Source organism: Rhea pennata, chromosome 2 (genome assembly GCF_028389875.1).
Source record: "Rhea pennata isolate bPtePen1 chromosome 2, bPtePen1.pri, whole genome shotgun sequence".
Taxonomy (NCBI): domain Eukaryota; kingdom Metazoa; phylum Chordata; class Aves; order Rheiformes; family Rheidae; genus Rhea; species Rhea pennata.
Window position 1 is genome coordinate 124,624,859 of NC_084664.1, and position 288,358 is coordinate 124,913,216.

Below are 288,358 nucleotides of genomic sequence, written 5' to 3' on the forward strand. Positions count from 1 at the left end.
GGAACTTAGACAGACACTATTTAAGACAAGGCACTGTCCTGACTTAATGTCTTCCACTCACACGGATGAATCAAAAATAGGATGCCAGCCTGTTTCCTTAGACCAGGAAAATGGAGAACCATATCCTCTTGCAAATATAGCCACACTGTTCTGCAACACCAGTTGCTTGCTTTGTGCTAGAGGGGTACTATGTATTTTAAATTCATTTAAGTGAAACTTTAAAAACAGACAGTGTTACATAATAAGTCTTACACATTTATATTTTATTGTGAATCTGGATACCATCATTGCACCTTCTGTAATCAACCTGTCAAAATCTCTCCAAGACCAAGAAGAGAATAATATTGATTTACCATTCATCACTTGGCACTGGCATATTCATATCCACTGCAGACTACAAGTATTCCCTTTGTTCAGCAGTATTCAGATTCAAAAGTCAAAGTCAGGCATTTGGCAGCTGTAATCAATTTAAATACCATCCTAAAACAAATACTTTCACCTAGTTCTAGGAATTATTTTATCTCTTAATAGGTTTGCTACTGCAGAAAGAATTGAAATTGTACCTGTTTACAGGTTGCACCTATTTACAACTGTTGTAAATGCTGTGAGAACTTACACTTCTCCATGGGACTGGAGTACGCTTTTGTAATATTTACTGTTGTTCTGTGACTTCTTGAAAATTATTGTTGTTCATATATAACAAAGGCTAGGAATCCTGGTCATATAAAAAGATCTCGAAGGCAGTGTATAAATATGTGGTCCAGAAAGCTTACAGTTGCTAGTTCATTTACGAGTTTGAGTGCAATTGAATTACTGAAGTTTAGTGGGTGGTATTCTGCCTAGCAGCTAAATTATATGAACCATCAGGGATGGTTAATAAGATGACTGAACTGAATTAAGAATGCACTCTTGTTGAAATGGGCTACCCTTCTCTCTTCCTCCTTTCCCATCCTTCCCTCTTTCCCCATAGACCTGCTGCTCTCTTCCTTCTTATTTTATTTTATTTTATTTATACATATTTTTTGTAAGCTCCTCTGCTCTGCTCCCTGGTAAAGTGATCTAACTTGCTAAAAGAGTAGACTATTTTTTTTCTCTTTCCCTTAGTTGATTTTCTGCTGCCCTAGTGAGCTGAATCAGCGTACTGCAGGCTTCAGTGAGTGCTGGAGCTAGTGCCAGAGGAGCTACGGAAGTGTGAGGCTGGGAGTGGAAGAGGAACAAAAACAGAGAGGAACTGCAGTAAGCAGTGAGATGACGACATAGAAGAAACTGTATTAGAGACCCTGCATAGCAAAAATCTGAGAGATGTGAAAACTCCTAGGAAAACTGTTTGTATCAAAGAGAATCCCAAAGCTACAGGCCCAAAAAATCACTGAGCTTGGGATACCTTACCAGTAGAAGAGATTTGGTGAAAGCCTGGAAAGTAGAAGTATTGTTCTGGCTTTGTTGAGCTTGAGCTGACTGAGTGCTGAGCATACACAAAAAGATGTCAAATACAATCTTGAAAGTGAAAATGTTATCTTACGAAACTATCTTATTGATCAAGATTATAAGTAAATTAATATATTATGTGGTGACTGAGTTTTAAACTCAGGGTTTTTTTTGAACAGAGGGGAAACTCCTCCACCCCCCCCAATCTACCTTGCCAGAAAAACCCTGAAGAATAACTATTCAAAAGTAAGATATTATATGTCTTTGGTGATTAGTTTTCGGTAAACCGGTCAATAGAGGAATATCTCATCACCGTATCCTTTGTCCAACCACAAACCTAATAATTTGCAGGTCTGTTGTGCTTGTCTTAAAAAAAAATGAGAAGAAAAGGGGCTATGAAAAAATGAGAAGAAAAAGGACTATGAGAGGATCAGAGGGCTGGAGCACCTGCCCTGTGAGGAACGGCTGCGAGAGCTGGGCCTCTTCAGCCTGGGGAAGAGAAGACTAAGGGGGGATCTTACCAATGTGTACAAGTACCTGAAGGGAGGGTGTCAAGGGGATGGGGACAAACTCTTTTCAGTTGTCCCATTTGACAGGACAAGAGGCAATGGGCAGAAATTGAAGCACAGGCAGTTCCGCCTGACCGTGAGGGGGAATTTCTTCCCTGTGAGAGTGACAGAGCACTGGCACAGGTTGCCCAGAGAGGTTGTGGAGTCTCCTTCTCTGGAGATCTTCAAGGCCTGCCTGGATGCAACCCTGTCTAACATGCTCTAGGTGACCCCACTGAGCAGGGAGGTTGGACTAGATGATCTCCAGAGGTCCCTTCCAACCTTACTGATTCTGTGATTCTATGATTCTATGAAAATAAAATAATTCAACCTGAGAGAAGGGGATTAAGAAGAAACGCTAGGAGAAACATACTCCAAACTAGCTTTTCCAGGCTTTCTGCCTGTTCCTGAACTTTGAGGTGGCTTGTGTTGAGACAAGACCTTGAACAAGACACCAGCTGGCCTGGTCTTCTTTCTTCCTAAAAACAAACGTTGTCCTTTCTTCTCAGTTTTCAGCAGATGCTGTAGTGAAGTTTCATATTCCAAAGAATTCATTGCCTTTTACAAAACGCGACGCGCTGCAGCAACAGCCTAAGGGGGACAGCCTAAATTACAGCCACAACTGCCAGGCGCAGGTCCACTTTGTGGGGCTCTCCGCTTACTTTCTGCATCCCGGCTGCGGCTCCGTGCTGAGCCTGCCCCAGCCGCTGCCGCCGCTGGCAATGCCGCGCCGGGCGGACACTCATTTACACACCAGCCGGGGAATTTTGTGTGCGTGTGTGTGTGTGTGTGTAGCGGGTGAGTTCTGTAAACTCTTGTGCGTACATATAACTTAAAGATTTAACTTTTTTTTTTTTTTTTTTTTCTCCCCACAAAATCGGGGGCTGCAGGAAGCGCAGCCGCTCTGCCCCATGTGTCGCCGGGCCCGGGAAGCGCCGTTGCGGGGCCGCCCTGCTCCGCGGCGGAGCGCGGAGGGGGCCGCGGGGGCGCGCGGCGGCGGCGGCGGCGGGCGGGTGCGGGCCGGGCGCGCCTGCGCTGCGCCACGCTGCCCGCGGAGGCGGCGGCGGCGGCAGCGGCCGGGGGCCCCTCGCGTTGGGTGACAGCGCGGAGCGGGGGCGCAGGGTGGCCCGGCCCCGCCGCGGGCGCGGTGAGTAGCGCGGTGCGTCTGGGCGGCAGGGGGGCCCGTCTCGGCACCCGCCCGCTGCCCCCGCGCCCTGCGCGGAGCCGCGGCCGCAGCAGCACGGCGTGGCCGGGGTCGCGGCCGTTGTCCGCGCCCGCGCTGTTGTCATCCCCGCGGCCCCGCTCGCTCTCCGCCCGCCCGGCTTGCGCGGGGCTGAAGGCAGCAGCGGAGACAAAAGCGGACAAAGGAGACGAGACGCGGGCACGTTTCGCTGCTCGGGTAGGCAGGGCTCGGGCGTGCGGCTCCAGATGCGCTCGGCGGCTGCGTGTGTGTGCGCACGCGGGGGCGGGGGTTGTGGGCGCACGTCTGCACGTGGGGGCACCCCCGGGGGTGCCCGGAGCCCCCCGGCATCGCTCCCGCCCGGCTTTGTCCCCCTCTGCTCCGCCCGCTCCCGCTGCCCTGCCCGGGCCGCTCGGCAGTATGTATTCAGCGCGTTTATTTTTAGGTTTGCAAATAAAGGGCTTGGCACGGCGACCTTTCCCTGCCGCGTCCGCCTCCAGGGAAAGGGGTCGCGCTCTGCCCGAGGCCCGCGGACATCGACGGGCCAGCCCTGCGCTTACGTAAAGCCGGGGCATGAGCCGCGGCAAGGACGCGCTCCCGGGCGCTCCGCGAGGGGCGGGGAGGGAGGCGCGGAGGGAGGGAGGGAGGGAGGCGGCCGGGCGCGCCGGGCTCCGCGCCGCTGACCTCCCGCTCTTGCTCTCCGCCCGCAGGTCGGCACCCGCCAGCGGAGCTCTGCCGGCGCCGAGGCAGCAGGATGCGGGCGGCGGAGCGGCGGCGGCGGGCGCCCCCCGCCCGCGGCGGGGCCGCCCCGCGGGCCCCCGCGGCCGAGCGCGGCTGAGCGCGGGCATGTGCCGGCGGGCAGCGGGCGCGGCCGGGCCCCGGAGCGACGCCGAGCGAGCATGGAGCCGCAGAGGACTTGGGCTGACACGTGCGCCGGGGCGGCCGGCGGCCGGCGCTAGAGCCACCGCCGTCCCCTCCCCTCCCCTCGCCCGCTCCCTCCCCGCTATGCCGCCCTGCCGCCGGGGGCCTCGGCCCCACGCCGCCGTGCACCCGAGCCGGCGGCTGTGAGGCCGCCGCCGCGCGGAGATGGCGACGCCGGGCAGCGCGGCGCAGCAGCGGCCCGGCGCGGAGCGGCCGCCGGCCCCGGCCCCGGCCCCGGCCGCGGCGGCGGGGGGCCGCGCCGAGGCGCCGCGGTGCCGCAGCCTGCCGGTGCTCGACGGGGCGGCGCCGCGGGGCCGCGGGGCGGCGCTCGGCTCCCCCCTGACGGCCGGGGCCGGCGGCGGCCGCTGCCCGCCCAGCGCCGCCGCGGAGCCGGCTCCCGCCGCCGCCCGGGCCGCCCTGGCCCTGCGCGGCCCCGGCTTCCCGGCGGCGGGGAGCTGCCGCCCCTCGAGGACGGGCCGCGGGGGTGCCCCGCCGCTGGGGCTGCCCGGCAGAGCGTGCCTCAGGGCCGCGCTGGCCGACTCGCGCTTCTTCTTGGTGTGCATGTGCTTCCTGACCTTCATCCAGTCCCTCATGGTCTCCGGCTACCTGAGCAGCGTCATCACCACCATCGAGAGGAGATACAGCCTGAAGAGCTCGGAGTCGGGGCTGCTGGTCAGCTGTTTCGACATCGGGAGCCTCGTGGTGGTGGTGTTCATCAGTTACTTCGGGGGGCGCGGACGGAGGCCGCTCTGGCTGGCCGTCGGTGGGTTTTTCATTGCGCTGGGGGCTGCGCTTTTCTCGTTACCTCATTTCATCTCTCCGCCGTACCAGATCCAGGAACTGAACTCCTCCGTCAGTAACGAGGGCTTGTGTATGACTGGCAATAACACCGTCAAAGAGCCGCTGGATTCGCCGGCCTGTGTCAAGGACTCTGGCGGAAACGATCACTCCCTCTATGTAGCTTTATTCATTTGTGCCCAAATCCTCATTGGCATGGGCTCGACACCCATCTATACCTTGGGACCAACCTACTTAGATGACAATGTCAAGAAAGAAAACGCCTCGCTTTACCTAGGTAAGGCATCTAAGTAAAGGGTGCTTTGAAACACTAACCCTACGTCTTTCCGAGGAGCCGCTGGTTAAAGGTACTGCTGCCCTGTGCCTTCTGTACTGCAGCTGTGCTAGGCTTTCCTTCTGAAGTCAGCTTTGAAGTAAACTTGCCATGCTTTCTTCTTAATAATTTCTTCCCTTTAGTATGGAACTGTGGACAGCAGTAACAGGTGAGAATGTGTGCATAGAAGTGACTGTATTCACACCCTCCCGTATTCGGGATAAGGCACCAGAGAATCAGAGCAGGTTGTTTTCTCTAATGCTTTTCACTACTTGGGCATTAGCAATTTACCTCTTCAGAGAGCAGTTTTGAAGTTAACTGTATCCCTTCAATTTGTTTTACTAATAGAGAAGCAATATATTTCTAAATTTTGATCGGTCTGCCTTTAGGTTAAATACAACAATAATGTTTGTTAAGTACTTCAGAAGATTTGCTGTGTGTTACTTTTGCAGCATTTCCTTAACAAGCAGTGAATTGTAGCAGTCATTAGTAAATCATCTGGGAGCTGAGAATGAGTTAAAAACATTGATAAAACAGCAAGTGAAACCTCCAGGGCTCAGAGCTCAGTTACCTGAGCTCAGATGACGCTTAAGGAAGTGACAGTCCTCCCATCTGTTAGCGGCTAGCACGTGGCTTTTGGCAGGTACAGGTGGTCGCATTGGGAGTCATTCTCACAATGCGGAAGGGGTTTCTCACTTAACTGAGTACCAAACTTTCCCAGGAGTTAGAGGTTATAACTAAGACCGTGACTTTTTTATAGTGTGCATAATGCATAAAAAGATTCACTGTCTGCTGAACGTTTATTAAAATCTTAGGTGATTTTTTGAGAAATGAATCTCACTCCGTCAAATTGTTTTCAAACAAGGGGAGGCATTTACTGGTCTGAAAGAACTACTAAATAGTTTTGGATGCTCAGCATTACCATTTTCAGTCAATCTTTGGGATAACCTTGGAGATAATCATTCTGTATAAAATAGACATTAATGAAAGGAATACAGTTGGTGTGTGCTTTATCACCTTATTAAGCAACAGTAGTAGATCCAGATCGGTATTTTGTATTGCTTTTGATCTGTTCTCCAGCAGCTTGACTGTTTCTCGAACCAGTTCTATGTACAGTGTCCTGAGAAAGCCTGAGGCACTGTTGGTTTTCAGAAGGAGAGATAGATATTACCCATATTTCTTGTGTCATTTTCACAACATTGTGTAATGAAATATTGAATAGGCAACAAAGCATTTTCCCTTTCTCTTTCCCCTTTGAGAAAGTTCAACTGGTATGGAAATCTAAATTAACCTGAAATCAACTTTATTAGCACTAAGAAAAAAGTAAAAATGAATCTTCCTGATGAGGTTTGTAACTGTAGTGTGGAACAGCAGAAAGGGGACCAAATCTGATTGCTGATAGATAATTTTACATAGTCCTCAAAAACCTCAAGAGAAGAAAAAGAGGAGATGCAGTGGCTGTAGAAGAGGACTGGAGGGTGACTGGAATGAGCAGGGTGAGAGCAGGAGGAAAGTCCCCACCGAAGGGGGAAGCAAGGTCAGGGTCAGGGTTCTGAAATCCTCACGCACCGGAGAAACTGCGCTTGCTACTGAAGTGCTCCTAGCACGATTTTATTACAATTACATTACTATAAACGATTCAGACAATGGCTAATTGTTTCGAAGATCACCCCTGAAGTTAACTGAGATAAAAGACACTAGCGGCTGCTCAAAAACTGTATGTGACTGGTAGCTAGGGACTGAGTTCAGCTCTGAGCTATACTCGCAGATACCCTCACAGATTAAGTCCATATTCAGAAAAGTAAAGATTAGATATCCAACTAAAGTATAAATGAATTTTTGCTTTCCATTAGAAATCATGACATCATGTTTTTTTTTTCAGCAGTGTGAAATTCTGCCAAAACTTTTAACTTGTCCAGGTTTGAGTAGTTATCTCTCTTCAGACTTAGGCAAGTGAATTTTTGAGGGGCAGAAGTAAAACCTGAGTTGGTGGGGGGGAGTGGGGAGAACATCATCTGGCATGCTGGTGTGAACAAACATGTTTTTTGAATTGGCTCAGAGGTTTGGAACATCCTCAGAGGTTTGCGGGGTGGATGTGTGGGTACAGGGCAGGACCCCCGGGCAGGGCATGCAATAAATGGGGCTAGGACACAACTCTTGTCAGTCAGGTGCCACCACATCTGACGTTATGCAATATTAATTTCTCGAGGCAACATGGTTTTCTTATTGAGGCAAGCTGTATGAATGATATCTGGACATAAGATACATGTACGCGTGTAGACTTGTGTGACTGAAAAGTATAGTATTGGGTCATGGAAGCTTGGAAGTTTAGAAAAGAGAAGAAAGCGTAGTGAAACAGATCCGATTCACATGAGAACGTGTCTCAGTGAAGAAGTTAAGTTTGGGGAAAAAATAGTATCCTCTAACTCAATTGGAAAGTTCTTAGCGTGTGTGTTCGTAAGCATGCTTGCACTGCATTCTGTTTTTCTTTTCCTAAAAAAATTAACATGTGCATATGTATATTCAAATGAGAAGCATTTGTGTACAAGCATACGTTATTATAAAAGTTCCACAGAGCTGAAAATTTTAAGACTTCTTTACAAGTCTTTAAGTTTACTCACTAATTGTAGGTCAGTAAAACCCCCTCAGTATCACTAATCCTAATTCTGCAAAAACTCACCTTATGTGGCTGTGGAAGCTATTTTATTTTCCAAGTTAATCCAGCTCAGGGCTCGAGTGGCACTAGCATATCCTCTTAAGTGTCGGCATGCAAGCTCAGTGTGGACAGCTGTTTTAACATTCCTGGCTGGAAGTCCTGCTCTCAAAAAACATATTTGATGCGTATACATAGTCTCTTGGCTGCCTCCACATAAGTCCATCTGTCAGGGTGGCACAACGCCAGTTTACAAGGTGGTATGTTGTTTTTAGTAGCATAGAGGTGCCAAGCAGTGTATTTGGGCTGCTTGCATAGCAGTGTGCAAGCACACTCTTCTGCAGAAAGCTTTTTCCTTGCAAAGGTAGTGCTACCCTTGTTTCCTCCTGCCCCTTACGGCAGTCGATGCTTTGATACCGGTGATGCTAACTGTGAGAAGATGTGTGATCTCAGAGAAGTTATGATCATAACAGATTCCTAGGAAATACAAGAACTGACTCTTTTAAATCATAGATAATCCAAAATAGTAATTGCATACTTTTTCTCAAAACGGGACATCGTGTTGTTTTTGTAAGCCTCTCCCTTCTATGCTTTGCAGTAAAGTAGCATGTCTGTAGTCAGTTGCCTGATGAATGCAGCTTTTCCTTTTAATTATGTTAGGGTAGAATTCTCCCTATTTCATTTGGAATTGAATTGGATATCGCAAGTCCTTTTTTGTACCCTTGATGGTATTTCTGCTGTCAATTTCTAAAACTTAACTTAAACACAATGTAGTTTTCTGGGGATCCAGCAGTTTATCTTTAATAGCTTTAATGAGTTTACCGTGTGATTGTATTGTGAATTATAAAAGTTATTCCTAAAACACAGGGAAAAGGGAGGTTTATTAGCAGTATTATGGTGCCTGAATGGTTTTCAAAATATCTTGCTTGTTTTGCAAAAAACTATTGCAATATAAAAGGAATTTACTTTGAAAATTTATACATAGAAAGACAATATTAGATTTACAGAAATATTGCATTAATAAATACATGTCACCACTTAGGAATGCCTTTCACTTGTACCTTCCAAAAATTTAGTAGTGGGTGAATTAGTTTTTGTGTTAAAGATATTTTGTTTTCAGACTCCAGAATTCTCAAAGCTGGTTATGAAAGACTGTGAGGAAAGGGTCTAAGCCAGTTTAATTTAATGCAGGCTCTTCCTGGTTTTGAGAAGGTACAATAATTAAAAATGCAGTGATAGAACTTTATGAGAGAATATCTGAAAAATTGGGTAAACCTGTGTAAATGTGGTTGGTAGAGATCATGTATGAGAGCCCGAAAACAAAGCCTTTTCCTAACCTGAAGGAAGAACAAATATTTAGACTGATTTCAAAAGTACTTGGACTCTGGCTTTGTTTTCGCAAGGATCATTTGTGGGCTGCTGTTTCTAGCATTAGATAAGCCATTTTAGTGTGACTGTATTCTGTATGGAAATCATCTTTTTAGCAGTATTTTACAACTGTTTACTCTGTGTACCCGTCAGGTCTTTTTGCAGTCTGCTCAAAAGCCTGTACATATGCTTATAATTCTTTTAGTTACATTTATTGTATTTCTAGTTATATCTACCGCTAGATCTACTTCCCACCGGGAAGGAGAGGGAAGGACAAATAGCTTCATGCACTTCTCCAGAAACACTCTACCTTTGCCCGCTGGGTGCTGGGGAGAGTGCGAACTGGGTGTCTTCATATAAGGCACCGTTTCCTGGATGTAGGCATGGGAAGCACTGGATCATCATGCTGCTTGGATTGATTTGTTCCCCCCGGCCACTTTTGGGGTTATGCCATCCAACAGTGGATACTGCTGGAGGACAAGAGCTGGAGCCTGGTGAGGGCATTTGGTCCTTTATATGTACACTGAAATATCACTGAGACTTTTCAAGAGAGAATCAACTTTCAGGCTGACCAGGAGGGACAGTCTGGAGGGAGTGAGACAGCTGACTGGTATTTCAGTTTATTCTCACCATTCAGCCTGTGACCACTTGTGATACACCCTGAATACGCTTCATGCTATCCGATACAGAGAAAAGCTAGTTCCTACAGGGTTTTCTCAGCATTGATCCGTATGGTTGATAAACATTTGTTTACAAACATTTTTTACAACATCCCTGTGAGCAAGCTGTGTTTTATGAATCTAAAGGACATTAAAGCTGAAACTGGCAAAAATGTTGAATGTTTTTATTGCCTGCTGTATTTCACATATAAAAGAGCGGCATGCTCAGATTTAGTCCTCAAATACAGGATTTTCATTTATCTGAGTGAAATCCACATCTTGGCTTATCCAGAGGCTACTCTAAAAATGGGCCCATCAACCATCTTTTGTAGAAACCTGTTCTTGCTTTGTTGGCACAGTCAGCTGGGCAGACTTAGCTGCTGTCCGAAAGCACTGTGCTCTCAGCTGGCCTTAGCGTCCTGAGAAGCAAATGAAGCGACTGCAGGTCTGTTTAAAAGACTTGTGCATAAGTATTATGCTGTTTTACTGTACAGATAGTTTAGTGCTCAGAGGATCCAATTCAGTATTGTGCTTTTCTGGCATTTCTATAACTTTTTTTTTTTTTCGTGTGTGTTAAAATGCTGATCAGGCATTGGGCATGGTTTCTTTTAATTATTTAAAGTACTGCTACGTGGTACTTTAGGTGGGGTTTTACTACCCTATATTATAGCTGAGGTGAGGGAAGTAGATAATTTTTACTTTTCATCTCCACTTTAGCCTCCTGCCCTGCAGTGGGATTGATAACGTTTTCTTCATAGTGAAATCCTAGATCATCTTTCTTAGTATTTAGAGGAAGGAGGGTTCTGTAGCTATGCAACTGATGTGTTCATAAAATGAGTTGAGCGACAGCAGTGGGCAGGCTTTCCTCTGAAGTTTTCTGGCTGCGGGATTTGACATCATGAGCGACGTGCCCTGCCCTGCGTTGTCAGTGTAGTGTCCTCCTCCCTGGAGGAGATGCTGCCTGGAGCTCTGCTGCTGCCTCTGCTCTTGGCTCCTCCAGCATCATTCACGCGCAGCGCTGTGACCCTTAGGCTAAATGATAAAGAGGCACTTGGAAGTAACTGACAAAATGTGCTTTGCCCTTCAGTAGGGCAAGAAGAGGCCTGTGTTATACTTTTCTGATTGGCTGTTTTCTTTCATGTTAAATGACAAAATTTGGGTGGGATCCAGGAGTTGGAACTCACCAAAGTCCCAGGTCCTGCTGCTTTCCTTACTCGGGATATGTCAGGTGTCCGCCTTCTGAGCCTCAAAGCTCCCGTGCTCCTGCACGGGAATGCTCTTTTCTTGCTCTTTTTTTCTCCCAGAGCTCTGCTGCAATTCTGATTTAGGCTAGTGATGTCTGAACTTGGATGTGGTTCCCCAGTGAAGCTGAAGCTCAAAAAATTAGACAGGAAAGTGGTCTTGAAGTAAGTTTGCTAGTACCTTTTCCCAGGAACTGAAGGCTTACGATTTAGTATGTAAGTATCCTGTGCCTGGAAACGTTATCAATCTGCTTGGTATCCTGACTGTTTTGTAAAGGCTCACCAAAAATACTACTGTTGCAGTTGGACCAGATTCTAAATGGCTTGAGAGGCTTTTTATTTCCTCTAGATTGCCTTAACTGTCGTTTAGTAGCTGCTTTACTACCTAGAGTTAATTGCCATGAAAGTGCTTATACAGTCAAAAGGGAGTAGAAAAAAGTCAGCTGACTTGTTAATTGAAAGTTAAGCAGACCAGAATTCTCTCTACCATCTCATTCAAAGATATACAGTTTTCTTCCTCTGCTGTATGGGTGATGCAGGCAATTACACCAAAAGAGACTTGACCTGCTATTTCTCCATGAAGGCTGGCATCTATAAATTTTGACCAAGGAATGCTTAAAGTAGAGGAATGGATTCCATCTATTCATTTTAAAAGGGCAGAGCGGTAATTCCACCACATCAGAATATTTCTTTAGTCTCACACTTTCTTTTTAAATATATTTTAAGTCTTCTTCATCATGGTACCATTTTAAAATGCCTTTGTTACACTTAGGAAGAATCAATTCAGTTTTGCTTTTTTCATTTTTTAAATGCTTTTTACATTTCTTTTGAAAACGGTTCTACCGTGAGACATGCATGACTCCATAAAAATGGCAGTTCCTGTTGCTCCTGATGACTGGGGTGGTAAAAGTGGGTTTTAGTTATGTGTCTTACAGCTGAGAGAACAGAAGATTCCACTTGGACTCTGAGGACAGAGCAAGCTGGATTATCATCCTTCCCGTGATTCATCAGAATTGCCAAAATTTCAGCTCCAAGTCCAAGGGTGCCTCTGTAAACCCATCAGCTACGGGGGATGTTAAGAGCTGTTAGGGCTGTAACCTGAGTCCTAGAAACTGCATGGATGGAAGAGGGGAATGGCTAGAAGTGATGGCTCCGCACGGAAAGCGAAGAATTGTTTGCCTTTTGAGTCCTGATTGTAGTTTCATTGAGAATTTGTTCTTGCAATGAAGTCAATCTGGGTTATAACTTCATTGAATTAACTCTTAACTGAATTTAGGAGCTAGGTCCATTGTTTTGGTTTGTTTTTTGTCCCCAGCACTGCAGTGCTTTTAGCACAACTTGCTTGGACTGTCTGGTCCCGTTGGCTGGAATTAGGAAAGTTTGCGACAAAGGGCTGCTCTGCGATGTGTTTGCAAGCTCCCTTCACTTCTAAATCCATACCTCAACCCCTTCCCATCACCCCCCCCCCCCCAAAAAAAGAATATTTTCTGCGGTGGGAAAGAATATATTACAGCAGAGAGAACTATGGACCGTGTCCTGCTTTGTAGCTGAATGATTGAGAGTTTGTGCATCTGTTCTGCTGTCACAAGGCCAGAAATTCATATACACTAGGTAGCACTACACTGGGCAGTGCTAACTGGATAGCTAGGGAACCCTGGTCTTCCCTCTTCCCTTTCTTACTTCTTTTTCTTCCGTGTGAATAAGTGAACTTATTCCTACTTGAGAAATGGGGAGGTGTGAACACAGAAACTCAAGTGCTGTTTTTATGCTGCCATTACACCTGATAGTCTAATCTGAAAGCAGTAATTCTCATGTAGGTAAACAGCTTACTTGGCAGCAAGGCACATTACACCAGTGAAAAACACTGTACTCTGGAATAAATTATGTTTTAACTAATATCATGCTGAGCTTGGAAGAGAGGCAGCTGGAAAAAAAAGTATATGCTTACACTGGTGATTTGAACAAGTTTACATAAAAATTACTGAAAGAGAATAGACATGAACTATATCTTATCCTGCAGAATAGTACTGCGTCTAACTAATTCTGTACCCCTGTTCTGTTCCTTTTTGCTTCTGGTCTCCATTTTCAATATAGCTTATTTTTCAATAGTTTTAATTTCTTTAATTGACTTATCAACATATTTTTGGTTGTTACCATTTTTTCCCTGCATATATTGATTTTAACACTTTTTTCCATTGCACTATGTCAGTAGGGCCTTCGATCTGACGGTTTTCATACCCTCCTATTATCCTCAGCTCTTACAGAGTTAGAATGAAAGTTCAAAGAGTATATCAGCATTTATTTTTTTGAAATCCAGTGCTGCTCTGAATGGAGGTACCTGCTTTTCAGTTGATTAAATTTAGAAAGCTTTTGTTATTAGCAACTACTTTCCATTTTTATCTGTCTGCTTTCAATCAATTTCTTGGTAAAATTGGTAAAAAGTAGATCCTGGATAGATTCTCCTGTGGTTATATTCTTTCTGTTCTGCGTTTTATTAAACTATCCTCTAGAGTCATAGTATTTCAGATAATCCATATATTAGCTGAGTGTATCTTCTGATAGAGGCTTTGCTAGCAAGGGTACGGTACTTCCTATTTTGTACACTTGCTGTAGTTTCCTGCAGTATTTATTATAGATTTGTTCAGAATATTTTACTTCAGGTGTCATGTAGGAGGACTCAAAGGTGCCAGTATGCTAAGCCAGGTGCTCTGGTGCCTTACTTACACCTTCTTTTTCAATCCCTGATTAGATCAAAATCTGAAAACCAATGCGCTTTAAGGAGTGCACCTGTGTAGATAAAGTGGAGCAAATTGTAAAACAGTTCTGAGCACACTGCGGCAGCTGACTAACCTGTTACTCCAAACAGAATGTGTGAAATAAGCCTCAGTTGTTTCTAGAAGATACCTAAGGTCTGTAGACGCTTCTTCTCTTGTGTGGTCCAAGGTGCCTGCGGGGCAGAGCCAGCTCTGAACCAGCTGGTGCCTGATGGTGCCGAGTCCATCAGAAGAGCTGAAGGAAGATGCTGCTTTAAGTTTCTCCGGAGTCCTGGAAAACCCCTGGCGAAGCTGAGGAATTTTGAAGATGGAAAGTACAGTGAAGCTTTGCTTCCACCCACGCTCCTCTTACCCCTCAGCCCAGGATTTTCCACTCTTGCCTGATGTGTCCCTCCAGGCCAGTGTGCGGACCATGAACTGCAGAATCCCTGAGATTTCAGTAGCTTTATTTTAGCTATTTAGCAATAGTAGCTTATTTTTGAAACAACAAAATACTCTGCCAGTGTGCGACTTTTTAATCTGAGTTTATATTTTGGTTTGTTACTTAATTCCAGTGTTTGAAATAATAGAAGTTTAATAGTGAGTATAATCTTCTAAAGTACAGATAAGTTCAGTAATAACCCTCCCATTTCAAAAAGTAAAATATTCAGCTATACTCAGCCACTACGTAATGTTGTGTGTTCTAATTTCTATTAACTTGTTGGGCAATTTTTATCAGCTTGATTTAATACAGCTGTCTAGTGATAGAAATAGTGAGGGCATCCCCAGGAAAATTTTTTAGTCATGGGGAAATATAGATAATACACGAGGTTTTGAGTCTGCAATATGTTAGCGCTGATGCACACAAATTCAGATATTTAGCTGGTAAGTTACATAATTGGCCTGAAATAGGAATTTTAGAACATTAAGTTTCTTTTTAATAACATAACTGAGGACAGAAAATGGGCATTAGGGTTGTCTGAGGCAAATTTATGGTATTTTGATACTACAGCTGCATTGCAATTGGAGGGATGTTAGAGAGAGAGAGTAGAAAGGCTCTGAACAGAGAGAGTAGAAGGGCTCTGAACTCAGCTCTGCATCACTGTAATGTAATGCCATACCTTAAATAATTTTTCAAAGGCAGAGTTAAAGAGAGAACTGATGCTTGAAGGAAGAGCCATATTCTAAAATTAGTTCCTAAATAGCAAATGCGCTGTATTGATTTCCAGAAGCTCTGTGACTGTGTATTTCCTCAGGGCAGTGATTATAAAGGGAAGGATATTGCTGGCATGTGAGAGCTCCTTTGCCTACAGAAGCAAAGGAAAGTAGCTGTGAATAGGCAGTAACAGCCACATGTTTACTCCCATGGCTTCTCCAGAAGCACTGGGAGAAGAGAAGGAAGACAAGCACTTCCAAAATGAGAGCCTCTGGATTTAGGGCTACTTTGGCACCTGAGCGTGTGCAGAAGGTAAAAAAAGTCCTGACCTCGTTAGCATTTGCTGTTTGTCTTACTTGATATGTTTTAGCAACAGAGTTTTGCTTAGACTCAGAAGTTTTTTTTTTTTTTTTTTTTTTTTTATACTTACTGGATTTTGTGGATAATTGCTCCAACTTTGGGCAGCTGGAAGCACCACAAACAGCAAGTACGGAGGCATTTCACCTTGAAATGCAAAAAAAAAAAAAAAAAAAAAAAAAAAAAAAAATCCCAAAGACTGGATAAGGCAGCTGCCTGTCCGACTGGTCATTCGTGCATTGTGATAACTAAAAGATCAGCCTTCTGTGAGAAATGAGGTAAAAGTGATTGACCAGTCCTTGCCAAGCCAGCTAATGGGAAAGGAGTTGAAAAGGCTGTTAAAGTTACTGACTCAGAAGTCTTGGGTGCATTTACACCTTTTTAGCGAAAGGAGAGACTCAGTTTATGAGACACAATTTACCAGAGAAAAACAGAAGAATATACGAACTAATATAAGATTTCCTACATTGGTGTAGTTAGAGCAGCTATTAGTCTTTTGGTAAGTAGTAACATTTTAAGTTGTAGGCTGGAGTGTTCAGATAAGGTAAAAATAAACTGCTTATGACCAAATACATCTGTAATTAATTTCCTTCCATCCCAAGTCCCTTCTTCCCCCCCCCCCCCGTCCTCCAAATTATATCCTACAAAAAAGAAGAGCTTACCATGGGTCTGATACAGCCCAGTGCTTTGGAGAAAAACTAGTATTCTACTTCTCAGAGTTGTGCTGTCTGCTTTTATATGTAACTTGAGAATTACAGAGTCTAAAGAAAAGATCTGTCGTATGTCATAATTTCAGGATATGTGAGAAATAATATTTATTGGTTGCCCAAGTCAGGTTAATCATGTGTTCTAAGTATTGCATGGCCTGACCAGAGATATTAGAAGAATTAGTTGCTTAATATTAGAAGAGATGAGATGAGATGAGATGGTAGCGTAACTTGCTGCTGTGTCGGAGTCCCTAGCTGCTTTGGTAGGATTACTTTTGCACTGCCAGTGGCTTGGAAAGGTCATAGAAATTGGGGTACAGAATGTGAGGTGCAGTGTGGTACTCTTGGATGTAGGAGACCGAGAAATAATGCAGTTCTGCTCTTGAATTTAGGCTGTACTGTATTTTTCTTAAACTAAAACGAAAAGATTTGCTATCGCTTTTGCTTTTTCTTCTTATTCTCTTGAGTAGCGAAATGGTGTAAATCTGGGAGAAATGACAGCTGGTTGTTTTCTGATGCGGGGGAACTGACTTGAGGAATATCTGTGTGGGTGTGATGATACAAGACAGTCTCTTAATACAACCCCTTGGTTATGCCCTGTATACTCTTGTAACATGTAGTGCCAAAATAGACAGTAATCCTCTTATCTGGGATTGTGAAGCAAGTAATAATAGAGCACAAGTCAGTGTCATCAGTTCAGAGCTGTTTTTCTGATAAACATATTGTCATTTTGTACCTGCTAGATTCTTTAGCACTTCTTAATCTTTATATTAGCTAAGTCTTTCTTTCCAGCTAGAACTGTTAATGTTTCATAGTAGTAATGTCACCTGCAATCAAGACCTCTTAGTATTCATATTCCTAACTGGTACACTTGCTTTAAAAAGGCCACTGAGATTTTGAGTTGTGTAATTCAGCTTATTTCCTAATACGAGACATTCAGAAGGAAAACTGTAAGATCTCCTAGTCTGGATAAAATGTTTCAACTGTCTCATGAGGTACCCTGAAAAGACATGAGGAGATACTGTCTGCAGACTGTTCATCTTATTTAGAAAACACGAGTTCTCTGCTATACAGCAGTGCACATAGGGTAAGCATGTGCTGGAGGAAAAAAGCTATTACCTATGCAACAAGCAGAGTTAGAGCAGAAATGAAGATCTGGAAGTGTTTATTTAATATTAATGTCTTTGCGCTTATGAAGGCCAGAGTCATGATAGCTAACTGCTCTCTTGGTCTTGTGGTTCTCATGTCTGGCATCTAATGACCGTTAAATTCAGAGAAGCTTTCCAGAAAAGTTAATAAAATCACAGCTATCTATAGGAACATTCATTTTCCCACTGAAGATGATAAGGATGTACCTGATACTGAATGGGAGCAGGATCAGATCTGTAAAGCTTTTCCATTTTTTAAACTGCAAAGAGATCCTCTTGAGTTTTTTATATCAAATTTATTTAAGTAATGGGAAATAAAAATTTGTCAAGTCAGCAAAACAGACAAAAATAAAGCAGGGTTCCTTTTACGTTGCGAAAACAGTTTGGGAAAGTGGTGCCATTTTTCTTCATCTGAGTTTGATGGCAAAAGTAATTTTTATGGAAAAATGGTTATCAGTGTACACTTATCTGCAAAGCTTGACATTTTGAGATACATTTTTGCATCGTAATTCTCGATTCCTATTTTTCATTTCAATTTGCATTCATTCTTGGGTGGAAAATACAAAAGGTCCTATTTGAAGACTACTGTCTGCATGTCTCCTCTTGCTCTGATTTTCACCCATTTTATTATTTATAGCATGTTATAGACTTTACTAGGAGATGAAGAATTTTTGTGCTTGCTCACGTTGAGAATACCATCCCTGAAACTTCAAGCTTACCTGTTTTGACATTTTGTAAATATTTCATCAATGATTTTCAGTAGCGTGTACTAATAAAAGGATGATTCTTGTGCTGACTTACTATTTCTACAGTACCACTAATATAACACAGTTTGAGTTGTACCTGAAATCACAGGCAATTAGGATAACTGTAAGGGACCATCCACAGACTTTTCAGTTTTGTTTAGAGTTACCTGTGTTTAGGCAACTCTGTGCCACTTCTACGGGTAAGTGGTATCTATTCAAACGACTTTATTGTTCAGTTTGGGGAGCCAACTTTTGTATCAAATTGCATTTAATATATTGTTGTGCAGATTGTCTATAACTAAGTATATTTGTGGAGTTAATGTATTCTTATTGCTTATTATTATGTGGTCAAGAAGTTACATATCAAAGTAATTACATACTTTCTCCAAGGAATAACTCAGAGTACTGGAATAGGGTCACCACATTTAATGATTATTTATGTCACAAGAAAAAAGCTGAACAAAAACATTTGGGTTTGAGATTTTTCTATTTTGATGAATTTTTAAGTGTATAACACTTCATTTCCTTAGTCATCTGTGATTCTCTCCAGCTGAATGTTAGTAGAACTATGTAATAACTCACTGGTAAATGAACAAAATAGTTGAATTCTGAATTATAGGCTTCTTAATACCCTTAATAGCCTGGATAATATGTTAATATAATGCCAAAAAGAGTGAATCAATTCCCCAGTCCCTTTTTCCTTATTGCAGTGCCTTATCTTTGTCAGTCAGCATTTTCGTGTCACTCCTGTGTAACTGAAGGCTGCCACCGGAAGGGAGGCTTTTCCCTTCCTTGCCTTTTTCTCTTACTGCAGACACGTGTTGTTGCCCTTTCCCTTGCTTTGGATTTAATGATTTTGTGGCTACAGTGTGAATCAGACCTACTGACTTATCTGGCAGAAGACACTCTCACAGCTATGGACAGGAAGAGTTTTTAGCTGGGACCAGATCATTCACCCAGCTTCCTGTGGTAGGGATAGGCTGGGCGGCTTGGGATGGGTCCCACTTTCAGGACCACCCCGGGTGTAGCAGCCTGCCCTCGCATCCACTTACATGTCATGTGAAACCACATGCAGAGCCCCAAGTCACATCTGTCTCCCGTGCTTTCTTTGGAGAGCTGAAAAGAAGCAGCTGTAGCAAACATCTGACTCCTTGAGTCTTACTTTTTTTGAAATGAGAGCTATTTAGCTGAATAGCTCATGTATTTTTAGTATTTTTTAAGAGAGGACTTTTGTTTTCATTATATTTGGAATCATGACTTCCCCTTTGCACGTCTTCTAGTGGAAGGAACAGATTTCTTCTTCCTTTTGTTTCTTTTCAAAAGTGAGAAAATATCTCTTGAAAAAAAATCTAATAGTTGGTTCTGTTATCCTCCCCAAGATGGCTGTAAAATTGCAATGCAGGTGTAGCATCATCAGTCGGAGGAAGCCTAAGTTTGTTTTTAAAGTGGCATAGCATACTGTAGGACTAAATGGAGGCTTCTGTCTTGTCGGAAACTGTATGAATATTTTAAGGATATTTTCTGTGTAGTTTTTTCATATATTATTGTGAATGCCTGAAGTTTCCACCCTGTAGGTAGCAGTACATGATCCATTAATATGCTTTTATACACTTGTAAGTATAAATTTTAAGGTAATAATGTAATTAATAGTAATACAGTATTCATTAATATGCTTATGTAGAATAGTAGCTAAATATAAAACCTATTTGGTTTTATATGATACTGGATATTGGTCTGTATTTCAGCTGACTATGAGACATTATACAAATTGAAGATGAAGTAGAATTTGATCCTGAAACCCGCACCTCAAATGATTAATGTATTTACATTATTCCATTGCACTTCTCATTGATGAGGGAAAAACAGCTCTTTTGGAGTTAATTTTACTAAACCTGGAAATTCCTATCATAGAATTGATGGTACCTTGAAGATGACCCCTTCCCCCCCGGTTCCTGTTCCCTTTTCTAAACATTAGAACTTGATACAAGAATTAACCTCCTTTCTATTCCCTTATGCTGATGCCATGAGCAGGTGCAGGTGCTAGATGCCATGGAGCTGCCTGGACATGCCTCTGTTTTAGCCAAATATTTGCAGCTCTTAGGCTGGATTTCTGTTACCAGAAAGTTGAAAGTGGCTTGATCACAGGCTCAGGATCTGGACCATATGTTGAGTAACTAAAATAGTATCTCAGAGACATGATGGTTTGTAGCACAGGATAGCTTCATTATTTTGTGTGGGATAACAATACAGAAAGTTGATCTTTCATCTTTCTATTAAAAAGTCATTTATGATTCTCTTTCTAATGGTATTTTTTCATCTGAAAAATTGGCATTGGTCTGTAAGATTAACAGAATTTAGGGGGCTCAATAACAGAATCTGATGACTAATTTTTATTCTGGATTAATACCAGCCTCTAAAATTATTATTAGCACATATAATATGTAGGGTCCTGACTAGATTAAAAGCCTTGTCTTGACCTTGGCTTTGTGTAACCTGATCTGTATTGTAAGGATCTTATGTTTCCATTTTTTCAGTTGTAAAAATTATTGATGGGCAACTTGCATAAAACCTTCCAATCCATTCTGACAGTATTTGAATTCTTGATTAGAGAAAATGCTGGTACATGCATATAACCTTTGTTCAGAACAGCACTCAGATGTGTTTAAGCTCCATCTATTAGCAGAAATATATATACAGTTTTCAGGACATTAATGTATAGTTGCCTTTGAATCGGACAGATTTTATCTTTCTTAATTTTGCCCATGTATTACTAGTTACGGACTCTAAAGTATTCTTAAATATCACATATTCTTTGTTTCACTGAACTGGGTTACAAATTCCTTTTATCTCTGCAGAGTCATAGGATTTTGCAGCTGTGATCAGACTCATTAATTAATGACAACTTCAATTAAAAAAAAAAAAGATAGGGACTTCATCATTCCCCATAATAAGCCCCCTTTTCTTCCTCTGCAGCAGTCTTTCTCTTGGCATCCTGTGTCCTTGCAGACATCCTCATGGTGCTGCCAAACTCACATTGTTCTGCCTTATCTCAAACGTTTCTCTTTCATCTCTGAAGATAAGTGGAATTTAAGTTCATGGTAAAGCGTTCACACCATAATCTACTTTCAGATACTGCGATGATGAATGTGGCATAAAAGATCAAAAAGATAGCGTAGAATAACCTTTTGAGATTAAGTGCTATAATTTCTTTTATTGACTAGCACAGAGGGAGGTGGAAATTATATCCTACTAAGCTGTTTCGTTTGATTCCAAATACATTATTATTACACTGGAAAGTCAAAGAGTTTTCATTTTAAAATTTATAGGAAGAGACAGAAAGTGTAGTAAAGTTGTTATATGCTTTTTAAAATAGCATTAAGAGGAAGTAGGTGGATATGCAAAAATGTTAGCATGTAAATTTATTTGAAGACACAAACCAGGAGAGCATGTGCAGAAAAGAGCATTTGTGGAACCTCATCTACTTAGCAGTGGATATGGTCTATTTTTCAAGCCGGGCCTTTCTGTTTTCTCTGCTAAAGGAAGTTAATGCACCTCTGCAGCGATAGATACTTCCAGCTGTGTGGAACTAAGCCCACTGTGATCATTTATGTGTATATTTTTAAACTGAAATGTGGGAGGGGGAATAGCTTCCATTCTGTAAGATTAGAACTTGATTGCTTGGCCCTCTTTTACATCTTTCCTAATCACAGATATCTGAAGTTGTATTAACTTGGCAATGACCACCTGTGGGGGAAAACTTGGTAGAGAAATTGGATATACCAGTTGGTAGTAATAACTACAATATTGCAGAATTGTTGTGAATGTTCGATTCATTCAGCAAAATCTCTCCAAAAAGGCTTTCAGCCTTCTATTTTTCATTTGTTTTGAGCAGAATCAAGTATCAGAAGAGAAGCCTGCATGCAAAATGTGTGACATAGGTGAGGTTATTGAAAAACTAGTTAGTTAATAATTTGTCCCAAATCACCACTCCTATTTTTCGTCAGAGTATCTGAGGAATATTCCTCAAACTGGGCAATTTGGAAAGAAAGACATATTCTGATTTTATTTAGTCCTGTGAAAATCTGAAGAAATTTCAGTGATTTCTGTGGATTTCTTTTCTCTGTTATATTGGTGTAAAGAAGAACACAGTACAGTCCAAACCTTTTATTTTTTATTTTTTAAGGTTGTGTAAATAGTTTATTTTTGACTTTAGCTGCTGAGCTGGTTTATTTTGTGATCAAACCATTCCTTTTTTTCATTATTATACGAAAATTAGAAACTGAAAACAATATTAAAATATTCCGTTGAACAAAAACTGTTTTGTTGGACACTTAAAAATGTACAACTGGAATATTCACAACAAAGGCTAGGGAAGGTTATGCCCATCAGCCTTGCGTTAAATATCCTGAGGTAAGAGCCTAAAGTGGTGTCTTTGAATCCTTTCTCCTGTGGAAAAGAAGTTGCATGCTGTTAAAAAGAGTTTTCTACCTTTTTTTTTTTTTTTTTTTTTTTTTTTTTTTTTTTAATGAGTGAATCTGAGAGGTAATTTAGTTTGGTTATTCAGCTATATTTGCTAAGAACGAGTGTCTGCTTCTGCTGTCATATGTCTGCTCATTCTCCGCTGCAATGTTTTGATCTTTTAGTTGTTAAGTTTTTCCCGGCAGTTTTAGTGTTTAAAAAGCGTAATATTGTGTTACTACTGGTTTTCTGTTTTGCAACATTTCCCTGAGTGGTTTATTATGTGAGTCAGCGGATGGTGACTTAACTGCACTTGATCCAAGGAGAGTTCTCATTCTGTAAGTGTGTCTCAGGCTCAAAAAATCTCAGAAAAGCACTTACAAAGCAGTGAGCAAAGTACTAGTAGTGTGCCGTTTGGGAGCACAAGTGGAACAACCATGCTTGGTTCAGCCATGGTTTGCACAGCTGGGGGAGCAGAGTCAGATTCGAGACAACGCTGTGTCAATCCCGTATACCGTGGGTCACGCAGTCGCCTCAGTGCGTCAGATTCGCTAAGTGCGTGCTGTGGTTCAGCGGATGAGTTGCTCAGCTTCGGCCGAGGAGAGGAGGAAATTGTTGTAGAAGATACCTCAAAGTTAGCCTGAGCTCTGCAGAATGTACCGTGTGCTACTTGATTTCTGTGTTCTGTGCATGAGTGTTACTACGATTTCCTGCATGACATTAAGGTATCAAATATAAAAGATTATCAGCATAATGCTCTGAAAGCATAGATCTGAGCATGTTATATTAATTTATAAATAATTTACATAGTATTTTTTGTCCAAGGTAATAAGATAGCCAAAGAGATTTTTGTTCTTAAAGTGAATATTTCATTGTAGATGAACATTTTGTAGAGCAAAATTTAAGAGAGTTTTGTTACCAGTGTAATTTGATTATTCAAACTTTTACAGTATACCTTTATTTCACAAGAAGCATGTCTTACTCTACATCTTGAAGCAAATGTCTGTAATAAAAACATGTGAGTACTGTACTGAATTTCTAATCCATACTATCAACAATTAATCTCATTACAATATGGTTTGTTAAAATTGTCAATATAGTGGATTACAATTACAACTAAGTATAATATGCAATATAGAAATATACTGAAAGTTTTATATTTGTTCTTTGAAAGAGAAGAGCGAAGCATGTTTGCATTGCTTTGCTGAGTAACATTTTTACTCTCTTCTCTACCTATGAGATGTGTGCTTTTATTTGTTTTTGTGGCAAATTTATCAATATGAATCTGAAAATTTAGTTAAGGGTCCACCAGTGTGCTGAGGTACAACTCTTCTGCCACATGTTATAAAAATCTTCTATTCAGTGGAAGGATGCCAAGCAGATTTTCATTAGACTTGGATAAGCTCTGTCAACAGCAAGACCACTAGTAACACTTATAATCATGTTTTTTCCAAGTAACTTCAGTATTATTCTTTGAGTTCTTCTGTCTGTCGGTGTCTCGCTCTCCTTCAGAGTAATTTAATAACTGAGGTTAAGATTTCCCAAGGGGCCTAAGGAAGTCCGGGACCCAACTTTCAGTGAATTTCAGTGGGATTTAGGCCTCATATTTAATCTTCCTTGCAAACATAATCCTAAAGTTTCAACAAATAACTTCCTTGTAGTAAACTGATTAAAGACTGCGATAGTATGCAGATTGCATATGTAAGTGCAGTCTTCCAGTTGAATCTTCCTATATGTAAATAACCAAAAGCATCTTTTCTCTGAAGGGTGATACAAACTGGCAAAGATATGAGAAAAAAGTCATTGACTTGCTTAAGTAAGCAAACTCAAAGTAATGCAATATTTTTTATTTTTGCTGAAAATCATTATTTTATTTCCTAAGGCTGGCTGAGCAGTTTTTGTGTATTCGGTTGCCAGTACCAGCACTGGCTTTTCCTACGTGTTCTTGCTCTTTGCTACTATCAGAGGTTTAGTCAGAGTATGTAGAGATGCTGCGAGGAAGGCTAAGGCCCAGCTGGAACTGAGTCTGGCAAGGGATGTCAAGGACAACAGGAAGGGCTTCTTCAAATACATCAGCAGCAAGAGGAGGACTAGGGAAAATGTGGGCCTGCTGCTGAATGGGGCGGGGGCCCTGGTGACAAGGGATACAGAGAAGGCAGAGTTACCAAATGCCTTCTTTGCTTCAGTCTTCACTGCTAAGGGCAGCCTCAGGAATCCTGCAGCCTGGATGTGAGGGAGAAAGTCCGGAGAAGGGAAGACTTTCCTTTGGTTGAGGAGGATAGGATTGGAGACCTTCTGGGCAGGCTAGACACCCACAAATCCATGGGCCCAGATGGGATGCACCCACGGGTACCAAGGGAGCTGGTGGATGTTGTTGCCAAGCTGTTCTCCATCATCTTTGAGAGGTCCTGGAGAACTGGAGAGGTGCCTGAGGACTGGAAGAAAGCCAATATCACTCCAGTCTTCAAGAAGGGCAAGGAGGAGGACCCAGGCAACCATAGGCCAGTCAGCCTCACCTCCACCCCTGGAAAGGTGATGGAACAGCTCATTCTGGATATCATCTCCAGACATATGGAGGAGGAGATGATCAGGAGTAGCCAGCATGGATTCACCCAGGGGAAATCCTGCTTAACCAATCTGAGAGCCTTCTCTGATGGAATGACTGGCTGGGTAGATGAGGGGAGAGCAGTGGACGTTGTGTACTTTGACTTCAGCAAGGCTTTTGACACTGTCTCCCATAACATCCTCCTAGAGAATCTCAGGAAGTGTGGATTAGATGAGTGGACAGTGAGGTGGATTGAGAACTGGCTGAAAGGCAGAGCTCAGAGGGTCGTCATCAGTGGCGTGGAGTCCAGTTGGAGGCCTGTGGCTAGTGGAGTCCCCCAGGGCTCAGTACTGGGTCCCATCCTGTTCAACTTCTTCATCAGTGACCTGGATGAGGGGACAGAGTGCCTCCTCAGCAAGTTTGCTGATGATCCCAAGGTGGGAGGAGTGGCTGAGACACCTGAGGGCTCTGCTGCCATTCAGAGAGACCTGGACAGGCTGGAGAGCTGGGCGGAGAGGAACCTCATGAGGTTCAACAAGGGCAAGTGCAGAGTCCTGCACCTAGGGAGAAACAACCCTAGGCACCAGTACAAGCTGGGGGCTGACCTGCTGGAGAGCAGCTCTGTGGAGAAAGACCTGGGAGTGCTGGTGGATGACAGATTGACCATGAGCCAGCAATGTGCCCTTGTGGCCAGGAAGGCCAATGGTATCCTGGGGTGCATTAGGAAGAGTGTTGGCAGCAGGTTGAGGGAGGTGATCCTGCCTCTCTACTCAGCCCTGGGGAGGCCTCATCTCGAGTACCATGTCCAGTTCTGGGCTCCCCAGGACAATAGAGACATGGAGCTACTGGAGAGAGTCCAGCGTAGGGCTACAAAGATGATCAGAGGGCTGGAGCACCTGCCTGTGAGGAACGGCTGCAAGAGCTGGGCCTGTTCAGCCTGGGGAAGAGAAGCCTGAGGGGGGATCTTATCAATGTGTACAAGTACCTGAAGGGAGGGTGTCAAGGGGATGGGGACAAACTCTTTTCAGTTGTCCCATGTGACAGGACAAGAGGCAATGGGCAGAAATTGAAGCACAGGAAGTTCTGCCTGACCGTGAGGGGGAATTTCTTCCCTGTGAGAGTGACGGAGCACTGGCACAGGTTGCCCAGAGAGGTTGTGGAGTCTGCTTCTCTGGAGATCTTCAAGGGCTGCCTGGATGCAACCCTGTCTACCATGCTCTAGGTGACCCTGCCGAGCAGGGAGGTTGGACTAGATGATCTCCAGAGGTCCCTTCCAACCTTACTGATTCTATGATTCTATGATTCTAGGGTTCCCTGGAAGAGAGCGAGACACCCCGGGTGGATGGGCACAGCCTGGAGGGCGCCTGGCTCCCGAGGGTCCTGCAGGCTGCCGTCACAACAGGGCCTCCTATCCCGGACCTGTCTCTGGCAGTGGTTTAACGCTAGAGAAATGCATCGGGAACGTCGGGTCCGTTCTGGTCCTTCCCATGCGTCATGTGCCCAGGGAGGAGTCCCGGGCAAGTAGAAGGCTTTGGAGGTGTTTCGAGGCTGTGTGGCCAGAAAGGGGAAAGGTTTCTTGTCCCTTGGCATCCTTCCTTTTGAAGGATGTTGCCTCTGTTTGCAGATCTACAGAGTCAAAAAGTGAGTTTGTGGGATAATTTCAGGTATTGTCTGTGTTGAATCAGATTTCTTTGCAGCGTTAGCCCGATGCAAAGTTATATTTGTGTAGAACAACTCAATCACAGTGGAGAGTCTGCCACATCCCTAGGAATATTGTTGCAGCCGTTGATTATCCGGTTAAAAAGTTATTGTCAAAAAAGTGTGCTAAAGTTGACCGAAAACTGTTTGGCTGCAGCCTCTAGCCACTATGTTATTTATGTCTGCCTGCTCAAAGAGAGTAACTTTTACTATTGGAGAATAACACTGTATTTATTAATCTGCTAATTCAAGTAGCTGAGAAACAAAGCTGTCATGCCTGATTTTACTCGTAAAAGGGAGAAAGAAACAGAAGACAGTCTTTATTTAGAAGAATTACAGACTAAATAAAAGGATATTGGCCAGTTTCCCTGGAGATATGCCAGCTGACTAATTAAATTATCTAATTAGTGAAAAATAATTACAGATGATTTATACATCTTTCAACTTTTCTAAATCAACCATGGATGTAGATGGGTTTTTTGAAATATCTTGGAAGAATCTCTCTAATAATGTAAGTCAATTTCTCTTGGGTCAAACATTTTAAGTTAGTAATTCTTCCTTATTTTATTAACATATTAACATATCTTACTGTGACTGGGAATGAGCTGCAAATGGAGCCCTAAATCACATTCACAATTCATGTTTTAAAAAGGAAGACAAGTATAATTAAATATTACTGTTAAAGAGAACCTTTTGGAAGAGTAATTACTTTTTCAGTGCTACACTCAATGTTTAAATTGACATTTATGACATTCAGTAGCAATGATTAAAATATTCTGATGGCTTTGCTCTGGCAAATTCTAAATCAGTTAAATGTGATTATTAGAATATATTGATACAGTAATTTTCCTGTAGAAAAATACCAAATAATTTGCTTTTGATAAGATTGAAATGTTTACTTTACATTTTATTATTTTGCTCTTTTTGTAGGAATATAGGCTAACATTTTTTTAAAAGGTGGTTTTTACTTTATATATAACCAAAGAAAACTAAACAAGAAAATATAATAACAGAATGATACTAAAGCAAAATATGTTCAGAATTTTTATTTCATTAGAAATATGTACGTTTTGGCTTGGAATGCCAATATCTAAGTCTTCCTCTGAGGTGAACATTCATTTCTATCAAAAACCTAACTAAGTCTGGCTAATCAATCATTTATTTAAAGAATCTTTCTGTTGCTTACTGTTGCTACTTCTTGGGACTTGGTCAAGAGTGCTACACTGTTTTATGGAGCGCCCATTGCTTCACTGACTGTGATGAGGAAAGGAGCTGCTAGGGCTTTTGAGGGAGTTTTCTGCTAACATTTCTCCATAGTGTGAAATGTCTACACAAGGGTAAAGATAGCCCTTTCCCTACCTAAGGATTATTTCCTCAGGGTCTGCACCAAGTGGAGGCACGAGATTTTTTTATTTCCCCACTGGCCAATGCTCCTTAGTTGCCTTTTGGTATACATCTTTGCAGTCACTAGTTGACTGGGACAGAACAGCTCCTATTTGTGTCACAACTCCAGTTATAGAGCTTCTTCATTAATTCAAAAGATTAGATCCTGGTCAAGACCAGAAGTCTTTTAATTCTGTTCAGTGAATCAAATTCAGGACCAGGGAAGTTCCCATTGGTCATCGTATCTGGTGCTGCCGTAGGGATGTGCAACGTAAGTTTCTCCTGCTTTGCCAGAATTAAGACCATGGGCCAGCTTGCCATATCTTTGGTTCCGTATGAGGCTTGTTATTTAGACAGTGTTTGTACTATCTAAAATCTGGCTAAGCACTCTTTCCTTCAAGGCAGTTTTCCTTCTCCTGCTTCTAATTTGGGATTAGAATCGTTAAGGACATCTTGGTGTTGCAAAAAAACAGATTTTTTTTTTGTGGATATCAGTGAAGAAGAAAGAGGAAGCCTCCATTTCTTATTGATAAGGAAGTTATATTTGGATGTTGAAGGACTTTATTTTGATCCCTGCTCTGCTTGATCCTGCAGTGAAAAACTCTGCTTTGTCCACGTAGAACACAGTTTAATGAAGTCTCACATGTATCTGATGATCTCTCTGTAGAGAGACAGAGAAGGAGAGACGCGTGTCCAGAACCCAAAGCTCAAGTTTTATTCCAGAAACAAACTTTTGAACATAATTCTAGTTTTGAGAAAATACCCAGGCAATATTTGTTCTTATGAAAACAAAGAGCAAATTTCAAAATTTGGGAAGTTTTCATAAAATGAAATTGTTGTCCTCTAGCCAGTGCTATTTATAACTGTTACGTGTGGATGGAAGCTTTTTTTCAGAGTTGTTGGCCTGTAGCAATATTTTTATTATGATTTCAAATATGGCTACAAGACTTTGCACTTCATTTTGCCAAATGTTATTTAATATTTTTTTATATTCAGTCTGTTGCTGCTTTCAACCTTTTTGAATGAAGAAAAACAACTTGCTTAGCAGCACAAAAAATGCTAATGAAACAAACAGGGTCATCTGCAAATGACTGGAATAACATGCTCTTGCTTACAGGCAGATTTTCAGTCAGATATGACTAATGAACTATAATTCCTGTTGTTTCCATTGAAAGATGAAAATGTAAGTACAATTTACAAAGAAAACAGGAAGAAATGCTATTAGAATTGTCCTTTGCAGTCTATGAATAAAAAATAATCAAGGGAAAAACAATCACTAACAACTAAAGTTTTCAATTATTAACCTGTGCTTCCTAAGTATAAACCAATTTTTGAAAGGAAATTAATTCTGAGAAACTATAATTAAAATAATTTCCTCTTTCTTTGCTCATTTGCTTTGCTTGTAGGACAAATAAAAACCAATAAATATATATAAATTCTCTGTCAACACTATTCCTTCCCTTTTTTTCAGTATCTTTCACACAGTTTCTTTTCTAGGCACAAGGGATCTGTGCCTAGAAAAAAGTATATATGTTACCTAATGTGCCTGTCGAAATCCAATGTTTGTGTGTGCCATTATCCCATTTGTGTACAATAATCAGTAAAGCCCAGATGCATAGAGAAGCAAAGTGATCAGGTCTCTCTTGGGTTTAAAAATATTTCAGTCTCTTTCTTACATTTGCTTATTCGTGTTCTAATCAGTGAGGTCTGCTTGAAGGGCAAGTTTCAGCTTCCACGGTTTTTGAATTTTATCTCAAAATTTCTTATCTTAATAAGATAAGAAGATCTTCAGATAAATTATGTTTATCTGAAGAAACGGAGATGAGATGCAAATGGACAACCTCATTACAGTTTAGTTAGAAGCAAAGTATTAAAGAAAATGAAAGCTAGTTTTAAAAAGTTGGTTTCAGATTAACAAAGTCTTGTTTAAGCACTTGCTTAAATTTATGCCAGGGAATGCCCAATGAAATTTAAATCCTTGTTTGAATACTGTCAACTGCTAAATTGTTAAAAAAAAAAAAAAAAAAAAGAGAGAGAGAGAGAGAAAGAAAAAGAAAAAAGAAAAAAGCCAAGCAATTAAAAAGCAGAGATGAGCTATTCCCCTTTGATGTGAATATTACTTAATGGAAAGAATGACTTTAAATTGAGAGTCTGCTCCAGTATCTCTTAAAAATATCAGACAGCTTCAGTGTACGTCTGTTTGGAACATAACTGTGCCATACAGATAAGTGCCAAATCCTGCTTGACTGACTTAAAGGGTCCTGCTAGTGTGAAGAATGAATCCAGTTGTGTGGATTTAGCTTTTGGCATTCGAATGAATGAAAAATAAGAAAAGTTATCTAACAAGTTCTTTCTCAGATTTTAGATGTTAAGACTTTTAAAATAATTTAGAGTAGTATAATAATAATTTGCTTACGATGTAGGACAACAGTTATATACAGCGGATCATTCCCTGGGTGAAAATGAACATTACATTTGTGAAGTTTCCCTGAAGGTAACATTGGGATGCTGGCAGACTAAGGAAGTACTCAGTAGGTATTTACTTGAATGGTCAAGATCTTTGCCCAGTTCCAGTAGTTAAGGGTGTTTAGGGAAGGACACATCCTTTAAGAAACATGTGCTTATGATAATTCTGAGTCTTGGACCTCAGAGCTAGTGACACCCTAGGGATATTTGAAGCTGTCTTCTGTTTGTAACACTGCATACTGCAAGAGACTTGACAAGCTTGAAGGTGTGGATTTTTTTCAATAGCTGATTTACATAAAATAACAACCAAGGGCAAAATTCTGCTGTTCAGTTCATCTTTTTATTTTCTCACTGAATTCAGCACAAGTTGCATGTGTATTTCTGAGACTTAAATTTTTGCAAAAGTGCCCTTCCAAATCAAAATTCCCTACTGAGGAAAAAACACCTCAGCGGTTTAAGAAAGACTGTTTTGTTTGTTCTCTTATTCACGCATATAAGATGTTGACACTTCAGTTTATTAAAAGCATTTCTTTAGGGAATCAATGCCTTTAGTCTGTGGAAAGAATGTCAGAGCATCTTTGTTTCCAGTTTAGGATCTGATCATGCAAGTATATATAAGCTTATCTTTGCTTGTGAACCATTTACAGCAACGGGGCTTTTCCATATGCTTCAAGGCAAATTTAGTGGTATGTGCTTTTAGAATACTGTCACCAGAAGGTTCTTGCCTTAAAATTGGTTTAAAAGCTGATAAAGCTGGAAAACGCTAGTTTGCTTAATTATCTAGTCTAAGAATGTGCTCATGCATGGTATTTGAATTCAGTTAACCGCGTTGATTTGGAAACTGCATGTAGAAATTGCCACTCTTTAGCTAAACTCTTACAACAGATGTGTCTTTTCCATGCTTGCTTACTATCCACAAGTTATGGCTGGTAATATTAGCAAATGTTTATTTATAAGTGAATACAAAGAGATAAAAGCAAGATTTGGGGAAAAATGGTAATATTTGTGTTGCTAAGTGAAAAGAGTTGTCTCTAAAGAATGAGATGGTTTGCAGTTGGCTCTTTTGTCTCTAGTTGGCCCTAGTTCTCAGATTTTAGACTAAAAGATTGAAGATTCCATTTTAAGCATGGGAATAGTTTATCTTGGGGCTATCTTTTTAAGCAGGGTATCTCTAAGGCTGAAATTAAATGGTACAAATGCAAACCTGTCTCCTCTGATATCTTCAGTGTTTCCAGATTTTGGACTGCATGCACAAACTCTCCTGATAGTGTTATCTAATCACCTCTGTTGAGTTCAATAGATGATATAAGATAAATTCTTTTATTGTAATTGTGTCTTCATAATTCAGTGAGTGACACAGAGCAGCATTGCAGTGACAGCATATATGAAAGATGCTCTTTGAGATAGGCAGCCTATTTTAACATATTTCGGTTGGGTCTATTCTCCTGTTTCTTGTGATATTAGAATCAGTTCATGTGAAGATGATCGTAATGTTATAAAATATGATCCCAACTGGGGAATAAAAAGCATAAAGCCATTCAGAAATGACAGCTTTTTAAGCCAAGGAACCACTTTGTTTTGATAGTTATGGTATCTTAGTGATGAACCTGTGAGAGAAAACTGAAGATACAATTCTTTTCATCTGGCATCTGTAATTCATTGGTATATTTATATTTAATATTACTTTCAGCATTTTTAATAGAGTGGTAAGATGGACATTCACTGTTAGTTTGCACAGCAGACATGCTGTCGTGCTTTAGTTTGGTTCTCTAAGGTCATGCTTTGGTTTGCTTCTCTAAAAGCTCGTCTCAAATCTATTTAATCTGCTTGTGGAAGCTCAGTAGTAAATATATACTATACAAAGATTAAGGAAGCCTGCTGGAGTTGTTTTGCTGCTCTACTTATTACTGTGATTGGAGCATCTCATCTGATAGACTTCTTAAGTCACAGTAATGCTAATACATTTTGAAAGGATAATACATTTTGAAAGGAAATGATATAAAGATTTAAACTGAACATTGTTATCTGAAATGCAACAAGGCGCAAAGCATTGTTTCTACTGAGTAAATAACCACATTTAAAAAATCTTAAAGCATATGTAGATAAGATTGGTGTATGTGTTCAAGGAGAAAAGAACATGAACTTAGTTATTACCTGACTTAAAGGCTTTTAGGAAGGATGCCTAGGTTCTGCTCACAAGTCCTGACAAGGTGAGTTAAATGCAGCTTTGTAAATGTGACCAGTGTTTCTTTGGTAGCTGCTTTACCCTTTTTCCTTGCTTCCTCATTACAGATATGTGAACATGAGAGGAATAGGGGAGAGCTTAGACTGAAATCATGCACCTTCCCCATTGAAACCTGTGTCTTGTTCTACTGTAGATTAAAACCTGCTCTGTATCTTGAAGAATTCTGCCACTGACTATTCTCCAGTGTCAGCATAAGCACATCTTTTCAAGGAAATGTGCTAGCAGAAGGAATAGGGAAGAAGCTTTGGTAACATGGTGGTGTTTCTTTTCCTTGAAGAATCCTAGACTATAATCTCATGTTGCCGTCTTCCTTTCTGGAGCCCCCTAGATCTCCTGACACAGAATTCAGGCAGAATTACACAGTTCACCTTGCCATTTCTGCTGAAGCTCACTCCCTAGTTTAGACAGGTGACCCATAAACATAGACTTTTTCTTACTAATTCATATGGGCAAAAATAGCTACCAATTTTTTTTTAATTTATGCATTGTTGTTTTTATTCTTCCTTGTGCTGTTCTTTCAGGATGAGAGTTGTCCAGCAGGCAGGGCACTGAGTTACTGCTTTGGTGAAGTAAATTGTATTCCTGGCCCTTCCATTGGTCTACTGCATGACCATAGGTGATTCCTTTTATCTCTTTGTGCCTCTATTTTCCAGTTCATAACTTGGCACTAATTATAATTACTTTTTTGGAGTAAACTTTGAAATCTACAGATGAAAAAGGATTATGTTTGTATCTCACTAAAATGTATCCTGCAAAATTTACCAAAATTACAGTATTATCCTAACAGGAAAAAATCATGCATATAAGAAAAAATGCTTCAGAATCAACACTGTAACTTTTGCAGTATTTTGCAAATTCTAAACTTTCATCGAAAATAGCATAAAGGTCAGTTTCTGCTTGCTTTACATGTGTGAAATGAATGGTTTTACTGTGGTGATGTGCTGCCAAGATTTTAACAATAGGGTCTTTCAGAAATGTTCCTCTCTATCCAGTGATAAACCCTGTTTGGTGACATGTGTGTGCACACAGATGAGAGGGATTGAGGAATCTGTTCCTTTGTTTTTCTTTTAAAACCAACCAGCTTTTTTAGACACAGAAGCCCTACAGGCTGGTGTAGCCAAATAATGTTACATACTTGCTGTTCATCTAGATACAATATGATGTTTGCTACTTTAATTTATGATTACTGTTATGGAAAGGCACAGCTGCAGGGGTAACATGGTATGCAATTGAGGATGCTGTAGGGATATCTGGTGTGTATTCCCATATGCACAAACCTTCTGGTAACTGAAGTTATCATTTAGCTTGACTAGAGGAGGAAAGGGACATTCAAAGTATTGTTATGACTTCCATTTCAGTATATTTTTGTAGTACAGATAGGTTTAAGAAATATCCTTGGCAACCAAATTATTTCATGCATACGTTGTGAATATAGGAATTTTCAGACCTATAGAGGATTCAGTTCCTATGACTTAGTCATAGAGACTTTGCTGTAATAGGTTATATGTAAAGCTTTCTTCTGCAGAACGAAATTCTGCTTTCCTGTCCTCCTATGAATAGAAACAGTAGATAATATTTTCACTATCATCTTGTCAAATGCTGTCAAAATGGCAACATTCATTGGAATACGTCTCAAGATATACTTTTCAATGGAGAAGAAGTCAAATGACATTGTTTGATTTTATTTCACTTCAGTAGATAAATTCCATGTGTAATTCAATTATTGTTGCTTGACTCCCTCTTTCTCCCATCCAACAGCTTTGCTGTAATGGAGGTTTGTGGAGAAGCCTGGCTATGCATAGCCAGCTGCAGATTGTAAACAGCACAGCCTTGCTAGTTGTGGTGGTGTGCCTGAGATAATATGCCATGCTGAGAACATACCCAGTGAGACAGAGGAGCTACTCAGGTATAAAACTTCAAAGAAATTAAAATATCCGTGGATAAATCTCACTGGGGCAAGTGAATATTTAACTGTGTCTCAACTAGGAGGCCCCTATCCCTTACCCTTATCAAGTCTATGCCAGAGGTAGAACTACAATCTTGAAGATCTGTAAACCAGATTCGGGAGAGTGGTGAAAGGTTATCCTTGGTCACTGAAAAGAAGCTGCACAGAGAGAGAAAACAAGCCAATTTATATTTAAATGCAAATAGCCAATGTAGGCTGTTCCTCCCAGCTCATGTTCTGGAGAGAAAATGCAAACTTGAAAAAGTATGCATCATCTTTGGTCTTTGAAATTATCTTGCTAAATACAATGTAATTTCAGTAGAGTGACTTGTCTTTTGGTTTGAAGACGTGAGATTCTACATCACAGCAGCAGCAAAGTACAAGTTTCTGGAGAAAAATTTTTGCAAGGTCCAGTCAGAACAGTTTGTGGTGAATGTCATGTGTAGTTATCAAATGGGAGGGTGACCTGCAGAATCTCTCCTAGAGAGGCCCACGTATCTGGAGAAGTGTACTCAATAACATGCTAGCACTGAGTATGGACACAGCTAAGGCAGCTACTTTAAAGGTACAATTTTTCATTTCAGTGAAAACTAATCAGAAGATGATTAAATGAATCAGCTACAAATTAAATTTTGTAGCTCCTATGTCTCTATCAACAATAGCTTCCTAATTTTACCTTCTAAAGATGATTTATTCTTTGGAAAAGAGCTAAAACTTATATTTGTATAATATGCATCACCTATTTTATCACCAAGAAGGAGATATTATTGCCATTTTATAGCATAGGTTTTTATGACTTCAGAAATTTGGAGATGGCTTGCAAACATTAGCACCTGTCAAGGATATAGTTAGGAGGCTAAGAGACATATTCACGTTTCCATCAACTGCAAATTAAAAAATCATCTGGATCCCATGCTACCTGCCTCTGTAGTGTAATACTTCAGCATGTTCCCTGATCAAAACATGTATTACTTCTATTGTTAAAACTTTCCTGCTGTTGAATCAAGGCATTTCCCCAGATCAAGATCCCGGATCATGGCCAAAAGAGGATGGCCCAAAGAAGGCAGGCTGAAAATGCCAGTCAAGGGGATGAAAAGGAAGATGCTACTCTATCATCTACATATGTTTCAGAACCTCTTAGGTTCAGAAGCTAGAAACCTTCTAGTGACCTGAGTGGAATTATAGTTGGAGAAATACGGCAAATATTTTCAGAATATTTCTCAGAATACTGAAATAAGTGGCCTACATCACTCTTATACTCCCTCTGTATTTCCTCTCTGTAAACCTTTTAGAAACTTGAATTTACTGTAGCATTTGTTACACAAAATTTATTATAATGGATAGAATTTGGGTTCTTTTCACAATGAGAATTTCACAAGTAACAGTTACTTTAGTTTGTCTTAACTACTTGCAATTAAGTAGCAATTTTAAAATGTCTCATAGAGCATTATAGGCATAAAACAAATTGTTTACAGTCAATCCAGAAAGGAAAATGACTTGAATAAATGTCATAGTGAACACACTTCTGTTTCACACATAGTGAAATAGTGAACACAGTTCTGGAAACTATGATGAAAATATACAGGTTTAATCAGGCAGATTTAGTGCTTTTTCTTTATTTTGTCTGTAAGATATAATTTGCTTTAATTGCTACCACAGAAAACCACGCTCTAACAGCATAGTTGCACTTTCTCAACTGTAGCCTTCCAGGATGCGGCGTATCTAATTGAGGATGGGACCAAAGAAGATGGACTCTATGTAATTCCACAGAGAGTGACTGGTCAACAAAAAACATGTGGAGAGGGAGATTTTGCAGTGAAAATTGTGTTTTCAGAGACCTGGGTAATCAAGTTATTTTTGATACGCTATGTAGTGGGACTGCAGCAGCTGAGCAAGGGTAATTGTGCCACTGGAGCTTGGGTTTCTGTGGCAGCAGGCAGCAGGCTGGAGAACAGAGATTAACCCTTAAAATCTCTCTTATCTTTCCAGCTGACAGCCAGACAGTATGGGAAGCAGGGCAGAAGCACCTTAAAGTGATGAACACTGAGATAAGTTCTGGAAGAAAATAGATGGGATGGGGGAGAATGAGAATAGTCTTTGGAAGATGGCTGTGGTCATGGTGAAATGATCAAGATCTGTATGTAAAAGGTGTCGGAATTTAAGGTTGCAACAGGTGAACTTGGCTTAGTTCAAAAGTTTTTTTAGTGCTTGATTTGTGATATGCAGAGGTGGAACAGGAAAGGATATAGAAGTAGAAGTGGCAGGATTTAGGAGTGAGACAAATTACAGCCTTTAAAGTATCCACCGTTCAAAATCTGAGAATGAGATCAGGACTCCCGAATCTAAGCATTCAGGTCCCATCAGCAAACAGAACAAATGTTTTAATCTGCTCCTGCTTGTGCCTAGTCCTGTATCTATCTGTAGGAGATGCAGAAAAGTTTCCTGGGTCCCAGGTTCAGCTATGCCTCTCACTTGTGTCTTGGTCTCATGCCAGGATGAAACACATTTGTAGTCTTTCCTTCCCTGCTCCTATGTCCCTTGCTCCTGCAGCATGGGCACACAAGCCATGTCGGGGCTGTGGTGCTTTTTAAGAGATCTTCTGGGGTGGGTGATGGAGGAACCAGGACTGGAGGCTCCACTCTGAAGAATATCTTGTGGAAGACACAGCACGTAGGAGGCTGCTATTGGTATCTGCTACTCCGTTATTTCAAGTGATCAGTTCTTTGTGTCATGTGATATTCAGACTGTGATGTTGTCATAAACTATGCATGGTTACACATGAGAGATACATTTTTTTTTCATTTTACTTGCTTTTTAAATATTTTTAAGCTTGTTTAAAAATAACATTAAAAAATGAAAGTGAAATGTCCTGAACAAGGCAGGAGTCTTGTGGAAATGTGGTGTGTGGTCTGCTGATACCAGAATGTACATCAGGGCCAAGTCTGTAGCTGCACAGATAAAAATGTAATTCTGTCAGTCTCTAAAGTAGGAATATTTGATTTCTTAACTTTGATGTTCTCTTAAATCAAGTTTCAGTCAGATGATCGCTAAGCTGTAATATTTTACTTTGTTCTTTCAGGTCTTACATAATTTGTATCCTTTATTATCTTTCCTACTTGCTCACCATTAACTGTATTATTTTTATTTATTTATAAAATTTATTAAGTTTTGATCCAAAGGAAATGTTACCAAATATGAAAAAATTGTCAAAATCAAATATGATATCCACCCAAAATACCAAAATAGTTTATACTTCCATCCATAATTTTGACTTTTATTTATCCAGAAGTTGCTACCTTGGAAGACTGCAAAAAGTATTCATGAAGATACTGGGGTACAAAACTCCCTGCTTTAAGAGGCATGTTTTGAATCCCTATTCTATGTATAAATAGCTAATGAAACATTGTTTTTATTGATATACGGTTTTGACCTTTTATTTCCTCAGCCATCATGTATGTAATGGGAGCACTCGGTCCAGCAGCTGGGTACTTACTAGGAGGAGTTCTTATTGGTTTCTATGTTGATCCTAGGACAACCATTTATATTGACCAGAGTGATCCTCGATTCATTGGAAACTGGTAAGTCAAGTGTTTTTTGAAACTACTCTCTAAACTGTCAGTAGGGAATTGAGGGAAACCATGTCTCTTGAGTGCTTTTTCAAGACTAGCAGGAAACCAAGCAGGAGGAGATGCCTATAGGTTACTGTACATTATATTCTGACAGAGAGGAAATGCTTGTCACAGAAGTGCACGGGCACATTACATGGAAAATCTCCTGCTTTTGTTTGCTACAATTCTCTCTCTGATTGACACTGTGGGCACTGCCTAACAGCAGGCAGTCCCATGAAAGTGGTGGGAAAGACTGGCAGTGTTGTAGGAGGCCACAGAGGATAAGTGCTCCTCAGGGCTGGACTGGTATGTGGAAGATGTATCAATCCAAAGCAAGCAGCGAGCAATGCTGAACTGTGTACTCTCCAGGTGGGGATTGGCAAGCATCGTTTACCCTGGTCTAGGAAAAGGTGATAGGATGGTATCCGAACCATGGCCTTTCTAGTCTTGTGACTCAGGGTGATGGCTCATGGTTTAGCTAGCTATTGATATAAACCATTAAATGATTCTCTAGCAAATAGTGAGCTTCCAGCTGCAGCTGAGATGTAACAGCCATAATTGTTCCTCAGGGTCTTTGGGCAGCCCTTGACATGTGACCTCCTGGGAAATGTCTTTTGGGAGAAGCAGGCCTTGAGGAGGTTTTGACTGGCTTTTCTGAGGCAATTCATGAGTCCAGCTTGAAAAACATGCAAACCCACAAGAGACTTCAGTTCATTATTCCAGGGGGATAGCACTATTCTGCATCTCAACAGTCAGTTGTATTGGTGACTCATTTCAAGCAGCATTTCGGTATCCTTGAATCATTTTTCTGTCTCCCTAGAGAAAATCCAGAGAGACTTGCCTTTATTTCCACACATCTTTAATGTGGTTCTTCTCTGATTCTCAACCTCGATACGGTGATGACATGAAGCACATACTAAGGCTCAGAACAGAGCTCCAGTCATTAGCTCCAATTCAACTACTTGATAGTACATCTGTAACACTCTCTTGGAGTCCTGTCTGCTTTGGCTCAATACAAGCATTATGGAACTATTCCAGTAGTTTTAGTCACTGAGGATAGGGTCAAGTTTCAGTTCATGTGCACTGGATTAATATTTATCACTCTACCATTTCAGTCAGACTGCATTTGTTTCTGTTTATCTTAGTGATCTCTCCTGGCAATTTGATTTGAAAAATTCTTTCTTCAGAGTGTACTTCAACCCTCTGAACATAATTTCTCTATTTGTTTTGCTTTGTTCAAGAGCATTAGCTTTACAGGACAGTCTAACTGAATTTACAATGTTGTCACTAGAGAAAGGCAACCTGAGTGCTCTGCTTATCTGTGCCATTGGGGTTAACTACTCTGTGCCCTGATTTCTGTACTGATTTATCTCACAGAAAAATATTCATGATAGGAATATAGTACAGTGTTAAAAAGGTGCTTTGATCATTTTTGAATAAGAGCAAAATAATTCACATTCTTAGTAAAATTCTTGTTTCACGTGTTTCTAAGCAAGTGCATATTGGAATTGATAGTTGATCATAACTTTTCAACAGAAATCATGTTCAAGTTCACAAATGTAATTTGTTAATTAAAATTAGCTGGGCCGTATGAATATGGAATAAGCTTTACTTTTGACTTTATCTACAATGAAATCACCAGTGTAACTGCGCTATGGTGTGGACATACCTGTGTGAATTTTAAATTAAGCAGTTCAGAGGATGGTAAAATAACCAAAGCAGCTGGCACACATTAGTTTAGCTGCTTCCCAGGCAGTTTGCACTAAGCTCTGTGCTGCAGCAGGTGGACTGCCAGCACTTCTAGTTTAAAGCTAGCCTGGATATTAGTGCAGTGTTGTCATAGCCAAATGTGTAAGTCCCCTCTTGTTTCAGTACGTCTCAGCATGATCACAGACCATGAAGGGGCATGTAGATACTCCTATGGGAAGTCCAAAGGCATTAGTAAATCTGAATTGTAGCTTATGCTGCAGGGAGCCTGAACTAAATATCACAGGGAGAGAATATGAGCGATCAGGCAAAAAAAATGCAAAGGAATTTAAAATCGTAATACCGAATATTGTATTGCTTATCTTTTCAGGTCCCAGCCACCTTGGAGGATCCACAGCCCCAAGGCTGGCTGTTGTGGGCTGCTTAGGGTTCCTAAAGATGGGGTTGGTGAAACTCAGGAGTCATGTCGTGCTGTCCTATACAATGTGGTGGCTGAGCTGCAGATCAGCAGGGATTCGGTTGTGCTTTGTGGGGTCGCAGGGGGGAAGCAGCAGTGGTGGCAGTCATCACGAGCTGTCCTGTCCTTGCTCGTGAAGTACAGGTCTAAATTCCTTCCCTGAGGAGGCCGAGAAGAGCCAGAGGTGGAGTCTGACAGGAATGCTGTAACCACTGATCTTTGTGGCAAAAGCGGTGAGGAATCACCTCTTATAACCACTTCTGTGCTCAGGCTTTGAGAACATCTGCTATACCAGGCCTGGCAAGCAAAATGGGGAAAAGAGCCGAGGTTCTACATTTGGAAGATTGTTTGTCAAACTGATAAATGGATTTTATCCATCCCTAGGGTTTAATGTCACCAGAACAAGTCTCGTGGTGATTTAAATTTTTTGCAGGGTACTAGCAGTAGTGATGCAGATATGATTCAAGCAAGGGCAGGAAATTGCCAGATATAGGTTCTTAGCAGGTGAGTTGTACTCTAGCCAGCATGTGAAAGTAAAAACTATTCAGAGTTTCCTCTTTTTATCACAGTGATTAAATCTGTAAAGAAACTAGCTGTTATTAATCCCTTGAAGGATGTTCCAGGTATTTTGTCTTACTCTTTCATTTTTGGTTCTCTATTTTTTTTTTCTCTCTTAATTTTCTAAAGAATATCCCCTGATACCTGATCTCTGGTAATTTGTTTCACAGTCTATGGCTACTACTGAAAGTTCGGTGGTGTTCACAGCATTTTGTGCTTCATTCTCTTTTCACTTTCTGAAGCTTTATCTTTTTATCTTTTATCTACCCATTAAAATTAAGATTAGTGATGTGAGAACTGGTCCTTTATACCCAGTAACTGTCCAGTTACAGAGATCTCTGGAAGTGGAGCATTTCATTCCACTGAAATCTATTTTCTGGGACCCTGACATTTTCTCTTTGCAGGGAAGTGCCATGTAGCCAAGTTTATTTTATATTTAAATTTGTTAGATGACAAATAAAGAATAGTCTAGTGCCTACTTCAGAGAGCTGACATGCTTTTCAAAGGTATGGTGCAATTACAGTAAGTAATTACAGTAAGTAATGGGCAGTCATATTTAAGTTTTTTCAGCCTTGCCTCCTTCGAAGTGAATTAGTGTCTCTGATTTTTATCTTTCCCTTATTATAGTTGTAAAGTTTCTAACTTCAGTTATCATAAAGTGATTCAGACAAAACAAGAAGTACAGAAACTGTGATATATGGCAGCGAGCATTTCTGCAAAGCCTATTTTTCACTTAAACTGTTCCTTTCTAAGAAGTATATTCTATATATGTAGGAAACAGACGATATGGTTTATCTTTTATACGATCTGATAAACACAGTAATAGTGATCATTTCTGGTCTCATTGTTTCTGGTATGATTCCTCCTTGAGTTTCACAAAAATTGGTTTTGCACAGATGTGGATTTTTTAATATTTCTTTGTAGGTGCTCTGAGCTAAATTACAGATCAAGTATCTTTATCATCCCATCAAATGTCTAAAACTGCTTTATATTCAAATATGGCAGCTGTAAGGAATGGCCTGGATATCTGCTAGAAATCACCCATCAGGTTGTTGGCTTTAAGAGCTGTTAACATACGATGTTGAGATCAAGATAATTGCAGAGCTGCCCTTGGCAGTCTGTCAAACGCTTTGAATTAAGTTTTCTTTTGCTGACACTATGCTAAGTGTTTGCCTAATTCTGAATCTATTCAGTGCTTGGATCTTCTCATATTATCTTTCATTGCTGTTCCACTCAAGAGCTTTAAAGGAATTCCTTCTGCACTGTCTAGTCCTCCCTTAGCTTTAATTGCTTTCATTTGAGGTCCTCGTGCCTGTGCAGATGCCTTTAAGGTATTCCCCTGCATATTTTCTTTGACTTTAAAAAGCCCTTGGTTTCATGTGTCCTAATTAATATAGATCCCATTCTGACCTTCTACTTCCCATCGTGAAAGTTCTTGTTATTTCTAATATCCTCTTTTGTCTGTTTTCCAGTTCTTTGATATCTCTCCAGTAAGACATGAAGTGCAGACAGTGCACAATATTACATACAGTGCTGCATTTCTGACATCTCCAACACTTGGTATGCTGCCATAATGGTCCCATTGGGTTTGGATTTCATTTCTTGCTACATCAGAGGTCCCGGTCCCCTTTGCTGCTCCCCACTGAGTGGGTGGTTTCGGGTTTCAGTGTATTATTGCCACAGGTTGTTCCTTTGATCAGTGCTCTGCTGCTTCTGCCTCTGAGACCTGCAGGGAATGTTGCTACATTTTTATACAGTGTACCAATTTATTTTTTATACAGTGTACCAATTTATTCTGATAGTGCTGAGTAATCCTCCTAAGAAGTCTGGTTTGTAATCCCTGTATTTTATCAGCTAAAATGAGTGAATAGAGGATTTTCTGTTTACATAATATCAAAACTGGTCAAAACTTTCACTCACTCCAGATTTGCCTCACAAAAGATTCCTGCACAATTTTTCTAAAAAAAAATGGTAGTACTTATGGATGTTTGTTGCTGGTTTACCTTTGCATAAGCGTTACACATGCATATGAATTTGCCTTCATTTAAAAATATATTCTGCAATATCTTTGTATTACAAAAATGAAGCCAAACGTTGTGTCTGTTTCTTGTGCAAATAATCCTGTCTCTACTGAATATTTTTAAATGTTTAAAATTTGTACAAATATTTAATATGTAGCTTCATGATGCAGCTTCCATTTTAAGTGTAAAGGATGTACAAAAACATAATCATAGTCCTACGAACTATAATTTGAAAACAAAGAGGTTCAGTCTTTCAATGTAATGGTTTGATGTTGGAGTACGGGAGTTGAATTCAATGAGATTTCATTTACACTAGTGTCAGTTCAAACTCAAGGCTTCAGAGATTTCTAATGTGAATCACATTTTCAATAGATTAAAAGACCGCTGTGGGTGAATTCTGAGGCCTTTCTTCTGTATGGAAGTATCTGTGCAAGTTTATCCATGTTTCCTCTGTATTCTTTCATTACAAGATGAATTTAGAGGAGAAATTAGATTATCTGATATTCTACTGTCAGCTTTCTGACCACAGAAAATTAACTCTAGCATATTCTCTAAAAAGGCCCTTTTGAACATTTGCATTGCTGTGGTAAAGTTACGGAGTTACAAAGTTATAATAGAATGCAGACATCCTCCCTGAAACCAAGCAACTTAACATTTTGCCTCAAAATAGTAATTTTCTCACATCCTGTACGTTGCTGATATCCTCCTCAAGGGGCAGACCCTGAGTCATTTAGTGTGAGCCAAGGGGTCTTTGCAGAGCTGATTAGATCCTGCTCTTGTAAGAAAGAGGGAGAGAAGAGGTATTGCTTTGTGAAGGGATATTTCAAGTCTTGGTTACAGAACGGTGCTGTGAAGTTCTAGGCATAAGCCCTGGCTCAGGTGTTGTACGCAAGCAGGTGTTGGGAGGTCTGCACTAGGGAGACCATAGACCAGACCATGCAGGGAAACGTGGGCTTTTGAAAATACAACAGGTTTAACCCGGATACCTCCACCTGAACATTATATCTTCTCATGTCATGGAGAACATTTTCATGTTTGCTAGAGGAGCACAGTACTGATTTTTTGAGAATTAGCCAAGCAAGGCAAGGAAAAACTGAGCTTCTACCTGTCAGGACTTGGGACTAAATAATTAAGGGGAAAATCTAGACTAACTCAAAGATGGCACTATGTCATACTAACTGCTGATTTCTGGATAAATACCTTTATCAGTAGAAAAGCCAACAGAAACATCTTCTAATTAAGGATTTTAATACAGTGAGGCCCTGTTCCAAATATTTAGTTTAATTTAAATGTTACATATTTTGCAAATATTACTTTCTAGCTGATAGGGGCTATAGTAACACCCTGATATTTTTATTTCACGTAGTGCATTGGCTGTCATTTCTCTTCCTGTCTTCTGGCATTAGGTGGAGCGGATTTCTCCTTTGTGCCATTGCAATGCTCCTTGTGATATTTCCAATGTTTACCTTCCCGAAAAAGCTCCCTCCTCGGCATAAAAAAAAGAAAAAGAAAAAGAAGATGAACTCTGATGATGTTTCAAGTGAGGATGAAGTCATGAAAGAGAAAACAAATAGCAAAATACAAGCAGACAGTGCTGTTCCTACCTCTATGGGATTTGGAAAGAATGTTAAAGGTGAAGTTTGTTTTTAATTTTTAAATGCTTTAAATTTCAAGGTCATCTTCTAGGATTGTATGAGTCTAATTGAAGGCAGAATTTTGATGTGTGCTATTCCCTATTATGTTTGCTAGTTAAGAGAGATTTCAACAGACTGTCCTTTTTTAAAAATAATTACCAAGTGCAGTTATGAAGGTTAGTTATGAAGTTTTGCTTAAACTATTGGAGTGTTTAGTGTGCACCTGTCACAAATAGGTAGGTGGCCTATTTGCTTTGATAAACCAGCCCCTTTCCCCCCTTTCCTATTCATCTGCTCTCTGTCTGTCACATGGTTATATGACCTCTCTTCACAACATATCTGTGCACCTAACAGTTTGTAATTGTCATACTTTCTTAAGCTGTCCCTCATAGAATACAGTGTTCCTCTCCTAAAATATAAGCAAAGCCTGTAAAAACAGTTCTAATACATATGTTAAACTATCTTATGTATTTGGACAAATGAATACAGAAATATTATTTTATCTCATATATATTTCCTGGCAGTTGTGTATGGCAAGCTATTTATTTTCTGAAGGGTAGGATGAATAAGCTTGTGTTAATTTTGAAACAAGAAGAGAACAAAAAAATGACAAGTAATAGGGATTTTTATTTTCAGAAAGTAAATATGAAATCTAACAATCAGCACTAATTGATAAAATGCTATGGAAAAAAAGGCAGTGTTGCTAAAAATTGAATTAATGTGAAGTATATGAATTTGGAGTTGACAAAATAGACTCTACTTTTACTTCACATTGCAATTATACCTATACTCTTAGGAAAGCTGAAGTTATTGTTAGTTTCTGTGGAAGTTAAAAAAACCAGGATCCCATAATTATATTGTGCTAATTTTATTAGCTCACATAATTGCATTGTAATCAAGGCTTACAACAAGCAAGATAAACTGCAGTATCAGATTCTTTAGGACCTACTCTTCTCTTTGTTTCTCAGTCTGAGATAATAGTTCCCGGTACAGTCATCAATCCAGAGCAGCTCAAAATGTGGTGGATTAAGAGGGAAGAAAAAATTTCCAAATGTAATTTCACCTTCCAGATCATGTTGTTTCACTAATGGTAGAACAGATACAGAAAAAACAAATGTACTTTTAAGAGAATTTTTCTAGTACTTTTTTCACAGGAACCACAGCCTCTGTATATCTCTTTTTTGTATGTGTTTCTTAGGTATAGATCAGCCTCAAAGTATGCCACAGATTTTATTAACAAAATCATCTATGAATATTTTAATAGTGGTCACCAAATTACAGTTTCTTATTTATAACATTTGCATTTTCTCTAGAGTAGAAGGTTCACTGTGTTGAACAGTTAAAAACAGTTAAAAACAGCATGGTAGTCCATATGTCAGAAAGATACCAAGTAAGCCTAGGTAACACAGTGAAAAGTATTTTGCTATAAACTGGTAATAGCTTTCCCATTAGGTGTCATTTACACTAGCAAAAAGGACCTGCAGCAAGGATGCATCTTTTAATATATTTCAAGTTTAAGTGGACTTTATGGAATGAGATCATGCCTCAAGCTTCTCAGTTGAGATAATTTCACTCAAAATGGAAAGGAAAAAGGGGTCACATGTGTCTAGGCCATTTAACCTTGTTTCTTTTGAGCTAAAATGTTCATTTTGTACTCCTCATTGAATTTCAGGGCTTCATATTGTGCAAAATCTTTTTATAGAAAGATGGACAGAAACTCCACCTAGACAGTAGCTAGGAGACTGATGATTTAGTAAGTCTGATTTTCTGTTCTATACTTTTAAATATCACTGATGTCTTAGTCTGTTATGACAGAGATCAGTGTCATTAACTTTGTAAAACCTGTGCATTTTTGGTAGGGACGGTCTTGTGGAAGAAACTGCTTGCTTTGCACTTCTGATATGATCTTGTCTTACTTGAGAAACCTTGCAAAATGATGTTTCATTCTTGTCCTACTGAAACTTGTCCTAATTTCATGTAATTTAGTTCCAGATAGGAATGAAAAGGAATTGAAAAGACGTAAGAGGAGAGGGTAGGAGTCCCTTCTTTTCTGGAATAGGCTGAAGAAATAAAACAAAATTGGCTCCAGGCACCAATGTCCTCAGACTTCAGAGGTTTGAGTTTTGGTTTGGCCAACGAAGGTAGGATAATAATGATTATCAGGGCATCAGCAAAGTTAAGAGATGTAACTCATGGCTTGTGGCTATAGTGTGAAGTCTGATTGCAGTTTCTATAACACACAAATAGTATTTAGTAAGAAGCAGAAGAGCAGGAGGAAGGTATTGGTCTGTGTGTCACAAAGTGCTCAAAGAGGCACTTTTTGAGCCCTGTAAATGCCATAGAGTTTGGTAGATCGTGGACTGGAGATCCTGCTGTGCAGGGTGACTTTGATCAAGTCACTTCCCTCTATGCCCTTTTTTATGCCATCTTGGAGAACTTAAAATAGATAATGTTGGCATCACCCAGTGCAGCAATGGCCAGTCTTGTCTGGAGCCTTGAGAAACCACTGTAAATTAAATATTCCACTGTTTCAGATTCTTCTTAAAATATACTACTTTCCCCTTACAATAAGTCAAGCAGTAGTCCAATACACCAGTGATGATAGAAAACAAATGTTGACTAGAAAAAAAAAATGTTGTCAAAGACCAGGAAGAGAATCAAATTACCTGTAAACTAGCAAAGCAGTCCAGCAAGGCAAGTTCCAGTTTGTGCTTATAAAATTACTATTAAAAAAAAAAAAAAAAAAAAAGAAAGAAAGAAAAATGGGAAAGCTTAGGATCTGAATTACTGCACCACAGTGGAGTAGGCATGCTTCAGATCATGTTAGAAGATCATTTCAGTTTTAGGAATATGATTGATAGACACTTATTTGTTTAAATGACAGAATGATGGAAACTGTAAATTCTCATAGCTTTCTTTCTCATGTGCATTTGTTAAAATGATAGATGATGATTCTGTTAAAAAATCAGAGCCTGAGAAGCTTAATAATGACCTTGAAACCACAGACTAGGCCTATGACTGATTGATATATCTTACAAAAATAACATGACATAGAAATGTTTTAAATGCATGGTGGATTATATGGTACAAAGCACTGGACCCTTAAGTTGCTAGCATTCTTGCTTCTTATTAGACCTAGTGTGCTTGGAAAATATGAGATATTTCCTGTGTCTTTTTATTATATTTTTTTTTAATTCAGAAGTCTAATAAAGATTCTATTACACAAGATTTTACTGTAATCATAGGAGGAAGATATGGAAAACCTAATTATGAATATGTATTTTTATTTCCAGATTTATTAATATATAGCAACGTTTTCATGTATGCCAGACAACTACTCTTTAGAAATCACGGAGAACATCAGCCATCACCTGTTACAAGTTTCATATATTAGTGCAGCATGCAGGAATACTCTATTTCATGGCAGAAATTGTAGTAATCAGAGAAAGACTGATCTCTAAAGAAGAACCCTTCACACAGTTTTAAGAGAACTTGTGTTTATTCCTAGGCAGTCTGAGTGTTATCTATTCATCTGTAGAAATCCAATTTGAAAATATTATTTCTTGTATTAATAATGACCTTTAAACTGAGTGCTCAGTGTCCTGAAAGATGTAAGTAGGAGTCAACAGAAAGTACAGCTCTACATCAGAACATTTGCCAGAGCATAATGTTCTTTAGATCCAGTTCTTTAGTTAGTTAGTTCTTTAGTATCTTTAGATCAAAAGTTCTAAACCTTAAACTTTCCTGCAGTTCAGTTTTACCAGAAAGAGGTAAACTTAACCAAATATTATGACATTTTGACCAATCTCTTTAAAATAATGTGATTTAGTAAAGTTCTTGGGTTCAGTCCTGAGCCAAAGACTTTCAACTCACTTCTATAAGCAGCACCTAGTTCATTGTCCTAATAAAATGACATTTCTCTCTGTGATGTCTAGTCTTTTGAAAATTACTGTCTTATAATTTTTTTCCATGTGTATTCTGTTGTGAACAGCTGCCTCGTGTATAAATGTAGCCTTTTATTATGTTAGATTTATTCAAAGTCACTCTTCTGTCAACACTTACTCTACACCGTTGTTATGTACTTGGGAGCATGAACATAAAAGACATTTGGTTCTGTTCCCTTCTCATGTATTTTGGGTTATTTTTGAAACAATTGTACTTCGGCATAGATTCTAATAGCCATGAACAGTTTGAATGCCAGAGTAGACCCATGCCATGGCTCAAAGCTAATACTTTCCACTGTTACTACCCAGACACGTTCACATACATGAACAGCTTTCAAACACATACTTTCTTTTTACTAAAACTTTGATGAGGACAAAAATCAAACAAAAATGCTAATGAGAATGTCCCATCTACTTGATGCATTTGAAAATAGAGAAAATGGTGTTATTACTGACTCAGCACGGATATCCAAAACACTGATGGGGCCAAACTGGAGTCTCAGAGGACGCCTCCATCCCTGACTTCCTGCCTTCCTACTTCTTCACAGTAGCAGAAACACAATCTTAACTGCCTGCTGCCTATTTCAATGGGAGATGCGCTCAGTTGTGCACCTTGTCCCTGGGGGAATCCTGCTGCAGGTCCCCTGATGTAGCCAGCCCTGTGACAGCTGTTTTCTTAAACCATTGGGCTCCTGTCAGCTAGCCCCTGTGAGAGGCTTGGCAAAAGCTGGGTTAAAGTAGGTCTTGGTCTTCACCTTTTGTTTTCTTTTTGCATCTGAGCCCCCATCAAGTGAACCAAGCCAAACCAAAAACAGCCAACAAAGCAAGAGATGATATACAATGCCATTTGATGGTATTATACAGCTTTGACTATTTTTTTTCTTTTTTATTTCCTCTTGAACAATGAGATAAATTTTGATCAGTTGTGTTTTGAACTTGCAGCATATTTACCAAAAAGTTCTAATATTCTTTTCTGTTTGTGCCTGCTGCGGTAATATTGTTTCCAAAGATATTTATATACATCTGTAATACAATTTCCATATATTCATGTTGATATCATGTTGCCTTACACTTGTGTTATTTTTTTCTTTCTATTTTGCTATTGTACAATAACATAATTAAAAAAAAAACTGTAGCTGCTTAAAAATATTAGGATTTGAATATAAGAGTCCTTCCTAATATGATTTATTCATTTCTTATTTACACTCAATTTTATATTTAGCATTTAATATTTTTCTTTATAGAGGCAGCAGGAGAGCATTTGACTACATTACAATTACAAATCCTGTACTCATAATGAATTCACTATAATTTTAGAGGACTGACAGAAGCTAGAATTGGATGCAGTCAGATGACTTAGGTGCTAATTTGCAGTCTGTCAAGTTTTGATGTTACAAGAGCTTAAATTCTGTTTGCTTTTATACAGATAACCTACTGAAGTCGGTTGAGTAAATGAGACAGATTTTTGCCTTGACAGCTTTTAAGCTTCTCACTCAGGAGTTCTGCTGTTGTGCACTTATTCAGTATCTTAAATTTCTGATGGGAACTCTGGTCATTGAATTCAGTGGGCTTTAGTTGAGACAGTGTTCAATTTCCATATTAAGAGAAAAGCAGATGAAAAAAAATCCAGACTACATTAGGTTGAGTATAAGGCTTGCTGAAAACCTGATTTTGTTGAAGTCCCAGTAAAACAAAAAAACCCATTAAAAATCACCTTGTATAATCCAAAAAAATTAAGCTTGAATGCAGTTATCATAATCTTGTGTTGAACCCCTGACATCACTGCAGGACTGAATTCAAGGTATTTAAGTGCTTTTTAAGTTCTGGATTTTTTATACTTGGTTTGAGAATAATTGTACCATCTATGAATACCTTTTCTATTTAAGTTAATGATGTGTTCTCATTTTTAGTTTATAGTTTTCTCCCTTCTGGAAATATTAAATGAGCTGGAAGGTATATAAGGTATCTTGAGATTCATTGACACTATTGACATCATTATACTTTATCTGCGTATACTGTAAATACTTTTTAATTATTTGCAAAATTGTTTCAAAATCTTTTGAGATCCTTTTCAACATAAGTATTAATCCTGAATTCCAAGTGTGTACTTTTAAACAGGCAATTACAGGGGAGGCATGTGGTCTGTTTTCCTCATTTGGAGTCAAAAATCAGTGTTGTCAAACTCAGCAATGTGATATGTGTATCTCCTGGAAATTTTTGAAATAAGACATCGGTAAAATTCTATATTTGCTACGTTTTCTTCCTGTTTTTCTTTTCTTTTTAATGTTACCATGTAGACCCTGTTTCTCCAGACAGAGCTGATAAAACAGATGTCTGTTCTGTTTGTGAAAAATGGGACTGCAGCCACAGGGTGATGTTTTAAGATAGTATAAGAGCAAACAAAAAAGATAACAATCCAAAACATGCTCTCTCCTCCTTCCACTTAGCAAATGTAGCCAGATGCTAACAAGCCATTAGTTATGGTCCATCTCAAAGAAAATCAATTTGTTTTGTTTCAGTTTGCATTTATTTTTCGCTCATTATTTATAACATTCATGTGTCATTTTTGTCATTTTTTAGAGCTTCCAAGAGCAGCTGTCAGGATCTTAAGCAACATGACATTCCTTTTTGTGAGTTTGTCATACACAGCTGAGAGTGCCATTGTTACAGCTTTTATTACCTTCATTCCCAAGTTCATCGAGTCACAGTTTGGCATCCCAGCTTCCAATGCCAGCATCTACACTGGTAAGGCATCGCCATGTAGTATAAGGTTCAAAGGGTTGTCGTCCTTTGACCAATGCAATAAAGCAATGCAGAAACAAACCAAAAACATGCTTTAAGAGTTAAAACAGGTGATTGGATCCAACTATGTGCATTCAGTTAGTTATACAGACTGTTCTTTGATGCTTGCTATGTTTGTTTGTGAACAACTAAATAAATAACCCATTTATATTGTTAAAGAGTTGGGGGTGTTACATAAGCCTAGGCAGTGACCTTTTCTATTTTGTGAAAGGAGGAGGAGGGAGGAAAGCAACAAAAACAAGCTAGAAAATCTCTAGGCATTGTTGTGATCTGGGTAGCTTAAGAGATATTTTAAAGCTGTTCTTATTTTATATGAATCTTGTATCTCCTTTGATCTTTAAAACGTCTTTCCTTTTCTGTAGTGACCAGTTGTTTATCTATGCTATCCTTTGCTTAATCATCTCTCCCCTTCAGGCTGGTGGTCTTCTCAGTATTTGTTCAGGCTAGGCACCCAACAGCATAGTCTAGCCAGGAGAGCTACCTCAATCCTCTCCTGTCTCTAACTTCAAGTCTCAGGCTCCCTGTTTTGCACATGTGGTGCTTCCCCTGCCATCCGCAGTGATGTGCAGCCAAGTCCAGCTTTTGCCGTAGCTTGAGATGTTCTGTGAGAGCTTTGTGCTTTGTGCTGCTCTGAGGGAAGGGAAGATGGTCCTGACCTGCAGCTTCCCTAGGAAAGGAGCCATTGCTCCAAAGTGTTGTGCAGTATTGGGGCCCATGTCATGGAAGTCTCCTGTTCTCCTAGCTGCCTCAAAGACACTTGTCTCAATCTCCATCTCTTCCTTTTTACTTGTAAACATCTTTTTGCCTTTTCTGTTCTGCTTCCTATAAAGAATAGCTGCTAGGTGGGTTAATTCTTTGCTCCCCCGTACTTCCCGTCACTATGTCTGAGATGGTGAATGGAGACCCTGAGAAATCAGCTGATGCACTTAAACCATTAGTGAAGAGAGAGTTGTGGGAACAGGGGTGAGAAATGGGGTGAAGCCCCTGGCTGCATTAGTCAAAAAAAAGACAAAAATTAGTAAAAGAAAGAAACAAACACACAGAGATGTTACATGAGACACATCTTTTTTTCACCTGTGGTGGCTGGAAGAAAAGCAGAGTGCTGAGTAGAAACTCAGAGAAATACCGTGAGGTGAGAGCTTGCTGGGGAGAGGTTATTTTCAGGGCATGAAATCCATGTGTTCTGTAAAATACAGAGGAAATTTAGGTAGATAGGACTGCAAGTCTATCTGATATTTTTAGCGGCTGCACAGCAAATGAATTTTGCTTTATGGCATTTTGGTTTATGGCATTACTAGGAGTCTTGATGGAATTACTATTCCATAACTCCCTTCATTCTCAGTGTAAACCAGAAACATTCTTGACAGGCAAAATATTCAACAGTCAGTACCTTAATGTTCCAAGCAATAATGTTGCATTAATGTTAACCATTGTAATTAATTTTCTATATTGTTCTTATAGGAGAAAAATTGGAAATACTGTATTAGATTGCTACTAGTAAATGACATTTCCAGTTACAGATTTTTATGCTTTAACAAAAGGAGGACATAAAATTTACTTATATTAATGCATCTATGTTCATACATCTACAGCTGAGTTCATGTGCTTGCTGAATCTCTTCTAATGTGACTGATGTAAGTTTTGTATTGGCCATTTTTCGTCTCAATTCATAAGCATCAGTTCTTTAATTAAGTTTCCATTTGTTTCTTTTTTAAACAAATATAGCATTAAGCACCAGTGAGAATGACATAATGCCAAATTTCAGGTCTTGAACCTGAGCAATTTCTGCTGCAATCTTACCTTATTTGCAATTTTATTTTCCATGAGAAAAACAAGTGGCATTCAGCCTTCAGATTTTCTCAATTATGAAAAAATGAAATTTGACTTTAGGTTGCAGGTAGATCTTTGACAAATCCTAGTCAAAAAATTTCATGTGGTTTGATAGAGAACTTATCTGTGAAAAAGAAGGTTACAATTTAAATTATTTGTAATCAGCAGTGCTGCACACTATGTGTTGTAAAGCACCACTCTGATGCAGTGGTTACAAATGCCTTCCTTCTAGCTTTAGTTATAAAAAAAAAAGGTGCAGTATGTTTCTCAGACAGAATTCGTTTGAAAATCTCCTCCATATTGCCTCTGGAAGTGTAGCCTGGTTAGCAAATATTGCAGTTTTCTGGTACCAGACCCTTAGTAGCTGTTAAGATCATCTTCTGCCTCTGTGAAAAGCCTCAGGTGCTGCAACATCCTGACAACAACAAAAAGGACAAAGCTTGAAAACTGCTGACTGAAAGCTGATACTGCCTGCAGCACTGTATAGAGCAATGTATTTGGTGCACAAACAATTCCTCTCTGCCAAACAGTCATTATAAAATGAAGGAAAGTGCAGTGCAACAGTTTACTATCAGATCTTAAGCTTTGTTCCTCTAAATGACTTTGAAAAATAAGAATGTCTGTCTTTATTAGAGGTATGCATTTTGCTTTGCCCAGGAAGTTCATCTGGAAGTGCATTGTAGTAACAGTGTTTCTTTGACACCATATCACTTCTGATTTCACATGCCCTGCCGAGAAGGAGAAGAGTGCAGGGATGAAGAATTTGTACCTCAGGCAAAAGAATTTCTCAAGCTCTCTGACACATAGAAAAGAATGAGTGTTTCTGTCTGCTGTTTTCACCACAAATAGCTGAATCTGCAGGTTAATGCTCCTGCCCTTCCAGTCTCCCAGGAAGAGAGTTTTGCTACTGCCAGCTTCATTTTGCATGGAGGAATTGGTCTTTGAACTTCACGAATATAGGTTTTCCCTTCACCTTCCAACCTTCTGAATGAGGGAGGGCATTGGAGGGCAGTTTACTCATACTCATCTCCTCATTTTTTATGTTCTAATCTTTATAGTGTGGCAGAAGATGGATGAAAAGAACAGTGCAGTGTAATGCACTAAAGGAAGAACCACTACCCTATTCCTAACTTAAAATGTACTTGCTCATTTTTGACAAGATACTAGATAGAGACCTATCAAAAGTCTCTTCCAATATAAAGGCCCTCAAGAAAAGAAGGAAGAAAAGAAATTCAGGTCAAAAAGAGATGGAGAATGCAAAAGTAGGTTGTAAGGTGGAAATAAAAGAAATAACTGAGGATACTTTACCAGAAGTAAGCTCTTACCCTGGGCTAGATCCTTAGCTGAAGGATCAGCTGTTGTAGCCAAAGAACTGATGTAGCCAAGGTCCATGCAATTTGGAGCATGAGTATTGGATGCTGTTGTTTCAAAAAGCATTGCAAAGCCTCTTCTTCTTCAGCGTCTGTGTGGACTTTTCTGAAATAGATTTCTTAGAACAAACAGGCTATGCGTGGTAGACTCAGATTGCTGAGTTACCATTTGTTATTTCTTATTTTTATCCAAAGAGAACATTTTCTGTGTAAGTAAGTAAAAGGACTGGAATAATTTCTTTCACTTGTTCATCATTCAGTCATTGAAATCCAGGGAGATAACAGTTTTGAACTTCGTCAGATCATTTAATTACCCTAGAAAGACTTTAAATTCTGCTCTATTAAAATTCTACTCTTTTGAGAAAGACTCTTTTTGATTCTAAGAAGGGTTATTATTGAGAATCTCCCCGATGAAATGACATTTTGTTTTATAATAACATTGGTGATGGCAGTATAATTAAGGTAGCAACTGTTTTTGACTCTTTACTCTCACAATATCAACATTTTAATAAATGCAGTGTCTCCTTCACAAATTACTTTGTGTATCCCTTCTTCACATTCTAAAATAAATTCAAAGCAATATTTCTGCTTGCAAATACAATAGTTCTCTTATAGGGCTTTGGCTGCTGGTAATATCAAAAGGAGGCTTTTATTAATTCTTTGACAACACTCCAAAGGTTTGAAAAATCTGACTCAGTTTGGTAGCAAAGAATCAGACAATGGAGTTCTTAGTACAGAGTTTGTGATCATCTAATTAGGGAAGGAAATCAATATTTATGTTTTATTCTATTTCTATCAGTCCTTTCTTAATCTTACTCCAATTTCTTCCTGCTAGGTGTGATTATTGTCCCCAGTGCTGGTGTCGGTATTGTCCTAGGCGGCTACATTATAAAAAAGCTGAAACTTGGTGCGAGAGAGTCTGCGAAGTTGGCTATGATCTGCAGTGGTGTGTCTTTGCTGTGCTTTTCAACTCTCTTCATTGTTGGATGTGAAAGCATTAATCTAGGGGGGATAAATATACCTTACACAACTGGGTAAGTATCTTTGAATCATCTGTAGCAAAATCAGCTTTTTTCATAAGCATGGTAAAGAAAAGTAAAAATTGCTGATGTATGGGAGAATCCATGTGCTCAAGTAAGAAGAATTTGGTGAGCATTTTAATGTAAACACACTGTTACTATATGGCCCTTCATTTTTACATTTAAGTTGTAGTTAAGCCTATGTAACAGCTCACTTCTTTGAGGAATGGTAAGATGCCTTAGAATGGGCTTCAGAAAGAAGTTGTTTTCACAAGAAAATACCAATAGTATCCTGTGTAAAAAAGTCAGAGTTTAGTTATAGTTTCTTGAAATATTTCCTTTTCTGCTCCTGAAAACTGTGAAAATAATGAAGACATTACAAAGATTATTCCTGGATAGGTTAATTTAATATCACCATCATAATGTCTTAGGTCTATAGTACCCATTTGATAGAATTCATTTAGGGATGTGGTGTTAACAGCTGTGCACTTAACACACTCCCTGAATCAGCTTTATAGAGACTTGAGGTTGTATGAATACTAGCTGCATGAATGCACTCCGCTGCTTGCCAGGAACACTGACTAGATCAAAACCCTTAAAGACATGTTGAGGATGAAGAATGCAGTCATAAAAAAAGATGTGGAGGCAGGAAGACAGGAATTGGGAGCGAGGGATATGACATTTAGAAATGCATGCAAAAGTGTTTTTTTTTTTTAATGAGGGAAATTTGAAGGCTGGAGAGTGTGCTAAGAGTGATGGGAAGGTGTTTCACTGCAAAATGTTTCATCAGAACCCTGATAATTAGGACTTTATATTTTCTTTCTGATTTTGCGTTTTTATTTTTCCCCCAAATTAGTCTCTTCATATAGCTTAAGCACAAGAAGAAAGTAGACATCTGAGGAGTACAAACCTGCCTGAAGCGATGTTTTTCACTTTTACATCTGCTAGGATGTCTGCCTTCTGTTTATGTCTAGTTGCTGGGTATCAGATCCATTTGAGTATCTCAAGTTTGAATTCTTAGCTTCGGACTCTATATTTTGAGCCCTGGGAGAGACTGTAAAAGAATTGTAGGGCAAGAAAGTAAATGAAATGGTGAGAAAGGGCTAGAAAGGAACAATGAGGGAGCTAAGTTGAAAACAAAGAGGAAGAATGGGGCGCAAGGTAGAGAGAAAATAGGCACTAAAAAAATAGGCACTCTTTACACAGAGAGCGTTTTGTGTTGCGTGTTGTTGTGTGTTACTATTTTGCTGTTGGACCCTAATTCTAGAGCAGGAAAAATCTTCAATGGAAGGATCTTACGAGTTAAGGGAAAACTGGATGCTCCTTTGCATTCTTAATGCCAGGAGTTAAAACTCAGAGCTGAAGGGTTGTTCATAGAATGGAATAGCATGGGCAATGTATCCTGGTCTGAGCACTTTGGGCTGAAGAACAGGGGACTGGAAAGGGTAGAATACACTGATCGTCCACTTTCTATTGATATTTTATGACAGCCTGAGGTGGTAGATGAAGAAATGAAAATTATTAGGATTAACTGGACTGCATGTAATAAAGGTGAATGTCTTTGTCTGACTAATGAGAAGGTTATGCTTTTTTCTCTCCTTGAAAAATGATTGTTTAATTTGAATCTATTTCTGAATTGAAGGAATTGCAAACTGTTTTTATGTGAACACTGGAAGACTATCTAATTTCATTTTTGCAGTAAATTATTTTTATAACATGAATTTAAAAAGAGTCTCTACCCACAGCTTCAAATCATTTACTTTGTAACGAACACTTTCGCTTGGACATCAAAGAATGTTATTGTTCCTGTAACAAAAAAGCATGCTTTCATTCTGAGGTTTAATTAAACACATACTCCATTCTCTAGTCCCGGTGCAGTGCAGTGTACCGGCATCAAAAACAATTCAACAAGCTAGATCAGATACAAGAGGCAATACAGATACTTGGTTCAGAGTTAATTATCTTGCATGATGCTCTAGCTTAGTATGGTTATGCCAATTCTGATATCTGAGCTACCTGCACTGGCAGCAGCCCAGAGGTGTCTGCATGCCCTACGTGCTTGATGCAGTATAGCTGTACACTGCAATGGATCCCCCTTCTGAACCTTCTGTGGCAAACATATTTAATTTTACCTTTCAGAATCACTTAAGCATTACCAAAAAGTAGGTCTTTTTCCATGATGAGCTGGAGCATAAACAAGTAGAGAGGTGAAGGAAGAGATGGTTTAGAATGGGTTCAGTTAACATAAAAGCATATGCTTATCAGCACTCAGCAAAGTAGACAATGATAAAGTCATAAAGCTGTGACATTTCAGTACTCAGTATTTTAACTGTACTAGTTGACAGAAAGTGGAGGCATAGACAGATTAGAATACATTTGCAAGGATTTTCTGCAGTTTTATGTTGGACACAAGCAGTTTTTCAGTTGCTGTTCTGTTATCAGCAGTTCCGTTTTCAGGAAGGTCAAGGACACCTCTGTGTTATACATCTCAGCAATTCAGAACCTGTTGTTCAGTTCCCCATGCTTTGTCGCTAAGGGCTATTTTACATGTGTAATATTTGAAAACACTCTAAGGATCCTTATGTTGAACTGCAAGCTGGTGTCGCTCGTCTTGCACCATAACTTGCATTAGAATGGGAAGTCCTAAGTCAGTGAATTGTCTCCTTGCAGCCCCTACAGAGATGCAGAATAAAGTTAAAACTTGTGTCTTAATAAAGCAGAATAAAATTGTTTTAAACAGCAAAGCTGAAGAGAAGCAGCAAGCAATGTTTTCAAGAAGCTAAAGCTTCTCTGTGATCTGTGATCCACTGAGATTTTGTGATAGGAACTAAATACCCCCAAATTACCCCAAATAGTAACTTACTGAAAAAGTGCAAGTGGTAGCATAATGTAATAAATGAATTTCAGCCTGAATTTCCATTGTTATGGTGGATTTCTTAATCTTAAAGATTATTTGCTGAGAACAGTAGTTTGATCAGGTAAACAGAACAACAGACACAAAGGGAATAAGTTTCAGATAAACAGATAGATATGTATTCTAATGAGATAGCAATTGCAATTGCTAAGCAGCATCAATGAGAGTATTTGGTGTTTCAGGATGGCATCCTGCAAGGTACTGAGAGCTTTTGATGGAAGGCTTTTGGTGCTGTGTAACTCAGTATGACACAATCTCTCTCCCTCATCTGATGCTTTCAAAACTCTTCATGAGTAAATTAAACATTGCAGCACTACAATGAGGAAAGAAGGAGCAAGAAATATGTGACTGACAACAGTCTGTTACTAAGAGACTGACTTTATTAGAAGACAATTTAGTTTAAAGTTTAGCTAAAATGTATAATTGACTTATTGCAGTACTTACATAAAAAAAATCCCATTCTTGTTCTGGAACCGACAGGTTGAATTTCTGTTACTCTTGTATCTCCTAGAGTCCAATCAGCAGAAAGATCACTTAATTTGAAAGCAGTGACTAACTGGATCAGAACAATAACGACAAAGAAGGAATCCAGCTAACACAGTGAGAGGGTCCCTTGTTTGACAGCTACACAAAAATTGCGTCATTGCTAGCTTCAGCCTGCAATTCCAGCTGCAATTACTTTCCAAAAATAAGACTGCAGACCTCTGATATGTTGAATGTCCTGGGTCTTAAAGGTTCAGTAACAAACCAGAATTATTGCCATCAGGTTAAGATACATCCTTTCTATTCCATAGCCCGACAGTAAGAGTACAGAGATTTTGTGGTGAGGAATTTTCTCTTTTCCTGTCTTACCGTGGTGTTTAGCATTGTAGGTTACTACAGCAGTCTAAATATGAATCAAACCATATGCAGACCAATTTTCTGTCTAGATGTTTACCAAAATAAGGTCAAGCACTAATATTTTATAACTGTATTTCATCTAGATTGTAACTTGTTGGGGACAGGGTCCACCTTTTTTAAATATGTGTGCATAGACCTAGCTCAATGAAGTTTCTGTCCAAGCCTGAATATCCATAATAACAGGTCACAGCTCCAAAAACGCAAGGCAACATACTCTGTCTTACACTTTCCCTTTTTTATTTTAATTCTATACCATGAGCTTTCCACAGGGTGATATTTGGAGAGGAGAACAGAATTTAGACTAGAAATGTTAGGAAGTAGAGTCCCTTTTATCATTAGTCACATTAATAAAGCTCTTCTCTTTATTAGCTCTACCAATATTGTATCATGGAGACACAATACAGTCTCCCTGGGAAGTTAAAAAATGCAGTTTGTCAGGTGGGATTCAATTTTGTCCCGTCCATTCAGCAAACTTGCATCTAAATCTTGCTGATGAAAGGAGCAGAGCCATTATTTGGATTTGAAAGAATAGTTCAGGAAATGCTGTTGTTTGTGTCTGGGTTAGTGCATGTGTGCACCAGCTTCTGTGTATGTGCCCATGCATGACAAATGTCTGTGGCAGCTCAGGTGAAGCAACACCACAAGCTGTCAGCATCCATGGCTGTCGAAACAAGTGGGGCAGATGTTTCTCAGATGTCCTGTGTGCCTACATCAGTGGGTGCATTGGAACTAAGCTGTTTTCCCCATAGGCCAGCTCATGAGCAGGACTTACTAGCTTCAGTGCAATGTTCTCAAGACTCTACTCTGTATGGCCATAACATGCAAACATGCAAATCATGTAAATTTGTGGAGTGCTCTGCAGTAATTGTGCAGAGCAGGCAGCCTCATGGTATCAGAAGACAGGATTAGTGGTGTACTTTAAGCTTGCTGCTGCAAAAATACATATCTTCAAGAAAAGAATCTGGGAGAAGTGTTCATGGAAAACTGTTACAATATGATGTGATATGTGGTAGATCATATGTGATGACTGGGGCTTACAAAGATATGTATTAGTAGAGCTCTCACATCCCCAACACCTGAGATCCTTCATTAGTTTGCCATCATTGACAGAGGAGAGAAGACTGAAGGTAACAAAGATAAAAGCACAAATGTCTTTAAAATATCCGTTGATGAGATTTTAGAGACAGAGCTAATGGGTGATTTTGTTTATCATATATTCTTGAGAACAAAACAGAACTTCTCTTTGCATACAAAGGGTTTGCTATAAACAAAACAACAACAACAAAAAAACTAAACAAATCCTAAAATTAAACCTTCCAGTGATTTGCTGAGGTGGAAGAGGTGATGAAAGCTGGAGAAACACAGCTTGCAGTAGCTTATTAATAACTTGAGTACATTTGCTTTGTATCTGTGTGCATGTTTGCTTTTATCTGTGTATACAAGGCTTCTTTGGGAGAAAATAGAGGAAACTATTTAAAATTAAATTTTCACAGTGATCTCAATTCCATTTTGAATGTTGTGCTTCTAATTTCTTGTGTGCCTGATTCCATTCACTTTTGTTCTTAAGCTGATTTCCTAACCTGTGTTTCATGGCAATATTCAGCAATGTAGCTCCAGCAAGTTAGTTATGTAACTGGAGCTAGGCAGGAAACAATATCTGACCTGCCCCATCTATTGCTGAGAGTGCTGTCACTGGAAGCAGGAATAAGAGGTCAAAAGAAAATGTTTGGACGAGGTGGGCAAGACTGGCAAAGGAGAACTTGAGTTGTGCTTTTCCCAGGAGCCTGGGATGCCCACAGACCTGCCCATTTGCTGGATAGATAATAGGACCGTGCTGGGTGCTGGGAGATTGGCTAGTGAGCCTGTGTTGTAGTAGCCCAAGGAGCAAGGCATCGCAGATGTCCTACTCAGCAGGCTATAGAGAGCTCTGAAAATACTGTCTCTCTTGTTTCTGTGAAAAATTTCTGTCATCATACTGCTGACATCAGTATGTTCCTGGGGAATTTTTTGATGAATTGGGTATTTTCCACTGGACAAAAGGTTCTGTCAAGACATTACTGGAAAAGTCTGTCTGTTGCTATGTGACATGTTGCTACGTACTGCTTTCTGAAATCCAGCATGATATAATAAGGCAAGTTTCAACTGATAGCTGAGAAAGCTACAGAACCAGTATCAGTCCTGGGTATTTAATTTCCCGCTCAAGCTGAAGCTTGTTTCTAAAACTGTCCATGTTTGTTTATGGCACAAGAAAGAAAACATTCAGAAAGTCTTTGGTAAACATCCAAGTAGACCATAAAGTGCAAAGTAATTCTAAGAGCTAAATTTGTGAACCTGATTTGTGTGGTAAATAGACATAGTCAATAAATATTTAAGAGCTACTTAGTAACTCAGCTGCAAAAGTGCACAGATAGAAAGGCAAGCATATTTAGCAAAAGCAAATAGTGGTGTTTAAATACATTAAAAATGAGTCAAGTGGAAGCCAAGCAGCAGTCACAGTGCTTAGTGTCACTTCTGACAGGAGATGAGGTGACAGATAACGCAGGCAACAGTCACTGCGTGTAGTGTGGTTCTCCATCAGTCTCTGATCTAGTCAAGTATGGAAAGTGGCTTGGAGCAGAAGAAAATCCCTCATGATCTGTGGGGTAGCTTGTACACAGTAATTCATATGCTAGATGCTCACCCTTACGACAGTCTTGACGTGTCATAAGTGTGAAGGCAAGCAGAACTGTGGACGTCCTAGGGGCTCTGAAACTGCTGTGGTCTGGGGGCATGCATACACTGTCTCTGAGAGGTAGCCACAAAAAGAGTCCAGACTCCTCTGCAGGTCCTGCCTGGCTGAGGAGCTGCTAAAATTCTCTACATATCTATCGATATGTTTAGAGTAGAAGTACTTGAGCTGTCTTTAAAAAACAGTATTTTCTGTGACACCACGGAGTGATAGTAAAAACAGAGCAAACAAGCTAGTGCGGGTCATTCCATGTTACACAGCCATGCCCAGTGTGGACAGGTTATGCATACCAACATAACTGCCAAGGCAAGAATTTTGCTTGTGGGCACATGTGCAAATACCCGTGTCCTAACAGAGCTCAGTACCTAGCTCGTGTTTAAAAACTGTGTGGTTTTGCAGATTCCAAAGGGGCCAACTAGCATTTATTCTCAACACATCACATCCTCTGGATTGGACTGCACACAAAGTAGGGGAAGAGATAGGGTGGTGACTGCAGCTCTCATTGCCACACAGGCATAAGAAGACAAAAGTCAGTTTCTTCTCCTGGAGTTGAAGATTTTAACACACATATTCCCATTTATATGAAAGTGCCATAAATTCCACTCCCACGACCTTGCTTCTTCATTGCATTCAACCCTGCATTCAACGCAATTACTTCAATATTCATTGTAAACTGAGTTTTCATTTTTAATCACTAGACTACTTAATAAAAGATACAATGGAGGACACTTTTAGCTTCCTTTTGTGAAGAAAGGTCAGCTAGTTTAAATGTATCAGCTGGTAAGAGGATTTGCATTACGGAATTGAGCAGAGTCTGCCTCTTGGCAGAGGATAGGCCATAAATTCCACACCTGAGCATTTTCAACTGTTTGTGTTAGCAGCTGCATTCAGTGTACCGGCTTTTATGGATCTTCCCCTGAACTGCCAGACTATCTCATGTATAGTATAGGGAGCATAGGCACCTATCTCAAATCCATGGTGGAATCCTTTAGGCCCGAAAATGTCCAGAAGTTGTGCCTCTCTTTGGATCCATTCCAGTGTGACTGTAGCTGTGATACATTCCTATTCCTATTCCATAGAGTGGCAATGGGCACACTAAGCACTTTTGAAAGGTGACAGATGGAGCATTCAAGATGGGTAAATGACCAAAACAACATTCAAAATATATGAACGACTCACCAAAGGGTTCTGGTATCATTCATTTCTGTAATGAAAAAATACTGGGAAATATTATCCAAAATTACTTTCTCGAAGCACCAGCTTCGTTCACTGTTTAGCCATCCCAAGCACTTGCTGTAAAGAGTCTTCAAACCATAGGGAGACCTGACCCTGTCTTCTGAGGCAAGCTAGATTTCATGTAATTATACCCACTGTGGTGAAAGCTGAAGAATTCTTTCTTAGTGCATTGACTGCAGGATGACTTCAGGACATGTTTGAAATATGTGAATTCTTCCTAAATTTCAGATTAATCAAATTTTGGACTTCCAAATCTCAGACATTAGTATAGTTATGTATTTTCCAGTATTACTTACATTAAATAAACTATTATTATTTTGGCTACAAAATTCTCCAAGTGCCCAAGCGTAGGTTCTTGTGCATGTTTAGAAGATACTAGGCTTGGAAGCCAGGTAGACAGAAGTATCTTAAGATGATGCAACTCAAAGATGGGAAGCATATGAAGCATGTCCTGATCCATAGGTGATACATGTAATTTCCTACTGATACTCATTTTTTATTAGAATTGGCCACTATGTTTAATAGTTACTGTGCAGAAGATAAGAACTGTCTGACAATGTGATTCTGCTAGGAAATTAGGAAACTACTTACTAAAAAGAGGTGAGTTGTTCACAATTCAGCCAGAGGAAATCTGACCCTGAATCCTGACATCCACAAGAACACCCTGGCACTGTTCAATATTCTGGAAAAGGGCCACTCTCCATTCCTTCCATGGCAGTAAAGGCATTTTGCAGCAACAAATGGAGGACACCTAAGGAGAGGGAGGAGAAAAAATGAGGAATGGATGGAGATACAGAAGGGAAAAAGATCAAGCAAGAGACAAACCTAATTTTCAAATCTCTTGGAAGGAGATTTCACTTTGTAAAAAATGATTTTGAATCCTGGTCTCTGCTGAAGATTTGCTTAGAGATATGGCAGTGAAGAGTCATCAGCTAAGAGGCATAAATAAGTCTGAGAGCAGAAACTAGAACCCAAGATTTCTCTTGCAAAATGAGACCAGTCTCACAGGTTTATACATTTTTTTTCTTTTTTCTTTTTGCCCCATTAAACCTATGTTTCCAGCTTCAACAGGAAGGATGGAAAGAGACTCTGTTCTAGAGCTTATTGTTAAAAAAAATATCAAGGAGATGCTAGTCTGAACCCATTCAAGCTGAGGAGGACTTTGAAGCCCAGTGTTCCTACCTCATGTAATTACTGGGCTGATGAACAAAAGGAAGCTTCCTTTCCTGCTTCAGAAGAGATCTGTTTTAAACCTTCGGTGCCATGAAGTGCAGCATATCTGGAGTATGTTATCAGCACAAAAAGACAGCTCTTCCCTGGCTATCTACAGAGAGTATGAGTATTCATATGAAGTGCTAGGGCCCTGAGTGCATTTTCCCACTTTCAGGAGTCTAGCTGGCGAAGGTCAGCTCCTTCACTCATAAGAGCTATTGTGAAGAAAGCTAGAAGAGAGCACCTGCCCCTCATTTCTCCTGGAAGCTACTTTTAAGCTGAAGGTTTACTGCTGGCCCCTGCCTGCGCTTCACCACAGCAGTGTCACAGCTGCTTCTGTGCCCAGGCTTGTACCCCCTCGATTCTATTCTAATACAGACCTCCTGGCTTGACTTCCTGACTTGGCCCTGGACCTGCCTCGTCATGACATTATCACTGGACCGAGTCTGACCCTGATCACAGTCTCCAGATCCAATTGAGGCATTGCCCCTGCCTGTCTTGCTATCACTCACCTTCCCTTGTGGAGCAGCTCAGGAGCCAGCTGCAAAGTCACTGGGGAGAGGTCAGGCCCTCACTTCAATGCTCAATTTCTGGAGATCTTTGGAAGTGCCAGTTCTCTTTGATGCTTTAGAGAAGCTAGTTTTCTGACTTGACATTTTGGATCATCTGAATGGACTAAAAACTTCTGTGTTTATGTCGTGCGAATTACAAGCCATAAAGTAAATGCTTTTTTAATTGGTCCTCTGTCTATAGAAGAACGTGGGTGCTGCAGTACTGAATATTGTATTACCTAACATTTGGCTGCTTGAGACACAAAATGGCATTGGCCATAGTGCAGCTGAGACAGAAGGCTTGGCTTACATTTATGCCCAGAAAAAAATGCTTCTTAAGTATCCACGGAAGGTGAGAAGATGCATTTCCTCGAACAATAGTAACAGGAAAAGCTTCAGGTGGAAACTTCAATGTCAGCTGCTTTTCAGATTGCTTGGAACCTCCTTATGCAATGCACATGGAGCCTAGGTGCATAATTCTGGATTGACTATTTCATTAGGTATATTTAAGAAGTAAGAGCTGAGATCCTTAGCCTAGCCTCAGGCACTATCACTTTGAAAACAGAACAATATGAACAAGATCATTCACATCACTGGCTTAAAGTATTCATGTTGTTGGCAGTATTGCAAAACTGGATGAAATTCCAAATGAGATGCAGAAAAATGAACCAGCAGTAAACCACATTGAAGACTTTTGCTTTTCCATTTATTAAATTAGTTCAGCAACCTGAAACATGAGAGAGCATGGTAAGTGCAGTAGACATAGGTATAATAAATATAACATGAGCTATTTAAAAGTTCATGTCTATTATAATTGGCTGTATAATGAGAACAGAAATTAACTTTCAAGGTGTGTCTGCAAGATGTATCTCAGCAGAGCACAATTTTCTTTCTGGTAACTGAACTAACATGTTTAGTAAGAGTATGGATAAAAGGTACTACTTTGTGTCTATACACATACCTTCAGGTATTATGCAGGAGTTAATATTAGATGTGATTTATTTAGCTGCAATTACAAAATTTTACTAGAGTTAGCAAATATTCTCACTTTGGCATAAAAAGCCCGTAAGCTTGTTTTTTTAGGAGTCTTCTTGTGTTTAGTGCTTACAAGCAAAACAGTAGAAGTGGAAACTCAGGTAAAGCTAGTGAGAGCCAGATTCAAAACAAACAACAGCTCATGTAACAGATTATAGACTAGTGGAACAATTGTTGCCCTAGGATATTGTGGATGCAAAAATTTAGGCTCAAAAGGAGAAGTACCTAGCCAAAAAAAAAAAAAAAAAAAAAAAAAAAAAAAAAAAAAGCAAAACCAGAAAACCACCATGAACAACAAAACTCAACATATTAGGGCTTATTAAATAAATAAATAAATAAATAAATAAAAACTCAGCAGAAATTTTCAGCTGAGAATCATTAGAGACTGAAAAAATACAGAGACTGGAAAAAGTAAGTTGCTTGACCTGATCTTGTCCTTCCATAATCATCTACTTATGGCTAGTGTTAAGGACAGGCTATTGGTGAAGAGACAAACATGTTTTTTTTGTGGTTCTAAAAGTTTTCATGGAAACATTTCAAGGTAACATTCATGAAAACATATGCATGCAAAAAATAGGTTTTAAGTTAGTCTTTAGGGAACATGCCAAGGGTCCTTTATCAACCAAGGAAAAGAAGAATACTACAATGTCATAGCAATTAGTTATGTAGCTGAGCAATCACAGTAATTGAAAGGGTTACAGTTAATATAGTAGCTCTTTGGAGAGAAAGCAGTTAGTCTGAAGATTTCAAAAAAGTATGCACATTAAAAGTAAGTGACTTTTCAGTTTGACAGGAAAAAATATTTGCTCAGCACCTACTTTCTCATTGATGAAGAGCTTCTAGATAATGCAGACTGGATATCTTGTAGCCTATAGTGTCAGCTCTGTTAAAGTGGATCCGGTTATGTCAGTCTGTTTTTTCTTTAGGGAGAAACAATTTAGTATCCCTTTCATCTTCCTTTAGTTCTTTCATTTTAGCTTTCTTTGTTGCTCTATGATCATAATTTTTACATACAGTTTATAGGATTTTTTACTATTCTTTTCTTTCGGTGAGGTTGGATTTGTCTCTGCTGAAATGTTTCTTTCTTTGTTTTGTGCTCCAAATCCTCACCATCTCTGGGAAAGTTAAAAGTCAGTATTTCCCTCAGCACAGAGAATAGCAGAATGTCCTCTTTAGTGTCTGTGTCCAGAGCCAGACATGTATAAGTGAAGTGAGACTTCAGCTGGAAGTTCCCATGCCTCGCACCCGAAGCAGTGCCACCTGGAGACCCTGCGACTGCTTCCGAGTGACCTGGTTTCTAGTAAAGGAGCAGAGGTGCTGTACGGAGGCATTAGCTGGAGGAGATGGGAGTATGAGGAGAAACCTGCGGCTGCAGTCATGCACGGCTGCATGCAGGCTTCTTCGTATGAGCCAGTCAGCTCATATAGATGCCTTGAGCTGAGGCGTAGTGCTTGCTTGGTTGAGTTGGTGTCATTTACATACAGCCCTCCATTCCATGGTGAAGATGTGTCCAGTTGGCATGGCACTCGCCAGTAAGGAGTTTCATGCAGTTGCAGTTATGATCTGGTAAACCAGCAGCTTTTCAGTGTGTGTATATTCCTCAGTTTTGAAATTCCCTTTGGTCCAAAATAGATAGACCTTCTGAGCATACAGCAAAACTCTTCTGGGAAGGACACAGAAAGCTGGACTTTGGCAAGATTTGGGGGAATGGTCCAGGGAGATGGAGCTGTTTTTTACATACAGGTTGGTACTAGCATAGTGTTTTAGATCTAGAGAGATTCCTAAAAATTTCAGAAGTACATATAAATGCATTAAGTTTTCTGAGCAGTTGATGGTATGTGAGAGGCAAGGCATATTAGTTCCCATAATGCTTACGTCTCGTCACTGGGCCCTTCACCTTCACCTAGCAATAACCAACAGATCGCTGCAGCTTAGGATAGACACATAAAATAATGGTGTCTTAACAACTAAAAGGAAAAAATCACGGAAAAAATACAGCTGTTGTGTTGGGAAATATGATTCAAGTTTTAAACTTCAGAATTATTTTTGTATTATGTTATTAGCTAACAGTAGCAATGCCTGGAGCATTCATTTATATTTTTAAAATTGTATACATAACTGACAGTTAATGCTGTTTTTCCTCTAATAATCAAATATCAATTCCAGGATTAACGAGTAGGATGTTTTCTCCCTCTGAACAGCAGGACATCTGTGTTTGCTCTACTAGCATGATCTTTTTCCTTTCTTCAGTCCCACTCTTGCCATGGCCCACAGGAATCTGACTGGGAGCTGTAACGTTAACTGTGGATGCAAGATTCATGAGTACGAGCCTGTCTGTGGATCAGATGGAATAACGTATTTTAATCCTTGCCTAGCGGGCTGCATCAATGGTGGAAACCACAGCACAGGGGTAAGTGCTTCCCGCGCTCACTCGCGTGCGGTCCACGAGTAGCGAGTAGCCCGTCAGCACTGAGCCAGATGGAAGAACACGGTTTCTGTAGCAAAACTCCCTCTTCCTGAGCCTCAGAGAAATTGCTCTGCAGCTGATTCAGGCCTGAGTCCTTCCACGCTTCGAAAGGCAGGTAACATTGCTGTTCCGCAACCTCTCCCCGCTGTGTAGAAATTACGGGCATAAACGCGTTCATACCAAGCGAGTCCTCCGGCCAAGTGTGCCGTGAGGAGGGGTGAGGCAGCCTTTCCGACGCAGAACCTGAAGCCCCATGTCGGTGGGCTGCATGTCCGCTGTTCCTGTAAGGGGGACTTTCAGTCACTGTCACCTCATCCAGCTTTTTGCCAACACAGGTTAACATGCCATCCTTTCGCAAAGGCATCAGTGTTAGTCCTAAGAGCAGTCACATTTTTTTATTTTATTCTTTCTCTGACTGGAGGGAAGAACTTACCTTTCTGATAGTTGTGTTTTAAATTCATGTTTAAATTTAGTTATGGCCTGGTTAAAGCCATTAGTGTTTGTACCAGCCTCATCACTTAGCATAGGTAGCTCATCCACCTCCGCCAGCGTATTGATAGGTCTTTTGTTTGCATGGCTAAGTAAAGACTGTTTTTTAATTCTCCTTTGTTTTTTTATTCTCTGTAAACCTCTTCAGGGTTAAATGATTGTCCTTGAACTCAAGTAATCAGAATTAAAAGAAGTTAATAATCGACTTTTTTCTCAAAATATATTGCCTGTTACAGCCAAGTCTTCCAGTTATGATGTCCTGGCGAAGGGTTAAAATCACATCATGGAAATTTGGCAATTTCCAGGACAAGGCACAGGAAAGCAGTGGAAAGGTGGAATCTGACCGTAATTTCATTGTGGTTATACTTAATTCATACAAAAAATAAACCCTTAAATTCTTCCGTAATAGAGCTGCCTTCTAAAAAAGAAAAAGAGAGACAGGAAACAGTATAATCATTGATTTTCTCAGGACTTGATTGTACCTTCCAGGAAGCTTATTTATAATGTATTCATCTCCTGATTTGCAGTCCTGAGCCAACCCTGTGAAACATGAGAATGTTAGTTCAGAGCTGTGCTTTCTTATTTTTGACAAGATAATGTTCTAAAATTGAAGGTTCGTATATGATTCCATTTAGAACAAATTGGTTTCTTTTATAGTTTCTTTTTTTTTTTTTTTGAGAGGGAGTACTTTACTAGGTTTTGATAGAAAATTCCTCTGGCCCAATTGCAAAAAGCCTTTGAGAATCTGATTCACTCTCAGTATCTGTATAAACTTTACTTGTACTTTATTGGACTGAGGCCATAATGATCTTTTCTACATTGCACCAGATATCAAACTGCTACTAGTAATTTAATTAATAGTGAAATACTTTAGAAATATTTACTTTTTGCTACAAATTTTGAAACATAGTATTTGATACTATGATTTGGCTTGAAGTTTTAACTCAGCAGCTAATGGTAAATAAAATACCATTTTATGGCGGACGTTGGTTTGAAAATACATTTCTTCATTAAATGATGTTTTATAGGGAGTACCTTTGGAAACTACCATGTAAGGTTGTATCACTTTATAACAGACAAAATAAATGTTGCTAACATATAACATTTGGGTTTTAGTTTAAAACAATATAATATTTTCAAAGTTAACCACTCAAGAGTTGGAAGCAGGAGAAAAGAATACCTGCGTACAATTCGTACCTGCTTTGTATATACATTGCTACACTCTAGCATTTCTGCTGCATAAGATTTCTGTCTTATTTCACGCACAGCCTTTGCTTCTCTGGTGATGAATCAAGATTAGGTAGGAAAGAATAGGATACCTGTTTGGAAGGAGTAAGGAGAATAAGGTGAGGGATGGTAGGAAGAAAGCAGATACTCAGCTGGTATTTGAAGTGCTGCCTTGGGAAATGGGATTCAGTCATTGCCCCATTCCTAAGTGATGTTAGGCAAGTCAGTTAAACCAACATCTCCCAATTACATTTGTGTTCTTTGTATTTTGGATGGTTGACATGAGCAATAACAAGAAGTGTCATTTGTAGAAGGACTGAATGCCAAAATCTGTATCTAAAGGCAGGAATAGTTGTGTTTAGAATAGTCTAAGTTGTATATAATAAAAAATAAACTGGAAAAAAGGGGTCTCAGTTGTCTCAAATTTGCCACCCACATTTGTGAAAGTTTTGATCTGTGTTTCAGTTACTTAGCTACAAAATCAAGATAAAAACATCACTGCCTCATTTCATAACTGTTCTGAAGACAAATTAATCTTTTTGAAAGAGATAAAGAATAATGATGAATGCCACAGAAAAATCCAGATGAAGTATGAGTCATTCTTCATAGTGGTATATGATTAGTGTGAGGAAAAAATATCTGGAGCCATATTTTGAAAATGGAAGGTAAAATACTGGAGAAATGGATAGTTCATTAAGATATTCAGCAAAATCCTATGGGAAAAATATAAGGCTATGTGATAACGCAAGCACATACAGAGCTACAAATTAAAGTTGACAAGCGACCTTAATTCAGATATTTCCTGATGTCTGAGTGTTTTAATTTACAACCTTAATATATGGCTTAAGTAATGTATCTTTGTGCATGCGTGGTTCCTAGGTTTTGTGAAAACAAACTTCAAAATTGTGCTTGTCTGTACTTGGAAAAGTAATGCTGGAGGCAGAAGACTCCTGACTGAGAAGTAGTGTTTGATTCCCAACGAGCAAGCTACATGAGACCGTCATTCAACATCTTTACGCAATGTCTTTCTCACAGAAGGTTTTCGTACAGAAATGTTCAGTGTTTCTCTCTTTTGCTTTCCCTAGGTAAGGAATTATACGGAATGTGCCTGTGTCCAAAGTCGCCAAGTTATTACTCCACCAACAGTGGGCCAACGCAGTCAGCTTAGACTGGTCATTGTCAAAACCTACCTGAATGAAAATGGCTATGCTGTGTCTGGGAAGTGTGATCGAACCTGCAATACCCTCATCCCATTCCTAATATTTCTTTTCATAGTTACCCTTATAACAGCATGTGCCCAGCCATCAGCAATCATAGTGACACTCAGGTAAGAGTTTAGTTATATGTTTATTTAGATATTTGTACTGTGCCTACCATCTCTTTAGAGTCCATGCCACAGAAGCTGGACTAATGCAGCTTAATTCCGTCAAGCTTATGTATCTCTTAAGGTAATTAGAATAAGGCTGACCTTTATAAGGAATATATAACATGATAATATGCTTTGGGAAACAAGAAACTCCCAGCAATTTCCCAACAATGTAAAGAGAGAATATGTAATAGCATGATGTAAAAAAATGATTACTCCTGAAGAAATGTTCGACCTCCTTAGGGCAATGGTTTGGATTTTCTAATCCAAAGGAGAAAAAGTTAATATTTGACTCATTCATAGTTCAGTCAGGAGAGGATATTTTTAAGTTCTCCTTTTCTGTTTCTTAAAATTGTTCATCCCTGCCACATGCCTTGTTTTTAAACCTTCTCTTTTTTCTTCAAAAGAATTTTGAAACTGTTATATAATATTCTGGAGCAGTCCTATTGTCATAGTCATTTAGGGACAGATAAAGGTGCAGTCTTGGTAAGGAAAGGTAGTGTCTTTCATTTATCTAGCTGAAAAAAAGCAGACAGGTTTTTGGATTGGCTTTTCCCATCTCTGCCATCTGGTCTGATAAACCTTATCACTGCCTATAACATCTGTGTCCATTTAAAATACAACCTTTGCAAGTGAATTTCAGTCTGATTTTAAAAGAAAACTAAGCTGAAAAAACATAGTATAGTCTACTATAAAAATAAATTTGTATTTGAATAATGTGTATTGCTGTTGTTAAAAGAGAAAAAAGAAGAAAAAAATGCAGTAGAAAGAACTAATTTTTTTTAATTATTTATTTTACCAGTATTTACGAAACACATCCATAGGTATCAGTTCTCATAGTAACAGAAAGACAAAGGGAATGTTTCAAAGCTGTTGATTCAGTTTAGAATATAAATGTGTATCATGCATATGTTACTGATACAGATGGTAAACACTATTCCAGTAAATGTATGCATGAAATCAAGGCCCTGCTAAATTTACACTCGTATTCCAGAACTTCCAGAAGATATTTTTAAAAGAGAAAACAAAATGTAGCTACTCTGCTTGCCTCTGCAACCTTGACCTTTCAGTCGTTGGATACAATTTATTTATGTGTTCATTATTTCATAATTTGTTGTCACTACAAGTTGCCTACTTGTAATAATAAGCATCCAAGCAGTCTCTTGGAACCTTGTCCCTTTTCAGCCAAGGTAATGGAGGTGTCTTCCATTAGCTTCAAAGGGAAAAACATCAGGCTTTTAAAGGACTGAGTACAAACTAGTAATATTCCATGAAGGAATTGCAAACAATTTTAGTAAATCACAAATATGTTTCCTAGTACAATTCTGAAGTGCCTATACTCAGCAGAGATCAGTTAAGTTCAGAGGTAGATTCCAGCTTTCAGCAAGTTAATGCTCTGTTTAGAGTAGGATCGCTGATCTAAAAAAGATTAAGAAAATAAAATATAAGATTATGTCAAAATAAAGGAAATTATTATGAGAAAACATGAACAGGTCTATTCTCCAGTTTCCTTAATAGTTTCCTTAATAGATCAAAATCTTTAGGCCTTACATAGGCAAAAAATGAGATTTTGATTAAACAGAGACAGAAAGGTTTGGCTATTTTTTCCCAGCAATAAGACTTAACAATGTTAGAAGCTAAGTGGGACAGAGACTGATTATATCTCAGAAGAAAAGTCAGGAGATGAGGCTAAAACTTACCATGATGATTATCCATCGTGACTGTTTCTCTAAAGGACTTTTGTTTTTGCTTGCTAGGTCTGTGGAAGATGGGGAACGGCCCTTTGCACTAGGAATGCAGTTTGTGTTATTACGAACTCTTGGTAAGTCTGTGCTTACTGTGCATTCATACAAATCCCCGTGTTTCCAAAAGATTCACTATGTTTTGCTTAAATGTTCTATAAAAGTATTGACATTCCATAAATCTGCCACTAACTGTCATTAAGAATAATAAATTAGTAGCTTCTGAACTTTGTAACTGAGATTGTATTTAATTTTAATTTCTATTACTGATTTGGGGGGACATTCTTGTCCCAGAAAGAGGTATTTTTAAGTTTTGAAATTTTATTTAAAAATCCTTTAAAAAAGAGATATGTCAAAATAGCAATTTTTCAAATAAAAGATATAGTTTTTGACAAATTAACATTTTCTTACCAAAAAGCACCGTGCTATTGTTTGAGTTCCTTCATGTCGTTAGTGCACTTCGTCTAGGGGATAAGTAGCACTGTTGGGAAGATCAGCGGACCAGTCTTCCACTTTTCACATTATACGGGAGAACAGCAGAGCAGAAATCCTCTCAAAACTTAGTGACCTACACCTGTTTGACTAAGGCATGTAGTTTCTTTAGAAGTCTTCCACTGTATGCTAACATATATTATTTCTGTTGCTATTTTTATTTCAGCTTACATTCCCACTCCAATTTATTTTGGGGCTGTTATTGATACCACATGCATGCTTTGGCAACAGGACTGTGGCGTACAAGGATCTTGTTGGGAATACGATGTCACCTCGTTTCGTTTTGTCTACTTTGGATTGGCAGCTGGTCTCAAGTTTGTAGGATTCTTCTTTATTTTTTTGGCCTGGTACTCCATTAAGTGTAAAGAAGAACAACTGCAGAGACAGAGGTGGAGGGCTTCGCTGGTGAACACTGTGAGTGAGATGGTAGGCCAAGCTGGACCTCAGCAAAACTATGCACGGACTAGATCCTGCCCTACCTTCAGTTGTCGAGGAGAACAGTGTGGAGACATCAGTATGGCACAAGGAATGAATTGCATAGCACAGACATACCCTGGCCCTTTTTCAGAAGCAATAAATTCCTCAAATGAAAATGCATTGGAAGAAGTCACTGCTGAGATATAGACCCCTGGCTTGGTAATGTAATATTTAGTTTTGTTGGTTGACTTAAATACGGCGCCTTGTGAAACACCTGTGCCTTCTATTTTTAATCTAAATGTAACACATGATTAAACCAACAAAGCTTAATGCAAACAACCATAGTACATTTCTGAGGGCTGGATACCTCAAATCAACCCAAGTTGTTATTTCTCCCTGTAATAATTTCAGGTGTGTCCATTAAATGTCCATGCTCTGATCTAATATCAATGTAAGGGTGAGGTACTATGAACAGCAAAAGTCAGTGGAAGAATGAAAAAAAACTCATATCATTGATGTCTAGACTTCACAAAAATTCCTAAATGTATCATAACTTCACATCCACAAATCATATTTTTAAGAGATGAGAAACTACTGTGAGTTCTGCTACAAAGCACAACTGAACTTTTTTAAACTATGCAACTTACTTGGATAATTGTATGTGGAGCAAATTAAGTTTAAAGTTTTCTTTTTAAAAAAAATACTGCAACACAATTTGAAAGGGGCTATTTTCAGACATACACATCAGATCAAAAAAGACAAGGTTTAAAGTACTGCTACTATGTTAAGCCATATGAAAGTTATGTATCAGGTAATGTTTGCAAATATTGAGACATAATATCTTTATCCTGCTAAAAAGTGCATTAATTTTCATTTGATAAGATGCAGTAATTCTTAACAAAGTGCACAGGCTTGAAAAATGTAATGCTTGGAGTAAAAGAATTCTGTATTAATTTGTAAGAACATTAAGATGTAGGAATCATACACATACCCTAACAGATAGGTGCATATTTCTGTAATGATATAAGCAGTTATTTGGGTGACCATTGCTAATTCCAAATCCATACTTTTCCTGAAGAAGAAAAAAATCCAATTATAGCTTGATAGGAAGCGCTTGGCTGTACTTCAGAAATGCATGCTGGTCTAGTTCAGCTTAGATGAAAAATCTCAAGAGAGCACTAATGGCTTCTTTTTGTGAATCAGCTGCTGTTTGGGGCTTTGCAGCCTCTTGCCGATAGCAGAAGATGCAGGGAGGGAGGCAAAGCAGCATGGCTCGCTGGCAGGCCTGAGCTGAGAAATGATTCAAGGGTGCTGGAAACAGATTTGCACTCAACAGTGCATAGCCCAGAGCATTCCCCTTGTTTCCCAGCACTGCAGTGCGCTTCCCATCAGTGAGGAGGAATGTGTTGCTGAGACTAGTAAGGGACGTCTCAGACCCGTAGATCACCCCCATTTCTACCCCAGCTCTGCTTGTCTCCCTAAGCACCCTACCCTCTGAGGTGCTGGCAGTGAGCCACAGAGATGTTGCCCTGCTTCCCTCCCTTGATGCCTGCTCATGTTTCCAAAGTGTTGCACTCCCATCAGATGCAGTGTTGTGTTTTCTGGTGGACAAATGGATTTCTCGTCAAGTAGTTTCATCATTTGTCCTATGCGTGGCTGCCTTTACTACTTTTCTCAGCTTTGTTTAAAGCTTTGAAGACAAAGTCCGAGACCGCTGTCCACCCTTCCAGGAGAAGAGCTAGGAATAAAGATTGTCTTCAAGCATGGACCCAGGAGACGTGATGTGGCCTTTGGTTATTCCAACCTACTATCGTGTTTTCTCCCCTGGAGATGTTGAGGCTTTTTAAATGTATTTGGCATTTCATATCTACTCTGGAGGCTTCTTATGATGTACTAATGATGTCTCAAAGGGCAGAGAATAATTTCAGGTGGACACTAGGAAGTCAAAGCTGTATCTTGCCCTACAGAGAACATCTTAGAAGTTTCAGAAATTTAATGAATTCTTTTAAGACGATTCAAGGATGGGAACGTCTGGATTTTGCCATGTGGGGAGGTTACATAAAAACAGATAGGAGAGCAGAACGTCTATGTATTTTTGAACTGAGTAAAAAGTATTTGTGAGGCTTTGGCAAGGTAAGAACTTTTTTTTTTTTTAATTTACAAAATGTAAGTTGATCAAAAAATATATGTAATCAAGTCCTCTTTCTGTTGAAGTTAATGGCAAAACTCTCTTTGGCATCCATTGATTCAATCTGGGAAGAACAGAGTTCCCTTTCCTCCTCCTTTGCCAGCTGCCTTCTATCATTAACTGCTCCACTTGACTGGTATGTGAAGTTCACCACCACACTGGTCCTAGAGCCTGCTTGAGATGATGACTGTTTATCGCAGTGTCTCCATTCATTTAGATGACTTCTGCTCTCTGTGGTTGCAAATTCACAGATGTTTCTAGCTTTTATCTCTATTGTAACATAGAAGAATATTATTGACTCTAATGAGAAGAGTAGCACTTTAAGTGCTATTCTCTAATTATTAATAGCTTTTTGGAGTCAGGTCTGAGTATATTTTTGTCTTGTGCTGCTGCTAGGCCGAATACATCCCCAGTCAGTATGTGTAGTCTGGGACATAGCTTCTATGCTTCTTCTCCCAAGAATAAATTTCCTTGGTTCAAAAGTACTGGTACATTTCTTTGGCTGTAGTAGATCAGAGCAGATGATAAAAATGGATCCTTCTGCTAGAGGCTGGGATGCTCCTTGCACCAAGAAATTCCTGCCTTGGCAAAATTTGAGGCAAGATGGTAGGCAAGAGTGTAAGAAACCAACCCATTTTAGTCAACAGAGGATGATGTGAAGTGAGACAATCTTTTCCAGTACCTCAAAAATAGAGCATTTAGAGAATTGTAAAAGGCTAGAATTGATTCATCTGTCCTGTTTCTATTTTCTTTCATGTCAAATTCTAAAAAAAATTTTTTTTAAAATGACTGAGAAACTGAAATGCAGAGAGAAAGATGTTTACTCCAGAAATACTGAAAAAGCCTTGTTTACATACTCTCTATAGCTCTTAATTTTAACTTCAAAATTATATGCAAAACATAAAATTAAATATAAAAATTCTCCAGTATTTTTTGTTATAGATAATTATGACAATATAAATATATGCCTACAAAATTATTTAATTCAGTCAGCATCCTCTGAAGGAAAGAAAACTCAAGCGCTGACTGATTTTGGCTGGTTCCTAAAGGAGACTTTCTTATGAATAAGCTACAACAGTCTAATTTGAGCCAGTAAAGGCAGAAAACACATGAACTTGCTAGAGTGTTTCCAACATTGTCAACATTGACTGAACTATGAACTGAGACCTGCTAAAAATACCTAGTAGTTTTTTTGAGGTTATAATACCTGGAGGAAGCAGAATCAACAGAGAAGCTTTGTGCATCCCTAAGAGAACTCACCATCTGTGCTTAGTGATGGACTGCTTCACAAGAAAAAAATATCTTTATCTATCATCCAGTGAGTGCAATCATGCTGTTGTCCTACCATGAAACAATCTGACCATAGGCTGTAAAAAATAAGATCATGGTTTCAGTTTAATCTCATCATACCTTCTGTCACCTGCCCTCCCCACCTCCAAGCACTAAGGCTAGGTTATCAACAAGCACAAGAAAGGTAAAGCAGAGCTTCTGTTCTCCCACAGTCTGTTACCAGTAGTAAAATCAAATTCTCTATCTCCAGTTAAGCAGCCAGGGATAATGTGGAGCAACGACATCTGGAGATTAATTACAAGTCCACAAAGAGCCATCATGTCATCATAAGGACAGCCTATTTTCATCTTACATCAGGCATTCATGGTTTAGAATAAAGGACATGAGAAGTTGCCCCAATACATGAACCTGGCTGAACACACATTCATCCTTGTTTAGTTTCCATTCATTCCTTATCTCTTCAAAAAGGGGAGAATGTCAGAAATGGACCCATGGTCCAGGGTGCTTATCACAGAATCACAGAATAGTTGAGGTTGGAAGGGTCCTCTGGAGATCATCTAGTCCACCCTCCCTGCTCAAGCAGAGTCACCTAGAACATGTTGGACAGGATCGCATCCAGGCAGGTTTTGAAGATCTCCAGAGAAGGAGATTCCACAACCTCTCTGGGCAACCTGGTCCAGTGCTCCATCACTCTCACAGGGAAGAAATTCCCCCTCACATTCAGGCGGAACTTCCTGTGTTTCAATTTCTGCAGGTTGCCTCTTGCCCTGTCACTTGGCACCAATGAAAAGAGTTCACCCTTGACACCCCCCATTACGTTATTTATAAACATTGATAAGATTCCCCTCTCAGTCTTCTCTTCTCCAGGCTAACCTAACTTCCTGATAGGAAGGAACTTCCTGATAAGAACTAAACTAACTTCCTGATAGGCTGCTATGACTGCAGCACCATCAGGAAAGTAGTGCGTAGAGCTTTCAGGGGTTGTAGTCTTGCCAAGAATATCTGAAGAGTGGAAGCCTAGGCAAAAAGTCCTGCATTTTGGTCCTCTTTTCCCCACATGCAGACTAGGTATAATATGATAGAATTTGGAATTGGTGGCATTTTATATTCTTTCAGTACAGCTTGAGCATCTACAACATAGCTTTCTATATGTGTAGAATATTATGATGCAATTTATATTTAACTGGAAATTTTCGAATCTTTGACCAGCCACTATGTGTTTAAAAACGCAGGTACTGGCATATAGTTCTTCAGACACTGCTGTGTTCTAAGTGAAGAAGGGTCACAAACCTCATACATTTCATACCATTAAGTATTCATCCATCAGGCCCTGATCTTGCAGAACACTTAAATGTGTAAGTTTATACACTTAAGTGATGCAATTAAAAATAATGCATGCAATTAAGAATTGGACTGAAGTTCATGTACATTCAGAAAGGAGTTCCTTTGCCCAAAAAGAAATTTCTATGTAGAGATTTTTTTCCGTGGATTCAGAAATGATTGTAAGCAGAACAGCACCGAGTAGCGCTCAAGTACTTCCCTGTGGCATTCACAAGTAGTTGCATATATATCTGGGTATAGAAGAAAGCTTTCAGTTTCAAATATACTCACTTCCAGGCAGCAACATTTAGCACCATAAATTGTGAAGCTTTCTACTAGAAATCTAGCTAGGAGAAAGGGAGGGAGGAATTACACAAGGAGAGAAATTAATATTCCACTTACAAAAGTGGAGGGCATCCTGAACAGATCTACATCAGGCAGTAGAGTTAGTTAGCTCCAGAACAAGAAGTACAAGTCATCCCACTACCCTGGCTGTATGAAAGAGAGGCACATCATCTAAATTAGACATGTGGGCTCTGTGCAGTCAGGCCCTCTGTCATCAAAGGTGTAAATTAGGCACTTAAAAAGGCCACTTTGGCCCACATTCTGCTGCTTTTGGAGAAGGTATGACAATACATTTAGTCTGGATATCTGACTTTTGGAGGACTAATGCTAAATGGGCTGACTTCTCTTCAGGAAATCCAGGTAGGGTAGGTTCAGAGCCATGCTAACTACAGTAAGACGTCATCTAATCCAGCCAGATCTGACTGATGTTTGATCATCTCAGATAACTATCTCAGATAACTGCATTCAAATATTTTCTGGACATACCCAAAGACACATTCTAGCTCTTCCAGCCATTCGTGTTGTTTATGAGTTTCTGGCTGAAAATCTAGGAGTTATACAGGAGGATGGTTTAGATAAGGACATCCTTCTGGCCTTAAAGCCTATGAAATTGTGAAGTAATGCTGTAGATTCAGATCGTGCCCTCTCACAGAATTGGGCCCTAGATGTTCAGATGACAGATTTCCAGTATCTTACACATATGTGGACAGTGCAGACAGCGCTATCTGCTCCATGTAACTCCGGGGAGCATGGCTGGGAAGAGGTTCAGCACATTCTGTATTGATCTAACATGTTTTTCCCCAAAATGCCTGACTGACTTATTGCTGCCTTACTACACATTCTGTGTGTAATACCACAGATTTTGCTGGTGGTATATTGTCATAAACTTGGTGATAAATAGGTCCAAAGTGTCTTACAGATATTTTGGTGCCAGATTATCAGCTTCATCAGGGTAATGACGAGACTGAAGAACTGGCCCAATACATTGAACTGGACGCTGACAAGATGGTACTTTAGCAAATTTATGTGAAGTAAGTGATATCAAGTGCTTGTTCAGCTTTTGTACTCTGCTCACTGATTAGTACTACAGCTTTCATAGACTAAAAAAACCCCTACTTCCTTAACAAGATTATCCTTGTCTGTTTTCTCAATAACATCTTTTTTATAATGGCACGAGGGAAAGCCATGTTGCATTGTTTGGGTTTCCATAGCTGAAGGGATCTACTTATGACTTCTCTCCACTACTCTCCAATGAGTCAAAACACCTGATAACAGAGATTTACCTGGACTGGAATATGAATTGAGTAGCTTTGGACAGTGTTAGCCAGTTGTAGGAAAATCTGTATGGACATATTTCAGGTTCCTCACATATTGGAATAGATTTTATGTATTTTTATACTTTGAAATATTTAGAAGACAGATAGTCCTTATCGTGATTGTAAATTCATTCTTTGGTATAGAATTAGGGCTTTTTCCTTATAACATTTGTTTTCTGTATAACAATTCTAAAAAATTAAATGTAAATATTATCATTGAATAGGGATGGGGAAGCTTCAGCTTGGGGACTGGATGTAGCCAGAGTTCACAGGATTCTTTTTCCTTCCCTTGTTGTTGAATCTCATTAATACATGTTACCATGTGGCCAAAGGTTTGAAAGCCTACTCAGTCCTCAGGAAGGAAGTTTTCTCCATCCTTTCCATAGAACATATTATATAAATTAAAGAGGACAGCTGATAATATCCATACTCATATACTGTTAATAACTGTAGCTTTTAACAGAAACTCATAAGCTTCCAGTCCCTCAGATAAACTATTTTCTGTTGACTTAAGCAAACCTTTTAACCACAGGCCTAATTCTGTAAGTTCAAAGTAGCTCCAAACTTTTCTCATTTTCAGTGTTCACGCTTGTTCATTCAGGTTCAATTCTACTGTTCTGATTATTGCATTATCCATTGTGTACAGTGTATTTTCTATTTTTTTTCTGTCTCAAACCAATTGTCACAATGTTATCCTGTAATAAGATTTTGTTCATGATATAGGATGAGTAAAAAGCTGTGGAATTCGTGAAGGGCTACAAAAAGTATCCAAAACATTACTCAGCTCAAGAAAGAATGAGCCAGCTCGATAAGCTTTTAACAAAAGACTAAACAATACTGTGGTGCTAATAGATACTGAAGTGTTTTGTGATGTATTCACTACGATTTAAATGACGTGTTCATGGCAAGTCAATGATGCAACTGTATGTGCTTTTATCGTTAAAGTCTGGAACTGTTCCAGCAAAGACAGTGTTCATAATTCCTAGTGCACCAATTCCTACCTAGCCCTTCTGTGGGAAAGTCATTCAGGATTTGGCCCAGCACTAACAACTAAAGTAGAAGCTATATAAGCCACAGAATTCTAAAGTTGGATGTATTCATCTTTCTGTAGAATGTTACTTTATTTAGTAGCTTTGCTTAAGCAAACACTGAAAATAAATTTTCTAGGAATGAAGGGAAACACTGGGCTAATTCTTGGGCTTCTTACCCAAGCAACCTCCTACTTACATCAGTAAGTGTTTGAATTAAACTGAGGATTCAAATTTGAAATATTAATATTCTTCCATGAGATACTAGAGGGAAGGGGGTAGAATAAGAGCAAGTTCTAGCTCCAATATGGGAAAATCAGCCAACTTTCAAGTAAGCCAAGATTTAAAACCGATGGTTTTGGTTTTAACAAACAGGAGACGAAGTGTCGCCCTTACATTTAGAATTCTGGAAGAAAATTATTTTGTGTTATTTTATCTGGACTGTTCATTCAGAGGAGGCATTCATGGTCTACAAAGCACTAAGAGGTGCCCCTCAGACTGATAGGTCAGAAATTTTACCTCTTTAACAGGTAAAACACTCTTTAGGGTTTTTGGAAACAGCACTCTGTATTTCAAAAATACAAAATTTCAAAATAAAAAGTTGTACAAAATCATCCTCAACTGAATTGCTATACAAAAGTGAATTTGGAATCACTGTGATTCACATTTCAGTGAAGCTTTCCTCATAAAGGCCTGCGCTTTGTCCCCCTGGAGCAACTGGGAGTTTTGTCCTTGGCTGTAGCACATACCTCTACCAAATGATTTAAACAGAACAGCAACAAACTAACGTGGGTAGTATGTTAGGAGCATGGAGTGGGCACACTGCCTGTAACTATTCAGTTTTCAAAAATTCATTATTAAGCAAATGTGTAGCTATTAAGGAAATAGAGTATGTACGACTGTATGAGTGCGTGGGTGCTGTGCTGTGATAAAAAGAGACTAACTGGTTTATGCATTTTTTTGCATACTTTAGGCTCCTTTTGGGGGATTTTTAATTGATATTTATTTCTCAGCAGAGCTTAGAGTAATTTTAAAGCTGTATAATGCATTGTTTAATGAAATCTATTGTCAGCATCTGTTGTAAACATGTGTTTACAAAACAAACTCTTGAATACTTGATATTTGAAAATAAAAAATAGCATATCAGGTGTGTTTTATTTCTAACAAAAAAAGAAAAAGAAGAAAAACTGGTGCCTGGATGAGTGTGCAAACAGCCTGGACCAGGCGATGAAATATTTGGATGGACTTTCAGGTGCTCAGTTAGTCAAAAACACATCTTTCCCCTGAATTCAGTGACTGCTGAATCACAGCTAAGTATTGGTCTCACTGAAATAAACTGTAAAATTCTACAGTTTTTTCTAGCACTTATTTTTGTTAATTACATGCTCATTAATTACATTCTAAGAAATACAAATTTGTATGAACTAGATATTGACATATTGACATACCTACTACCATCCACATGGACCACATCCACCCCGTAAAAGAGGGCCAGGGCATGACCCCAAGAAGGTTCAAGAGGCGACCCAGGACTAAGTGGTGACTAATGTGGAGGTAGCAGTGTGGATGCAAGCTAGTTCATGCAGCCTCGTTTTGGAGTTTTGGCCCCACTTTTATTTAGTTGGGTAGAGGTATCCACGGATGAAAATTCTGTCCCAAGGCAGCTTAGTCTTTAAAATAGTAGGTTGAAGTTAAAAGTCTTTTTCAAAACATATTGCATTATTGCTTCTTCATACTTACAGCACTTTGCCCTATATTACATGTTTCACTGCCGAATGAGCTGTGGCTTCTTTCAGTGAAACATCCTCATTGCTTAGTAGTGAGACTGCTACAAGTCTGAGACACAGCTTGTCTTTATGAGATATCTAAGAGCCTTTGGTTTCAGGCTGAAGTCAGAAACTAAGGCACTGTGCATAGCACCTAGCAGGTCCTTGGCCAGCGACACAACTTCAGCAGATGTCCACAGCGAGGGAGCAAGCAGTGCAGCAGAACTGCTGTTCACGGAGATGGCAGACAAATCTGTGGACCCAGATCCTGCTCAGCTTCCAGATTCAAAGTAAGACTTCTCCATTTTCATTTCAAAAAAACAACCATGTAAAAGACATCTTGCAGATTCCCTTTAAAATCATTTGTGTCCAAGGCTTGAGCTGCTAATTCAAGGAATATGCTGTGGATGACATTACTGTCAATAGATTTCTAGCACATCAAGAATATTGTTGCTGGTTTAAAACTCAATAAATGGGCTACCTTGGTAGGATCTAAAAGCACTGTGGGGTGGTGCAAGGGCCACAGCAGAGGCACAGCTGTGTGGCTCTACACTGACATCTGCTGCCTGATCAGAAGTAAAATTACCCCAGACAGGTCCTAGACTGCTCAGGCACACCGCCCATGCACCTGTTCAGATGGGAGATACGTTTTCTGAGCGACTCTCCAGCTTGTACCCCACTTAACTGCGCTTAGGTTTTTCACGGCAAAGTGGTGTCAGAGCACACAAACTGTACTGCTGAAACTCAGCAATGAGGTTTTATTACAGCACCGCACTTTGCGGGCACCAACCACCCATGAGTACTCAGGCCACAAGACAATCCAGAGTAAATCCCCCGAGCACATCACTAGTGTAGCTCTTGGGCTTCCCTGCACAGATCGTCTCCTATTGTGTTTCAATGAATGTTAATGTAGACAAAGCTGCAGGCATCTAAAATGAGATACAAAGTTTTCTGGGAGAGAAAGTGGCTATGCCTTAAAAAAAAAAAACCCATCCACGCAGCTATCACATAAGCTTAGCAATGGCTAAACTCAGGGATGATCCCATAATCCAAATGTTTTCTAAGAGCCTTTAAAATAGGTGTTTGTGTGCATTAATACTTCAGGCACAATAGGAGTTACCTACTCATAACAGCAACTGACTCATGTCTAAACTCAAGAAAGTTAAGGAAATGAAGCCCTACCCACCTCCGCTTTTCTTGAGTTGGTGGGAGGTCTCAGAAAGTGCCTCTCATGTCTCAGCATGTCAGGGGAGACCTGGCTGCCTTCTTTTAAATCACAGAGGAAGTGATTATTCAGATGATAACCATAGCTCTGGGCCCTGAAAGCAAATAACTATGCACTGCCTTTCAAATAAAAAGACAGACCAACTACTTTGCAGATCGAAAAAGGTGAAGGTACTCCTCCTTGCCTGCTGCTCTTGCCCATGAGGTCAGCTTTAGGCATCATTTCCTTCCTCATCTATAACTATCTAATGCCTGTAAGAGCTCCCTGACTATCACATCATGCTGCTCACGGACTGGCATTCCTCAGCTATGGGACAAGAGGTATGATACACAATGAAAAGCAAAATGCATTGGGATAGCAAAAAGTTGTATAGCACACCACTTAGGGGGACAGTAGGCAGCTTTTGGCTCCTTCTCTTTGGACTGGTTTTATATTTGGTGCCCTGTATGTTTGCATAAAGCAAGGAGCAGAACCCATCGCTCCCCGATAAAAGTCCTAACCTCTTGGTTAGAGAATGAGGCTCTCCCTGCCCAAGACATTAATATGAGAGCTGTAGAAAACATCTCTCACCCAAACTCTTAGGTGATATGGAGAATGGGGCCCTATCCCGGAAGAAGAAAGGTTGACCACTTTCAAGAGTAGGAGGACATGACCTCACATCTTCCATTTTCTAAGTACCTTAAGCTGTCTGGTAAGGAGGACGCACTAGTGGGGAGAATGGATGGACAACACCTTTCCCTCCTGTATCTCTGCCTGAGCTAATTTTATTCCCAAGCCAATGAAGAAACATAGACAGCAAGTAAGGGAAAGAGTTTATGTTTAATAAGCCTAAGTTTGTTTTGTGAACTCTCACTTTTACCCAAGGAAGGACTCCTCCTGACAGGGACTCCATAGGCCACTGGTTAAGCCCTGCATGTCCAGTTTTCCGCACTTTGCTATAGTAGAGAGGCCTCTGTATGGAGGAAGGAAAATGGCAAATCTGGGGAAGGCACCATGTAAAGTTGCTTTACTCCTGTGAACCTTGATTGTGCAACCTGGTGCATTTATTTCAAGGAAGGAAAGACCAGATGAGTTGGGAATTAAAAAATATCACAGCATATCTTAAATAAAAAATATATATTATTCACAATCTCCAGGAATAATTTATAACTACCAAAATGTAGTGTGCCATTTCATTATTCATTGCTTTAACCATGGATGGATTCTTAAAACTGAAAGTGAAACTGTTAACATATTTTAAAAATGCTTCTTGGGAAAACTAGATCATCTGGACTTCTCTGAAGCAGGTAAAGTAAAACACTTTTTATTTCAAGAAATATTGCTTCTAGACTTTCCTGAAGCCAGAATTGTTCTATAAAAGTATCACAGAAATATTATACAAGATTTAAAAACACAGTATCCTAGTAACTTGAAATCTATGTACAAATAGCATCATTCATGACCATAAATACGCTTGTTCTATCAATCAGCCCATGACACATACATCAGATAAACAGCTAGTTAATTTTAACATATTTACAGAGTCCATCAAAAAGACTGCTTCTTAAAATTATTAAAATCCTACTGAAAGAATCTCCTTTTTAAAAAGTTAAAATTAAAATACAAAGCAATGAATGTAAGTTTAACCCGCAGTGCTTGCAACAGCCAAAAAACACTCCCTACACATGTAACAGATAGGAAACATTCCTGTGAACTGGACATGATGGAATTACATCTGTTTGAGGTAATTCTTTTTTGTTGTTGTTGTGCTAATTACTTACAAATTAAAAAAGAAAACCAAGGGAAGATATCAAGTTTCTACTAGTACAGATTTTCAAAGTCATTTTTGTATTATACTTTATAAAATTTAATGTTTGGTAAAGTTTAAGAAAGAAATTTGAACAATACAACAACAAAAATTATCTAAACTACTATTTTTGTCCTCGTGTGCCTTTTTAAATCTAGAATAATGTAAATCTAATATGATTTTACCTTTCCCTTTAATGCCTGTTCAAAACAAAACAAAGCAAAACAAAAAGAATTTAAGTCTTAAAATGGTAATAATGCTTCCAAGATATTGTTCAGGCTAAAAAAAAAAAAAAAAAATCAAATGTGGTGATAAAAACATATATGTACTGATGTAAACCTTTCTACCAATATCAATAAAAAATTAAAAATTCATGGATTTTTAATACTGACAGTATCAATATATAGGGAAACAATCCAATTTAAACAAATCCTCCTGCAGTTAGCAATCATTAGCCATACCTGTCTGAGAATAAATTTAATTAAATCAAAGTAACAAAACATGCAATATTTTTGCTGAAATATTATTCAGATAATCTGTTTCCACAGTCCATGCTGATTACCTCTTTCCTGTCAATCTATTTAATGGTTTCACAATTACATTAGACATTGAGCAAACTAAGAACATGTAAAGTATTAGATTCATAAATGGTATGGCATACAGATTTTAAAAGTGCAACATCATTTCGCTCAAAAGCATGACATTAAGAAATTCCAGTGGTTAAAATAATTTATCAGAAATACATTATGCAGACAGATTGTGTGGACTGAAACATTCATTCATGGTGGGATCATTTGGGAACTGAGAAAATAACTTGAAAATCCTCTTCAAGGAAATAATTTTTAGCTTGCAGAGAATGTGCTACTGCATTAGAAAGTTAACACTGTTTCTTTTGTTAAAAACTGGAAATCTTGTTTCCCAGGTTGGAGAACTACTGTGAAAGCAGGTGTGTGTGAATACAATCAACACACACAATGATACTGAGCTGGGCTCAATTTAGCTGCAAAATGTATCTACAATAAACATGGAATGTCAGTTGTCATGATTATTTTTATTAGTTTGCTAATAAAAAATAAGGAGAACTTATTTAATGGTTTACAACTTAATCTAATCCAAGGAGAGCGGAGACGAGGCACTGCCTTCTACATTTGGGATTGCTGACGTCTCCCCTGCAAGACTCTGTTCCATTTTTTTCGAAACAGTTTCTGTTTCCTGGGTACTGATAGATGAATTCCTAAGGGATACATCGACAGCCTGATGAACAAGGGGTTCATCAGACCTCACAGGAAGATACAGCTGATCTTCGTACATATCTTCCATAGTGTCACTGTCCTGATGGGTGTCTTTCTGAAGAATGCTGATGGGTTGTAGAATGAAGCTATGCCTGGACTCCAACTCTACCAAACCGTTTCCACTGAAATCCATATCAAAACGGTCTGATTCTTTATCCTCCATCCATTTTTCAACTAGATGATGATTTCTCCAGTGTGCATCATTCAAACTACTTTTCTCAGGAATAGCATTGTTTAATTCAAGTTTCCTCTCTTGATGTAAAATCGATGTGCTCAAAGCTACGGCTGCAAAGTCCGTTGGCACAATAAGCGGCAACTCTTCTGCAGTCAGGCCGCTCGATTCCTCAGCTGAAGTCATTTCTGCCAAGGTAAATGGTGTAGAAGATGATCCCTCCATGTCCCCGTTGTTTTGAGCAGTGTTGGTCTTGTCTGTTTTGTTTTGCTCATAATAACTGTTCAGCAGTGCAAACATTCTAGCTACATCCTTCAAGTAATTAGTCCAGTCAGCCAGACTAAGTCTATAGTTGTATCTGTATTCATATACACTTTCATTCACACTGTACAAGTCTTCCAGTCCTTGCCAGTTGATGTCACCAGTGAAATTTGGCAGGTTAGCCTTCCCATCCATCCCATAACTGTCCTCTGTTAAAAGAAAGAATAAAGTCTAATGGTGAACACCAGCCTAAAAGTGCAAGTAAAGCTTCCATGCATCTTTCTTTTCCAATGTGCTGAAAAGCACTGCTACTCATAACATATATAGCTCAAATAGTAAAATATTTTCCATTTCCATCATTTTTCCATCCTTTGGCCTTAGGTGCATTCCCAACTCCTGCTACAAAGCTCCAGCTACATCCCTGGGCTGAGTGGCTGTAAACGAGCAGAATCTGGCCTAAAGGGACTTTGTGATGACATTCAGAGATAAACCTTTCTTCTGATATTTCAAGGCACAAAATTTACACTATTACACATTTGCGTTTCATGAACGCTCTGCCAAAATATGCGTTAGACAAACAACAGTTAAGTATTAAAGACAGGACTAATTCTGAGATCCATTAGTGACAAGAACCTCAACAAAGCCCATAGGAATTTAGTGTCTAGACAGCTTCAGAGACATGGTCTACAAACCAGCTAGTCACACTTTTCTGTCAGATGTACAAGAGGTAATTGTCTTTAATAAATAATAGTTAAAGGTATTTTTTGTTTACTTTGTAAACATTAATTTCTGTTTATAAGGAGCACGTGGAAGAAATAGCACTGTAATTTATAGAACTGCACCACTATCTAAAATATTGTTAAAATATACACAGATATAGTATCTCCTAAAGCTTATTTTTGTTAGTTCTTTTTTTAAAGTTTTCAAAGCAGATGGCTAACAGATTTATTGAATAATATGTCCAAATAAAGAACATAGATGTGATTCTGTAAATAGCAGTGGAGTTGGATTTTATATTGATCATACCCAGAAAAAAATAAAGACACGAAGGAAACCAATTTCCATTTGTAAAAGTGGCTACAGTGACCCAGATTGTTAAATGCGATGTAAAGTCCATTTTATATTGACAAGTAAAACTGATGGAGACCACTATTTCATTTAATTCATTGCACAGGCTGTGTTCAGTCCACAGATTTTACCCACAAAGTGGACTGTAAGGTAAAACTGATCTGGTAATGGAAAAGCATTTCAGGGGAAATGACAAACTGGTTTTCACTGACAATCTTGTAGGCAATATTTAGTAATTAATTCAGTGAAATGACTTATTCTTTCTCTGAGATTATACTGGCAGGTAAAACAGTACCAATCACCTTGGAAATTCAAGTGCCTATAGTCCAAGAACCTTATTTGAGTATAAATATTTATTTACATTGGATCCTTCATCTTGACAATGGATCCATCAATTTGTTTGTATTTTAACTTGCCCTTTCTCCTTGTTCAAGTAAAATAGAAGATATGACATCTTAGCTTATATTCTTTGTTTCATTACTAGCTTTGAATTTCATAGCGTAAAGAATTTGTCCCCCCCAAAAATTATCTTGGTCAGAAAAATCTTGAGATTTTCTTACAATGAGGGGCTTTATTCCACTCCCACAAGAGTCAGGAAAGGTTGGGCCACCTTCTGCATGTGGAAACACCTGAGTGTTTCATATTAATTGATATTCCTTCACTTAAGGCAACAACTGTAAATACTTTAAAATGTACAACTGTAAATATTTTGCTTTTTAAAAACAAGTTCCAAACATATCTATTTTCCTTAGAAGTATGGTTTTGTATCTTAGAGTGGCTTGGCAAATGCTTGGTAAACTCCCTGTTACAGGCAATCACACCTGCATTTCGGATCTAGGAGGACAGATACAAAACAAAGTCTTGCTATTTTTCTTTTCTGAAGAAGACATCAGAAATGAAAATCAGGTAATGGCAACATGACAGCCATCTTCGTAAGTCAAATTATGCATAAATTTTTTCCTGAGAAAAAACCATCCAATATAACAGAGGAACAGAAGTAAGAAATAAATCATGCTATCTGAAGATGTACTTTTGAGGAAACTGGTCACCAAACCTGCTCAGATTAGTAAGGCTATAAATGCTACAATATTTAAATTTTGCTCTGTTGTTACTTTTATTCATAGCTTCATAAATTTTGTCACTGCCAAGTCGGAGCCTTATACAAAACAAACTGCTAAGAACAATTAGTGACCAAAAATCTCCAGTATATACAAATTTATCAAGTAGGGCTTTCTGCTAGCCTCAACAGCAGAGGGACAGGGCTGTGTTGCAGGGAAGTGAGACTTGCAAAGTTCACTGCATTTCTAACCAAAGCCTGAAGTGGAGCTACGCAGCTCTGCGTGCTGGATCTTCTTTCCACTCTAGTGGGCACACTGTGTTTCTGCAGTCCCACTTTGACCATTGATGACTAGGAAATTTCGCAGTTGGGAAGGCATTTGAAATTAGTCTGTGATCTTCATGTCAAGCAGAAAAAAATCATTTGTTTAAACACAAGGAATGCAGATAATTCGTGTGCATGTAAACAGATAGGAGAGCAGCGTCCTAAAGCACTTGAGCTGACTGTAGTTTGTCTGAGCAGGTCACTCCACAGCTTTACTTACAGTAAGTGTGAAAAGTTTCACACTGAAATCAAAGTATAGAGAGGTAAGGGGAGAGTAAAGACAAAGTTTTCCCTTGTAAGAAATCTCATTATAAAAATATGGAATAAGAAAGTGCAGATGAGTTGCATACGCATAACTGCACGGCAGTGGTTTCCCCTATCAGTATTTTGGCAAACAGTCAGCTACATCATAGACCTGAGAGAGAAAAATTGTTAACTATTCACAATAAGACATTTTTAGATTTTTTTTTTTAAACCAAGCATTAATTCAACTTCATTCTCCAGCTATTGTACCCCGGAATCCCATGATGCCACCTGTGTTGTCTCAAAGCTAACAAGGGATTTGGATATATCACTACTGAGACTGAAGACAAGATGGTACAATCAGCTCCATGGTGGCTTTGAAAAATCCTAGCCATGCAGGAGAGGAGAGAGATGTGTAACTCACACACCATGTTGTCACTATGCTTACAGTCATGGGCTGTGTCCATCAGAGAACATGCGTGTCACACGTTCTGCCTCGCTTAAGGTTTCTTCCTGTGTATGAAACAAACAGCCCTGTGCTGACTGTTTCCATACGGGCCTGTTGTCCCAATATTGTACTTGCAGTGGCTTTAGTACTGTACTAACTCAGGAAACTTTACTGCAAATGGGTCTGAGCTGAGGTACTAAGCAATCTGAAGGAAGCCTAAGGATTATTTCAGATGACTCTAGCAGCACAGGGTTTTTCCCCTTCTTGTTCCATTGGCTTCTGTGCAGATTTCAAGAAATGGATCCTTTAAGAGAGCCTTTTAATGATCGCTAAGAAATGATTCTTGTTTGCTTTTTAGTTTTTGGTTTTAGAAAAGAAAATTCACCAAGATGCAGCTCGAATCAGAATGTTACATCCAGGCACCTATGCACATTGAGAAGCTGGCGTGTGGAATGGAACAGCACACAGCAATATCACTTGAGTTATAATATACCTGTTACTTATTTCAGTAGAATATTCTTTATTGATGGCATCAAAGATTAAAATGTTTTAATTACTGAACAGGGTAACGGTATAATTTAAAGATGTGTGTGCTCTATTATTTCATGCAATTCAAAAACTCCATTTCTGTTAGATGTGTAGTTAAAATTAGGAATGATTACAAGGAAATCTTCTAATGCATGACTTAAAATAGTAATAAGAATATAATAAGAATTATATTCTGTCATTGCAGCAACCAGTTTTTACCAGGCTGTAGCAAACAGTGCAAACACCTGGGATATTACAAAAAAATCCAGCTTATCATATGAAACACCAGAATACATTATATTAATGGTTCCCTGGCTGCTGTGAGTTAGCAATAAGGTTCTTTTCAGATATCCCTGTAAAAAGAAAAGTTTTATACAGATCTGTTTACTCTCTAGGTCCAATTTCTGACTCAGGCAAATGATGTATTTCAGGAGATTCTTCACCAAAGGGTATGGAGATGAAAATGTATAAAACTGTATATAGAGTGAGAGGATACCAAGCTTAAATATGACACTTGAGAGACCTCCAAATTGTTTGCTATCCCTTCATACAAGTACTGTTAAGACCTCAGTTTATTCACTCTCTTCAGGCTTTTGCTTTATGTTTGACAGGTTCCTCTATCAGCAGCAGTAACTGGGGTTAGCATGATAAACATAGGCATAAGGCAAATATACTTACAAACAGCAGTCTTTTATGTATACCCAGGTTCAAGCACTAGAAACTAAAAATAATCTCACCAATTGCTCTTCCCCAGATCAAATATTAGGGGCTTTTAAAAAAATGTTGGGGTACAGTTTTCTGTGTGTGTCAGCTGGTCTGAAAGTATCGTCCCTGCTACCCAGAGAAGCCTTGTGTTTCTGCCACACTCACAGTGAATTGTCTCCTGCTGGCTTCTGAGCACATGCTGCTCAAAATAAGCCCTGCTTTTGCTTAAAGTAGCATCTGCCAGCATTTTCTAAAGCCAGTGAGAAGACTTTAATTTACCTCTGTAGTTTGATCAGGCTCTTTGGATAATATACCTCAGAAAGTTTTACATTTCTTTTACTTTTAAAAAGTAGCTGTACAGTCTTCCTAAATAAAAAAACAGGAAAAACAAAACAAAACAAAACAAAACAAACCCAACAGCAGGAAAACACCCCAAAAGAAATGATTCTTGTTGTGTCATTTTCCCCAGGTAAACGTCTGAGAAATACAGGCATGGAATACGAGCTGTATGAAGTCTTGCTGTGACAATGAGCTAAGTTAAATGCAGAATGGCGGAGCTAAAAAAACAATGGCCGAGTTCAGTGTAGAGTAGTTAGAAAATGCATGCATCAAAAGCTATGCTGTGTGCAACACGGCAGGATATAGACATTAGTGGAAATGGACTGGAATCATGCAATTATTTGGAAAGAAGCTGCTGAGGAGAATAAAAAAGTGTGGATACCTGTGTGGATCATAGCTTCCTCCATCTTTATTTCCTGATATAGGAAAATACAAGAGTAACTTTTGTTAGTGTTTAGAACTTGTAAAACCATTCACAATGTAGTTTTCCATGCACAGCATCTAATTCCTAAAAAGAAATGTACCGTGTTAAATAAAGACAGAGCTGCAGTCCAACAAAGATTTCCTGGAAGTTTTATACAAAAGAACTGAAAAACCACAGTTTTTCAAAATAATAAAACCCCCAAACAATTAGATATAGTAAACAAGATTAATCTTTGTAGCCAAAGAAAGAAACACAGAGGTGTAATAATATAAAATATGTAGAACGAAGTATTCCTGTAAAAATCATGTTGTTCGATCAATAGGAATGAAGCGCAGCAAATCCCAGGTTTATAAAGTATAAATATGCCCTATTTCTATATTCTGAGATTCTTGTAAGAAATATTGCTTTCCTCAGAAAGCGAAAGGACTAGTGATGATTAGCAGTCTGCAATGTTAAGCCTCAGCTGTAGCGCAGAGCTTCGGGTTGTTCACATAGACAGACAGCAATCAGAATAAACACAAGATTCAATACTGCAACTGCTACTGGGAAGCAAAGACTAAAATAGAACAAACCCTGTAAGAGAGAAAAGAATTATGACTATGAATTTCTGTCAAATGTTGTTCTTTATTATCAATATCTGTCTAGAATAACCTGTGCAAACTTGCAAAGAAGCCTTCTGGTCATGCAGTTATTTAGGATTATGTATATGGATCATTCCAAATTACTAAGAGCAACGCTTAAAAGAGTGAGACTTCATGGATCCAATTAGTATTTAAGGAGATGAAAATAACCCAGTGAAATGGAAATAAACACTGTCTTCTATTTTTCTTGTACCTGTTTCAAGTCCCTTCGGCCTTGGATTGCACTGCTTGTAACCTTGACAACTTCGCAGTTCCATTAGCTGTATGTGTAATTGATTCAAAATCCCTCTTTCCACTGTATGTACTGTATTTGTCAGCTGAGAAAGAGAAATGGAAGGAAAAAAAACACTTGTTAACAAAAAAAAAAAAAAAAAATCCTAAAAAACTAGAGGAGTTTAGCTGGTAAGAGGGAAAGGGATTTACCTGGTAAGGATCAGTGTTCATATCAAAATACTCCAAGAAGCCGGTCGCAAATTCACAAAAGAGAAAATTGTGGGTGTCATTAACTGTTCGCAAACACCAGTAGGTGTTGTTATTTGAGCTTGTGCAAGCACAAAAAGAGCCCACTGCAATTAAAGAAAAAAGTTATTAGTTTCAGGTAAAAAATAATATGCTTTTTTCTTCTACTAGCGAAACATCTGTAGATCTTTATGTACTTGAATTCTACATCAATTTTCTCTAATAATGACCAGTTAGATTCTCATGAAAAACACCAAACAAACCCTGGCAGCTTGAATGCAGGGAAGAGGGAAGAAGCAGGATAGGAAGGAAGACCAGCGATAGCTACAGTGGGTAATACTAAGCTGCCTTTTGAAAAACTGCCCCTTACTGGGTTGAGATTTCCTTAAGGTAACCACCTAGACTTTATTTTGAACTGCAATCCTTTAATTTATTCACTAGGCGAAGGAAATTGGATTACTCAGACAAACCTTTGTAGCACAATCCTAGGCAGTGTAGCTGAATTCCCCACTGTTTTCACTTTTCAATCTGAGGAAACCTAGGACAGGATCCCACCCCAGACTGTAGACACCTATATTCAGGTGTCACATGTGAGGTAAACGTCTAAGCCCTCATTAGAGGAAATGAAGATCTAGTCAACACAGTTAGTGGAGTAGGGAGAGCTATTCACCTGACAAAATGCATATATGTATTTTAGGGTAATGCTTATCATCTGGTCAAAAACATATTTTATTCAGTCTTCACAGATTATTTTGTGCAAAAATAAGATTTTGAAATATGTAAGCAAACTAGTCTCTTTTAATTTCTTCTCAGTAGAGGTGCTAGCAGAATACTGTGGTAATTTCCATGTGGACTTAACAATCTTTACATTAAAAATGAGCCTGATTTCTAAAAGACTGTGTTGTGTGGTGTCCCTGGTGCATTATAAGTTACAGAAGAGATCATAGGAGAAGATGTCAGAGCTCTGCGGTGGAACTGAAAAGAAGGAGATTCCTTCTGAGTTCAGCATCAGGACAGTGTAAGAACTTTACAGCAAAATAAGATGGAAGCTCCTGTAAATCATACCCTGAGACTACTGCTTGATGACTGAAGAATTTGGCCACAATGAGACAACAAGTGAAAGAAACCTTAACAGTACTGAGTAACTTCCAAGTGACTGGAACTGAGCCATCTGGACTCAAGGCTACTTCATCTTTAAAGTGTCTTTTTATTTGAGATCATATTGTGGGTACTATAAAGTTATCCAGTCACTGAGGTGAAGGAGGTTAGATGCCTCTCAAAATTTACTCACAGTTAAAGTGACTGTAGGTCATTTTATCACCAGCTTTGACATTATTGATGGCAATTGCAGTGGTACCACTAGTTAAGCATCTGAGATGTCAATCCGAAAATAGAAATAAGATGTTATCTGCAATAACTTGCCTTTGACACATACAAGAAACATTTCATTATGTGGTAGTAAGGCAATGAAGCTTTGCAATAAATCTGCTGGACTGAGATGTACAAGACTGGGTAATAACGTATTCGTAGAATCTTTTATGGCTCTTTTAACACCAAAGATTTAACGAGACATTCATAGGGTTATTACGTGAGGGCTCAACAATGTTGCTATTGTTGAAAAAAAGTAAACTAACTGTTGCTTAGTCGACAGAATAACAGGAGATGATTGGTACTTTAGAACACAAATACCAGAAGATTTGATTTTTAATAGGCCATGTGTCAAGAGCAGTTCTCCAAACTTTTCTCAACGTAATATTTTTAAGATTGTTTGCAATCTTTGTAAATTATTTTAAAACAAAGTGCTAACAAAATTTTACTTTAGAAGAATGTTTCTTTAATTCCAATAATTATTAATTAATTATTGGAATTAAATTATTGGTGCCTTAGATTTTTAGTTAATTAGCCCAGTGACTTTCTGTAATAGTCTTAATAGTCTTTGAATAAACCTCATAAAACTAGTATAGGCCCACTAGTATTGGGCCCTTTTTAGTATCCATGTAATCTAAATCAACAATACATTAGCTCCTCTTTCAGTTATGGACCGTGTCAGATGGACATTTTTTACTCAATTTCTGTTGATGGACCGTTGTCAGAATGCATAATAATAAGAGATTACTTTTCATAGTTGTTTGTGACTCCACAGTTAACTAAGTAAGCTGCTATGTGCCTGATTTTTGTTTTTAAGATAGCAACTAAACTGCTCTAGGAACATTTTAAAATGTAAAAAAGCATATTAGCAGAAATGATAGGACAAGAACAGATTATCACTGGCAGACAACATCTTTCTCCAAATAGATACTTGCTCCTAGTTATTTTTCTGCTTCTACACTGCAAAAAAGGATCAAATATCAACATGTTAGATTAATCATCATTGAATCTTGAATTTTTTGCAGGTAAAGTTTTCAACAACTTTTCCTTGTTTACCAACAAAGTTTCAGGATGATGGGAAAGGCATTGTTAATGCTGAATACCTATAAATGTTGAAGCATGACCCAGAAAGGATGATTAGCTCTACACTTGAAGTTTAAAGTTTCTTAAAATATTTTCTAATTATAACATTTTATCCTTATGCACTAGGTGTGCATTCCACAGTTGTGCTATTGCATACTTTCAAAAATGGGAATAATGGGGAGAATTCATAAAGAATAGTATCTGTTTTCTCTTCATAACAAGCAAATTTATCTATGACACATTTACAAATCAAAATGCCAAAATTAAAGTACATCTTTTATGTGCCCAAGTTTGTGAGCCCTTGCAGTATTAGTCAAGTCACAAAAAGGATTAGCGACAAAATCTTTGGTCATAAATCTCTCATCTATAAACATAACATACTGCAAGAGGAAACAGAAAAATGATTTAATTTAGAGAGACACTTTAGCTCTTGAATATCAAATTTTACAATTTGATTTGAGTGAAAAAACGTTAATCTGATGAAGCATTTCTCATAGAACAAAAATGGATTTGCAAAAATTTTTTAAAATGTTTGTGGAAGATTCAAAGTTCAAATAAACTTCTCTGCAATATCACCTGCATGACCTTTGAGCTATAATGCTTATGGAATTAGTCAAAATATTTACAAAACTAATTCCTTAGAGCAAACATGTAGAATTACTATTTCAAGACTTTATTTTTTATTCCTGTTCTACTGTCATGAGACCTATGTTACATCTGCAGCCTGGACAAAGTTATCAAAATTTCACTTAATTTTGCAGCGCTCCAACAATTTACATTTAAGGAGTATCTGTCCCTGTTATTTGTCCTAGATGACTATTCATTGAAAGCCTTCAACCTGCAAAGAACCAGCAGTTCTGCAGTTAACGTTAAAATGTCAAAAGAATTTGATTTAACATAATGCAAATGAAGTAAAAGGTTTTGTTTAGTCTTTTTAGAGAACAGTCCTTTGTTCTACAACCAGGCTTAGAACTTTTCAGACAGGTGTATACGATGTGTAACAGTGATAGAAGTCCTGTAGATAATTATATAAATATTATCTTAGAGCAAAATGACAAGATCAATTATTTTATTTGAGGGCATGTTGACCAAAGGAGAATGGATGTGGGGTATAGGAATCATCTAATTCTAGCATACCAATTCTAACTCATCACAGATACTTAGTTCTGCTGACCCATGCACTGGTCAGAATTTGACTAGTTTCATTATAAAGGCATATATAAAATAGCATGTACACAGATGGAGAACGAATTAATATACTGGGTTTCCCTTCCTTACCCTCCCTGCCTCGCGAGGCTGGAAACCCCATTAGAATTCTTGTGAAATATTCATCCATCTTGATCTCCAAGAGATGACACAAATCTCAATAGTAGGTTATGACAGTTTAATTTTTATTAGACAAAACCTCTCATTTGTTTCTGCAGCATTTAGCACAGAGCATTCTGTGATAATTTCGCATAAATAAGTAACACAACAATTACGAGCACATACAAGTGCAATTCTTCCTTAATACCGAATTAAGAAAGCAGCACTGTTAAGTGCCAATTTTTCAAAATAATGTTCCAACGGATTTCATGAAGAGGGAACTATATTACACAGCAAATATGAACCTAATTCATATTAGCACGTAGAAGTAAGACAGGAGACTTACAGTTCCAGAATGGGGCTGTTTGCCAGTGGTTGTTATCATGGGTAAAACATGTCAGTCCGGGAAGACTACATTCATCTCCTTTCTTCTGGCGCCTTTTCCCTTTTCGTTCCTTCTTCCTCCTACGATTCTCTTTGAACAGCTGCAGTTTGCCATCTACTTCCTGGGCTGCTTCTCTGTTCAGAGAGAAAGGAAGGCATAACCGCCAAGGAGAGGTTCCTATCCAGCTAACGACAGCAATTAGCAACTAAGTTTTCTAAAGGTTTTCTGGTGGGAACTAAGTCCTTCAGAAGGCTACCTCTATTAGCTCATCTTCTACCCCTTCACTTCTGACAGTGTGCTCTCTTCAGTAAATTTGAAAAATGATGCACTGATGCATTCAGCTTTTTTTAACCATTGCTAAGTCAAGTTGCTTCTGAAATGATTAATTCCTTCCATTTCAATAAATAGTTTTAAAAATATTGTTCATAAACTTTCACATAGCTATTCAAAACTACTGATGGTTTCTCGTAACAGTTTGGCATATATGACCTTTCCCTCATCTCCTCCCTCCCTCCACTACAAAAAAAATCTTACATTTCTACAGTCACAAAAAAAAAGCTGAGAGACTGAGAGGTGGATAACATTCTTACTTGAATGGATGAAGATGGCTCTTGAGTTTCTCTTGGGCCTTTACCCCTTTTTCTTTGTTATAAAAGCTATAGGCAAAATTATTAAGAAGGTTGAGTGTTATCAAGCCATGAAACAATATATTTTCAACACAAAAACAAAACAAATATATATATTTCTTGATTTTTTTTGAACTATATAGAATAATTACCAAATAGCAATAGGGGAAGGTTAAATATATTAGCAGAATACAAACATATTATCTCGAAATCTTAAAATTCATACACGCATCTTCATTTGATTTGTAATAGCTTCCACTCTTCAAATGGATCTAATTAAAATGTGGATCCAGCTCTCCTTTCATTTTCAGCACCCTTGAATTAGGATACACACCCTGACACTTGAATGTCTTTGAATGGCTAACTTCGATTTCTTCTTAAGTCAACAGAATCAAGAGTTTCTCTAGATAGGAATTCAGAGTAGAAACATTTAGATTCAGTATTTTTCCTTCCCCTGACTGGGGACAACACCTGAATAGGCCAGCCTCAGCCATGAGTACCCTCTAAGCCTACAGCAGTAGTAAATACAGAAGAGCTAATATTCTTTTTTTTCCATCTCAGAAAACCTGGAAAATGTATAAGCCGAATGAACTTGTAGTACTTGTATTGCTGAAGGTCATGTCTTACCTCTGTTTACTACAGTCACACTCATCTGGTTTTCTTCTTTTCAGATGTCCTCTAACTTCCCTCAAATTCTTAATTTTATCTTGCAGAGCTTCGATCTACAGTGAATAGTTCTGAGTCAGAATTATTCTTTGAAAAGGTAGCAGTGCAGAGACTTCACTTGGAACAGATTTTAAAATGCCTCTTACCTCCTTATCAATGTACGCCTTGTGGTCCTTCCAGGCTCTGGCTGATTGGTACAGTTCCCTCTCACAGTGAATAGTGTCATTTGGAAGAATAAAACATCTGTAGATACAAATTTAACAAATAGAAAAGAGAAGATCAACGGCTTCTCAGTTGCCTTCCATTTTTGTTTATTCAAATACTCCTCATTATTTCTTCATCAAACTTTGTTAAGAAATGAATAGACTCTACAACATCTCCTGTTGATTTGATATTATTCATAATTGCTTCAATCTTTTTTTTCACCAAAATAAAAAATCTGACATCTACAGCAGGTGCTGTCTGCCTGCCAAGCAAAAATGCAATGACAATACTATGTCAGAGGTTTTTAATCCAATCAGAAATAAAACTGAAATAAAAATCTGCTCAGAATTCAAAGCCTCTCGTTAACCAAAATTGCCATTGCTCATTTAACCACCAACTGCTGAGAAATATGTTCTTGCCACATGAATGTGACTCATCTTTCATGCACACAAAACAGTTAAGAATGAAACACAAAGTCAAAGATCAATAAAAGATCAATATAAAATCAACACATCAATAAAGATTAAAGTTAGGGAAAAGATTTCAAATAAGAGGTGAAAAAAAAAGAGAGCACTCAAATAATGAAGTGGTTGCAATCACAAAAAAATCACAACAGTTTTCAGAAAAACAGCTCTAGTAAAAGTAAAAAAAAAACATTTGGAAGGTTAATGAGCTCAACTGAGATAGAAAGTCTAGCAGATTACTGGCTTTTCAAAGGCTCCATATGGATATATATAATTTACTTAATTATGGATAATTCCAATTTTATAGACACATCCTTTCCCCTCGTTCCCCAGCCCTGCTTCCTATAATTTTTGAGAAGAATAATATATAAGGAAGACTCAGGAGTTTATCTCCTCCCATCTTCTCCCATTATATTTAATTCTCAGTCACAGGACAGGAATTTTGAAGGCAACAGTAAAAGACAAAATTACTTATTGAGAAATAATCACTTTTTCAGAAAGCCATTTAGGACTTTCTTAACTCCACACTTGGAAGTGATCAATGTCAATAATTTTTACTTATTCAAAATTAACATTTATGTTTTCCTTGATGTTTTTGAAAAGAATGAGAAATTTTATTTCTATCTTAAACAAGATAACAAGTTAAAATATAAGATTTGTATTGACTGTTTCCAGAGACTTTTCAGATCAATCATACCACTTTTCTAAAACTCAAAATATTTTGAGATTTTTACCTTTTCATTCATATTTAAGGTAGAGAGAAAAGTTGAAATCTCAGCATCTTTCAGGCTGGAAAAATGATCATTACTCTCTTCAGCAATAAACAGGTCTAATGTTTCTTAGCTAACATTAGCGTCTGCAAACAACTAAATTTCAAGAAAGATGAAGTAGCTGATCTGTTGTGTCCTCATTTAGAATGGGCTTAATTTCTCCTAATTTCAGTCAGCTAAAATTTAGGCCTCTACGCTAAGCTAATAGCATAGGCATTATACTGAAGAGCAGGAGTGTCAACCTCAAAGGGTGATTAATCCACCATAAGACACATATTTAGATATGGAAGATGATTTTCCCTCTGGAGATGCCTACTCCTCCTCAGAGATAAAACATAAACTAGATTCCTCTCTTTCAGATATAGGCACTTAAGTAAAATGATTCTACTTAATAACAAGTACTACTCAACTGTATCTAAAATCATCTGTGGCAAAAGAATTATATTCTTATATACTGAAAATATAAAATCTGAAAAAAGTAAAGAGATAGAATATAACTAGAAAACAAAAAGATTAAGAAAAAATAGAAAAAGTAGTTGTACTTGTGTGTCACTCTGACAGAGTTAGGTTGACCTATAGCATCAGTGCCATCAGCAATCATTGAGTCACCAGGAGCACCATCAATTTCCTCTGTTTCTTCCTCATTTTCAGCATTGTGACGCTTGGTGACACTTTTAGTCTTTAATGTCTGCAGTTCTTCCTCTTCCAGATTTATGTCATATATTTCACCTTCAAATTCCACAGATAAGGACCGGGTTTGGCGAGTGTGAACAAATCGTGGTTTGTATTCTAACAAAGAAAATAAATATTCATGGTTGTATATACATATCCACATGACTCATGCCATGAACACATAGCATATCATAAAGAGCAAGGACACTGTTCAGTAAAATGCAGCTTATTTTTACCTGGCTCTGCAAAGATTGATTTAATGATTTTTTTGATAAGTCAGTGTCACACCACAAGTTATCCACCTGTAAATTGGCATATGACTTCTTATGCTTTAGAACAGTAATGATTTTTCAAAGGGATGATAATACCTTTTCTTCTTTAAAGCCAGGCACTAAAAAAGGCAAGAGTCCATCGTATTAGTGTATATACATATGTATAGACACTGAAACAACCAGACATCCTCTGAATCTATATATCTAAGCGATAGCTCTCCAAAAACCTGCTGCATTGTAGAACTAGAAAGAGGTGAGTCGTCTGATCACTTTTACCTATGTGACCGACCGATAAGCCCCCACAACAGGAGGTGGCTCCGAGGATGGTCACGGGCAAAGAGCCCCTGAAGCTCAGGGATAATGCAGGGTGTTTGAGCAACCACAGCTGTTGCCCAGAAAGCTGACTTTAGCTCGGCACAAAAGGGATCGGAGGGTGGCCTGTGTTTTAGATAAACGCTCTGTCCATTAAATGGATCAACTGACTACACCTCAGTTGAGTTGATCAGCTTGTGTAAATGTTTCTCCTTGAATTCATCAAAAGAGTGTCCATGTGTCCCTGAGTTAGCCAGATCAGCATGAGGGGGAAGCGCATACATTAACTGAACAGTTAACAAAATAATTTCAAAGAGAGCAACAGGCTTGAGCTGGCCTCAACTCATGTATTGCTTCCTGGTGACTGGGGATGTGCAGCATCATGACGGTGAGCATATTATAGAGACAGGTAACAGGAATCACACTGATATTGTGGATGAAATGTATACTGCAATTGCTATATTTTGCTAAATGTAACCTACATTTGTACTGTGATTTCAGTATATTGCTGTATTGCTCTGCTAACTCAAAAATCCTGTATAACATCAAATATCTTCAAAGAAGTAAATTTTAATATTAAACAACACACCCTCCATGTGTCAAATATCTAGAAGAACCTTTTCAGACAGTATGGGACTCTGACAACCTGTGAAAAGCTCTGAATTTAGTAGGCTCTTTTAGTTATTGTTTTGGAGTTTTGCAAGTACAGCTGAATATGACTGAAATTAGCTAACAGAATTAACTCTTTGAGGGTTTCTTTTGCTATGTATAAGAATACCTGTTTGGGCTCAGCCTGGAAGAGCTTACACATTCTACCTCTTCTGCCAAATGTACTTGCCTCAAATCAAGCTGATAAAACTGACAGTCAACACCACACCAAAGTTCATTTTGCCCTGACATAAAAAAAAATACGCAAAAGCCCTCGAATACACAAATCAGCTTGTAAAAAGCTATTACAGGGCATTAGTGTCCATTAGCTGTGTCTATGGCAAGTGTATCTTTGTAGCCTAACAACTAAGAATAGGTATTGCGGCAGAATAAAATGAGAGCTCTAAGCAGGTACTGCCTTTGACAGATAGTGCAGAGTCTATCGCAGTTCTTCTATTAGCTCCTTTGAGAGACTCATACTGAACCTTTGCCGCAAGAATCATTTAGCAGAGCAGAGAGTGAGTCTTATTTAATGTTTAATTCAAACCACCCTATCCTTCTAAACTGTTTCAGCAGACGACTGCTGTCAGTTGGAAAAAAGGCATACCAGTCAGTCACTGAATATATTCACCTTTCTGAAGAGAAACTACAGCTTCAAAGCATCTTTCTGATTTATAATCTTTAATAAAACAATGCAGAAAGATTCATAGGATCAGATAGGACAAATTCTGGCATGGTTATGGTCTGTTATGATAGTACTAACTAATCAAGTGGCTGAAAGAGTTTGGAATATTTTAGAATCTTATCTTAGTGTTATCTACAAACCGAGGTCTGAACTAGCCATCCCCTCAAACAATGTTTTAGCATCATGAGTCTCTGCTCTGCTTGGTTGAGCACTAAGGAAATATAGAGGAGAAAGAGGAGGAGGAAAAAGAGGGAAGAAGAGTAAGAATACCTGTAACAGAGAAAAGCACAACAAATGGACCCTGTCTGATTCCCCTGCTTCTGATGTTTTCCACACCATTTGTCCCTTTCCTCCTTCCTAGCCTTCTCCCACCAGATCGCTTCCTCCCAGCCACTATTCCCATTCAGCTCTTGCTAGTACTCTGGTAACACCTTTTCTTTCCAAGGTACACAGCAGGTGTCTCTCCCAAACATATCACCTGTGGTACATTCCCCAGTTTAAGAATGACCTCAGCAGTCTGTGACATGGACTTTTTGGCAGAGGTCAGGGTGCACACACAACTATGTTCCTTAGGTCATATTAAGCAAATGGAAGAAATTATGTTAAGGAAGCAGTTAGTCTGAACAGTGAGACAACTCAAGGCAGACAACATTGTGGTTGATGTACAAAGAATACCAGGGATTCTTGTTCACAAACAGAGTGGTAGAGGATTAAAATCTGGATATATTTTGAATTATAGTGCCATCGTTTTCTTATTTCATAGATCTCTGTGTAGCATTTTTACATTTCTCATACAACTACCCAAGCTCCCTGTTATAGTGGCCTGTCACTACCTCATTGCACAACCTAGTTTTCTGCGTAGAGAACAGGAGAATACAGCCTGCTCTGGAGCGAAGCCCCTGAAATCCAGATCTGCTTTGATTGTGGTAGGGCTTCACTTCATCACTGGGCAGAGAGATGAAAATACTTGTTCCTGTGAAGGGGCTTCTTTAAATAGGCTGCTGTTCTATAAATCCTTAGCAGGGATAAATCCAAGTACTGCTGCGTGAAAGCCTGCTTTTGCATTTCTTCAGCTCACAAACCACTAGAGGCCACTACAGTCTAACTTGTTCCCTTTTGGGCATCCTGGGACAGGCTTACTTGAAAGCTGCAGCAGCATCTCATCCTGACAGTTAGAGCACTTACATGCCTCATGCAAAAGATATCTTTGGGATATCATAAAATAACGTTTAAATTCAGTGTTAATGGTGCAAGAACACTCAGATACCAGATGCTCTGGCAATCTTAGCAAATAAGGGCTCTGATTCCTCAGCGGAGCTCACCAGGTTTTATCTTCGGCCAGCACGATAGGTGGCACCAAAGAATCATCACCATGACTTGCCTTAAGAAAATTCCTTACTGTGATATAAGGGATAAGTTTTGCTATTATTATTACAGGAGCAATTATGTAGAGCCTGACTGCCAATTACAGGTGTACTCATTCATTATACACAGAGGTGAAAGCAAGAGGATATCAGTAAACCAACCCTCTGCCAGCCATTTCCCTCTCCATTCTCCGGAGCATCCAAGACACACTTACTTTGTGCATTAGGGTTTCTCAGGAACTGTCTTTGATTTTTTCTTTGGGTCCTGCTGGTTCGGTAGTCAGTGTCTCCGCAGTTGCAGTCCTTGTCTTTGCTGCCGTATCCCCGGGAGTGTATGCTGCGTGTTCTTTTTCTGATGGCAAGTATGTCACTAGGCACCTTACACTTGTGAATGCGAAGCTTGCCAGAAGCATCCTCTGTGCACTGCCACTTCTGTGAGAGAAGGAAACAAAGATGATTTCCCAACAGAGCTCCAAACTCCTGCTACTTTCAGATGGCTTGTAAAACATGAGAGGAAAAATTCTTTAAAATCTAAACAATTCCTTAAATAATGAACAGAGAAGGGAAATCTTTTAGCAAACTAAATTCACTCACATTCTTCTCAGCATCTCTCTCATCGTAGGCAAACATAAGCTTGAATGAAATCAGTGCAAATCTGTCTTAAAAAAATACAACCCAGCCAAAAAAGATATATAGATCAAGATCATCTAGACTAAACACATCTATGAAGGAAGCAAGTAAAAAGTCTTAATTTACCGACTCACAGGGTACAGCTGTCAAGGCTGTTTTCACCAACTATTTTTTTCTTTGAAAAAACAAACATTGTTTCTTTGTTCTGTGACTTGAAATTTCTAGCACGATTCGCGGGAAAAGAAAAAAATCCCTATAGATGAAGAAGAGCTGAGATTAGGTCAACTGCATGGTTTCTTGGAAAAGAGGAGGACAAATTGCCAGTATCATTTGTACAAAAATACAGAGAGCACTAACAGCAGGGAACTTCATTCCCTGCCAGAGGCCAGAGGTAGGGCCTGCAGCCTAACACATGCTCCCACAAACCACGCCACTCAGAAATGCAAACATTACTGTATTTTTTGTGTTTTATGTGAGAAGAAAGAAGCATGAGACCATAATAACAGCAAAAACATACTATGTCCACCCACTCTTATTGCACCCAACAGGTGTAATCAGTGTGTTAAATACTCCCAGAAAAGCGAGACGGGAAGAACTGTAGAGATAGTGGAGAAATAAATTAGCAGAGGCAAACTATTCAGGATACCTAGTTCTGCTGTTTGCATCAGACCTGGGATTAAAAAGAGGTGCAAGCTGGAAGGAGTACCTGTAAATGGCTTTGCATTTGTGCCGAGTATCAGAGCAAAGGAGGGAGGGCGAGAGGAAGCGGGGGGTCCCGCAGCTTGCCTGCACAACGCCTGTCTGACTCAATTAGCAACATCACTGAACCCAAATGGAAGATTCCCGGTGGATTTTTCCAGTGGATCCCACTGTCTTCACATTTCCAATGAGAAAGCGGCTGAGGCTTTAATTTCCCTTCCACACTGAACCATCTTAACAAAGCTAAAAGGAAGTGTTGGGTTTTACATGGATAGGTGCTGACAGCTCAGAGCTCCTTTGCCTGTGCTTAAAGCTTGCCATATTCAGCTTCTGAATGGTAGCTGGCGCTCACAGCACGGGACCAGGGTAAGCAGCCTGTGAGGTAAGCAGCCGTTGTAGTCTGAATAACAAAAGGGAGAACTAGAAATAGCTATGTTCATTTATAATTTTAATACAATTTGAAACGCTTAGCCGCAGTGGCCAGACTTTGTGTACAAAGCAACGAAGCAGTGCCGGGCAGCGCAGAGGACGCAGCTCGGTATCGGCAGCGTTGCTGGCATCTGGAACCCTTCAGCTCCAGCTTGAGCTAAGTTTGCCTGTACGGTGTCCTTCTCCATTTCCCAGGAGGGGTTGCATCTCTTTCTCTTCCCTCATTGATAACAGTAAGACAGCTAGATAGATACTGGTCCTAATGGAGTACCCACCGGGATTTTTGAAATAGAAGCCAATATCAGGGCAGATATATTCAAGTAAGTCTCTTCCACTAGCTCAAGGCTGACCCACAGCACCATAGGTGCACACTCTAGCCTAATCTGATCTAGAAGATGGGTCCTGCTCTCACAGATCTTGCCTGTGTATTGGCGCGGCTTTGATCGCAAAACAGCAATGCTCACACCTGACCGTATTCTGAGAAATCACACTTATGTCCAGGCTTTCTATGTAAGCATCAACAAGTAGAGGTATCTGAGAGCTATAACACTTTGCTAGATTTAATTCTGCAATATCATGCGCACTTTTCCTATAGTGGAAGAAGAAGAGAAGATCTTTATATTATAAGCACTGATTTCTTGTGTTTACTGGGTATGTTACACTTACACATTTATGGCACTAGCTTTTAATGGTACTCAGAAGTACCATTCCAAAGTAAAATAAGCATTTTCTCTGTCTAATGTTAATTATAATGACAGGTACTAACAGCTCTGGAAGTAGCTTCAATAGTCATCTAGATCATTTTCTAACAGTATTACGACTAACACTGAAACAAGACTGTCTGTGTCTAGTACGATAGTTCTCTATTTAAAACAGGGATTACATGTGATTTAGTTCCTTTTTTTTTTTTTTTTTTTACTTTAAAAAATATTGTTATAAAGATGCTTTAAAACTCTAAAATGGAATTTTTAGACTAACTGTCCTGAATCTCTGCCCAGGCCAATGCAATCATGAACGGATCATGCATTATGCAGTAAGTCATAATGGTCTCTCTTCTCATCTTAAGATCTATAAAATGCTTTAATGCACATAAAAGAATGTTCTGACTGATGTGCTGCCCCTTCCCCTCCTCTGTTTTCTACCTTTCTTCCCGCTATGAATACCAAACTGCTCTTGGAAATCTAGGATGTATTCGGTTAGGTTTCTGGGTCCTCAATCTCTCCATCAAGAAAAGAAAACATCAGCATATACACAAACTAAATGTATCTTCATTAAATTTTAAATTCTATAAGCTTCTTATTTCCCCCCTTTTTATTTTCCTTCCCCTAGTGATGTTTCACAAGACACCTAAGGTGATCTAGCCATTCGCTGTTGCCATAGAAATAAGGGACAGTCTCGTCCTCACCCTGCGTCTGGCTGCAGGCTCACTTCAGGGCTTCTGGGGTGATTTCTTCTCTCCCTCACTAAGAGGAGAAAGATCTAATTCAGAACAACAACAACAACAAAAAGCAAAGGGAGAGGAAAAGCAGGACCCTGCCGTTTGGCTGCAACACGATAATATCAGTCACGTTGTGCAGCATAACCTGCGTCTGTCTTTTTTCCTGTCGTTGACTCGCCTTTCCCTTCTTCCACCTCATTTTATCACCCTCCCTCCAGCAACTCTTTCGATCTCACCACTGTTCCCCTCTGCCCAGGTTTTCCTTCTGCCACAATTTAACTTCACAGAGGAAGCAAAGAGGGAAGGGCAAACTCAACACCCTGCACCAACGGGGCCCTGAAATCCCACGCCGAGAGCCAGTGTAACCGCACCGCGCGGTAACTACACCAGGGCTGCAATTTCCTCATCTTGAGCACTTTGTGCCACTGCCCTAAAATTAAATAAGTCTATTTCATTACGGAAAATAACCAAGGCGTAAAAAATATACATTCAGCGTGAATCATTGTGGTCTGCTGCACTGTAAATACCCACTTACGCAGGACTTCAAATCAGCATTGCTTAGCTAACAGACTGTGACAGCTTTGAGAGAGCTGCTGCTGCCTCATATACGAGGGAAATTAATTAGACAGTTCATGAAAGGTGTCTCGACAGTAGGCAAGCTAAAGGTTTCTATGAAGTGTAATCACGCTGCCTTTGCAGTAGGCACTTTAGTGTTAAATATCTTGTCAGATTTTATCACAAAGCTATGAAACCCTTAAAAAACATGCAGCCGGAAATATAACACAGATGCAATATTTTTACAGGTGCTTTTTCATTTTAGTAACGGATGCTTTTAAGACTAACTTTGAATATTGCTACTCAGCCTGGGGGATATTAAAATAAAGCATGAAAAGGAAAACTCTATGAATTTAAACGTCTGTAGGAGCTAATTTCTTTTTTCTTTTTCCTGTTTAAAAAGGTACGATTTCAGTTTAAAAATGGTTTAGATGAAAATACTGTGGCAGGCTGTATGTGCATACCACCTTACCAGGAATCAGCAGCACTGGCTGCGCGTCAGGGGACCTGGCGTGATAATACCAGTCGGGGGGGTCTGCTTTAGCACTGGGCTGCTGGAATAAGGAGCGTTCCTGCTCTCCCTGAGCTGTTCAAAGAGGCCCCGCCACGGAGCATATTGAAAAGCGCTCTGTAATTAGTCGGTTATGGTAAATAGCGCAGATCAGCAACAGTTTAATTCTGCTGAACCGGACCTGAATACTGAGAAATGTTTACGGGCTAAGGCCACGGCCCCTGCGCATTCCCGCACCGCCGTCGAGAGCCCTGCTCCCGCCTGAGGCTTCTAAGCGCTCCTAGAAGTACTAATTTGTGTTCTTATGCTGTGATGTTATTTGAAGATTGAAAGCAAAGTGCAACTGCTTTACAAGGACAGTGAGCCAGGTCCACTCAGGAGATGTGGAATTGCTTCACTTTTGTAGAGCAAAATTCACCCCCTCACGTTTAGGCACTACCCACCAGGGCAGGTCCCAGATTTTGCAACTCTCCTTTACAGCTGGACCAACTTCTGTTATATCACTCGCAGTTCTAAATTTTACTGATGTTAATATCTTCAAAAACAATTATTTATATACAGCCATACGCTGAGGAAGCATTCCTGAAAGTGCAATGGGTTAGTGATTCAACAGACAGGGAAGTATTTTGTCACATAAAAATTAACGTAATCTGGGGGGAATGTATGCAGAGACTAACTGTGTGTGTGAAAAACAGACAGTTAATACACAGATGGACAGAACTGAAGGAAAAAAGAAGGAAGAAATTAATCATTGAATAACAGAAAGAACTGGGTTAAAATTGGCGTTTCAAGCTACTTCACAGTGTTTAAGAAATGGAAGAAAGGGAAATTTGCCTTGCAAGTTTTCAGACTATACAATTTTGTGTCCTTGACATATAGGCATGATTGATTTCAAATGTCATAGTTATAGCATTTTCTAGTTTATAAAAAATGCATGGACTGCATTGTCAGTTCTAGAAGTGGAGGTACTTAGGTTGAGACATCAAATGTGTCACCTCCACAGTGCTCTCTACCAAATCCATTAGATCTTCTGTTCTTACAGGTCAACATAATACACTTCTCTGTTCATCCAATAAACATCCGCTCTCAGGTGCAAATAAATAGGAGTCAATGCCGCTCAATGATAAATTCAGTTATAAAAAGTCGTTCAGTTTTAAAAAGGAATACTGATTATAATCAGATTCCTAACGGGGGGCAGAAAACTTAATTTATACTATATTAAACTGGATACATTAGTATGGAAACTCTGCAAAAAGAGAACCACAAAGAAGTATTACAGACAGCGCTAAAAATGATTCTTGCTTATGCTGTGTTTTCTGTCTAAATAATTTTGGTATATAAAATTGCTTCAGATAGGTGCCATTATACCAAAAAATCTGTGTTAAGGAACACTCTTAAGATGGCACTAATAATGTTGAACATAGTCTTGTTTTGGAAGGGATGATATTGGTGAAATGAAGATCTTCCCAAACCGGAATATCTCTGGATTTTATCCAGAACTGAACCAGTGCTTCATATTAAGAATTGCTTAAACTTAAAGAATTGTCAAATCTGGAAAAAGCTGCCCTCTGTTGAATATGAAACTTAAATATTTAGGCTGAAATATCAAATATTTAGGCTGAAATATGAAATACCATGCTTTGAAGGATTATCTTTGGAGATAAAAGGAACTTATCTTCATGTGATAAGCAGGATGGTATTTTAACCAAGAATATAATGATTTCTGGCAATTCCTACGAAATCTTGAGCAATGGAGTTGCAGATGATGTTTCTGTCAGCTAGAAAGGATGAATCTGCAGTGTCTAAAGCCACCAGTAGCTGTAGGAGTTGTTCAAGGAAGCACTAGTTATGTACTTAGTTTTAAGCACATGCATGGTCTTGCACACATACGCAAGAAACTAAGCTTGTGTATAGGCACTCTGCTAAATTATGATTATGGAAAGATGGTGCCAATGGATGGATGGTAAAGAAGAGCCATCCTTGAACTGGTCTTCTGGTAGAAGACTTGATAAGATCAGCTGTCACTGCTTTCAACACAAATGAATGTTGTTACTACTAAGAATCAAAACGTTTTCCTTTCTCCCAGTAATCTGCACTGACCGGGTTGCTAATGCCTCTCTTCAGGAATGCCATAAGTAGCTCTGTTTGAATAGGTGCCATATGATATAAAATGGAGAAGGATGAGCCAAGGCAGCAGACAGCACGCGGAATACCCGTAGGGTAACGCTCCCTCGCATGTGCAGCCTTGGGGCCTTTCTAGTCCTGTAGTCGTCGGGGGGCTGCTCTGAAACCAGAGGATCAGTGAGTGATGCTTACATGCCATATCATAATTTTAGTTGGATTTTAGTGGGTGCTTGGGGTCTGGCTGTCACTTTCTGGCTAGCCATCTGACACTTCTACCCAGCTCTTACCGGCTTATGTGTTTTTATTCCTACTCTGCAGCTGGTCATAAAGCTGACCTTTACAAATGTATGGTCTGTGATATTTATTTTATGAGAGCATAGATACTTGAGCCAAACCAGACTACACCTAATAAGCCACATTCTAATTTCCTTTACAATATTATCTGTAAGTTGATTGATTGTGAGTGTTTTTTTAGCATTACAAATGGACAAGTTTTTGACCGAATGCTGATATGATAATGTGATAAAAGTGATATGAATAACAAAATTAAATTTTTCCACTAGAATTTAAAATGGCAAAGTATACATAAAAAGTAAGAGATATGCATAGAAAACATAACGTGCTTTTTGGATTAGAGCCAGAAGATTCTTGCACATTTACTGCAGAGCTGATGCTTGGGTTCAGCAACATGTCTCTGGTGACTACCTGTAAATCCTTAAATGACTATTAAACATGTTCAGACTTAATCTGACTAAAATCTCACTGTATGGTCTTCAGGCATATTTTCAGAACAGAGCCAAATCTGCAATGTTTCTTTAGGGCGGTTTGGGGATACGCTTGCTCGGGAGGAAATACAATATTCTGCTTCTCTAGAGCTGAGGTGCATTAAAAAAAGGAACAAAAATGGAGCTGGTGGCTGCAGTGCTGTATCTAGCTAGCTCCGTGTGAGTTCATGGGCATGCAAGTTATACCAACACACATAGCGCGAAGCATTTTTCCGTGCTGCCTGCTGCCAGCGCTCGGTTCAGCTGGCAGCCGGCGAACACTTCTTGCAAGTCTCAGCCCTTTGCCGTTCCCACGCTGGCAGGTAGCGCGGAGCAGATGGCAGGGGATGTGGGCCCGTAAAATAAACAGACCTGTGTCTGGGTTTGCTTGCTGAGTCATCCAACCTAAGAGCTGAATTTTTAAACACAGAGCTTCATAGTCCTCCTTTGGGGAGGAGGGATTCTCTGTGTGTGTGCATGTGTGCTGGGAAAAAAACCTTGAAATAAGATTATGTTTTTGCAACTTTTTAAAGAGGGTGAAAATCCATATTTTACTATGTATTTGAAACCTACTATAAATAATGGATTGAACAGTGTAGCAGAGACATCAGGCCTATCAGTCACAAGATCTCAAAAGGTAACTGCTACCTGGGAAACAGTATTTAGTCCCAGAAGTCAAAATTATTGCTCAGGAAAATTCCTATGACTCAGACAAGTGGAGAGAAAAAGAATAAATACTGATGTGGAGTATAAATGAAAAAACAGCTAAGTTGCTCTTGTTTGATATTTGCTAATTTCCTGGGTAAGAAGATGGAGTGAATTCAACAAAAGTAGCCTGCCACGGGATTTGAGCAGCTTGCCTCTAAACCTCCTGACCCAACATGTATTCTCATCTTAGCTTGTTTCGTTCATTAATTCTGAGAAATACTTGTTCACATGCTATTATTTTTGCTCGACAGCAGAATTAACAATATTTAATTAACAGTTTGCATGAATTGTTTCCTATTCTAAAGCAAAAGCATGGAAAAAATAGGTGATACAGAGGAAAAAATATTTCTATAATATGTATCTTATTGCAGTAAAGTTGAATGGGGAAATACATATCAATGAAATATCAAAAGCTGCAAACCACTTATGGTAGACAGAACATTGAAATTTTGAAATTGATTTCATTAATTAAATAACAGTGCTTTAACTACGCAATATTTTTTTCTTCCTTTTTTTTTTTTTGCATTTAATAGTTACTTATTAAACAAAATAAGTCAAAGCAATTATTTTTTTCTGAATACCACATCCTAGTACTAGTAGATCTCAGGATCACACCTCATTTTAGAATAGGAAAAAATAAATTTTCTTCTTTTTCAGCTCCCAGTTGTGTTCTCCATTTCAAATGAACCAGATATTGAACTAAAGTAAATTAAAATGAAGAATATGTTCTAAATGTGCTAGACAATATCAGTGTATTAATTCACCTAATGCTTATTTTTAGTTCTAGGTGCTTAACTGCAACTTCCCACAGACCAGTGACTTCATTCTTTAAAAATCTGTTGGCAATCACATGTTCTATGGTGATTTTAATTTAAATGATTGTAACTGTAATTGACTGGGGTTAATTTAAGATTTATTATAAGCCATCATAAGATAAAATTATGTTTTCTATAAAAATGCACCTATGTAATTGAAATTAAAGATACTAATTCTGAAATTAAAATTAAGAAATGCATAAAAATACAATCTCTTTCTGTTTTCCAAGAGATGCAAAATGGCTAGATGAAATCTGCTGGAGGAACCTCTCATTAAACTGTGATCCCTCATAGTGGATGACAGAATATCGTATGTTTTAAAGTAAAATGATTTCACCCATTAAATTTTAATTTTCTTTAAAAGGATTTCCTATATGGAAAAAAAGCCTGTGGGCATTTGTTTCACACTAAAATGCCTCAGGAAGTTTATGGTATTCCACTGTTCCTCTTCAAATTCGCACCCTTCTTATTTTATATCGACTTCCCTGTGAGTGCCCTGTGTGGACGACCCGTGGAGGAGAATTTGCACTTGCTTAGGTTAGCACTGCAGTGAAGGGGGTGGGAGAAGCAGGGTTCGTGCCTCACGGGCTGAGTGAGCAGAGAGGACACGTTAGCACTTCCAGTGATGCTCGGTTTGACTAGAGTCTCTGTAGGTGTGTTTAGCTTCTGTATTCCTGAAGCTTTCAGGATTTTAGAAGTACCAGGACCAATTTTAGTCTCTTTGTTTAAGAAAATAAAATATATACTGACGGTTAGGACTGAAATTTTGTCTTAAAAAATTAGTTCAACCCCATCCTTCGCTGAGCAGTAAGGACTGGCTGCTGGGCTCTAGGGAGCCAAAGGATCTGCTTCATTTGGAGGACACAGGGAGGATCTGTAGGTGGGAGGGCCGGTGCCAACTGTCATCACTGTTGCAAGCTACATCCAACTCAACACCTTGCCCTCACCTTTTGATCAAAGATGATTCACCAATATCAGCTGGAAAGACAAATCTACCGCAGCAGATTGGGAGTAGCACTGTGAGCAATGTTTCCTAGCACTTCAAGTGTGATATCTGGTCAGGACACTTAACCTTTTCTATTCACATGTGGAAAAGTAAAGTTATTCTAAACCTGGATTTTGGCATAAGAGCTAATAAATATAAGAAATAATTGCAAAGAAAATATTCTGGTGTTTAAAAACTAAACATTTTAGCGTCTAACAGTCTAAATGACTCCATTGATCCCCTTTAGTTTTTACAAAAATATTCAGTTTTTCAGATGTAACCTCTGTTTACAATGGCAGTGTTTGAACTCCTGAAAACTTTGCCCTTGGGTGAGACTGTGACATTGTATGTATCCTTTTAAAAGTGGCTATATTTAACGAGCATGTGTGAGGTGAGAACTGTGGCAAAGGATCTAAACGATGATGTGCCAGCCCAAACATACTCCTGTCCAATACGGGATTAACTAAGATTTACTGTAATGCTATGCCCTAATGAATGACAAGGAACAAGGTAGGGAAGGAGCATTGCTCTAAGTGAACAAGCTCTCCCGAGTGCCCTCCTGTTTGCTTTCCAGAGCTCTACCTGCTTTGGATAAAGCACCCTGGGTGGTTACGGATGGGAACTGAGCACAGTAAGGCTTTATATTCCCATTCAAAACAGTTCAGCAATATTTCGACACCAGGCCTACAGCCAGCTGCAGTGGCTGGATCAAACACCTGAGGGAAACACGCAGCGAGAAATCTCCTAACGCTCCTCAGGGGACGCGTGGTGGGACGGAGAGCGAGAGTGGCAGGGCAGCCTGCGCCTGTGCTGGGCGCTGCTACGGGAAAGGGCTGCAGCTCCTCAGTAAATTAATTTGCCTTGGTGTCATTATTATAGGTATAGTATTAATTCAGAACCAGTTAGACAGAATTTGGGGTCTGACTATTTTTTTCTGAGTTTAGTAACCCCCTGTAAAAGCATTACCGAGCTGCAGGTCTAATTACACTATTCAGGTATGGAATAACTTCTTTTTGTTGCTGATCAGTTAGACTTTTCTATCAGAACCTGGCATTCTACTGAAATCATAAAAGGCCACGAGAAGAAAAAGGAACACTTCTATGTAGGTATCACCACCCAATTCTTTACTGTGACCTTATATAGAAACCCCTTCTGAACAGTAGGACCTTTCTGTTGTATGTGTTTCAATAAACAATAAACCATGGTGATCACTAAGTGTGTTGTCCAGTTGTTCACCCCAGCAGGTGAAATAATGCTTAACCATAGCCTGACTAGTCTGGTTCAGTAATTCTGAACTAATCCAGTGAATGCCAGTTTATACTACTAAGAAAAGTTCTCTTCTTAATTCATAACTCTTACTGAACTATCTTGTATATTTGCTAATTTACTGAATTAAAGAAAGTAGTCATGTAATATTACTTTTGAATACAGGAGTTTAACTATAATCCCTGTATTGGAGGCAGTGCACTAAGGACCAGCCCTCCAAGGTCTTAAGGACTTTTGCTTAGAGTAATTTGTGTCTAGTTCTTCCTTGCTTTGAAAGTATTCAGAATACTCTTCTAGCTATACTGCAGGTACCATTTTCTTCAAATACTTTTTATGTCTTGTAAAAGATGCTTATTTCACTGTGGCACATACAGGATTGCAATTGTCTGCAGCTTACCTGTCCTGGTTGTTCACAGGCTGTTTGGTATCTTGCTTGCTGGCATAGTTCTTTTACTCTCTCATATTTTGGTAGTTGATTAGACTGCTGAGTGCTTTTGTTGGGTTCCTCCTTCTTGCGTAGAAATTTGCTTTAAAAAAAATAAAGTTGAATATTTTATATACATTCTTCTAAACTCTGGAGGTGATGAATTTAACAGGAAAAGTAAAGCTACTTGAAGATTTAATTTCTTGTAGAGAAAAAATCCCCAGATTCTGCTAGTGACCTTAATGACAGAAGTTCATGTAGTGAAGGAAAGATTCAGTTGATATGCAGAAAATTACTAAAAGAAAAATAAGGACTACTGAAAAAAGTCTAACTGACAGAATTCAGCATCATTCATACTAAAGTGTATTGTACGTTCTTTCATGAGGCAAGATGTGCTGAAAAGTCCAACAGAAAAGACTACAGGGCTTCCACACCAATTTAGCACTAAAGTGGCTATACCGAATATATCACAATGTGTCTTATAAGTATTATTCTGTAGTATGATACACAAGATTTCCATAATCTGTAAGTGCCACAGGGAAACTACTGAAAAATTTTTATCCAGAGAAAAATTTCACTGTGGTAATTCGCAAGACAAGAGAGACTAAAGTGGTATAATAGAAAAGAGGAGCAGCTACAGTCATAAATCTCATTTATGCACAAGCCTTTTCTTAGCTAGAACAAAAATGAGGAATGCTTCCCAACTGAGTTAGAAAATAGAAAACCAGCTGATAAGAGAATATTGCCCGGTTGGTTTTGAAACAGAGTGATAGAACTGGAAAGAAAATGAGAGAGATGATAACATGTGTGGTCATAAGTAAACGTTAGAGAAGTAGGACATATAGGCTAGAAAAGTTGCCAGAAAAGCATGATTTCAAACTTCTTTTGAGGGAGGATTTGGAAGGATAGCAACTTGCATAGCCAATGATGGGAAAGGAGGAAGTAAACCCAGCTTGCAAGTTTGCTTTCAAAATTTGTAGCTTCACTGACTGTGAAAAGAAAGGGGAGAGAGCAGAAAGGAAAGCATGCACGAGAGTGCTCCCAGCAGGCAGGTTGTCCCCAAACTCTCTCACCCCTAATAATTACCCTCTTTCCACCAGAAATGTGTCACGCCAAATTTTGGTCTTCCTGTTTGTTCGAAACCTAAAAGCAAGATAATAATAATGTTTACTGCTGGTGTCTGTGTATAGCACTGCCAGTGTTAACATTTTTTTTTTTAAAAAAAAAAAAAACACCTCTCTGATTATATATACCTGTTATTTTACAGATGTGCTATTTAAGACAGTCTTCAAAAGTGAAAGCTGTGATGGCTGGCCTGACACAGCTTACTTTCACAGAATCTCTTTTTCCACTCACTTTCAGTTTCCAACACTTTCAGTTGTCGATTTACTCAGGTGTTTGCTTCTGAACTGGCTAAAAAATAATGTGGTGACCCACCTGTTTCCTGGTCTCTCTAAGTCCAGAAGTTTTAGAACAGATTTGCCATCCATATCTGGAGGTGTGTCAAGTCCTGCAATATCCAGAATTGTTGGAGCAAGGTCAATATTCAGAACTATCTGAGGCACTCTGCAAATCAACAGAAAAGGTCACAGTTGTATTACGTGTTCGATATATAAGTCCTCACATTCTCTTAGAATTAGAATGGTAATTAATATTTACAAGGGCTTTGAAGATGGAAAGCTCTACAAAAGTGCTAAGATTGGAAATTCCCCTTTAGAGGGCTGTAACTTTGAGAATGACAGAGTAGGACTGTAGAATATTATCACACAGAAAAAGCTAAGCACAATGAAACAAGGAGGTGCAGTAGCCGCACTATTCTTCTCATGCTGTTCACAATGAGGGCATGAAGCCACCCATTCTGCTATACTAGAAGGTGAGTAGTAAAGATGATCACCTATTTTTTAAAAGCAAAGCCCAAAGCTGGACCACACAGGGCTATACATTATACAATTTTTCTCATCTACATCATAACTTATTAACAGTAGGTTAAGTGAAAGACATGCCTTTTTTTAAGAGTCATTACGCTGCAATAATAGGGCATCCTTTATGAAATGAAGCTATACAGTGACATCTACATGGACTCAGAAATATTTTGCATTAGGTTCAACAGCTGTGCTATGGACACAAGAGAACATACACTGATCCCGGCTCTACGCTTGGACCACGAATAAAGAAAGGAACTCGAATATCAAAGTCATATGGCATTGACTTCCCCTTGACCAGTCCAAACTGCCCAATGTGGTAACCATGGTCAGCAGTGTAAATAACGTAGGTATTCTCCAATTCTCCCGTCTCCACAAGCATTTGGTATAACTGAAATATAGCATAGGAAAAACTCTGAATTAAATGTAGCAAAACTTTTGTTGTGCATAATTATGTTAACTATTATTTTACTGCCTTAGGTACACGGATCCAAACATGGCATCGATGAAGTTGATGAAACAGACATTCTGCAGATAGACATTTATACATAGTGCCTTGACTGTGCAGCTAAAAATTCAACTTACAAGTTGAATTCACATTTGACAGAGAAGAATTTGCTTTGGGGAAAGAGAGAGGGTCCAGGAAATGTTAACATAAAAATATGGTGCTACCAATGTAGTTGCATTAGTACATCCATAAGTTGATGTAAACTCAAATGTAGCTTGGGAAAAATGTCTGCTACAACTTTAGAGCAAATGGTTTACTGTGTTAGTCTACGGCTTTCTCGTTCCCTACCATTGTGGGCTTGGGAAAAGGCTGTACATTTTTATTAAAGTTTAAAGAAATCTCTCTGGGGGACAATCTTTGGTCATGGAGCTTGATTCTTGAACAAAAAGTCAGGCAAACTACACCTAATACTTTATATATCACATTACCTATAATTAGCTGTATACGGCATCACCCAGCTCCTGCAAACACTAGCAGACAGACACCAGAGTTTTTGGTCAGTGTTGCTGTGATTTGCCAGTACCCAAATTTTAGCTGAAAGATGAATTGTGAAAGGAGTATGGGAAATGAATGAGAGTTGTCATGTGTGTGCACATGTGTGCCCCTGCGTGTATCCATGTGTACAAGTAGGTGATGCATCTTTTCTTAACTTCAGGTTTTATATTGGGCTCAGTGATTTCCCCCCCTTTTTTTTTCTAAAAAAAAAAATAGTTTATTCACCCACCAGTTGAAAGCAACAAGCTTTGAAAAAACTGCAAGGAACTTGGCACAACATTATAGAGAATTTATGTATGCTGGGGATATCTGGAGCAATTCTGCAGCATTCCCAGGCTGCGGTTGGTAAAGGTGAGGAAAGAATCTGTTTCTCAATACGTGAGTTTGTTGCAGACTAATAAGAACATATTCACAGTAGTTTCTTGAACTTACTCTTTCCATAGAGTCATCAACTGACATCAGAGTCTGAAGTCTTTTGCGTTGCAAGACATTTGTAAACTCCATGTGGATAGGCAACATGGGCCCAGTGTACTGCATGATCCAGTGCTTATCCATGTTTGGTGCGTAGTTATAGCTGGGGGTGCTGGGAGGAAAAGAAAGGAACTGAGAAATTACGCAGTATCACAGGCATTGGAGGAACATGAGAATTTCTCCAATAACCAGTTAAATGACATATTCCACATGGTATCTGGTATTCCTGGCATAAAATATCAATAAACTTCACTTTGTTCACTTCCGAACATCATTGATTCATTCATTACTTTCTCAAAACTACCTGCTTTTTGAGCTTTCCTTCAGGCTCCAAGACCACTACCAAAACCATGCTAATATTTGGGATATGTCAAAATATATTTCTTAAAAGAGTTTGTAATACTTAAATAGGTCTATCTGAGTGAGACAAAATCTCTAACTTCATAAAGCATCCCATACAGATAACTGAAAAGATAACAGAAACCAGAGATCAAAGATGATTATTTCCAATTAGCATTAATGTGACTTGACCTGATGCTTCCAGTGGAGCTATTACCCCTATATTAACACAAGTATAATGAGATTCATAAGAAAGATATTTGCCCACAGGATAAAGAAGTGTAGCAATCAGTACTAAGGTAAGAACAGCTCCAGTTACTAGTTTTTAAGATCCCCCAAAGAGTGAAAGCATTGATTTATTTTTCTTCTCGGATTCCAAAGCCAAATACAGGCATTGTCAGGATCCTGAGTGCAGTCACCTTCGTGGGCTTGGCTGCCTGTGCTCAAGGTCCCTACTGCATTTTTGTGGCCTTGAATGAGAGAACTGGGTGAGAAAGCACTGTGGCCAGTCTCCATTCACTCTGGACTGTTTTTGAGCTCCATCACTCACTGTGGTCCTATGTTTGAGTGATGCCTGTGCCTGACCACGTGCCTCGCTGGTGGACCTGCCCCATCCTACAGACTCATGTATGACCCTGGTCTGAGGCTGAAGGAAAAGTATTGCAAGAAATGTGCATGTAAATTTGCCATAGACATATGCATGGTACAAAAGCTCTCCATTAATCTTGTTTTTGTATTTGGTCTGCATGACAACTAAAAGGTGAAGAGAAATTGAATAAAATTCATATCCTGCAATTGTTTCAAGAATGTATGACCATGTTTCTTCCTTACCATTTGCAGAATCTGATAGTTCATTATAATAAACTAATGGAGTCTGCAGTTTGGTTGGAAAGCATTATTGAGAATTTAGGTAGAATTTGAAAAGTACATCTCTAGGACACACAGCTAGCTCTGACTAACCTACTTAATTGTAAGTATCAAGGTAAAATAGCACTGAGATGGTGATATTGTAATGTCATTTCTCAACATTTTCATTGTGACTAAGGGCAAGAAAGTTTAGCTCCTTACTAAGCAAAGACAAACTTAAAGTAGAATTCCTTTTCTGCAGAAAATTCTTTTATTTCAGTGTGAGAAGTCAAAATGTTGATATTTCCCATGGTAGAAAAAGCCTGATTTTTTTTAAAGGAATCTCCATGTTGTCTCAAATTTAATGAAACTGAGCCCAGGAGCACAAGCCCCTAGGTTCTTGGCTACCCAGCAGCCCTGGCAGATGGAAGAGCAGAGCTAGAAATCTAGAAGAAGTAGGTCTTGGGAGCTTGGTCACCAATTAGGTATTAGACAAGCTGTTAGAAAACAAAGTAATTCCCAGTGGAAACCTTCCTCTGTTTCTTCGTAAGTTTGTCAAACTAGCAGCTATTCTCCTATGGGAGGGCTCAGTTTTGATGAATCAGCATTTCCAGTAAAATGTTGTGTCTTCTCCTCGCCGCACTCCTCCCCCAGCAAACTCTTGAGTGCCCCTGCTGCAGAGAGATGAGGTGACTGTGAGCCCCGCTCAGTCGGCAGCACAGTGACAGCCCGTGGCTGCGCCAGGAAGGAGAGCCAGCTGCTGAAATAGTCGCAGGTCTTGTGTTCCCAGGCCGTTGTCAGAAGCCTCCTCCACCTAATGGATAGGCTTTAAAAGCAGCACTCAAGGGTTTAGCAGCGCAGCTAAAATCTTTCACAGACACTTTCCAAATGCATTTTGAATTTCTGGGTGAGAAGTGCAGTAGCCAGAGAGTGAACAGAATTTTCTTCTCAGACAATTCAGGGAACAGTACTTTTTCTGAAATATCTAATGGCTAATGGAGAAATATGAAAGAGGAGGGTCCTAAATAGAGTAAAAGGGAAGAAAGAGAGAGAGCTCAGAAAGCCCCGTGGCTTGTCTGTGTTCCTTCTGCATCCTTGTTTGAGCTCCTCACAGAAACCCACCAGCAGAGCCCTGCTTGCCAGGCACAAAGCTCCAGAACATAGATCTGACATTGTCCTCAGATCTGCCTACCTTTTTTTACATGAGTGAATTCTGGGAATAATATTGCTGATTTCTGAGCACCTTTCCAGAAGCAGAGACCTCTTCCATGTCAGTGATAACCTTTTATTATAACACTTTTGTCTTGAAGCAGTTGGAGATATTAGCTAAATGTTCAGCAATTACAAGCCTTTGAAAGTCACCACAGTGAGACATCTAGCACTGTCTCTACTCCTCAGTTTTGGTGAAAGGCTTTTGCTTTGTATTGCAAAGTACCACTATAAAGAAATTCAGATACCCACATTTCTACCATTCCTCTCAGCACTAGGAATATTGATTTGAAGAGATGTCCAGTGTCTTCTATCCCCTTGGCTCTGCCACAGACCCTACCTTGTTTAATAGTTAATAGCACATTAGTTGATCCATGATTAGCAGATGGTGTCTGGTACCTTAATTATTCTCAAGTTGTGCAGAGCATCGAAGTCTGACAAGGAGCTACTGCTCTCTTGTCCATTGGTCTTTTCTGGACTGCGGCTGCACAGCTCAGGTGCTACCTCAAAGCAGAGTTTCTCACTTCAAGAACATTCACACCAGTTGGTCAGCAAATAGCAAAGTGTATTAACTTCTGAATGTGTGCCTGGAGACTCAGTGAGGATTCATTTTAAATTTTACAAAAATAGGCAGCATGAAAAAATAACTCTCCTTCATTTAGGTAGGTTCAAAATTTTTGGCAATGTACTACAACAATATTAAATCTGTAGAGAGGGTAAAGACTGAAATAGTAAATGATTGCTCTGTTAGCAAGGTATATTACTGGTCATTTATGACCAATAGGCTGTACTCACTGAGGCAAATTTGGAACCCTTGGTTGTTCACTTATGTTTCTCCAGAACATACTGTGCAAAACATGCTGTGTGGAGACTCCATGTTAGATTTGTTGTGGTATTGTGCAGGACATTGGAAGATGTCAGATTCATAAAATTTCAAATTGATTTCCCTAGTTTAACCAACAAAAAAATCCCCCAAATTCTTAAAAATAACATATGCTGAACCCAGTCAGGCACTTTCTCATAATCACTCTCTGATGAGAAATCTTGCATCCCAGGAAAACCTTGAGATCCTATAAGCATTTCCTAGTGAATAAATTTACAGATCAGTCATCCCATGTGTACATTTGCAAAACCAAAATGATAGTTTAGCCTTCTCTATCCTTAGATTACAGTTTCCTCAGGAAAGGGATGACTTTTGTGATTTAAATTCTGTTAGCACTTAATGTCTTTACATAAATGTATATTGTGTTATTAGCACTACATCATGGAAACTGAATTCATCGCCTATTTACCACCTGTTAAACTGTAAGAGGCAAGCACAGAGTGGTGATAACCAAGTGTTCTGTAAGTTATGGGAGGAGTAAATATTTATATGTATAAGTGCACTTTTCTGTTTTAAAAAAATTAGCATGAAATCTATCACTAATTTATATCTAAGCATCGGTTCAAATAACTACTTAAAATCATACATTTTTAATTTAGCAAGGAAAGGAATTATATAGGCATTCAGCTTTGTGGCCTGAATCCAAGAGGCTTAAGTAACTTTCAGTTACATGAACAATATGCATTTCATATCACACATTGTACTTGCTCTCTCTGACAACACATTTACAATTCTTTTATATTTAATTTTGAAGTTTAAAGTAAAGAATGCATCTTATTTAACTTTTAAGGTCTTTCACTAACTCTAGGGTAGACAAGAAATTAAGAAAAAGCAATAGTTGCTTGTACTTGAAGACAGTGCTCAAATAACAAGGCACTCAGAAATGAATTACATTAACTTCCACTAATAACTGAATTACCTTTTGTGTGAAAATAAATGCAATAAAGTCGTTCTACAAATCATTATCACAAAAAGACATTTTACAAATCCAAGGGGAAAACAGGAGATTCAGCATGGTTAATGCTCTTTATATGGTTGTGGTATCTGCATGGAAAAAAAAATGACTGAGTACCATCTTTCTTTAATAAAAATAAGAGTCAACAACATTTGAAAATAATACCTACAGTAAAACTCATTGTGAAAAATCTATATCAGTACAAAATTGGCACCTGCATTATTATTTAAAATATGAGTAGCAAAGATCACATAAGTAGTCATGTCTCTTCAAAAAAGAGTAAATAATAGAAAGAACTGAATAATTTGTTTCCAGGGAATGTAGACTTCCAGGTGTAGAAACTGTTCTTGGAAAGCAGGCAGTCATGGTTTTGGGCAAGCTTAAGAGTCAAGAACACTCAACTGATGGCATAGTTGCTACTAAGATGATTTAAGCTGATTTTCCCTGTTCTATTTTTGGGCCTACTTTTATCATCTTTTAAAAGTGGATTCAAGACTATTTATGTAGCTGAGAATGTGATGCATGAAGTTTTGACTCCTAAAGCATAACATAACTGATATTCTTCAGGATAAAATAGAAAAAAGTTGTTATCCATTAAATATAATGCCTTTCTATTTCAGAAAAAAAGAAAGGATTTGTTGCTGCTGTAGAAGTTCCTCTTGCAACAAAACTCTGATTATTGTATTTCTACATGACACTATTTCTTCTATTTAAAGTCCCACCTCTAATGATATGTGAGATGCATGATTTTGATCATTTGCCTCTAAGTAGCCAATCCAGGTAGGTCTCAGGCTAGCAGTGACAAGAAACACAAACATGTCAAGATTTGTTTCGGATGCGCATGTATGATCCCCTCTAATAAGTGTCCGCATTATAGGAGAGGCCATCATAACTAGCAGATGTTTGAGACTCAGCTTCAGTGACTACTGGGCACCCTGAACATGCAACTTACATCTCATACATCAAGGACCATTTCCATTTTATCACATCATTTTGGAAACCATTCTGTTCTCTGGAACCGTTTCTAACTGTTTCATCTAAGATATTTAGCCTGATAATAGGACTGCTTCTAGGTAATTGTCAAATCTTGTTGTCAGTCCTCTGCCAACCTAAGCATCTTTTAGTCAGCAAGAAGTGTTTCAGATTTCCATTTTTCACACTCTTCAGTAACCCTGCTTCCTGCAGATTTTTGCTTCTGATGTTTGTTTACTTTACAGCTTATAAACAGTTTAGGCCTGATTCACAGTTTCCCAAGACTGTTTCACACTGCAAGGTAAAGGGAAGCTAAAGTGCCAGAGGCCATAAGCATAACTGAGAATGGAGACTTCCATTAGAGCACACTTTAAATCAAAACTTTCCTCCTCCGTTGCGTGATGGAACAAGCTTCTACCATAACAGCTGCCAGGGTTATGATAGAAGAGCCATCTCTTGTGTCACAACTTCATATTTAACAACAGAGTTTCCAAAGGTCTCGCAACCCCTACAGATGATGTTCATAACCGCAGCAAAAGTCTTCCGGCATTAATGTGTTGCTTTCATTCAGTACATCTTCTCCAGTCCCAGTATCTTCCATGGAAATAATCTTTGGGCATAGCTAATATAGCTGTATTGATATGGCTTACTCTCAAAAAATATATCACTCATTGTGCTGATAGCCAGGAGCCAGCAGCTAAATTTTTGGAAATACTTTTAACTGACGGAAATAGGAACCATTCTGAAGAGAGAAGAGTTGGGGGAGGTGGGATGGAGCATGGACACTTAGAGAGTGTCTACTGCTTCCAGCATGATATAGTTTATGTTTCACATTAAACTGGAGCTTTTGAGAATTAACAGGGATCATTTAAAATTAATGACTTAACTGTGAATGTCTCATTATTTTTCTTGTCTTTGTAAGACTTTTCATGCCACTCCAGAAGGCTATCTGTACTCAAAGAGGAACACATTACAAGGCAGAAATGGGATGTGAGTCTTTCTTTTCTTTTGGGTTTTGACATATTTTTCATGAATATTTTGGACAATCCTGCTGCATCCATTTGAAAGTGGGAAAAAAAGAAACCCAGACACTAACATTTCAGATATTGAAGGCAGAACTCTGCTTGAAGTGGAGTATTTCCTTCAGTAGTGACTGTCCTCTGCATACATGCAAGTGGAAAATTTTTTCTAATCAAACTTCTGGGATTTTTTTAAATTTATAAAGGCAGTATTTCAATCAAATGATAGGCATTTTACCAGCAAAGAATGTCAAATAATTTAAGGCTCTGCCTCAGCTACTGTCACTTTAAGCAAAACTTCCTCTCACATGTGGTTGACATGCTATCTTAATTCTTGGTTTGTAGGTATAACCTTCCAACTCAGTTTGTAAAGCCAGCAAGCAGCTTTTGACCTGGTTTCCCTTCTTTGTTGGAGGTAGGCGTTACAGTAACATGATATAGCAACTGCATTTTTAAAAACAAAATCCAAGGTCAGATGGTTGTCACCCAAGGTCAGAAAAAGAGGTTCAAATGGTGCTTGACCACCAAGGAAGAAAACTTAAGAGTTAAACGTTCAAGTTACACAAACCTTGGCAGGAGAGATTTTATTGTTGTCACACTGTTTTCACACAGAGCATCAAATATTTCTGTGAAAACTTAACTTGTATCTTTTAGTCAGAGCATGTTGCTAATGCTTTTTGCTAGAGAAATCAGCTATTTGGTAGCCTCAGCCACCCAGTTTGGCAGTTTGTCTTCAATTTGTCTCGTTTCTTAGTCTGCAGACTGAACTCTAACCTATGCGTCAGTCACTGCAAGAAGAAATACAAAACAATCTCACAAGTCTCGAGGTAGCTAGAGAAGGAACTCTTTGCAAGAAGGTTGCCAAAAAACCAACCGCATCAGAAGATGGCAAGAGGCACAGCTGATTCTGATATTCTGAGTTACTTCACAACTAGCTTACCAGAGCAGGGTATTTAGATTTCAGGAGTCCATGCAAATGAAAAACAATTTACAGAAGTACTCAAAGAATAATAAGTCTACAAATAGCTAATAAGAATCTTCACTTGATTTTTCCAGGTGACATGCAACTCTTATAAAATTGAGAGATTTTTAAACTTTTGTTTAAAACTAATGTAATCCATTGGTTCTAGCAGCACAAGCTAGAAAAAAAGGGGCAGAACATACCAAAGCAGTAGAAAGTGTCAGGCACATGATAAACAGAAGCAAGTTCCTACAAGCACTGTTTTATCAGAAGACAGCTAGCATGGAGCCTAAAATGAGTTGCATTGGCCTGGAGAGAGGTAGCGAAAGACATGATGATTCAGTGCTTTTCTTCAGACACAGCCCCCACAGCTAAACTGACACAGTATGAAGCCTACCCTCCTCTCAGATGAATTGTCCCCAGCAAACAGAACAGCTTGCCCAAGGCTGGACAATCTGTCCCATTAAACGGCAAGCAATCTGTTGACCAGAGTGAGAACAAATAGATTAAAACTCTCTTGCTACAAAAGAGGTGATTGATATGGGAGAGGTCTATTAAATTTGATATAGAGACTACTCCTCATTTCTCACAGGGCTGGAAGGAGGAAATACCCAGTGACAGAATCAAATCACAGGTTTAAAGAAAAAAGGTTTGAGCACACAACACAGACTGAAAATGTGGGACCCACTGCCACAGGACGGTGTGGCTGCCAAGGGCCAAGAGACTTCAAAAAGAAATCAGACTGACTCAAAGAAAATGGGACGCAATGGCCTAGCAGCTCCACCTAAACCAATGATTTCCAGAAGTTGGAAGAGCAGGCAAAAGGAAGATCTCTGGACTTTTTCTTATGCACTCCCTGCTGCTTCCTGCTGGAGCTTATAACACAGTGTACTGAACTAGCAAGCTCTTATTACAGCCTAGAATGGCAGTTTTTATGTTAAGTGTATCTAACTTTACTTTTGGACAAAATAAGGTAATGTTAATTCTTTAGGGTGAACCAGTTTCCTATTCAAACAAATATTTACAAAATAAAGTAACAATCCCATTGCTTCTGTATACAGGTAGGAATTACTCCAAATACCTAAGTAGCTATGAAACATTGATGACTGGTTGCATTTCTTGCAATAGCTAGCATCTCAAGAATGTGAAAATGTAGAGAACATAAAATAAGAAAAATATAGGTAACAACATAATGTCAGGGAAAGTAGCGTATCTTGAAAGCACTAGCCAATAGTAGGACAAAAAACCCTACAGACTAAATAGGTATTTAACCACGTGCCATGAATAACAAATTTCTTTCTGGCCCTAGTTAGTGATCAGTTTATGCATGATAGCTGTTGCTACTCCTTGCGATTTTTAATGTAGCTACAAATAACATACTTGAGTGTGAGCAAGTGCCAAGTGTCCAAAATGCAATTGGTAGACCATAGAGATTTTCAACAGTATGATAGAGCTGATTTCTCGTTATTTCCAGCTGATTTCTCGTTATAAATTAACATAGAATCCAGCCAATATATTTTATTAAGATTTTCTATGTGGTAGGAGGCACAAAGGCAATGTTAAATCAGGAATGGGAAGACTAGTCCACACACCCATGATGAATAGATGCGCAGTGGTAAGCTTCCTTAACACTTCACTATGAGGAAAAGGACACAGAGCATCTGAGGTATTGAGTAAGATGTAGAATTCAGGACTATCCTCTACTTTTCACCTAAAGCTCACCTCAGTTTTATAGACAAAATTAAAGTTTTTCATTATAGCAGTATAACCAATAGAGAAAATTAAGCATGTTATTTAAAAATGTGTATTGATAGACTCTTTGGGAATCTGCCTGTATCTAGCCTGCAAACAAATCTAGTGCACTCAAAGGCTACAAAAAGATGTTTTTACTCTCAGTGCATTTGCTTAGTTAGAGCCCAGGAAATACATCTCTTAGAGGAGCATGAAGGAAGTAATATCTTTCTGACAGATCCTGACCTGTATCTACATATTTTCAGGGTATTGTAAGAAGCTGCCCTTACAAAGCCAGATACTGACCTTTTAATCTCCCTCAACTTCCCAGGAGAAAACAAGCTTCTCTCTGTTTCAGTAATGGTCAAGGCTGTCACTCTTCTTTCCAAAAGGAATAAGCAGAGCAAAATACACAAGCAAAAAGTCACCGCGCAGTATGGGTTTCTTATATTTGAATTCCCTGTTCCTGTAATCTCTCCATAAACAAATTCCTCATAGAAAGCAAATATAAGAAGCTGCTTTGGCAGTGCATGGTTTTCACTTACATATGCTGTGAAGCGTTGGGGTAGAGCTCGGAAAACTGCGGTGCTGAATCCTCTGGGCCGTGGGGAGCAGCGTGGCTGATGACCATCATTATGGGCCTATGGGGATATATCCTCTTAGACATTCTGAAGTAATTAATGCTCTCATTAGTGATTAGGTCTGTGAAGTAGTCCTGTAACATGCATTTAACACAAAACAAAAGTTACAAAGTGCATGATTAATTAGATCACATAACTATCACGTTATTACGCTATTTTCAAGTCCTCATTAAAGCCCAGATCAGGAAGTAAAAACAAACCTTCAAAGAGACGTATGATTCGAAAGAGCATAGGGGAGACTGAGCAGTAATTACTCTCTTAAGAAGGCAATACCACATAAAATGAGACGGTGTTTTGCAAATCAAATACAACAGATTGCGTTAAATAAATATAATTGTCAGATTTTACAATATAGTGCTAAATAACAGTTGAAATGACAGATTATACTGACACAGATATACTTCTTAAATTTCATTGATAAAACACTTTCACAAAAGAAATGCCTCCAAACTGCAAGAAATCATTCACTCTTCTGATAGCTTTCCATTTCCATTTATTGTGTGCTCTCTGTTCCAAATATTTTCTTATATAGGTACAAACTGGGTGAGATCTGCCACACTCAATATATTACAAAAATCTTCGTCAGAGAAATTCCAAATGTAAATACAGGGAGCAATTGAATTCCTGCAGGCCCTGTTCTTTTAATTGTACAAGTTTAAACAGGGCAGCTGCTGAGATTAAGGTTGTGACTTGCTAATAAACTGGCTTAACCCACAGCCAAAGTGGCAAATGGAAGCCTACAAGGGGAAGGGAGGAAACAGAACTAAGAAAAAAAGATGAAAACTTAAATTAAACCACCTGCCACCTTGAAGCGTTCACTGTTGGCCTGGAGGTCTGGTGTGAGCTTCATTGAGAAAGTGCTGAGACAATGTTTGTAATTTCAAGCACTTCCAGGCATGACTAATCATATGCTGTGGACCCAAGGCCCCGAACAGCTGCAAAAGCAGAGCCTGAGGGACAAGGTCTGCGTCGCATGGTGGTGCTGGGACAAGCCGGCCAGCTGTGACCTTCTTGCTCCCCTGCCCGCTCCTCTCCCTTTCCCCTCTCCCGTGCTGCCCTTGGAGCAAACACCTTGGCCCTGGCTGTTAAATCTCCGCAGTGATGGGGAAGAGGCAGTGAGTGACCTTTGGGTTTGCAGAAGGGGTAATAATCTCAAGGCACCAGGGTTCTGATAATTTCTGGTTTTGTGGCCTGTTCAAATGAAATGTCTGGATGACTGCTCTCCCAAAGCATCCGTTCCCCTCCTATTTCCCTGTTTACTCTTGCTACATACGCAGGATGTGTAAGGAATGTATAACTAACCAATATGCTTTATTTTTCTTTTTTTTTTTTACCCTATATAAATATGTAGTCAGTATCATGTAATTTCTACGGGTGGGGAAATCAGAAACAGGCATTGTGAGCTTCCAATAAAATCTCATTACATGGGTCAGAAACCACAGCTGCAACATGTGTATCATCTTCTATGAGCTACATTCTGAGGAAATTCCAAATTGCTTTTTGCAGGCTGGAAAGTCTGCGATCTGCGTTTCTGAGAAACTTCACGGCAGTGGGCAGGTCACCTTGGCATACTTTCCAAACTTTGTCAGGAGCACAAACAAGCTCTGAAGTTTTCCAAAGGCCATGTTCTTACACTTATCTATTCTCATAGTCATATCCGGAGTCTGACACCACAGGCGCACATTTTTTTTGCACTATATAATGGAAAACAGCATTAACTAAGGTTTCTTATGTGAACCTTAGCTGAGTCTGAACTCAGCTAATGTTCAGTAGCACAAGGCATTCAGCTATTTTCAGGAAAGGCCTTTACTTATTACTTGCTGCTTCCACAGAACCGACACTTTCCAGTACAGGCAGAAAGAGAGAGAAGAAACAGACTGCATTAAAGAAGCCTTGGAAAATTTTTTCTGTTCTACAGTTCTGTTCTCAAATAGAAATTGATCTGAAAAGCCCTGAAGAGAAAATGACATCTCAATTATTTGGTTGTAGCTGATTAATGAATTAACTATCTGGTTAATTAATTATCTGAAAGTGATTTTCATATGGATTAATGATGCAGCATTTATGTGTCTGGAAAATACCTTTGCATAATCAAATCCATGCTTCTCTTTGTTACCATTGCGAGAAATGGTGTAATTATAGAAGCGGGAGTTCTTCACTAATCCAACCCACTCTCTCCACCCAGGAGGGATGTAGCTGCCATTGTATTCATTGAGGTATTTCCCAAAAAAAGCTGTAAAGGTAAAAAACAAAACAAAACAAAACAAAAAACAACAAAAAAAAAACACACATGAGGCTTTGCAATCTGAGTCCTTTAGTTTGAGTAAAAAGCATGCATGAAGGGAGATAAAAATAAATGTTAGAACGAGTCAGAGTTGCTTTATCAAAAAAAGGTTCTTTTTGTACCTATTAGTATAGATGATTTCCAGGGTTTTTGTTAGAATTAGACATCTTCATGACTTAAGATTTTTACTTAATCTGCATCTATAAGAGCCAAATGTTCACATGAGATTTTTCATTTTTTTTTTAGAATGAGTATGCTTCTTCTGGTTTCCACTTGACAATGGAATAAAATCTCAGTCCCCAGAGGAAACATCTGAGGAACACCTCTTGTGGTTTTAAGCAAGTCCTATGATGTTTCAGGGCTTGGCTTCTGACTTTTGGAAGTTTGGGCTACATTTCCTGGTTTGATAGCAGGCCTGGAAACTCTGTGTCTCTGTCCTGCTGGGCTCCATTTGGGAAGAGGAGGAGGGAATCCCTGCCCTGCTCTGTCATCACAGCTTCTTTAGGGCAAAGCTAAAGAAAAAACAAAGACTTGAGGGTACGCTACCTCTCTTTGCTCTACAAATTAAATGTATTTTTCTGTTAGCTCCAGGAGACAAATCAGAACACATTCAGACTCAAATTTTCAGAATTTGCTATCAGGGCTAAGAGTGTTTGCAGGTGCTTTTGCCACTTCTTCAGGAAGGAAGTAGAAAGAGAATAACTAATACCACAATACAGTAAACTCCCAGCTCTCTGGGAGTTATGAATTACTCATGCCAGAGACACACAGACACCAAAAGCTGGCCAACTGGCTTTGGAAGGGTGGATTAACGCCGCAAATGCAGCTGTATTGCTTCTAGAGCCAGTTGGGCTATGGAAGCTGTTTAGTTGCTTAGGTATAGGTTTGGCCTGGGTAATAAAATCAGTCTGGATGTCTCTGGGCTGTCCACTACTTGGACACTAGGAAATGTGGTGACAAAACACCTGCCTGGGTCTGCAACTTGGGTTATTAGGGTCTCCTTAGCTCTGGCTCAGACCTGGCAATGCGGGACACTTGGGTGTCTGAGTAACCTTACTGTTAGCATTTTTTTTGTTTTCTGAGGTGTTCAAGCCCCTAGAGACTCACCAGTGCTACCCCTTTTGTCACCTATGTCCCAAGCAGTCAGAACAAAGGCATTCCCTGTATTGGCAAAACGAGACACCACAGAAGAGGAGCAAACAGGAAGATCCCTTTGCAGGGACAGAGCTCTCCTGCAGAGAGGGCCGCCTGGCCCACCCACAGCTCCCACAGCCCCTGGCCCTGGCCCTTGCTGCTGGCCCCTGTTCTCCCAGCCAAAATTTCCTGCAGAGAGGGCTTTTTTGCATCCTCGCCAGCCTCCCTGCCTCAGCTATGTTTCGAGACCTACGTCAACCAAACTTACTTGTTTCCAACTCGGAAATGAAGTCACTTTGGAAAACCTCACATTCAACCTAGACACATTCTATCTAACCAAAAAAAAGCACATTTGTGGAAGGGCTTAAATAATTCAGATCTGATTGATGTGGGAATGGTGAACTCCTTCCTGGGAAAACTGGTGGAAAAATCAAAATATTTATAGTTTAAACTTGCTTGAGGCAACATAAATACAGCACAACCCAGTCATCTAACTGCCAAGTGTCACTTACCAGAGGTTAGAGTCATATATAATGTTACTTTCCTATACCACGTGGAACGTGACCTATAAACAAATCCTATAGCCACTAGGCAAGACTTTCAGCTCTTCCTCCGATACCCACTAAGAAAGCTACTTGGTCTCTCTCCTCTTTTCTCCTCATGCCAAGAACCTTGAGGTGAAAAGGGTGACCATGAGGAAGCAACATGTGCCCAGCATTGTTGCCTTACGGAGAGAAAACCTTCTCTCACCTCTGTAAGCCAACCACAGTGTGTGAAACTCTCGGTATCAGATGTGCAAGGAAAGTGTAAGGGAAAAGGTTGAAATACTATAGTAAGAGAACCCATAGAACCAGAAGGCAGGGAAGTCAAAGAGAGACAACAGTGAAAAGAAATATGAGAGAGCAATGTGACTGAGAGAAACCATTGCTGAGCCAAGCAAATATAGGACTCTTCTGTGGCGATAGGGGAGATCTGACCTCAGCTCTCCCGAAGGCCATCCTAGGTCCACCAGTAACTACTGCATGACCTTGGGAAACCTCCACATGCTCCTGTAAAGGAGTCAAATGCCAACCTGCCACCCACAGTGATCAGAGAATCACAATGTCTAAAATAGAAGTTACGGTAATTTATCATGTAGACTGGTTTGATAGCCCCACCTATAATTATGATTGACTAATACCGAGACCTGAACTATGTTATTTATGGTTTTGCCAAACTTAAAGCATTAGTGATGATAGTTTCCATGCTGAGCATCTGACTCAGGGTGAATTTTGCTGTATGGAACATTTTAGCCAAACAGTTCAGCAATTTCCAAGAAATGGGCTAGGGAAAAATAAATGAGTTTGCCCATTTTAAAAATCATTGGCAAACTTCTCTATAAGAAGTTCTAGTGTCTCTAGGTTTTGATGTAGTGCCTCTGTAAATAACAGAGGTGGCTGTGTAAATCTATTCCAAAATGGCCAAGCTGTAAACCTCTGAAAAACTGCAGTACACAGATGCTCGGGAAAGACTTGCTAAAGCTTCTAAGTTTAATGCCACGATAGGGTGTTATTTTATGGGCCTGACAAAAGTCCTTACAATTTCAATTTTGGCAATAAAACAAAGAGCAATCGGCCACTCTGTATCCTGCTCTTCTGTTGATATTCTGGCATTACCTGAGAGAAAGCCATGAGCATAAAATGCAGAGATGAAAATACTTGTCATATAGGGACAGTAAGAGATAAACTGAATTTAAAAAAAGAAAGGGAGGCTTGGAGCTGGTGAGGTCTAATTCATTCTGGAATTTCCTTGCTCTAGATTACTTAATTTTGCAACCTTAATAATGTTTTCTTAGCTCCCCTATGGCCCCCTAAACCCCATATTTTGGTATGTTATTAGTATTTGGATTGACAGCCTGAACCATTCACCTTTGTGTTGGCAATGATTTAGTATTTTATCATAAATATAATCTCAGAGCTGTCAAGTTTTAAGCGGCTCCTTGAGTGACGGTTTGCAGAAATAGATGTTTCACCCTGTTGTGGATTAAAGTTGTTTCCATGTCAAAGGTATGATAAACCCCTGAATCCTGGTAGAAGCAGCAGTAGCATTGATAATGGATCACATTTACCAAACTGTGTCAACCAAAACTGGTTTATTGGTCTAAAGCTCAGGAGGACATGAGTAGTTAGACATATGAAGGGAAAAGCCAGGCTTTTACTAAAGCACAGGAGTTCACCATAGCATTTTCTGAGCATTGAGTATGGGATAGGTCAGATGAGTCAGAGCTGGAGAACCAGGCCATCAGTTAGTGTCTGCTTCTCCATGACCTATGTGAAGACAAATGCTAGAGTAAAAGGAAAGCACACTAGTACCACTGGGGAAAATCCCAGTCAGGAAGTCAGTGTCTTCTGTATGTTTTTTGTTAGCCAAAGGATTGTAAACAATTAAAGTAATATGGTATATGTCACAGAACTGCCCAGGAGCTGACACCACAATGTGCAACATTCTGCCTGGACCCTCACATACTTGGCTCATAGAGTCAACCCACATCCTTAACTTGGCTGTAGCTTGACACGTACTGAATTGCCCAAGTCTCAGCACTAACTGACTTGAGATATAGCCCCTGGCAGTATACAAGTGAGTTTAGAAGCCACTTGTACTCAGCAGTTGTGGGGTTTAGAAAGTCATTTCTGTTTGTAATTAATAAAACAGAGATTATGACTCAATGAGTAAAAGCCTCATTAAAAAGCTATGTCATTTCAAGGGACATCTTTTCATTATTGTGTGTAATGGCCCCCACAGGGATAATAGGAAAGATAAATGCCAATTTTTGCATTTTAATAAGACAGTTTTTATCTGCATTCTGGCACTTTTGCTAACTGTTCCCAGGACACATTGTTATTTTTTAATCACATGTAGAGTAGCTTAGTATATCAGAGTAATTGCAGTCTGTGTATGTTCAATTAAGTTTATGCAAACAACAACACATGGCATGGTGAACAGTTATACAGACATCTATGTGTCTCAGGGGTGGCTGCTGAATATACATGTCTGGTATCTAATATAAAGAGATTCCCTAATACATGTTGCTATTTTCACTTTAGCAATTAGCTAATGAGTCCTGAACAGGACGGAGAGATCCAGGGAGCCGCATACGGTGCAAGACAAGGAGATACTCCAGGGTATCCATGGAGTTCGAAGGCAGGATTTTTATAACTTAATGTCATTCAACTTCTTGCCATTCCCAGCACACTTTCCGCAGTATGTACTACATGCATTTATGACTAACTTTTAATGCATTGCACAATATAATAGGCCCCTTACACTCAGCATTAGTGGATCAGCACACAGGTGAATTGTGCTACATCTGCTGGAGAGACATCTCTACACTGCCATGGGTCATGTTCTATACGCTAGTTGTTTGTTGAAGCTTACGGGAATGTTTCTCATTTAAAACAAAACCAAATCTTCAAAAAGGCAAGCTGCAATGAGGTTTAGTCACTGTGACCCAGACAAGAGTTTTAAGTAGACAGCCCACTTCCTTTAACAAAATCAGGAAACCATTTACAAGAGTTGCAAAGCACTGTTTATATGACATTTCAGTGCTGACACACAGTGATTCAGTGCTTTTGGGGACAGAGCCCAACAAAACTGCAACTCCAAGATTATTCCAGTAAATTTCTCCTTGCTTTCTTCCCATTATGCAAGCGATAGATTCAAAACCCGGAAGTTTGATTTTTTTCTTTTATGTTGAAAGATTACAAAGCATTAGGGTATCACTTCATTAAACTGCAAATAGTCAGCTTAGTATTCCAGCACTCCCTGGGAAATTAAACAAGCACTGTCCCAAAAATATAGCAAGGAAACTGAGGCACCAAGAGATTAACCTTCAGCTAGCTAAAATCGCACAGGAAATCTGTGGCATTGCCAAGAACAGTATTCAGATTTCTTAGTTCCCAGTCTTGTAACTTAACCACAGTAGAAAACCTCAGGTTTTCTACTTTTTTCTACAGCTTTGTGGGTCTTTCCCAGTTGCTGTCAGTGTTACCGTTGTAACCAGAAAGAACATTAAAGATTTTATAACTCAGCAGTTGCAAAAGGCATTAGCCTATAACTTGATACACCAATCGTTAGCTGGGTGATGCCTTTAACAAAGCTTGTATTATAGGCCAGGCTGGTAGCACTTTTCATTATTGATGTTGTCTGACACTTCTCATTATAAGACTCTGTTTTCAGTTGGTTATAACTTTCTCAGACTGAAATTTTCCACACTGAATGTCTGCCTCAGGCTAAATTTTTTGAAACTTCTTAGCCCTAACAGTAGCCATCGTTGAGAACCATGGTAATAGAAAAAGACCTACACTTAGCATCTGAATAAAATTATGTGAGATTTCATTTGAAAGCGCTCTCATGCTTTGCAAAGAGAGCATGAACTATATCAAAGACATGATAGACTCTGTCAAGGAGGCATCTTTTACTAGCTGTGTGAAAACGTGACCAAATCTTGTTCAGTTTTGAAAAAAAAGACCTTGCAGTTTGCCTGTGCTGAAGATCTGGGCACACGGGGCCCTTGATTCCCTTTGCCAATGGCCCCTTTGCCACACCTGTGGGTGCATTAGGATGTGGGGGAAGGTCAATGGCAATCTGGAGGGGACGAGTTGGCTGGATAAGGGCGAGTAGTTGAGGGACTGGCAGGGGCTCTGCAAGAGGGGAGAGAGAGAGGAAAGCAGCATCAGCCTGGGCGCCCTGGTGGGAAATATTGACCAAGGAACGGGTTGACGGAGTACAGAAAGGGGAAGAGAAGGTGACAGACCAGACAAGTGGGTGGGCAAAACAGATCTGCTGAGCAGGCTGGGAAAAGAGATTGCGGGTGGTAACCAGTGGGAACAGGATGTGGCCGTCAGGACTGACCGGCTGCGGGCTGCGAAGGAGGGTGGGAATGGCTTGATGGCAGACAGACTGGGGACGAGGCTCATAGCAGAGGCTGAGACAAGGTCCTGCAGGGCAAGAAAACAGGGATGAGAACAGAGAGGTGGAGAGTGCTCCTCCTGATGGTGTAGGATGGAAGGCACCAGACATGGAGAAGAAAAGACACTTTTGGATGGTAGTAAGGACAAAACAGTGCCTGGGAAGGGCTCCTGAGTCTCATAAGTACTTTCATTTCAGCAAATAGCTGAAAATATAGTTGATAAACAAACTCCTTCCTACAAACAAGTGACAAATAATCAAGCGCTCTGTTTGGTTACTGAATTAGAAAATAGTAGGGTTTTATAGAGGAGATCTGAGTCCCTCATCCTTTCTGCTGACTTGCGTGGATGCTAATGTTATGCCACTTGATAGAATGCCTCTATCCTCCTCTTTTTAATTAAAATTTAGGAAATTTTAACCCCAGGACAGTGACTTGTATAGTGAAAAACAATCATTAGACCATAAGAAGAAGAGGGATGAAATAGTTTCACAGGCAATGTTCTACCCAGATTTTCCTAAATTGAGTGCTTGAACATGTAACCTTAATAACATTCTTTTAGTGTAAGGTTTTTCTGTGCACTATTTAAAAGCACAGAATTTTGCTTTAAGCATAAGTAGACAAATATGCTGCGGTTTTTGATGAAGTTCTGGCCAGCATCCAAAAAAAAGTTTAACTGCCAATGATACCATAGAGCTAGAAAATCTCACCCCTTATCCTTTTGGGCCTTTTCCCTCTTCACTTTTTATGGACTATTCATATATTTGAATATACTCAGCATATTTCATTCTTGTATTTATACATTTCTCACTTTGAAAGTACAATCTTGCTCTGAAAAGTGAGGTGTACGGGCATATTCTGTAATTATTTAAATTTTGTATATGAGTTAAATTGTTTAGTGCCCCTCTTTTATATCAATAAAGAAAGAACTTAAAAGTCTGAGGTTCTCTCTTTATTTATTTTTACTTTAGAAATATTCTGAAAACAAGACTCATTCCCTGCCTACTTATTCCCAACCCTATATCATATTCTGCCACCCTCTCAGTTTTGCAGTGGAGTGTGAGGCAGGCTACAAACCAGGTGGCTGAAATGTTCCAGATCAAAAATAGCATGTGCTGGCAGTGAATTTTACTGTAAGGCTGTGAACAGTAAACACTGGAGGCTGTACCTCCAGAGGAAATGTATTGTCTAACCACACGTTCAAAAGGGGTAGTTTTTGCACGATGTCCAAATGTGTCAAAAAGAAGTGGTATACAATTTACATACTCCTTCCCCAAACCACTTAGCTTTCAGTCTCTTGCCTCTTATGATCTTGTCATGTTATTAGTTCTTTGTTCGTTATGCTAAGAAAAATACCCATAACTGACAGATGCCAACCAGCCTGCTTCAGAGGCCAATTGAACTGTTCTTGGCTAGATGTCCAGCAAGTGACCGACTCTGTTATCACCACACAGAAGTCTGCGACCAATGTCAAAACACCCCACATAGTGACACCTAGATGTCTAGTCACATCCTGAGTTTTGAATTTTACAGCAGCTAGTATTCATAAATTAATGTTCATGTTACTCAGTGTTGATATTTTTGTCATTTCTGCCCCATGAAAGACTGAGAACGACATCAGCTTTGCAAGAATTCTAATGTTATTCTAAATGATTGATCCTGCTGAGCAAGGAATAAAATATCGTAAAATATCGTAAAATATGTCTTCCCAGAGAACATTAAAAAAATCTAAGCAAATATTGGACTAATTTCCTGATCTCTGTTCTTTCAAGTGGCATTCCACAATGACAGAATCTGGTCCTAACTTTGTCACATCTTGCAAGGCTGCTGACTCATAGCAGTCTCCTATTCTCTCTCACAGGTCCCCTGCCTTTGAAAGGCTAAAAAGTAAGGATAAAAAGGTAATTATTTTATAAAGTAGTGTTTAGCTGAGAGGGCTCAGAATGCACGTGTATGTTTAAGTCAAGGTGAGAATTTTAAACTTCTATTTCTAGTCACATCCCTGCAAAGGGATGAAACTTCAGCTGGTAAAAATATAAAATACTATAGCATGGGAAGTGTAACATGCTATTTAATTGTACTACAGGAAGTACTGAAAGAACAGCAAATAATCAGCCAATACATTGGAGAGCACTAAGCAAAACCCCTAACTCCTGCATCTTATAATGATACTCATAAAATATTCAAATCTAAGTAGCTGAAGGAATGTCTACCGACATTAGAAACCACAAGACAAAAGAAAACTTCTCAAGCTTTTCTCATGATTTCCACAAAATTTGAAAGTAATTATAGAATGTCGCTCTCCCTTCCTGACAGGAACAGATGGAGCCTAGGTAATGATAACAAAATGTCTCATCTTTCTGAAACTTTCCAGAGTTGATTTGTTTTCTTTTTTTTTTTTTTTTAACCTATTTTGTGTGTCTTCCCTTGGTATTTCCTACTGTTAGTTGGAACTCTACAAATCCTAGTTTAATAGTCCCAATTTTGTGAACTTTCAAAACCGGGAGGCTGTGGAGTTGACTCCCTGCTGCATTAGCTTAGAGCTTATGAATAAAGGAAACTGTAAACATTGCAACATCCTTAATTGCCATGGATTTGGAGCGTGTTCTTTTTTTTTTTTTTTTTTTTTTTGAATTAGAAGCAAAAGTGATTTTGGTTTGGCAGTGTTGTTTCTGAATGTTATCTGGCCCTTCCCACCCAGCACAGTTCCTGCCTATGATTTAGCACTGGTACATTATTTAAAAAAAAAGGGGGATGTTTCCATGAAAAGCAACATCTCCTGTAGTTCACTTAAGAGTAGAACAGAAAGAAAACATTCTGTTTTTTGTCAGGTTTTCCCAGTGGGCTCTAATTATGACTGCAGTTTATTACAGCGCATTTCAGGCTTCTCTTTAAATGGTCTGCTGTGCTTGCTTGGAGTCCTGGTGGCTTTAGCAGGAGGACCCTCCTTGCAAGCAGACCACATGTGATCAATTGCAGTACAGAGGATTTATTTAAGACTGCAGCAGGTTTAGACAGCAGATACTTTATAGATGTTGGAAACTATCTGGAGTCAACAGAATTAAGGACACTATATAAACACATCTCTCTCCCCCTCACCTTATTTCCATCGGCTTATAAAATAATTTGGCCCTCTGCAAAAAGCGAGAATCAAATCCTCCTCATTTAGAACAGAGAACCAGGTTCAAGGTATTGCACATAGGTCTCGATGAGTATATGTGGCTCTCTGGACTAGTCCCTTATCAGGACTGTTACCAAGCTGCTAAGTGGCCCTTGGTCACTAACTTTCTCTTTCTATGCCTTAGTTTCACATTGGAGAGGAAAGAGGATATTAATTTCCTTTCAAAACATATAAAAATTCACAGGGTAAAACAAGCACCATAAGCAGAGGTACCTATTCTGTCCTCAAAAGCAGCACAGAGTCGGAACTAGCCTATATAGCATTTAGTCATCTTCTCTTCCCAGTCCCCCCTCCACCACTTCCAGGTAGTCTTTGAGTCATTAAATTTTACTAAACCTTCTAGCTGTGAAACGCAGATTATTAGCTGGTTAGTGGGCTTTTGATGACTTTTTAATGAGGAAACAATGTCCTTGAAAAATATATTATAAGCTCTGGCAGTAATTAAGCTGCCACTTCAAAAAGTAATTGTGGGATAATTGGAAGGTAGGCTTATCTTACAAAGAATAAATGCATAAATTCTTTAGGATCATATTATTATGGGGTTAAACAATGTACTTTTAGTAGAAATGAAGTTTCATACAAGGATTTTCATTTGTTTCCCTTTTCTTTTTCTCCTTCCTGCTCTTTGCTAAAATGCAAATACCCTGATAGTTTTAGGACTAATGATCCTTCAACCTGCCTTTGAAAAGGGATTGTTCATTTTCCTTTACTTTGCAATCTTTTTCCTTGACATTTAATAGGACCAAGTCTGCGTTTAGTAGACAACTCCATGTGCCTTAATAACACATGGCAGAGCAGAAAATATGTCCAAAGCAGAGTGTTTACCCTCAGAAGGGCAGAGGGCTAGTGACAACAAAGTCAACCACAGCTGCCTAGTTTACACAGGAGACATTCGGTTGTGCAAGTGTTAGATTGTAAGTCAGCAAAATAATGTATTTTCTAAGAACAAGAAAGGGTCCCACATGAAGCACTCATCAAACAAGCAGAAAGGATTTTTGAGACATAAGCGAAGAAATGAAGCTTATATTTTAGAGGAACTTCAGCACCTTTACTAGCCATGAAATCAGCTTAAGAGACCGGAATACTATTCAGTGTGTGTGACAGTGCCAACACCAGGGCCAAAGAGGGTAAATATTTGTTTGTTTTTGTTTTTTTTAAACAGGATGCAGAAGCTCTCCAGAACTACAGATCTAGAGAAACAGAAGGAAAAAGAGTGAGTTGTCTGAGTGGTAAAGAAAAGATGGTGAGCAGACAGATAGGTTAAGGGCTTTGCATATAGCAGCATTAAGAGAATTAGGACAAGCAGACAGCATGGAGACGTTTGCCTGCTATATGTTTTGAAAGCAATCTGTTCTTGTGCCTAAGCCACTGATAGAGGCAAATTTCTTTGCTGCCAATTACATTGTAAGGAACGCAGTTGGCACAGAGATCTGTGCCTCGTTGGTCCTGTAAAGGAGAGTCTTTGTAGCTGAATGACATTTCTGAACAAATTGCACCCTGATGACCTTGTACCTTAAGGAGGGGGAGTCAGACTGGAGCCTAACATGTCTACACATTGAATCTTAAGGGATAGGTGATGCATAAATGAATCAGATTTTACATTGAGCATGGACGAGAGGAATAAGAAGCGTTCTTTGTAGACAGGAAAGGGATCTCCTGACTACGGAAAACCACCAGGAATTTACAAGAAAACTATCAGATCTTATTGGCGCTCAGCAGAACAAAAGGCATGTTTCTACTCATTTTCAGAAATGCAAATGAAATATCGCCCCATGGCAAAGTTTAAATTATGGCATTCACCTTATTTCACTCCTATGACAGGCACTTCACTCCTGTGAGGTCTTTGGCACCAGTTTCCAGCCCGGCCCTGACATCTTTCCCCATAACTGTTAGCAACTGTCCGCAAGCAGGCCATAATACTGACCGTAATCACGGCTGGGACTGCCAGTTCAGACCCACAATGCCACGAAAATGCACCTCTTTCTCCCAAGGTGTAACTGCCCAGCCGTTTATTTCCCGCCTGGGACACCCAAGCATGAAAACATGCTGCTCCATTACAAGTGAGTTTCCTCTCGTGGCCGTTAGCTGCAGATCTGGAGCAACAGACAGTGCTGCCAATGGCACCGAAACACTAAACCTCTGCCCTGCAACCCCAGTTTGAGATGACAGTCCCTTCATTTTAGGAAGAGATTGAAAGCCCATTACTGAATGTCCATCATCTTCATCTTAAACAAAGAACTACTGTTGATTTGTCTCCTACCTGTTCTGTACCCAGTGTTATTGAGATACACGGCAAAGGTACGCGGTTCATGAGTAGCCTGCCACGAGGGGGACGAGCAGTTTTCGTTGTTGGTGTACACGTTGTGGTTGTGCACATACTTCCCAGTCAGCATGGAGGAACGCGATGGACAGCACATGGGGGTGGTTACAAATGCGTTGATAAAAGAGGCCCCTCCATTCTCCATAATCCGTCTGGTCTTATTCATCACTTGCAAGGACCCTGAAATAAGAGGAACTGATCACCCCTGTACTGCAAAAAATATGTTATGCCATTAAGTATCAGTATTTAGCTTGTCCCCAGATATCAGTCTGGACTACTCCTTAGTTTTGGTAATTTTAGCAAAAATAACCCACTTTCTATATTATATTGCCAATTTTTTTTCCCAAAATTCCAGAAAAACTGAATTCTTTTTTTTTGAGCTTTCAGTACCAAGTTAAAGTGCAAGCTAGTCTAGAAATGTAATGTTAAAGCTTTAGAGCTGTATCAAATTTATAGGTCAGTAGCTCTTCAAACACTGCTGCAGAAAAATAATGTTGTACAGACTGCATCATTATTCAGTGTGCCAGTAAAATACGTAACATTCTGAGATTACTAATGAAGTTTGTTACAAATCCTTCTCTTTTATCAGATAATAATCTTTAATACTTACTCTGTCTCTGACAGATGAATTCTTACAGTTCTTTACTCATGTGAGTAACCCTGAATTATGTAAGTTGATCCCCATTGATGTTGGAACTTCTCACAGGTGGACTATTTATAATGATTTTTAAAAGCATTGCTTTCCAGTGATATATAATCTCTTATAGTAATTAGCAGCATATTAGGTTTCCACATTAGATTTGTAAGCAAGAAGTAAGCAGTAAATATTATCTGAGGCCAAGAGATAGTCTTTAAAAAAAAGAGAGAAGAAGAAGAAGAAGAAGAAGAAGAAGAAGAAGAAGAAGAAGAAAAAGAAAAGAGAGAGAGAGAGAAAGGCAAAATTCCATAATGATCTTTCTAGTGGAAAGTTTCTCTGGACACAGGATCAGCATGTTTGTCTCCAATATTAAAGCACTGTGCTCAGAATCAACTTTGGCAGATGAATCTGTATGCAAAAACATTGCCAAAATTCAGCACTTTTCTCAAGAAAGTCTTGCATTTCACCTAAGTGCTGATTCAGTTTAAAGAACAAGGGTGGAGGTTTTTTGCATCCTATAAGACATTTTTAGGGACAAAAAGGCAAGACAGGTAGGGGATGTAGATTTCTGATTGCATAAAGACTCAGCAGATCCTGAGGCGGTCTGTCGGTGCTTGCTGACAACTGCCAAATTTTGTTCTTTCTGTTATCCAGAGCAGCAATCGAATGATGAATGTGAACTATGGACATTGTACAATACTTGTACAATTTTGACTGTAAAAAAAGTTTTTGGAATTCTACATTCTTTTTTTCTTTGATTTTACAATTCATTTTGCACAGTTGACAGTAGTTTATTTAAATTTAATTTCATTGACGTAATAAGAATTTTTCTTGGGGGTTTTGTTTGGGCTACTTGAAAGGAGAGTAAATAAATTAAAAAAGAAGTACAGAAATACAGCTGTAAATGAAAAAATTACTAAGAAGTTTCAAGAATAAATGTAAGCATGCAAAACAAAAATTATGATCTCAGTTAAAGTTTGGCATGCTCTGTTCTGGTTTTTGGCTGATGAGTCTGCTGAATGTGATATCTTTTGCATCAAAATCATTTGATAGGAAACAGAAGGGGCATTTAGTTCTTCATTGTTTCCTGCTACAGTACCAATATCTGTGTCTTTAAAGATGCATTTAACATCTTTAAAGATACAGTTAATACTGTGAAGTCATCATCATTTTGGACTCCGCCTCCTTCACCATCCCTCTTTTCTAAATGCAGAGCACCTGCTTTTAGACCTCTGCATAGCAAAATGTACTTAGCAAGATGTTTTACTGGGCACAATACAGACAAAAAGTATGTGTTTAGAGATACAGAGAAGTGGCAGGGTACCTGAGAGCCTCATAAATGCAAAGGGTCTTCCATTTGTATCTGCAGGGGTGTTTGACTAGGCTGTTGAATAAAAGTCAAATAAGAGATCTCTACACGTCTTTATGTCAGACCCCAGGCTGTCTTTCTTTTCTTTTTTTTTTTTTTTTTTCTTTTCCACAGCTCTCCCATTTTTGAAATGTCACAGTTACAGTTTGTTATACTGAGAGCTCAGCTGTAAAATGCTTGCAGGTCCTCAGGTGGAAAGTGCACGGTAGTGGCACACTAATGCACAGTAACAGCAGCAGAGCTGATGTGCGCTTTCATGCCTCTATGCATTATAAATGAATAGCTGTTAGAGCACTTCCTCATTCCTGTGCTCTTCTTGCAAACCTACTATTTATGAGAAAGTTTTTCCTCCAGGTATGCACTTACTGACACTGATAATAGATTTACCCCCTCTGGAAATTCTGGAAAAGACACTTCAAAGCGCTTGAGACGTCCTCATTTTGAATACAAAACACAAGTAGCAGATAAAACTTGCTGATATAATCTTTTGCTCTCTACAGCTCTCCTCACAGCTTGTGTGCTTTAGCATCTGGCACACAGTCTTCAGGGCACACATTCTCGGGCACTGCCTGACAGCAGGACGCTCACCTTCTACATGAGCCATTGGGGATGACCTGAGGGGAACCAGGTAACTGCGAATGGCCAGTACGGCCACAGAAATAAGGAAGTTTTGTCAGACAAGAAATTCAGTGCGATCTCTCAGTCCATTCTCCTCATATTTTGAAAAATATATTTGGTAACCAAGGTTTTATAAAAAAGTCTTACAGTTGCTATGGATTTTCATCCAGCTGTGTCTTAGGTAGACTCTGCAATGAGGAGGCCACCATAAAGCTACATTGCCTTTACTTTGGTTCTGTGCAAAATCCCGGTGAGGTGATGGACTCTCAATTCTTGGACCATATTCCCACTTTTTTAAGCCTATCTTTTTTTAGTACTTTGAAAATTTTAGTGAAGATAAAGAGAAATCAGGCATATTAGGGCTGATATGTGGCCAAATGATGCTGTGAACTTTTCGGCTGCTGTTGTACTCTGTGGACAGTTTACATGGATTTCATTGGTTAGTGCATTAGTACAAGTGTACAAAAAAAGTAATCTTATTTATTCACCTCTTTTGGATTTTTTAAAACCTTTTCCCATCACTCCAAATCACAAAGAATAGGTTAGAAATACTGAAAACACCAATGCATTTATTAGTTTTGACTCATGTCTAACATTATGCAAGGTATTACTCACAGTGGAGATTATGAGAATGACTAGGGGACCAATGGTTGCACTGATGCATGCAAGTACATGGGAGGAAGAAGTGAGAGAGAAGCTGGAGGATAGGGGAAGTGATTAAAAAGTGATCAAAAAGTCAGAAGTACCTGTACTCATGCTTGAATGGTGTACAAACCTGAACTCTGGGACGTGGGGCCACTGCCCTGAGCAGAAGCACTATATTGTATCCAGAGAGGCGGTAGCTCCTGGATCCTGTGCAGTTCTGGGAGCTGGGGCTTTGCCTTGAGTAAGACGTCAGTTTGCATCAGAATTGGGCAGTTATTTCTCCACCTCCAGGAATTTGGTGGGAACTAGAAAGTGCTGTGATGCACAGTTTAACCATTCATTTTCCAGCTTCTGAACCCAAGTTCCTGCTGAGCTCCTTTAAAATCAGTGGACCGGGCTGCTTCATACTGCATAGGTTACAATCCATCAGCCAGTCAGTAATATCTTTCCTCTGTGCCACACACATCATAGCCTACAATATAGGAACTGAAATGGACTTGTGGAGCAGTGTGTGGATTTTATCTGCTAAGTTGTATGAGGGAGCAATTCCTGCCAAATTTCTGTTTACATTCGGGATACAAAGTTCTGATGGGATGGTGCAGCTCAATATGAAGATGTGCACAGTCCCATGCTTTGAGTGCTGACTAAATGCAAGCTCCTTGCTTTTCGGAAATTTTACTTTGGCTATTGCCCTATAGGTCATTTGCACTCAAGGCAGCTGACTATTTTGGTTCAATACTTATATATGCTCTGGAGACAAATCCTTCCTGATTGATGTCTACAATGTGCCTTGTATGCTTTTATGTTTAAGTATTCATTTAGAACAGCTTTTACAAATGCTCATGCTGGGAATACAATATCAAACAATCCATATTAAAAGACTTTCAATGTTGAGATTTTTGGATAACAAAACCTGAACTTTAGTCTGTTTGTGGTACAAGGTGTCCCTTCCCACTGAAACTTTTTTCCTCAGGATTCACTAAGGTGACAATCCACTCGCGAATAATCCAATACAGTAAGTCTCAGGGCTGTGAGATTTTCTGTGAAATGATCTATGGGAAAGGGAAACGTGTATCTATCTTCCTCCAGCGCAGCAGGAATGCACGTACGTCCCGGCTCTCGCTCAGCTGCTTGCCGATAGGAGCCAGAGCACTCTGTGAGCCTCCGGCGCCGCTTTCAAAGAGCAAAGGGGCTCCGCAGTGCGAACAAAGCGCCTACCACATCCTTCCCGTTCTTTCACCACTTTGCAAGCCCCTCTCGCAGGAGTGCGGAGAGCCAGGTGCTAGCGCTGTTCGGAGACGGGCGCCTGCTGACCTACCCTCCATGCCGCCCGGGAGAGCGCAGGCGGCGAGGAAGACGTAACTCAACCCCTTTAAAGGTGTTTTTGAACTGGCTGCATCGAGAAGAAACACGTTCCTATCGTGGTCGCTGTGTTTTAGCCCAAAAATAGAAGAGGGGCGGCCAGTCGCTCTGCGGCGCGGCTAAGCAGAGCAGACGTTTGAAGGGTGGGAAGCGACACCCAGCCACGACGCGCTCAGGTGCGAAGGTCTGCTCTGGAGCTCAGGGAGGGAACCGTCACCGGGAGGACCAAGCCCCCCACCGGCAACGCGGCTTGTCAACGATGTTCTCCCGGCCCTGACGGGGCTCTGTGCATTGTCATCACGTCACGGCAAGTACAAAAAATGCTGATAACAAAAGAGTTGCCGGAGTTGCCAGTAGATCTAGGCCGTCTTTCTGCCTACATCTTTTCTGGCCATAAGTATGCGTTTTTAAAGTCAATGAATGATTTTGTTGCAATTTTTCTGGAATGAAGGATTTTGATTTTTCAATTTTATATGGCATTTTGGTTAGATATTCATACTACCTTTATTAAAAACACGTCTTTCATTAAAAACACAAAGAATTGATTTTGCCATTTTTTCACCTTTTTTGGTCTCCTTTCCCCTACCTGCCCTACCCCCATTCTAAATTTAAATATTTGCTTGGGGGTAACCTAAAATGACCTTCTTTCTCCTCTTAATTTTTCACTTTGGGCAGTGAACCAAAAAAACAATTATATGCATAACCGTCATTTATATCTTTCTAACTTACTTAATGAAAAACATTCACAGTCCTTCTGGACCATCATTCAAGTGTTTTAACTTTTTCCACTCTGAGAAAAATACGTGAAAATCACTTCTGGCTTGTATGCCTGGGCTGTGCATGCATATGCTATATATATTTATATATCATAATTTTAAAACCGATGGATTTTAAACACTTTAATAATTGATATAACTGCTAAGCTTATTTCCTGCAGGCCAGTTTGTCTGTGTGTGTAAACATGTCAGATGACACACACGTATATGACAACTAGGTGGAGACTATAGATACTCATCTCTTCAGCATCAAGGGAAAGGTTAGCTTTATAAGGATAAAATTTTTAAATGCTACACAAAATCACCATGTTAAAAACATTAACAAGAGGTCTTCATGCAAAATTTTTAACTTTACATGTACTTGCATGTGCCATTAAACCATTTTATGGTGATCATTAAAGCCTTTTATGGTGAATTTTGATAAGCAAATATGTCCTAAAATCTGTAATTAAATCAGATGGATGCTATCAAACAATTTCCATTCATTTATTTTCCAGATCTGTCCCACATGCTGGTACTGTTTCAGGACAGACGCATTCTCTGAAAGTAAAGCACTATTTACATAGCAGAAATTACTGAAGGACACAAGGGAGGAAATGAAGTAGCAAATAACAATTATTTCTCACCAAGCTCCACATCTTGATCATCTGTGAGTACAAGTATAATATTCGGTCTGATATTTTTTCGCTCCTGCTGCACACGTCCTCTGAACCTTGGTGATTTGACAGTGGAACAGTGACTTGTTAGCAATTCAGTACTGAGTACTGCCAAAATGAGCACAAAGCAAGAAGACTTCATAGTATTTCCAATATTTCAATGAAAAGACTGATCCAGAAGTTACTGAACTCTAGTTTTCAAGACCTGCAGGGAGGAAAAGAAAATCTGTTCAAACAGCAAATCAGCTTTCACTCACGCAGGGAGAGGATGATATTTAGGGAAGTCAAACCTGGTGCGTGACACTTAACATGACTATTAAGGCATACTGTTGAAAAAGAGCTTTATACAGTCATTTTCTAAGAATGAACTTGGTCCTTCTGCAACCACACTTTCTCAGTTAATTTTGGCTTGAGGTCATGCCAGCGCCTGCATTTTGTATAGGCACGACCTCGGATATGCACCTCATCGTACTCCTTTTCCCACCCCCGACTGCTCGTGCAGCATGTTCCTTGCATTCAGTACCTGGGCACAGCACAGAATTGCTGGGACGCTGAGGAGGAGGTGGAGGAGGATGTGCTCAGCACATCTGTAGGAGGAGCCCTGCAGGGAGGAGAATGGAGAAGGCTTGTCAGTCAGAGACCTCAGAACGGTCACGGTGCTTCAAAGTCCTCAGAACTGTTCGTCACAGCTTCTTGCTTTGCCCTGAAAGAGAAGAGTAGAAAAAAATTTGCATTCACCGCAGCCCACCTACTTAATTTAAAACCATATCTATGCAGTGGTTAGCTGGCATCTTTCCTGCTAGGGAAAAAGGACATATACATACACATGGCATATATGTCATGCCATCAAACTCAGGTGCTTCTCTACCATTTATAGACATCCTTTCTGAGAAGAAGAGTTAATTCCAGTGTACTAGAAAGAGATCAAGCTATTTTGGGTTAACTCACCTGCACGAGCAACTAAACCCTTACAATGCAGAGAGGACAGCGTGGCTGTCATTTGTGAACTGCCCTGGATCACTACGTGAAAAGTCACCTTCCCACTGACAAGAAAGCTCATATTAAGTGACATCCAGATGATCTTACCCAGCACTGTGAAAGAGTGTAACTGTCCCTCCATCAATCAGCGGTAGAACCGAGTGCCTCATCCATAATGCACAGTACCCCTGGCAAAGCCTTGTCCTCAATGCTCCTTCGCCAGGCTCGGCTCGGTACGTTATCAGCACGTATCGGTGCCTGTCACTCAGAGAGCCTCGCTTTTATAAGACCCGATGCAAGCGCAGAAGCTTTGCTTTGCTGCAGCCGACTGAAACTTGCAACTGAAAATGACGGCTCGGCCTGGGGAGGAAGGGGTAGCCACTTCCACTTTAACATTTTTTGCATTACTGGCTGAAGCTCTGCAAAACCATCGTGTTACACAAGCGGAGGGAGGGAATTTCTGGGGGCAAAAAGGAAGATGGGGGGAGAAAAAAATGCAGAGTCATGCCTGCTCCCTCCAGGATATTATTCTGCCAAACACATCCTTTCTATTTTTATTTGGGGTCTATGGATAAAGCATGGAGATATTGATCAGTTTAAGAACAAGAAAGAAAAAGCACAAAGCCTCCCAAACCCAAGACTCAAATAGCTCAAGATAGGAAAGTTTGCCTGGGAACTGGGGTGCACATTACATAATTAGACTGAAGCATGATTCATTAGAAAACCTGAGTTCCCACACCTGTGACTTCACATTTAGACATGCAACATTAACTAATAAGAGACAAATAAGGAGAAATACTTTAATGAGAGCAACTTAGAAGGAAAAAAAGGGCCCCATCACTCACCTGAAAATACATCAATAGGAAGGTGCTCTAAATTTCAAGGGAAGGAAGCATACGAGAGGGAGGGGAAGGGACTTGGTGCTGGACTGCTAGGAGAAGGATCTTGTTCTTGTTTTCACATACACCTTTTATTTTAAGCTTCACAAGCTAAACAGTTTCATGCTCCTCACTCTGGCAGGCTGTAATTACACCAGAAGAGTGTGAACGTCTTTAAAACAAAAATCCCAGGGTCTGTTGCAGAGAAATCCTGTCTTGCATTGTCTCTGCACCAACAAGCACTCCAGCCTCCGACTAGTGCTGCAGCACTGCAAAGCCCATACAGCAGATCAGCGTTCAAAGCTCAGTGCTATTTCAGTGATTACTCAACATTCAGGTAAGTAGACTGGAAGCCTGTAATTAGTTGGGATTGACATGTAAAAATACTTCAATTTCCACTTATTTGTTCTAATTCACATAAAAGCTGACAAAAGCACTGAAGAAGAGGATTACTGAAGAAGCAAGCATTCTTCTGACAGACACCAGACACCACATGCTTTTGGTGCAAAAGCAAAAAATACAATTTCTCTAAAGGTCTGATCTTTAAATAGCAAAACTTTGACTCACCTCACAAAGCACGAAAGGATATGTGAAGTGAGACTGAATGTTTAGTTTCTTACATCAGTTGTACTGCACAGCAAACTTTTTCAGACAGTGTTGACCCAGAAAGTGCAGTCATCCTGACTGCACTGAGCAAACATTGGCACCAATGTGTTTGAATAATCCCCCACAATATGAAACTGCAAGTTCCTGACAATTACACCACAGTGTAAAAAAAAAAAAAAAAAAAAAAAAAAAAAAAAAAAAGGCACTAATCCAAACTAGCATTAATAATTATTCTTCATTTCATCCTCTTTGGGCTATGTTAGTTAGTTTAAAAAAAAAAAAAATCCTTCTGCTTTAACTTTCTTTTAGCATGTCAGGTCCACCTTAGACAGTCCTTTTCTAAGGAAGATGCCCTATCTAATTTTATTTTCCCTTGATGGGGAAAGGAAAATATCAGAACCGATCTAAATGTTTAAAATTAATTATCCACATTTTATTCAACAGTTCTTGCACAAGAGCACAATTATGCTGCCTTATATTGCTTGCAACTATTTCATTTTGCATAAGACAAATCTCTATTCAAAAGCAATACTTGTGAACTTGCCCTGTTACAGCCTATTTCCCAGTGCTAGAAGGAATATTGTCAAAATACTGTCAAAATACAGGCTCAATAGGTTAGACAAGGCTGCAATGTATATGCTGGATACTCTGTGGTAGTCTACAAGTATCCTTAGAGACACTGTAATTTGTTTTGAGAAATAGGAAAAATAAGAGAAATTTTAAAAAGGCACCTTTTAAAATTCACATGGGAAAATAAAATTATTTGTGCAGTGTTCAGAAATTAAGGCTGTTCAGAAATTAAGGCTGTACTACAAACTGCTTTTCTCTAGAACAGTAAACACATAGAGATCATAACTTCTCTATATACTATTTGGAAAGTTTGAGAGATTTTTCCCATATAACATACCTATGACAACTGAAATGTTGTCTGTAAATAAATGAAACCATAGTAGTAGGAAATCCAAAGAGACTACTTTTCCTCATCTGGATGTAATTTTTTTTTACAGTCATTCTTTTTTTTTCACAGAAAAACAAATTCATAGTTTGCACTCACCTTTCATGGGATAAAAACTGAAAACTTGGTTCTTTAGCTGGTTCTGTGCTGCTAGTATTATAACAGGGAGTTCAAGGACTCGTTGGCATGGAGAATTAATTACCCGTGAAACTTGAATTACATTGGCAGGGCACTGCAAAGAAGGGCTACAGTGCCACTTCTTGTGATGTAGAATAAAAACTAGAGGGACCTTATTTCTAGGTCTCTTAAAAGAGTATCTTTCGGTGTACAGGAGGAAAAAGGAAAGAAAGAATAATATCTTCTGAAATTATCTTTAAAATTAATATTTGTTTTGGCCAGGAAGTGCTTTATTATTCGTTTGGTGCTTTGGCTTTCAGTGTTTAATTAGGAAAACAACAAAAGGCAATCAGTATTTGAAAAGAGCATTTTCGCTTTGAAAATCCACACTGTTTTTGTATCTCCATTCTTTAGCATGTGCACTCAAAATTTCATTTTGTGCTAGGTCAATAAAAATCTGTCCAGAATCATACAATTTGTTTATCAGACATGATCATTGAGTATCCCTATGCATACCTCTTCCTTATAAACTTTAAATATTTATATACTTCTTCATATTTATTATTTGGTAAATAATATGGCTTTAATGTAACCCTGCAAAGGGAATCAGGCTTGCTTGCATGGATTTCATTCTTGCTTGTAAATCTGAAATAAAATGCAAGGACTATGAGTAAGGATATTAGACAAATGTCTGTCCACAATACTACGGGCTATGCAATACCCCAGATCAGTATTTCCAACCCACTGTTAACACACGGCAGACAACTTTGTCTTCTGCGCCACAGCGTTCATGTTTGCTTATGAGCATGAACAGTGACAACAGCATATTATCCAAAATCATAGGTTAAGACCTGCTGTTCTAGTGGCCTTCCCATACAGATAAAGGTGGATCAGCTCAGGCCAATCAAGGAAACAATAATAATAATGTGGACTGTGATTGCAGAGCTTTAGAACCAGAATTCAGCTTTCATTTCCGCTGGTGTTAGCAATCACTGTGCCTGGTGAAGTCAGAATATGAGCAAGATTCAACAGGAATCCTAAACCAAGAAACTCTTAACGAAGTGGCAATTTTGCGATAAGGTTGTTTTCTTCCCCATCAGCATCAGTAGGATAGTATTCTACTGAACATTTCTCTGGAATTAAATTTCCCTGCCTACAAAAACTGACATAGTTGTATGTTGATAAGATGAAGCAACAAATGAAGGTTTTGATACTGAGAACATTTCTCAGATTTGCTGATAAGTGCTACGAATTTGCACATGAATTACCAAAAGCACAGAAAATAAGCAGAAGGCCTTGTCATTGTGAGTGATAAGTTGCTTCATTTCTTCTCATAGGATTCTCTGATAAATAAATAAGCAAAATACCTCAGACAAATCAAACTCCAAACTTTAATCATCACAAGAAAATGCACATTCTCTCCTGACCAAGCATGAGGAGCACGACCATTCTAGATATTTTACCTATGACTAGTTGAGGTAACAGCTATAGCTTCCATGAACATTTTTGATAGGAATATGACCTCAGTATTCTCTTTCCTTAAAATCAGAGTGTCCATAAAAAAGTACAATGGCAAGGGACAAGAAATCTAGTTTTTCATAAAAAGCAGTGTAGAGGATCAACAGTACTGGCAGTGTTTTACAATTATGACTTTGTGCTGGATACTTAGTCAGTTGACTTTCAAAAATCTGACTGTCTGCCTAGAGGGATGGAAATTGCTCACAGGCACCATGTTGATTAGTGGCTTCCACCGGAGCCCCAAGGAAGGCCAGAATCAGTGGTTTATGCCTATCATTTTCAGTTCTTTGCTTTAAAGGGAAACATACCCATTTAGCAATGCTCTTGTACTCAGAACACTTTTGCATACGTAGAAACTCCAAGGTGAAAGAGGTTGAATTCTTTTCTCGATCACATGTGTGCAACTTCTGTGAATCTTTGATGTTTATGTCAAAGGGTGGAGAGACCTCTTAAAGGCTCCCCTAACCTGAATCATAACAGCTGTGCAGTTAGAGATTCAGGTAAACTTATGAAATTAGTTATTCCATGACAAATCATGCAAACAGTTTGAAATTACATAATAAAGGATCAGGGGAGCCTAGAGGTTCATTTGCACCAAAGCAACAAGGAGTTCCGAAGTCTTAAATCTCTTCTTAAATCATTTGGCCTTGACGACTAGAAGGTTGTAACACTCCACAGCAGTAATAACAACTCTCAACTTCATTAATATAGTAAAGCACTTAAGTGAAAAGATCTGTTGACAGATTTCTGTTTTGAGTTTAGTAAATGTTAATGCTTTTTTCAGCTCTTCCACTTCTATCTTTTCTTTAAAAGGAAAACACAGAAATGTTGAGACTACAAGACACAACAGCGTAAATCTGCAGATTAGTTTCCTGTGAGAATATCAACCCTGCAGCCATGGGAAATACTTTTACAGTACAGCAGAAGTCAGAAAAAAAAGCAAGATCTACTGTCTCTTTTTAAAGGTTAATCCACTAATCTTAGTAGTAAAGTATAGGATTTATAGGGAACACAAAGAATGTAGTTCCTGTCTAGGTTTAATCTAATCATTATCTGTTGGATTTCCAATATGCTTTACTAATCAATCGGTTATCTGCACACCTTCCAAATAGAATCCGTGTATTACAATGATGTATCTTCAGTGCCTTAAGCTAGATTAATTTAAAGTAACTGTAATTTAAAGTAATTGCAGGCAGGGAGAATCATAACCTTCTATTAAGTTTTTACATTGTAATTTCACAAACAGCTACAGACAGGAAAGGAAAAAGCCTGCAGTGACTTGAAAAAATAATACACACTTTTTAACCTACTTTTATAACTTTGTGCAGGTTAAGGGATATTCTTAGTAGGTAAAAGTTTCCAACATTTCATATGTCAGAGTAAAACAATAAATTCTAATACCATTTTAAAATAAATTCTATAGAAGAAATCATCTGCCTTGCAATAAAAAAAATATTTTAATGTGCATAAATATAGCTGAACCAAATATTAAAGAAAATCAAACATAGTATTTTCATATCAATCTCAACTCAGTGAAACATTTTAAAAGAAAATTCTAGCATATTTATCAGCAAGAAGGATGCCTACTGTTACGTTACAAGCTTCTAATAATATACTGTTTCCTGAATTTATTTCCTCCTCGTCTTATTTACTTTGTTTTAAAATTTCATATTTCAGCACAACCAAGTGCACTTGTCATACAAAGGAGACTGGTATAATTGAGCCAGATGATGTGCCCCACAAGTAAAATCAGCCATTCATGAAAGCTGGTCACCAGAGGCCATTTCAAACAATGCACATTTCAAAGTAATCTAAAGTAATCCCTTTTCTCTACTGATTTGGTTTCCAAGCAGTCTTGAGCACATGTGTGCAGCAAACAGGAGGCTTATTAAAACCTGATGTTATATTGGAAGTTATAATGCCATTGGCTCATGATTGAATTCCATGTCTGTGAGTCTTCAAAGAGAGGGAAAAAAAATCAATTAAATTTATATGCTTATTAAACGTGAGTGTCATGATACGTGCAGTTTATTAGCACTTGCTAAATAATTAAGACCAGGAAAGATAATTAGATGTGCACAAGGCTCCAAACAGGCTTCTGATATCAGATTTTTTTTATCTCTAAAGAAAGTACGCTTTCCAACTAGCAGGTAATATAATTGGCAAAACACCCCGAGTATTTTTCAATGATAAAGAGCCTCCTTTGTATATGAAGGAATTTAACATAATTTTCAAATTCCTTTTTAAACCACATATCTTTACTATACCCCTGCTCATTTCAACAGTGTGGGGCATTATTAAAACATACTGTACAATAACATACTGAGGGTTCAGTGATGCAGTAAGTAGTCTTGAGCTGGGAGATCATATCACAGTGGTGAACAACAGCGACACAGTTTGAGCATTTCTAGAAATTCTTCTTTAAGTGTGCAGGATGCAGAAATTGTGCAAAAGCACAGCTTTTCACATCTCCTTTGGCTAAGAAAATAAAGAAATTTAATGACTTGCTCACTAAGTATATCCATTTCTCCTCCAAAAACTGCAGGTCTGCTTGAAAGGCGGGGTTTTGCCCTTTTTTTTTTTTTTTAAGTAATCAGTCTATTTTTCTAAATAAATGGACATGCCTAACTTGAATATGAATAGATCATCTTTAGCACAGACTATTTATGAATCTGCATATACATAGACAGAAGACAGAGAACAAATCAGTCTCCTTATCACATTGTACCCGCCTCTGTTATCGTATGGGCAGTTCCAGTAGGTAGTGACATCATGTGGGTGGGAAGACGGAGTGATGTCAGAGTGATGTCAGAGTGCACATCCAGGGCCCCACTCTGGCAAGGACTAGGCTAACACCGCAGCTCTTGCTGCTTTTCTCACTGATGAGAGAGTGAGTCAGTGGCAGGACTGAAGGACTGAAGCATGAGGAACTGATGCTACGAAGAAGCACAACTCTAATTAATCATACATGTATGCATATGTATTGAAATGGATAGAAGCATTTGTGCCCCTAGGAAAGGATGTCAGATGGACTTCTAGCTGTAACACAGAATTACTGAATCGTTGAGGTTGGAAGGGACCTCTGGAGATCATCTAATTCAACCTCCCTGCTCAGCAGGGTCACCTAGAGCATGTTAGACAGGGTTGTGACCAGGCGGGCCTTGAAGATCTCCAGGGAAGGAGACTCCACAACCTCTCTGGGCAACCTGGTCCAGTGCTCCATCACTCTCACAGGGAAGAAATTCCCCCTCACGGTCAGGCAGAACTTCCTGTGCTTCAATTTCTGCCCATGGCCTCTTGTCCTGTCACATGGGACAACTGAAAAGAGTTTGTCCCTGTCCCCTTGACACCCTCCCTTCAGGTACTTGTACCTGATAAGATCCCCCCTCAGTCTTCTCTTCCCCAGGCTGAAGAGACCCAGCTCTCGCAGCCGTTCCTCATAGGGCAGGTGCTCCAGCCCTCTGATCATCTTCATAGCCCTACACTGGACTCTCTCCAGTAGCTTCATGTCTCTCTCGTCCTGGGGAGCCCAGAACTGGACACAGTACTCGAGATGAGGCCTCCCCAGGGCTGAGTAGAGGGGCAGGATCACCTCCCTCCACCTGCTGGCAACACTCTTCCTAATGCACCCCAGGATACCATTGGCCTTCCTGGCCACAAGGGCACATTGCTGGCTCATGGCCATAGAAGGAAGAATGTTTCAAAAACACCACAGAAATCTAGGTAGATGTCACTCACTGGCTAAGCAGGATAGTTGGGCAGCTCCTGTAACTGCTTACTCTATCACCCTGCAGCACAGAAAGAGAATTTATTCAGAGCATCAGTACATGGTGTGCTTACATGCACAACGAGTGTGCTCATGGGCATGTACATACGCTACAGGCTGCATATGGTGTCTGTTGACTTTCTCCTTCTCTTCCAGGTTTAGAGACCAATTCTAATAAATTTTGTTTCTTGGAGTAATCTCATTAGATTCAAATGAATTTTATTCACAATAAATTCAAATTGACTACTAAAATAGAATCAGTGGTTCAGGCCCTCAAAGTACTTTCTTTTAAGCAAAATTTTCCTTACCAGATTGCTTCTCTTGTCAAGCAGCTTTTCCAGTCCTGACACAACATAAATTTTACCATCATTGATGTACATGTAAGAGCTCCTTGGCAGATCAAGAAATGTGTTTTAAAATAGATATCCTCTCTGAGAAACCTAAAGTAGAGAGAAATCAGTCTACTAATAATAGTAAACAGACAGTCAGACCAAACAAAACAATCTGTTACAAGAAAGCAGATGCTTCAAATCCCTTTCCATAAAGACTAGTCAGTGAGGAAGCTGCACTGACTTGAGGCACTGCTGAGCAGCACATCACCTCTGGTACCAATCTTATTTTTAATTGCCTTTGCAGTCAGCAAACCTTCAGCATTTGCTGAGTTGCATTACCTGTGTGGGGGCAAGATATAGCCCAAGCCAGGAAAAGCAGGGGACTTCTACCTGCTATCACATAACCCTTCTGGTCCCTCTCCTCCTGTCACAGTCCTGCAGTCCCCACGTGGAGGCACACCTGCAAACGCTTAGAGGGGATTCCTGCAGTGACCTGCCACTGACCCACCACTAGGAAACTCGGAAAGGCATCTCCACATGGCCTTAAAACCATGCCAGGAAAAGGAACAGCATCATCCTAGTTGCCACGTCTTACGAGTTGAAATAATTTTTGCTTGGGAATGATCAGAAATATAATCAAGGAGTATGACGGATGGATTTAAATGCCAAATTTTTCAAGGCAGGCATGTAAGTCCCTGATACATGTATCCTGCTATGTAAAATAAACATTTCTGCTGGATTCAACAGGACTTCTCATCTCCTTAAACCAGCTTCCTGCAGGTTCTACAATAAATCCCTGGCACAAGGATGCTTTAAGATCTTTTCTGAACATTTTAAAATAAGTTAAACATCACTGGCACATGAGGAAAGACCAAAAGGTATGAAGCATCTGGATGCTGAATTTCATCTGAAAATTAATATTCCTACCGAAAAAGCCAGAAATTAAAGAGTTAAATTTACATGTTCATGGACTAAATGTACTATATATAGCTAATCTGCCCAAAAAATACCAATTCACCAAGCCTGAATTCTGGAAACCTGTTCTCAAAGAACTGTTTGAAAACAATCTTCAATGTGAAATCTAAGAGCATCAAGAATGACTTATTGAAATTATTCTGTGAATACCTTTATCTCAGAAAACACTTTAAAACACTTGCAGGTATACAAACATCTCCATTTTCCAACTGAGAATGCCTGCAGAAAGACTTCCCGTATCTTTTAAGTGTACGTACAGCTATTTTCAGTTTCACAGACCTGGCTTCTGTAAATGAGAGAGCAGTTTTAAAGAATGAAAGCCAAATACATTCAAGCACGTATCTTTTTTTTTTTTTTTTCCAATGCACTTCTATTTAGAAAAGTTCCTATATAACAATAAAGAGATATGGTTTTCTATCATCTTTGCAGATAGTTAATTACAAGCTTGCTACTGAGCCAAGACTCTACTAAGATGCTTGACACAGCACCAGGATGAATTATTTTCTATAGCAGTTTTGGAGCAGGCAGACAAGTTTATGCTCCAGCACCTGATTGTGCATTATGTTGGAGAAGCAAGACAGGAACGGAAATTGATAACCATTAAGTAGAACCGTCTAAATAATACAGAACGGATCAGGAATGGGAAGGACTAAGATGAATCAAAAATAGCTCCTAGATAATGAAGAAGAGAGAGAAAGGCAAGGGACTGCTTTTTTTAATTTCGTTTAAGAAGGAATTTGGGACATTTACAGTGATTATCATTTGGATATCATCAGTGCTTGCTTTACTGAATATTTTTTTTTCCTAAATGTAGGCAAGAAGTTCTTACTTGAAAAGCGTCTCACAAAGTGCATTTCTCTCCTACATCAATGACCTGATTCAGAGAGAGAACCCAATTCTTCGTCCTTAAGAGACTCAGCTGTGAGGTCAGACCAGGTTGCACAGGGCTTTGGGTCTTGAAATCCCCCAAGCAGAGAGACTGCACAACTTCTCTGACACCTTTTCTACTGCTTAACTGTTCTCAGGGTGAAAAAAAAAAATGTCCAGATGTCCTTATATCCCATGTGAATCTCTTTTGTTTTTCTGCCGTGAACCACTGCAAAGTACTGGGCTGTCTTCTCAATGATCTCCCAGTAGGTACCAGGGGGCTGCTGTTGTCCTCTCCACCCACCCCCAACTCTGAAGTCATCTCTTCTCCAGGACAAGCAAGCCCAACTCCTGCAGTCCCTACTCACAGAACAAGTGCTCCAGCCCCTAATTATCCTGGTGGCCTTCCACTGACCTCGGTCAATTTTATTAATGTCTTTTTGGTATTGGGGCCCCCAAACTGGTCATAGTATTCTAGGAGCTGTCTAACAAGGGCTGAGACAAATATTCATTTTTTAAAATATTGCTATTAAGGAGAAGTGAGCTGAACTAAGCAAATCAAAATTTCACCAAGCCTTTGCTTGTGATATGAAAGAATCAACGAACATTTTCAAATAGTTGTGCTGGCTCTTTCTCAAAACATGATTTTTCCATTTCTTTCTTTCTCTTTTTTTTTTTTTTTTTTCCTATTCAGAAATGAATAGTGCCATAAAAAATACTGGTTTTGCCACAGTTATAGGCTTACCAAAATCCAGTGGCAGCAATAGACTACTAGGCTGTTCTCTGAAGGACAGTGGCACCAAAGCAGGTCCTAGATCTCCACATACTGTAGTACCACTGAACAACATCCATGCCTCTCATTGCCCACAGGTCTAAAACTCCTTTGTGGCTCTTGGGATTCCCAATCCACTTATCTCATCACTGTACACGGTTACTAGAAATCTCCAAAATTATTTCCTGCATTCAAACTCTTAAACGTTAAAGGCTAAATTTTGCTCTTCAGTCATGAGAATTATCCAAGATTTCAGGCCTGGTCCAAAGTACTTTGAACTGGACAGAAGTTTTCCAATTATTGCAGTGGCCACTGCTTCAGAAGAAATGAAAAGTAATTTAGACTTAATCATTTTACCTTTGTTGCTAATAAAAACAGTGTGATAAAAGCAATCAGGATTTGAAAAAGAAAAGTAACTTTATATATATAAGAAAGAAAGAGAGTTGAAATCCTCTCCCTTCCAGGCCTCATGTAAATGTAAAGAGCACAGCTGGAATGAAACAAATGATCCGCCTGGTTTCTGATGAGTTGGGTGGCGTAAATGTTTCACAGTAACCACACTGCACACTCATAATATAGGAGCTAATTCATGTGCAATGAATACATTTCTGTGTATGTTGTCCTTTAAAATAAACAAGCAAAATGAGTAATTTATCAGGAGTTAAACGAATGTTTTTCCAGTGGGAACTCCTCTGTCCTGAATGGCTGATTTTAAAGTCTAAATGTAGGCAGCTTAAAGCTACATCCCCAGTTTCACTACGTGAAACAGTTGCTGCTTTAAAATATGATTTTTTTTAGCACTGTCAACAAGTTCCAATTGTTCTTGAAAATACTATTCGAGGTGATTATTAGTTTCTGGAAGATTGCAAACCTCTAGATGCAGTGCTTCAGAGAATGAATAATGATAATTTTCCAAGGCTCTTTCAGTGATTGAGAAAAGTTAGAAGTTAAATAGTTAGGAGCTCTGTAATTAAATATTCATGTTTTTTTCCTCTTATGTTATTAAGTTTTTCCAGTCACTAAATTTAAAGTGCAGAAGTACTGGACCACATTCTTTATCCTCCATCAGTTTCCCAGACGATCTACAAGACTTTCACCTCCCTGCCCTCAGTTTCCCCATCATTAACATGAGGACTGTAACATGAGGACACTTGTAACCACTATTATTTCATGAACTACAAATAAGAAGTGCTAGAGGTGTCCAGTGTTATCAAGACCTCTATTCACAATGGCATTACATTTGCAAAATTTATTTACTTACAGATTTTAATCTGGGAATTTTGACAAAAGGTTTATAACCACTGTAAAGTAGTTTTCCAGGAAAAGTCTCCTGGAAATAAAGGCTAATCATAATGAGTTCTACATACAATAAATTCTGTAGCTTTGTATTATTTCTTACCACTTTAAAATCTATCATAAAAACAGATTATTCTTGAAGATATCGTTATGATGAGTTCCAAGAGTTTTCTCAGAGTTTTTCTGTAGTAGAAATGAAGTTATTAGCTTGTATGTGTTCTCGCAGAATCTTTCCCAAAGCATTGTTTGTGTAGGCAGCTCTGATCATAACCTCTTAATAACAGATACACTTTGAGACTGGGAGCCAAAGTTTCATAGACCAGCATCTGCTCCAGATAACCCGTCACGCAATCTTCTAAGAGTAGGGGGGCTTCTCAGGGCTTTTTGTGAAAAGCAAACACTATCTGTTGGACAGAATATTCAGAAAAACTCTACAGGAAGGTCATGGCACATTTCTCTGTATTTTCTGCCCAAACATTTCACTTTGTGGCAAAGGAAGCCAACACTGAATATTAGCATACAAAAACCTCCAGACTGCAAATGCCCTATTATTCCTGTGTAGTGTCATGATGCATGTCAAGAAATTATAACTTACGCCAAAAAAACCCATGAACACTGTTTGAAAAAATCACATCCTTCATTTTTGTTGTTAAACAGAGAAACATTGCAAAAGAATTCTAAGCTACAAAAAGGAGGATACCCTGAAAATAAAATAATGTTTTCCTATCTCTGCTCCGTGTTTTGTCCATTTTGTAATTTGCTTTTATAAAACTCTTAATGCGTTTTCTTAAACAGCACAGTCTTTTCAAACAGATTATGTACCCTAAATCTGACCCCTAGACCTGCAGGACAGGGATGACAGAATCAATATAGCACATACCACAACTCACTGCTCAGCTGCCTGCTGTTGCTACCTCACTTTCTTATTTCTCCATTTTACTGCAGACTTCTAGAAACTTGCCTCTTCTCTAATGGATAAAGTATCTTTGAGATTATAGACACATTAAAATTCAGACAAAAATATAGCAAACCTTGCAGGATATAAAGAAAGAAAAGATTTGAAATGAAAAACGCATTATGTTAACATATCATATAGCACCAGATTATGTTTCCATTATCTCCTACATTTAAAACTGTTGGCCTCTGGTCAACAGGCATTTATCTTAACATTGCAGCTATTTTCAAAACCCTTTCACAATTCATTGCATGATTTTTTTTCCCTAAAAATTGGTCTTTATTATAATATTGAGTTACATATCAAGCTTTTCATGGAACCGAGCTGGGAAGCAGATACAGCAAAATATGTGAGCATTGGCATGTGTTTCCTATGTTCTCTAATGTAATTTTTATGTAGCTGCAAATTAAATCTTCCTATGTTTCAGGTAACACCTATAACCGCATTGCCAGGGCCGGAGGGCTCCCCGATGCCAGGGCAGGGGGATTGCTGATGGGGCAGGGCCAGTGTAGGGGAGGCCAGCAGTGGGTAGGGACAGGACGGGCTGGGAGCATCCCCTGGGTCTGACTCATGGGAAACAGCAGTATCAGTTGCAAATGAGATGTTCAGGACAGGATGTCTGTGCATCTGAACGAAAATCAAACCCCATAAGCTATAATGCAGAAGAGTTGCCCTAAACATACACAGGCAAACTCTGTTATAATGGGATCACATATATTTCACCAAGAAATTGCTCCTGATAAATCAACAGACTTGGTTATTCTATAGGGAAGGGTGTAAGCAAAACAAAACAAAACAAAAAAAAAAAAAAAAGAGAGAAAGTAGAATTGAGCATGTCACAAGTCATCACCTATATCAGAATGATAATGAGAGGTCTATTTATTATAAATTTTCTATTCTATTTTCTATGGTTTAATATGCAATTTGGCAGTTTAGACAAAATATATATCAGCTCAAAGATATAAGTTTTAGCTTACAGGTGAAGACATAGTGAGAAGGCAATCTTAGGAAGCAAATAACTGGAACCAAAGAGCAAAGAGCCTTTGCTAATAGTTCTCTTTTTAGTGTGAAATTGCTTAAAACCTGGGCCACAGACTGACTAGTGTGAATCATATGCATCTCCTAGGCAGGGTGATAAATGTCACAGGTTAGCATCTAATACCTGCCTAAAGCTTGCTGCCAAAAATCTACTCCTTATGTTGTACATTACAGGAATATTCTGGAGAATAGGACTTTCGGACAATTTTTTAATGTATCTTTTTCTGTTTGTAAGATATATGTTGGCTACAATATAGTCAATATTTTTATGTTTTCTTACATAACATCCTTTATGTAAGCTCTTCAATTCACTGTGCAAACACTTAGCTATTTAAATATCACTGGGATATCAAAGAGATAGCATTGAAACCAAAACAAAGAAAGTACAATTCAGAATAGGATAAGCTTTCTGCATCCCCCTAGGCAGAGGATCAGACCTAAACACTTAACTTTTCAATCTGAAAATGAATTTCAACATGATTTCATGTTGTGGAAGAAAAACCTAAAACCACTGAAAGGGTTTTGTTTTCATTGCAGTGTGAAATGAAAATACAATCTGAAGCATCTAAATCTGGATTGGCATCCTGCAGTCAGTTCTAGCATTATGAAAGCTGTGTTTTAGATATAGATCCCTGCAATATTAAATGACAACAGTCATGAGTAAGAAGGGCTTCCTTAAAACCCTGTGGTATTAAAGCTGAGGATGCCATGCCATACCAGAAGAACTTTTCAAAACTAACACCATTCTGTAATTTATTATGGATGTTGACATATCATGTGAGGCTGGACCACAAGCCTGGATCCTTAATGATCCAGGTAAGCCTCCTCAAAATTGCATTGTTTCCATTCATCAACCTCACATCTGAGCTAGGGCTGCCTTAGAATTAATTCATCTCTTTACTTGTAAAACGAGTACATGCTATTCAGAAATTACTAAGAGTGATGATAAGCCTGGAGTGCTATATTTGGGTCACTGTATAAAGTTTTCACTTGTTCCATACTGCAGGAATATAAGACAGACTATATTTCTTCAATTAATCTATGCCTTAGGAACTAAAAAAGGGAACTGGCAAAGGTTTACTAATATTTTCTCATCTACTAATAAAAAATTTTCAGATTAATCATCTGAGTTATGACTCTTTGCCAAACATAAATATGTTCAACACTCCTCAGTGCCAAGCCTTCCTTCTCTTTGAAGACAGAGGGCACTTAAATTGAGTAATCTGTGTGAGATTCAGACTTGAGCAATGACAATATTAGTAGGGACTAGAGTGTGACATATCACTTGCTGTTATATATATTATATATAGACTATAGTGGCAGACTGTTGACACTCATCATCTGTTGACTGGGCATGTCATCCACTGTAACAAGTGCAGCACATCAAAAATGACTGTAAAGTTAGCACGGTTGTACCAACAGATCAGCTTACTGATCCTATAATCAGGCTACTATTCAGATTATTATCCTGATACTTTGTTACTTACATGGTCCCTAGATGACATGTTTTCAGAGAAAGAAAAATCCTCACAACCTGCTTGTGCCTTAAAAACAGCACTTGCTGGCGTCTGAAAGTTTTAACAGTAGTCACCATCTGTTGATGTTTGGATTCATTACTGGCATAGGCCAGAAACAGGTAAAATGCTATCCTCTCTCAGTCATTACTAGAATAGTTTTTGAATCCAAGAATAAAAACTGAGACCTGGACCTAATTTACCCTCCAGCACCTTTCCACAGCTCTAGCAGCAGAAAGGGAGTTTACAGTGGCTGTCAGCACAGGAGCAAGAACGAAGGTGTATTACTGATGGGGGGAACCATGTATTACTAATAGGGTGAGAAAATATAGTTAAGTGTCACTTTTCAAAGTCTTTTCTATACAAGTAACAGACTGAAACTTCAGTACGTGGAAACTTTTATGATCTAGTAATCAAGATTTTTCTCTATTTACATAGCTAATGGTAACTGTTATTGTCAGCTGTGCTGACAATGAAGCAGCTCCCCACCAACTATTGGGAATTATTCTATATCTTGCAATAACCAATGGTTTCTTGCATAACCAGTGGTTATTATTACCATATTCTTCTTATTAACCAGCCTTTTAGGAAAGGTTGCTCACAGCTAAAGATGTGATAAGCATGTAGCCTTCCTTATTTACAAATGTTCCCTGAATTTTCTGATGCTTAGTGATTACACAGGTTGTGAATATTTCCTGCTCTTTTTCCTTCCTCCAAGAAAATTAATGTAAGCAAATGAAATCTGTTGGCTGTAAGGAATTAGCAAGTGATTCCTGTATGGAGGGTCTCTCAATTTATGAATACTGCTAATAAGCCAATAAGAAGGAGAGTTTCTTCAGTGTGTAATTACTTACTCCTTGTCTTACTTTTTTTACTTAATCATCAGCAAAATAACCCATGTAAATCACAAAGTAGTCCGGTTGTTTGATCATTCCCTTTCTTTGTGCTAGTCTTTTGATATTTAAACTCTCATTTCAGGCAACTTTAAAAGGATGTTTTCCAGAGAGACTGTGTGTCTCATTTGATGCTATATTTGCCATTTGAAGAAAACATATATGTTGCTAGGTTGGCAGTTAAGTGTATGCATATGGAAATGGGCCCAGCCTCAGGCCACCATGAGTTCTTTCTGCAAGAAGCCAAGAGCCCTTCAGCTTTATTGACCTAGGGAACAGGTCAGATATGATGGCCGTTTTAACAAAGACATTTCTTGATTACAAAAATGCCTTTGCAGTCACACCATCTAATCAGTCTGAAAATCTCAATTTTATTTGGCTTTAAAATACTTCAAGATAACAGTACAATACAGCTGACATGCCAGACGAAAGGCTAATACTTAATCTTTTTGAAGTCAGGACAGACATGCAAATTAACATCTGACTGGAGTTGGTAGTAAGCCTTTTGGCAAACTTTGAGTGTCTTTTCACTTGCTAACTAAAGCAACCACTAACTCCAGAAGAAAGTAACTTCACTAGCAGGTAAATAAAACACTTGTGCCTCTTTGGAAAAAAAAAATCTCTATGGTAAGCTATGAGCTAAGTTTTGCTGGTTTTGTGTAGCACTGGGGATTGTTCCGGGCAGTTACAGAAAGCTTGATAGACATTTCTCCTTTCATCCAGCTTGTGAGGGAGCAAGGGAACTGCATGCTAACTGTGGCACATTCACCTGTTATTTTCTATGCTCAAGGTGAAGTGTGTGCAAGAGTATCCTTAGAAAGCATTAACTTAGAATCGATCTGGATTCAGGTAAAGGGTAGGAAGATATTCAGCCTTTGCATGGATCACGCCAAAAGAAGGATAATATTTTCACCTTTCAGCTTGGCCTGAAGAATACAACTTCTAAGGCCACCGTAATAGAAAATCAATACTCTTACACGCATGTATGTGTTACGCTTGGGGTAAATACTGCAAGTACCTTAAAACAACATTTTAAAAGTAATTTTATATAGCAGTTTCAACAGAAGAAAAATCTAACTTAATGAATACACTTTTCAACATCAGAATAAGCTCTCTTCCCCACAGAAATGCATAGCACTCTATAAAACTGCTGAGATTAAGGTATGTAGAATATGTGGCAAATATTATAGGGATCTGAGTTTTTATCCTGTTTCATGAGATGAAAAAGAGCATTTAACTGCTTGGCTCCCACTGCTCTTGAATGAAAATCTAATGCTTCATTAATATTTATCCCTTTTTCTTCTAAACCTACCATACATACTCTCTTTTGGAGTTTCAGGAAAGCCAGCAATTATCACATCAAAGGTCACCAGTCCACCAGGGAAACTTCAGTCTTTAACTGGTGGAGAATTGCTGCCGCTTTTGCAAACATCTCAGATCAGGCAAGCAAGTGTTTTCCCTCCTCCCTTCCCTCCTGTGACTCTTGTTGGTTTTATTTAATCAGCTTAGGAGAGCTCCTTAGTTCTTCTGTGATGCCATATACTATCGTAGACATCAAAAAGATTTTTATACCACAGTTATGTTTATACAAGGGGAATAAAAGCATAACAATGGTTTAATCATGCTGCACAATAGCATACTGGTCCAGTCTGAAATAGTCTGAAGGACTAACTCTTTGCTTAAATTTCCCCAAAGATATTTTTGTTAAGCTCCACTCTGAAGTTACTGGCAAAACTCCCACTTATTTCAATAGTAGCAGTAGCATTAAAGAAACAAGGCAATTGGTGCAGATGAAAATGACAGAGGTGTTCAAGTTACTGAAAAGCAGAAAGCAGAACCATTGAAAAAAGGGAGATTCTACTCCTGCCAACACCAAGCATTAAATAAAAAGGTATGAGTCAAGCCCCAAGATAAACGAAGAAGCTGGTTTCAAAATAATGATACTAAAAAAAATGCTGTGTTCATGTTATTTATCTTTTGGCTTCTCAGCCTTTATGGTTGTACATTTTGAAAGTCTTTTTGGCAATCGTAAGTCCTAAAGAACATTTCTTTTTCCTTCCAAATGAGAGATAAGTTTTCCCTGAATCGTACAATGCCAAAAGTGAGAGGCCTGATAAAGCAGAAAGAGTTGGCAATGCTAGAAATGTCTGTTCTTCAGGGCTGAAGGAGACAGAGTTTGGATGACACACAATGGGAAGGGTACCACACTCATGTGTGTTTACAGCCTCGCTGGAGAAGAGAAGACCAGACATCACTAATTCTGACAGCATTACTTTTTGTTTGGCTCTTTGTGCCTTTGCACAATGAGTTGATTTAGAATATTGATGCTTATCAAAATATGACTTCAGCCTCCCATAGGCTGCTAGTTTGGGCAGGTTACCACCACTAAAACAAAGTATCATTCAGTGCTTAAAAAAACAAATAAAATAAATTAACAAATTTTGCAGAACTGTCAGGGAATACTGCTGCACTTTGTCTGAAGTATCATTTCTTTCTGACTGCTATTTCTGGCTCTGATCCTCTGCACAACTCCTACAGCCAAGTCCTATTAAATAAGAGCTGTTCCTGCTTAATGTGTGAAGTTGTGCAGGGAATTTGCCTTCACACCACTGTAAAGCAAAACCCAATAATTTTATCCAACATACTGTTTTAATGTAATTAGTTAGTTAATTTGATTTAATCATCTAATCCATGTTCCCCAGTGCCTCCTTTAAAGATAAAGGGTAGGAATAAGGAACACTCCTATGTACGGAGCCAAGCCAGCTATATCATAGAATCATAGAATCAGTAATATGTTTCTGAAATGTGGTTTTCATTTTGATAGAATATGTATCTTTTTTTTTCTCAATAAACTGATTGCACGTCTGCAAGAGTGAGGACCCATCTGGAAAGCCACAGAACCATGTAATCTGAGCCCTTCTCACCAGCTTCCTTCTACTTTCTGCCCTCCTTACTGAAAGGAAGCTGGTAGGTCCTTCCTGCAGGAGAGACTCTCCCCAGCTCCCACTGCCTTGGGAAACATTTTTGGTGAGGCTCCTGTTCTTGTTCGCATTTTGATAGGGCAGAAGGGGAGAAGAGAGAGACAAGTAGAATTGTTTCTTCTAAGAGAAAACTAAGAGACCTGCTATCCTCTTGCTGTGTGCTGGTAAGATTGGAAACACTAGTGTTGCTACCATAGCTTTGCATTACATAATGGCTTAAAGTGCCTTAGCACACCCAGTTAATGCAAGGCCTCCTATGCAGTTAATTTACTTAATGTAAATATGGCCATGTGTTTCTAATGTACTTTGATATTACTGCACCTACTCCTGGGTTGTTCAAGAGTTCAGCCTGGTTTTCCTAGCAAAGTAAACTTAAGAATTAACTAGGAGTGTTTTTGTTTAGAAGTGGACTTTGTTATGAGTCACTTGAAATGTTAAACAACTGATTTCTTCAAATAGCCAAAGTACTGAACATTTGAGCTTTGTTTCAGAACACAAATATTCTCACAGCAAAATACAGTGGTACTGAGGAATTTTGCCTAAGGCTATGGCATGAAAGAACAAAATCATCCTCTGAGAACGGGACATTTCTTGAACTGAGCATGTAAATGAGTAGAGTAGAGCAAAAAAGCTGCCATTAAAGCAGTGATTTTTTTTTATGATTCTATTAGTACATTTGACCATGCTGACTTTATCACCCTCCTAATTCCTAGTTGCTGCCCTGCTTTTAGCCCTGTTAATTCTGATACAATACAATTAGAGCTGACAAGCGTAGCAGAAAGCAGCTACGGAAGTAGCTGAGAAGTTTTCACTCAGTTGCACTGTCAGGGCACCCAGGTGAACCGAAAGGAGGTTCCCAGGCAGGGAAGCGCTGGAAGCAGACTAAGGGTAGCGAGTCACGGGTCTGCTGTGTGAAAGCCAGGTATGCTGAATCACCCTTGAGTTAGATCCTTAGAGATGAAAACAACAGCAGAGACCACAAAGGCATTTTTTAAAGTTTGTGTTATAAAAACAGTGACACCATTCCTCTTGGATTAAAAACCTACTCTCAATATCAAAGTCGTTCTCCCATGAACATTCAACTATGGTAACACAGCACGCATGCTTATGAGTTGTTAGCAACACGCCCAGGCACCCGAGCTGCTGCAAAACATTAGCCTGTACGAAAGGGAAGTGATGATCCAGCAGCAGTTGTTCTGGTTAGTTGCTTCTGGGTGGAGTCACAATCACTGATTTCCATCTACAAACAAACGGTTCTGCGCATCGATTCCAGGCATCCTACCCAACAGACCATCTCTTTTCCTGAACTGTAATTCTGAAATGGGGATACCTTGAAGACTGGCCCATTAGTTTAAAAGTGAAAGTTAGCTGGAAAAGAACTAGGTTTACTTCTTGGTCTGTCAGACAATAGATTAATTTACCTGTCAGGCACACTTAAAAGTTTCTAAAGTTTTTGGAAAAGATGCAAGTTTATAAAACAGAGAATGGGCAGTGTGTGCAGCAGAGGGATTTCTGCAGCCTAGGTTTTCCCTTTCCTGCAGGCTGAGGAAATTCAGTTGAAGAATACAGTATTTGAGAAGTTGGATTGCACTACTGGAAGGATAGAGGTTGTAAAGAATAGGTAGTTTTCCATTTTAATGAATTTATAATGTGCCTATAGGCTAGCACAAGCGAGATTAAAAAGAAATACTTCCAATGCCTCATGCGAGCTGCAGTATTCTCTACTTATTGCCCTGAGGCACTGCATATTGCAAGGCTGTTGCTTGTCTAAGTACAAGGCCATGATTAACTGATGATTAATTAGCTTAACTAATATACTCATCAAATTCACTACTTTCATAAGTAATTCCTGAAATGATTTAGATTATGTAGACAACCTTGGGCAATTATTGACATAGCTCATATAATTAAACACTTTTAACAGAAAGACAAAGCTCAAGGAAATACAGGCAAAGTGAAGTCTTACCAAATGTCCTTAGCGCAGTTCTTTGGCATCACAGGCAACAGATTTTTTGGCTCCACAGAGCTTTTGGAATCTGTTCCTCATAGCATGTCTTTGGCCCTTGTTTTGATAAGAAAAGATTAAGGGACTTGCCCGGGCAAATAGCTAGACAGGGTAAGAACTACCTGTATTTATGGGAGTTCCAGTGCAATTAACAGACAATACCAACAGTAGTTTCTTTTTAAATTTAGACAGTTCCTTAATTTTGCTGCTGTGTTTACACTAAATGTCTGGGAAATTTTGGTTAGAATCTTGTCTACAGTTACAATCTAGAGTTACTTTCCATATGTGATTGTCACTATCTGGTGTAACAGGCTACATGCTGTCAAATGCCAATCACAGATGAATCAAGCTGTATTCCAATGACACAGAAATGATCTCAATATAGCTCTTATCTACTTTTCAAATTGTGAGACTTAATTAGTCTATATTTTATTTTGAAAATTTTTGATGGTAATTTGCTGTAGAATTGAAAAATATTTGCAACTCATGGAGACGTTTGTATCAGCACAACAGAGATGCTTTTCATGTTATGTTTTCTCTAATTATATTTCAGTCTGTCCATGGACTTTAGTTTTCCGTTGTCTAACAGCATACTTGAGGTTTCTGGATTTCGTTTCTATATAAGTTGACATCATAGTTTCAGAACCTACACTCTTCAAAATCGGACTTTTGAAAGTAAATTAAAAATAAGGAAACAAGTATACAACCATAAAGAACCTAGGGGGATATCCCCGATGTTTATTGCCCAGAATTCTCTGCAATCTCGCCTTTTAGCAGGAAGGCAAAATCAACATCAGTCAGTGACTGCATCTAAGAACAACCTTATTCAGAAGTGCCTCCATCATGTATGGAAATAGCACCCTGCAACTATGGCAACTTTCACAGCTATCATAAACCATTACAATGTTAATAAATCTGAGGCTAGGCTTTCAAGATTACCCTAGCAAAAATGTGTCTATCTATTATATGAGAAAAGTGCATGTGCATGAATGTCAGTAGTTGAGAAAAAATCAAATAATCAGAGCTGAAAAATTATTTCATGCTGTAGGCTTACAAGAGCTGCCCAGTCCATGGTGCCAATGTCAGTCTAGGATCAATGTAAAGTACAGTTTAGAGATAAATACACACGCTTAAAATCAGTCCCTTATTGACAGTTTAAAAACATTTCTCCTCTAAACCTAAACACGCATCAAAAACCCCTCAATCTATATGTTCCAAAAGTCATTTTTTTGAATACACAGACTGCCCTGACTGAACACAGTGGGAATATTTAGTCAAGAAAGGATGGTAAAGACATTGATTCTGCTGTGCGCAGAATCAACACAGGGCTCTCACTTGCACCTGAAATGCAGAAACTGCCTCAGGAGATGCTTTAGTGGCTGTGGTACCTCAGCTGTGTGACATGAACTGAGGCATCAAGTCTCCTCCACCAGTGGTCGTACCCAAGGCAAGGATGCTTGGGCGGCTCCATGCCGCTGCTCCTAGCACTTCAGAAAGACTTGTTCGTTAAGACACAAAATTGAACAAGCTGTCTGTAATCTTGTGGCACTGTGCCTCCACTAATAAATCCCAAATTCCTCTCCTAGCAAAAGGGATCATGGTGCAGAGGCAAATGCTTTGCTTTCCTTCTTTCCACCTGCCAGCCACAGGGTTGCCACCAATGCCAGCTCCATTATGGGCTTGGCAGACCTAGCTTTGAGCCCAAATTAATAAAGCCCAGCTGGAAACAGATTGATAGCATCAAGTGTTCCTCTGTGTTTCCCAGGGAACTGGCTTACCATGGAGCCAGATAAAATTCATATGGACTTATTAACTCCAGCTCTGTGTAATGCAAAAGCAGCTGTACTGATTATGGAGTTGAGATGCTTCTGGAAGCAGCATAGCCACATTCATATGCCTCTGAGCTTCAGCTAATATCTGTGGCATGAATAATCTGCAACACATGGATAATCAAGTGCTGACTGTATGTGCTTCTGAATGGGTTCACAACCAACATATCTAGTGAGGCAGTGCTGAGACAAAAGAATTTGAGAGCTTTAAATCTATAAATTCAAACTCTTCTTTATTGCTAAGCTGTCAGCAACTGGTCTTGCACAAAAATAAACAAGACTGAATCTCTTATTTAGAGGAAGGGATTTTATTACTTAGAGTCAAATTCACATTCATGCACAGGATCAAGCACAAAAATCTATGAATCACTTCAGATCCATATTGAAGACTTATCAGTTGTTCTGAGATGTTAGGCTGAACCTCTCAGCAGTATGGATGTATCCCTTAGTACTCTACTCTGCATATCACTAGCAACTTCTGAAAGTGAGGAGTGCCCTTACTTAATGGTAATAATCATTATTTGGAATTGTTCAGACTGTACTGGACCAGCTCTCTAACTTCTGGGTTTAATATTTTCATTGGACATGAATAAATGTAATTAACTTATGTAAAGCTTAATGGAAGTTAGCATTATTAAATGATTACTGAGCACCCTGAATATCTAAATCAGGCAAAAGATACTCAAGAAAGTCCCACTGACCTCATGAATCTAGGCATATATATTCCTTTTGTGGTAGGTAAGTGCAGGTAAAAGTAGGTTAACCATACACTGAATTTTAATTATACCTGGGGGTCACCTACTGGAATAGGTTGGAATTTATTCATGTTAAAATCACATCACCTTTAATCCAGTCACAGTTTGTATTTCGCACACACATCTGCATCTACTTAAATAATTACCCTGGGTGGGATTCTCCTCCTTACTGCAGACACCTAGATTTAAGTGTCAGAAAGTAGGTGTCATCACGTGAGATAGGTGTCTAATCTCCCACTACCATCAGAGGGGGGTCTACTCTATACAATCTGTGCGATCTGGAAAGCTCTTTGGCTGACCAGGCACAGGTGCCTGCCCAGCTCTCCAGCCCTCGCTGGCCGTAGAGGAGAAGGCTATGGCTGTAATGGCAGCTCAGCTATTCACTGACACCTAAATCTAAATCTCTGAATCCCACCTAGCAGATCACGTAATTGGTATAATTTACAAGGTATTACCTCGCCCCTGTTCCTGGAAATGTATTGAAAAGCACAAATTGAAAGAGTTTTTGGAAGTAATCAAACTACTGTAGATGCAGACTAAAATCTCCCTGGAGATGCTCCCCTACCTCAAAGGGTTATAATACAACTGCAAAAGTACAGAGAAAGGCAAACAGGATGAAAGCTTGATCACATTTGGAAGGCTTTCTTAAATTCTTATGATTTACCAGCTTGTGCCTGGGGACATCAACAATCATCACTACAAAACGAATGTGGAGATATATCCATATCTATATCTATACATCCATATATTTATATCTACATCTGTCTATACTGATAGCCACATATGCACACACATACCTGTGTTATTTTCCTTTCTTACATATGTATTTGAAACTCTGTATGTTTATTTCCTCACAAGGAAAGAAAAGGCATATTATTGTCCTAAAAATGCAGTTAGAAGGAAAAAATTATACTTGTGTTCAGAAACATCAATCATAATCCTGAATTTTAACATATTGCCTTTGGAAGAATGACGGTGACATAAGACATCACTTGCCACACTAAAAATATTCCCTTATTTCTTTTCCTTATGCTTTGGGAAAGTTGTGCCTGAGTACCCAGTGCTGTTATGAGGAAAAGACTGGCACAGTTTTACCCTGTAATGCTTATTTGCTTTCTCCTGAAGCCTAATACTCCATCGTATTCTACAATGCCCTCTTTTCCTCTCCTTCTGCTCAGCTGTGCTAAGGAAGCTGTCCAAATCCCAAATTTTGCTGTGAAGAGCTTGGTCGCAAACTATTAGATTTCCCGATCATATCCCACTACATCTCACATAATAAGCAATATGTAAGAGAATAAAAAGAGAAATTATTTGAGAAAGTATTTAAAACTGAGGAATCCTGGAAGAGGAAAAATGTAGTGAGAGGCAAGGGAGAAGGGAGCCAGTGATACAAAGTGGTGCAGAGGTGAGAAAGGCATGTCCACACACAACTCTGTGCTGATGGAGCTAATTATGTTCAGTTAAACCCCTGCGTGGACACCTCTGGGAACCATGACACATATGTGAACAAATGAATAAACTCTACAATATCCAGGTTGCTGTGGGATGAAGCAATGTGCTCTTCAGCAAACGTGTGACAAATCACATTGATGCTCTTCCAGAGAAACTTAGGAGAAATTAAAATAATCTTTACTTATCGTGCTCAAGAGCCTGAGATACCTGCGGTTCCTTGGAAGCTTGGGGTTCGGGGCCTGCTCAGTTACCCCTCTGTCTTTGTCGTACTATTTACCTAAGATCTTGCTTTTTAGCTAAAGATGTTTGAGAGATACCAGACAGGTGTAAGTCTCCAGAGGAGCCCAATTTGCAAGGTGTGCCTTGGCCATGGAAAATTCACAAGATAGTGGGGATCCGTTACGAAACTGGAGATCTGAGCTTCAAGCCTTCCTCCTCCTCCTCTTCCTCCTGAGGTCTGGAGCTTCAATGTGGAGAAGCTACCCCATGCAAGCTGCACGTGCTCAAGAGGAGGAGAGGGACTAGATTCTGCAGGTTAGATCACCTAATGGGAAGACTGATGCTGACATTCTTGAGACCTTCCTGCTTTTCCTCAAATGACAATTTTGGGCTAAAAGTATAAACAGTCTGGGAGGAAGCACTGAAACTGAGAACATGACTCCAGGCTCAGAGTATCTGTTTCATGGTTTGTGCAAGAGAGAGACACCTAGGGCAGCTTCTTGTCATCCCTGGAAGCTGCTTCCATTTCCCTTTTCTCAAATCTCACAAAATCTCCCACACAGAATGCCAGTGTCTGAATTTACATATCAAATTCTGTTCTCACAGCATCACAATATTTAACTCCCTTTGTTGGCTTCTGCTATGAGAACAAAACTTTTTTCTTCACCACCAAAACATATGGGATAAACCATGCTTAGTTGGTGAATCTTTGGGAAATGTCAGGCCCCCACGTGAGCAGTTTAATGCACTCTCTGATGACCTGTTAAAGACGTCTCACAACATTGTATGAATCTTGATATTGTTACATAACTTGCTTATGTCACTCAACAACCCATGAAGTATCCAGCAAAACAGTACCCATCAGCTCCATTCCTGAGTTTCAGCTATTTGATCAGATCTTAGGAAACATGCTTGCAAAGTTTCACAGAGACTATTGTTTTTTCCTAACGGCAGCTGTGAGGCTAGTTTGACCTACCAGACCGAAACATACCCAATCAAAACATGCATTAAAAACCAATAAATATAATTATATAAATGAACTTCTCTGTTTCTTTTACGATCAATAAGAAATCTGCTACCTTGGTAGTCAGTGCTGAAATTGTTTGCTATTTAGCTAAAGGCATAAAAATTCCTTTGGGAGGCCTGCACTAAATGCAGCTATAGATTTCAGAGCCAAAAGTTTAATAATTCCCTCTGCTGTATGCTCAAAGGCACAGAGCCCTCTCAGGCAGAGGCTATGGTTTGCCAGGTTCATTGAGTGAATGCTAAAAAGACCCTGACCCACTCAAACACAAAAAGAACTTGTCATTACTTGCACTGTCAGTACCTGAAAACATGTGACCTTTGCTGCTGGCAAAGTAACATCTCATAGGTACATTAAATGAGCTTAACGTAGAATCAGTTTGACACTAATATTACTCTAGGGCATGTGGACTTAGGAGAATCACAAATCTTGTTTTATAGCTCGAAGCAGGTCAAACATCCCTCTTTATAGAAACAGCATTTGATTTCATACAGCTTAAGAAAATACTCATTATTTAAAATAAATACCTCTAAGATATATACCAGAAATGTTAGTTAGGTAGCAGCATTCAGTTCTGCTTACCTTTTCTCTGGGGTTTAACAGCACAAATTATTCTATTCCTCACTCAAGTCTTGTTTTCAGTTTGCTAGCACTGATAAAGTCCCATGTCCCTGAAATGTCTGTACCCAAATGATGGATGAAATGATCCTTCTTAATTTTTTTATATATACAATGAAGTATATTGCTATTTTAAAATATATTTCTTAGCTGATATTTATGTGTAAGACATAAGTGCTGCAAGAAGAAGAACAAAACTAATGTGTAACATAATAGCTAGAAGTCTGTTACATAGTCACTCAAACAGGACGCACATAAATTTTAAGTTTGCATTTTAAGATTGATATATGACAGTATTTTGTTGCTATCAAACATGATACCAAGAATACATAGAATCTATTGTCCTGCACTGAAAAGTCAGTTTGCAAAGTGGTATCTTCTTAATCAACAAATCTTTTCTTAATATATAAATAATGAACTTCAGAACTACTTCAACAACAAATCAGAACATTTTAGTCCTTTTTGTTTTCTGTTAACTCTTTCTGAACAATTATGCAAAAATAAACAGGATTTTATGTCACCTTGTGTAATAACTCGATAGTTAATGACACACTTGGGCAAATCTTCCAGAGGTCGGTGGGTTATTCAGATATTACAGTGGGGATAATGTAAACAGTAGTTACTCTTTAAATTTATATATATATGTGTGTGTGTGTGTGTGTGTGTATGTATATGTATGTATGTATGTATATAAAATATATATATGGATGTATGGCTGTATGGAACTTCAGACTACCTGAAGTTCCTAGTCTGTAAATCTTTCCTAAAGGTGAATATCTAATGTAAGCTGTATACCTTTAGTACTAATAATTTATAAGCCAGAAGCTAACTTTGCAAAGCTGCCTGCTGGACAGCACAGCTACTTGCTTGTAACCTTAATGCATTCACTGTAACAATCATTGAATCACGGAAGACATGGGTACCTCATGATATTGGTCTTAGCCTTATGGTAAGGCTTCATTTTAAAAGTCACCAGAACCTTCTTAAAAATCTGAAACCCCAGGTTTTCAGCTCAACTTGTAAGATGTTCCTTGAATGAAACAGATCCACTCATTTCTCTTCCACCATCTTTTCTTCCAACAAACACCCAATAAGCATCCCTGTGCTCAATATTACAGGGCACACCTTTGAGTGAGCTGTTATGCCTTTGCACCATTGTATTTCAGCATTGTGCTAGATCTTCAGGTCTGTGTCACCTTCCTTTATTTTTTCCTAGTTTGTACTGGCTATGATACAATATTTAGACTGGGAGAAAAGTCTCTCAGCAGAGGGCTGGCAGAAAATTCAAGTGCACCCTCAATCCAAGAATCTGTTCATGCATTCATAATGGTGGTACAACAGTACTTTGTAGCTACTAGAAGGAAAATCATGGGCATTTGCTCTTCTGAAAAAGATAAAAATAACTCTCTCAAAAACCTAACATACTTCTCATGTCTCATAAGGTTAAAAATTCATCACAATCCAGCCCAGTACCTTGAGATATAAAGGTCTTCTACTGTGTTTGTTCTGAGCGTAACAAAATAATATAACCCTTTGAGAATGTTAAGTATAACCTTAGCATGAGGATCTGCAAATGCTCTTCACTACTCCTGTGCCACTGATAGGGATATTTACATGCTCACCTAAATCACAACCCAAATTCAAGGTCCACATTTCCATATAAAAACTATATTCACTCATTGTCTTCTGGTATTCTGGGTGATAGCCATACTTATGCATAGTTTGAAATATTCAGGAATGCAGAGTGTACATAATTTTTTCATCCAGTACTATTTAAGCTGTAAAGAGTTATAGGGAAGGCCTACTACCTAAGAAGAGAAAGTTAATGTGTATATGTAAGAATCTTAAAATGCTGGTGAAGAGTGTTTTCATTTCAGTTACAATTAGTGTGTCATCATATCTCTATTTGCTTTCAATTTATTGCATGGTTGAACACTGTCACTCAGTCATGTCTGACTACCTATAAATATAGAATTAATGGCTAAAAGGTCTTGCTTTGTTAGCCAATGGTTGTATTTGATTGCCTTAACTGTCTTAATTTACATCTCAAAGGATTTCAAAATCCAATAGAAGCTCTGGACCTGATAGTCTAAGGGTCTGCGAATGCCTTTAGTGTGAAGTAGGGCGGCCTGCAGTTTCCAGGATCAGTTCCTAAAGATAAACATGACCACTGTGGGACAGGCAGCTTCTGGGGCATGAAACCTGGGATTTCTTGATGGCATTTATGAGCATCCTGTTGCTGCATTATCCACGTGCTCCACAACCTAAAATACATTTATCTCTGCAGCTGGCCTGTGAGCTGGTGTAGCAATCCTTTGCCTGCGGACTTTAGCACTGTCACACAGGAAGTCTTGACTGGAACAAGGCACTGAGACTAAATTCTTCTAAATGCTAGGTTAACGAACTAAGCAGCTTTCTCGATGCAGTGTAACACCAAAGGGGCTGAGGATGCGGTGATGACTTAGAGAATTTCTCATATACACTTGATCTCCTATTTATACACACTGCAACATATCAATAACTGCAAAATTGTCTGGAAACCCATTCATTTTTCTTCCTAATGAGGAATAACATACAAAGCACGGCTGATATTGTCCCCAGAAGTCATACTGTCCTCACTTCCAACATTTCTTTAGGAGATAGCCTATACTTATCTGGTACATAATCCGACCACTTGTCAAACCCAAAATTTATCAGGCCTTAGCAGGACACAGACAACAGGCCATTTCCTTCGTCTCTCTGGGAAGAGATTGAGTAGACAACAGTGGCAACAAAGAGCAAAGAAATATTGTCTAAGATCTGTAGATCTGCAAGGCAACAACAAATGATTGAAAGTTTTCCTGTTAATCTTTCTTGGTCCTGATTCAATAAGCTGTTTCATCGCTATGTCAATAACACATATACATATGTAAACATTGCCTAGGTACTTTTCTCACTAAAAGCAGATATTAAACAGTTGCAGAGCAGTTACTTTTTCTTATGATGACCAGAAAGGTCCTCTATGAGGACTCAAAAAACGTTTTACAGTTTTAATATTACCATATCTCCTCTACCACTGATGTCACATTAGGGAAGTCTGTCTGCAAGGTATTGGTTTAGCTGTTTTGCTTTTGTCATTCTGATCTCAATACATGAAGCTAAGGAGTTGTTGTCTTTCTAGGATTCTTTTTTCTCCATTCCCTAAATATATCATTGCAATCTAAATGATGCTATAGGTCTACTTCCCAATAAAGACCTTTTGCATCTTTGCTAGAAAAACAGTAAGATATTTCTGGATCTTACTGGATGGCAGTAGAAGCATATGGCAGAAAAAAATCTGCATTCTTAAACATCCATTTGAACGGAAATATTTGGAAGAGGTGGAGGAAATAATGTCTTACAAAATCCACTTTATAAACATTCCTTATAAGCAATATTGAAAGTATTGTTATTGGACTACCTTTACCTCATTCTGATGCCCTTGAATAGTACCAGTCCTCTACTAAGGCAAAATAGTACAATTCATATTGCTTAAGAAGGAAATGTCTTGACTCTTATGGGAAAACACAACCACCTAAATATGAGAAAAGATTCATAAATGCTCCCGAAGATCAGTATCTTGAAAGCCTGACCTTGAAATCCTAAGGGTACAGCTAGACAAAAATTCCTGCCTTCAGTTTTGCACAGTGCAGAAGACAAGCTTTTGGGATCTATTTTTCTCTTTTCTACCTTTCTGTTCCTGAATATGCTCTCAGCATACTGAGTACCTAACTTCTGTGTATTCGTTATTAAGGTGTGCAGTGCAGACAAATATGCCAGCAAGGAAAGAACTAAAGCAACTTGATCAGCAGAAAATCCCTTCTACTAAGTAGCAAGAGGAAACAAAGGGAAAAAAAAACATACTTCTTCAGAGCTCTAGTGGTGTGAACTGACATAATATGGGTGAGCAGCAACAAAGGCAAGTAAGTGCCTATTGCTTCATAAAAATGACATGTGGTAGGTTATAGAGATATTAAAAGTGATTAATGGCATCTTCACCCTCATCTTCCAAAGGAAAAAGCCAAGTTCACTGACTCTTTACTGTGTTGATGCGCTGTAAAAAATTCCCTCTGGACCTCAATTAATTGTTTAGAGTAAATCATAGAAATAGTTTGTGTGTGAGATGTTGATGGCTAAAGAAAAACAAAGCAGGAAGCTCTTCTCTCAGGCCAGGACAGAAGTGGGCTGCCAGGGAATAAAGAGGAAGCAAAGGGGCAAAACTGGGTGTCTATCTCATTTCATCTGCTATAATTGTTGTAATTAAAATACACTTGCCCATATGTATTTATGGAGCAAAAACTGTATCTTACAGCTAATTGTACCCTTCCTTATAATCCTCTTTCCCAAACTGAGAAACTTCACAATATGAGAGGAAAAAAAGAGTTGAAAATGAATGAAATTTTTGTTTCCAAAATTGGAATATGCTAACGGACTAAGAACTGAGATCGCTGACAGCAGAGTTCACTTGGGAGAGGTGCAGAAAGAAATAGTTCAGCGGAACTCTCAGCAGAAATGAGTGCATGCCTGAATTTGTGTGTGTATGCAACATAGAGATATACCTCTCTCTATGGTAAAGGATTTTTCCCATAGGACTTGCCTATTTTTGCTAGGTATTTCCTTACAGCCTTTTAGAGGAAGGGAAAGAAAAAGCCTCCAGACAAGGAGATGAAAACACTTGACAAGATCCTGGCTGGAGAAAGGCTGTTGATTACATATTCAGCATGACTTGGCTGTGTCCCATCTAGACAACTAATAACAAGGAAATATCACAGCACAGAAGGAGGAACCCTACAAAAAGCTGATATTTCTGCCGTAGGCCTTCTAGTAGGTTGTTTAGCAATACCGACAGCTGACAGACCAGTTCCAGTGGCCTCAACATTCATGTACAGTAAGATGAACAGTGATGTAGCAAACTGTAAAAAATTGCCATTTACATTTGCAGTATGTCCATGTTCTCTGGCTTCCTAGCCTCTCCTAACAAATCTACTGCCTGTGGGGATTCACCGAGTTATTCTGAGAGACCCAGCTCACTATCTACGTAGTTATTGCTAGGTTTCTTGGTTGTAGACACCACTGATCAGCTCAGAACTCTTGACCTATAGATCCCTCACACAGACTCACTCTCCTAAGCTCTATTACTTGGAGTGAAATGCCTTAATGCAAGCTTCTCCAGTTCTTGTTTCAAGATTATGTTTCTTTCAGATTTAGTGAAATGGGGACTTCAAGCTCTTACATGTCTCAGAGTAAGTTGGAAATCCGAAAATCTGCATGGAGCTGAAGCTGGGATATGTGAATGTACACTAATGAAATTGCATTTCTAAAAAAATCTGACCCCAAGGGTTAAGTTCTATTTGACTTAATTAGCTGAAGTTGGCTTTGGAATGTCAGTGGATAATGTGCCAGGAAAGTCTTTGCACTGCAAGTGTCATTAATAGATTATATACATAAGAGACATGATTTTTAAGCTTTAGGTCAAAAGGCTGCCTTTTCATTTTTCTTGGCACTTTCCAACTATTTTATCCATGGTGAAAGTGATAACACTTTATTTCATAAATATTCTGAAGACATTCCTAATGTCGACAAATAGGAATTATATTTATGCATATCTCACAGTGAGTATATAAGATAGTTTCATTGCATGAGTTATCATGACCCTAAATCTGCAGAGAAAAAGGATGTTTATAAAATTTTTTGAAAAATTTCCCTACATACAACAGCATATGATGTTGTCAATGAAGAGTGAACCTCAAAAGTCTCAGGTTAGATAAACAATGTTCAAGTCACTTCTAAAAAAAATCAACCTTTGGAACTACAAAAATTGCTTGGAAATCTTCCAGTATAAAGTCCTTCATAAGATTATTTGTTCTTCCTCCCTTTGGTAGACTGGAAACACCATCTAAATGAACACTTATTCTTTCATTGAATAGAACTGGAAGACACTTCAAATAATAATCCAATTCATTTTCTCCAACAAAAGCAGGATCACTAGTGTAACTCATGTTACTTTGTAACTTCCTGTTCTGAGGGAATCTAAGATGTCCATTTTGTTGGCCCTGCTCTAATTAACGTCTTTAACAGCAACCCAGGAATAATGTATTTCCAAAAAAAAATGGTAGATAACATAGACCTAGAGCGAGAGACAATAACTATGTCAGTCATATCAAACAGCCTGAATCTCCTGGTAAGTGGAGTGTGAGCAAAAAATATATGCTTTATATAGGGTCAATATTCAGTCACACAGGTGGACAAAGTGGGCAGATCATACCAACAGGAATATACTGTCCCTCTGGAAGCAATGGCTCTGAGAAGGACTTAGCGGAGATGAGGGGAGTCAGATAAACACAACCTCCCAATACCTTGTTGGGATCTGCTGAGGCCAAACACGGCTTCATGGACAATGAAGACTACCATAAGGAAGGGAATGAGAGGAAATGATATCAGCTCTTTAACATCTTGTCCATACTTTAAAACCGCTACTGAAATTTTGGTAAGTTGGAGCAGGTGCAGAGAAGAATTAGCAAAATGGCCAAAGGACCAAAAAGTGTGTTTTATAGTCACAGACTCTACAACTCAGGCTGTTCAGTTCAGCAATGGATTAAGGGCTGACTTGATCTAAGTCTATAAATACATATCCAGGAAACAGATATGGAGAAAAAGACAGATTTTCAGTCTCATAAGGGAAAGACCAAACAATATCAAATGACTAGAAATCATGGTTAGACTCATTCAAACTACAGTTTCAACAGCTACTGAGATTAAACCCTGCACAATTACCTGTGATGATATCCGTCACTAGAAATTTTGAAACTAAAACTCTTTTTGTTACCAAAGATACGTCTCATTTGAAACACGAGCATACTTTGGCATGTGATATGTATGAGAGCTAACAAGACGATTATATAAATCCCTCTGGCCATATAATTTTAAAATACTGCTACTTAAATTTCTTAAATACAAAATAAAACCATGAACCTTCTCCTAATGGAAGAAGTTGTAGGATATTTCTTACAATGGCATGCCTCTTTTAAAAGGCATGATAAACCTAGTAAATATTCCAATTGGTTGAAAAATCTTATATTCTTTCTAAAGATCTGGTAATTTAAATTTTCTGAAATTAAAATACACTGTGAGTTAACTTATCATATATTGACTAATTCCAAACAGAATTCTATACAAATTCACACATGCGAAATAAATTTTGAGTATACCAGTTGTCTTTCATTTCTGGTAATGTCTTAAATTTAAATCCAAATTTGCCTCTGCCACACATACATCTGCTATTAAATCACATACATTGCAAATTGTTTAGCCAGAAATATTTTATGTAAATAAGGTGACAGAAAGTACTATGAATGAGGGAAAAGCAAATCTCAGAACATTTTAAGTTTCTTGTTCTTTGATCTGTCATGTGGCTTTATATTTTTATTTGTTGAGACGCATAATTTGATACTCTTAGCCTAGTGCCATAATTCCCACATCACGAAGCCACCACACAACTTGCTGTGACTGCCTAATTCCACCTAAAAGTCAGCCAGGCCTCAAACAAAACTAGTACAGATCGTTTTGGAATTGCTTTGGCAGAGTCACCCAAGACAGCTTGCATAGTGCTTTTCTCTGCCATGACCAGCTGCATGCAGTCAGATTAGCTTCTAGTTTTCACAATTGTCATGTTGACTTAAACAAGAGAAAATTCCAGACCTTTACTTTTTGCTCAATGTGTATCTTTGCCTGTAGGAAAAGTGTGCTTTTTATCTTGACATAACTCAAACCTATAAAATATTTCTTTTCTTAGGCTCCAGAAAGGTACACATTTTCTTCACAAGATATTATTCAACAACCACAACATATACAAATTCTAGTTGTCTTGAAAAATAGAAAGTTAATGCTAGCAAAATTTGGATTGAGTAGATATTTGTATGATCATTTACTGGATCACTGGGGTGTTAAGGGTCCTTGGGTTAGTCTTGAGCCTTTAAAGTTTGGCAGGATGGAACCTCCACAAGATTTACTACAGCTTAATTATTGACCTAACATAATACTTAGACTATGTAGCACATGCTGATGGCTTGTTTGGTTTAATTAATTACTGGGTAAGCATTTTATTTTTGTACCTTTGAAGATTTCCTGCAGTTAATGTGCCTTGGTTAATTTTCATAGCATTGGACAGAAGTCTGTATGTCTTGCTCCGTGAATTTATTACAGGCGAAACCTGCAAAAGGAGGATAACATGTTAATACTTATAGCTGCTAGGAATCACACACTTCAGTTGTAACACAAGCTCTGTTCATACTGGATTTAGAATTTGTTTGCAAAACTAAACTCATCCATTCCTCTTTACCCTGCTGAATCACCTTGAGAACCAAGTTAATCCATTTCAAATTACCGTGCTTACAAATCAGCAAGTTACCATAGTTAAATAAATGGAAGAGAGTATACATTAATTTTTAAAGCTCCTGACTGCCCTATGTTCTGTTCATTGATAAAGTACCTGCCAATGTGTATCTACTTTTCCAGTGCCTTAAGACACTTGAGAAGGCTTATGGCAAACCTTCTAGCACATTAGCAAAAACACTTGTTTTTAAGTAGAAACTAAGCCCAAGTATTAAATAAATAACATGTTGCTGTTTTATTTTAATATACAATAGAATTTTGCTATTTACAGACTGGAGGATTCATAAAGGAATAGCACTCCCCTTCAGCAAAAAACCTGCTGTAACACCAGAAGTCTCTATACAAGCTTTATTGAGATGCATCATTTCTACTGATCATTGCACAATACGTGTATAAAATTGATAAGCAGCATCTCATTTAGCCATAAAAATTAAACGGAAGTGCTTTCCTTTTGTATTCCCTGTGGGAAATCTATAGAATCAACAGACTTACCTCTTTTCAAGTTAAGCATAGTTTGGCTGACCAAGTTTTTACTTCTCCAGCTTAAAGTTCTAATGGGTGGCTCAAATAGCAAGATATCCATCTCCACTAAATTCTGTAAGTTGTCAGGATGTTTTCTGAGACTACTTGTAATATTTTCATAGAATTGTCAGTTTTGCAGATAATTGTCCTAGCTTTTATATTTGGTGGTTCATTTATTTATTCTTTTGTAAAATGAAGTAATATTCAAATCATCTAGAAGCTATCACAAATCAGTCCATTTTGTCTTTAGGCAATTAAAACGTAACTACCAGTATCTCCTGTGTTAATCTAAACTTCTCATTTGTCTTCTTCCTTTGACAGGAATCAGTTCGTATCTGCTTTCCCTCTTCCGACTCGAGCAACTAATTAAGACGCAGGATCTCATAGGCGACTCCAGTCAGGAGAAAGTTTTGTTTATTTTCACAAATGCAGGAAATACTGGTGGCATGAGTTGTAGTATCATATTCCCTTAACCTGGATTAAAGGCCAGCTGCTGACCGGAGGGATGGGCTGCCTTCTCCTGCTGCTCTGCCTGTGCCGTCCTGCCCTTCACTCATGCTAGCACTCACCCTCCTGTCGCTGAGGGCAGCTGGGTGAAGGAACCCATCCGAGCAGTTATTAATCCCACCACCCAAAAGCATACCAAAAACCAGGCCCATTTTTGTATGGGTCGGTTGTGTTGTCTGGCTCCCCGCATAGTCCCCCCACGTAGTGTGATAGCTAATGCTATCGTGAGAAAGCAGCAGCACTGGGTGCTGCTACCCCGCAGCCAGCAAGCTACAACGTTACTGTGCGCGGTGGACTAAACCCACCAGGCAAGTGGCTTCCTGCCCAAGCCAGCATGTCAGCCCAAAAGGCTTTTCTCTAGACTTTCCTGCCTTTGGGCGCCAGCCCATCCGCTCCCCTTCCTCCCGATCTCTGTCCACCTGGCACAGCACCATGCTGGAAAGCGCGCAGCCAAAGCCCTGTTGCCTGCTTCACAGCTCTGCATTTTCACTTTGCTTTTGGAACAAGCATTCTTTGCTGTTTCTTATAGCCATTTTATTACAACAGTGGCAACTAAGCATATCTGTTTTGAGGATAATGAATGCAGTTGGAGTCTTCATTTGAGAACTTCTGAAAGGTCAAAAACAACCTTATTAGGGAAACTCTGGTGACTTGCACAGGCACCAGTACCGTGAACAATGAATACGTATGGGGAGCATTATTTCATGCACAGCTGGGCATCAGAGGTCAAAAAATGAAAAAAAAAGTGAAAGCTGGGGCACTTATAGACTCCAGGGAATGGAGGTGGGGGAAAGAAAGTGAAAGAACCTTCCCTCCAACAAGCTCAAAGTGGAGATAGGAAAATGGAGATAGAAATCAAGGAATCTGAAATACGTGCATCTCCAATATACTGCCACAAAATGAAATGTAACCTTTGCTTCTCTAATGCAGAACAGGTCAGCACAGTGGCACATACAGTGTCTGGCTGATGACTCACTGTGTCAGTTAATCAGAAAAGGTTGTGAATTTAAAGCACTGGCTTTAAGGCTGTCAAGACTGTGAAGGTCTGGATAAGTTTAAATAAAAAGTTGCCAGTATTTGGGAACTTAACAAATTACCTCATAGTTATTATTACGCTATAAAGTGCTTGTAATATTACAGTCCTCTAATTCTTACCTTTTTCTTATGCAGGAAAGAAATACTGTCATCGTTTTTCCACTCTTCCACGATTCAGTCTTTTTTTACTGTAATAAGTAAAGCGATAAAAGTTTTAATAATTTATAAGAAATAAATTTAATTATATCTTTAAAAGGAAAAAATAAATAGCTTTCATTTATATATATATATGAGATTTCTAGGAACATATCCCAACACAATGAGAAAGATATTCATAGAGTAATGGATTTAGACCTTTTCCATAAGTCTTACTGGGAACATTGCCTCTAATTCTACCATGGCAGGGTTACATCAAAGGATATAGTTGATGAAGTTTTCTTAATTTCTCAACAGTTCTCTTTCTTGTTCTTGAAAACTTTCTTCAGAAGGTTATACTGATAGTGTATAATATCTATAGAGAGCAGAAGCTTTTTAAACCTGCTTCTTCAGGTACAAAGCAGAAATTAAATAAGATCTATTTAGATTCCTGCCAGTATGCTCAGTTATACTCGCTCTAATGAAACAAAAAACAAACCAATGTACTTTAAGGTTTTCAGGATGCAAATTGTGAAAACCAATACATCTTCTGGGATTTTGTCTTGAAAATATAAGTTCAGAATTGGGACTGAACACTCAATGTACAAAAAAATGATTAGAGAGCTGAAAAATATTATTACTGTTCTATTACTTAAATGTGTTTTGGCTCTCCTTCTTTAAAAGATTGGTTCTCTCTACCTTTTAATAATGTACTTTTTCCTGACTAGTTTTCAGTTTTTAGCTATGATGTAATAGTTAGGATAATCAGACTGAAGGTTTTCTTTATGATTCTCACTGGCTAATATTGAACCATTTTGCTCTCCACTAACATCACATGAAGTTACAGACAGCTAATGAAGACTAGACCTTCTTCTATGGACGTGCTCAATACTCAGGCATGCATATCTGTTTGGTCCAAGAGACAAAGAATTAAGAACACACTCTCAAACACAACTTATCTGTCCCAATGGTCACGTAAGTCTGCCTTTGACCGCAACATAGGAGCCAGCTACACTTTGCTGACCTTTTGAGAGAAATATCTCCTAGGTGACTAACATCACGGAAGGGTGAGTGCAGCATGTCTCTACCAACAAGAGTTGTTTGAATGCACAGTAGTGTTACAAGCAATTTATTCCCCAGTAAAATCTGTGATATAACAAAAGGGCAAGAGTCACAAGTGTGATTTCTGTTCTCTTGTGATGCTGTTTTTCACTTACTGTATTAGCTAGACCAAGTCTCAAGCACACGATACAATGAAGAATTAGCCATCATCTACACCTACAATCTGAGAGGATCTGAAGAACTTCTAACTGAAAGACGTGTAATCAAATTGTTCTCTCAATTTTGAAACATGCATAAGGTCTTACTAAGGTTTGTGACAGTTGCTGTAGTTACTCTGAGGGAAGGGTCATAATGCAAAGGCCAGATTTTTATCATCAGGAATGTGAGTGTAAATCCCAATGAAAGGGTGACAGCATGTAACTACCAAAGAACAGATTTTGGCCCTAAACTTGCTATAAAAAAGAATATTTTTTTCTATTATTGTTGTTGTTATGGGAAACAAATTGGGCAAATGACTTTTGGAAGGAAGGTATTTTGTAATGGCCAAGAAATGTAATAGCAGAGAAAATAATGGGAATGAATTATCAAGATGAAAACAAGCTAATGAATAAAAAGTGGTTAGAACAGCAAATGAAACAAAGGAAAATATCTACAAAAACAACTCTCAGATCTTCCATGTTCACAATCAATAAGCTGACTGCACATGTACAACAAAAACTCATTTTTACCCTGTTTAAAATATCTGAGGGATACATTCATTTGTTACCTTTTCTTTCTTGCTCATCACTCCCTGAAGAAGTTAATTTCACATTCACATGATAAGTTGAAATCATTTATAATACTGAATGGAGTGAAACATAGGCTTTAGGAACCTACTTATCTACACATCCAAAAGAGTAAAAATGTGCTGGTTCAGCGTAGTGATGGTGAAATAAGTCATTGGATGACATACAGAGGAATGATTCCAGTACCATGGGAATCAATGGGAATCTTTCCATTTACTTCAGTAGGCATTGAACTAGCTATTGCAGAGCAGAAAAAGACACATGGAGATGGTAGCTACTATTGTCAAAGTTTCCAGATCTCTGTTTTCCACATTTGTGAACATATGAAAATACAATACGTTCCAGTAGGTACACAGAGGACTTCATTTATGACTTAACATTAGAAAGGATACGATTCCATAATTTTGTTCTAGTGAAAACTGATCCATTATTTTCTTTAAATGCTGCTGTGTTTAAAGAAATTGCAGGAGCAAGTTTCTATGCACCAATGAGTATCTAGATACTGTATGCACCCTTATCCAGCAACCTTGTCACAATGCTTTTCCAACCTGAGGACTGAGGATTTAGAGTTAACAGTGTCACACAATGAGAAAGGCTTACAGCATACCATAATGCCAGACTCGTATTTACAGTTCTGCTTTTGAACAGCAGGTATTTAGTACTGCCAGTCTGCCTATTTTGGGGGAAACTGGGGGGGGGGGGAGAGGGGAGGGGGATGTAGGGATGTGTGTGAAAGCAAGAGATATCCCTGCTATAAATACCTAATAAAACATAGGAGGACATACTATGTGTGGAGATATTTCCACAGCTGGGACATGTTGGTGATAGAGAATCACTCCAAAAGTGGCAGTATCTGGCTATTATTCATGTCCTGGGGCTGCAATGATCTTATCTGAGCTCACAGAAGAAACACAATTGCAAAACCTCCAAGATCCAGGGAACTGCAGGGAGGGTTGTGTGTGATTCACTGGAAAGGCAAGAGCTCGATCTCTGAGTCAGTCCTGAACTTACGCACTCAGCTTGATGCCAGAAGGGAGGTCTTTCAGGCAAGACAAAAACCCTGGACGCACATCCTTCTACAGATTTAGCAAGAGACGTTATTCATGACTTCCTTAAACCAGTTCTGTATAAAGACTGTTGATAAACAGCAGCTTCCCATTGCACCCAGAAATAACTTAATTCTACTGGAGAATGTAGAACTTTCTGTGCATATAGCACTTTTGCATTTCTGGGGTTTAAATATTCTATACGTATAAGTTGCAGAAACAAGATGATTGTTTGCAATTGTAATTCACTGAAGACAGAACAGTTTAAAAATATTTCTGAAAAATATTTTGATTCTTAACTTTGCAAATGCCAATAAATGGACAGGAGAATCCAGTTCCAGTTATCCAATCCCTTATTGCTGGACCATCTATGTGATTGCAGAGCAATCTGACCAACCACATTTTATGTAACAGTTCTCAATTCTTTTATGGCCTTACATTTCTCATTGCCTTTAGTAGTCTGTGTAAGGAGCAAGTATTTCTGAATAGGGAGAAATTCTAATATTTCTCAGAACGACATCTCTATTATTGACACTTAAGGGAGTTCCAGCATGCACAAAGCTCTCCCACTGTCTGACACTGTTATCATGAAGTCTAGCCTTGTTCATAATAGAAATAATCAGAAGATGAGCAGTAAAAGGGGACCAAATGCCAGCAACTTGTGAATACCAGTGACTTCACCACTCATGTGGCAGCTTTAGCATAAACAGTGGAAATGGCTGTTGTTTAAAAAGTCAGTGGATCAATCTATGCAAATCAGAAAAACATCTATTTCTATTTGACAAACATTTAAGATGGTTAAAACTGATCTCTCATGTTTCTAGATTTTCATAACGCAGTGAGATTATCACAGGAGGCTAATTTCTAAAGGATTTGTTTCACATGCTGCTAAAGACTCCTTGTTAAAAGACCTTTTATCTTCAATATGCTGGACATGGAAAGGGTAATTCAGTACCATAAGGATAAAATGTCAGTCCCCCCTATTCCCCTCAGTTCTGGGGGAAACAGTAAAGAAAACTTCTTGGTGTCATCTTTTTGAAAAGTGTGAAATGCTGCTTTTACCAATCATGAGCCAAAAACTTAAACTTAAAACTGAACTCTCTCTCTCTCTCGCCAGAAATATATATATATATATATATATATATATATATATATATATATATTTCCCCATAGACAATAGATTCTGCTCATTGAATTTTTCATCATGGTTTTAATGGATATAACTGAAATATTGCCATATTATTTGATCATTCTTTTGGAAAAGTATATTGGCCTGACACATTATTTTGCTACATTGTAAAAACACACTGGATATAGAATTAAAGTCTGCTTCCGAGACCTTTAGCTACCTAGTGACAAAACTGGACACAACCCTTACATTTAAAAAGAACAAAGGGCAAACGCTACTTTTTAGATTATAGGTAGAAACCTCAACTCAAAATTTAACTCTTAAGGGAAGTAAATAAAAGCAAAACAAAGCCTAGGTGGTGGGCAGGAAAAATATCATAAACACTCTTAAAAAAAAAAAAAATCAGCTCTGACACAGCAATCCACTTTACATTCAAATTGCAATTATTCCTACCTCGACTTTATAGAAAGGTTTGTTTTTGTAAGTGTACTAATACTGTATAGAACTTTACTTTGAGGATATTACCATTATTATTCCAATGGAAATAATCTCTCAGGAAGGTGGAAGTAAAGATAATAGATCTGAGAAATAGCAAAAAGGTGACAGATCCTTCTTGAAATAGACTGAGCCTGACAGGTACTTATTCCTCAAAAAAGACCCTTTTATATGAACTGTTACAGTTCTTATGACTTTAAAGTATTCTTAACAGTGTCTCTGCTATGCAATTGCAGAAGAAACAAATACTTTGCATTCAAAAGGCTATCTATCTCAGTTTAGGTATTTGGGGTACATTGACTAGCCCAAGATAGTCTTAAAATGTAAGATGATCCTCAAAATACATGAAGAGGGGAACTGGAGCAGGAAATTTCTTTAGATGTGACTTGATGAGGATTAATGAGCCCTCGATTACGTATATGCTTTTCTTAGTTGATAAAATGCTGGCATCTCCCTTTGCCTCCCTGTTCTAGTAGATTTGGTTTTTCAGCAGCCAAATAAAGTTTGCTGTTCATTGAGAAACATGAAGTGTAGACAAGCTTGCTTGAGAGAGAAAAATAACCTAGTGGTTTAAAAACGGATTTTTCCTATATTTCAGCACTTAAAATAACAAAGTCACTGAGACTTGAAAACTGAACACAAAGAACAATGTCACTACAGTTAATGAGCCAAAAAGCAAGATGATCTTAATTTAAATACCTAAGGAACAGTTTGGAAAGCTGAAATAGGCACGGAAGACTACTGATACGGAGAACACACAGTTTTGTTTGAAGAAGACAGAAAGAAAAAGAATTATAAGCACCAAGTCTCTTGTACTGTATTGTTAAATTGTTGTTATGTTTTGGGGTGTTTTTCTGGATAAAGGTGGCACCATTCCATAGACACAGCAGAGCTCTGCCTTCTGTTAAGGGTTACAGGACCACTGAAGTTTGAACTTGTTCAAGCAGATCTGTCATGCTTTTAATTCCCCCTACCTTTCTTTTTTTTTTTTTTTTTCTTGTGCAGCGGATTGAAATGTGACCAAATAGCAGTAGGACTGTGAATGGAAAAGTTAATTCTTACATGATATTTTTCTCAATGCTTTGGGGAAAAATAATACATATAAATACATGTGCCTATGTCTGAATCAAGACATGAAAAAAAAATAAGGCAAATTCACAAGAAGTTCTTTTTTTTTTTTTTTTGAAATTGAAAACATACTTAAAAACTCTCCTATGTATTTGTTTTGTTTAGACTAATTCAGACTTCTGCTTTATGTTACCACAATAGACACTGAACATTTACAACATGTTTGCTGAGGTTAAAGGAATTATGGGATGAATTTGTATCTATTACAATATTATCCTTAAGCAACACTGCTGCACTCTGGGCAGTTGGGATTTATTTTTAGCAGACAAAAAAGTGACTTGTCAGTCTAGTCAAAGACATTTTACATTCTCAATACATTATATAATACGGAATACTAAAAAAGTTATGTTCCCTTAAAAAAAAAAAAAAAAAAAAAGTTCTATTTTGTTGAAACCCTATGTTATCATGTTGCATAGCAGGGTTAAAGATGGAGGCAAAAATATATATGGATTGGTTATGTTCTATAGATTGCATAGTCTCTCCTGTATCTGTGTAATTTGTTATAACAATAGTTTTCCTTATCAGGAACAGAAGAAAAGATAATTTCTGAGCTTAAACATTTCCAAAAGAGTGAAAACTTACTTAAATATTCTAACACTAAGGGATTAATTTCTGTTGTTGCCCCCTCCCCTTCGCAACACACACAGAGAACAAGAATTCACTTCCTTATTAAAACATGGTAGTGGAACTAGTTTTTTACTAACACAAGATTTTTCCATGTCCTACTCACAAAGTCTAAATTACATTAGGGTCAAGCTTCAGCTGTATTAACTCTCCTCTTCCAAGAGGATTTTTTTCAATACATATCTTTTGAGTTTCTCCAGCAATATGGAGAAATATGAAAGCTCATAATTGAAAAAGCAACTTTAGATCTTAAAAAAAAAACTTTTAAAAACTCAACTTTTACATTGTATATTGCTACATTTTCCTGTAGCCTAAAGGCTGAAAGATTGGCATCAGCATTCTTCCTTAATATTATGTTTTACAAGATAGCATGATACCAAGATGACAGTAAAACTCAAGGCCTCAGTTCATGATTTTTGGCATTTTATGCTGTGCTAACTGAAGAAGTTAATTCTTCCAGCTGTTCAACCTTCTGTGATCCAAGGTTGCTGTCACTGTAACAGAGAAAGCAGATGAGAGGTATGTCCCAATGAGAGAGCTCTCCACTGCCTCTTGTTATTAGCCTGGCATATTAACTACCATTTTAAAATGGCTGATTCACTTTAAATCTACACGCAAAGCTACGGATTGGAATAGCTGTGAGGAATTGCTACAGAGCACATTTGCATTCGTATTTGCAATGAGACCTCTAACCACCTGGAATAGCGCTGAAGAAACAGCTGGAAGGGGTAATTTTGAAATCATCCCATTCAGAAGTGGAGGACTCATTCTCTTGTGGAGGTACTAAGACATGTTCGATTGCTATACGGTCAAAGCTCTCATGGCTGAAAGAGCACCATGAAAGAAAGAAGAGAGTTCCTTGCAGAAGGAGGTCACATGTACATCTTTTCTATATGTACATGTTACTTGCATAATATGCTGGACAGCAGTTGACCTCAGAGCAAAACAGAGGATTTTCTTGGTCTCACTCTCTTTAACCTCTTACATACCAAACAACCTTCTCACTAAAAGAAGTGATTCAATTATTTAAAATGTTGTTTTCAGATAACTACTGGAGGCTGGTAGAATTGACATGTGCCTAATTAAATGCTAAGCATTGAATAAATTAAATGATGGCGCCATTCATAATGTTCTTAATTTTAGACAGCAGGGAGCTTTTTAAGAGGGTAGGTATAAGTAACTCAATCAGGTGGAAATCAGACAGGCTTCCTGGGAAATGGAACTACCTAGAAGAATGATTAAACTAGGGTCACTTTGGATTTTGTTTGTTTTAAGTTAATGAATTTCAGCTCTGGCCTTTATCTTGAGAGAGAATATAATTTAAAAATAGCTTTATAATGACAATACATGCATCAACGAGACACACATTAAACTAAAGTTGAATTGTTTTAATTAGGAGCTCTTAAATTGCAGGGATATACAAGAACCACCACTGCTGAGAACCAAAAATGAAGTTACAGGAGGAACTTCAAAGCAACCTGAAGATGAGGGAAGGAAACACTGCCAGTGCTGATAAAGAGCAGTAAGGAACTCCAGGGAAACAACACTGCTGCCTGGAAAAGCTGCAAAGAAGGGATTCATGGCTCCAGACTATGAGCCATAGTCCTTTGAAAGAGATCTATTTCTTGAGTCACAAAGTTCAGTTAAAGTGGTCTCAAACTTCTGAGAAGGGCAATAAAAATGTTATCACATCTGCTTTACACGCTGAAGGTCCTGGGTTCAAGCCCCAGTGGAACCAGCACCAGGAAATCTTTGGGAGGTTGGACTAGATGATCTCCAGAGGTCGCTTCCAGCCTTACTGATTCTGTGATCTGTGATCTGTATAACTAAAAATAAAGCCCAAACTCAGAAAAAAACTTGCAGTTTTAGCTAATATGGCTTAAGCAGTAGTCTTCAACACTGTGTTTAGTTGGGCTGCATTGAAAACACTGATACTGAAAGAGTTTTCTTAAATATGTCCGGAGCAACACACCTAGACTGACCAATAACAGGAAAGAGACCATCACATATGAATATATTTTGGAGAAATGTTTGTCCTGTTTGTCCTGGATGAATTTTTTAAAGGCAAGTTAGGAACACCTACGTACATATTACTAGCTGGAATGGAGGATTGCTTTCATACCCTATTTTTTATGAATGCCTAGGCCACTCAGAGCCATTAAGAACTCAAGCTCATGACAAAAATCAAGAATAAAACTTAAATTCAAGGCAAAAACTTATATTTCAGCTTGAGTTCATTAACTGTTTTAAGTAAAAAAGCAACTGTCTTTAAGCAAGGGAAATATGAAAGATTGTAATCAAGTTGAAAGATGACAACAAATCAATAAAATCAGTGGATATCATTGAAGGAAGGCTGCCACTCAGAAAGACCTAGACAAGCTGAAGAAATGGGCCAGAACAACCTTATGAAATTCAACAAGCACCAAGTCCTGCACCTAGGAAGAGAAAAGCCTATAAATGATAAAGGCTGTGCTGAACTGACTGGGGGGCAGCTCTGCTGAGAACAACCTGGGGGTCATGCTAGACAGCAAGCTGAACCTGAGCCCACAGTATGCCCTGACAGTCAAGAAGGCCAACAGCATCTGGACTGTATCAACAGCAGCATAGCCATTGCATTGAGGGAAGTGATTATCCCCCTTTGCTCAGCACTTGTTAGGTGGCATCTAGACTACTATGTCCAGTTTGGGGTCTCACAGTAGAACAAAGACAGTGATAAATTGGAACAAGTTCAACAGAGAGCTGGCAAGATGGTTGGAGCACATGGCCTGTGAGGAGAGGCTGAGGCACTTGGGCTTGTTCACCCTGGAGAAGAGATGGTTTCAGGAGAGACCTAACAGCAGCCATCCAGGACCTACAAAGAGGTCATCAAAGACACACTCAGGCTCTTTGCAGCGCTGTATGGCAGGAAGGCAAGAGATAAGGGACATAAGCAGAAATAAATAAAAAAGTCAAAATGAGTATAAGGAGAAACTTCTTCCCTGTGAGAACAGTCAAGTACTGGAAGAGGCTGCCCCAGAGGTTGTGTAGCCTATGTCTTTGGGGGTCTTTAAGGTCTCACTGGATAAAGCCCTGAGCAACCTGACCTGATCTCATAGTTGAGCCTGCTTTTGAGCAGGAGGTTGGATGAGAGACCTCCTGAAGTCCCTTACAACCAGAATTTTCTTATTTCAAGAATCATCTTGAATGATGATTTTCTTTATCATTCTGTGGCTATATTAAATAAATTTAACACTTTTGTGAGGAGTCTGGTTCAGAGCACACAAAACTAAAGTCTTCTCTCTACAGGAATTCTGTGACAAAGGCGGCAGAGGAGCAAATTTCTTTATTCTTGACTGAGGGATAAAGAAATGACTTGAGCATCCTTATTGAGATTATTTGGGAGAACATAATGTTAATCATGTGATTGTGCATTGTGGGGTTGAAGAAGTGGCTTGATTAAAATAAGAACTAAATTAAAATGAAATGTGAGGTTAAAGAATAGCTGGTTCTTTCCCTGCACTGCGCAATCAGTTCTTTCCACTGTCTCTGCACATTGTGGTGTTTCTCATAATAAAGCTTCATCAAGTACAATTTGCGGTGGAATAACAAATGGAGACATCCTAGAGTAAAATCGGTACTTCTGCAGCTGGCACTCAGGGCAAGAGAAAGGTTCATACCTAGGTCTTCTCCTCTCAAGAGTGCAACAACTGAAGAACAGGACAGCCTCTCCTTTAAAGGCATAGATCCTTCCTTCTCCAAAACTATTTCACAGGGAGACTGCCCAAGTATTTTGAAGAGCACATTCCAAGGATGGGGAATAGCACCCTCATTAGCAGAAAAATAGACCTGAAGACATGAGAAGGCAAGGCTTTATATTTCGTGACTGCCACTGGCTGTCCATTTCTCACTAAAAATCCAGTTTAATAATTTTGATTTAGGAAAGATGAATGTCTATAGCAAGGAAAATAAACATGAGCTATGGAAAATATTTTTGGTTAAAATGGAAAGGCTGCAGCCAAGATATTTCCCACTTAACCTTCATCAAGGAAAAGGTCAAAAAAGGCCAATATGTTTAAGCAGAGCACAGAGCGGAATAGAATAAAATTTCCTATGAGAAAGATTAAGCTCACATTCTTTCGGCTTTTGTTAGAACTTTAGAACATCACTTTACACTTGCATTTGAAATGGTTTCCTGACAGCACTGGAAACAAGGTTTTAAAGCAGGAAGACTAAAAGATAAAAGCATAAACGAAAAACAGTTCATGTACTGCATACAAAATAGGGAAGAATGGGAGGAACACATGAGAGACAGCAAGGGAGAAATAATACCTTTAGACTTAGCAAATTATATAATACAGGGTGCCCAAGGCAATCTTCTATCCCATGTACTTATACCCCATATACTTCCATGTGCACATACTTTAAGCTGAACCATTCCCAGGGTATATGTGGCTTTAACCACAGTAAAATAATTTTGTTTTACATGAGGCTTCTAAGGAAGTGAGAATTTTCTTCCAGCTCTACAAAGAAAGTAAGCCAGAAATGAAGCTCTCCAGTTATGTCAATTCCAAACTGCTGAGCACACAGATCAGCCTCCGCTTTTACACTACTCACTCCTCGTATCCATTACAGCAACTAAAAGGTAGACATTGGCCAGTAAAATATGGTATCTAGTAAATGCCATGATTCTTGGAAGTGCTTGATTATGCCATAGTGTGCTCAGAATTTCTCCTGGAAAAGAGAAGTACACCTCTGAGCAGACTGATATGTGGATGGATCAATAGATCTGTGCAAGAAGCACACTGACATGCCACTTAGGGAGAGAATATATTTTCTTTCTATCCTCTACCTGTCAAATCTGGTCTACATTCCTTAGGTAGATCTATCAACCATGATTCAGACTCCTACTTCATTTCTTTTAGAAGTTCCCTGTCCACCCAGACTCACTTGTGATGCCTGTATCTATGGTGTCAGAATAGCAGTTTACTGCCCACCTGAATTTTCATCCTCAGTTGTACAGTAACTTTGCTCCTATGGAGGGTAGTGTCGATGATTCATGATGAAGCAAGGCAAAGAGCTTCTTCAAACATGTTCATGGCCCCACACAGAGCTTTGAAGATAAGGGCAGAGACCTGGGCTCCTCGTTTCACACCAGCTGTGATTCAGCAAGGTATCTGGAACAGTGGAGTGAGGCATTCCTGGAGATCTGCACTGCCCTGTGCTAGGCTCCTATCCAAACTCACTGCAATACTTTTTCTAAAGATGAGTTGTTTCACAGTAAGATATGACTTCAAAAAAAAAAAAAAAAAAAAAAAAAAAAGGAAAAGAAAGAAAAAATGAAAGAAAAAAGCCCCAGACCCATAAAGATATGAACTGAACCAATTCCAAACTGAAAAACCCAGCACATTCTTTTATTGCAGGAGCGGGGGAAAGTGTCAGTTTTTTGGCCAGCTGTAGCTAGCTGGCTACGGAAAAGACTGAATATTTCAAACAGCTACCAAATTCAACACACTTGTGCTATACGTGTCTGTGTCTTTCCTCCACTATGATAGCAGCACTGGTGTCACAGTTAAGGCTCTGGTATAGAGCTGTAATAGTGCAGTAATGTAGAACTGCTCTGCTGAATCACCATTGCTCGTCACCTGAATGGTCTCTGATTGATGGGCAAATATTCCTGCAGCAATGCACGATGTTACTCTAGTGTGTCAGACTTTGTAATGGTGCTCCTGAGGTGTGTGCATGAAGCAGTAATCTCCAGCAGAGGAGTGAATTGGCTGGGTCAGAGCAGCAGCACCTTAACCCATTCCACCTGGAGCTGCTAATGCTCTTATATCAATGACCTCCATAAACATCAGAGCATGTAGTAACCAGCTTTGTTCACCATAAGCCTGAATCAGTGTCCAAAGGGAGAACTAGCAAAAATTCAGTAGTATGCTAGATTTACTTCTGAGTATGGTTGTAGAGCTCACTCACCAAACAGGGATGCATTCAAGCTCCTCAGCATGTTCTCTTCTCAGATAACCCTGTGGGTTTCTGATAACAGTCAAGGATTCATACACTGCACACAAAAGAAAAGACACTGAAAACATGCATGGTCTTCTCACACTGCTCATGCTGTACTGCTGCCAGGAAGAGCAGTGAATTCTCCAGGCTCAGACACAGAGAAGATAGGGGTCCTAAAAATAGACAATGTCAACATATGGCCAGACAACACCCTTTGTCCAAGACACTGTGGAGACCAGTGCCAACTACCCATGCCATTCTTTTACATGGGTTTTCCAGCCCATGATGGCATGTTCTCCATTTCAGAGGATTTGATGTACATCATTTTTACCTTCATTCCAAGAGAAAAACAGACTGAAAGATATTGAAGACCAAAAATTACTGTTTGTAGCATAAACCAATCTCTTAAGTTACAGATATACTGCAACTCACACCCCTCACAAGTTGCTGGGGTATAAGGCAAAAAGCCTTGCATTCACAGAGAGGAAAAGCTTTTAGACAAACTTAATGAAAGAGGAAAATAGAGTGTGAACTGGAAAGAATGGAGAAGAGCTTAAAAGGAGGACATACCTATTTCAACATTTCTTTGTGGTTGCTCATCTTCCTATGTTGAATTAACTTGCTATTTTTTTGAGGAGTCTGGCTGTCCAGGAATCTCTCTACACATCTCCCAACTTCTCTTCATTTTACCCTTCCTCACTTCAGAAGATCTGTGCTTATAGAAATTCTCCATATGCAGGAGAAAAAGATCATAAAACTAACTCAGCAGCCTTTTGATGAGTTTTCAGAGCTGTAGACCACAGGAAACCTTCCTCTATGAGCCTATGTGCCAGCAATGGACTCTAGTTTACAATGAGATAAGAAATGCTGCCCCTCTACTCATACAGAGATAAAAGAAACTACTGGAATGCTTGGCAGTAAACTTGGGTTAACTTCAGAACATTTTTATTACTCTTTGTTAATGGTCTCCCTAAATCCTACACAATGGCAACCAGATAGTTATACACTCTCAGTTCATAAATTGGCTCTACATGTTAAATAGATCATAACAATACGGGGTAAATTCACATGTGTCATATTAGGGACACATTCAGGAATTTAAGTATTAGAGCTATTCTTTTCAATAAAATAGCAAACAACACCAAGGGAATGTCTGCTAAAATGACTGCAAAGGTTGACTTAGTATATATTTCTTTATTGTTAATAAGTTACCAAAACCAAAGTATTATTCTAAAATCTACTATCACTGGCTTTTTTTCAGTCCTTGGAAAAAGTGATAGCTAAAACATATCCTGTGCTGATTATTTATGGCACGTTCAATTTATTATTGAACTACTGTTCTCTAATTTGTGACTGGCATGCCCTGAGGCAGCCAAGCCAGTGGGAGGTAATCCTCAAAAGATTTAGCATAGATAAATCCAGAAACCTATGGGTATTGAACCTTCTAAAATTTTCTTTTTTGCTCTTCCAACTGTAGTCCAACTTCTCACCGCTGTACGATCTTCCCTTATTCCTCGTCATCCCTTCCTGCTTGTCAGTCACAACAGCACCTCTGTCTCCCTAAATTTCACCCGCCTCTCAGCCTTTGGAGGGATAATCATTCAGGTAACAACAGCAAGCATTTTTGAAACATCTTGCCATAACTCAAATGATTTTGAATGAGTGGGCTAGGCATTTCTCTTGTCACTGTAACCCAATACTGAAGCTGGTGACACTATAAATGGGACTGTGTTCCATTTGTATGGTCAGCACCTCAATTGCATTTAATATAAAATGAGCACACTAGAAGTGAATCACAGCACCTGCTGTTCAAATGGGAAACCTGCCTCATATTTTCTTCTGTGGAAGGTGTAGGAGATATCTCAAAGTGATGTGCAAGAATAATGTCAATTATTCAAATAAAGACAATGTTTGTCCATGGCATCGCTCATCTGTAGGCCAACCAAGAAATTCAAGTCCCTCCAGTGTAAGCACTTTAACAATCCTTAAAGTAAGTGGATAAGCTCCGTCCCCTATGTGTTTAACTGAAAGAGGCAAGTGCCTTTGAAGGTTTCTAAAAGGAAATCCTGTCTGCCAAACTGAATTGCCTGGGGGCTTTCACAGGGACACCCTTCATTGATTAGATAGAGAACATTGGTACTACCTTTGGTAGCTGCTTCGTAAGTATTTAATATTCAAGACAGCTTAAGTGCCTTGGCTGTTCAGACTGGATGCCACCGTCAGAATCTCATTCATCTTTTCATAGTAGCAGCTAGGCATGCACTTGTGTTTCTTTCCTCTTTTCTCCCCCACACATCTTCTCTCCAAAGCTTTTTTGTTTATTTAAAATGTCAGAAACAGTAAGCAGGATCTTTCCATACTCTGAGTCACACTGCAGCAATTCTCTGCACAAAAATGGATATGCTTTTGCTAAAACCACACACATTTAGCTTTTTGCTCACCATGACACTGGCCTGGTCATATGTGTCTGTTATCACATATCTTCCCATGGATGTGCACAGTGCCCTGGTTCTTGGGAGGAGGTTTCACCAGGCAGCTGAGTGACCTTCCCATATACACCTTCTAAAGTGGTGGTCATGTTTCTCCACCTCCTGCCAGGCCACAGGCTCCCACCACTTCCCTTGCATCAGCTCTGCGTTGAGTGGGCTGCCCACTTGGTGGGTTCAATCAGCTCACTAAACCGGCAGCAAAATCAGCTTCCCACTGTGTTGGTGAGCTCATCCAGCACACCAAGGGATCCTTCAAGGCTGGACTGGGCACAAGGGAGGAGATAGAAACACACAGCAGGAGACAGAGGATGTGAGGCTTGAAAATCTCTCTCTATGGCAGGGAGCTATTCTACCAGCTTAGCTGTGTCAAGCAACTGCACCCTCACAATAAAACTTCTTTAACAAAATGGAAGATATCAGACAAACGAGTAGACATTCCAGTGGGAAGAGAGGCGTAATTACAGTAAATCTCAGAAAAAATAATGATTTTTAAATTTCCAGATGTAACATACACAAACCCCCCATATCACAGAGTATCCATGTGTTGACACACAGTGAGATTTGGGATTTCTGTTAGTTTATTTCATGTTTCTGGAGCTACCATCTCAGCTTCCTCAGTAACCATGAGGATTAGATCAAAAAAAAAAAAAAAAAAAAGAAAAAAAAAAGAAAAAAAGGCAGAAAGGAGAGATCTAAGCTTCTCACATAATATCTTGACTCTAACACTTGAAGCTTCAAAAAGGAGGCTAAATATCACGAGATTACTGATAAAAGTCAGGAGAGTTGGCAGTTCTACAGACATTTATGGGCTTGGTAACACATTTTTCTCTTTTTAAGTAGAAACAGACAAAACAATACGCATGGTACAATAATGAACATCTTGGCACACTGCAATTACAATACTGGAGCAGACAACTATTCTGTTTTTATGGATGCTTTTGAGAAAAACAATCCCAATTTCCAGCTCCCTGTTACATTTATTCTCCAAAACTCATGTGCCAAAGGTTTCCCCATTTTCTCTGTATGCTTTCCAAAAGGACTCCACCTCCTGGGAAGCACCACAAAAATACAGCTGCTGTAGAGCAGCTCCTCTCCTTGCTAAGATGGATTAGAGTCACATCACAGAGAGAACTGGCAGCATGAAGTGCCATAATTACACCCAGAGAGCATCAGGAGTGATTTTATTATTTTTTTAGAACAGAAGACTGTTGAGTTTCGGTGTGTAGCTTTCATTTAGAAACTCCCTGAAATATTCTATAGAGTATTCTGACCCAATCTATGAAATAGTTCCAATTTCCACAGTACAGTGCCATATCTAGCAAGCTTCCAGAATATGATTGTAGTAGTGTCATACTAGTTTGTGGCAAAATTGGTGATAAAAATAACTTTTGTTTGGTATTCCAGCAATATTACCAACTTTGCAGGATCTCTAAAATTTACAAAGTAGAATTATAGTCAATGGTAGTTATAATTTGTGCCATGAAATAACTCAAAGGAAAAATTTAAGAAAATCATGAAGAACTCTTGAGCGAAAAGGTCAACCATTACAAAAATGTTTCCCTGTAACCAAATCACTAGTGATGGTTAAGGCTTGGAAAGCTCAGAGCTCCAGGTTTAATAAGGCACACATAGTAACAAACTACCAAACTCTTTAAGCAGATTCTGACAGTGGAAATGTAATTTCTGGGAAATTACTGATACCAAAACTGTCGTCTGCAGTACATAAAACAAAGGAAAAATCAAATATTACTTTTCTCAAAGAGAAACTGAAGACACCAAAAAAATAGAAAGGAATTAAATTCACTGGTTTAAATTATTTTCTAAGAAGGAGTAAGAGATGCTAGAGCAAGGATCTAATGAGATTGAGAAAAGGGTTACCTTGATGTAGCTAAAATATGCTAAAATAATTCAGCTAGGGTAAGAAGTGTCTGGTTTGGCAATTCATATATTACTGTCTTGTGTTCTGAGGTAGAACTGGTGAAGGCTGTAAGAATCTTTGCATTTTAGTGTCCTCTAAATGTGCACGCACTAACTGACAACAACAATAAGAGCTGCTACCCTCTAATCACACTGAAATGGTGAAGGTAGTGAAAGATGGATGAGAATTACTGATGGAACAAGAATAATGGAAGATGAAAAAAAAAGGGAGGGCGGAGGGAATTCATGGCTTCAGCCATGAAGGCAGAGCAATGATTTAGGTGTTAAAAGGAGAAGTAGAAGCCTTGCTGCTACTACCAGGGCACAGCAAAAGGAACCACTTCCTTCCCCTCATGCTTTACATACAGGTAATGGACATGTATGTATGGACAACATCTACAGGTAACAGAGAAAGCTATGTAACTGAGTGGAATATTCACTGTATCAATGGGATATTCACTTTGTACATACCCTCCTGTCCACATTAGTGCCTGTGTTGGAGGTGTTAGGAAAATTATGAAAAAGACGACCACGAGGTGATGTATATCATGTAGCTCTCTTGTAAGCAGTGCTATTCAATATCTTCTAACTTAATATCTTCAAATCTCCCAACACAGCAGTTAAAATTTCAACAGGCATTCGGAAAACACACTTTTGATCCCATTATCAGTACGGATAGGATTACAATGAGGGTGGTAGTGGTGGAAAAAACTGGGGAGAAAGCTGGTATCAGCAGCAGGAGTGGCCACTAATTGGATTCTTTCTGTGTCACCACAGAGTTGTCACGGGACTCTGTTGAACTCTGCCTCTCTCGAGGCACTCAGAGGCTTTCTCAATTGTTATCACATCAGTCTGTCTTCCCACTCAAACACAAATCCCCCAAAGCCCTTTTTAAAGCTAAGAAAATCATGAAACCCATGACTCCCATGACATCTGTGACAAGTGTCCAGCCTTGCTTGGATAAGAATAAGTCCTGCCATTACACAACACTCAAATTGCTGATACTGCATGAACAAACGTAAAACATAGAGAGCAGTATGTAAGTCAAACACTACGAGATAATAAACTGCAAACTGTCAAAATAGCATGCAATGAAGTGATCTAGTCAGAACAGAATTTGCAAATCTTTCAGAATAATTTTTTCCATAGCGGTTTAACTTCCACTGAGTGTGGGTTTCATAATTTATTCCACATTGGGAAGCATTGTCCCCAGCATCACAACATTTTTAATAGTCTACTTTTATCAGTTCTTGACTGGAATGAGAGCTGTTATAAAAATTTTCACATTGATACTTGCCAACTCTAGGACAACTCTGGTTTCTTATATGGATTCTTTCCCCAATAATCTTTTGATCTAGCCTACTTTTTTAAAGTGTATTTACATGGCATTTGGAAATTTACCAATTTTTTAAAAAAACATGAATTACACCAATCATAATTAATTCTTTTTCCTCTGAAACTGAGTCAAAGACCAATGAAAGGCCAAGAAGACATACCAAGCAGCAGGAATTGAAGTTGCATATTATGATGGAACAAGCTCACCCACCTCGATTATAAAGTGCTAAGAAGAGGAAGCTCCTGACAAGCAATAAACTGACACATAATTAAGACAATTCAGGGCAGAACATACTCTGGCTGGAAAACAATTTCTTGGGCTCCATATCAGTGCTCAGATCAGTGAGGAAAAAAAATGTGACACTTTGAAAACAACTCTATGAAGGCAATCAGTGTGTCTGACCCAGTCTTCTCTACTTGAGGGAGGGCAAATATGAGAGCAGAAGAAACCCACCAAATTCCATGCAGTGCAGATTCTCTCACATCACAAACACAGTAGATAGTACAGACATGCCTGGTATGTTCAGCATTCCATATCAAGCAAAGATGAATTAGCCACAACAAAAATGTATTACAGCTTTCATGCAGCAGTTTATGGATCTTTCTATACCTCCGGAATTTTTTACCTTGAGCATATCACAGACCTACCAAGGTTGTGCTGGTCTCAGATCTTTCCCTCAGATTATTTTTATCTCACTGTGAGGAACATCTTTGTGAGTTTTGAACACTTTTACAGCTGCTAGGATGCTAATGGGAACTTCATGTGTGTACTCAGCACAAGTGCTCTCAGGAAAAAAAAATACAATGTCAAAGGAAGGTATGTAGAAGTCACCATAAATATGTCTTTGAATGTTTACCATCTGGAACTGTAGATTACATTTTGACAAGAAGCTGGACTGCCCTGTGGGCATTGTCTTTTAAACAGCCCCATCATTATAGAGGAAGGGAAAACATGATTTTCTGTTCCTCAGTAAGATTTTCTGGCAGTGCTAGACAAACCTGATTTTTTTCTAATAAATCAATAGCAAGATGGGCATATGTATTTAGCTATGCAGTTTCTTAAAAATATATTTTCTTACAGATCATCTGATCAGTGATCTGACAATACCCATGGAGAGGGCCATGTTTCAATTAGGCTGTGACAACAGCTTGTACATCTTACAATGTTATATATCAATGCACCTTATCTTTGCTAGAGGACTAAACTTTTTTGTGCTGAAGCTGGCGCACTGGGCTTCACACAGTACACAGCAGGAAGAGTGCAGAGGAGAAGTCCAATATAAAAGGCATACAGTGCTTTAACATAGGATCAGAGTGGGGTTTTTTTGTTTGTTTTGTTTTGTTTTTCATTATTTAAGCTTGTAAAAGTTTCCATCGCTCTTTACAGTGAGAAAGAGTGGACTGAGAGAAAAATCAAAATGGCCCAATTTATTCACATAAGTCTTGGTCTGGTCATGCAGTCTTATTAGGGATTTAGCTAATTCTCTGTTTAAAATTACTGTGGGTCAGTTATGAGGACACATTCTTGTTGAAGAGTGTTTGAAAATACATACTGAGAACAACCTGTAAAGGGGCCAAATAGCCTGCTCAAAAAGAAAAAAAAAAGTTAACAAAAAGTTGCTTTGAGGCAAAAATGTATGTGCAACTTGAAACATGATTTTACGGGCATTGTTACACAGCTGAATGCCAAAATCACAAAGTCTCAGCCATAAATCCTCTTGCTCAACCTACTAAACAGACCTTATTTCCAAGCAGATAATATACAGTATTATTTATAGCATATCTCACCTGTAAGTGGTGAGGACAGTGTTAGATTTCTTTCACAAGTAGGAGACCAATAATTCATAAGCACCACAGGTATGTGAGAGTTAGTGTGAAGATCTGGTGTAGTGTGAAAGAAATAAATCATTTTGTTACTCTACACAAGATATATATACAGTAAAATGATTTATTAAAAAAGAACATATATCCTGCCCTCTAGTTTCCCCATCTAGATAATTTAAGAGCAAAACCATGAGAATATCTTAATTTTCTAATATCCTAACATATTCTAAGTAGTGATAACGTTTCTGACTTCCTAGCTAATTTGCTGGGCTCCCCTGCTCCAGATATCAATGAACTTAGTAGTCAAATTAAATGAAAACGATAACAGAGAGCCTGCCATAACTAATTTCTAATTACATTTCTGCCCCTCTTCCTTCTCGAACATAAAATTTTCCTCACATTTAATTAACACTTAGATCGCTTGTTTAGAATCTATAAATATAGCGAGACTTTAATGATCCATTATAGAGATGCTACTTAGTTTTCAATGACTTGTAAAACTTTCACAAACAGATCTGCAAATGAATTACATCCATCTGCTCTGCTGCAGCTGCAGGAGCAGCATTACTTTGCATGCTGCCTTCTCCTACATTTTGGACTTTCTCTTAACTTTAAGCCCATATGTAAGCCAAACCATCCCTATGCCGATCATCGGAAGCCCAGCCAGGTTTCTATAAAGGCCTCTTCAAACTTTACAGACGTCCCAAATGTACTTTCAAAACAGCCGGGTTTGCCTCACAGCTGAGTCACAGACCGGCTACACGCCGCCCGAGCATCTTCGGCGAAATCGAAGAAATACTCTGCGGCGATTTCTTCCCCTCCCCCGCCCGAGCAAGCAGTTTGCAAAAGTCTATTTAAATACGGAAGCATTTATACCCCCCAGAAACAGCAACAAGCATTATATCACTGCCACTTCTGCCTTCCCGGGGCTTTCAGCAAGTGTGTGCGAGCGAGGAGAGAGCAGTGCGGGCGAGCGAGGGCGGGAGAGCGGGCACATGAAGTGGGAAGACACCCTGCTCCAGAAGAGATTTTCTAATCTGCACCTCTAAACGCGTGACTTTAACTGCATTAAGAGTGTCAGCTCTGTGAAGACAGCCACGCATCAGGCTATGGTCGCTGTTATCTGTCAGCCATACAATAGCAGCATTGATAAGGCAGCAGCAACTGGCTTTGACAAGTGTGCTGTGCTAGCATTCCTCTGAAAACCGTGAAGGAAAAAGAAAGAGAAAGAGAGACAGAGAAGCGTGAGGTACCTTTTACTTTACCTGAGCAAACTGTGAGGGGTTGTTTTTCCCTCTGAGCTGCTGGGAACGATTCCGCCCTCGTCTCCCCCAAAGCTAGGTAGTTCTTCTTTCGCTTGCGGCTCGCACTTGGGGAAGACCACACAGCTCCGGCGAGGCTGCCTCTCTCCCCTAATCCCCACTCGAGTGTGATGACACACACTAACCCCAACCATCTGTTGAAACACGTCCTCAAGCACTCAGCACAGTGGTGTGTCAAGACGGGCTGCCCAATCCAATCGCTGGGGCTGGGTGGCTCTTAAGGAGCTGGAGGCAGAGACAAGGGCAGAAACTATAGGGCTGAGAACTCCTTAGCAAAGTAACCTGAGATTTTGAGAAAGGGCTGCTATTGAAAAAAAGAGCAGAAGGGGGAGGTACTAGCGGGAAGGTAGAGGGAGTGGATTAATCTGGTGGCCAGTTGTGTTACTTCTCACAACTCCTAGTATTCCCAAGGGACCACTGGGACACCCCCCTCCCCGCCCGCCCCCGTGGTGATGCACAGAAGCACAAGAGCAACACTAAAATCTTTTTTTATGGCAGGTCTATTGAGGGCAATCTCCTCTGGGAGACGCTTTTCTGAAGGAGATAAAAGATGCTGCTTGAGATCCTGATAAAGTGCTAATGTGGGAGTCGTTTGCACTGCAATGTGAAATTTGCATCTCGAAATCCCAACGCCCCACCATGCCCTGATTACACCGTGGCTGCTTCCAGTCTTCCCGAGGGGAAAGGCAGAAGAAAAAGAGCGGGGAGAGGGGGTAATCCAAAGGGCAAATATTTTTACTTTTACCTTAATATCTGCAAGCCCTTACCACAACCCTGCTGCCTGCTCTTCCCCAGACTCAAGTGCAAATAAATGCGCCCCTAGGCATGCCAAGCGGCACGCTCACAGCCTGCACAGTAGCTGCTGCAGCCCCTGCGCGCCCGCGGGGCTGCTGTGACAGCTCCGGCCGCCGCGCGCCGGCTCCGCACCCCGGCTCCGCGCCGGCGGCTCCGCGCCGGGCTGCCCGCGGCCCCTTCCCGGCAGCCCCCCGAGAAACGCTGCCGCCAGCCCGCTGCTTTCCCCGCTTCCTCCACCGCCGCTCCGCCCCCCTCCGCCTCCGCACTTTCTTGCGGGACGGAGCCAAAAAGTTTAAGGACTCGCGGTCCCTCCCCGCCGGGGCTCGGCAGGCGCGCATCCCCCGGCCCCCGGGGCTGGGCGCTCTGGACAGGCAGCTCTGGGTTGTATCTTAGTCTATTCCTCAGTTTCCCCCTGCTACAAAGCAAGGATTATCACACCTTCCTCCCTTTCAGGGACACTGCCAGGAAAAATACACTAATTTACAGAAGATGTCCAGGAAGGGTAGATAAGCGACACAGAAAAGCTGCTAAGTGCCAGAGAAACGGTTCTTTCCTTTCTCCTCCCTGAAATAGGATAGTTTGGAAGAAAGACTTAAAAACGCAAGGATTTTTACCTCATTAACAAGTGCCTGACTTGACACTTGCATTAAATCTACATTTCACTTTATGACAGATGTTGTATTTTCTTTGAACCGAAAAGGAGGAATGTCGTTTTGACACTAAAAGTTACTCTGAAAGTGTTAACATGCAGCTTGAAGAAAGGTTTGCAATTCTGAAAAGACACGCTCTATCCAGCTGTATGAAAGCCATATGAAAGCCTTGAAACATTGATTTAGCTTGCTTGTTCTTTAATACCTTGCACAAGGCTATTTCAGAATCACTAGTGGCAAACTGAACACTTAACAAAACATGAGATTGCAGAGCTGTGATTTGTGCACGTCAGAGCTGACCTGTAGGAGGAAAAAGAAAAAAAGGAAGAAACATTATAGTCATGATTACATTGGCTCAAATTGTTCTCAAAGGTGATTTTATGGTGTCTGTTTCAGCATGTTAAGCTGAAACTGCTTTAACAGTTTGTTCACTAATACACTACTTCCTAATCTGCTAATTCCTGATAAATAAGCAGCTAAACAATATTTTTGACAGCAGTAGGTGGTGAAGTAGAGATGCAACTACTATCCCTGCGGCATAAGATTCTTAACATTGCCAATTATTGCTTCAAGGCAAGGATTGGGTTTGACTGTGCCTTATTCTAGCAGACTGTGTTCTATAAACAGAGCAGACAACCTCACACTTTTGGAAAACCCTGGAGACATTATGAAAACAGTTTGCATTCTCTTTTCACCATTATTGCATTACTTTTTACCATTTTTGTATTAGTAACTCTTGATCAAAAATGTGTAGTTTTCAGAGAGATGGAATATCAAAAAGTCACAAAAAAGTGCTACATGAATGTGGACTGTGTATTGAATCATTGCCTAAACTGTTGCTTAACTCAAGAATCTTCTATTTTATATTGGTGAGATGAGATGCAAACTAAATATGATTTAAACTCTAGATACTTCTAGCCAACATGAAAGGCAATTACGTGCAGTATGGTTGTATATAAACATTGCATAAAATAAGGACATGCATTTTATGTGTATATAAAGATACATAAATGAGACACTGAGCATTCATATAATGTACAGGCCCAATGCTGTTATTTTTTATGCCTGCATAAATCAGGCATATCTCTGCTGATGTCTATTAGGCCACAACAGGATATAATTGACATGGTTAAAAAGACCCCTAATTGTGTGGTTTGTTCACAGACGCACGCCTGCACACACCTATCTTCAAAGACTATTGAACAACTTGAAATTCAAACTTTCATCTCCAAAGCCAACGTTAGCAATAGCCTTCAAACATTGCGCATGATCATGTTCTCACATAAAAGCTGATGATGATGTTGCAGGGTAATTTAACTGCTACTCTTATGACCACAGCCAGATTTAGTTTGCTGTGATAGTTTAAAAACAGACTTTTCCACTGCTTCTAGTCCATCCACACTGCCATCTGCAAAGAGTTTAGGTTTTAAAAGCTGACATGAAAGCTGCACGGGAAGAGTTGTACCTGAAATACTGCTAAAATAATGCATCATAAAACACGTTCTCAAGTTGACTCTTGAAACTGTGAACTCCTACCAGTGTCAGCCTGACCCCACTCAGATAAGGCTTGTAACAGCGTGGATAATGCATTACTGGAAGTAGCTCAAGACAATCCTAATATGCAAGATTAATTGTAGGTAATCGTGATATTGAGAAATAGACGCTCCTGTTTTGTTCCCACAGTTCACACGTCCTTTACTTATTAGTGCCAATTAGTTTCCGTGGTAACTAACGAGCCGCCTTGAAGCCAGGGCACAGAGCTTCACTGGTCTCCCTACCTTTCCTCAAGCACAGATGGCCTTGGCCGTTGAGTTGTGTGTGTCTGCGCAGACATACGCGTAATTCACACACGTGCGCACACTTCCTCGCTCACAAACCTTGGGCCATTCTTGACTCCTGCGTTTGACATTCTCCAAAGTGATTAAACAGCATTTCTCATGGTTCGTGCAGCAACCTCCATCTGCCTCCACTGCTGACATGAATAGGATCCACTTCTGATTTCCTTGAATCTCTGTAAGTCCACGCTGGATTCAGTTAGATTTGGAAGTGTTTATACATTAGGTTTTGCTGTCTTGGTTAGGTTTAGCTCAGTTGGTTAGGGTGTGGTGCTGCTAATGCTAAGGTCGTGGGTTCAATCCCTATTCCAGCTACATTGAGGGTTAGATTAGATGATCTCCAGAGGTCCCTTCCAACCTTTCTGTTCCATGATTCTAAGAAGAGAAGAGGTTCTACTGCTTATTAGAACACAGATAAAACTGCACCTACAAGTCCGTGGTCAAATTCTAGCTTAAAATGGGCATACACAGGAGCTCATGTTGATCCTGATGAGACAGAATAAAAGGTCTGTAAAAAAATGAGTGACAAAGGAGAGGTAAACAGGGAATGCTCAACCAATGTTCCTCTCTAATGACCTGGGCAAACGACAGATTCAAGAAAGTACATAAAGAGATGTTTCTTCATCCAGTGCATAGTTAATCCCAGGAGCTCCTTACCACAGGGTGCTGTGTAGGACAAAAATTTACCTGCAGTCATGTTTGGGCAAGTTCAAAAAAAGAAGATTTACTCACAGCAATTAAGTACAAATACATAACTTCCAGTGCAGGGGATCTCTGAATTTCTTGGGCAGGATTCTGAACCAAAAAGTATCATTTTATGGTTGTCCCACTCTATAATTATACTCTACCCAAGGCACTTAGTATTTGCCACTATCAGAGAGGTCTAGCATATTCATGATTTCATGGGGTGCAGCTGTTCTCACTTTCTTGTCAGAATTTAACCACTGGTAGTTTTGAAGCTCTGTCCCATGTAGTATAAGAGAGGTGAATTCCTTTAAGAATTTTGGTCAAGATTGTAATAGGTTGTCTTATAAATCCATATTTAGGAACCTAAGCAAAAATGGTCTGATCAAAAGTATTGAAGATACAGCAGCTGCTAGTGGAATCAGCCTCAGTCAGGAAACGGAAAGTTAGAGTGGCCAAATCCAAAATTATCATCTGTGTAATAGCCTGCTCAGCTGTTTCTTAACCTGGACTCACCTAAAGCATTCCCCAGGCACCGCAGTGCATTCCCCTGTGCCCAAGGCCAATAAGATTCAAGAGTCCAGTATTCCTCCACTTTAGTCCCTCAAATGGTTTCACTGGGCTCTCAGAGTACACCTACTAAACTCTGAGAGGTGGTAAAGACCAGCACTTTCACCTAAAATTGTTCTTCAAATCCGTTCACCCAAACATAATATTCTAACAAAGACTGGTCTATGTGAAAATATGATAAAGCTACCATGCAAAAAAACTGAAAGATTCAGCAGGTCACATATAGAGTGAAAAAAGGAAAGAACAAGTTTCTGTATCCTAGAAGAGTGCCTGCTCATTTAGGTGACACGTAATTTTTTGTATTTTCTCCAGTAATAAAATGTATTTTGAAATATAGCATGTACTTTGCCAGTATAAATCCATACATATGACAGGTACCAAAGGACTGTTTCAGAAATATGTTAGGCGTGCAGTTCCAGACTCATAATTACCTGCCTGTTCCTAGGTGTTGTGGGTTGGAAGAGTATAGCCTTCTTTAATTCTTAAAGGAAACTTTCTAACCCTCTTCCAGCATTCCCGAAATAGAACTGGATGGTAAGTTAAACCCAACCACAATTTATCTCAGGACTGCAATACTAGAAGTACTCCCCCCTGAGGGATAACAAAAAGAGTGGATAGAGTGCAAGTAAGGCAGACAAAAGTTCATAATTGACTCAATTTATCACATGGCTTTACAATTTGTCAGATTGTTGTCATCACTATCACTCACCTCAGAAGAAGATTAATGGTTGCAGTGATTGTCAGTCCCAAATTTGTGTTGCTTTACTTACGTCCCATCCCGGTATAGTTTTTCTCTTCAGTTACTGTTTCATCTAAGGTAGCTTCCTCGTTAGGGGTTGCACAGTAATTTAGTAGTAAGCAGGGCCGCTACAATAAGAAAAAAAGGTCAAATTTCCCAGCCTAGCAGGAGACCTGGTTATATTTGTCTTAGTTAAACTTTTTTTTTCCTTTTAATATCCCAAAATAAAAAAGAAAAACAAAAAACCCAACAAATGAAAACTCCACATATCTGTCATGTCATGCTTAGGGGAAAAGAAAAAATAGCCAGCAAAAGTTTTTCCAAGCTAGAGCCTAATATGACGATTTAATGCACTGAGAAACTGTGGTTCTTCTCATCTTGACTGCCAGTTGGCCAAGAATTCCAACTCCAGCACAATAAACAAGTGATCAGTGAGTCTGGGAAGAGCTCAACACACCAGACACTTGGAAAATAGAAGCAAATAAAGGCAGGAAAATCAACAGACGTAAACCAGTCAGCACAAGGTAGATGATCCCTGGTTCACCAGAAGGAAAAGTGCTAAGGGGAGAGTATGTATCGAGTCTATAAGGCTTTAAAGTGTGAGAACTCACTGAGCAATGTGCTCTCATAACTTGTGCTGACTTCACATTTTTGGACAGAGTCCAATTTCATTACTGTAAAATTTTGAGGTAAACCATCCAATACTTAACAAAAATTGAAAAAATGCCAGCATCTTAGAATCCAGAATGTCTCATAAGCTTATAGTGTTAATTATTAGTAAACTGAGGACCAGTGGTTGTCTTTAAGTTCCTCCCTCTTACATAATTCTCATCTTTGCCCTCAATCTCTCAAAACCTCCAACCTGAAAAAAAATGCAGTGACAAAGAATGAAGGACTTGAATGATTGCTATGTTAAACTTGCCAAACTCAGTAAAACTTTTATTATAAAGGTTCAGTCTTACCATTTTCCTCTTTGAATATGCCTCTAACACTGCATATAGTCAAGGTACCACTTGCCTAAAAAAACAACTATGTTCATGATGTTTTTCTGGACAGAGCGTGGGAATACACATAGTTTAACATACAGATTCATTTTTTCCTTGCAAGTCAAGCAACCAATAGCCCCTGTTGCTGTTTTATTTTTATAACAACAAAGCATCAAGCAAATCCCCAAACGCTTGGGGAACATATTTGAATTAACCCCTTTGTGATCTTGTCTCAAACATAATGCTGAATATGTTTGGGAGCAGGAGGACAAGACGTATTTGCAGTAAGAGCCCTGTAGCGCTGTTTCATGTGGTAGCAGGGACTGTTCAGTCCCACTTCTCTAGTCCCCTTTAAGAAAAAGGACTAATATGGTTAGTCCACTTCTTATATGTAATTAACTTCAGAGTGCACTTGTTAAAGCAATTTAACCTCCGGGGAGTTGGCATCTAACACAAGCACCTACAACTAAACAGGCAAAGGATTGGCAGCTGGGGTGGCTGACAGTCTCACTCAAGAACGTTTTGACCATAAGCCCTGAAGCAGTCATAGTAGCTAAGGTAGACATATACAAAAGGTCAGAATACAGCCAGTTCCTACTGATAAAAACAGTACTAAGGTGGTATTCACATTCTCCGACTATATGGAAGAACACATTTTTAGAGCCAAGTTATACCCGTATTGTCTGGGATGCAACTAGTACTTTCTCCTATGAATGGGAATGGCTTAAATGCCAAGATCCAGCCCTAAATTAGTATGTATAGACACGTATAGATATCAGTATATAGAACTATATATATAATTCCACAGCTAAATTCTTGTTGCTAGACCTAAATGAAGGAAATTCCACTACTAAAACCTCTAGTTCATCTCCTGAAAACCTCTATTGCTCACTTCTTGTGCCAGCAAAAAATCTCATCGTAGAAAAAGCTGAAAAAGTGAGGACATTATAGAAACTGAAATATCATATTGGAAAAGGCCAAGGGGGAACAGTTACCTTGTGGTGAAGAGCTGCTGGAAGACACTGTGATTACATTGCAGGTCAGAACAATACCCCTGTGTGTACAAAAAGTCCTAACAACAGGTGCTAATGCTGATGGAGATCTTCAGTGGTAAAAAGAAGAGAGATGTCATTTCTTTCCAAGTAGAGCCAGTTTTAGGCAGGTATGAGGGTTGCCATCCAGGGGTCTACTAGGGCTGTCAGAGCAGCAGTTGGTTCTGCAGTATTGACCCAATGTCATTGTGCTGCCCTGAGGATGAAGAAAGGGTAGGCAAGATTCAGTCTTGTAGCAGTGGTAGGAAATCTGGGAGAGAAATGACGGGAAATGCCATGGTGCTTTGGAGGACAAGGATGCATTAGTCGAATTCTGAGAGAGCAAAAGAAGTTGAGGGGAGCCAACAGAGAAGTTGGACAGCTCTTTGTGGAGAAGAAGCTACAAGGAATTGGATGATCTTCAGTGGTGGGGAGAGGTTTTGGAGGGTTAATGAGAGATTTTAGGGGAGTAATTGGATGAAGCGGGTTCTAGTAGGGTGTAAAGCATTTTAAGGAGGTTTTGCTAAAAAAAAAAAAAAGTGTATCTGACAAAGGATATTGGACTGATGAGCCTGTTGGCTGTGGCGTTTATGAAAGGCTGCGGGTGCAAAGAGAGGTCTCTGCCCCTTTCTGCTCTTTCTTTTCAGCTTTTTTTGAGTAGAAATGTTTTGTTCCCCATCCTCATGGCTTTCCTCTTTCTCTCTAGCTACCTATAGCTCTCCTCCACCTCTCTAACATAGCAGTCATCCTCCCTGTCTCTACTTAAGCAATCCTTTGTCACTTCCCAGGCTATTACCACTAAAGGGAAAGGGATGCAGAGGAGAGGAAAGGGGCAAATGGAGAGGGGCAACTTGTAAGTCTTGCTGGAAAAGAGTTTGCTGTGCCTAATGGTGCCATGGGGCTGAGTAGTCCTTCAGCCCTTCCACCTCTTCTCTTCATCTCTGCTCCCTGCTAAAGCAAAACCCACTGCAGTAGTGGTGGGAAACTCCTAACAGATAGTCCCATCTGTTCTCCTTAGGCTGCCACTTACCCAAATCCTCCTCTTATGGCAAACATAATTATTGTTTACTTTCAATGGTAATTTAGGCACTGAATCTTTTCCAAGCTTGTGTCAATGAAGTTGAATTTTAAAAGGACTGCAGCATGAAGTTGTAATATTTGCCTGACTTTTTTTTTGTTTGTCTATTTTATTTTGTTTTTGTCTAAATTCCACATTTGGTTGAAAGAAGGGAAAAACATTTTTCCTCTCCCTTCACTGCAGTACACACCGGTGGGAACATGGAACCATGTAAAACTCTTAGAGTAGCATAAAAAGCAGAACCATTCTCACTTCTGTACAGTCCTAGGGAATCTGGAAATTGGATTATTTTTTATAACTGGCTTATTCTGCTTCCAAGTCTGTACATAGTTCTAAAAAGGGGACAGAAATGCCATTTTGCAACTAGTTCTGGTAGTTTTGAAATTTGTTTTCATTCCACACATGAATATATCCAGGGCCTTTCTAACATTTTCTTCAAACTGTATATTGTTAGAGGGTCACTTTTATACTGAACAAAACAGAATTTGTGAAAGGTTTGCAGTAAAGACAAGGGTCTGATCTGCAGTTCCAACACCCTGCTCCAGAGAGGTATATAGCAGCTTTGCTCCTACTGCAGATGCAGCTTCAGAGCGCATGTTCACATTTGGCTGGAATTAGATGGCCCAGAGAAGAGACAATCAAGCCTTTTCCTTGTCCTGCTTCTCCAGGTTCTTGTTCTGCTGACCTCTTTACATAAACATTAGGTGACCTTTCCTTTTTTTCTAATTCCCCCCCCCTTTTTTTTTCTTTTTGTGGTTATGGATTTGTTACTGCAGACATGAGAAAAGGGTCAGAGCTGTATAGCCAAGGCAGAGAAGGAAGAAAGCACTTCTCCTTTCAGAGACACACTTATCTTAAATGGCCTTAAGCTGATCTTAATGTCACATTTTGAAACTCACATACACACCAGACAAGTCAGACTGGATAAACTTTACAACTATCTTCTGCTGAAAGATGGCAAAAGAGACAGAAAGTACTCTAGTAATCGGTAATCGTCCTACTAGAGAAGATCAGACTTGTCACCGAGATGCTGAATTACCTCAAGAGGGAATCGTCAGAAGACAAGCACTTTTATTAGACACTGTCCCAGATGCTGTTTAAACCACTCTCATGAACAATAAAGAAGTTTTTGGTGGAGTAGAGTTCATTTGACTCACAGTGTCAGAAACGGGCTCAGACTGCAATTATTGTCTTGGCCTTAGTTTCTAGGGAGATTTGAGGAGATTGACCTTTTCTGTCATGAAGATAGCCTGACATGGGAGCACCATAAATAGCCTTGGCTTGTGCTGGAGACACATTCTGTCCAAAGGTGCCCTTTGAAGTCCCCTTTCTTTGTGAAGAATATGGCCAATATGGTATCTTCCAGGTAAATGAAAGTAGGGTTTTTAAACCTGCCCACACATCATGACCTGCCTTGCAATCATGATTTCTTTATAGGTGGTAAAATGGAACTTTCTGAGAAGAAAAGTTGTCATTGTCTATCAGGCTGTATTTTGCTGTATTCAAGATTTTCTTTTTTAGCTGAGAGCTAGTCCAGTGTCTCTGTGCAAAAATAAAAACCTTTGACCCTGTAGTCTTTCCAGAAGCAGCTGCCAGTCTCATCTTAGCTTTGTGCTTTTACAGCCTAACCCTGTATTTGGACCAAGCACATAGAATATTTCACTGCAATGAATCAAGCTTATCTTTCTACAAAATATTCTTTCGTGAAAATTAATCTGCATGTAAGTCTTAAGAGATCAGCTGTATCTGAATCATGCATAATAGCAAGATAATTGATCAATAGCCATGTCACAACGCTAGTAATAAAGACATGCTAATAAACAACCTATTAAAGCTAACTACAGATCTTGATCCCTGCCTGTTTCATCTTCAGAAGCAAAAAAACACCAAGCCAAAGTGATGGAGTTTGTCAATTGTCTTAGTACAGTAGTACTAAAGTAGTTTAAATTAAAGATCTGATCTGTTCTCTTGTCATCTTTCTTTAATTTAAGAAAATCAAGAGAGAGGTATTTGATCACTGAATGATAGTGGTTTTTGACACATTTTAGCAATATGCCTTTCTACTTGTGGTCAGTTACTTATTAAAGTTAAAATCAGTCATTTTTAGTGAAGAGAGCCTAGTTTAATGTAGATTTTTCCAATTCTAGTGTTACTGCTGAAATTAGCACAACCTAAGGCAGCTTGTGTTAACTCTTTCTTATGCTAAACAGCCCTTGTTAGTTTAACAGAACAAAAGCTTTGATTGTAAGTGCAAATATGTGTGAGAATCGAGAGTCAAAGTACTTTGGTGGCTTTTTTTCTGAATGACTTGCTTTGGTGCAGGTTTCCAAATAAAGATTTAATTGCACCCACTTGCATCAATTACAATATCAAAGCAGAAGTTATAAAAACAGAAGGTGCATGCACAATGGCTTTTTCACAGTCTATTTTGAAAACAGATTAAACACAGTTATAATGATCATTCCTTCAAAAGAATTTAAACATGATCAGAAGAAGAGCAGATTGTGGATTTTAATTCAAAACGCAATCTATGATCATCCTATCCCTCCATCCTGGCCTTGCCCTCCTTAACATTCAGCAGAATAGTTACAGAAAGACTTAACAGGGGGCAGATTTCAAACCAAGAGCAAAATACAGTTACAATACTGGATTCTAAATACATCATACCTGTGGGTGATCTCGCTCCTGAACTCACACTTTGATATAATAATACTGTACGTACAACTTAGCAGGTCATTCTAACAACTACCATACTCTTCACAGATCACTCAGATTTGAAAATAACTATCAGTAAAAGTCCAAAGAGAAATCTAAAATATAAATGGGAGTGTACTGACTTCCTTTGTGACTGAAATTTCAATCACTCTCTCAAGACAACCAAGTAATAAAAACAAAATCATATCAAGAACAGAGATAGAATATTTTGAATGTTAATAATCACAATGACCTTTGTTTAGACCATGTAAATTCCTGAAAAATATGCTGATGCACATTCTATAATATAGTATATATTGTGGAAAAAAATCAGTAATATTTTTGAAGAAACTGGGCCTAAATTAGAATCTCACTGAGGAAAATTAAAACTGTTTAATTAATAATGTTCATTAATGATTAGCTCAAGACATGAGCATATATCAGCTTCACAATATATTCATTGGAAAAAGTCAGGAAAATCTTGAAAAATGTTGAGAGAGATACAATGACCATAGACAGAATGATTTTATAAAGATAGTGTATTGATTAAATCATTTCATCTTATTTATGCAAGATTATATTTTCTGAAGTTCATTATTTTCATCAGAAGAGTGACACTACAGAGTTCCCAGAAAAGGCCCTTTACATAAGATTTTGTTAGCATTTCTTGAAGATTGCTTTCTCATAGTTTAATTCAGATAATTTTGCAAAAACAGCACTCACTGCTGAGAGTGCTACCTAACCTGATTTAAGCCTCAGTTGTCCACTGTGTGAGAACTGGACCACTCTGACTTTTCCTGAACACACGCAGTCTCTGAGTTGTTCCTAAAGCCATGAAGGGGCCCTCCACTGCCTGGCTGATCAGCCTCGGATCTACTTCCTACCTTCTTGCATCTGACACAAAATCCAGAAAAATGAGAGCAGCACTAGCACCACAATTTCCCACTGCTGGAACAGAGAAATAAGAGAAAGAAGCTAACAGAGACCTTTCAGTTGCTTGGAAAACCTCTGCTTGCCTGTTAACTTACTCTGAGGAGTTCCCCATTTTAAGAAGGTGGAAGCCGTTCCCCTGTATCGGTACAGCACTTGCACTGAGTTCACCTCTGCAGAGAATCTGTCCCAATGCTTTTGAAGAGTAAAATACCTTGGTAGAAAGATTGCTGCCTCTTAAATTTTCTTAGTTTTTTTGCTCTCCTAAACCTTAAACCTGAATTCTAATAGTAGTTTAAATCACTGCAAATTTCTCTGAGGGGATTAAGCATTTTAATCATACTGACATGAAAAATATCTCATGATCAATGCAAGGTCTCATGCATTGTGTAATCACGAATAAAAATTAAAACCTTCCAAAAATATTAGCTAATTCAGAATATCAGGGACACCTGTTAAGGACATTGAAGGATTAGTAATTACAGCCAAAAATAGCAAGGTGGCAAATTTAAACACATTACAAAACCTTTCTAGAAAGTAGAAAACCACTGTGGTTTTAGAGCAGATCATATTTCTGTGCAGTTCTGTCAAAGTCTTTTTTTACATTTCAAGCAGTCTTGGAAACAGATTCAGAAATCACCTACATCTCACTGCAAGTTCAAGTACTGTCCTGACAGGGATGCTGATGGATGTCTTCTACATGGTCTTTACTGAGCCAGTTTCCAACCACTGCTGGGCAAGGCCAGCAGCCCTAACACACGGCCAGCCATGCACACAAGCACTGCAGGCTGCGCACATCAAGATAAAGCTGCCTTGCACAGCAAATGTTACAGCAGGAAAGATATGCTGAAAACTCTCTTGTGTGCATGGAGTTGGAACTGCAGACATGTTTCGTTCATGATAGACCTACCCCCAACGACTAGCAGCAGCTCTCTCAGGTTTCAGGCAAAAACCTTTCCCTGTGTAATCCTAATTGACCTATTGCCACTAGAGGGAAGTTGTGTGTGGTGCCCTGGGTGAGAAAGGGCCACATGACACCAAGAAATTTCTCCTAACTTCTATGTATGGCGAGGAAGCTAAACAGATCTTAGACATACTTTGGTGTGAGGAACAGGACGCCTGTCCCAGTTGTACGCCAGGCAGGTTTAATTCCTGCACTGATAGAATGAGCACAGGCCAGGCAAATGCCACATGTCTAATATTACCACTGCAATCACAACTTTAATTGTTTCCTCTCACTTTTGCATTCTCCCCAGACCATTTTGCTGTTGTTCTCCTTGTTTTAAATGCCTATACTTTAACCCTGAAACAATAAACAGAATTCTGGGAGAAGGATACACTGATTTAAAGAAGAGATAACTGAGTAACTCAGACAATCTTTGAACAAAAGAGCAGAATTTCACATGAAATGATCTATTTGTTTTAATTACCTGGTATTATGGGGCAGAGACATTCAAAATCCAAAGCCCACAATGAGGCATGGAAATACATATTTGGATAGATAAACAATTGGCCTGTTTTTCAAGAGTGCTGAGCATTGCTGTTCCCTCTGCTTTCTAAGAGATTAGCAAACGGCTTCCAAGAGATTTGCAGCCACTCACTGAGGCAAGTAAGTCAATGTCTCTGGTGAGCCAAAAGTCTAGTGTAAATGAAAAGTAGGGAAAGACTCTTGTGTAGAAAAGTCATACAATTCATGCCTGTACATTTCCAGAAAACACAGTGAAAACTGTGGCTTTGCCCCCTAAGTAGCGCTTAATTAACTTCCTTAAGACATAGAACTAATGAAACATGAAGGAAAAGTGTCTGAATTAATAAAGGACAGCAGCAAAGCAGAATAGGGAGAACACGGAGCTGCAGCAGAATAGAAAGGAATATAGATATATTATAGATATATAACAGGAATATAGATATATAGATATATTTTGCTAACTGAACAGTGAAGCTAACCCCAGGGACAGAAGAGCAAGTTGCTACACTTTAAAAATACTTTGCAGAGAGTTTTTCAGATTTATAGATTTAGGGGTGAATCTAGCATGACAACGTTGGTATATGGCCCAGGAAATTGCTCTGAATTCACACCCGTGCCACACAGCAGAATTAGAATCACAGTCTCTGGGGAACAGCTCCCTTTTCATCAAAGTATTTTACAGATAGATTGCCAGGAACTGAAATCCAGTGGAAACAGCAGTTCCCAAACTCAGACTCACCCTCTGGGAAAGAAAGGGGGGAGTGCAAGAGGTACAGACAGGGCTGCAAGCAGAGATGAGTGGCTGTAATTCTGAATGTTATATGCTGGATGAGTTTGGGAGGAAAGGGGAAGAGATGGGTCTCGAATGGTAGAGTTCACTTGCCCAGGGGGCACGGGAAAAATAGGTTGGGAAATGCTGCAGCAGCAGCTTTTTTTTTTTTTTTTTTTTTTTCCAAATCCCCCCTTTTCCATTGTTCCTTCCTTGAACAAAAGCAGCCCGTGCAAAGACAAAGACTTGTAACTAAACGTCCTGACGCATATTTCCTCATCTTAGTATCAAATATCTCCTGTGATTTTTGTAATTCTTATACCTTAAATAGAAATGCTTGAACACAGAGCTCATTTCCTAGTTTCTCAGAAAATGACATCCTCTTCCAGTTTCCCACATCTTTCCATGTGTAGCGCTGGTGGCCTGCCGTTCCCCACCATTATAACAGTTGTTCTCTTTTTCCAGCAGCCACAGCCTCACATGCAGTAACCTTTGCCCTTTCAGTCGATCAGAGCCAAGATGCTACCTTTAGAAAACTAACGTACCAGAGAAAATGGAAGCATGAGGCTGGGCAACCCAATGTGCTATTATCTTACCCTACTTGTAACTAAGTACTTGTAACTTGTGACTTAATTTTCTAGAATTCACTCTGAATTTTAAGTTCAGGGATGATTTTCTGAGGGAAGCAAAGCATTTGATTCCCTCAGAAACCAAAGAAGACTTCAGATCTCCTTACCAGCACAGTCCCTGTAAAAATGAATCTTTACCAATGTGGCAAATTTGAGGCAGAACAAATATTTATTGAAAAAGAATGGTACTTTACCTGCAGGCTTCTTTGAAGTCTTCTGTCATTACTAGGAATTTTGTTGAATTGTCTTGCTATCCCCCAGATCAGCTTCCTGGCTGACACAAGAGAGTTTCACCTTCTTTTTGAACCTACAAGTGAAGCCATGTGGAAATGATTGAGAGTGACGTCACGAGTTCAGCATTATGATTTAAATTTGGGACCAAGCAGAAGGAGGAGAAAAAAATTACACGCATCCATGATTGCTGTGTTGAGTATTTCAGAGGCAGGCTTAAAAAATAGGGTCTGGTCTCTGTGAATATGAAAAGTAACCATTATTTGCCCAGATATATATATCTAAAATATCTGTTTCTTCCTTGATCTTTTGTTGTTTATGCAGCAAGGCGCTTTTGATTGCTTCTGTCAGTAGCAGACGTAACGGCATTTTGGTGATGCTGTATGTCAGTAAGTTTCACATCTTTCAAAAGGAGAAGCAAGTATTTCCATAACCTCAAGGCCCCTTCCAATCTCTCAAGTAGAGCACCCAAAGCATGAAACACTTAAAACCGCTGGTGTGTTTAACACATTCATGCATGATTATTATTAATTGTAGTAAAATTTGAATAAGTGACCAGAAGGTGATCTTTTCAGAAAGGACATTTACATACAGAAAAAGTTGTATAAGTAAATCAGGGGTCAGAGAAAATGGCTTGCAAGAAGAAACTTAAGCAACTTAATCTGCTTAGCTCATTAAAAGAAAGCTGAGAAGGTAGTGGCCAATTTTTTGTCAGGAGTTCACCATGAAGAAAGAGCTCCTTCAGTTTCCTAGCATAGCTAGACCAGTGCTGGAAGCTGAAGTTGGAGACATTCAAATTAGCAAGGAGGTACACATGTATTTTTTGAGCTGAAATAATTAACTACTGAAACTCACTGCCAAGGAAATAATCAGTCATCATCTTCTCCTGTCACAAAGAATGTGTATGGCAGTTTGGGGAGATTTGCTTTAGACAGTCTAAGATTCGGCTTTATTCTGTGTGATTTACTGTGTTCGGTACAGAGGAAGCTGGGAAGAGTGTGATATATAGGATTGCTGGTTGGCTTCAAATTGTATAAACCTGGAAAAGCCTTGGGAATTTTGTTTGGTTTCTTACCAGAGATCACTGGAATGCAAAGAAGAGTTTCCATGTAGCAGCTTTATGGCAATGTGAGAAGTGGAGGTTGAGGACAGATCCCGGCACAGGGTGTGAGAGGTCATCCAGAAGCATTTTACCAACCAGGTCACAAAAGCGACCTGGGATCTACACAAGCACAATTCATCCTTTGAGCTTTCAGGAAAGATGATAGACACATATTTTCAGCGAAGATATGAGCAGTAAAACATTTAAGTCCAACTTTAGACTTGCTTGCTTAGCTATAAGCATTTGCTGCAGTAAATTAAATCTTACTCAGTTTCTATCAGCTGTTGTGTTCAGCTGATGAACAGCTTTGCTTAGATGCTTACAATGAAAAAGAATTTTTTTTATATCTTTGATATGCTTTTTGGAAAAGGAGTGTGGTATTTCTACCCTTCCTCCACAATTTTTCCTTACTTGCAAGTAAGAGGGACACCCATTACAGTTTTCAACATAAGGCAGCATTTCGATAGCAGATTGAGCTTCCTTCTCATAGGAGAATAAGTTACTGTCCATTTTTGCTCAATTCCTCACTTAATTCCTCCTTATCCTGTGGTCTGTCTAGAGATTACGTATTGTAGGGAGGAGAATATGTTGGTGCAAAGCCCAGAGAAACGAATTATGTCTCTAGACAATGAGACACCAGATAAAATAGCAGATTCAGGGACAAGACAATTCTCCTAGGGCTGGGGAAAAAATTAAATACAAAAGTAAACATGAGGAGAGAAACTGAATCTCATGTACAAATGTGTCAATATACGATAGTGTATCCTATATAATATTATAGGTGTCTTGATAATTTTCGTCTTGTATTAGAAAATAATGAACACTTACAATTCAGTAGCTGGTCTGAACATTCAGAGCTATTTTCTGCTTATGAAGTAACTAAAATATCTAAAACAAGACAAGATCTTTGCTTCTCCACAGAAATATCATTAAATGGAAAAATACTTGGGAATATGATAATTCTCAGACTATCCACTTTAGCCGCTTAGTAGACTTAAACTGACACTGTAAAAATACTTACATTTTTTCCTTCTCTTTTGTTACCAGGAATGTGAACTAAGATGACAGCAAAGGCAAAGTTTCTGTGGATAACCTGCTACAAGCATACTAAAAGCTGTTTTCTTAAGCAGAAATATGTGTTTTCCCACCAGTGAATAATAGATCATCTCTAACCTCTGATTCAACACTAAGCTCACACTAAGAGTATAGAAATATTTCACTGTATATGAATACATAGATTCATACACACTCTGCAGCTTGCAGTCTTTATTAAATCTCCTTTGCACCACATGCACACAACGCCAACAAATAAATGAATGGCACAAGCACCTTCAGCCCCAAGGAAGAGCCATTTCAATATTTAAGCTTTTCCTTGTTCCTCAGGGATACTCATGTCACTGCGTTAATAAGGCAAGGACAGCTATTTATATGCCTGAAAAGACAAGTGCTCAAGCTCAGGAAGCTGCCAATGAGGTGAAATAGGAGATGCATGTTTTCACAAAGGGAAAAAGCAAAGTAGGTCTATATTGTGCAGCACAAATCTCAGACCACAGTTAATTTCAGCAAAAGCATTGCCTCAATCAGTTCAAGCAAACCAAAAAAGCACAAGCCAGAAAGACAAGCATATCACAAAAATAACTGTAAGACTTTGGAAGTACCTGTCATACAAATTCACAACTGATACAGTCGCTATGATGGAAATGCTTCCTCAGTGATATCTGCTTTAGAGCATTTGATGCTACCAACACCAAAGGCAATTTACCATTAAACGCTGGCTAATACATCTGACTGAAAGTGTTTATCCTGCCTTCCCAAAGTAGTCCTACATCTCAAGTGCTGAAGAAGTAACTGAGCTGAGAGCTGGTCCTTATGAAAACACAAATACAGTCACTTGGGAATAGTTATACAATGGACATAGGTTTGGGAATAGTTATACAATGGACACAGGTTTTTAAAAATACATGTACTGATACGTATTATGTATGATAATGTATATTAGATATATGAATAATGACATTTGAATTCACCCTGCTCTCACTGTTTTCCACAAAATAAATGTGATCATATGAAAACTTACTATCAGAGGATTTTAGACTTCATCGAGGTATGAAAACATTAACAAAGACTATAATGTTATTTTAATGGTTATATAACACTGCTTTGGTTCATCTGTTACTTGAACTGATTTTTATATAGTTCTGTATAAACTGTCAGAGAACATTGTCTACAGTAGAAGTGAATATCGGTCCTCATATTTTAAGCATGGCTTTCATACTATGGTGTGAAATCAATACAGCTTACTGAGTGAAGTACACTTGAAATCCACGGAGCTGTCTAGCAAAGACCTGCAGGGGGTAAAAAATATACCCTAGGAGTTACTGCCTTGAAGGAAAGATGAAACTGCCTCCTCCACCCGGGCCTTTACAGGGCAAAGGTAGAGCCGTTTAAGGGCCACCTTTGCACCCTTAGTTAAAAGGATGACAACCTGTGGCCCACAGGCTGGCTAGAGGAGGAGGTCCTATATTGCTCTGTGCAATAGCGGGGAAATGGTTGTCTTGCTGGAGTCATGATAATCTGTCAGTGAGCATTTCCATAGGGTTTCTGCCCAACACAGAATATATAGGATGCACAGTCATTTCTACAAAATGTGAAGTTTTCTAGAAATCTAAGTCTAGGGCCATTTTTGCATAGAATCTAAATCAGTGCAGTAGCACCCAAATTTCCTTCCATACCTCAAGTTTTCTCCCAGATCTATCCTGGCTTCCTTCAGCTTCCTAGACCATATGGCTTTAATGGACCTACCCAGACATAGATCCCACAGTACCCTGGCAGTAGCTCCTCAAATTTAGTTGCAGTAGCAATTTAATCTGAGCCATATACTCTCTAAGAGAGTAATTCTAAACTTATTTAAAGGAGTTCAGTGAAAAGGAACTCTCTGAACTCAGACTTTGGCTTCCATGAGGATTTTGCCTGTGTATGTGCAGCAGAACTGGGTTATTAACTGATGATGAAGAACTGATTCTTTGAAATATATTTTGTACTTTGATGTTTTTTTAAAAAGGAAGTTAAAAGCAGTTGAAAGAACACTTAGATTCAATGATCAAGTATTCAAAGCACTTAGAAGTCCTTAAATTAAAGTGTCATTTAATAAGGCATAGGTCACATACAAGTTTAAGACTAGCTGTGGATACACAAGAGAATGCGGAATTCAGGTTTCACAGATTAACATCATTCTGATTGAGCCATTGATCTGAGAATTTATGTGTTTTCAACACTTTTAATAATGCCTGCTTGCATTTTTTGTCCACTTTTTAAAGAAAAAGGAAACTGAAAAACTGATGACACACTGACATTCCCCAAAAGAGGTTCATAGGATTAAGATTCCTAACTTCTTAGGAGAAATGAAGAGCAGTAAGATATCATGCCTTGTGCAGACTTGCTACTAAAAGACAAAGAATAGACTTAAATTCTGATGGTTATTTATTTCCTAGAAAGTGGTGGAATGCTTATGACTTTCCTCTTTTAAAAATTTTCTTCCTCTACTTCTAACCCGTCCTAGTCTCCTTTGACTCCTACAGACCTCATTTATTCACAGGCTCGGTTTGCATGTCTGTTCCTGCTTCTCTCAAAATCTTCAGTGTTCTGCACTTCAGTTAAGTTGTTTCTTCCTTCTCCTCCTATTTTATGACCAAAAGCTGATACACAGTCCTTTTTCAAGTCTCATAACTCCAGAGAAGACCTGTGCCTCTCCTTCAGCCATGGGAAAGAGCACACTCCACCCAGCTGCATGAGGTTGGAGAAATTTTAGCAATTCATGAAATTTTCAGATATGTACTTTAGCCAGTTGTAGATAGGTTTTCAAAAAGATGGCAAGGCATTCTTATTCTCTGTTGTCAAGTTTTTAGTCTCTTATTGGAACTCTTCTATTTTCTATAAATAATTAAACATTGAGCAAAAGCCAGACTGATTTTATAGCCCCAGTGGTTATCACATTTCTCCAATATATTGTTCATATTCCCCTTTTTAAGCTGGTCAGCAAAGCAATTTTTAATCTAGTGTTCTGGTTTTCAGATAAATGATGTAACCAGCAGACATTTCTCATATTTCCATAAAAACATTTCCAGATCTTTTGTTTGTTCTAATGTAGTCTCAGCACATTTTCACAGGCAAGAAAATCTATTTCTGGGCCACACCGAGCATTGAGAAGTGTGTCTTCTATAAATATAAATGATACAGACTTAGAATAATAGAACACTTTAAATAATTCTTTAGCATCTTAATAGCACAAAACAGAATCTTACTCCTTGAAAGTCTGAAGACCTCAAATAAAATCCTTGTTTCATAAATTCCTGTATATATGGGGTTTTAATTGGCTCCTTTTAAGCATTTTTTCTTTTGTTGTTTTTTTTCCAGTTTTTATTTATGTTCTGCTGACGCCACCAAAAAGAACACCAAGCTTCAAGTTTACTATGGAATACCAGGATTTTACATCATAAGAAAAAACTATTCTATACTAGAGTCATCAGTGTTTGTTCCATGATAAAATGGAGGAGTTTTTTTTTAATTAAGACTTTTGTAATTCTAAGGACATTCTTATCTGAAAATGGTATTAATCTCCTGATTCTCTGTTGATGACATGCAGAATAAAAGAGAATGATCAGCCTCTTTTCTCTTTTGGATGAATATATGTAGTATTTGGGATACCTTGTTAGTCACCCCATTTCTCACTGTGGATTTAGTCTCCTGTATAAGAAGGAAATTCAGAGCAATGACAACCTCAGAAGTGACTACACTATTCATGGTGTAACGTAGTTCAGGTTGGGGACAGACTGAATGAACTATCTCCACCTCTGGGTTTGTCAGCTGATGGTAAGTGTATAAAGAAATAGAGGCATTTGTAAGGGGAAACTTATTAGTCCTGCTTTGCTTATTTGCAGTGAAACTCTCCAAACTCTGGGGGAAGGGAGGAAGGTAGTGAAGGGAGAGGAAGAAAATGAATTTTGTACCTTACATATCAGTTGTACTGTTCAGGATGCAATAAGATGTTAAAGCACAAGTGACTTGATTTTATAACTTTTATATTGTACATGCTCTAGAGAAAACACTGTGAAATCTAGATACTTTGGGAAGTAATATAATTTAAAGAAAAGTTAGTGTGTTTATGCTCTATCTTATAACTGACCACTAATTCCCTAAATTAGTCTGAAGTTAACTCTCTCTTTTTGTAAGTGTATATATGTGTAATGGGCTGCTGAGTCAAAAATTTTACTGACTTCAATTTATGATAAGTGTGCTAGTCAAATGCTGTGGTGATGTGCGTTAAATGAGAGTAGCAAAGCAATAACTGAGTTATGCTGTCTTCCCAATGGAGCACTAATAAAAAGCTTTATACCTTACAAACCATCATAACTCTGTATATGCCACATGAAATAAGGTATTAAAATGTTTTAGAGAGCTTTAAAAATGTTATTGGTACTTTTTTGGTATCGCTCCACTTATAAAATTGGACGTTCTTAATTAGTAAAGGCGTATGTGCAGGAAAAAAAGTAAAGAAAATCTCTGGGAAATATTGGATCCTTCTATTTTTAAGTACTCCAAAAATAGTAGTTTTTGCTCTGTCATATAGTTAAATCAAGACCAGCTTAGACCAGTTGGTCATCTATCCTAGGCAGATTGCTCATTAACATTAGTCAGCATATTCATTTGGGCTTCTCATTTAATTTCAAAGTGAGATTAAGTGTGTGACTTGGAGGAATTATTTTACTCTTCCCAGGCCTTTGCTGCTCATTTAAAGATCAGTGCACATGGAAGAGTCATCAGCTATTCTATACATCACAGTGATATTCAGTCAGACTGTTCATACCTACACATGGATGGGTCAGCAACAATTTTGTCAGAAAATCTTTCCCATGAAAGGAAGCATTTGGGCATTCCCACTAATCTAAAACCCGCAAAGGAGCATGTGAATCCTATGTCCCAGAAAAGTATGGCAGTCATATTCTCGCAAATGCTAGCTTCCCCTCCTTCTGGTAGTTTATCTAATGGACAAGTACTTGAACAAAGCACTCAAGGCCTCCATGCTTCCAAATGAGGCCTGGAGTCACAGAGGTCTGCAAAGGATTTATCTGTAGTTTAACACTTTCTTGGCACTGAATTTTTGTACCTTGGCAAGTACTCAATCTGCAATATATAGATTTCTAAAGTTGAGTTCAGGGACTTAGTTATGCTTACCCTAATGCACAAGACTTACAGCCCTGGAGACCTACCTCCCTACAACTCAATCCCCATGCAGCATTGTTGTAGGAGCTTCTCTTGGCTCTAACCCCAGAGAGTTGAGTGTCAGCTGTGGTTTTTCATATATTGATGACAGCTGATGTTACAGTCCAATAATAGGGTTTTGCCACTCTGAGTTCAAGTAAATATATCTTGTTCCTCCCTTCACTGAATCAGCTAACTACCACGATGCCAGTAACAGCTATCCAGCTTCTTCAGTCCTTCTGTCTGTAGGTTTTCTTCAGCTAAGCAGGGTAGGCACATGCTGGGGAATGGGCACCCTTTCTGCTGCACCGCACAGAGAACAGTGGGAGCCTCCTCCCAGCTGCCTCTGCACTTACTCCTCACCCCATGTTAGGGCTGAGATGCTCCAAAGGCTCTGAAGTGTCTCCAGGTTTCCCAGCAGTGCGTGAGCTCAGAGGCATCTAGAGAAATGCCGAGGATGATTGGTTGGTTAGGATCCCACTCCCGTGCAAACTACCCATATAAACGATATTATACGATTTTAAACGAAAATATTACCAGGACAGGGGAAGCAGGACACTAAACAGGCCCATCTATAGCTACATCTGCATTGCAGCTGGAGGTTTGACTGCAGAATACCAAATATGCTTAAAGTTGCTGGTGAGAGGGGAAGGGTACTTACCACAGCAGTGAGACACCAGGACTTCTCCTATTTAGTTGCTGCCAGCAGCTCTCTGCTGCTATCAGGACCTGAGATTAACTCTAGCTCCATTATAAGTTCCTACCTCTGCATTGTGGACAGTAGGTAAACGGCAGGACTGAAAGTGGTTTAGCACTAGTCTACTGTTATCCAAGTATCACTGTAGGAAAAGGCAGCAAGTCTTCTATACGGATTATGGCGATAACTCATCGTAGTTTTCGCCTACCAGGTCTATGGAAAAAAAAAGATCCTAAGCCTGTTTAACCTGAAACCCTCAAATTGAACCCTTAGGAGATCCTGTGGTATTTTACCTCTGCATATAAATCTTGTTAATAGCTAAAAATCAGGACTTGGAAAGAAACACCACACAATCACTTTGTGTATAACTAATGGTATAAGAAAACAAGCAAAGCATTTTTAAAAGTGATTGAAATAATATATATATTTTTTAAGATATAGTGACTAGACCATAAGGATGTCAGTATAATCCCTCTATCCAGGACTTCACACTCTGGTTGCTGCTTATTCAGTACACATTCATGAGACATATATATGATTTGAAACATCTGCATCACACTTGTGGAGTGTCAGCTGGACATTTATACTTTTCCGTATGCACATACATCATGCAGTTCACAAGTTTTTCCCCTTCCAGGGGGACCATCTTTAAGTCAGAAGGTGAAAAGGAGAATGTGGTAGTTTCAAAAAGAGTTAGAAATGACTGTCTTAATCTGTAGCATAGCAAGAAGAGTATCATACAATTCTTTAAAAACAGAAATTTCCCTCACTCAAATAAACACCCACATCCTGTCAGCAGGACTAATCAAAATTTCCTTTTTTCTCTGTCACAAATCCAAATAACTCTACTTTTTGACAAAAGACCTGTTATTATTAAAGTATAAATATTCCCAACACAGTTGCAGGTTTTCTAAGAGGCGCCTTTTTCAGGTCAGTTAACGTGGGCAGAGCACTGCGCTGTTGCGCTTTGCTGCTGCCGGCACACACCGGCTGCAGTTTCACACGCCGAGCGGACCCTCCCTCCTGCTGGTCCCCTTTCTCCACTCATCCCTGCCACCTTCTGCGCCTGTCTGTCTTTCACTTTCTTGTCTCCTGCCTTCCTCTCATGTGTGTCCCCTTTTCGCAGGGACCGTTAGCTGAGAGATTTAACTCACTAAAATAGAGCTGTTCATTTTTTTGCTGATTTTCTTATTGGCTTAGGGGGCTGAACTGGCTCGTGGAAAACAGTGATGAAAGAAAGCGTGGGAAAATGCAGCCAAGAGTGGGCAAGGAGGGAAGTTCGAGAAAGGCGAGCAGGACTTTCCCCGCTTGGTCACAATGAGAACTTAAGTCATCATACTCTGTACCTTCAGCTCTGCCTTCATGAGATGCATCAACTGCAATGGCATCGTATCCCCTGCTGCATTTTACATACCTTATGTTCCATCTCCTTAACCAAGACAAAATCTCAGTTTCAACAAGTAGCTGGTAGCTAGTTAGCTGCTGAGCATCCAGAAAATAACAAAAATTCCCTTTTTCCAGTGTTCCCTCTGAAGTCACTAGGTATTTCACAGTGAATCCATGGAACAATAATGGTATCTAGAAAAAATACTGTAGATTTTTAAACCCAAATGTGAGAGCAGTTACGTCAACGTTCAGTTCTAAGTCTCCTGAATACGCCAAGTCTTTCTAGTCCCTTTTCTATTAACTCCCAGTGTCATAGTTACAGAATTTGATGAATTCACAACTACCTACCATTTTTAAGTTCAGAAATTTGAAATGACTACCACCAATGTTGAATATCATTTGAGAAATCAGTGCACGGGAAATTTGGTGGTTAATGTGGGTCTGTGGTAAAGCAGGAAATTTAACCTGTGTAATATCTAAAATCCTGATTGTGTATTTAACTACAGAAAAGCAGAAGGCAAAAGTGTGGTCTAGGTTTCGAATTAGAAGACATGTACTCATCATTTCCAAACCTTCCTCTAGAATAGCTTTGCTATAAGCTGTAGTTAACTATGCTCTTGCATAGTATAAATCAAAAATGACTATCTTTTTTGTTGTGTTCCTTGCAGAGTTATGAAGTGCTTTGAAAAAGAAAGTGCTTGAACATGTAAAAATCAATAAATTTAATTTTATTCCATTTAAAATATGTAGTGCTGTAGATACATACTTACCAGGAGAAAATCCCAAATGGAGAAAAATTAAATTAGAAATCTTTTGTTACAGAATTTGTTAGAAGAGTATTAAGAGATTGCCACTTAACAACTCTCAGTCATAACAATATGATGGATAAGTCTGATATCCTGCTGCAAAGTGATTTCAGTGTTTTCTGCATAGCCAGGCAATCCGTAAATGGGATGCATAAATGCATGGATACCCAGGGTCTTCAGGTATCCCATGATTTCATGCAAGAGTGCTTTATCTATATTAGACAGCCCTCCTGCTCTTGCACAGCTCTGGGTTTCAAGCCCCACTGGAGATTTGGAGATCTTGTTGATGAGTTGGGCACTTTTGCACTGCCTGTCACCACACCTTCTGCCCATTGTAGAGCTGTCAAAGTGGCTCTGACCTACTGGCAGGTCACCTGGAGGAAGCCCAGGCTAAATGGGCAGCACTGACAGATATGCATTGATGTGGATCTCACTGACAAATTTGAGAACCATTTTGGCTTTTCATTTTTAATATCCACAAATCAGCAAGAAGTGAACTGGAAAATGGATAGCCTTCTCCAGTAACATAAAGAGGTTCTACTCCTTAAAATGTTTTCTTTTTTGGAAATATGATGAGTACATACAATTGGATGACTTAGCTTATAATACCACATGTGTAAGCTCAAAGTCGAAAGCATCAGTAAAACCACGGTCCATAAAAATAATCTAAGTGCTTTCTTGCTTTCTCTTGCCATCTATCCTACAATAAAGCACCTTACTTTGAAACAACCCTTCTTTTACTCATGTAGATCATCATATTGGTCAGGAAGATGGAGTCACTTAGCAGTATGAAAGCACCAAGCAGCAGGAAAGAGTATGGTCAACTTAAACATATTTGCAAATTCACATATTTACAAAAAGAAACGAATGGAAAGTATTCCCCTTCCCCTCATTTTTGATGGCTGTCATTTTGAATATAGCTAGAGGCAGGATGAGGTTGACAGTTCAGGAAAAAACAGAACAATATAACATACTCTCACTGTAACTAGGCCTAGTGGTTTAAACCCCTTCTCTTCCCCAGTCTCTCTGTGCTCCCACATGTTGTCATACACAATATTTACTGGAAGTAGTCCCCTATGTTGTCTGGGTGTGATTATAGTTTATATTTCAGCCACACATGGGGAGAGGACAGTCCAGAACCTGGGAAGGCAACTGTACTTTTAAAGTGCTCTCTGGGATGGATGAGACCTGGCCGTTCCAGTTTGGGCATTCACGCGGTGCAGCGGCCAGGTGCTGGTAGTGCCATGCAGCCCGGCTCCTTGTAGCAGGCAGCAGCACCACGGCATCAAGCTAACCATTATGCCCCCTATCCTCTGTTCTGGTGTAACAGCCTCAAGAAAAAGTAACATAATTTTCTATGTATGCCCATGTAGTCTTCTCCTCACAGGGAAATGAAGCTCAGGATTTCTGCGCGGCATCAGGTTGAAATGAAAAGGAACAAATACTGATTGCTGGCAGGCATGGGAGCTGCTGTGGCAAAGCAGGCTCACCCCTCTCTGCACAAGCCCTTCGAGTTGGGACAAGCAAGCAAAACCCATCAGCCGACAGCAAAGAGAGGGACAGAGAGAGCCAGCGCTCCTGGGGAGGTGCGGAGATACTCACTGGGAGATGTGGCAGGTATCTGAGAGCGTGTGGTGTGGAAAAGGGAGCCGCTTTTATTTTGTTTTGGGTAGACTTAGGCTTTAGTCTGAGAAGGTCAGAGTAAATTTAATAACACTCATCAAAATGACAAATGATTCACACAATAAATTTTGTTCGTGGTTGAATGACGCTGAAACATAGGATTAGACAGATTAGCCTGCCCCAGATCACCAGTGCAGGATAGCCTTCGGGTTTCCGAGGCTAGGACAAAACAGTGAGCATGCATTTGCGGAGAGGGAGGCGTGTGTGTATGCCGGTTATTTCCTGAATTTAGTCATTTCAAGTTGCGATAGCACAAACAAGAACATCAGAAAACCTTGCCTTTTATTTCTAATTCGTCTGTATGGGAGGGAATCATTCTTGATTCCAGGTGTTATTGGGGATTTGCATAGTATTTTAATTCACTGGCTGAATCTAATCCTCATCACAAATCTTTCCATGGTAATATATAAATATTGCCAGACACAGCCTTCTTGCAGCTATCAAGAAAATTGCTCTGGGCTCAGGAGCATCACCAACTTTGCACATAGCTATGAGGAGTTTCATATTCTGGAAAACCTGCTAAAAATAATGTGATCAGTTTCATCGCATTGGTGACCACCTGCAATGTGCCACGTCTCGGTGGGCAGTTTATCTGCTACGCCGCTCTGCGGCTTCTTTACACAGTAGGGAATCTGCCTGAGTTGGCTTTTTTTCAGTCAATATTTTCGAGGTTTTTGTTCATTGATAAGGGGAGATTTTCTCTGAAATAACAACAGAAAGCTTCTAACAGGTGCTGTGATAATTGCTCCTTCTAGCAAAGTTCTAATTCATATGATAATCTGTCATCATCTGGCATTTTGCCCCAACTGATTTTTAATGCTATATTGATCTCAGCTGCCATAATTGGCCTCTTCAGATAGTTCACTTTTTTTTTTTTTTTTTCTGCTTGCAGAAAGGGGAATTGTAGGTTTTGTTCCTTATAGTTTGTTTTACTAACTTGTATATCCTCAGCCATGAAATTTAATTCTGTATATTTTTTTAAAAAAAGCAGAATCTGCATTTTTGAAGGCTAGATAAAATATAGTAAACTCAAGTTTGTTCTTGAAATACTCATTTAAGCCAAAATTTCTTACATGATTAAAGGCATGATACATACTGAAATTCAGTGATTGTACATTGCCTATCTTTAAAAAGTAATCATTAGATTACTTCATACACAAAGGGTGTAAATCTCCATAACGTATCAGCTGAACAAAATAGATGAAGAATTGCAATTAACATGAAAAGAAGATGTTTGCAGCCTTTTGTGAATATCTTTCTGAACTGCTGTATTGTAAACTGTATATGTATAAATCAGGAGATACAGATGCAGTAGCTAATTTAACAAGATGTATGGTGCTTTGTGACCCTCATCATCCTTGTACATCTGAAAGCAGAACTCAAAACTATAGGGTTACTGACAACGTTGTTAATGGCCTGCAGTCAATTTTTTTCTCATTCCAGACTTAGCAAAGTTGTAATGATAACAATAATAAAAGAGTAAAGCACCTAACTGTTTTTTACCATCTGCATGAGGGAGAGAAGAGAAGAGAAAAATTTAGGTCATCTAACAGCTAACGTAAACTATCGGACAGACTTCTTGCAGAGCTAAGATTGTGATTACATTAATCATGCACACTAAAGCTAATGCTATATGTTACACTTTCAGGATTTCAATAGAGGGTTAGAGCTGTAAAGGAGGGAAACAGTCCCCAATATTAATAGAAATAAAGAACAGGAAAATAATTACTGAAACAGCTAGTAGCTGAATGCGGTGGAAATACTGAGTGAGCAATTATCAGTTTGTAATTGATGTGACCATTACCCTCTTCTATAGTCTCTTTTTGAGCACATCTTTTGCACCTGGCACTTCAGCAAAACAGCAGCTGAAAGGGGACACTGCATCGTGTCCATAATAGATCGCTGCCTTCAGGAGCAAGTGGCCATTTCAATAGCTGCAGATGTTAATGCAAGAGTGGACACTGCTAGGTACCATTCTTTAGCAGGGTAGTACCAGGGTCCTTATAGTCAACAGCTTGAGCTCTTTAATTCATGATATAGTCTTTGCATTAAAAGGTCTCAAGAAAACACTGATAGTTTCTGCTTCAGATGTTTTCAGCAGATTGTGTAAATGATGGGTTGATTTAGAAGGTCGCATAGATGTCCTGTATTTACTTACAGTAAAGGCCTTCATTGTATTTTTCTGATACTGCCTGTCTAAATCAATATGCCTGTCAGCTGTTTAGCTTGCTGAATTCTGAACCCAGAAAAAACTGTATTATAACTGGTTCTCATTAAACTGCTAAATGAGATACTAAAAAGTAGCTTAAAATCAGGTGCATTTAATAAAGCTATATTTGAATTGGCACACATACTCCTCCCATGTGTTTTTCAGTTTGCTAGTGTTGCAAGTTTATCATCTATATTACCTATGCTTAAATGTTACTTCACTCCAATAAAAATAGGCATCATTTACAATTTCTATCAAACATTGTTAAGTAAGTCCATGACCAGATTCATTAGCTAAATATTTGAGGCAGCATAACACACCCATTGAATGTACTGTATCTTGGAAAGTGATTTATGCCTTTAGATTAGATATGGGTTTGGAGAATTAAAGAAACAGGGCCATAATTTTCTGTAGAAGATACATTTTTAGCTTGAAAGAAATGTACAGAGGACTCATTCACCACAGCTCGCTTTACTTGCTAAGTCTGCAGGAGTCCTCCTCCCTTACGGCGGGAGTAACTATGACTCTCTTAAGACGGGACAGTAGTTACTAACTGGGCATAGCTGCAGAGGTCACACCTCCACGTGGTCCCGCCGGATGCCCATCATTTTGGGTAACTGAGCTGGCCTCTGCCCCAGTGTGTTTGTTATAGTCGCTTCCACCCTATTGATTGAGTTCACCGTCCAATCAATAGTATTTTAGGTGATGCAAAATTCTCGACCGCAGGTTTCTGCTCTGCGTGTCCAAAGCCCTTTGCCTGAGGGCTTATCCTAAAGGCGCACCAGTTGAACTTGGGGGACTGGTTCTCCTGGTTGTATCCGAACCCCCATAGACATGGCTCACAACCCTAGAGGAGTTGTGTATTTCATATCGGTGGGCACCCAAACGGGAGAGATCCTCCCGGAGCCTGCAGTGCTGTCGCCTGCAGTGATAACATCAAGTGATGGGGTCCGCCTGACACAAAATTTGACTTTTTTTAACTCGGCCTATGACGGGGAGAGGGAGAGAGATCTCCCCTCCTTTCTTGATTGCGTAAAAGACCTGCCCGAGGTTTATGAGGCGCTGTCGTCTACCGAATCGCCCACGAATGTCGGAGCTGGGAAGTCAGTCCGGCAGGAATGGGATGAGGAGGATGATGTACCTGTGACTCCCTCGAGGCCCGCAATTTCTCCTCCTATTGTGACTAGTCCTATTCTAGGTGCCAGAGGGCCGGATGCAACGGATGCGAGTACGCCCATTGTGAAGGTCCCAGAGCAACATCCAGCATGTCCTTGCTGTGGCACCAGGATAGGGAAAATGGCGGCATTAATTGAACACCTTCGGAGAGCCCACGGCCGGCGAAGAATCTTGTTTCAGTGTTCCCGGTGTGGGAGGACTAACGAGAAACATCATAGCATTGCCTGCCACTTCCCGAGGTGCCAAGGGGCCCGTTTGGAACCTGAAGAGGGGGAAGGACTGGAGGATATGAAGGAGAGATGTGAGGAATGCGGAAGAGTGTTTAAAACGAAGAGCGGCCTCTCGCAGCACAAGAGACTTGTGCATCCGCTAATTAGGAATCTGGAGCGTATTGAGCAAGCTCGTCCGAAGGGTAAAGGGATGAAAGGTATGCACAAGAGCTGCTGGTCGGAGGAGGAGACGGCTCTATTGATCGAGTTGGAACAGAGGTATAAGAATGAGAAATTTATTAATAAGCTTATCGCCAAACACTTGCCCATGAAAACGGCGAAGCAAATTAGCGATAAGCGACGGCAGCTGGCGACAACGAGATCAACAACGACGTCGCCGGAGAAGGCTGTCCCAGGGGATGTACCGGTTGAGAGCGTGGAGGTTCAGTTTGTTAAGAAGGAGTATAGAAGATATGTTGCTGAAGCTATTAATTCAGGTCCCCAGTCCTCGATCTGGAAGGATGCTTGTAAGAAGATCCTGGAGGGTGTCGAAGACAGCGGGAAGATCGTCTTGATGACATCAGAGCAGTGTCTCTCACAGCTGGCTGGGCATGCTCTTGCTGCGAAGCTGAAAAAACATCGGAGGCACCAGACCAGAACCGTTCCTGTGGGAGAAGAGAGACGGTGGATGAAACGCAGGGCGGTGAAGAAGGGCCATTACCTCCGATACCAGAAGCTATTCGATCTGGATCGGAGAAAGCTCGCTGGTATTGTCTTGGATAACATCGAAGCACTACGGTGCCCCCTTCCAATGGAGGAACTTTATAGCTCCTTCCGAAAGAAGTGGGAAGAGGGAAAGCCCTTCGGCGGCCTGGGAACCTTCAGGAGTGTAGGAATGGCGGATAATTCTGCATTCAAGCTTATGATCTCCCCGGTGGAGGTCACGAAAAATCTTGCAGAAATGAATAAAGCCTCTGCCCCCGGTCCGGATGGCGTGTCGGTGCGGGACGTTTTGAAGATGGATCCCCACGGCAGCCAATTGGCCGAGATGTTCAATTTATGGCTCTTGGCCGGGAAGATCCCGGATTGGGTTAAAGAATGTAGAACAGTCCTGATTCCGAAATCCTCTGATCCGAGGAAAATAGAGGATATTAACAACTGGCGACCCATTACCATCGGGTCGATCATTTTGCGCCTATTTTCACGGATCTTGACGTCACGGCTGCAGCGTGCATGCCCGATTAACAGCCGTCAAAGGGGTTTTATATCTTCTCCTGGCTGTGCGGAAAACCTGACACTCCTCCAAATGTTAATCAAGCATGCCAAGCGACAACATAAGGCATTGGGAGTTGTCTTCGTGGACCTAGCGAAGGCTTTCGACTCGGTCCAACATCTACACATCTTCCAGGTCTTGCGTCAGAAGGGCGTTGATAGTCACATTTGTGATATCATCGCGGAAATGTATAAGGAGAGTGTTACCCGGATCGAAGTCGGGAATACCTGTTCCGAAAAGATTAACATCCTCACCGGGGTAAAGCAAGGAGATCCAATGTCCCCGCTTCTGTTCAACCTCTCAATAGATCCTCTGTTGTGTAAGTTGGAAGAGTTGGAAAGAGGATTTAAATATGGAGACAGCTCTATAACATCGTTAGCGTTCGCTGATGATCTGGTCCTTTTGAGTGACTCCTGGGAGAATATGCAACGGAACATCGAAGTGGTGGAAGAGTTTTGCCATCATACGGGGCTGAAAGTCAATGCTTCTAAATGCCACGGATTCTTTATTAGGCCCACAAAAGACTCTTATGTCATCAATGATTGCGATCCGTGGAAGATCGATGGCTCTCAATTAGATATGATTGAGCCTGGTAGCTCTGAGCGATATTTGGGCCTTGGGATAGACCCATGGATCGGTCTTGCCCGTCCGGAGCTACGTGAGAAGCTGGCTTTGTGGATAGAGAATATAGGGCGAGCCCCTCTAAAACCACTCCAGAAGGTAGAGATCTTGAAGATATATGCGCTCCCTCGACTGCTGTATGCAGCAGATCATGCTGGTGCAAACGCTACGTACCTCCATTCCCTGGACCTGGAGATTAGAACAGCAGTGAAACGCTGGCTTCACTTGCCTCCCAGTACATGCGACGCCATCCTGTATGCCAGCAATAGAGATGGCGGCTTTGGGTTACCACGCCTTGCAAGCCAAATTCCATCTTTGCAGGCTCGCCGCCTGATGAGGGTCGCTCGCTCCAGCGATAACATCACTAGGACTGTCGTCCTAGGAGAAGGGATCCAAGAGGAGTTTCGGAAAGTTTGGATCGCTGCTGGAGGGAGAGCAGATCAAGTTCCATCTATTGGCGGCGAGTTTTTGGCGGTTGCCCCTCCAGCTTCGGAAGGCGACGAGGGCTCAACGGAATGGGAGCGGTCTGCCCCAAGAGTCATCTACCCAGTTCCTAGTAAGTGGAGAAAACGCGAGTTTGAAAACTGGGCCAATCTGAGATCTCAAGGCCGTGGGATTAAGAACTTTGAAAATGATACCATCAGTAATGATTGGCTGTTACACTATAGAGGCATTCCTCACAGGAAGTTGTTAACGGCTATCCAGCTACGTGCCAATGTCTATCCCACCAGGGAGTATTTGGCGCGTGGGCTGGGGCCTGAAGTGTCGAAGAGTTGCAGACATTGTTCTGCGGAATGGGAAACCTGCTCCCATATCATTGGATACTGCCCTGCTGTCCAGGATGCCCGGATCCGGAGGCATAACATCTTGTGTGAAGTGCTGGTGAAGGAGGCGAAAAGGCTGGAGTGGGAGGTATATGTAGAACCCCACTTCAGAGATGGGAACAACGAGCTTCTTAAGCCAGATTTGATATTGGTGAAAGGATCTCGGGCGAAGGTAGTCGACCTTACGGTACGCTACGAAAGCAGGATGACATCTTTGAGTGACGCAGCGGCAGAGAAAGTCCAGAAGTATTGCCATCTGGTGGAGCAGGTGAAAGAGATGACAAGAGCTGGCGAGGTGGAGTTCCTGGGTTTCCCGATTGGTGCACGAGGGAAGTGGTACGAAGGTAATGAAAGATTGCTCGCCGACCTTGGACTCTCCCAAAGCCGCATGAAGAGGATTGCGAGGGCCTTCTCGCGAAGAGCTCTCCTATCCTCAGTGGACATCCTCCACATCTTTGCAAGTAAAGGTAAGGATGTGTGAGTTCTTTATTATATTATAATAGCCTCTCTATATTCCATCGTATATTCCATCGTCCTTCTTCGGAAGGCAAGAGCAAAATTCTTCACACAGACGACAGAGCTTGCTCCGTCTTCTGGAAGCGCTGAATTTTGCCCTTGCTCGCTCCCTTGTGGTTGAGCGATAACTGTGGGGACATAAGATCTGGTTTCCCAAATGACCGTCACCGAATTTGACTTAGGCGGACGGGCCGCCTTTATAACCAACCCGGAAAAGAAACCGAAAGGTTTGTAAAATAAACCACAGTGAGGAGTTCCATTAGTGCAACTATATAGAAGTTCCACATTTAAGAAATCTGTGTTATGTGAATCCTTACAGGAAAGAATTTTTTCCTGGTTCCTCATTGAAAATCTGTTGAGGGTAGACAGCAAGGAGGCTCGCCTGGCAAGTCTCCTTGGGCCTCCTGCCACAGGAACCTGCCCTCCCAGGAGCAGAGGAAAGGCTGTCATCCTTTCCAGATCTAGCCGTTTCTGCCTCTTCCATTCCACTGTTATGACTCAGACAAGGGCAAGTCCTGACTCCACCAGAATCCCCCAAACAGATCAATATTCCAGCAAGACTACAATATGCATTTATACCTAGAATGCCAAAACTAATCTTGGTCGTAGTGATTTGGCATCCTTGCAGCTCTGAAGATGCTGCATTCCTTAGATATGGTATATTTGTTGAAATACGAATTAGTAGTTTTAGAAGAGATTTGCCTCAGACTGTCTGTCTTTCACATTGCTCTGATATGGGACTCCGTAATATCTCCAGAGTACTTTGTTTACACAGTACTTTGTAGCTGCTTACATGGATAAACAGCAGTAGGAAAATATATAATGTAATTTAACAGTTGGAAATAGAGTGAAGAAGCCAGCACTGTGTGCTCATCCAGCTCACTTGACCACCAGCAGACTCTGCCTGGAATACAATTTGGTCATCTCTGCTTTACAGCAGCACCAAAGAGCAACAGGATTCTACCTTTCATTTTTCAGATTTCAAAACTGGAATACAGCTTTAAAAAATGACTAGGAAAAAGAATCTGAAATGTTAATTAATAGCCATGCCCATGGTAAGATAAATTTATGCTTGCAAAGGCTTTAACAGATGTTTTTCATTGTAGTGGCAGAGATCCAGTATCTTTTTACATTCTTTTTTCTTTATTCAAACTGAAATAAAACGAGGTCACTCCATTTTTTTTTTTTTTTTTTTTTTTTTTTTGTGAAGAAAGTGGACACAAGTACGGTATGTGCAGAAAACCAAGAGCCCTCTAACTGGTAAAAATAAATCAGAAATACCACAAAACAGGACAAACTCAGATTTTCTGAGTGATGCAGACATTTGGAAATAAAAGCCATCTGAAATAGTAATTTTAATTACATTCCAGCTTCTTCCTTTGAAGTGAGATTTCTCAATGAAAAAAGCAACTTCTTTGGCTCAAGAGAGGTGCAGTGGCACGGTGAAGCCCATGTAACTTTCCCAAATACTTCAGAAACCCATATAAACTCATCCAAACCAAAAAGGAAAACATAAAACAAGATATTTGATTCACAAGCTAGCCACTAAAATGTCAATTGGTTACAGAGGGTTCCACCTGCCAAGGCTGAAATCTAGGACAAAGATCCCAGCAGGGTCAAAGTTTTGTAATCCCTACTCAAACTAAAGCCCCATTAACACTCAAATTTCCCTAAAAAATAGAGAAATATATATATATATATATATATTCGTATAGATACGTGTATATACACCTACATACATAAAGAGACTAGAGTCAAGTGTTTATTATGAAAACAACATGCTGTGAAAGATGCCAGATTGACAGTCCCAGAAAACAGAAGGCAGCTATAGTAACAGCAGAAGTAGGACTAATTTGTTCATCAACTTACAATAACCTGAAGACAGGACAGACTTCAGTCTCCACCGCTGCTTAAATCTCTGGTTCTAGGGCGTACACAGCCAGGAAGGGTGCTAATCAGAGTGAACTGTGGTGTTGACAAATGTTTATGGGGACCTGGGAGGAGATCAACCCCACCCTTGCAACAGCATCACACAGTAATAAGTTTTGTTTAAGTTTGGTTTAATGAGCTCATTAGAATTTCAGCTGATAATCTATGGGGGGTAGGTACCATATCCACTGCCAACCCCCTAAACTATCCAACTTTGCCCAGAATTAAATTTATAAAATGGTCCAGACTCGTCAGTGACATAAATAACTGTATAAATTTCATGCCAAATGTAAATGAGTAATAAAGTAGTTACAAAGTAGTATGCCTACACTCTGATTTGGCATTCCATGTGTGTGCAAGAGCAATTCAGTATGCTATGAGGATAAAATTCAGCCGTGGCATAAATCATTGGGACTCACATCTCACATTGAACACCAGAATTGAAATAGGACTCAGAAGTGTTTTAGACTGTGTAGGAATCAGCAATGGGAGGAATATGTGAAGGGAGTATGTACAGGGAACAGCGTAGAAGGAGAAAAGTGTAGGAAAGAATCAAAGAGAGAGAGGAAGGTAAAAAGTGAACAGGACCTTGTCTGTTCTTTTTACTATTCCTTCTCTTCAGTAGGCAACTTACACTTCTTTTGCATGCAAACTGTGTGATAAATTGGAGAACAGCTTGGAAACACTTGAAAACCTTTTAATGATCTGCTACACCTGATGTGTAACAATCATTTAGGTCACTTCTGAACGAGGTCCAGAGACTTCTATGGACTTTCCATCTGCCCACTGCGAACAGCTTCAGGGAAATCTGGCCGCCAGATACATTTGAATCCCATAGTGTTTCAGCCAAGGTGAACTGAGCCCAATGTATTCAGTTTTCCAGAGAGAGTTTCCTGCAGCAAACAGACCTCAAGTGCTAAAACTACAGTTAATTCAGACATCCAGTCAAATCGAACCACAAATTCTGGCTCAAAATAGTGGGCTGTTAAGATGCAAGATGTAGCTGAGAAGTAGGAATAGGGGTACCAGGTGGCTAAGGCAGTTCGAGGTGAGGCAGCTTAGCAGGCAAACTCCTGCAAAACTCAAGGGAGAGCTGCGTGTCTTTGCCACTCCGCTGTTTAAACTGCAGCATTCCTTGCAGTGTTTATTACTACACTGTGTGAGATTAGTGGAGACCAGCAAACAACGGTATATGGTATCACCTAACAGGTTCCAGATTACCCAAATAGTCTGTGAGTAGGCCTGAGGGAGCAATGCCAAAGTTCTGCAAATTGTCACCATGCATTTCAGACATTTATAAGCTCTCAGGTGTTGACCAGAGTGGTTTATTTATATTCTGGATGAACAGTGCCAAGGTCCTTATCACTGAAAGGGAACTGCAAGTAGCTTTCTTGCTATTTTTTTGTTAGACTTTTTCAGACTGAGAGCTTGCTACCAGTTTTAGACAACAGTTCTTGATATTTTAGTAAAAACTAATACTGCCATCACTTTTGAACACACTGACACTACACAGAAGACTACAGATATCTTAGGCACAGGCACCTGTCTCATCACGACATATAAATGCACTTGGATTATCAGTGCTCTCTGACACATTTTATAAGGTGTCTCAGAGCAGGAAACAATAGAATTCCAGATAAGATGTAGATATGTGAAACCTCCACTGTCAGCAAGTTGTACATTTTCACTACTTTTTGTGTGAGTATTTCTTGCACTTCATTACCAAAACAAGTAGAATCTACTCAATTGTACTTAAATCATATCTAAACTAAGTGGCTGTGTTTCTGAAAATATTTCTTCATAACATGCTGAAAAGATGCATGTAATTGATGTGATAAATGTAATTTTAATAATATTATTCACTTATTCAATCTACATCCATCTACATACTATCTTTGCTGGAAGTTTCATCCACATATGCTTTGAGAAACAAATTTAAACAAAATGGTGTCAGAGTCTGCTCCACTGCAAAAGCCTTTCTCTTTTGCACTGCTGTAGCAAATTTTAGAACAAATACTTTAAATTCTCTCTTGTGTTCTTAAAAATGGTCAGGCACAGGCTTCCAAAGGCCATTCGAAATGTAAACAAATACACATTACAGCACATCACCATCACCCATCAAAACACTGGTTGCTGGGAGTTATGAATACTTTCCATGGCAACCGGAAAGATTAATAACAGAGAATGAAATGACAATAAATACTTTCCCTTGCTTTATAGACCCTTGCAAGTTTTTTTTCAGATTCTTCCCTGAGAACAGAGAGGATGGAAACTTCAGGGAAAGATCGCCTCTCCAGTGGAGTACACTTAGCAGAATAAGGCTGAAGAGGTTGCCTTTGACTATACTCAGAACATTTCCAAGCCATCCTCAAATAACATAGGGTGTATCTAGCTCCTGGCTAGACTCCATCAGGGGGAAGGGGCTGGGTTAAGTGGTAGGTTATCTAACAACCTGCTTGAATTAGACAGATCTAGGTTAAAACATGCACTACAGTAATCACAGGCTTTTAGTTCATTAGAGTCTTGGGAAGGGTTTATGCCTGAGCACACAATAAGCCACATGCATTGTCAGAGCTCGCCTTAGAAATGCTGCAGTGCTGCCTCGATGCCCGGAAGGCCAAACACATTCTTGACCTTTCTGCCACAAAGTAACCGAAGTAGTCACACCGATTCACAGAGCCAGAGATAATCGCCACGAGAAGAAGATCCCTCCGGACCCCTGAACAGCTCTTCTGTAGTATTCTGGGCAGTGCAAGTTCTCTTGTGCAAGGGCAGACACAACCCTCCTGCCCATCTCACAGGTGGCATTAACATTTAGTTGTAATGGGTAGAACTGGAGATAAGAAGAAATTTGTTGCACTTAATTATGTTACTTGTGGAACCTGTGCCCTTCATTCAAGATTGAAGTTCAGCAGCTCTATAGATTAGAAGTTAGAAAAGAAAATGATTTTGTAACTAACTTTTGAATTACTGTCCTTAAGCCAACAGAGATTTGCTTACAAGAGAAACACATCATTTGTTGGAAAATTTCACAAAAACGTGAGCATGTAGTATTTTAAAGGCTATGTGTAACATCTTAAAAAAAATGCTGCCAATCATGCAGTGAAGTTCAAACATCCTCCTTAGATCCTTAGATCAGATTGGATTTACTTGAGGCTAATAGCTGGTTCATTTTCTTCATCAACCTCATGCTCTCCATTTGTCCGGAAGCAACTTCCTGCATCATCAACTTAGTTACTTGCTCAGAGATCATGAAATGGCTTAATGTGTTTTCTGTCTCTAAAATCAGAAAATCTTCTCTACACTCTCCCCTTCCACCCTTACTCTTACTGGAAATTTGTTCCAAAATCTAATTACTCAAGTTTACATTAGCCCTGTTTATACATGGTAGGAAGCAGAGGAGTATATATAACTGAACAGAGTTAGTTCAGCTTTAGGACATGTAAAGGTACATTGCTTGTGACTGGGACAACCTGACAAGGCAGGACAACTGCTTTGGGTGAAATACCTGTGAAAACAGTGCAGATCCTTTTCTTGCTATCATCTCACATGGTATCCTTGTGAAGATCACGGTACAGATGCAATACAGCATATACTTTTCCATTATTATGGTGAGTGTAGTTTACTAAAGCTTCTCAGGGTCCCTGATTTCATTTCCCAGGAGCTCTTGCTAGAATCATTAGTATATTCCAGTGAAAATCTTCTTATCTGCTTCTGGCTAGCTAGTATCAAGCTGAGAAACAGATGGCCTGATGCTTCAGAAAGATGGAGATAAATGGACCAGGGTGAATTAGACCACTCAGACCTATTTATCTGGTGAGAATATGCCTGAGCTGGCATAGCCATTTCCTGAGGTGACAGCAGCAGCAGAAGACATGTAGATGAGCAGTGAGGCAATGAGTGGAAAGCATATGATGCTAAGATGTACATCTCCTTTACAGCAAGCTCATAATGCTTACAAGCTTTCTAATTGAAGTCAACGCTTTCATGATGTTTAGTTGTCAAAGAAGAAAGCCAGGTACGACTGGATTGTGCTGACATAAGAGAAAGAGGTTTTTTGTTAGAGTACCTCTTTTCAAGAATTATCCCCCAACAGAGTTTTGCTAATCTTTTTTGGATTTATGCCCCTGCCCCCACAGCAACTGAGAAATCACCACTTTCTCCTGTGACTAGGTAGAAGGCTGTTCACTAATTTGTTAACAAACATCCGGCAACAGTTTTTATGGTCCTCAGATTTGATTATTTCAGTTCCTACATTTTAGCAAATGCATGTCCCTGAAAAAGCTCCAGTAAATAAGACAGTAATACCCTGGCAGAGATGTTCACATGTCATCTTAATGCTCTAAAGTGGCTTTCTCTAAATACAGATGACTGGTCAAGAGCTCTGCCTTCCTATTCAAAGATCCCTGCAGAACAATCATTGCTATCTGAAGGAAGGAGCATTTTACAGGGAAGTTCCTCAGTGAATTACTGTCTTGTCTTCTCAACAAGGTTTGAGCTCAGGTCTGGGAAGTGGTACAGTTGCATTACAGTCATGCTCCTTCAGAGCAAAATGGTATTGCAAAATGTTGCACTGACATAGCAGTCCTCTAGACAGTCTGCAAACCAAATCATAATCTCCGTTTGGGACTGCTGCTTTGTCAGAGCCAACTTGCTTTGGCTTTCTTATGCCTTAAGCTGCTCCCATGAGAAGGGCAGTTTGGAGGCCACACTGCGTCATGGTCTTCTCTAATTTGCTCTAGATACTTGTGCCTCTCTGCCTGGCCAGCTATTCTACCTGGCAACTGGGGAACGAGCATGCACGGGGCACAGCCAGGTTTCTCCAAAATACACTCTCTCCTCTACCACTTGTACAGAGGAGAGGAGAGGAGAGGAGAGGAGAGGAGAGGAGAGGAGAGGAGAGGAGAGGAGAGGAGAAAAGAGAAATAAAAGCAGCCTCCTTCTTCGCTCAGCAGAATTCACAGTGTGAATAGCCACTGAGTGACAGAGTAAGCAGAGGAGGCTGGGCTTAGCTGCCTCTATTCTTTGGTGTGTGTGGCTAACAACAGAGGCCATATGCCCTGATCCTACACATCTTTCGTCTCTTGAGCAGGCTTCAGCATACAAGCAGCTCTATTAAGCATTATTAATTATTAGAGCATATGGCTTATCTTATTGGTTCAATATCTTATTGGTTCTTTAATTAAAACAGCTGTATAACTCATCCTTTAGACAATGTTTGTGGATCAAAAAAAGAATTAATTCTCTTTTTTTTTTGGTGGGTGAGTTATATGTAAAGCACTCTTGATTTCACACAAGCACATTTCTTCATAGAGATTGACAAAAAAAGGTCTAGAATAATACTTGTCCAACTTTGAGGTTATCTGTGAATTTTGACGATTCACTGTCCATGACATAGGATGTGTCATATGATGTGTCTCCTGCTACTTCAGAGGGTTAGATGGATCTACAAGGAAAACAGCTTATGAGAACCAGGAGTTGGTTTGTGAGTGCCACCAAAAGAACTGGTATTCAACAGAAAACACAAGACAGATTCTGTTCCTATTACTCTCCTATATCTAAGACACTATTCAATGTAAGATTGATCAAGTTGTCAGTTACAAATGGCATCAAACAAAAAGCTGTGTGGCTTTATTGATGAGTTTATTTTCAATACTGCTTTCTACTCTTTGTTCTTGCTGGAAACCAAAGCATATTGAATTTGCTTGACATAATGAAGCTTGCTCTTTATTTCCTGTATTTGGTGTTGAACAATTTAGGCAGATAATTTTAGTATATATTTACAAATGTAGCTTTGAGGTATAATTCAGTTTCCATTTTCCTGCCGGGAAACTGCAGAAGTCTGCATAATCCTTAGTATCCAATAATACCACTGAGCAACAGAAGTGTCTAATGTGATATTTTTCATTTTAAAAAAAGGAAATGGCTCAAAAAACAAACTTCTTGAAGTAGAAAAGTAATTTTATCCCACATATACATCTTGGCACAGGCAGTCCAGATGATTACCAACACCAGTTGTTTAAAATATTAATCTTATACAGAACCAATAAAGGAAACTGTACTACTTTTTATCCTTGCATTTTAAGAGAATGGTGTGTATTAATACATGATGACAGAGAGACCTGACGCAAATGATAAAAAAGCAAGCCCTGCTTTGAAATGTGCCTCAAATTTTGGCAGCAAACACAGCTGGGCCCGCTTCAGTCTAGTCTGTTAACTAACCTCATCAGGTTGAAATCCAGCCCTTTCCTATAAGCACCAGGCTTTTGTAGTGTTTTCTTGACCCACAACCAGCCGCCTAGCTCACTAAGTGCATGCATATGCATAAACAGAACAAGGCATCCTTCCCCCGTGTGCCCCCTGAAAGCCTCAAATGCTCAAGTAAAGGGGAACTTTTTAAGCAGGGGTTTAATTAGCACCCATTGCTCCTTGTCTGGCAGAACAGGCAGAAAGGCCCTGCGATTTGCAAATGGGGATCGCAGTGGGAATCTAACTTTGCAATTGAATCAGTCTGCAAACTCCACAGGACTTGTACACTGAAAATGAAAAAAAAGAGGGAGTAGATCAAGGCATTAATTATAGTGGTGTACTCACACTGCTGAATTTAAGGGTCAGCAAGCATTTCTCTCTTATATTTTTAAGAGGAAAATAGAATCATAAAAATCCACTAGAGAATGAGACCTGGTCATACAAATCTAAACATAAAAGTAAAATTCATCATTAAGTCTACCACTTGATCTTTAACTTGTAGCATCTGTACTACAGATGGTTATTTGTGAAGACTTCTGAAATGGCTCGCTGTGAAAAAAGGGATTTCAGGAGGAAGGGGTTTTTTTGTTTGTTTGTTTGTTTGTTTGTTTGTTTGTTTTTGCTTTAGTAGTCTTGGTACATATTAATCAGATGTTCACGTTTAACAGAGATTCCTTCATCTTCAGCAAAGAGGTGCATGTGTGATGATACACAACATGATACATCTGTTTCTAGAAAACAAGCCTGCATTGGTTGATTTGAATACTCCAGATAAGAAATAGCACTGGAGTGTTTTCAAATTTGAACTGTTTAAAACCTGACCAACTTCTTTGGTAGTTCTGTGCTATCCCCACCTGGGTGACTCCTACTCATTCTGGCTAACCTTGTGATAGGTAGGCAACTCACCTGACCATACAGTAATCTACAGAGAGCTTCTCCTCACCTTTTCAGGGAACAGAGGGAAATATATCTTTGACTTTTATTTTTAAATAAATGGAAAACAAGCAGTACAAATGAAAATAAACTGTATAAAATTTCATTTTTCAGTACCATTTTATAGGTGTATAGAGAAAGCAAAGTTGTTTATCTAAACAAAAAGAAGGTAGAAAAGGATGACATGAAATAACATCTCATGTTATGATAGTTATGGTTTTGACAGATTCATTCAATATATGTGTTTTATTCTTTATTATCTTTTAAGAGGTTTAAGATAGGTCTTCTATTTCAGGTGACAGAATGTACCATGAATCATACCATTTTCATGATGAAGAGGTCCAAAGTGGTCACCATAACTCATAAACAAGTGGACACTCCAAATAAAAGCCTTCAAGTTAAGTTTTGGAATGAATATAATAATTTTAAATGTTCAATAAAAATGTGTCCTTCAGAAATCTATTTTATATTAAATAAAGCAGTTATTCCACGGGGAAATATCTAATATCTACAGTAGGTGTGAAAAAAATACAGTAAGGTTTTGTTATCAGCACAGGTTTTCTTACTGACAGCAGTTGAGATTTCCTGACATCAGGATGGAGAAGCAGTGAAAATGTCCACTCTGAAGAACGTATACTTATGGATCCTTTTCAGCTGCCTAGAATCTGATCTGAATCAAAACATAGATATGGCCAGAAGCAATTTGGAAACTACATGCAAAGCAAACCTCCTGCTGATTTGAAGAACACTACTTTAATTGCATGTTAAATATATCTTAAAAATGCATGAGAGCTGGCAAGGCAAGCATTCAGAAGCTGAGAAACAGCAAAAGTAAAATCATGTAATTCAGCTTCTGTGTGAATATGCAAACTATTTTTTCTCCATTCCTCCTAGAAACCTCCTCATTCAGTGCACAGGATGGGCAGAGTTCAAATAATGAGCAACCATGCAATATTTGTGCCCGCAGGCCTTATTTACTATACACAATTCATATCCTGCTCTGAAGACAGAGTTATTAAATTCCCCATGAACCTTTTCATGACTCTATTCACAGTACTATATCTAAGGGCTTTGTGAATAAAATGAATTTATTTTTACAGTGTGTTTCTGAGGACAGAGACACATTGCAAAAGGCAAGTACTATCATCATTTTACAGGGTGGGGGGAACAGAAGGTCAAAGGGCCAAAATTATTTGGGGCATGTAAACCAAGGCCTGATATTTTTGAAAGTACTTCACATTAACAACAGCTTCATCTATTCAAAGCATGAGTAACTTTGTTTACTTCGGATTCAGACACAAGCACTTCTGTCTCTTACAAATCTGGCCACACGCTTCCAGAAGGGCATGCCAAAAATGAGTGACCATCTGAGAAAAATTTGGCTTGAGCGAATTTCCACAAATCACAGAGCAACCCAAAACCTAACCACAAGGTTCTTTTTCCCTTTCTTGCCATCTCTGCCCAATTTCTCCTCAGCAAACAAAGGAGTCTCACAAACAGTCTCCTTGTGAGATAGCTTTGACTTTTTCTCAGAAGGGATATAGGGCTTCCCTATACAGTGAGTGTGGTGTCCTGTGGGAAAAGCCTAGAGTGGGGAGCATCTGGATGCATTCACACTTAATCATCAATGGCTAGGAATCAAACTCCTATGTAGTCAAGAAAGAGAGCAAAAACCTCCAAAAATTAACTCTGGGCACCTCAGTGGGGTACCTAAAAGTAAACAGTTTGACTCCCCCTGGGTGCCTCTCTGAACCCACAGATTCAGAAATGGATGGGAATGCATGGACATAGTGGCAGCATAGGGTGCATAAGGGCAGTAAGTTGTACAGGCCAACTACCTTCTGGCATTTTTCATCTTTCTGTTGATAGCTTTGCAACATTATTTTCTTCCAGGATGCTATTTAAAAAGATAAACATCTTGGAAATTTACTCATAAAATTCCTTAAAATGAAAATGGAAAGCCTTCCTTCTATGTTCATATCAACACCCATGTTGTTCATCCATAGAGCTGAAAGGTTTAGTACCATCATATTAACTTCTAATATCTGTGATCTGCGGGTATGAAAACCCCAATGTTGCTATGGGATCTACACTAGCTGGAGCATAGGTAGCTGTTCCATGGGGTTTAAGAGCTGTATACTGCCCGCAAAGAAGGGATGCTCAGAAGCCTTGTGTCTTTTCTTAGTTTCTGGAGAAAGATGTGACGGGGCACGTATAGAGCTTTGTCTATTCCCCACCATTCTTATCTACCCTAAATTCCAATCAGGCTCAGCTGCCTTAGGCCTAAATCCCCTTCCCACCCCAAATTCTGTTGCAAATATTCTTTTCCAACCAGTCATTATCCCACTTTAATTCTTGTTACTGTGTCTTTCTAGATTTTCTGTTGCTGCACAGACCTACAGCAAGTCTTGTTTCTTTTGCATTCAAATAAATCACCTTCTTTTTCTTAAGGACATAAAAAAAAAAAAAAAAAAGATTTGATTGCCTGGACAGCCCAATATAGCTTATTGCAATTACAGGACACATCCAGCTCAAATGTAAAAAGATCCTTTGGAAACAGAGCTGTCAAAATTTTAAACAGTCTCAATTGAAAGTGCCCAAACTACAATTCAAAAAGGCTTAAAAAATGACCTGATTTGGGTAACAGAATAACAGAGTACTTTTCTGATGCAAGAAGAACATGAGTCTCTCTTATCTTATGTCAGAAATGTGTTCTTTAGTATTATAAAGGATGGTTCATAAGGACAACTGAAGGATGCTTACCACAGAGCATCCCACATGAGAAGCATAACTGTTTTACCAAGGTGGAAAATTTCCCGCTGAAAAGAGATGGAATCATCATCCCCCATCTAATATGTGATGGCTGGGACATTATTCTAGAAAATTGGAGATATATGTTAAAAACTTCTGACAGGTCAGAAAATTGTTTCTAGCTCTCCAGTTCTGGAAGAATGACAAAACCAGCAGGCACTTCAGAAAGAAATGGAAAGTTACGAACCTCCAGCTTCCTTACACTCCCCCTTCATTGACTGTCCTCTTCTTGCAAGCTTTCCTTAAAGAAATACTATACAAAAATTTTAAATTTGCCATTTCTAGTTAGGTTCAGCCTCAAATCCAAAACTTTTTGTCTTTCTTCCCTCCCTTCTTCCCACATATTTTGAATCTTGGGCGTCCAGGTGATTGCTCACAGGAGGTAACATCTGGCTGGAACTTGTTTCATGGGGAACACAAGAGACATAAACAGCAGTTCCAGTGAACATGATTTGGAAAATAGATTACAACTGATCACTTGAGAACCTTTTTTTAAAAAAAGACAGAGGTGTGGGGGGGCATTTTATAAAAAGCAAATACTTCAGGCATAAGAAGTTTGCTGAAAAACCTATTTTCCATAGAAAAATAGTATCATTGAAAACTGTTTGGAAAGTTTTGAACAATCCTAACAACTACTCTAGCAAAATATGCCCTACATTGACTTTGACTTTTCATGCCTTAAACATAAATACACCTTTTTTCTTTCTGTCTTATTTTTAATGAAATAGAATTTTCCTACCACACTGTCCAAAGGTAGAGGAAATCACTTAATTCTCCTACCTTTACTCCGGGAGAAAAAATGCTAAGGAGTTTTTCATCTTTCACTCTCTTTTACTGCATATGGCAACACATGTTTTTAAAAGTCAAGGTCACATTTAGCTAGTTGTCATGGTGAAAGAAAACACAGCGGAAACTGGGCATATAGGATTTAGCTTGGTTTTCTGGGAGAAGTAACATATAAGAAATCTGGTCATGAAGAGGCTGTGTTTAACCAACCTTTTGTACCCTTAACTATCATCTTACTGGCACTCATGTTTAAAGAGAGTAATGAACTTCTTTCTCTCCTCAGCTGTAAATCAATACCACCAATGTGTCCCTTAAGAAAATCATTAGCAAATTGTATAAATGCCTGACCAATCAATAGACAGATTTCCATTTCAAGTGTAAGTGGGAAAAAAAGTAATAATTTTGGTAAGGTAATCAGAGCAAGTCTTGACTGTGCATTGCTATCATTATAAAGATAAATATTTCAAAAGACATAATCGACCCAGCACTAAATGCTTTCCTGGAAAAATAACTGTACATATAACTGTGAACTCTTAATAACTGTTTTCTGGAGAATAAGAATTGAAAGAAACTGGTGAAATTATGGATTATTCAAAACAAATCTTTCTTTTTCTCTAAAAAACTTGAAAAGGCACCTAAGAGAAGCTTTCCTTGCAAAGTAGCTGAACTACTGTAGACCAAGTTCCTCTAGAGAAATTGTCTCCTGGCAACTACTTGCTATATGCACAAATCAGAAAACTGGCCTGAAGGGTGCAGAAGCAGCAGTTTGAGGGAAGGGCAGTGACAGGAAACAGCTGAGGAAAGACCAATATATGGTTACCATTTGATCTGTCTCTAGAAGCTTAAAAACATTTTAAGATATATTAAATTGGTAAGCAAGTAAACACTTTACTAATAAAGTAGAGAAAAAGAACAAGTTGTTGAAAAAAATGAGCCAAATGTTCATTTTTTATAGAATTGTACTGAGTTTACAATAAAATCCTTTCCACTGAGGACTTTTGGGATGGAAATGACATCATCTGTCACTTCTGATCCCCAGTCAAAGCTCCTAATAACTTACCTAAATCTAGCTTAGAAACATGCAAGGCACTTGGATGTGCTTTGTCATGGATAAGAATATCACCAGCTCTTTCCATCTCTTTTGTCCTAGCCAGAAAGTCCATCTCTATGGCAACAGTTACATACATTCTCATGTAAGTCAGGGTTCAGCAGTTCAAAACTTCCCCCCAAAAAACTGGTTCTTTTTATTGAAAAATCCAGCAGCTGTATCACCTCTACCTTATTTTTTTTTTTATAAAGAGAAAGTGGTCCTAGGAGAGAAAGATCAGCATTTATTTGCTATTAGGTAATAGGAGAAAAATAGAACCAGAAAAAAAAATCACCCATAAAACTAGTATTTAAATAGCTACTTAGAGTTATGGCTACTGTCAGTTGCCAATTTTCCTCAACTGCTCCAGATCGGGAGAGTCCCCCTCACTCACTTTCCAAGTTCAGCTCCCTGGCTTCACACACAGCTACACTCTGTGATTTGCTCACTAGTCAGATGAACTCTCTTCAAACTGACTTTTCCCAGAGATTTTTGACCCAGCTGGACACCCTCCTAGAAGTCTCTAAAGAACCTTAGTCCCACCAGCCTAAATAAGGGACATAATCCAAGCATTTCTGGGATTATGTGGCCTTCAGCTCTCTTTCCAAATCCTCCATTTTTTCCTCCTCTCCCTTATGAGGAGTACTTTCCAGGTCTGTGAGTAGGCTGACTCCTTCTAGTTCGCTTTCACACTTATGATTGTCATCCACTGTTTAAGAAACACTGATTTATAAGATGATCTTACATGTTATCTACATAGAAGCATGACAGGGACGGAGGGACCTTGATTACTATGAACACTTCATAACAAAATAAATATCAATATTAAATCATGGGAGTTAGTCAGGGAATGAAAAGAGAAGATGGAATAGAACAGTAAATACCAAGCTGCATTTTAAGGCAGAAGCAATTCAGAAAAAACTGCTTTCTAATGCAACACACAATCATCTGTCCAAGTCAGTATTTTTTATGTAGAAGTGGCAAATTCCATGTTTGTTCCAGGAAGCCAGGAGTGCCGTGGCTGACCTGGGGCTGTGCAAGAAAAATAACAAAGCTGCTGTTAACATAAATTCATTGAGTGTGCAAGAGCTGGTGCATGGAATGAGTGGGTTTAAATGATAACATCTATTGGCCCCTGAGCTCTCTAAGCAGAAAAAAAGGAGAAGAAAGACTTTTAACCATAGTGGCAAATTCCTTACTAATGTGTGCAGGCAGCCTTATGTACAATATTGACTTTGGTGCATTGCTTTCCAAGAGCTCCTGCCAGAGGCATTTTGTAGTTAAAATGTTATGTAGGCAAGAGAAGGAAGAAGGTAGCCAAGTAGACTACTATAATGATCAACATTAGGCTTATAATATTTCTATCAAGTGCTGTTCATAAATCACAGAGGAAAGAAGTATGTCACATTGCCCTGTATTACAGAATAACCCAGACAGAAACGCTATCAGATGTAAAAATTCATGGGACGTGCTGCTGGAAAAAAATGGATACACTTTCTGGTTTGGGGATACTGAACGTAAGAAGAATGCCTCAGGATCCTTTGTTTTGTGCCCAATAAGTGTAACATAACATAGTGACCTAACTATTTTAATGTAACAGAGAGTATGGAAAAAACATCCTTTATGCAAATGCAAAAAGAACAATTCCATACTGTACAAGCCCCAGTTCTCTCCATGATTTTCAGTATGCTGAAATAATGGCAGAGCAGAGACAGAGAAATATTTGTAACTCTGTCCACATGTTATTCAGGCAAAGCATTAGATTCTCCAAGGACTATGTATTTCAGGTACTTAAGCGTGACAACAGCACATAGGCATGATAATAATTGCACCTTAGACGGTACTATTTTTTCCAGTGGCTGCAAAAGGAGGTAGTTAAACTTGGTTAGCTAAATCACAGCTCTACTTTGGATGCTAATAAAGGAAGCAGTGCCATTGTCAAACAGTAATTCTTTCTTCTTGAAGTCAATACTGCACAAATTGCTCAATACTGGGGCTCTGGGCTGAGGAGAAAGCGTTTCTAAGTGAAGTGCAAGATCATCACACTGACAACTTTTTATCATCCCAGCAATACTACTTCTATATTGTAATTGGAGCTTTATGTCAGGGAAGGTATCTGAAAATATCATCAAGAGAAAAAGATGGAGAATTTGTGTTAAAAATGTGGCAGAGAGGAAGAGTTTGTGGAGGAGGGGGGATAAACTGAGGAAAATATGAGCAGTGAATCAGAGAGCAACAGATAGTCTGACAAAGGAACAAGGAAGGTTGAGGAGTGGATAGAATAGCAACAGCAGACGTATCAGCATTAAATATACATATATAAAAAATGTGAGCATGTAACTTTCTTGCTAAAATAGAGACTGTCTTACTGATGAAGAATCCTCCCTGAAAGGCGATGCTTCCAGTCAAGTTATCTTGAAGCCGATTAATACTTGAATTAATAATTTGGAAATTTACCTTTCACATAGAATAAGTAATAACCACCAAACCAAACTATCCAGAGACATTTTGTAAATTTTTGTTGTTTGAAATTGTCATGTCAAAACTGTGTGTTTTCCAAAAGGTGGGGTTTTGCCAATTGTGTGTTACAGACTAAGTCTAGAGCAAAGAAAAGAGACAAGTCAGTTCCATGGATAAACCAAAATACAGAACACTTCTTCAAAGCTGAAAACCTAGTGAAAAATGTTTCTTCAGTTTTAGTTGTTTTCTTCTTCTTTTTTTTTTTTTTTTTAATTTAAAGAAAGTAAATCTGACCCAAAGCTGTAAAGCTTCTGTCAGCCCAAATTATGGCTTTTGTTTCATGTGCTTTACTGAATTTTTATCTGATTCTGTTCAGTTTAGAGTTAATATTGTGAAATTTAATGGCATTGATTTACACATCTGTCTAGATAATCAAATAATCTCTCCAGAATTTAGTCTGTAAATCTATCAATTTATTCTTATTAGCAAAATAACTTTGCATGCTAATGTTTATATTCCTCTCATACAATAATCTTTGACTTTCATACAATAATCAATGAATATGTTCCCTCAAATATCTATTGACAAAAAAGATTTTATTTTTATCTGCCTGGATGAACTGCTGAAAAGGCACATCTCTCCATGCCTAAACTATTAAACAAATTTGAAAACAAAGCCTTATGTTTCAGTCAGAATCTCATTGTGCACTCCTGATGGCTTCTTGTCTTCCTAAAAAGTGACATGAATTGTGATATTGGTAGTGTGCATTAGTCTTTCAATGACACTGCATCCTTTGAAGCAAAAATAGTTGACAAAAGCATCATCAGAGTGTGGGTACCCTAGCAGCAAATAGTGATGATTCTCATGAGAAATTTTCTTAGGAACCTGAAAAGGAACAAGAAGAATTTGAAAGCTGGGGGAGGCAATGCTAAATACTTGGCAAAGTTCGCTTTTTATCCTTAAATTCTGCTCTTCAAGATGCCCCTCCATGAAACAATGCAGGCATCAGACTTCACTGTCTATTATTGGAAAACTGAGTTGCCTAATCTGTATAGGCAAAAGACAAGAGCAGAGTTGAGGAGTTTCTATGGAGATGGGAATTGGTGAAGAAGTGCATTTTCTCCCAATTCATCCAATCTTCCTGATCTTATAAGGGGTCATTATTTTCATTTATCTCCCTTTGAAGAAACGATGACATCTTTGGGAGCAAGTGCAAAGGCAGGGTTAAGTTTGGCCTCAAATGAAAGTATCTGGAATAGTTTCAACTGATCTAGTGTTTCAAAGTGTAATTCACAACATTTTTTGGTTCTTAAACCTGACAGTATATGTCTAATATAGACAAGCTAATGAGCTGAATTTGATAGGAAAATGTCCATTCAGTAGTAGGTAATAGCAAATAATAAGCCATTCTTAAGGAATAGTGTATCTGTTTAATGTTAATCGTGTTATCAAATCATTGGACGCTAATGAGACTATTCACAGAGCCAACCCAGCACCACATCAGTGATGTTCAACAAACAGGTATAGATGCTGCACCAGCCTGAATCACAAATTTGGATATTCAAGTAGGCAAATTAGAGGTGCTTCATATGAGCCTGAGAGATGCCAGGAAGGCGTCAGTGAAATTTCTCTTCTATCAGAGTGCATAGGATTACTCACATTCTGTCTGTTCCCCTGTCTCCTCTGCCTCCTCCTGGGAAATGTTTTCAGGAGGGGAAATTTGCAGCTGGGGAAGGAAATTGTTTGTGGGAAGAGTTGCAGAGCTGCATTTTTCTTTTTAAAGGCTCCCGTTTGTCTGCTGTTGCTTTGTATTGGTTTGAGGTTGCTCCTTTATCTACAGCTGTATATTTTAAAGGGCTAAAGGACTGGAGAGAGGACCTAAGACATAGCTTAATGGAGTTTTCAGAAGCAAGTAAACTTCTGGCTTCAATTTAGTTCAGCTTAGGGACATAAGGTGTGTGGTGGGTGACATTCACTTTCTAGGGCTTGTAAAGAAGTCCTTTTCCCAGTTCGTATCTTATATAGATGAAAAGTTTTCCTTTTCAAAATTGTGAGGCCTGTATGTGTTCAGAGGCTCAGCAACTGAAGCGGGAGAGGGCAGGCGCTCCCCCTCGGCAGCCAGAGCGGAGCAGAGCGGAGCAGAACATCGTAGGGCACCGCGGGAGCCTGCCCTCCCGCCCCGGCTCCCTCTGCACGCTGCCTTGCTCTGCAAGCACATTTTGGTAAGCCTTTGAATCTAAGCCTGAGTTAAGAAAACAGGCTTTCTAGAAGAAAATGTGAAAATCCTGGGAGGGTTGGGTGGAGTGGAGTTCAGTGGAGGTAAATGCCATAATGTAAAACAAGCTCCTCAACAACCAGAAAGAGTGAGTGATAGGAGCTTCCCTGAATATCCCTAAATATTGATGATGGCAGAGGAGGAAAAAAAACCCCATATATTTGTATCTATATCTATATATATCACATATATATATATATATATATATTTCACACACACACACACACACACATAAAATAATGACAAATAACCCAGTCATGGTAGTTTCCTCTAAGCTCATTGTAATTTGCACATCTCCTTTGGTTTTAGGCTTTGGCAGAGGGTTGTTTCATTTCCAGAAGAAGCAGGGTTATAAAAATGGTGTTTAGAAAATACAAAATAAATCACATATATTTCAGGGAATATAGTTTCATAATTTACTTAACTGTAGGGAATAAATAAAATCGTGGAGGAGTCAGATCACACCAGTTGCAGCCAGTATTTTGTTACAGTTTTCGGTAAAATAGATCCTTTTGTTAAGGCAGAGAAATGTTTATGTAATGAGGTACTTAAATGAAAAGAAATAAAGAATGTGACTACTGATCCTGCTATTGGTTCACAAGTTCAGATGATATTATTTGCAGAGTAATATTCTGTGTATTTTGTAATAAGTAGAAAATAATTTAGTATTTATTTGTAAAGAGATTGTTCTTCCTGAGTCTACTTATCTTAGATTTTTAGACTGACTCAAAAAGATTTTGGGGGTTTTCTAAATTAGATCTCTGCTTTTTCTTATTGATGGTAAATCTTAGATATTTCAGCTGTGTGACAGATGTATGGCAATTTGCTTGCTGTGACGCTTCTTCTTTCCTCCCCTTTCCCCATGATTCAGCTCCTCAGTCCATTTTTCCAGATTAATTCAAGACTCACATTTTTCCCTGTGCATGTGTTATCACCTCAGTATTTTGTGTGTAGAGATATTTTGAAAGCTAAAAAATGTCAAATGAAAATACCAAGGAAGCCATCACCAGAAGTTTTGACTTGTGAAACAGGGGCAGTAGGCCTAAACTCACTAAAAGTTACATAGACATCAGCAAACTTGCTGAAGAAAAAAGAAAGTATGCAGGAAAATGTGCCCTGTGGTCGAGACAGGCAGAACTATCTGAATGCTTCCTGACACACATGTTCGGGGTAGTTCCTTACAGGAACACTACTTTCAGTCCTGAAGAAGATGGGGGTCTTCAAATCTTGCTTTTGCAGCCCACACCCCTCAGGTTTGTGGGAACTGCAGTCTGCTGTAGTGCACTGGGGGAAGGCTCAGGGAAGAGCCTGGTGGACGGTCGCATATTCTTCCTGCATTTGAAGAAGCGCGGCTGTGCAGGCAGCACAACCCTCGGTCTGGGGGAGGAAGTTGGGGAAGGAGGAAGAGAAACCTAGAACAGGGCATAAGAGCAGTATTGCAGGTAATAGAGCTATGCAACTATAGGCCGGTCAGCCTCACCTCCACCCCTGGAAACGTGATGGAACAGCTCATTCTGGATGTTATCTCCAGGCATATGGAGGAAAAAAAGGTGATCAGGAGTAGTCAGCATGGATTCACCAAGGGGAAATCCTGCTTAACCAATCTGATAGCCTTCTCTGATGGAATGACTGGCTGGGTAGATGAGGGCAGAGCAGTGGACGTTGTGTACTTTGACTTCAGCAAGGCTTTTGACACTGTCTCCCATTATATCCTCCTGGAGAAGCTCAGGAAATGTGGGTTAGACGAGTGGACAGTGAGATGGACTGAGAACTGGCTGAAAGGCAGAGCTCAGAGGGTCGTCATCAGTGGTGTGGAGTCTAGTTGGAGGCCTGTGGCTAGTAGCGTCCCCCAGGGCTCAGTACTGGGTCCCATCCTGTTCAACGTTTTCATCAATGACTTGGATGAGGGGACAAAGTGCCTCCTCAGCAAGCTTGCTGATGATGCCAAGGTGGGAGGAGTGGCTGACACACCTGAGGGCTCTGCTGCCATTCAGAGAGACCTGGACAGGCTGGAGAGCTGGGCGGAGAGGAACTCCTGAGGTTCAACAAGGGCAAGTGCAGAGTCCTGCACCTAGGGAGAAACAACCCTAGGCACCAGTACAAGCTGGGGGCTGACCTTCTGGAGAGCAGCTCTGCAGAGAAGGACCTGGGAGTGCTGGTGGATGACAGACTGACCATGAGCCAGCAATGTGCCCTTGTGGTCAAGAAGGCTAATGGTCTCCTGGGGTGCATTAGGAAGAGTGTTGCCAACAGGTGGAGGGAGGTGATCCTGCCCCTCTACTCATCCCTGGGGAGGCCTCATCTCTAGTACTGTGTCTGGTTCTGGGCTCCCCAGTAAGAGAGAGACATGGAACTACCGGAGAGAGTCCAGCATAGGGCTACAAAGATGATCAGAGGGCTGGAGCACCTGCCCTACGAGGAAAGGCTGCAAGAGCTGGGCCTCTTCAGCCTGGGGAAGAGAAGACTGAGGGGGGATCTTATCAATGTGTAGAAGTACCTGAAGGGAGGGTGTCACTGGATGGGAACAAACTCTTTTCAGTTGTCCCATGTGACAGGACAAGAGGCCATGGGCAGAAATTGAAGCACAGGTAGCTCCGCCTGACCGTGACGGGGAATTTCTTCCCCGTGAGAGTGACGGAGCACTGGACCAGGTTGCCCAGAGAGGTTGTGTAGTCTCCTTCTCTGGAGCTCTTCAAGGCCTGCCTGGATGCAACCCTGTCTAACATGCTCTAGGCAACCATGCTGAGCAGGGAGGTTGGACTAGATGATCTCCAGAGGTCCCTTCCAACCTTACTGATTCTATGATTCTGATTGTCAGATAGTGCCTAATATCCTGATACCATCTGTGTACCATATCCATTTAGAATTGCTTGACTGTAATAGAATTCAGTATGTAGATACACACTCATCATTGCCTTCTAGTTTCCCATGAAATCCTGGAAAAATATTAATATCAGATCTTGACACAGTAGCCAAAACATGTCGCTATTCCAAACTATAATAATCAGATTGAAGGAGCTAGAGGAAGTAATAACAATTATTACTGTCAATATTTTCTTCATGATGTGACACTATATAAGCCAAAGCAATAACAGTTACTCTAATTTGCATGCAGGAACCATCAATGGAAAAAAAATTAAGCTAGTCCAAGCTATACTCTTATCAAAGGTGTGTAACATGTGAAAACACACAATAAATAAATCAAACTTTTACTATGCATGACCATGTGCAGTGAACTTGATATATTCTAACTGCACATGTAAATATTTGTAATGAGCTAAATGTCATCAGGCCCTGCGTTTCTGCTAATGTATCAGAGTCCACCTTTCCGTAGCATGCAGATGCTTCAGGCAGCCACTGTCCTTTATGCCCTCCTCATGACCATCAAGCTTTAGAGGAGGATTTGTAAGAACCAGCAAAGACCAGCAAGAAGAGGAGATCGAAGTAAGAACTATAGTTCTGGATGTGGCAGAAGCCATTCCCTGGTCCAGTAAGGCTCCTCTACTGGACAGGAAAAAAAGGATTCAGCCTATGTCTTCTGGGTCCTCTTCAGGAATGCCTTAGGGGAAACCCAGAGCAGAGAAGCAAAGAACTGCGGCCAAATGCAGAGAGAAACAGAAGCAGTCTAAGTAGGGACTATGTAGTGTTCAGCCACCTGCCACAGTTGTGACCAGGCTTTCCAGTTCCCTTCTGATTGCCTGTTTCTTTCCATTCCTCTTTTTCCACCGTCTCTTGACAACTTCCCCATCCCCGTCCCTTATTTCTTCTTCCTTTTCCATGTCCTCACCTTCTCTCCCCTTTCCATTTGTGCATTCCCATTGCAATATTTCACTTCTTCTTCTCTGGGCATCTCAAAAATGACTTAGCTTTTTTGACATATTTCTGCCCACTTTGGCTTTGCATTAAACATCTTCCTTGACAGTTCTCTTCTCTGTGTAGCCAGCAAGCTCTTCAGGAGAGAACCACTGGATCTTCCTAGGTCATGTTCCTATGGAAATAAACACCAGATTTGTGAGCAGTAAAGATCTGACCGAGAAGAGGCCACACAATTCCTCTGGAGCACATGATCTGGGCTTTACACTGACTCTATGGCAGCACTGAGAAAACAGACTGTAGTTGATTTGGTACAACGTTAGATGACTTGGGAAGATGTTACTGAACCTGACATAAAGCTAGCTACGATAAAGCTGACTTACCAACATTAAAAAAAAGAAAAAGTTGAGTTTGCAGAATTAGCTCATACTACATCAACATTTTGCCTCATGTGGCTTTGGTGCTTTTGATCCAGTAGTGGGAGCCTTGAAGCAGGATTTATTTTGTTCTTGAATGGTAGCCCAAAGTTGTGGAGCACCTAGCAAAATGAACTTTACCTTAGCTTGCTCCTCAGGCACTTTGGAATAAACACTATTATTAATAGGAATAGTAGTAATAATACTAATAATACATTAATACCTTAAGCCAGAAGCCATTCAGGTGGTGCCTAAGTCACTGAAAATAACAAGTGGAAACCTAATCAACCCAAATCACTCTCTCCACTTCCTGGAGGAAGACTTTGGGAAGGACCTCCAGCATGGTACCAGAGAAGAAGTCTCTGTGGTTATGCAGGTGCCTGAACCACTTTTTTCCACAAAGTTCTCTTGAGGAGAGCAGAGCCTCACTCATGAAACCCACTTAATCATCTTGTCTAGACACACAACTTTCAGAAGCAGCAACAGAGCCACTCCCTGTCACTGCCCCTCACAAATAAATTTCTGTTTGCATCAAAAACTGACTAAAAATGACATGTAGAAAACTATGACTCAGATTAATTTTTGTAGACTCTTCTGAAATCCTTGGTTATCAGGGAACTAGACCTAATACCATGTGTCTTGGTAGCACATACAAAATCAGCTCAGGCTACATATTTCTCCCAACATTCCTAATATTTCCTGAAGAACAAAACAGTTCCTGGAAACTGTCAAGAAAATGAAGGTAACAGATTCAATCCTGTCTGAAACTGTTTCACCAACTCAAAGTCATTCTGTTTTTAAGAAAGCAAATTGACTAATATTTCACCGTAATTTCTCTGCAATTAACACTAAAAGACTATCAAATGCTCCAAAAATTGTGTAACAGGCATAAACTTGAACTGGGAGCCCTCAAACATTATCTGTTTTCACAAATGCAGTTTCTGAGTAGACAATAAAGCCTCATGTCAGTTCAGCGTGTGGGGATTTGACCTCTGTGGTTTGAATACATATCTGGCCATTCACTGTTTTCAGTCACTTATTTTCCTATAAATATACTCCCACATTTTTGCCCAGCATCTCCCAGACAGAGCTGTAACTGCATGTGCCCTGTGATGCCTGCAAAGTACCTGTGACACGTCAGGCTGTTGTCCCTGGAGTCTACACCTGGCCCATGATAGGCAGTGGCATTAGTTAAAACTCCTTGAGAGGGGACCAAAGTCTCCTTTTTCCAGTGGAGAGGAGAGGGGGAGAGACTGGACGCAGGGGAGTGCGACCTAATCTACTGGTGTGTCAAAGGTATCTCATTATATTGAAGGCAAATGGACTTAACTGTGCTCAGTGTATAAAAAACAGGCCGTTTCTATGACTCAGAGCTGAGCTGCCTAACCACAGGTCCCAGACTCTGTGGCAGTTCACCTACAGTCAGGTTTTATACGTCTGAGTTCTTAGATGACAGAGACTTGGCTGGACTGTGCTGTGGGTAAAATTAATTGTAGTCCCCAGTCATCTTAACTTCACTGAGGAATAACCTCCTTGGAGCAGAGAGAAATAGGGGGCTTGAGAGACTGAGCTGTGATATAGCTCAGAGCCACAGCAAAGTCTAACTAATCATGGAGCTTTTTGTAGCAAATACCTGCGTTTATTTGGATTGTGGTCTGGAGTACAATGGGGTTTAATAAGTGCCACTAAATCTGGCAGACAGCCCTGCTCCTGGTGAGGGGCCGTATATTTAAGAACTATGCAAAATATTATGTAGTGTGCATGTGACCAAATTCTTCATAGAGTAAAATCCCTGGGACTGTGTTAAATTAAATAGGATTATGGCTTTCACTAATCTGCATCCAGTGTGACCATACAAGGATATTAGTTCAGTAATATTTAAGGACTTAGCTCGACAGCAGCAGTGATCAACTGTCTAAGCTCAATGACTGTGTTGTCAGTGAAAATGTTAACTGTTAAAGAGCTTGCTGTTTACAGGGCCTGAATTAAACATGTGACACTTGCAAGCAGACAAATTAAACACAAGAAAACATAGATCAAGACACTTTTTCCTTTTAGAATATGTAGAACAAGCAAATTCCCAGATGTGACTTCTGCAAGCAGCACTGCTGAACACCACTTTTCCAGAGCCTGAGTAATGCTCTCATCAACTGCAATAAGAGTGCAGGCAAATCCATGTGATTATATCAAAACCCTCACCCTTGTGCCTTAAGCACAAATGGCACAGACAGATAGATTGCCAGATAACAATATAGCATCCTACCTAAGCTGAAAACGTTCATTATGAATCCAGCTCTGTCTACTGGCAATTACTTAGGTGGTGGAATTAAGATACTACAGTTGTCTGCGGCTGCTGAAATCAGACATAACTGAGGTAACCCCATGGCATACACTGTCAAACACTAACATTTTAATGGCACTCCCTGAAAAAGCAAACAGATAACTCTCTTAACACTTAGAGCCTGTTTCTGAACAAATGCAAACATGCATATATAAATATATATACATGTGCTATTGGAAGACATTTGGAGTCTTCTTAAACTTAAATACTAGCAATGCAATATATAAAATGTTAAAAACAGAAAAAGGATATAAACTACTTCAGTTGAAGGCTGAAGTTCTGGCAGCAACATCAGTATAAAACCTATGGAGGGTAACTGTGTTAGACAAATGTGAGAGAGTATATTATCTGAAAATAAGGTATGACCAAAATTTGTGCTGCATAAGAATGCAGAGCAAGAGCTGTATGTTGTTTCTTAGCTCCCAGACAAGGCCGGCGGGACTGAAAGGGCTTATTTTGCTTGTAAACGGAACAGCCATGAGCCGCAGGTCAGTCAGGGACGCAAGCACAGAAGTAGCACAGTGCACCTTAGGGTCCCGCGGCTCATGCCCGTACTTTGCATAGTCCCATCAAGACAGGCCTAACCTATCCTGCTATGCTAAAATTCCCACATATGAGCAACTGGCTATGTAATATTAAACAGGCAGTACACGATGCCCAAAGCAGTCTTATTCACCTGGGCATCATAGGCTACTTCTTCAAGATAAGATTTCCTGTAAAGGAGGATGATTTTTTTTTTAACCACCTCCCTGGTACTTGCAGTTTGAAGATCTGTCATATGTGAATATAGCTATGATCAGTCCAGTTACTCTCCAAATGCTTCATAAGTTTGCAATAGACTGGCTTCTAATAATAATAATTTTAAAAAATTGCTTCATTTTGGTAAGTATTTTTCCCACTTTAATTACTACCTTATTTCCTTGACTGAGTTCGTTGGTTTGCTATGTGATTAAGTGACCCAAATTAAATACCTAGGCAATTTCTTAGAGTAGTCAAAGTGATTTTTTATTGCCTAGTTAATCAGTCAGCATTTTAAACAAAAGAGGTTAAAGAAATACAAACATGAACTGAGTTTCACCAAGCTTCTTTAGACAGTTTCTTCCAGAATGATCAGGAATGCTGTTTATGGTTCCTCAAGCTTTCATTGTCCGTCCCAGATAGGTGTTCTGGGATCTCAGTTTTGCAAGCAAAACTATCCAACCAAAACAGGCATGTGCCTGGGCGGGTTCTTCATCATCCCCTCGAGCCACCTGAGCTTATGGGAATTCCCAAAGTCTCACACAACTATGCCAAGAGTAGTGCTCTTCTCTAGAAGGCTTTCAAGGTGTGTCTGCCTTTGTCTTAGTCTTTATATTAAATATTAGGGAAAATTATGGCCTAGACTATACAATTTTGAGCTGAAGTACTTTATTGTCACCAACTACAATAATGATATCAAACAGCAAAATGCTAAACCACATTTCATTTAAAATAGGAACCAGTGAACCCATTTCAGTTCATGTCACTATATTTTTTAAACATGAAGAGATGCTTTTTAAAAGGTCTGATCCTGACTTGCACCACAAAAGCATCAGTTTCCATAAGTAAAGTACTACACTATGTAATGACACGTAATAGAAATAGTGTTATGAGTGGGGGCTGTAACAGCTCTGTGCAGTAGGTGTGGGAAAGGAGTATGGGCAGGCATTTATCTCCCAGTGAGGAGGGATTCCAATTTACCCTAAATCTTCATGTAGTCTTTGAACCTCTACAATGGCAAAAAGTGCTAGCGGGCCTCAGGACAAACAAATACCATTGAAACAGAGAATATTTTCTAAAAGGTCAATATTTATTAAATTCACTGAATTTAGAGGAGAGAATTTGGATAACTTCAATTGCTGTTGAGCATTGGTTTATATTCTCCAGGAATTACTGTATCTGGGGAAAGAAAGTTTTCATTTTATTAAGGCAAGTAGAAAGTGCTATGCCTGTTTTGCCAAGACCTAAACAGATACAGGACAACCTAATTACAAAAAAAATTATTATGCTTCTATCAACACATTTGCAGTTTTGTCACTTACTTCAATGGAAGGTAGAGATTAAGACTGTATGCTTCTTTGCAATAATTTTTTATATATCAAGCATGTTGCCAAAAGCATCAATATGTTTTAGTTTAACTTTTTATTTTATTTTTAGGAGTTTTTTTGAAATACCAAGGGAAAAAATATTAGGAAAAAAGCTTTAGATTTCATCTCCCAAATGATCCTAAAGACTTGGTGTGAGTTCATAATCCAGTCTGAACATGGAAAAAGCCTCATACACACAAATCTACACTGTTAAACAGTAAGAACAGTCCTTGCACTGCTTTCAATCTACGGCAGCTTGAATTTGTCCAACAGTTGGCCAGAGCCTGGGAATGAGCACAGTCTAGGAACAGGCAGTTTGTAGGTGGCCGCTCTGCTCAGAAAGCAATTTAATAGGGTAGATGTGGGATGCTCTGTGCCAGCATCTTCAGTGCCAAAGAACATGCTCTGGCTCTTTTACATTTTAGTATAACTATAACCTATGTGGTCTTTTTTGTCTTTGTCAAAGAAATAGGATGCAGAAAGTTAAAAACAAAAATAAGCATGCATACCAATATATCAACTTATCCCAAATTTTAAGACCAAGGGAAAAGCAAACTGGTAATCATATTGTTATAGATGTTGTTTAAAGGTTAAATTCATCCTTGCTCTAAGTTCACTGACCTTTATTTTTTTTATGTCAGATCAATAATAAAAAAATATTGACAAGTAACATAGAACAAGATTCTTACAATCTTTGAGCAAAACTTTGCCATCCTAAAAGTTACATTAAAATTGAAGAAGAGAACTTAAGAATGATTTCCCTTAAGATGGATAGGTATCTCAGAATCCAGCCCATACAGTATTATATAGTTATTTACTTCATTTGTAAAAATGCTGCTGTAAACTTTCCCACTTAAAAATAATTTTCAAGACATTAAAACAATTGATTACCAAGCATAAGAGCTTTATTTCTAATTATATTGCAGTCCTGAAAATTCAATCTAGATTATGAAATTATGGAAGGAGTTCTTCTAGATTTATGAGTGTACCATTCAAAGATTTTGCAGGTAACAATCTGCTCAGTCCTATTGAAAACAGCTCTACAGAACACAGTCTGAACCTATAAGCACTGTTTGTGTGTGAAATAGAAAACGGAGCCCACTTCACTTTCCTATCATTATATCCATTTTTCAATGCTATATCTGTCATACAAGTTAACACCTGTAACTCCACAGAACAACAAAAACCTCTCTGTTAAGGAATTATTTATAAATCATCGTTTTTCTGACTTCAACAGCATTTTTCAGTGTAAGTTTCTTATTCTAGCTATGAATTTCCAGCTCTCTGGAGACAGTCTTACACTCAAGTGTCATGTGTTACATAAAGAATTTGTCAGACAAAACCAGCTAGCAGCAGATCTACAGGCACAATATTTATCATGTAAGATTACGCAAAGAAACCACAGAATAAAACATGTTTCTCAAACCTCATTCTTTTGCAAAGTGACTTAAGCAAGCTATTTGCAGTTGCACATAGAAAGCAATTCCTCATACAAATTCCATCACAGCTTAAGCTGACACAATTTCAAAGGTTGTGTCAACTACAAGTCATTTTTACACCATGAGGCGCAGCTTCATTGGGCTGTCTCCACTGGCAAGACCTTTCTAAACCACAGCGTACTGGCTTTTCCCCCAATGAAACTAAACAAAGTACCCACTGTTCCCATGTGAGTGTGATTCAAGCAGCTGTCTGGACCTAAGGACACGCTATCAACTCAACTCGCCAGGAAAATATGAGATTATCAAAGATCACAGAAAACATTGCTATTTAGGAAACAATAAGTTCTTCTTATACAATATTTATAAACAATACTTGTTGAGCAGAATGCTTCAGCAGTGACCTAACATTTACAGAACAGAGTTATAAGTATTAACTTTTCTCTCTCCTGCAAAGTCTATATTTAAGCTATTGACTTTGCTGAGATTAACCCCTTGGTTCTTCTCCACTCTCAGAAGAATGCAGATTTAGCAGGATATGGGATAATAATAATGAGTGAGTAAACACAAAAGTAAATGCTGGAAGTAAATGTACTTAGGAATTTTGAAATTTGAGGGAGAAAAGAGAGACTAAACTAAAACAAGTAAAATCACCATCTCAAACACAAGTCAATTATTAGAAATGCAAAGTAATCTTGCTAAGTCTCTCTAGCGCACAACTGTAATACAGTAAAAGTTCTATTAAAAGTCATCTTAAATCCACTGTAGAGGACTTCTGAATTGAGACTAAGAGCAAGAATAATGTTGCATCATTACATTATCAAATTCTATTAGAATAGTTAATTGCCTGCACTTATAGTGATTTCATAATCTCCCGTTAAGGCAGCTGCAGGGAGGAGAGAGCAGGCGGGAGCTGTGAATTCTTGGCACTGAAATCACAGGATCTGTGTTAAAGGCTTATTAAGACTGTTTAATCCCTCACCCTGCTGATTCTAGATTGTTCCCCATTGTATACTTCCTAGTGTTTTGTCTAACCTAGTTTTAAATATCCCAAGTGATGGGAATGTCTCCAGTTCCCTTAGGAGATTACTTCAAGGCTAATGGATTTCACTGGCAGAGACAGTTTTTAATATTCTGCCTCTTACTTTATTCCTTTTGATTAATAAACTTTCTTGCTTTCTCTTCTTTGTGTGAGTGATATGCAATATGTCATGAATATTAGAAATTTCATGTTTTTTTCCCCACGGTTGTTGCATTGTTCCAGGCAGGCAGTTTTCAAGAGTCTAGAAGATTTCCAGTCAGATCAAGCCAATTAGCAAGCGGTCAGGAATATTGACCAGGACTGTAGTCATACAGTCTTCCGTGGCTGCTGTTGTGCCACTACAAGTGGTTCCCACATGCTGCCCTCAGCCAGCTACTTGTCACCACCCTCTTCCTAGAGGTCACGTGCACCCTCCCACTCCTGGTTCTCTGCCTGAGCTATTGGTAGGGTTGGTGCTTAAAATGAACCAGCTTAGCTAAAGCCCGCTTGAACAGTGAGTTGTTGCTGACCGCTCTCTTTCTGGCTAAAATGGGCCAGACAACACTCCCAGGCACATCTCATCTAGTAGAAGGAGCCAGTCAGTGATAACTTCTCAGGCTGCCTTGGCTGCGGCAGAAGAGGAAACACGAATGCAAACATTCACATTTACCTCTCTCCTGATGGTGTTCTGTGGAAAGTGGGAGCAATGAAGCATAGGGACTAGAAGATAAGAGAAACCCAGTAAATGCAAGGAAATAGGTCGCACTTTTTCCAAACTGAAGTTGTCTAACTATACTAGACCTACCTAAGCTTTGTACAAATATCATAGTGTCTGTTTTAAAAACAGTGCATTACTTTTTTTAATTTAATAAATTCACCTAAAGTGAAAATGATTTCTTTTGAAAAATCCCATCTTTTGTTCACTGTAGCCATTCACTGACCATAACCCTGAAGAGGAGGACTCATACACAGCTCCAGCACATGAGTCCTTCTAGTTCCAGGAACTATGGTTGTATACACAGTCCTTCAGCCCTATTCAGCCTGAGCCTGGGAAAACCAGATTGCACACTGACAGAAGAGGCAGTCTGTCACTTGAAGTGTCTTGCTTCTATAGAGCAGTCAAACTGTATTTGGTTATTTACATCTTTTATAAATTTTCCAAATGCTTGGGTACAATCAGTCTAGATACTAAACACCTTATTGACAGAAATCATTAAGATGCAATACATTTTAAACCAACTTAAAACACTACCTCTAAGAATTTCTATCTGCAGTGTATAATCATTATCAGAATTTTAAGGATTTAGAGGAGTTTTAATGCTTCACAAATGGCTGAGGATGGGGCAATAAATGCAGCTTTTTAGGGCTGCTCTAAACATTAACGTTTTGCCAACATAGCTATGTCAGTTCAAGATGTGAAAAATTCATGTCTCCAGCAGATATTGCTATGTTTGCAGAACTCCTGGTGTGGATATAGCTTTGCCAAAAGGGGAGAGCTTATATTGGCTTAACTTATATCACTCAGGGAGGCAGTGTAATTATGCCAGAAAATGCCTTCTGTCAGTTTAAATAGTGTGTACTGCAGGGTGCTTTGCTAGCTACGGCGATGGTGGGTATGTGAGATAGACAAGATCTCAATCACTGTTGCTTCTTACATTTGCATTTAATTAACATATTAATCAGTGTACCACATTTAAGAAATGCTTCTCATGGAAAGACTGTTGCATTTATCGAGATCCTCAATGTGAGTGTCTGCTACTTCAGTGCCTTTCTTGAAACAAGAAACCATGTGCTGCTCAAATGTTTGTTCTTGGAAACCAGACAGCTAAAATACAACCTCCTTAGGTGTATTGGCACCTTTGTTGCAGTACTTTTATTTTATGATTTTTTGTTTCTCTGTTTGGCATCTACTAGCCTCCAGAACTCCATTTTAGAAAGGCAGGTAATCCAATCTCTTTTGACTTCCTCAAGGAGATTTTTTGATTTATTGTGATCTAAGCTTAACTGACACTTCTCTTTTTATCACACACACACAAAAAGAAATTGTTCCAATAAATTCTCTGAGGTGTCTTTAATTTGTCCTTGATGCCCTCTTCTCCAAAATATGACATCATCATCTACTTTCACATGACCGAGAATTCTACTCATGCCTGAAATGTATATTGATACTGAGTTCAGCAGTTGTTTTCAGTATCAGCTGGTTCCTTCCTCTGGCTAGAGCTGTGTCTGACTGTTCTTTCCGGTGCTGTGTGACTTTCGTGTTTATGTCTAATATCCTGTCTCCATTTACCACATAGCTGTAATGCCATATACACTTGGTAAAACTTATGAAATGTATATGTTGTATTCTATATTAAGAAAAATTGAAAATAAAGTATTTTAAATGTTTATAATATACAATAATTTTAAAATGTCACATTCATTTTAAATATTAATGTGTTTTTCTTTAAATGAGTGGGTAAAAATTTTACTTGAATTGTCCTAAAAAGTGCTAACTAATATTCAGTAAAGTCAGTGAGATATTTCCCACAACCATAGCTTAAAAAAGCAATAGAAAGGAAAACTTGCAAAGTACTGCCATGGGAGTAATGTGTTCACTCCAGGCTTATTTGTATTAGCTCTACTTTCCATAAACTAGTTTTATTAGCTTTACCTTCCATAACGGAGATAAAATGGTTGCAATAAATCAACCTGGAGATGAATAAATCTCTGTCCAGAAAATGGCAGTGGTGCTTGGCCTTTAGGAGATTCTGAGACATTTATTACTGTTACTATAATTTCTGAATCTGAACATCCACCATGAATCTGGACATCACCTTAATAGCAGGAAAGCTGATACCTATAAGGGAAGGTAGGCCAGCACCCTGGCAAATTCCTCACAGTTCATTCCTTTTTAGATAATATCACGCCAGTTCTGGTTTTGAGCCAGCTGCTTTTGTGTTCCCCGTGCTTATCTCTGTCCAGCTACAGTGTCATCTGTGTGACAGCACTGGCTGTGTTTGCTGAGAAAAAATATAAGGGAGGGCACGATCAGCCCAAAAGCATCACTGAACCTCATATGTCTCAGCAATGTGTATAACAACAGATGCAGAATTAGAACAAATGGAGCAGAATTTAGTTGGAGTAAGGGAAATATGAAGATAAACGGCCTTCAGAGTTATGACATCTCTGTCTCTGCAAGAAATAAAGATAAGCAATACTACATTAGAACATGTAGAAAGCTGTTCTACTGTATCTGTGGATGCACTCAAAATTACCAGAAAATACTTTTGCATTTAGGGTCAGCTGTCCAGAAAAGTAAGACAAGATGTTTTCCACTATGTAAACCACTCAAAAAGTACAGAGTTGTACTGAATTGCACTCTTAAATCGGTACATCTGTATGCATGTGAATATGAACCAATTTCACCAAAAATTGCACAAGTATTATGCTCAAATTAATGAAGGTATAAATTCTAGGATAGAATTAATACAGGAAAAAAGCCCTAAAATCAAGTTAGTGTGTGAGAGGAGATTGTTATTTCTTTGAATTGGGTGGGGGGGGGGAGGGAGGGAAATGCTCTTTTCTTTACAGCCATTTCATTTCCAGGGTCTGTAGATTACTTTAAAAGTTTTGCCCATAACTTAATTAAATAACTCAGTTAAGCTCTGAGGTCCTTATGCTTACCAATCTCTGCTTTCCGCAGATACGGCTATATTAAATTGTCTTTGTCACAGAGCTCTTCCCTCCCCCCTTGGTGTGACACAATTATGGCAAATAGAATGGTCAGAAAAAAACTTAGGGATGAGGTGCCTTTCCATAAGCATTTCTTAATTGTCATGAGCCAAAAGGCAAAAAGATAAGAAAAGCATTTAAAGAAGAAAAATGATTTTTAGCCTACATAAAGGATTTTGATACAGAAAATGAAGGAAATAAAAATCTTAGCAAGTGTGGTGTCAAAAAGAGAGGCAAGTGAAGGCCTCTTTCATGCATGGAACGGGGAGCAGTACAGGCAGGCCACCACCTTAACGAATTGTTCGCTTTGCACGGCACTGTGACATTTTAGAGTAAAAGGATATTTGGAAAGAATAGCTGGGATAGTCAATTTGTTTACCTCTCTGCTAACACAGCCAATTGTGGTGGTGTTTGTAATGTGGGCACCTGTTCAAAAAAAGAGTGGAACAGAGACAACTCCCTCAGAATAAACTTTTCCATTTTGTGAACCACATCTTAAAGACAACCACATCCCTCCCATACATGACTGTGGGCCGCTTCCCATCCCGCCAGTAACCAGCTAATACTTCTGTAGTAGCTACAGCAGCCGAGTTTATGAACCCGGTTGAAAAGTAACCAGAAAAAAAAAGTCACTTTTCACAGAGAAAAAGGACACTAAGCCAAAAAAGCTGGCATAGACCTCACCTAAGTGAGGACGTCAAACTGAGCTGCCTGAGTTAGAGCACAGGATCCCTGCGTAACCTTCAGGGAGATAACCACCTCGAGAACAAGATCTGTAGGGAAGAGCCACACTCAGGCTGTGTCTTTTGCTCTCCACTATTGACCCCCAGCATCTTACTTTTATTCATTCTCCTCTTAAGTTCGACACAAGATAAGTGCCTAAAATCTGGCCAGATCTAAATATCAGCCGGTACTGCAATCTGCATGTCAGAGGAAAAACATGATGAAAAAGAAAGGAGCTTTGCAGAAGTGGAAGATGCTCTCAGGAATTGTCCCAAGGTGAACTTGCCATGGGGAAGGCAGCTCCCGGGATTCCTGTCCTGGCTTGCAAACCATATGTGATTTACTGTATTTGCCGCAGTTCTAGAGTTGAAAATATTTACTCTACTCCTAATGTATTATCCACACTGAAACAAAAATATTTCCTGACAAACACAGTGTTGAGCCGTGGCTAACTTCATAAACTCTCTGTTGGTGACTTACTGGGAAAAGAACAAATAAACAAACAAACAAAAAAAGTAGAAACATTTAATTTCCTCAACAATGAAAAGAAATTCTTCAAATTCTTTAAAAATCCCTCAGTGCTCCCGCTCCCTTCCCAGCCTCTCTCTTGTCCTCATAACAAATGTTATCTTAATCTCATTTTCATTTGGATAATTAATAACTACAAGCTAACATCATGACTTTTTTTTTTTTAAATGGGAATTTCCTTATGAGTTGTATAAAAACTACATATTGGAACAGACTCAATTCAGCAAATGCACAACATCCCCAGGAGGGATTGCTGCAGCCTAGAGAGAAATCTCAGGCTTTTCTGGAAAGAAGAGCAGGTAAACTCAGCTCGTGGCAGGCTGGTGCACTGGGCGCAGGACACGCAGTGCCGGGGGCTGCCGGGAGGCGACACAGCCTCAGTCACCCAAACCTGGGCAAACCTCGCTGAGCGGTAAGCGCCGAGCCGACTGCCGGCCCCCACAGGGCTTCCTGCCTCTCCCTCACAGCCCGCAGCCTCCGCTCGCAAACAGAGTTTGAGTGTCACACAATAGTTAAATGATTTATTTCTACATCATAATTTATCTTGTTGAAATCTTCCAGAAACAGGCTAGCTTGAATTAAGTTACGTAATTTCAGATGAGCTCATTTGGTCTGAGTGAAATTTGGAGCGATCAAAAGGAGTTTATCTCCAAAAGCTATTTTATCCTGATCATCTTCATGATACCTTCAGGGAACCCTCTGGCCTACCACCCGCTAACGTGTCTCTTCAGAGACATCAGCAATGTTGTTATTGTTGGATTTACTTTTTTAGAAAATATAGAGATATTCTCCTGCTACAGAAGAGAGAAATACGATTTTCACCAAATATATTGCATATACTTTACTTTCAGGAGGTTATACCAGTGAGGAAGATGGATGCTTTACTAAGAAATTCAGTGTATGACTGCACCATAGAAGCCAGAAACGTTTAGCAAATATGTTTTTACAGTTGAATCGTTTTTATAAATAGCTTATATAGCTTTTCTGATTGTAAATTTCCAGCACTCTTGACTTTTTATTTCAGTCACTGGAAAACAAAGTTCATTAAAAGAACCACAGCTGTACTGCAGGCAGTCTCAACTCATTACATATAATTAATATCCTTCTACATGCAGACATATTAAAAAATCTTTTCTCTTTGTCCTAATGCTTATGGCAGTGATATGTTAGACTGCCAGTAAATGTGAAAACGAAGGAATTTGTTTTTAGAGTCTCCAGTGGCGATCAAAGTTACAACCATTACTCTCTTGCTAAAAACCCTTGCTTGTATCAGGCTTATTGGTAGAGTTGTTACTATAAGCACTGAGCAATATCTCTTTCATGAAGGTTGGACATTTATAACAGTAAAATAAATTGATGCTGTCCAAAAAAAAGACAGAAAAAGTTCCCCTTACTGACGACTAAAATACTTAAGTGATCACTGGCTGTAAAGCCAAGAAATATTCCCTTTCCCTAGCTCCCACAGATATGGTTTTCCTCTGATAACTTGGGAGGGTAGCTGAGCTATAGCTGTTTCCTGACTTATAGGACTTTGGAGGGATTATTGTCCCTCAATGAGTTAAATCATGCTGTAGAACACTTGGTCACATATAACTCTCACATAATTTATACATGATATTGCCTTGACTATCAGTTTTACCTTTATACAACAAGGAGCTTGATTTTCCAGTCTCCTACCCCAGTTTAGTGCTGCAGTACTTCAGTGGACCATTTAATTCTCAGGAGAGCATACACAAAAAGGCTAGAGATATTTAGATTTAAACTATGTTCAGAATGAATCCTTGTTCCCATTGTAAAAGTGTCATGACGGCCCTACTTCCCAAAGCTCAGAAAAACATAGCGCGTCAGATGTTTGACCTACTTTTAAAGTGTTCTCTTTTCTATCTGAGAATGCAAAGAGTCCAATATTCTCAAGTACCTGAGATGCTTTTTTGGACTCTTTTCAAGGCAAGCCTTTATGCTGGAAATTTATATGCCCTATGAGCATCACGTCAATAGATTCCATAGTCACCACAAAAATATATTTGCTCTTGTGGTCTTATCTTTATCTTCTATAAGGTTTGATTTGTCAGCAGGGTCTGTCTAAGCTGTAGTGACTATAGATCTTGTAGCCAGTGACCCAACATAGAGCTAATAGTCAAGAAGAGGCAGAACAAGGTGCTGGCTGCAACAGCAGCTCAAGGAGAGGGTTCATGTGGAAGCTATTCATTACTACCTACACTGCTCACAGCCCCCTGACAGAGCAAGGATACCTCTCTCTGGACCTTGGTTACAGCAGTCCCCTGAGAAAAACTTAAATGGATGACAAACACAGCAACCATTAAACAAAATCTAAGACACCCTTAGGCTTTCTAATCTGGTCTTGCCATCTCAAAATACTTCTAAACCTTTTCATTCTCTGAAGTTAGAGAATAAACATCTTGCAAAAGTCCTTTAAATATATTTTTATTCTTCCAATAAATATAATTCAGTGATGATTATAGTGTGAGAATTGTGCGAAGCAGGTAGCTTCACTTAGTCTGTGAAGGTCTTCCCTTCTGAAGAAGTGTGTATTTCCTCCATAATTTCTGATATGGATGTCTGTGGATAGAAGTTAATCTGATAATTGAGACAATTTTATGTGAGCTTTGACTTGATTCAAAGATACCGTTAGATGAAAAGAGCTCATATAACTTCCCCCCCCCCCATCTCAACATGAACAGGCTGCTGCTGAATAACAGTATATCTCTAATTCCAATCTGGCTCAGATGTGCAAAAACTCCTATCTGTCACTCTTCCTTCCCAACCACAGCACCTGCTGTAGTACAGCCCCTTGGGCTCCACCAAATACTTCCCAATATCCTAGCAGCCCCTTTCTGGGACTCTGAAAACCATCTCTGGAGCTGGCAGAATGCCACATTGCTTTAACAACCCTCTCACTCATCCCAGCAGGTCACCCCTGGAAAAAATGTGCCTGAAAAAAATGTTAAGAGCTGCAGAGTTTTCCATTTTCATTTCAATGAACTCTGAGTCCATGTGCTCAATGTCTATTTAAGGGAGCATAAAATACCTTTAAGTCAATGTCCCTGACAGTTTACTCTTCTTGGATTTCAGTTATGTCATCAGAGACCGCAGTGCTATGCACAAGAAAGAGCCGAGGAATTACTGAATGAAACAGACCCACCAGTGCTACTCCGAGGCTACTGGGAAAGATCCTAAGTACCTTGATACAGTTCGTCCTACTAGTAGAAGGATGTATAGAGAGTTCTCTGTCGGTGTAGTCTTTCCTTCCATAAATCTTATAAAGTCTTTCTTAGGATTTTATTTTCCGGTACCAGCCTTATCATCTTCTCTCTGTGATTCAGCAGAAAACTCATGCCATCAAATAATCCTATACAACTGCAAAATTTATGTGGCGCCAAAGGAACCTATAGGTAAGGTTATAAAATAAAAGGTTTTTTTCAGTGCATCGTTTTTTCAGAGGATCCAGTCAAAAAAGTAACTGTTCATTACTAAATCTAAAGAATTTACACAGGCACTATGGCAGTCTGCTTAATATGGCAGAGTACATTATGTTACAAGCATAATTTTGAGACAGAATTTTGTGATCCTTGGTTTGTTCCATTTCTAAGAGACATAAGAATAAAACAAGTTTGAAGTATTTTTGGTGCTGGATGAGTTAACGTTTATTTATGATGAGAAAATGATCTGTTACTTCACTGCAAGGCTCATCTGGGCTGATTTTGCAGATTACAGACATGACACAGCAGAATTTATAAATAAGATTAACTGATTTTATAGCTTCAGCTCAGCATTTTTCCACAGAAATATCATCTAGTAGAAATCAACTACAGATGGCCTAGTTTGCAGGCTTGGTGACAAGAGGCTTTTTGTTATTAGTACTGCAACGTTGCTATAAAATTGACCACAACTGACAATATGAAAAGTAAAAAATGTGTGTGTATGTGTGTGTACGCTCACAATATGCATGTCAGTAGCTATAGGTACGTGCGCATTGCTACCCTAACTTCTCTGGCCCAGGAGCTTTCCCTCATCCGTTAGAACACAGCCAGGATGTGATAGTAACTATCACTTTTCCAATATCTTACTGCTCCAAAATATTTTCTTTTGATTTCTTCTTGTAGCTTTTTCTACCTGTCAATCAAATTTAAGTTCCTCCTTCCTCATTTTAAGAGTCTGCCCTAATATGTCCCTGTCAGCGATATATTTATGCTCTGGCATTTGAATTCCTCTCTTCTGTCAATAACTGTTCCATGTGCTGTCCTATGTCATCTCTGCAGTTGGAATAATATCCGTTTCAGATTTCTTCCTCTAAATCCTTGCTTCTCCTGAGATATTGCCAAAAATGATAGTCCATGGCAACATATTACCAGGAGCATTCCAAGTTCATCCATTTGTTCAGTCTTAATGATTTTGCTCCTTTTACATGGCTATAGATTATGGTTAAACGCCACTGGATCCAATTCATATTTTACCATTACGCTTCACTGAGGGCAAATTTAGTCCATTAGGGAGTACCAAAATTTTGCCTCAAAACATTCAGAGGTCTTTTTTTTTGGTTCAAAACAGAATGCAATCAAATTTCAGAATTTTGTATTGAAGAAAAGAAATTGGCCATGTCTGCTTTTAATTATGTCAATACTTGTTTTTTTAAGATATTTCTTAGTTTCAGTATTTAAGAATAACTGTTGGCTGAAAAAATGCACAAGAAATTGATAACCAGATTTTAGCAAAAAATCATGTGGAATGTATTCTTCTGCTTTGCCCTAAGATATTCATTCTCATTTCTAAAGCACGCTTTTGATTCATCTCTCAAAGAAACGTGTGTACATAATCAAAGGTCAGTGTACTTTCTGTTTTATCATCTTTGAATATCTTGCTACATTACAATGACCAGGCAGCCTTCCATCTGCAGTTTTGCAAAGAGGTTCCTGGCTGACCCAAAAGACCCAAAAGCTATACATTTTGTCTTTGTTGGTCTCCTAGAGCTTAGCCAGGTAAAGTTGTGCAGCTTGAGTTACTTCATCCACAAAACTTCTTTTGAAGTCTTGCCAGCTGCCTCCTTTTGTTTTGAATGATTTGGCAAACATTAGGGAAAAAATAAAATCTGGGCTATGCAGTGAAACATGTCCATCTTTCCTTCACTGCAAGAACATTGTCCCTGTCACTCACATCGAAGAAAATTGATGTGAGCACTGGGCTTCTTATAAACTTGCTGGGCTGAGATTTTCTGAGTGATATTCAGTCAATATATTCAGTCAATACTGACTGGATCCATAAGGTACTAGGTCAAAGGAAAAATCTACCCAATTTTTTGGAAAAATTTGGATTCAGTCCTCAAGGAACTGAGAAAGTACATTGTTCATTACAACAGTGCAGATTATATCTATATTGAATTGTAACTTCTATTTTGTCTTATAAACACCTCTTTGGTTTAGGACTTCCATTTTGGATTATGTACTGAAATTATGTCCAACTTCTGCAAATGAGTTTTTTCCACGGTATTCTGGCCTGCTACCCTGTCCAGGGTATTGGACAACAACCTAAGATAACAGGTTTGGATCCTCTTTCAGTTACTAATTCATTCCCATTTAAAAAATGGACTACCTACATGGCAGCTCAAACAGAGCAGAAATGACAAAAAAAGGTAATGATAGTATCTTCAGACAAAGAGTACTTAGAGGGTCTCTCCCCTGCCATATATGGCAAAATTCACAAAGGGTTGATTTCAGCCTGGGGAAAAAGGCTTCTTGGCATCTTGCTCCTTTGCAAAGATCTGTAAGGATCTATTATTTTGTCCAGGTAATGTAACTGTGGTCTAGGGTCTCGTGGAATTATGAGGAACCATACCTGAGCCAATAAAGGACTTGGGAGGCCTGGTGAGTAATCAGTGTGCACTGGTTGAGGCCCATGTCCACAATAAACTGATTAATTGAGTTAGCAGTATGTTAAGGGAAGCTGATATGTCTCACAGAGGTGTATTTTGCTAGGAGGTGGATTTTGTGGTGCTGAAATTTCCTGCTCTTTGTATTGCACACCTCAGGACATACTCCTTGACTCATCAAGTTCATCTGAACATTTTTTGTCTCCCTGCCCTGCCAGGCCCTAACATGATATTAACTGGCTTCCTATTAAACATAGGGAAATATGATACAGATCTGAGCAGATTTAAGAACAACCATTCTCAAACCATCCAGCGCAGACTAAAGTTAGATCTGGATAGATCTAACCAAACCTCATTCTGTATCTTGTCTCCAAGAATGGGCATAAAAAGATGGCCATAAATCTAATATTCTCCCATTTTCAACTCAGAGATCTTCCATTAAAATGTGGCTTCTTTGTACTCAGTAATTCTTGAAATATTCCCATGAAAGGAAAATATGTCATCTTAATGATATTAGCAGAAAGAAATGATAATGCATCCTGATTTATAGAATTAACATGATGATTTTTTAGTGTCAAATGAACGGATGAAATACAAAGATGGTGGCAGCATGACAAGGAAGAGATACCATGGAACAGGATTTCACCCTTCAATTACCAAAGGACAAATATATGTAAGTGTATGTATGTGTGTATATATATATGTATATGTACACATATATATGAAATATATATATTAATACTATATGTGTGGAAATTCTGATGTTGGACATTAAAGGCATTATGGAATTTCTTTTTTAATGGTTAATATAATTGTGATAAAATAATCAGTACATGGCATACTAGAGCCTGATCACAACAGCATTTCGTTTAATGTGTTCATGAGCAAGACAAATGTCCACACAGGGTGAAATGGGACTGAAACAGAGACAGGATGTGGGAACTTCACAGAGAGAGCAGATCTTGCCACTCACGTTTGGAAATGCCATACTGTATGTACCTACTGGTTACATTGCCTGCTGAACACAGTGCTAGCAGGGGCAGGGGAGAATAAGCAGCAGCGTCTGTACAGATCTTCCGGGTAATCTTTGCACTGGAGAACAACAAAATACCTGTGTCACCTGCCAAACACTGATTCTACTATGGCGTCTAAGATATAACATGGGGAAGAGAAAAATCATCCCTTGAGATTAGGTGTATCCTGATAATATCTGCCCAGAGTGGGGCTGTGCATGGGAATGGAGATTCCACCTCAGGGAAGAGGTTGTTGGACACAGAAAAAGTAGAAGAGGAAAACTAGTAAATAAATATGCAAGCAAACAACAAAATTTGGACATAGTTGACTGAGTAAGCTGGGATTCTTTTTCTGAAGCGTTTCAGAAGCAAGAAGCCAGGCACAAATTTTAGTTTGAGTTTAAACTTGCAATTCCTTAATTCTGTTTTAACAGAGATGCAGAGAGATAGGAGAGGTCAGAGATGCAGAAATCTTCCATGTGAAGAGTGATTGAAAAGCCTGGAATGTCTTTATTTTAGAAAGGAAAGAAATAGAAGAGGCTCAGTTAGAGGTTCAAAATAATTAAGAGCTAAATGGAGGCAAACAGAGCCAACACAGTTCCCATTTCTGTAGAACAAAAGAGTATCTTTAGAGAGTAAATAAAACAGAATCAAGAAAAAAAAATCTGCACTTCAGATTGTCATCCACTAGAATTTATCGCCACAGGGCACCAGTAAAGTGAAAAGTTTGAGAAAATTTGAAAGAGAGGTATGGACGAAAGATTTCCTGACTTAAATACAAACGATTAGGAAAAGATAAGCCTTCCCACTAGTAAATAGAATTTCTGCTTGAGAACAGATGCTGAACTCTAGTCTAATTTCTACAGAAAAAAACTCTCCTTAAAGCTATGTTATTTTGTCGCTATCAAGATCCTCTATTACAGAGAGCATTTGATAGAAGACACAGTCAGAAACAGGGATTATGTTTCTACGGACCACTGCATAATCTTGCTCAATTTGTGCATTCCAGCAAGATGGGTTAGGTTTTGTAACTCACCGAAGAATTTTGATTTTTTTCTGGAAACAACTAGTCAGCCATTCCTTGCCCTTTCTGACAGAAGGGATGGATAGGTATGTGATACAGCAACAATTTTCCCAATGGCTGCTCAAGCCAGCTGTTATCTGATCTGAACAAGTCTGCCCATCTTTTATATGCACTTGTCTTCTCTACAGTCTTTCTGCTGAAAAGAGCTAAGTAACCTCTTTTCTCCTAGCTAGACTGGTTCTGGATTCCTCCTCCTTTTTAAAAACAGCTCAAAAGGACCATTCCTGGCATGCTTCACACTAAAGTATTAACATAATAATAAACGTTCTTTCATCTGTGTTTCATCCCATATTCTAAAAACAAAGAGTTTCCTGCTGTCTCACTCACTCAGTTGTAGCAAGTCACTTTTCATGAAAGCTCCGAATGTCTATTGAGTACAAAATAAAACAAATTAAATATCTCACTAATAAGTTGAGGGGTGAGTGGTGGTGCTTTTTATTCTTGTTTTTTTTTTTTTTTTTTTTTTTTTTTGCTAAACACTAAAGGAGATATTTAAATTGTCTAAGAACCACTGGGATGAAAAGAAAGAGTAATCTTTGCAGGCTTCCCTATTCAGGTGAGAAATAGAGGTGGAGAGACAGAAAAAGAAGGTTCCTCCTATATAAGATTTTTCTTATATGCAACTCTTTATGAGCTGCACAGAGTCACATAAACACAAGCTCATCATAGACAAATAACATTACCTCCCAAAAACTAACTGTAAGAAAATGTTCACAAATTCAAATTAAATTGGTCAGTTCTTCTGTTCTCTGGTTGGAGGCTTTGAGTTGTTACTTGCTATTTGTACTGCATGGCACCTTAATAATGACCTCTTTGATTAGCTTCACAAATACTGAGAATTGCTTTTTTTCCTGAAAATTAATGTCTGAACCTTAGCAACATTTTTGGTAAATTTAGTATATGAAAATGAAATATTATTTTCAAATGGAACAGAAAATGTTGAGATTATTGTGTTTTGCAGGTTTCTTTCAACTGAACACTAGATCTAATATTGGATGGAAGCAAAGAAAGCAAAGTTCAGAAAGTGTTCCAGACAGACACATAACAAAATCTTGGATATTCATGAAGTTATGTTACTTCCTGTTTCTCATACACGGTCACTTAATAAATCTTTGCATTTCACTGCATAACATCAATTTGTATAGCTCTTTTCTGCTTGATATCAATGAGACAGCAATAAAAGAATGTTATCTATTCAATCTCTGCAAGAGAAAACCTTTTTTGTGATTTACCTATAGAAAGTACAAGAAGTTCGCAACAGTTTACCATACAGACAATAATTATTCTCACAGAGATTTCTTCCTTTTTCTGTCCAGGCTATGTGCCGTTAAACATACATAATTAGCAAAATATAATTAGCAAGGGATTTATAAAAGCACAGTTTAAGCTTTTCTCAAATACTGTTTGAATTATCCCATGAAAGTCATATCTACTTAACTGTGGAATTGTGAGCTGGCCACAGAATGATGTTTGGATGGCTGTGAAAACATTTCTTTCCCTCAGAGGGAAATGTTAATTAGAATATCTACTGTTTATATAGAGCTGAATTACCATTTCCTCTTTTTACTGGCTTCAGTTATTAGTTAGGATTGCAAAGAGAAGCAAAACTTAAAACATTATCTGGTGGTATAAATCCAAGGTTAAAGCACAAAAGGCTGTTAAGTGTTCTAAAGTAGTAAAAAAGAACAAGAACAAAAAGCACACAAGAAAGCGGTATCTTTCAAGACCCACATCTCCAAAGCAATTTCCAGATTGCATCCAGCAAAAGTTAGCTATGAAAAACATCCAGTCTTCTCAAACACCATTTTTGTGTTCATAGAAGTGACTGTTAGTTAGCAAGACTGTATTTTCAAATATCTATATGTTTGCATTGAAAAATATGAAAATGGACAAGCATCTGGAAAATGAAATCACTTAAACAGGAGAAAATCCTTGGAATTTAAAGGACAAGAAACAAAATGCCATTTTGGACAATATATGCTTTATGTTTTGGAGAATAACTGCAGAGGCTGAAATATCTGTAAAAAGCCCTATTAACAACAGAATTATATTGCTTATCTGATTTGGGTATCTGACTCCTCACAGGGGAGTTCT

General features: G+C 39.2%; 2 protein-coding genes across 9 annotated transcripts; one reads left to right on the forward strand and one right to left on the reverse strand.

Moving 5' to 3' along the window:
- Window positions 1–4,242: 4,242 nt before the first annotated feature.
- Window positions 4,243–75,104, forward strand: SLCO5A1 (solute carrier organic anion transporter family member 5A1). Its single transcript, XM_062568189.1, has 9 exons — window positions 4,243–5,152; window positions 38,162–38,294; window positions 44,474–44,700; window positions 51,226–51,390; window positions 55,483–55,681; window positions 68,493–68,652; window positions 71,511–71,752; window positions 73,549–73,613; window positions 74,192–75,104. The coding sequence occupies exons 1-9, from the start codon at window positions 4,243–4,245 to the stop codon at window positions 74,647–74,649; spliced, it is 2,559 nt and encodes an 852-aa protein (XP_062424173.1). The 3' UTR covers window positions 74,650–75,104.
- Window positions 75,105–86,207: 11,103 nt separating this feature from the next.
- SULF1 (sulfatase 1) lies at window positions 86,208–211,478 on the reverse strand. 8 transcript variants are annotated; one of them, XM_062570298.1, is made up of 24 exons: window positions 211,458–211,478; window positions 209,751–210,032; window positions 188,655–188,722; window positions 186,191–186,288; window positions 150,242–150,421; window positions 149,689–149,923; window positions 143,596–143,835; window positions 131,873–132,024; window positions 129,696–129,865; window positions 120,197–120,347; window positions 118,977–119,152; window positions 118,277–118,405; window positions 117,926–117,982; window positions 116,813–116,942; window positions 105,707–105,923; window positions 102,081–102,327; window positions 100,247–100,343; window positions 100,062–100,156; window positions 99,399–99,464; window positions 98,770–98,942; window positions 94,632–94,774; window positions 94,402–94,525; window positions 93,526–93,559; window positions 88,521–88,640 (listed from the first exon to the last, which is right to left on the reverse strand). In XM_062570298.1, the coding sequence occupies exons 6-24, from the start codon at window positions 149,858–149,860 to the stop codon at window positions 88,610–88,612; spliced, it is 2,604 nt and encodes an 867-aa protein (XP_062426282.1). In that variant the 5' UTR covers window positions 149,861–149,923; window positions 150,242–150,421; window positions 186,191–186,288; window positions 188,655–188,722; window positions 209,751–210,032; window positions 211,458–211,478; the 3' UTR covers window positions 88,521–88,609. The 8 variants fall into 8 exon arrangements, with proteins under 8 accessions (XP_062426285.1, XP_062426282.1, XP_062426284.1 ...); XM_062570295.1 differs by lacking the exon at window positions 88,521–88,640 and adding an exon at window positions 200,891–200,975 and having other exon boundaries at window positions 93,319–93,559; XM_062570300.1 differs by lacking the exon at window positions 99,399–99,464.
- Window positions 211,479–288,358: the final 76,880 nt, after the last annotated feature.

Bases quoted from the DNA above. Each gene is read 5' to 3' on its own strand.
- SLCO5A1 (XM_062568189.1), top strand. From the start codon at position 4,243: ATGGCGACGCCGGGCAGCGCGGCGCAGCAGCGGCCCGGCGCGGAGCGG. The intron at 38,295-44,473 runs GTAAGTCAAGTG...TTCTGGCATTAG, and splicing joins CCTCGATTCATTGGAAACTG to GTGGAGCGGATTTCTCCTTT. The intron at 73,614-74,191 runs GTAAGTCTGTGC...TTTTTATTTCAG, and splicing joins TGTGTTATTACGAACTCTTG to CTTACATTCCCACTCCAATT.
- SULF1 (XM_062570301.1), bottom strand. From the start codon at position 149,860: ATGAAGTCTTCTTGCTTTGTGCTCATTTTGGCAGTACTCAGTACTGAA. The intron at 132,025-143,595 runs GTAGGAGACAAA...TTACCTTTACAG, and splicing joins TAACACTGGGTACAGAACAG to CTTTTTTTGGGAAATACCTC. The intron at 119,153-120,196 runs GTAAGTTCAAGA...GCTATATTTCAG, and splicing joins TTGATGACTCTATGGAAAGA to TTATACCAAATGCTTGTGGA.